The 288,358-nt window shown below is 43.8% G+C and overlaps 2 protein-coding genes and 1 pseudogene across 2 annotated transcripts; 2 read left to right on the top strand and 1 right to left on the bottom strand.

Annotated features, from left to right (window-relative positions):
* Positions 1 to 76,541: 76,541 nt before the first annotated feature.
* LOC119650208 (golgin subfamily B member 1-like) lies at positions 76,542 to 201,058 on the top strand. The gene is given in 13 exon segments (XM_038052774.1): positions 76,542 to 76,882; positions 86,841 to 88,232; positions 88,680 to 89,270; positions 97,372 to 97,434; positions 153,351 to 153,545; positions 153,821 to 154,003; positions 154,083 to 154,184; positions 154,186 to 154,386; positions 196,270 to 196,974; positions 197,049 to 197,084; positions 197,142 to 199,582; positions 199,648 to 199,758; positions 199,843 to 201,058. Coding segments are annotated over 13 exon segments (6,273 nt in total). The 5' UTR covers positions 76,542 to 76,846; the 3' UTR covers positions 200,060 to 201,058.
* Positions 98,353 to 144,126, top strand: LOC119650209 (annotated as a pseudogene).
* A 12,352-nt stretch (positions 201,059 to 213,410) lies between the features above and the next one.
* Positions 213,411 to 225,143, bottom strand: LOC119647794. Its single transcript, XM_038048996.1, has 7 exons — positions 223,843 to 225,143; positions 223,633 to 223,761; positions 223,517 to 223,534; positions 222,712 to 222,771; positions 213,875 to 214,960; positions 213,665 to 213,793; positions 213,411 to 213,563 (listed from the first exon to the last, which is right to left on the bottom strand). The coding sequence occupies exons 1-7, from the start codon at positions 224,965 to 224,967 to the stop codon at positions 213,477 to 213,479; spliced, it is 2,634 nt and encodes an 877-aa protein (XP_037904924.1). The 5' UTR covers positions 224,968 to 225,143; the 3' UTR covers positions 213,411 to 213,476.
* Positions 225,144 to 288,358: the final 63,215 nt, after the last annotated feature.

The raw sequence follows: 288,358 nt of genomic DNA, 5'->3' as shown, positions 1-288,358 counted from the left end.
TGCAGTTGAATACTTTTCAGTCTAAATCTCACTCCAGAAGTCTCCAAATCCCTCAGAAACCCTAAGAGGTTCAACTGGAGAAAGTTTTGTCGAGTAATCAAGAACAAACTCTCCGGTGCGCAAATTAGAAAGATTGCAAAAGCCATTCGATATCGCCTTTAAAGTCTTGTGCCCTACTAAGTACAACAAGAAGACACTGCCATCGTGATGGAATGAAGATCTGCCCAGCCTCAGGAAGCTGACCAGGGAAATCTTCAACATGCATAAGGCATAAATATTGGCAGCCATACTAGAACTGCCTGAAGAAGTGCAAGTCCGTCATCAAGGCCGGCCTTGGTTGGACTATTGTCAGAACAGCGAAAACATCAGTGAATGTGCGAGGCTCGGTAAGATCCTTTTTTTATAAAAGTTGGATGCTCTTACACAGAATCTTCTGGTGAAACCTTGGAGTTTAGACGCACTTTCTCGCCAGTAAGAAGGACTGTGAGTTGGAGCCTCGCTAGGAGGGTTTGCGGCCACCCAAACCGTACTGGACTGCCAAATCGGTAATTACCAACGATAATTAGATAAGATCGACTGGGCTATAAACAGCTTCTCCGCATATATGATAAATCTTCGGGCTCAGATGGCAAAATGCCGGTCATGCTACAGAAGCAGCAGGAAAGGGTTGTGCCGTAGCTTGTTGAGATTTACCGGAGCTGTATCTATTTAGGATACGTACCACAGTTCTGAAGATTCGCACGAGTGGTTTTCATACCGAAAACGGACAAGCACGGCCCTAAGTTTACGAAGAATTTTCGACCAATTAGCCTCACCTCTTTCGTGTTGAAGACCCTAGAGCGCATATTGGACATCCACTTAAGGGCGATTATAGAGAGAACGCCTTTCTCTAAGTCCCAACATTAAAGACAAACCGACAGAAACCGCTCTCAACGAGGTTATTGAGCAGTCACTACAGCACAAGCAGTATACCCTAGCTGCCTTCTTGGATATAGAGAGAGCATTCAACAACATTAGCGCCAACGCCATCAAGGAACCCTTGACCAGGATTGGTTTGGAGGAGTATCTTACGCATTGGATTATATCCATGCTCAGTAGCAGGATAATTCTGCCGGAACTGGGAGACAACCACCTGACCAGACCTGTGAGCACAGGCACGCCTCCAGTGCTCTTGTCAATAATGATCAGCGAAATTTAAGGAATATTGGACAGCATCGGGGTAAAACTAGTGACGTATACGGACGACTTGGTGATATAAGTGTGAGAGAGTCTCCGGCCGAGAATGGTTTTCTGGATGTTCATCGGTGTGGTGCTTCCAATCCTAACGTACGGCTCTATTGTATGGTGGCAGGCTTTGAGCTAAAAATATAATAGAACGAAGCTTAATATGATTCCAAGAACCGCGTGTGCTCTCAGTGTACTCCTGCATTTCCTCCCTCTAGACCTCCACATTAAAAACGTTGTAGCGTGCAGTGACGTCAGACTACGTGAGTCTGGATGTTGGACAGCAAAGCCCTTCAGCCACACTAACATCCTAGACGAAGTACCTCCGGAAATCTGGGCATCCCACGGACTATGTTACACGCAAGCTGAACTTCACGAGAAACTGCTGTGGACTTTCCAACGAGGTCAGAGTTGAAGACCGGCGGCGTGTTGCAAGGTTATGACGCAGTAATCCTCATCGATGAATCAAAGATGGTCTGTGGAGTCGGTGCGGGGGTTTTGTCAAATACACACAGTGTATTCGAGCCGTATAGTTTCCCAGGTTTCGCCAGTGTATTCCAAGCGGAAGTACTGGTCCAAGTGTAACATAGCTAATCTGATCGACAGCCAAGCGGCCATTATGGCCTTGTATTCACATCCTCCAGGCTGATGGGGCAGTGCAGGAATGCGCTGAACAGTCTAGACGGCACGCTCAAGATCACCCTCCTCTGGGTCCCCAGGCGTAGCAACATAGAGGGGACTGAGCGAGCTGACGGATGAACTAGGCGGGGCTCTGCTTTTGGCAGTCCTTCGGCGGGTAAAGTCGGTGTCTCGCTGGCCACAGTCAAGGGTGGAATCTACTCGCACTACTTAGCAGCCGCGGGCCTTAGATGGCGAATTGCCAAGTCTAGATGAATTTGGCCCGCTTATAACATAGCCCGATCACGAGAGCTCCTTTCCCAGATGCGATTACCGTGGTCTTCTTCGCGTACTGGCTCATAGGAAACCATGCCGCCAGGCTCGACTTATTCTATAATTCGCATTACCAAAGCTGCGGAGAAGAAATTCTCAGGCACTTGCTTTGCGATTGCTCAGCGCTAGTTAGAGTCTGGCTACGGATACTGGATGAACCATTTAGACGCCGAACAAAAGTTCCTAGTGCAAGTGCCCTAACTTCGCCAAAATCGTGGAGAGGAAGAACGTCCAAAAACGGACCCCTCCATCCCTGACTAGCCCCATCTGACTGAGCAATATCAGCAGTTTATGATGATATTCAACACAATGATCAACCTTCTGGCGTCTAAACGTGGATGTTGGAATCATTGGGTTGAACATCAATTCTGTAGCCAGGCTCGTAGACCTGAGGTCGAATTGTTTCTCGGCGATCACAAATAGTTCTCCTGGATGAAAGTAGGCTAAACTATCGCAATAAACCATTATTTCCCAATTTTAACCTTTTCCGGACCGATAGCCACCTGCCGGAGGGACTACAGTTCTAGTCTCCGACAAGTTCCTAGTCACGCAACTTTTTCTGGCACCTAATGCCCTTAAATTCCTAACTAATAATAAATAACAAATAAGTAAATAAACTATTAATAAACAATAAAAACCACGTCCAACTTCGTATACATGCATTGTTTCCTCATACTGTTCTAATCAGTGAACGACCTGTATAGCATTATATCCTGTGAGAATCAACCTCGCGCAAATAAAAAATCGTGGTCGTTATCCTTGGGAGGTGGCGTAAACGCCACACATAACATACTTCCTTCTGAGCCAAAGAGGGAATCTGATTTCCGACAGAATGGGCATATTGGAGCGATGGGTTGAGTATTTTGATGAACTGTTTGACAACCAACCGGAGAGTTGGAAGTCCCGCTAACTGAAGACGACGCAAAAATGCTGCAACCACCAACCATGGAAGAAAGAGTCCGTGTTATTCCTCGGCTTACCAACCATAAGCCGCAGGAGGCGATGGAATTACATCCGAGTTGGTTAAATAGGGAGGCGGCCAATCAGTTCATCAACTTATGCTCCAGGGGTGGGAAAACGGATCAATGACTGACAATAGGCATTTTCTGGGGGCATTATCTGTCCCGTGCATAAAAAGGGGGATATCATGCAGTGCAAGGTATCAAGTTGCTGAGTACCATCTATAAGATATTCTCCACTATCTTGCTAGGCCGGATAGTCCCATACACCACGAATATAATCGGTCCATACCAAAAGTGGCTTCACTCCAAGCAAATCAATAACAGATCAGATTTTCTTTCTGCGGCAACCGATGGAGAAACTGTTTGAATACGAAAATGAGTTGCGCCATCTTTTCATGGACTTTAAAGCCGCCTATGAAGGAATAGCCAGGGTAAAACTGTGCATGGTCATGAGAGAATTCGGTACCTCGACGAAATTTATAAGACTGACTAGGTTGACCGTGAACAATGTGCGAGGTCAGATAAAAGCAGCAGGATTACTCTCAAGATCTTTTAACATCAATAACGGTCTAAGACAAGGGTATGCTCTACCATGCGTCCTCCTGGCCCTGAAAAAAGTGATCCGCGATGCACATTTTAATGCAAGAGGAGCCATCCTCTTTAAGTCCACCCAGCTATTAACCTACGCTGACGATATTGACATTATCGGAAGAACAACCCGAGATATACGGTCTACATTCATCCGGATCGAGCAGGCTGGGGCCTGTACATTAATGCAGGCAAGATGAAGTATACGATGGCAACGTCACTAGTCAAACGACAAGAATAAAGATAGGAGACTAGAACTTTGTTACCGTAGAAAATTTCTCCTATCTAGCATCGAAAATCACAACCAATAACAGCTATAAAGTGAAATCCGCGCACGTTTGTTGGCTGCCAAAAGGGCCAATTTCAACCTAGAAAAACTGAGGATGATCCAGCCCGGAAAATCTATAAGGGCAATATCTACGTTAGAAAAAGAATACGAGGCAGACCCTGCCTGAGATGGAGCGATGGCGTAGATCAGGACGCCTGACAGGTTTTAAGGATATCGACTTGGTGGACCTCGGCGCAACCCTGAGGTGCCTGGAGTTCCTTACTTAGGTAGGTTTAGACTCATGATCATGACGATAATGGGAACATTGAACTGACAATAGTGAACGAAATGGAGTCAGCAACCAAATGTCAAAAAATGAACAAGGCGCTGGACATAAATGATATCCCCGCTAAACTCAGCAAATCAGGCGAAAGCGAAAGCCATCCATGCGTTTGCTACCCCCATCTTGAACTACGAGTAGATCCTGCAAGTATGGTCGACATGTGGCAAGTTGACGCCAGGTAACGGCGCAGGTCAAAGTCACTAATAGCATGACAGAAACGTAGGGGACAAACGTCGAATTAAAACAAGGGGATGGGCTGGCACCTCTACCGTTCAATCTGGCATTGGAGCACGTTATACAAAAGTTGTCTGTGCAACTAAAGAAGTCGCTCCACAAATTAACGAAGACAAGGCGAAAATTATGACGCAAAGGAGAAAGATAGAAGAATATAATGATTGATGAGTACAACATAGAAATTATAGACAACTTTTCATGCTTAAGTGTACAGCTGGCGAAAAATGGAAATGAACTTAATGAAATAAAACTTTGAATTCAGCTCGAAAACAGAGCCTTTTACACGGTCCTGCGATTATAAAAGTCAGCTACATTCATAAGAAAGCAAAGCTCCAAGGTTGTGAAACATGGACCCTAATATAAACTTCCGAAAAACTGCTCAATACCTTCGAGAGGTCCTGAAAGAAATAATGGAAGCTAAACGAGAATATTTTACGACCCTGAAGACTCTAAATTGATAAAACTTCAGAAGTTGGAATGGGCTGGTCACGTTCATCGTATGAACGACACTTGGATATACAGGGTGCGGCAGCATAACTTCCTTTTTTCAAAACTCAATAAAAACTATTGTATGCATCGGAAAATATTTATTTATTTTTTATAATGTAGGTACATGTCTAAAGTTTTTATTTACATTGTTTTGACGATCAAATCTGTTAGGTGACGTCCCCCACTCTCCATACATTGCGTAAACCGATTTCTGGCGTTTGTCATGACTCTTCTTAGCATAGCAGGTGTTATGTTGGCAATTTCTTCTTGGATGTTGGTCTTCAAATCTTGTAGGGTTCTTGGACGGTTCACATTAACACGGGATTTCAAAAAACCCCATAGAAAAAAATCACAAGGGGACAGATCGGGAGAGCGTGCCGGTCATTCCAAATCGCCTCTAATTGAGATGAGGCGCTCTGGAAAGTGTTCCCTCAAAACAGACATCGATGCTCTTGAAGTGTGTGCTGTTGCACCGTCTTGTTGGAACCAAGTGTCCCCCAAATCCAAATTTTCTAGCCGTGGGAAAAAAAAATTCTGTAGCATGTTTACATACCGGTCCGAATTCACTGTCACTGTAACCTCATTTTCCTCAAAAAACCAGGGACCAATAATTCCAGCTGAGGAAATTGCACACCACACTGTGACTTTGGGTGAATGCAAAGGTTTTTGATGCAATTCTCAAGGGTTGGTGTCAGCCCAGTAGCGCATGTTTTGTTTGTTAACCGACCCACAGAAATGAAGCGCTAAAAAAACAATAGCACCCCCGGGAACGACATCAAGAAGAAGCTCACACGCGTTCATCCGAGAATTGAAGTCATGTTCTGAAAGTTCCTGCAATATCGCCATCTTATAGGGATGAAAATGAAGATCATCACGAAGATTTCTTCTCACAGAACGATCGGATAGTCCAAGTGCAGATGCGTGTTTGTGCGCAGAACGCCGTGGCGATCGCAACATTCACGCTCTCACTGCTTCAATGTTCTCAGGTAATCTAACGGGCCGAGGGACTCCAGTTCTTCCTTTTGTCGCACTTGCAGTTTGTCTGAATGTAATGACCCATGTAACAATTGATTTGCGGTCTGGGACGGGAGCCAACGGGGCTAAATTAAAGCGATTCCGAAATGCACGCTGTGTTGCAATAACCGAACATCCGCTTGAAAAGTAAACCTCAACGGCAAAGACACGCTCCTCACTATTCCAACGCATGAATGCGACTGAACCGTGTCGGGACAAAACTTTACAGTATCCCCTCTTGAACGAGACCACTAGCGCTCCGCTATGACATCAACTAACTGAGTGGCGCGCATTTTAAAAAAGGAAGTTATGCTGCCGCACCCTGTATAAAAGAATATTCAAAGGAAGAGCAGAAGGACGAAGATCGATAGGAAAACCCTGAGACTCACGGGCAGCATTCTGTTGACGAAGACAACGCGTCACTGCTCACATTTCAAAATTGGAGGACGCGATCGATGGATCGATATGGGCGGAGGAACGACATCCTAAAGGCCAAAGCTGGAAATGGGCTGTAGAGCCTCAACAACAATGGAAAATGAAAGTATGGATTTTAGTAAATCATACCTACGTGCCTCTCGCTTGACGGCTTATCTCACAGTTTTTGCAAATTTTCTGACGGGTGCCCTTCTTCGTGCTTATATGGCAAGTCGTACAACATATAAAATCAAGGCAGGTTTCTATTCCCCTCATGAGGAGGACGTTTCGGTCGAAATCTTTGATTAAACTTCACATAGACACATTCTGTCCTTGTAGCTTGACACCACGGTTGGAGGTAGACTCTTGGAGGTGATCTGTAATCGTCTTAAAGGAAATTTGCAGGCTGCGCATTTCAAGTAGAGGAATTCTTTATAAAACCAAGAAGAGTTTTGGAAAAGCCGTCTAACGTCCTAGCCGATGCCATCGTTCCATCAGAGGCAGGGTCTGCCACGTCTTCTTTTTCTACCTCAGAGCTAAAAGCTCGCAATTTATCCTGCTAAAAACCAAAGCCTTTGTGAAATACATGAGGAGTGGCAAGATCATTGTCTTGTACAGTAAGAGCTTTGACTCTATGGCGAAACGTTTCCAGCGCAACAGTTTTTGTAAGCTAAAATATATTCTGCGCGGATTCCATCCTCGTAGCTGTTATCGAGCCTAGATAGGAGAAATTATCAACGGTTTCAAAGTTGTAGTCTCCTCTCTTTATTCTCCTCATTATGCAGCCCATGGCTCCTCCCGCATTTACCTCAGCATCACACACCACTTTTTCCAGGGCCAAGTTAAAGAGGGCTCATGATAGGGCATCTCCTTGCCTTAGCCCATTGTTGATGTCAAATCAACTTCGGTTACCACTACTCACCACGGTTTGAAAACTCGCTTGATTACTGTGATGGTTGAATTTTTAAATATCATATGCGAAAACTATTCCAATATTCCCTTATAAACTCAGAAGAGAATTCATAGAGTAATAGTGGTTAAGTACTTCATAGAAATTTATGTAGTCGAGTCATAAAATGAAGATGCTTCTGAGTTGATCCTTTTGATTCTCCTTAATGAAATAATCCAAATCACAGCATCATTTGCCAAGAAATGCCACCAATTAACCTCCTACTTCAGAACAATTTCTGTTAATTAGAGAAAACCAAATTAAATTATTGGAGCAATTTATTGTCGATATTAGCCTAATTAAGTCAGTTTAAGCCATCTCTATTGGTTATAAATTCCTCCAACCAAGAAAGTTTCAAAATCCTTCCATATTCTTCCCACGGTTCCAAACTCTCTAATTATCGCACAACCACCGCGGTACCATCTTGTACTTGAACAACGATTATTCCCAACCACCTCATTAGTCCTATTTTTAGGCATCACTTCATCCAAACCTTGAGTTGTGTCTCTTATAAGGCCTAATTAGATGCTTGCCCCGGCCTGAGATAACAAAAGTGAATTTCGTGGTAGATTATAATTAATTGCAATTAGCGGCAGGAGTAAATCAACTGGGATGTCTGGTGTTTGGTGTTTTTTTTATCAATATACAAGCGCCTCATCCCCCGGCAAGGGTCTTTTTCTCTCTCTTTGTTTTCCTCAATGGTGACTTAACGGACGAAAAAAGCAACGGAAACATTCGGATAATCTGCAAGACTTACAGGGAAACCAAGGAAACCAACTTAAATGGTGTAATTAGTTAATTTAGGACAATGCGGAGTGACTTTTTCTCTGATGCTTCCTTCTTTAGTTGGGAATTATTTTGACGTAAATAGGACGTACAAGTATTGTCTTCTTTTGTCTGGGGAGATTGTGATGTTAATGTGCTTCAATGAGAAAGATTAAAACTGTCCGAGAGCTTTGTCTTTTTGCAGAATGGAAAGGGTTGAGAAAATTCGAAAAAAGGACAATTGTTTGCTGTAATTGCTGCTCATTTTTTGCTATGTCTGCAGCGATTTATCAGTCGTTATTACCTCTATTTTATCCTACCTAATTTAAAGCCCACCATAGCATTAATTTTCGCACTTGTTTGATGCGAATTTCCAAAAAGGATTCTATCGGCACTGAAACAACAAAATCTTGGTAGCCCTTACTCGTTCAACATAATCTCCAAATAATTAACTGAAGTGCGATGTAGGAATGCATGTCCTCAACTATTATATGTTATGAAATTTAACGGACTGAAATGCTTTCGAACCAGTCTTGCGTAAACCGTCTATATAAATAATCCATTGTATCCCCTCCCAAATAAATCATTAAGTAGTTTACGGACCCAGTATCCAGTTTTTGCTTTCCACTTCACCCACTATTGGAATCGTCTTAAATCAGCCACATCTTAATACGACACGTTTGACAGGGGATCATGAGTGGAGGCGACCCTGATGGAAACAGCAGAAAAGTCCCCGGTCTAGGCGAATATCGAGCGAAACTAACAATAAAAAATCCCAGGAACATCTTCCCCTACGCGGGAAATCTCGATGATTGAAAAATTAAAAAATCGACAAAGCTAAACCCCCCCCCCTTTTTCTTCTCCCTTTTGGAAATTTTCTATGGAAGCATACCAAAGTCACAAAGATTTGTTGGAAGAATCCCAGCCACAGATAATTTCTGTCTTCTCTAGCTTTGTCCCGTTCAGAAGCATGGTTTCCTCCCAGGATCGAACTTGTTATTTTACTTGGTCAGAGACTTTGTCCGGATCAAGTCGAGAAGCTTCCAAACCAACATCTAGCGTACCAAGTCATCGTTCTTTCTGTCAGTCTTTTCATCATTTCCCTTCAATTTCAATAATCAGTAAGTTCTTATTAGCGCGAATTATCTGAGTGTACTATACCAACATGCCCCTCTCGTAATTTTTCCACAAAGGATATAAATTCGTATCGATCGCGTATGTCCTCATTTCGGTTCTGATCATAAAGTGATGCGCCACTGATCTAACACCATTACCGCAGGGCGGCGTTCATTGGCATTGGGAATCGGCACGTGCTATCGAAAATAACAGAGCGAACGACGCTGCGTTAGATTTGCAGTTGCTGAAGATCAGTTTTGTTGTGAGAAAAAAACAATTGCATATAGCAACTCATATGGTGCTGGGCCATGGCTAAAGAAAGAGGTGTGGCGAGAGGTGATTTCCTTGATGAGTGCCAGTTGAGCAAAGAAAGAGTTTTCATATACCTGCTACACTCCCAGCCTTGCTTTTTGAATCGTGACCAGTAAACTATCTTTCTTTTTTCATGTTAAAACCGCCAATACCAAAGTCGGAGTTGAATTTCTAGTCATTTTGCGAACTCCTCCATCTACCATAGTGTAGGATCCAATATTCAGTGTGCAAAATCTAATCCACAGGTAAAAATTTACCACCAAGGAAGCATACCTCTGGCAAAACAATACCTCCGGATCAACCGCTTTCGGGCATATCGTCTTCGGTCAAACTGCTTTCGAGCACACCGCCTTCAAGTAAACCGCCTCTGTACATACTATAACCCTCGGGTTGTGCAAAGGTTAGAGGAAAAGGATCGTCCAGTACATTTGCGGAAACGGCAGCGGTGCTTTAGAGATCACAACTCATCAACCCAAAGGGCAGCAAAGAAGGCTCATCCGGCAATTGTGGAGTATCCGTTGCATCCAAGGAAACCTATAGATGAGTCTTGTATGACGACAGCAACCCATCCGGTTAAGATAGTGAGCGATAGAAATATCCTACGGAGAAACTCCTTCATCATCAAAAAACATCAAGCTTTGACTAAGTCGGTAGGTGTATACCGCAAAATATCACGCATAAACTTTACCAACAAAAGCACTAGCCATAAGATTAAGCAGTACTGCTTCGCCTTCAACGAACCTTGAAGAGGGTCTCCAAGCTGCTATCGTTCAGCAGGTGTTTTCTCTGCCTTTCAGGTGAAGAGTGAAATGACAATGAGGTTTCGAATGTACTTAGGATCCAGAATAACCACAACGCATCTAATTGAAGGTGCAAAACAGTAGAGTAGAAGAGATAACTAGTTGGCCAGGAAGTTTCCTTACTATCGGCTTTCCAGAACCGAGTGCGGTAATAAGGAAACTACCGAGTTTCCTATGTATTTAAGATTGTCACGTTACGAGTGCCTGTTCTTAAGAAAAATGGAAGGGACTTGCAACCCCCCATTCAACGCGTAGATGGGATGTTTCCCAAATAAATTTGCAACATTATAAGACGACCACTGCACATTAGTCAATGGATCTATGGCTGCAAGACATTTATATACCTTATACCAGAACTATGGTTAATGGTTTTAGTTTGGAGGTAGCCTGTTAGCCAAGATTTAAATAAAATTAATCTATGGGTTTTTGGTGAAAAGGAAAGCAGTGATATAACTCTCGACATGCTGATCTGTTGCATACTAATAGATCTGCTAAACGCCCTCGAGAATTTCACATAGCATTTGAAAAGGAATCGGGGTAATTTTAGATAATAATCTATGTGATAACAACAGCGCGACGACCAAATTAATTATAAAAAATCTTCTCGACAATTAGCTACCATCTCATGATGAGGAAGTTCAGTGAGGAGAATCCTCGAGGGACCCAGAGGTGACACCTAAAACTAAGCGGTAATCAAAACACCCTAGTCAAGGTGTGACTATCATGCCGTGGGCTGAATTACCACAGTAGTTAAGATTTCGCTGTGAACGGTGAACTCTGGGTACCAGGCGAACGACAGTTTCAACTGGCCTTGTTTCGGCAAAAAGGGACTCTGCGGAGATCGTCTTATTTTCCCCGGTAAGACAAAGGGCATGGCAGATAACTTTGAAAAAATTAAAAACCGAAAATACAAAACAAAAGCGTGATATATATTCCGATCAAACCCTGATCAAGACGTCTAGACCCAAATTCTCCACCTATTCAAGTGGCAGGCAATTCAATTGGGACCCCGTGGTTAGCGGACTAGCCGAGGCAGAACCCCTGACCATACTGCAATCGGCGCTACGTGCTGAGGCTAAAATCTTACCTACGGGTAAGCTTCTTCCTTCGGGCAGCAAGCAGCCTCTGGGCAAACCACCTTTGGGCGAAACAATGCCTATGGGCAAAATGCCTCCAGGCACCTCTGGGCCAATGTTGAAGGGAAACGATCGCCCGGGGCATCTTTGGCACGACAGGAGGTACACACTATTTGTATTGATTTCGCCAAAGCCTTTGATACCGTTGAACGCAATGTTCTCCACTCTAAACTCTCTCAACTCAGCCCCTCCCTCAATCATCTCTTGGCTTTTCTCCTACCTATCATATCATTCCTGAAGAGTTTCTTTTCATGGTCACTTATCCCGTTGCTTCTGACACTGAACGTCAGCAAATGCCACTAGATGTACTATTCACTAAAACCCTCCTCAACATTCTTTCCCTACTGTCTTGGTGGAGAACCCCTTTCAAGACTTGGATATCATCTTCGATGACTAACTTCGTTTCAGTTCCCACTTCATTGACATCATCAATCGTGCTTCCAAATGCCTAGTTTTATCCAACGCTCCTCCTCCGACTCTACCTTAATCCCTTCCCACTTTTCAACTCCCTTGTCAGAAATATCTTTGAATATTGCTGCATTGCCGGGTTTCCTTCCCGCAACCATGACGGCCACGCTCTCGAAGCTGTACAACGTAAATTCGCCCGGACCCTCTTCTTCAAAAAGAACCTTTTCCGGGTACACTATCCGTTAATCCCACTTCTCTGCAGCGACGCCACATCTCCTTTGATATGTGTACGCTTTCTTCTGTAATTACCTGATGGACTGCCTCTGGTAGTATACATAGTGCGGACATTTTTTAAGTACCCTACGCGGAGCTCCACATTTACTTTCACTCCCCGATCCCGAAGCTATATCGGTCCTACAACGCCCTACAGCTGGCTTTGGGTCCTTTAGCTCTGTCTCCTGCTTTAATTTTAAGCGTCACTTAAGCGATTTACTTTTTTTTTTAAATTTTTTAATTTACTTTTTTGTATATTATCCTTAATTAAATAAACGAATAAATAAATAAATAAGGACAAATCAAAATTTCAGCGGTCTTCTGACGATCACAACTCTTCTGCTCAAATGGCTACAAAGGGGCCTCAGCCAGTAACGACCACGTTTTCTTTTGCAATCGAAGCCAATGGATGGGTTTTCTATGACGTCATCAATCAATCTAGTCACTATGCGAGCAGCTTAGGAGGAAACTTCTCCTAGCTGTAAGGATTGCATCATCATAAGGCATCAAGGTTCACTTTGAGTCGGTAGGTGTATACCATAAAACGTTACGAATAAACTTTGACGACGAAAGCGTGAGTGACTTGCTCAGACAGTACTGCTTCTTCTTTAAAGATGTGTGGGAGGGTGTGTGACTGACCCCGAAGAGGCTTTCCGAGATGCCGTCGTTTAAAAAGTGTTTGATTTGCCTTCCAGAAGAGGGGTGTAATACTGCAGAGGTCTTGGAACAACTTGGTGTCCAGAATAGTCTCAACACCTCCACTTGGATGCAGTTAGGCAGCAAAGCAAGAGAAATAGCTGATAGACCGGGAACTTTCCTCACTATCTGCGTTCGTGAACCAGATATTGTATTAAGAAGGTTCGAGAACAAGTGTTTACCGGCTCTACTACGGGCTTGGCTATGTCACATTGCGTGCAGCACACGGCATCTAAATCGTAGATGGGATGCCATATCTATCAAATAAATTTGTAGAGCGACAGCTGCACTTATCGTCGGATCAACAGTTGCAAGGTATGTATGCACCTCATAGAAGAACCATGGATTGTTGGTGTCGAAATTAGGGGCTTAAACTTCCGACATGCTGACTGGTTGTCTGTCAATGGAAATAATATGTAGACCCTGCTCTTGCATGGTGTTTTCAAAAAGCTTCCATTCCCTAACTCTATGGTGTTCTGCTTATTTTCCTTATGGCGTAGACGAAGTTCCCAGCGGGGCATTCATCAGAGCTAACCAATATGCCAGAAGTAAGGCATGGGGATAATAGCATGATGTGATGCTAACGCCCACCATATATGTTGAGCAAGTTTCTACATCAACGTGACAGGATGGGAACTAATGGAATATCTGGTAGGAATCGGATTGCAGATCCTCATGGGATCCTTAGCGGACGCATCAAACCCGTTGCTGAAATTGAAAAAACAACCCAACTGATCACAATTACCATGAGAGAAGCTTTCAAAGAGAGCTCTCCACTCAACATGCCAAAGAAGGGTGAAACACCATGTTGGAATTCGGATTTGGTAAAACAGAGGACAATAACAAGGATGCGGTAAGATGGTAGTCTGTCGCAGAGGAAAGTCTCGGTTCAAATCTCTCGGAAGGCAAAAGAATTTATATGCCTAGACGTCGAATACCAGTCGGATCATCAGTGGATGCATTGTCATGCCAACAATTATTATTATTATGCTTGGTGCGGACAAGGGAAAAACAGGTAACATGCCTACCAGAAATGCTTTGAATTGAGAAAAGGATCAATACACTTTGGATGCATTTATGGACATCGAAAGAACCTTCAATTAGATCTCCTTCGTGATGATTTGTGAACTTGATCAGTTGGTTCCTCCATGAGCTGGAGTGGATGCCCTTATAATGGTTATAAAAAAGTCAATTGAGGCAGGACGTCTTAGGAGGTGCCCACAAGGAGGGGTTCTCTTTCCTTTAATATATATGGTTGCCATATTCAAAGGGCAAAACACATCAACCATATCTGCACATTATCGCTGTCAGTTCCTAGCAATGTATTTAAACTGCTTCTAGGATTTTTCGAGAACTTGAACTTCCTCTGCAACACGACACGTAGAAGGTTTTAGGACTATAAGTCCTTCGTTGGTTATTGTCTTAGTCCAGAAAATCTCGATAACACGATGCGAACATGAAGAGCTGAAAACTTTTTGGTGGTCACTTCCCATGTGCTACTTCCATATAGCCACACAGAAATACCAGTAGCACAGAACAGTTTCGACTTGACGATAGTGTTGAATAATTGTATTTCGAGATTCAAGTCAAGGTAGCGAAGGCGGATATAACGCTATTGTTGGGTCGAACACTATAAAGTTCAATGCCTCCGCCGGTAAAAATGACGCTTCTTACAAATTGATCATCGACTTCCATGTTCTGCCCACTAATCCAGATAGGAAGAATGGAATGACCCCCCGGACTGAGGACTTTGGATTTGTTGGTGTTTATGTTCAGTCCGACTCTGTTTGCCTCTCTTGACAAATCCAGAGCCATTTAGCCAGGATCTACGACTCAATAACAGAGCAAACAGATGTCATTATCGTAATCTAGGTGTTTAAGGGAAGATGTCATGGTCAATTGAACTCCCTTATGTCCCCCAGACGAAGCAGCATGAAAAACGCCACCGATAACAAGAAAAAATAATATCGGTGACAATAAGCAACCACAGCGAACTCCGCTTTGAACTACAAATTACTCTGAGATTTTTCCTTGATGCAGCACGTGACATTTTCGCCATCATATATCGCTCTGATAATAGGTATTAGTTTTTCTGGAATATTCCATCTGCATAGGGCACACCAGATACACAGCCTATTGACGCTGCGGAAAGCTTTCTCAAAATCGATGAAGAGCAGATGATGCGATGATCTAAATTCCCGCTATTGCTCCACATTCATCCGTAGGGTGATTATGTGATTGGTATAGGAGGATCCAGATCGGAAGTTTATCTGTTTTCTGTCAACTGCACTTCAGTCTTATTACCATCTAACTTAAGGCTAAACCATCGGCGACACTGGATTCTAGCCGATAGTAACGAGATAGAGGGTCTGGCGTTTGAACGGATCAATTGGCTATACACATCCATTACAAAGCCCATTTCCACGTATGCAAGCATCGTTTGATAACAGCGGGGAAACTGCTGGGGCAAATTCAAAGGGTCGGTTGCGTAAGTATTACTAGAGCAATGAGTACTGCGTCGACCGCGGAACTCGAAGATATCGTAAATATACCGCCATTTTATTTAGAGGCTAGACGGAAAGGTGTTGAAAGACTCATACGCACGGCTCTCATCGCTTGCAAATCTTTTGACAAATATCAGGTGGCTCTGCAACCTGCCGAACATATGGTTTCTAGATTTGCCTTTAATAAGACTTACTGCTTAGTGATCACCAAAAGTGAATTATGGTTCAAGCCAACCCTTGACCACCCCCTATGTTTTCGTCAAACTAACCCTTACAGTATGTTTCAGCATCTTCCCCTCGGACACAACCTTGTCGTGGTGGGGAACCGCTGGTAGTTGACTACTACACTAAGGATCTGCAAAAACAGAAATCAGATGAAATCTGTAGAAGACAGGCTCTCCCCTTCAGTCGAAGTCTACAGCGCGATCAGCCAAAAAAACATAGTGCAGAAACTCTCTTAATAAGAGGAACTGGAAAACTGACTACTGCCGGCCAGTCGATGACACTGTTAACTAACCCTTCAAAAAACGAAACAGGAAGGGACGGCAGAAGGAAACTTCAGCCGCAAAGGAAAAGGGATTACAGGTTTGAAAAGGGAAGCTAGTGATGTGGAGGCAACTGGTCTAACTCCGGTATCTGGAAGTAGATCCACGCAACCTTGACACCGTAAACCTGGGAGAGCTCCAAGCTGACGACAACAGAAGGCACTGCGAAAGAGGGTGAAGTTTCTTGGTAATGAGGACATGGACGTTGCTATACCACCACGTCTGGCGATATCCAAAGAAATTGGATGCAATAAAGCGGGAATTTCAGCGGAAGGTGAGGACAAGCTGGTAACCCCGGTGAGATCCACACTGAACGCAGCAAACTTTTCAATTAGTGGCGCTTTTCATGTTGGACTGCACTGATGTCTACAAATATAAGAGTTAGCCAAATTTACCTGCAGCATGCCAAAGCCCCTTCCTACTGGCGGCAAGCCTGGCAAATATCAAAATTGTTAGATGCAAGCATGTTGATACAATTCTGTTCCCAGGACCTTTGCGGTCAACTTACAATACCAGGTTAAGGGTAAGACGAGGAACGTCACGGTCGTCAACACGAAGGTGTTGCAAGGGGAACTGGGACACTGCTAGAGCGGTTACAACCAATGGAAAGCCAAGAGCCGCTATACTACTACTATTGAACACTTCAAAGCATGGATGCATCTACCCAGAAATGCTAAAGGAGCACTTAGAGTAACTCCCAAGAAATATTTTTCGAGTATGTCTTGCTCTGGGTTACGTATCCTCCTCTTGGCAGAAGGTTAAGCCTGGAAAAGATGACTATTCAAATCCAAAGAACTTCAGGCAAGTCAGCTTAACATCATTTTCGCTGAAACGTCTGGAGAGACTCGCGAATGGGACGTTCTCGCGAGAAGGCGCAAAGGTCACACCCACAAAATGAAAACCAACATGTTTATCAAGGTGGAAAGGCAAGTACGCAATGGGGGTGCTCGTGGAGATTGAAGAGGCGTTTAAATGTGTGCCTTTACAAAAGCTCTATGATGCCGTGCATGGTGTTGATAAAATTTTAATTAAGTGGATCTACGCTGTGCTAACGCAGAGATTGTTGTGTGCTGAGGTAGGTGTTGATTGCTACCTAACAGCTGAAGTGACAAAAGGTGGCCCTTAAGGGAGTGTGCCATTACTTCTGTGGAGTATGTTACTACTATGCCAACTGCAAAATTTACAAAGACACCCTCAAGCTTATGCTGATGACGTGACAGTGCTAGTGGTTGGTCAAAATCGCGGAACAGTGTGTAGAAATACACAACCCGCCGTTGATTTGATTGGCAGTTGGTGCCCCAAACATGTACTAAAAATCCAAATCAAACCACGAATCACTTTGCCACTCACAGACTTTGCAGCTCATAGACTAATCCGATTAGATCTATGAGGAAACAATGGACGTGGAGGGCACTGAGCATTGGAAGTGTTATTGAGACAACTGAATGCAGTTTTCGCAATGCCTTCTGATTCTCCGATCCCCATACATCTGTTTGGTAGAAGATATGAAGTTATCTTGACACGAAGAGAAAACTGGGACGAACCAGAAGAATTCGTGTCAGGATATACTGGTGTTTTCTACACCTATGGCTCAAAACCAGAACAAAAGCTGTCTGGCGTCCTGACCTACGCCATCGCTCCATCTTAGGCAGGGTCTGTCTCGTCTTCTTTTCCTACCATAGATATTGCCCTTATAGACTTTCCGGGTGGGATCATCCTCATCCATACGGATTAAGTGACCTGCCCACCGTAACCTATGAGCCGGATTTTATCCACAACTGGACGGTCATGGTATCGCTCATAGGTTTCGTCATTGTGTAGGCTACGGAATCGTCCATCCTCATGTAGGGGGGCCAAAAATTCTTCGGAGGATTCTTCTCTCGAACGCGGCCAAGAGTTCGCAATTTTTCTTGCTAAGAACCCAAGTTTCCGAGGAATACATGAGGACTGGCGAGATCATAGACTTGTACAGTGAGAACTTTGACCCTATGGTGAGACGTTTCGAGCGGCTGACAACAACCGTGCGCAGATTTCATCATCGTAGCTGTTATGGGTTGTGATTTTCGACCCTAGATAGGAGAAATGATCAACGGTCTCAAAGTTGTATTCTCCTATCCTTATTCTTCCCGTTTGATCAGTGCGGTTTGATGTTCTTGGCTGGTTCGTTTTCGGTGCTGACGTTGCCACCATATATTTTGTCTTGCCTTCATGCTGCCCAAGATCTCGCGCCGCCTGCTCGATCTGGATGAAGGCAGTTTGTACGTCTCGGGTGGTTGTTCCCATGATGTCGATATCGTCAGCATAGGCCAGCAGTTGGGTGGACTTAAAGAGGATCGTACCTCTTGCATTTACCTCAAGATCTATTACGAATGGTTAGGCCCAGGCTGTCACATTCAGAACCATAAGTTTCTAGTGATTCCACTAATAATTAGTGCTTGACTGAGTCGTTCATTATAGTTCACAACCCTAGCACTTTTGTAAAGTTGTGAAAAGAGAGGAACGATCATGCATCCTTCGAAAAAGAAGTGGTGCAATATCTTGTCAGTGGCCTCTGGGATGGAAGAAACGGTAGGCATTTCTTTTCACCTCCTTTTTAAGGTTTTGTGTAAACACAAAACCTTATTAAAATCGGTTTACCGTCTGTCTGTCTGTCTGTCTGTCTGTCTGTCCGTCTGTCTGTCTGTCTGTCTGTCTGTCCGTCACACGCATTTTTCTCGGAAACGGTTACAGCGATTGACACCAAATTTGGTAAAAAGGTGGGAACTGTGAACGCTCACGCATACAGTGAGTTACATCCTCTTACGTCGAATTTAAGGGGGGGTCCCCATACATGCAAAAGGGGGGTGTAATTTTTTTTTTCATCAAATATAGTCATGTGGGGTATCAAATTAAAGGTCTCAGTTAGTACTTTTCGAAAACGGTCTTAGTTTTGACATTCGTTGGGAAGGTGGGGAGTGCGGGGGGTTGAAAGTGACCATTCCTTTACGGGGGCCATTCTCAGCAACTACCCAACCGAAAAATCTGAAAAAAATCAAGAGGCTGCCACTATATGGTGCCTGGGCTCCGAAATACCTTCCACACTGATATCTGCACAAATAAAGTTAATAATAGTATATTACTATAATTTTTAGTAATTCGCTGCAAAACCCCCCTTAAATTCATGCTAGGACCACGAAATTTCGCAACAATATGGGGTGTAATATAGAGCATGATGTTACCAAGTTTGGTGGAAATCGCACTATTGCTAACAAAGTTATAATAACTCAAAGTTGTCGCTTCTTTGCAAATCCAAGGCTATAAATGTCAATATCATCCGAAAGTAGATATTCTCACATAATATTGTATATGCATATATTACGTGCTACGTACTAAGAAATGCACAAAACCTTTCGTACCTGAAGCGTCCAGCTTCCGGTTTCCCGACTTGTTTTATTTCTTAATACTTCGGGAAAACGATCTGACTTACATACTTTCTTCTTGGCCTAGTTAGATTTAAGTGTCTTCTCATCTCGCTAACCTGGGAATTTCGACCTCAAAACTTATGATTTGGAGTCTTATTTCTCACCCAACGAGCATTAATGATAGCCCAACTCAGTGTCCTTTTACTTATCTTTCGAAGAGAAAGTGACAACCCGTTATCAGCAAACGTACTCTTACAATTTCATAAAATTGGATACCTATTCTCTCCCTCCACCCTTCCTGAATATTTCTCTTAATTTTTTTGTTGTACCATTGAGCCATTAAAGACGATTTTCTCATTGGACACTCTCCCTTCAGTGACCCTTCGAAACAGTTGTCCTCCACTAACGCTCGATTAATGAATATGACTGTACAGAAGCGCACTTGTCTACTCCTTAAAAGCTATCACTACTGGAATCACAAGCTCTAACATAGTCAGTTTGCATATCTTTCATATAGACTCAGATAGAAAGATTTTGAGGATCCCTGGTCTAATTTCCAACGAGGTAGGTTAAACAAACTTTGCATTTTTCACGTTCATTTCCGGGACAATCTACCTTGCATTAGTACAAAAAAGCTGACATATCTCACCAACAAAAGCGAACAAAATTCAAAAAAATTCATTCATAACTTCAAACTAGGACAAATGGTACACGTTTCCTACAAGCATTTTCACCCCCACTCCATCATTCATCATTTTGTCGCGATATTTTCAAATGGCACGACTCGATTCACATCTGAATTTGAAGCATCCCCACATTCATCTGCCCACTTCCTGATTCTTCTCATTCCTAAACCTTTTTGTTTGCCCTAAAAGCGTTCCGAGAAAAAAGGACGAGCAAATTCAGGACGACGAATTATCCGTTCTTGCCTTCAGTGACACCCATTCCCGCTCTTCAGAAATTGCACTTTCCTGTATGACCACTTGAATTAGTTTTGACGGTCGTGTTCCAGTGCCAGCACAGTTTCTGGAAAAAGGACGATGGTTGAATGACTTCCTAAATGTGTAGAATTGTGTTGAAAAAGTTTGGCACGAACACTCGTTAAAACTATAGAAGTTGTAGTGCTAACCAGGGAGAGTGCTAGGTTGTGAAATGTAATCAAAGTGCGCCTACATTCATACCCCAGGATTATAATGTGGAATCAAAGGATTTTCAGAAGTTTATCCGAAGTAGACATATAAAGAGGATTAAAAGGGTCGTATTGGGTAATACTGTGGTTCAAGTTTCGCAGAGAATGGTGTTAAAGTGTCAGCGAATTTCTATGCAGGATTTAGTTAAGGTTTTTATGGGAGGATAGTTCGAAACACATGTTTTTGTGGAGTAGGAGACAATATAAATGGAGACAGGTAAACATTTAGGTAGTTTGAAGTTCGCTTTTCTTGGGAGGTTTGCTTGCTTTAAGGAAGTTTCAGAAAGGTGAAGTTGGTTTTGCGAAACTAATTCACCTTCCCATGTTTCCTCAATATCCATTCACAGTAATGGACCTGAACTATGTTCCAAGTATCACCATTAAAAGCATTCATATGTAGACATAGCCCCACTTCAGTTTGTTTTGGATTTGTTCCAGAAAACTTACAAACTATATATATTAGAGATAGTTCCTTACTGGTGCATACTTGTATAAACGATATTACACCCGACGGTATATCCTGTGACATTATAGAGATTATATCAAAATATATTTGGGAAAAAAGTTATCGTTAGTATTCAGAACAGCAATAATCGTTTGGCAGACCTTCATGAAGTACATCACGGATCCAGATTCTACCGGTGTAAAATCGTACGATACACCTCTACTTCCTTGAATTATTTTTAGACTTTCAGCTCACAAAAGCTTCTAAAAAATGAGTTCATATCAAGAGCACCTCAGCATGTCCCTTTCAACATTGGAAGGAGCAATGGAACACGGCTGATTAAAAAAGTCTTCTGTAACCATAGCTGCCCATGACTGTCCGAAAAGCTACCCAGTTAACACTGCACAAGATCGACCAGAAAGTGAAGTGCTCTTAAAGAAGTAATTATTCGAAAACCGATATTGAAAGAGACACTTCTGTTTGAATGGAAGAGGGTCTAGTGATGGAGGATACTATGGCACTAGGGAACATCCCTTTTTTGATGTGTTGCCGGAATATTATTTTCTGAAAGGACTTTTGGGAGCAAACGAGAATCGGCTATAGGAGAGATAAGAGAAGTGGATAGGAATATGCTCCTTTAAGGGGGTGCCAATCAAACAGCCGTGCTATATAATTTACATTGATGTTGTGGATGGCCAAAATGGCAAATAGAAACGGAAAACTTTTATATTTGAATATTTTAAGGAACTATTTAACAAAATGTAATCCCATGCAAACGACATACCTTGCCTACATGCGCGGTGTTCAACGGAATTCCTGGAGAGTGGAATTCCGTTTGCAAAAGGCGAAAACTCCCGCGAAGATCTTAAATATAGCCGAAGTCATGGGAGGAGCGTGAAAACCAGTCAGTTAGTCTTCTCGGAACTCTACTGGCCATCTGCCTTTGTGTAAACGGTTTCGGCATGGATAATCCTTGTCCATGACAGCTTGCAAGGTGAGCTGGCGAAGCTCAATTTTTCGGCTTTATCACATATGATGATCAGCTGACTACCTTCCTTTTAAGCACCACTCCCCTGTCGCCTGTCTACAAACAAGATTGTCCACATTATTAACGCCTGAAATTTACAGGAGAAAGAAACTTTACCACAAAAGGACGTTTCTAGTTTCGGCTTGAGGCGTTGGCTCAACCCCCTCTTGGTCAAAATATGGAGTTGTTGTCATGCGATTCAGCTGTGGCCGTGTGACAGCATTACTGAGTCGGATTTCATTGAAACCAGCATCCCCTCATTTCAGAGACCAACAATCGGATTATAATATCGCAGTGTTTTACAGTTATCTGGAACTGGTTGAAATTCTGCAACATTGGCTGCTTCCATCAACGAATTATTGTTTATTGACCCATCTCAACTGAGCAATGATAGTTGGTGCCACAAAGCGCTAGGCTGGACTTTCTTCTTTTCTGGAAGTTGACAGGAAACGTCAACAACATAGAAAATTCTTTTCGGTAAGGTCCCGGAACTTTAAAGAAGTCGTACTTATTAAGATACTATTCAGAATAAAATAAAGCTAGACTGAGAGAAATTGAAGGAGTTTTATTTAACGGCAATTATAAACAAAAGCCTGGTTATACGGGAAGTGTTGCCATCCCAGAGAACGCAACACAACTCTCTCTTTTTCTCTATCAGTAGCCTAGGAAATATTTTGTTTTAGAAGCAAAAGTTCTTGGAAAAAACTAGAGGACGCTCTGAAAGAAAAGTAGTCCCCGCAAAAGTTGATCCAAAACCTCAAAATGATCATCAGAGACCTGTCGGGAAACCAGTACCTCAGTTGTTCCATGCCATCCAAACATTTCGACCACCACGTACCATAGGTCCGAAGTCCAAAAAAGCCTAATCACCCAGCATTTCAGTACTATCGATAAAATCCTCCATCACATCATCATCAACGGCGCAACAACCGGTATCCGGTCTAGGCCTGCCTTAATAAGGAACTCCAGACATCCCGGCTTTACGCCGAGGTCCACCAATTCGTCCTGACCTACGCCATCGCTCCATCTTAGGCAGGGTCTGCGTCGTCTTCTTTTTCTACCATAGATATTGCCCTTATAGACTTTCCGGGTGGGATCATCCTCATCCATACGGATTAAGTGACCCGCCCACCGTAACCTATTGAGTCGGATTTTATCCACAACCGGACGGTCATGGTATCGCTCATAGATTTAGTCATTGCATAGGCTACGGAATCGTCCATCCTCATGTAGGGGGCCAAAAATTCTTCGGAGGATTATTCTCTCGAACGCGGCCAAGAGTTCGCAATTTTTCTTGCTAAGAACCCAAGTCTCCGAGGAATACGAGTATGTGAAAACTGGCAAGATCATTGTCTTGTACAGTGAGAACTTTGACCCTATGGTGAGACGTTTCGAGCGGAACAGTCTTTGTAAGCTGAAATAGGCTCTGTTGGCTGACAACAACCGTGCGCGGATTTCATCATCGTAGCTGCTACCGGTTGTGATTTTCGACCCTAGATAGGAGAAATTGTCAACGGTCTCAAAGTTCTCCTATCCTTATTCTTCTTCGTGCTCGACCAGTGCAGTTTGATGTTGTTGGTTGATTTGTCTTCGGTGCTGACGTTGCCACCATATATTTTGTCTTACCTTCATTGATGTGCAACCCAAGATCTCGCGCCAATTACCACCTGCTCGATCTGGATTAAGGCAGTTTGTACGTCTCGGGTGGTTCTTCCCATGATGTCGATATCGTCAGCATAGGCCAGTAGTTGGGTGGACTTGAAGAGGATCGTACCTCTTGCATTTACCTCATCATCACGGATCACTTTTTCGAGGGCCAGGTTAAAGAGGACGCATGATAGGGCATCCCCTTGTCGTAGACCGTTGTTGATGTCGAATGGTCTTGAGAGTGATCCTGCTGCTTTTATCTGGTCTCGCACATTGGTCAGGGTCAGCCTAGTTAGTCTTATTAATTTCGTCGGGATACCGAATTTGCTCATGGCCGTGTACAGTTTTACCCTGCCTATGCTATCATAGGCGGCTTTAAAGTCGATGAATAGATGGTGCAACTGTTTTCCATATTCCAACAGTTTTTCCATCGCTTGCCGCAAAGAGAAAATCTGATCTGTTGCCGATTTGCCTGGAGTGAAGCCTCTTTGGTATGGGCCAATGATGTTCTGGGCGTATGGGGCTATCCGGCCTAGCAAGATAGCAGAGAATATCTTATAGATGGTACTCAGCAACATGATACCTCTATAATTGCTACACTGTGTGATATCTCCCTCTTTATGTATGAGACAGATAATGCCTCGTTACCAATCGTCAGACATTGATTCGCTGTCCCATACCTTGAGCACAAGTTGGTGAACCACTTGGTGTAACTGGCGCCTCCATATTTAACCAATTCGGCTGTAATTCCATCGGCTCCTGCCGACTTATGATTTTTTAGCCGATGAATTGCACGGACTGTTTCTCCTAAACTTGGTGGTGGCAGTATTTGTCCATCGTATTCAGTTGGCGGGACCTCCAACTCGCCGATGTTCTGGTTGTTCAGTAGCTCATCAAAGTACTCAGCCCATCGCTCCAATATGCCCATTCTGTCGGAAATCAGATTTCCCTCTTTGTCTCGAGGTGTATAAGGCTTCATCCTGCTGACTTGTTGGTAAAACTTCCGCGTCTGGTGCGGTTGCTCCCTGTACTTTTCTAGTTCACAGACTTGTTCGTTCTTCTTCCTTTTTCCGTCTGTGAAGTCGCTTCTCCGCTCGACGGAGTTCGTGATAAGTCTTCGCGCGTGCCCGCGTTCTTTGAGAATGCAACATTACTCGGAATGCGGCATTCTTCCGTTCCGTTGCTAGCTTACATTCATCGTCAAACCAACCGTTCCGACTCCTTTTGCGGGGCCAAGTATGTTTATGGCCGTATCCATGATAATGTTCATCAGGTGATTGTGAAGACCACATGCTTCATCTCCAGGTCCTCTATTGACTGCAGTTATTGCAGCATCCATTTCCCTCTTATAGGTGTCGCAGAGGATAATGTTGTGGATGGCTTCAGTGTTCACTCTCATCTGATTGTCAGAGGGGATTCTAGATGGTATTGTTATTCGAGCTCGGAGCACCATGCCAACGAGATAGTGATCCGAGTCTATATTGGCCCCCTATATGTTTTGAAATTCATCAAGGCTGAGAAGTGGCGGCGTTCGATCAACACGTGGTCAATTTGGTTGAAAGTGGTCCCGTCTGGAGAGGCCCAAATATGTTTGTGGACCGCTTTCCGCGCAAACCAGGTACTTCCAACAACCATTTCGTGTGGCCCTGCTAATTGAATAATCCGCAGTCCGTTATCATTTGTTTTTTCGTGTAACCTATGGGAGCCAACGTATCGCCTGAATACGGGCTCCCGGGCTCCTTCCCTACTTAGCTGTTAAAATCCCCAAGTATGATTTTAATATCATATCTGGGACAGGCTTCGAGGGTTCGTTCTACTGCCTCGTAGAAGATATCCTTCTCCGACTCTGCAGTCTCCTCTGTAGGGGCGTGAACGTTAATGAGGCTTATATTTCTAAACTTCCCTGGCAAGCGCAGAGTGCATAGCCGTTCGCTTATGTTTTCAAAGCCGATAACAGCAGGTTTCATTTTTTGGCTGACTAAGAAACCTACTCCGAGCACATGGTTTACTGGATGACCGCTATAATATATGATGTAGCGGCTCTTCTCCAGGAAACCGGTCCCTGTCCATCGCATCACTTGTAACCCTATATCAGCCCTATATTGGGGCAAGGTATCGGCTAGCTGCTGACCAGCTTTATCTCTGTACAGGGAGCGTACGTTCCATGAGAAAATGCGCAAATCGTTAGTCCGTTGTCGTTGCCGGGTTCGTCGTTGTAAAGTTCATCCTGTTCGAGGCTCCTTTCGTGGCTCCGTAACATCGGTTTTCCATGTAGGGTTGTCAGCCCTACCCAAACCCCAACGTGGGGGACCAGTTGGTACGATTTATCCCGTTTTTACGCGCCGGAGACTCGCCTTCATTTTTCTCCGTCTGCAGCTTTTCGTTATGAAAGAGCTCCCAGCGGTCACCACGTGGAGGTGGAGGTAGGGTTTGGCAGTAGAGCTGTTGCTGTTGGTTCAGCAGGCTTTTCCCAGATTTTATGCTCCATCGTGAGTACCAATCCACGTTTCGCCCTGGGACCTATAAAAGCAGTCACCGGAAAAGTTGATCCAAAACCTCAAAATGATCATCAGAAGACCTGTCGGGAAACCGGTACCTCAATTGTTCCATGCCATCCAAACATTTCGACCACCACGTACCATAGGTCCGAGTTCCAAAAAGGCCTAATCATCCAGCATTTCAGTACTATCGATAAAATCCTCCATCACAACCAAGCCATATTTGGAGAACTCTGAACTGAACCTGCATTTGGTTACATTCCAGCAAATCACAAGAAAGCAATTGGTGGGTTAAAAGAGCTAATAACGGGTCGGTCAAGCACTCCTAACTCCGATTATAGATATATAAACTAGACCAATAAGCCATCAATAACCAGGCACTGAAAGCTCCAGAAATCTCCTAAACTCTTAAGCTAATCATCACGATCCTTAAAACCAGGCCTAAAAACTGTTATCAGAGCCCATCATGACGGAATGGTGATGCTACTTTTAAGAAATTTTTCTTTATATCAGAAAACTCAATGCTACTGGAATATTCCTCATACTGAACCGGAACCTCCGAGTCAGTATCTTGTCTGAAAACAACTCCTGGGTCAAGAGAAACGGACTTTGTTGTTTCCCTAACGCTCTCTATGGTTCTAAGTGTTGGCCGACCATAAAAGACAATGAACGGCGTCTTGCGGTAATGGAGACGAAGATGCTACGTTGGACTAGTGGCGTCACACGTTTAGATCACATCCGAAATGAGGATATCCGCGATCGTTATGGGGTTGCACCGATCGTGGAAAAGTTGCGAGAGAGGCGTCTTCGATGGTATGATCACGCAATTCGTGCAAACGAGAATTCACTTGCCAAGATTGGTCTGAACATCGAAGTCGATGGTAAACGACCAAAAGGCAGACCTAAACAACGGTGGCTTGATACGCTGGATGGGGGGATCTGAAAGCCTCGAGATTGCACCCAGATCAGGCATTCTATAGAGCCAAATGGCGAAGCCGATCACGACGAGCCGACCCCGCGTGTGAACGGGACAAACGCTGAAGAAAAAGAAGAAATTGCGACACCGGATTTAAGCTTGTTTCCTATAGACTTTTCAGAGTACATAGCACAGTACCTTAAAATAATAATAAATAATGTCTAGCTTGAGGTGCTACAACCTTTGTTCAGATTATATGAAGCCAAGCACTTTTGGACTCTCGAACTAATTGTCAATAGCTTTTCGATACTGAAAAGGAGAATTGAAATTCACGGCTTGAGAGATAACAGAATTCTATCCCTTTTAGTCGTCTTTTGCGAAAGGCAAGAGATATTTTTAGTAATTTTTTTTCTTTAACCCAAAGAGGAATCCTTATCTTAATGAGGCATAAGATTGGTTTGGTTAGACTTGGTTCAGGATTAGAATTCTACCATCAAATACACTCTCATATCGACTTTCGGTTTCAACCTAGTGATCTTGTCGACTTCTAATAGTGAGATAAAAGATGGACTTTCGATTTTCAGGCTGGAAAACACCTTTGTCGAAATGTGTAGTGAGTACCAACCATAGTACACCTACACCGAAACTGACATATCCTGGGGTTCCCCGTGAAACTAATGCCGAAAAAACCCCAATTAAAGCATTTTAATGTTACAATGAATACCAGAAGACCAACAATATTGTTGAGAGTAAGGAGGCCAGTATGGTCAATAAGTCGAACAAAACAGCCGAAACCTAACATCTAGTAATTAATAAATACAAAAACCAATTCCCGGAGAATCAGCAGAAAACACAGAGCACTGCAGCTAAGCTTAACTGAAAAGGATATATACTAGCAAAAGGGGGAAGGTTTGCAGCTTTACGGAAACTGGGCAACCTCATCATAAAAAGGAGCGATACCGGCCACATAACAGAATTGTTCATCGAAGACCTGTACCGTTATTCCATTAGTGATAAACTGCCGCTGAAAGAAACAGTCCGCAGGCCAAGCTATTATACCTAAGATCACCATTGAGTACATCTTCAATAGTGCGTCGGACGAGAAAGAAACTGTCCGATATTTTGACTCCTTCCAACATATGAGGACTAGTTTTGCTGAGATTTTTTTCAACTCATACGTTACTAAGATGAGCAATTCCTAGGAAACCAGAAAACTCAGCTAATCCCGCATCATGAAATTCCTTTAGACATCTGTTGCTCGGATTTGGCTACCGTATTAACAGAGACAAGTTTGTGCAATGCCTCCATCCTCACAATAATGAATCCTGTGAACGACTGGGTGATGCTGCAGAAGGAGGAGCCTTAAAAGAATATCTACCTTCCCTACTCCTCATTAATAGAGAACGGCTGGAGGCCCTGGAAAAGTGTCTTTTCAGTAGGAGAGGAGGGTACGCAGTATATCCAGTGGATACTGCTAGCGAGATGCTGAATTAAGCCATGGACATTCATCCCTATATTGACAAGCAACGTTGAAGGTAGTCCAGATCTACCTGATGAACTCAAAATGCGTCTCGGAAAACATACTTCGAAGATATTAACCTCGGTTTAATACAGGCGCTCTGAATCGGAGGAGGTATGACAAAAAAAGGACAATAAATTCTACAGTCCCAAAAATAACGTTCGAAAGAAGCCCAGGAACCAGTTCCTTTGCCAGAAAGCCCTTACATGCTTCCCTAGATCTTAATATAACAGCAATTACACTGTCTTTTCGGCTTACATGGCTTACGATCGGTCTACACCCCCAAAGCAGTCACAACAACTGGAGGAAGTTTATATACAGCTAAAAAACCCACAAACCGTCTTTTCGCCCAACCAGACCAAGAGGCGATCAACCTAAGGATGGGCTGAAGAGACATGTACACCATAAAAAGTACTCTGGTAATAGTTGTTAGTTTTCTGGAATGCCGCTCTCCGTAGAGCACGTCAGATACACTCCCTGTTAATACTATCGAGTGTTTTCACGAAATCAATGAAGAGTAGGTGAAGAGAACTGCATGCACCGTTCCAAAATAATCCATAGGGTGTTGATGTGGTTCAATGCAGGATCGGGAACGGAAACCAGCCCGGTTAGCCTGGTTATTTTAGCTATTATCTTCCCAAGTGTCACACTCAAAGTTTGTGCCCTTGCTTGAAATCTTAATGGTCAACTCCTTCTACCAGTCTCTGGAAAAGGTCTCGGATTCTGAAGATTTCCATACGAGTGGAAGTAGTAGGTTCAGGGATAAATAACTCTGCGGGGAGACCGCTTTACTCCGCCTGAACGCATGGCCGAATGATTTCTCTTCTGCTTGGAGGAACAGTCCGTATCCAGTTAAAAATCGTTATGAAGTGTTCTTCCACCTCTTGAGTAATTTGTGATCGTGGATGAAGGGTCGACTGTTAACTCCTTTTCAGGAACATGGAAAGGTTTACGACCACATGCAAGTTCTTTCGCAATATGGTATACGCTTCTGAAATCATTGCATCTTGCGGCATCTTCCGCTTCTCTGACCAGCGCAATAGCAAATTTCATTTTATCATGTCGCAGATGTGATCGACTGCATCCAGTACACCATTGCAAAACCCACAAAATAAGGTTATCGTGCCCTCCCAGTCTTGTGCAAGTAATGCTGGAAACCTCGATGCCCACTTAGTAGCTGGGTAAGAAAATAGTCTCACCATGGTTCTAATGCAGCCATGCATCAATGGGCTGCGCAGTCCATTTGCTTTTTATTTCATTTTGCCAAGAGCGTCGCCGTTCTTCATAAACAACCACTTACTTTGGCTCTCTTCCCCTTGCCCTTCTATACCAATTCAAAGACAGCGCGATAGGCAAACGCCACGCCGCAAAGCTCCTTGTACCTCTACTTCGAGTCGAGCGTCATTCCAAGATACTTAACCATTGACTTTGACTCGATTATCCACTGCCCATTAATACAGGACGCAGGGTCGGGATTATCTTTTTAGTCAGGATGACTATTTCAGTTTTTTTCGATGGAAAGTTGACACCATAAAAAGTCAGCCATCCTCTTACCCGTCGTATCAATATAACAAGTCCGCGTAACACCTGTCCGACAGTGTGTCCGGCAATATGCACTGCAACATCATCTTCATAATCGACCAAGCACAGTGCTTCTGGTATGTTCAGTCCTAGCAGATTATGGTAGGAAGCGTTCCAGAAGTCCGGTCCTGAACTCCATTCTCCTCTGACCCTCTTGCTTCTCATAAAGCAAGGAGCGGTTTCTCAGATAATCCCTCAATGTCCGTAAAAGATCCATCTTATGAAATGAAAGGCATTTCTGGTATCTAGCATTACGAGGAGCACTACTCGTCAAGGTCGGTGGCAGTGTGCTTCTGATCCATGAATCTCATCCACGACTTGCATGACTGCTTACACTGTCACTGTGAATCTCCCTCCTCTAAAACCGAACTGCCATGGGAATAACACAATAGCACGTATCCCCTCAGTTACTCTATTTCATATGAGCTTTCCGAGCACTTTCCCGGCCATGTCAAGCATACAAGGTGGTCTTATACAGACAGCAGCTCAGGGTGGCCTTTCTCTTTGCTGATCAGCGCAAGTCTTTCCACTTTGCATCGGGAAGGACAGGCGTTAAAAGCGCCGGGTAGTATGTCTGCTCGATGTAGGAGCACCAATTTGAATTCCTCTGCCGGAATATCATCGGGTCTTGACACCTTCTTCTTTTTCATAGAAAGGTCTCCCTCTTTCATCTGTTTTATTGAGAAAAGTAGGAAGTCCTCGATCCTGGTTCCTTAGCTTGGCTAATCAGGAATCATTTCTCGGAGAAAGGTTTCGTTTCTGTTGTTCTTTTCTTTTCTTTGCGTCCCAAAAGTTGCTGAGGACTGGTCCATGATAGTAGTTCTATCACTTACCTATCACCCATTTTACAAAGATGGCGGGACTCTGGAGAGCCCCTGTTGCGGCAATGTATTATACTTTTGTAGTCTGGAAAGCCAAATAGTACCAGACTCGAATCCGGCGTCATGTTGCTTTTGAAGGCTACCGCAAGACGACCTTGACTTGGGAGCTTGTTTCTCACAGACTCCTAACTGCAAGATTCGGATTTAAGTTAAGGAGCATCACAATTGTACAATGCTACGCACAAAGGTGACTTCCCATATAGTGGAGAACGATGCTTTCTACGAGAAATTAAATGCAATTCAGGGGAGACTTCCTAAAGGTGATACTATGATCGTGATGGGTGATCTGAATGCTAACGCGGGATCTGACAACCGCAACGGTTATGATGGGAGATTCGTGAATTTCTGTACCTTTCTGTCAATGGGGTTTCAACTGACCGACACCGTACCAGAAATCAAATAAACCAGCAGTCGATTTAGGAGTTGTCTCTTGGATGTGTGTAATATCTTATGATCGCTTACGTTGGCTAACGTATTGCGTCCGCCACTTTCCGCAGGGTTGTAGAGCTAAGACCCCCGAAGTTTAACATCGATCACTTGTATAATTCAGGTGTCACTCGACAGTGGGAGCGCTATCTTGTTAATGGAACGGCCGATATACTGAGAACCCCGCCTGAGCATATCGGCATGGGCCGCCTTTAGACGTGCTCTTTCCTCAGGTACTATATAGGTTGTCGACCCCGTCTCGACTGCGGAATCGAGGAAGCGCATCGAAAAACGGAAGAGGTTGAAGACTCTACTGAACACGCTTGAACACCGATACCGAGCAACAGCTTCAGAAGTTCAGCGTAGTGTTCGTCATGACAGAAAAAAATTTGCTATTGCGCTGGTCAGATAAGCAGGAGGTGTCCCATATCGTAATGATTTCACGAATATACACCCCATCACGAAAGAGCTGCATGTGCTCGCAAATCTTTCGATAGGCCTGTGAAGGACATCAACGGCCGACTTCTCATCCACGATGGTGAACAACTAAAGAAGTGGGCAGAACACTTCACAATGGTTCTCAACCATATTACATCCTCCAAATACCGACTCTTATAAATGAAATGGCTTGGCGGATACGGTTTGTTCTTCCTAGCAGAAAATAAATCATTTCAGCCATCAATGCACTCAAAAGAAGTAAAACCGCTGGACTTAACGGTCTCCCTGCAAAATTATTTATCGCTGCACCGCAGATCTGCTTCTTCCACTCATACGGAAATGGTGGCAATCCGAGACCTTACCCAGAGCGTGAAAGAAGGGGATGATCGTCAATATCACAAGGAAGGGGACCCTTTTTCACTGTGACAATTGGAGGGGCATCTGCGTGCTTGACAGAGACAGGCTGGTTTCCGCTCCGAATCTTCCTGCATTGACCACATCAACACCCTACGAATTATTTTAGAACAATGCGGGAGTTTAGATTTTCGCTTCACTTACTCTTCATCGATTTCGAAAAAGTTTTTGATTGCATGAACACGGAGTATATTTGGAATCCTCTAAGCAGAAGAGGCATTCCGGGGAAACTAATAGCTCTTATCAGATCGACATATGATGGCCCAAAATGTCACGTGATGCACCGAGGAAAAATCTCTGAGGATTTTGAAGTCCAAAGCAGAGCCCGCAGGGGATGCATCTTGTCACCGATATTATTTCTTCTTGTTATCGGTGATGTTCTTCATGCTGCCCTGTCCGGAGTACGTGGAGGAGTTCAATGGACGATGACGTTTTTCCTCCAATACCTCGACTAGGCTGATGACGTCCACCTATTTTCTCACCGGGTCATGGACCATGGCCAAATGGTTCTAGATTTGGAAAGAAAGGCAAGTAGAGTTGGACCAAACAAAACCAAGGTTCTCAGTCCGACGGATCAACGCATTCTCCCTATTTTCACTAATGGGCAGAGCAATGGACGTTGCCCGACCCATCAACAATGCTAGATCTGCTTTCGCTGCCTTGTCTAAAACTGGAAATGCAGTTATCTCAACACCAAAATCAAGTTTAGACTGTTCTGTGCCAGTGTTCTTTCTGTGTTTCTATATGGGAGTAGCACATGGAAAGTAGACTCCACTGTTCCCCAGCTCCAAGCTTTCGTCATCATCGGAGTGCGTTGGCCTGACACTATCTTAAACGAAGAACATGGTCAACCGACAGACCTGGCACTCGTACGCACTGTGTTCGGAAGACGGTAGTGTCAGTGAATAGGTTACAATTTGAGGAGGGGTGACAATTGCATTGTGGGCTACATCATGCACTGTCCCAAGATAGTTAACGAGTGAGTCGCCCCAAGGGCATTTGGCGACTGGAAGCGTTTCGGGAAGGCGTGGGAGGAGCTGAAGCACATTTCAGGAAACCGCGAGCGATGACACATAGGTGTGGTTGACACGTTATGCAAGAGGTGAATGGCAACCACATATACATATTGATATATAAAGAGGTACTTATGCACTGTCTTTTCAAACTGCATAGGCACATCTTTGCTCGTTTCTGATGCGTAGGCCAAAATAGGAATGAACAATACCCAGAGCATGAAACCAAAACCGAAGCAAGTGAGCTCCCGGCCAGATGATGTAGATTTGGCAAAGTAGGTGTTCAAACGAATTCTACTTTATGAGAAGCGCTAAAAACAAAAGCAATGAAGGTTGAGCTAAAAGGAGATGCTGGACCGGAATATTGCTTTCGATGCCCACCGCAATCACGGAGGATACTTCAGGCCCAGGAAATTGATCTATGAAAAAGAAGAAGTTGGCCTGTTCTTAAATAAAGCTCAGATAAGTAGAAATAATTTCTTGAAAGCAGAAGTGGTGTCTTAAAAGAATAATACAGCCGAGAATAGTAGCCTCCATATAGCGTTTATCTAGGAAAAATACAACAGTGCAGATGAAAGCTCCTAAAGTGCTCTATAACCGATCGTAGAAGCAAGAAAGAACTTCCTAACCAAAATTTAGAAACAAGGTAGGTAGGTATCAGTGGCCACTCCGAGGAGCCCAATTAGCGCTTTGGTGCACCGTTTTGATGCCACAAACTTCTAAGACCGTGACTGTTGTTATAGGAACAGGGAAGCAGAGTCCAGCTGGCTCGGATCTTCAGAGCCAGTCCCTAGCATTCACGATGGAAAGCAGCTCTCCGACCCTGTAGCTAGAAATCTCACTGAGGTCCGCAAAGAATGGTTTACCCAGTGTCCGCAGCCTGACTTTAGCCAGAGCTGGGCAATCGCAGAGAAAGTGCATGAGGGTTTCCCTTCCTTCTCCGCAGCTTCGGTAATGGGAGTTGTAGGATAAGCCGAGCCTAGCGGCATGGTCCCCTATGGGCCAGTGCCCCGTGGAGACCGCCGTAATCTTGAATGCATTTGCACGCGTCTGGCACAGGAGCTCTCGTGATTGGGCTATGTTATAAGCGGGCCAAATTCTCCTTGATTTGGCACAGCTTGTAAGCCTTCGCCATCTCAGGCCCGCGGCTGCTAGGTAGTGCGAGTAGACTCGACCCCCGACGCCGCCAGCGGAACACCGACTGTATTCCCCGAGGGGCCGCCAAGAGCAGAGCCTTGCCTGGCCAATCCGTCAGCCCGCTCATTCACCTCTATGTTCCTCTGCCCGGGAACCCAGAGGAGAGTGACCTTAAGCGTGCAGCCCAGATGGTTGAGCGCGTCTCTGCACTGCCCCACCAGCCGGGAAGATGTCGTCGTTGAGTACAAGGCCTTGATGGCCGCTTGGCTGACGGTCAGAATGGCTATGTTACGCTTGGGGCTCGAATCACGCTCCAGCCATCGACAGACTTCCAATATCGCCAGTACTTCCGCCTGGAATACACTGGTGAAACCTGGGAGACCATACGTTTTGGATACACCGTGTGTATTCAAGAAGACCCCCGCACCGACTCCATAGGCCATCTTTGATCCGGCGGTAAAGAATACCGTGTCATAGTCTTGCAACACCTTTCCACTTTGCCCTGGTTGGAAGTTCCACAGCAAAGTTTCCGGTAAAGTTCAGCTTGCGTGTGACATAGTCCGTGGGGGATGCCCAGATTTCTCGAGGTATTTCATCTAGGATGCTGCTGTGGCCGTAGGACTTCGCTGCCCAGCATCCGGACTCACGTAGTCTGACGGCACTGCACGCTGCAACATATTTGATGTAGAGGTCTAGGGGGAGGAGATGCAGGAGTACATTGAGAGCATCTGCCAGGCAGGACTGCAAAGCCCCCGTAGCACCTGCACACGCGGTTCTTTGAATCCTATTAAGCTTCGTTATATTGTATTTCTTCTTCAAAGTCTGCCACCATACAATAGAGCCGTACGTCAGGATCGGACGCACTACAGCGGTGTACATCCAGAGAACCATCCTCGGCCGGAGACCCCATTTCTTTGCAAAGGTTCTCTAACAGGCATAGAAGGCTATACAGGCCTTCTTAACCCTCAGTTCTATGTTCAACCTCCAATTTAGCTTAGGATCCAGGATTACACCCAGATACTTTACATTAGAGGAAAGAACCAATCTTTATTCATTCAGCAGTGGTAATTCAGGTATCCTTGTCTTGGTGGTGAATAGCATCAGTTGCGTTTTGGTTGGGTTTATGCTGAGTCCGCATCTTGCGGCCCACAGGCACACCTTTCGCAACGCTTCTTCCATGATGTCGCTCATAATAGACAGAAACATCCCTGATACTAATATCACCACCCCGCTGCTGTCCAATGTTCGTAAATCTGTTCTGTTTAATAGTAATGAACTTTTGTTCAATGAACTTTTGTTCATTACTATTAAACAGAGCACCGGTGAGATGGCACCATCCTGGGGCGTGCCTCTGTTCACAGCTCTGGTCAAGGGGTTACCTCCTAGATCCGACTGGATTATCCTGGTACTCAGCATGGATATAATCCAATGCGTGAGATACCCCTCCAATCCAATACCGGTCAAGGCTTCCTTGATGGCGTTGGTACTGACGTTGTTGAAAGCTCCTTCTATATCCAAGAAGGCAGCAAGGGTATACTGCTTGTACTGCAGCGACCGCTCAACCGTGCCAATTACCTCGTGCAGGGCGGTTTCTGTGGATTTTCCTTTGAGGCAGGCATGCTGGGACTTAGAAAAAGGCGTTCTCTCCATAATCGTCCTTAAGTGAATGTCCAGGACGCGTTCTAGAGTCTTCAGCACGAAAGAGGTCAGGCTGATTGGCCGAAAGTCCTTCGCGGACTCATGACCGCGCCTGCTCGCTTTCGGTATGAAAACCACCCGTGCGCGCCTCCAGGACTGCGGTACATATTCTAAAGTGATGCAGCTCCGGTAAATCTCAACAAGCCACGGCACAACCCTGTCCTGTTGCTTCTGTAACATGACTGGCATTATGCCATCTGGGCCTGGAGATTTGTATGCGGAAAAGCTGTTTATAGCCCAACCGATCCTATCCCCGGTAATTACCGATTTGATAGTCTCGCACAGCTGGGGTTGCCGCAAACCCTCCAAGCGAGGTTCTGACTCATAGTCCTCCTCGCTGGAGGGAAAGTGCGTTTGCACCACCAGCTCCAAGGTTTCGCTAGAAGATTCCGCCCAGGAACCTTCCGACTTTTTAAGGAAGGATGGGTTCTTATGTTCCTTGGACAGAATCTTACTGAGCCTCGCGGATTCACTAGTGCTTTCCATGTTCCGACAATAGTCTAGCCAAGACCGCCTCTTGGCGGTCCTGATGGTCGACTTGTACTTCTTTAGGCAGTCCTTGTATGGCTGCCAGTATTTTTATTCTCAGCTTCCTGAGACTAGAGAGATCTTCGTTCCTCCACGGTGGCAGGGTCTTTTTGCTGTACTTAGCAGGGCACGGGACTTTGAAGGCGGTATCAAATGGCTTCCCCAGAGCCCCGACCTTTGACTTGCGCACCGGAAAGTTTGTTCTTAATTACCTGACCAAACTTCCTCCAGTCGATCCTTCTGCGGTCTCTCAAGGGCTTGGAGACCTCTGCGGCGAGATCTAGACTGAAGAGAATCCAACTGTGGTCAGACAGTACAGATCTGATCTACAGATCAGAATTAACCACCCAGAAATTTTGACAGCGATTCGGCTTCTGCTCTCACAGAGAAGGCTTGTAGTCCTTTTGACAAGGATTAGCTTCCGTATCCTATGTAAAGATTTCGCCGACGGTTTTACGAATTCTTCATCCAATAAACAGGAGCTGATATTCTTCTTCGAATCCCAGGACTATGTAGATTTGGCAACATATGTATACTCTTTAAATTTTGATTTGAAAGTGCAAAGCATCAAACTGGATCAATATTTGCACCAAATATAGCGGTCATAACCTACTCAGCAAATTCAAATACGGAATAATACCATAAGCAAGAGGGGCTTTAATTTTAATTTCCCATTTGAATGCTTAAGAGCCTACAGAACCTACCACAACCTATCTGCGGCTCACCATTCATCAATTCACTAATTAATTCAGAAAAGTTTGAATAAAGCCAGGGGTTCGTTAGAATTTAAAGCAACAGGTCGAACTTCACGGCTCCTAATTCAGAATACATGAAGAAAGTATTGAAGGAAATAACATAAAACTTTCCCGATTAGACTATCCGAGCTCCCACAAAGCATCTGCTTTGTATCAAAATTCTGGAAAAGTTATTTGAACGCGGACTAATATTTTCCTGACTGGAAACTTATCCTTCTAATGCCGTAAGCTGGTCTCTCGAAATACCATGCAAACACCCTAAGCCATCATCTTCCTACATGTTTCCTCCTCTTCACGAAATATGCATGAAAAGCTTGTTTTCCGAGAGGGAAATCCCTTTGAACTAGGATTTCAAGTTTAAATTTTAACGAAGATTCAAGTTTAAGAGGATCTGCAAGTGGAAAAACGAACTCGGCAAATCCAAACAAAGCATTTTCCGAATAAGATTATCTCACATTCGATTTTCTGCGACATTTTAGTACATCTTATTCCACTTTCCCGAACATTTGCGAGATAAAAATGTAAATTAATACCCAAAAATGATGTTTCTTGTTGCTCCGGTTACTCCCCAAAGTATTGTAATCCACGCCATGAGTGGGGAACCTCCAAGAGTTGGAAAGTCTTTAGAAAATTTCCCAGTGCACTGTAATTTCCACGAATATTCAAAATCGATTAAATTCGATTGAATCACACGAGAATATTGGAAAACGGTATTAAGGCATTGTTAGAAATGGCGGAGGGAGAGTCGTTACGCTGCCATGCAAAACGAACTTTTTTGGAAATTGTGGAAATGACTTTCTCCCCGGAATAAATACATGAAAACATGAAAAAGGCAACACGTTGGAAAATTTAACGAGCCATACTGAATGGGGCGCATTGGATGCTGAGTATTGAATGTTGCGAGCTCTTAAGTGGAATTGGGTATTATGATAATGGCGACTGCCTGGGATGGCATTGCGAAGGAGATCTTAATTTGATTGCATGCCCCGTTCTTGAAATGATTCAAGTGTAATACGAAATTAATGAATCTGAGAGCAATTTGGAGTGTGCCATTAGAGAAAGTAACTCCAGATAATATTGAGAAGTGCAGTGTTAATGATAATGGCGTTTTCATAGGCTGGGTGCGACCTTGTTAGTGGTTATTCTTGGAGCGAAATCTTGGGGATTCCAAAGCCATTACCTAGCCTGTAGAATTGGTGTAAGTAATCCTTCTTCTGAAAGCGGATTAGGTGAGCTTAGAAAATCTTCCTAACATGTGCCAACCCTGTATTTCATATGAAGTTTAAAGGATTTCCACTTCCTGCTGGGATGCTTCTGTTCAGACCTCTATCCTGTTGTGATGTCAACTGATTATTGACCATGCTCATATTACTGTGTTATAACACTAGGGTAGCCTCGGAATCGGGTTTTTTTTGGGTAGGGTACGTGAACGCATTTACGCACAGAATGTTTGACTCCCGCAACGGAAAGCCGTCGGACTACAAATTAAACACCTGCCCCAAGCCTGGAACCTTTTGTCACATTATTTCAGACCTCTAAATCAGAGAATTACTTTCACCAAACAGAAGGGGAAAGAAGGAAGGGAACTGTCAGTTCAAGGAACTCCCTGCCATCCGGCCCCTCCACCTGTTAGCTCTATGTTCTTTGCAACGGGAAGGACCCGAACGTATTGCGCAACACGACTCCACCTGTCAGCACCTCCTCGACAATGTTGCCTGGTGGCAATCCGATCCCATCTTCCGCAAGAAAAAAAGGTGTGATGGGCGTCGTCATCAACTCCATTGCAAAACACACAATCAGGAGATCGTACCTTCCCAATCTTAAGAGGTAAGGTAAGACTAAAACCTAACTAAAAGATAAGACCGAAAACTCCATGCCCACTAAGAAGCTAGGTAAGAAAATAGACAGAGTCACTATGCTTCCGATGCAGTCCATTTGCTTCTGGTCTCACGTCGCCAAGAGAGTCGCCACTCATCTAGTGCACGTTGTGGTTCTTTACAAGTAACCACCTCCCTTGACTCTTTTTCATTACGCTTGTATATGGCTTTTCGCTCCTTAGCAAGAAAGGCAACATAGATCCCTCCCGCGATCATCATCACGCCGGACAGTGCGGTAGGCAGATGCCACTTACAAAGCTTCTCGTCTCTATACTCGAGCAAGATGCTTACGATATACCTCCTCGCCCAGAGCATCAGCCCATACCTCTGCGCCGTAGAGCAGAATCGACTGCGTTCAACTCATTTGGAGACGTCATCTGCTAGACCTAGGACGCCAAATATTAGCCATTAGCCGACTTAAGGCGAACCTCCAGCTGCAATCTTTGCCACTGCTGCTTTCTTTGACTTGCTGGAAAAGCTCATCTTTATGCCAAGTGTCAGTCCAAGATACTTTACCGTTGATTTCAACTCGATTATCAACTTGCTTGTCGATATGAGACGCACGGTTAAAATTCTCTTTTTAGTCAGGACGATCGATTTTTTCCAGTGCAAGGTTGAAACCATGAACAGTCCATCCATCCGCTCACCCGCCGCATCCATATGCCAAGTATGCTTTGTGCGTATTCGACTGTGCGTCCAGCAACAAGCGCCACGACAACATCTGCATAATCGACCAGGCGCGACTCTTCTGACATGTCGAGTCTAAGCAAACTATCATAGGAAGCATTCCAGAGGTCCGACCTTAGGATGGATCCCTGTGGTACCTATGACGTGGCCTTCATTCTCCTCTGACCCTCGAGCCTCTCATAGAGCAGGGAGCAGTTCCACAGATAATCCCTCAATATCCGTAAGAGATAACTCGGCACATGAAAAGTATTGTCTAATGTGCCTCGAATGTCTTTCTATCTTACGGAATTCAAGGCATTTCCGACTTCAAGCGTCATGAAGAGCACCACCCATCGAGATCTACGACTGCGTGCCTCTGCTCGATGAACGGCATCCACGATTTGCATGACGTCATGAACTGTGGACCTCCCCGTTCTTAAGCCAAACTACCTTGGGGATAAGTCTCCGGCAGCACCCATCGCTACGGCATGTCTACTTCTAAAGAGCTTTTCGAGCACTTTCCCGACCTTGTCAAGCATACAAAAGAGTCTATAAACAGGTAGCAGCTCAGGGACGGCTTGCCCTTTACTGATCAGCGTAGCCCTCGCCATCTCTCAACGACCACTTCGGAGGCAATATACTGATGGTCGCAACCCATCTACCACCGACGATTCCGACGCAAGGGTCAGGTCGGGAATGTTTCCCTCTCAGCCTGGGCGCCGGAACGGTGTTTAAAACTAGAAGTCCTCTCCTCGCCGTCATTTCGAGAATTCGTTTCCCTCTGGAGTCTGGATGAGGCATGCCCCATTCAAGTTCCCTGGCATTGAAGTCACTCTCGATTAGGATCGGCCCCTCTGCATCCAAGACAGCGCCCTCCATAGAATCATGTTTGCGTTAAAAGTATGGCATCGTTCGGCGTTAGGTCGACATTGAAAAACGTTACCTCCAAACACCGGACCCAGACAACACCCCCCCCCCCTTCCCCCCCGTTTGAGGAGAATGACATGAACTGGGTCCCTGTTTCGGAACTGTTCACTGATGAGCACTAGATCAGCTTTGGTTTTCGCACCGAACTGTGTCAGCAACTCGTGAGCGGTTGCACTCCGTGGAATCTGTGGAATGCGGATCATGTTGATCGCGTCCTAGTTCCTTCCACTTCTGCTATGAAGACTGGACACCGCCCCGAGCCTATAGTGTGCGCAACGCTCTTACCAGACGCGTCACCATCCTTGCATATAACGCAATTCTCATTTTCGTTGTAGGTAATCCCCTTACGGCTTGGCTAACTATATCTGCGACATGCTGCCCTCGCGTCAGTTCCGCAGCAGGTTGCAGACGTGTGCCCATAATCCAAACATCTGTAACATTTGGTTGGTTTGGTGGGGCTTCACGGAACGTACCTTTATCTGTTATCCTCGAGTCTAGTTCGATGATGACTCCACCACACTTCGTTTTCTGATTGAAAGACACTTCCGCTACGACATCTTCGGGCTTCATCCTATAACGGATTTCGCTGCGGACTTTCGCAAAGGTCTTGCTTTCCATCGGCTCCATCGGATCGTCTCCTCACCTTTTCTTTTGGTGCTCCATCCTTCGTATCCGCCTTAATTTTAGGCAGAGGATTTTCTGATGGCACGGTGTATTGTTGCCTATTATCCCTCTTCGCCTTCTTCTTTTGAGTCCTGGAGAGTCCCTGAGTGAAGTCTCCTTTAGATGTCCCCTCCTCATGAAGTTTTTTCCCCAGTTTACTCTGTAATGGTTTGAGTTGTTCTCAGCGGGAGCGCGGTTGTTTCTGTTTTTCACGCATATTCTGTTACACTCCATTTCCACCTGTAATACGAAATTCTGTCCAAGAGCACTTCCAGCTAACAGCCTTTGCTGATGTTTTTCGGGAGAAACGTCGCAGCCCAATGCGTTTCACAACTGATCCCGCAACTCGCGGACGGATCAGCGCTCGCTTGGGGCAACGCGGTCTAGTAATACCGGTGCAATGCATACTATCAGACCAGAGTCCCGACGGGGCTGGCTCCTGATACACGGGCAGAGATTTCTTGATCTATTCATTCAAATTTCAAATTGTCTTCCTCTGTGTTGCAGCTTAAAAATATACTCAAAGTTTTCCCTGCTTGTCGTAAGAGCCGACTAAAAGGGATAGCAATTTATGGGCTTGTAAATTTTCAAACTATATTGCTACCGAAACATTAACAACGCCTCGATTAGTAACTGACGTCACGATTATGACCTTTGAGTATCAAAAACGAACTATGATTGATTTCTGGAATCCCAACGATATAAACTGGACTGGACTGGACTCTACATAGTACTCTTCTCCCTCTGGCCACATTAATGGCAACGTGCTTTCGTACTCTGGAAAGTGGTAACAGACGCGAATTCGGTGTTGTGTTGCTCCTGAAGACTACCGAAAGGTCCGCTCTCTTGACCTGGGACAGACCTTTAATTGCAAGATTTCGGTCCAGGCTAAGGAGAATCACAATTGTGCAATGCTACGCACAAACACAGACTTCCGGCATAGTAGAAAAGGATGCCTTTTACGAACAATTGATGGGATCTGACACCACCTTGCCCGGACATATGATGGGGAAACACGGTCTTGGTGACCGTAACGGCAATGGTGGGAGTTTGAGGATTTCTGTAACTTCCACCACCTCGTCATTGGTAACACATTGTTCGAGCACAGAGCCAGACATAAGGTCAGTTGGATTTCAACTGACCGATACCGTACGAGCAATCAGATCGACCACTTCACGATCAGGAGTCGATTTGTAAGTTTCTCCTAGATGGGATCATCATCTGATAGCCCCTTACGTTCGCTTGCGTGTTGTTTCCGCCACTTCTCGGTTTGAGACCTCGGCCCCCTTCGACTTAAATATCGACAGCTTGTATAGTCCAGTTGCCGTCGACAACGGGAGAGCTATCTTACTGATCGGACGCGAAGGGGCGTCATAAGATCTAGAGCGAAATTCCGAGAAGTTCAACGTAGGGAGCAGCGTGACAAGAGAGAATTTGCTATTGCGCTGATCAGGGAAGTAGAAGACGCCGCAGATCGCAATGATTTTAGAAATATATACCGAATCACGAAAGGGCTTGCATGTTGTCGCAAATCTTTCGATGGTCCTTTAAAGGACCTGCATGCGGATGCGAATAATTTCTCCAAGCATCAATGTGCTCAAACGAAGTAAAGTCGCTTGGCTTGACCGTCTCCCCGCAGAGTTATTTATAACTACATCTCAGTTACTGCAGATCTGCTGCTATCACTCGTACCGAAATCTTGGGAATCCAACACCTTTCCGAGAGTGTGGAAGAAGGGCATGATCGTTAAGATTGCAAAGAAGGGTATCCACTTTGAGGGTGACAATTGGAGGGATAGCTGCGTGCTCCCTGCGCTGCAAAGATAATGACTAAAATAATCCTGGAATGCATCGAAGAACATCTGGAAAGTTTGATCAACAGAAAACAGGCTGATTTCCGCTCTGGAAGCTCCTGCATCGACCACTTCAACACCTTACGGATCATTTTGGAACAGTGCGCAGAGTTTAGATCACCAGCTCTTCATCGCCGTCGGGAAAGCTTTCGATCGCGTGAACAGGAAGGTTATCTGGAGTGCTCTACGCAGGAGGGGCATTCCGGAGAAACTAATCGATATTATCATGTGCAAAATGATACGTGCTGCACCAAGGTAAAATCTTAAAGTCCGTCAGGGTTATATCTTATCACCGATATTATTTCTTCATGCTTTCTTGTCCGAAGGACGTGGAGGAATCCAGTAGACGATGACATCTTTCCTCAAACACCTCGACTGATATTTGTTTTCTTCCTCACCAGATCATGGACCTTGATCCAATGGGTATGGATTTGGAAAGAGAGGCATGAAAGTCCTGGGGGTTTACCGTGAGTACCTGCCGTGTAGGCATAATCCCACGGTCCTTTTCGGACACGGATTGATTTTGGGACCACAATCAGAACCCCGCTATGCAAGCACAGCGGTCCAGGTTTATACTGAGTGCAGGCTCAGCATTCATACCAGTGGATGCGATGCCTATCTACCACCTCTGCCGCAACTAAGGGGTACGACACCCGAGTTGTATAGCGCAACTCCACGCTTGAGCTCCGAGGAGTTCTGCCCGTGATGTAGGCATAACCACAACCACCATGAAACTCCCACTAGGGGGCCAACCGCAAATAACCGGGCCGAGAACACATCCTCCAGAAATTCTCCTGGGGCATATGGTCTCAGAGGGCCATCCCGGTTCCCATGGTACCAGATAACCTCCGGTGAGGCTTCGTGGCCGAAGCCACTCCAGATGAGTCCCTTGCAGACTCGGGTCTGATCGCCCTCCTCGAGTACGTGGGGACGGAACTCCCGAACGGGTTAACTGGAAAGAGAGGCAGTTACGTCCATGGTGTTTAACGTAGGTACCTGCCGTGAGACTTAATCCTACGGTCCTCTTAAGACACGGATTGATTTTGTGACCACAATCAGAGCCCCGCTGAGACAAGCAACAACGGTACCAGTCTATACCAAGTGCATGGCTTAGCATTCAAACTGGTGGATGCAAGAATTACCTGGAAAGAGAGGCAAGCGGAGTTGGATTAATTGGGGGACTAATAAAACTAAGGTTCTCAGTCCGACGAGCCATTGCACTCTCCCCGATCCGATTTCGCAGCCATGTCTAAAATCTGGAAAGGCAGTGATTTCAACACTGAGATCAAGTTGATACTGTTCTGTGCTAGTGTTCTTTCTGTATTGCTATATGGGGGAAGCAAATGGAAAGTGAATTCCATTGTTACTCAAAAGCTCCAAGTTTTCGGCAATGCCTGTCTGCATCGTATCATCCTAGTACGCTGACCTGACACTATCTCAAACGAAGAACCTAGTCGGTGCACAGGCTTGGCATTTGCACGCACTGCTTTCGGAAGACGGAAGTGACAGTTGATAGGTCACACATTAAGGATTGAGGGCTACGCCATGCAATAAAATCGACTCTCCCAAGATGGCCGACGAGTGGGTCACCCCAAGGGTATTAGGCGCAGAACAATAGAGGGGAGTGCGAGCGTTCCGGAAAGTCATGGCGGGGGCTGAAAAGCATTTCAAGTAACCGCGAACGATTGCGTGTAGGTGTCGTTAACGCGCTATACCATACCAAGAGGTGAATGGCAACCGTATATATATAATTTTAAAATCAACCCCCGTATTTGACATTTGATCTATTGATCTATTTATTCAAATTGGTGCATTTTATTATTGATTATTCTGTCAAGGGAAGTTGTACTGCGTCCTAAAAGAACTTTTGTGTCCCTTTTATTGGTTATAGTCTACCTGTTAACTATAGTATGTCAAGAAAGCCTATAACCGTCAGAGATTTAAATATATTCTCTACTTCTAAGTATTTCAACTTGGCACCTGGTATTAATTCTCTCAGGTGCCAGTGACCAATAAGTATTCCTACATTAATCTGGAAGTTTTTCTTGATACGGTTTAAAGACTCCTTTTTGCACTTTGGTTCGTATCCCCCATAATCACCCTGGAGAATTCCATTCCTGGTAAGTTCGCCCAGTGTTTCTCTTCATTTTTCAATGTCATAACCCCGAACCCATTTCCGATTCCACAGAAAGGTTCTAGTCCGTGCAGAGGTGTCCGTTTTCCCTTTCTGGACAGTTCGTTTGCTGCCTCATTGAATTCCAACCGAACCTGGCCTAAAACCCAAAATAAGCAGACCTTATCGTACAAGTCCTGCATGCTCGGGCTTTCAAGCCATTGCCATACCAGTTTAGAGTTCAGCTGCTAGTACTTAAGTGCCTTAATAACCGCTTGGCTGTAGGTCAGAATAGCGGTGTTTTGACTCCTATAGTTTCTTTGGAGGTTGAAAGAGGGACATCTGTCTAAGGCGCATATTTCCGCCTGAAATATGTTGGTGGGCTTACCCATTTGTTTAAAGTCCGTTTTCCTTAGACCGATGACCCCGGCGCCTGCTCTCTCTGTCGTAAGGGATCTGTCAGTGCACCAGGTAATAAGTTACTGGTTTAAGCCGTAGGGACCTGCCACAATCTCACAGTTTCTCCTGCAGCTCCAACGAGTTTTAGACTTCTTATCATCATGTTATCCCTTGATATCGGAAATTCGGGATACCGTCTTGAAAAAACATCAATCTTCCTTCTATTTAAGCGCCCCCCCCCCCCTCGCTGATACTCCTGGCAATTCTGAAGATCGCCCGACTTTCCAGCATCTGTAGGTGCAGATGGAGAGGAGTTAATCCCAGAAGGACCTCCAAGAATGCCGCTAGGCATGTCCTCTTTGCCCCAGTGATACACACTCAAAACAGTCTTTGGAGTTTGTGTAACTCCCTGGCTGTTGTGCTGAGTTCAGTTCTTTCTGCCCAGATTACCACCCCATAGGTAATCATAGGCTTTACTATTGCAGTGTGTATCCAAAGTATTATCTTCGGGGTGCAACCCCATTTTTTTCCTACTTTGGACCTGCAAGTCATCAAAGCCCCGTAGCTTTCCGATAAGTGTTTCCAACATGGGTTTTCCAGAATAATTTTTGGTCTAGTGTAATTCCCAAATATTTAACCTATGTTCCTCGTTTCATCTGTATGCTATGTAACCTAATGGCTCTCTGGTGATCAAACTTAGACTTTCCAGTGAATGGTCCTATGGTGGTTTTGACTGGTTCTTGGGAAGCCAATGCTGCACATAGTAATCCCTCAATGAGATAAACGGCCAAGGATAGGAAGGATACTAAGTGAACATTCTTCGAAGTTGGATATCAAATTTATTGACTCCCCATTGTATTAACAGAAATGATGGCTGTTCATCGTCAAATAAGTGACACGTGGAAGTACTCGCGAAAATTTTGACCACTGCTTCCGGCTCCTGGGGGTTGGTTGTAGGAGCAAAGATGCGGAGTTTTTTTGTGTCTATGAAAGGAAACGGTGAACCCGTCGCATAGTAGTTTTGTCCATTAAAATGGAGCAATGAAGGTAAACTCTGGAAAACCGAGGCATCACCCATTGAAATGGAATGAAATATATGGATTTCCAGTGACTGGGGGTTGCATATCACCCTCCGGCTTTCGGTTAATTCCCACATGTAGAGAATCATTTCGAGTGTCATTATTATCAGTCAACGTCTTTGAACACAGTGAAGGCTGCGTTTGCATGAATCCATGATATTGTGCATGACTAGTCAATGCCATTTCCATATCTTGACCTCATCTTTCAATTGGCTAAACCGATGAGGATTCCATCAAAGATGTCAAGAAGGTCCGGGCATTCTGTTCCATGAATCCTTTCTTGTGTCCCCCTCAGCCTCTGTGTCCCTCTCATCCTCTGCAATCTCGGCATCTTCTGTAAATGTAAATTTTCCATTTCCTTTCCATAATAAGCCTCGTTGAGGGGCTCCCAGCAAATTTGAATTATTATCAGGCCATTGATTTTAAATTGCTCTCAATATGCACACAGGCTCCATTCTATGCGGAAATGGCAGTGGAAAATTTAGTGTCTCATTCATTCACTATCACGTTGGGAATGCTTGCTACGTGCTCATCCCCGGCAGTAAATTATGACACAGTTGAATGGCTCTTTGAGTGGTTAAATAAATATGATTTTAATTGAGATGCACAGGACCCGATAACCGAAGCAGCCATTCTAATTATTTTCATTGACCATAAAATCAAAATAGATTTACCGCTCCTGGAAGAGGTATGTACTTGTATTCTGGTCGAAGGACTTCGCCCTGTAGTACGGATGCCGCGCGAAGCCCTTTTGATGGGGGAAATGGGAGATGACTCTTTGTTTATTGGTGGGCTGGTTTTACGTAAATATTGACGATTAATTTGAAGATGAGCAGGAGGACTTATGGTACTCAACATGCATGGGAGATTCCAATTGCAATAATTTATTCATTGGGTATTGAGCGCAGTGGAAACTTTTAGGAATATAGCCAAACACATACGAACGTATGAGACTTCGTGCTACAATGTGCGTTATTAAGGTCTGCTCTCTAATGTCCAAGGAAACAGGGCGAATTTTGGTGGGCAGTAACTATCCTTGTTTATTTCCAAATCAAGTTGACTCACACCTCTCAGATGGTAGCCCCGGATAACCACCAGTCAGCCTGGTGGTGAAGCATAGCATCGACTTAAGATTTGGCACACAATTCAGAATAAGTTGCACCTTGACGGCTAGCCGTTGCAAGCTGTTACCTTACTGCGCCAGAGTGACATCCCGTGGAAACGGCGTTCAGATTAATGTTATGGATGTCTCCGTCCCGATAATAATCTTGGCAGGGCTGCAAGTACGTTTAATACTAGCTAGCTATGATTCCTTTGCAAGAAGCACAAACTGCACTGGTCATCCACTGAGAATGTATTATAGAAAGACCTATTGTCTCAGCGGAGAAGGCAACTAGTAGTGATAAAAAGAATAACACCGTGGACGGTAATAGTTTTGACGGCTATAAAGCAGACACGCTATCGAGATCTAGGTCGAAAAAAGGCGGCGAGAAAAGATAGCAAGCCCCGGCTTGCGAGACACTCCTACAGAAAAAAGATTGACTGACTCGCCAACCAAATGGAAACGCAAGCCATCTCACCGAAGAGGATTCATCTCATCCGAGGGACAAGGCTAGAGGAAGTATAGCTAAAGAAATGCGGGGTGGTCAGCACCCAGCTCCACAAAAGCGGTACCCAGCGTCTCCAGAGGGAGAACCAGCAATTGATAAAAGTAGGCGAAAGTAAAACAGCGTAGATCTGCGTAGTTGTTCCTGCGAGTGGTAACCAAAAAGACCAAGCAACAAAGAAAAAAGGCGAAAATTCAATAACAACAACTTAAGGCGGAAATTCAACAACAAATACAAAGACAACATCAGCGCCAAAGAAAAAGAGGAGGAGAAAATCACGGGCAGAGGCTCTTCTGATCAAACCGAACGAAGGAAGATTTTTCGCGAAGGTTCCTCGAGAAGTCCACAATAACGCCAAACCAGAAAACGCTGGGGTAGACGTTAAAGCTTTCCGGTGGACTCTGATCGACGGTATGCTTATCGAACTTGGCCCAATGACTGACAAGAAGAGTACGTTTTGTGGGGCAGTCTATAGCATTCTCGGCACGAAAACAATGGTTTCCAACCTAGAATCCATGTGAACCCTCAAAATAAGGGATCTGGACTGTCTTGCCAACACGGGGAAGGTGGAGGAAGCGATAACAAGGGATGACCCAGATACGATCAACCTCAAGCTGAGAATTAATCTATCAACTACAACCAACTCGCTATTTTCATTGTCCATGAAAAGACAGCGAATCAACTTCTTCATTGCGGGAAAATACTGATCAGGTGAATCATCTGCAGAATAAGACAGAGGCAATTCTAACAAGTTGCTTCCAGTACAGGGCCTACGGGCACATAGCAGGAGTTTGCATAGCGGTTGGCAGAAACACTTTTTGTTGCAAGTGTGAGTCGGAGAAATTATGTGATGCTTGTCTGCAGAAAGAAGATGTGGGTTACGTTCCCGACTCCCAACAGGGCCAAGCCTACAAAGAAGTGTTGTAAAAAATAAAAAGTCAAGCAACTATGATCTATATCCTGCAAGCAAACATGGATAGGAATACAACTGCTCACTCAGCTGGTGCAAGGAGAAGAGGTGGATTACCGATACGGTAACTTGAAATTTCGGGCCCATAGTGGAAGAGATGATTTCGTTCAGGCTCATTGTATGCAAATGACTTTCTCAGCGTTTACCTCACACTGAACGAATTAATGTCCCCTTTTCGATCTAGGCTCCGCGTCTTGGAGGACAAGAAATGGAAGGGGGAATTCTAGGTGAAAGAGACTGTAACTCCAGAACCCTCGTATAGAGCGGGGCTCCCCCAAATTTTCGCGACAGAAGAGTTTTGGAAATGGTGGCCAAGACAAGACTAATTGCTCTATATAGAGCTAACACTCCAGCATTCAGAGGTCCTAGTTACAAGGGCACTATTCATAATGTGACCTTTCCTACATAAGATTTCAATGCCAGTGATCACCATTATATTTCCTTCCAAGTGGCAAACGGCTTCTCCCAATATTCTGACGTCTGGCAAACATCGGCAAAATCGACGTTGGAAAATTTGCCAAAACTCTATAAAAAGGAGTAAATGAAGAAAAACCCCAGACGCGGATAGACGAATTGCAACTGAATCGTTGGTGGTGCAACTGGCAGGAGCTAATCAACGACGTAAACAAGGATCCATAAGCTAGTTACCAAAAAAGATCAGTGCCTATTGATCACTCTGTTCCATGGAGGCAGTGAAAATGAAAGAAATGCTGAAGGCACTTTTTCTATCCACCACATCCGAGCTGACGCTCTCGATTAGAAGAGGAGTACCGAGGAATGCCCACTCTTCAACGTAAAGTAACTGGAAGAAGCGGTTCTGTCCATAAGAAACAAACAAAAACACCAAAACCGGATGGTACTGCCGGTGAAGTGCTAAACTTTGTATCCAAGTATAAGCCGAGCTAGCTACTTAGCGTATTCAACGCATGTTTGACAACGGGTGTTTTCCCTTCCGTTGGTTGCAAGTTTTGTGCTGGCAGGCAAGGGCAAAGACGACCCCAATGCGCTGTCAGCGTACGATCATCTCAGTAAGTTGGGCATAGCGGAAAAGCCCCCAAACAATATGGTTTCAGAACGAGTCGATCCCCAATTGATGCCATTAAGGAAGTGGTCAAATCGATAAAACAGGCTGAACCACACAGTCGCCACTGTCGGCGATTGGTGCTCCTTGTGATGCTAGACTTAAGAAAAGCCTTCAATTCTGCAAGGTTGTACTACATGCTTGAGGCGCTGCAAAATAGTTTCCATACTCCAGGCTACCTATTGCGGGTATTGGGAGACTATTTAAAGGACCGTGTCCTGCTCTACGAGATCCGGGAATCTGGCTGAGTAAGTTGATGGTCCTACGTACTGGTTACCGCGCACGCAATTGAGCAAACTCAGCGTACACTGGGGGTGGTGATGCGGTGGATGAGAAGATGGATGGCTGGACATCAATTCTCCCTAGCTTTGGAGAAAACCGAAATCATTGCCTTGACTAAATGGAAGCTTTCCACAATCCTCCCTATCTAGGTTGGTGAAATCTGGGTTCTTTGAACCCGGTAGTGAAATCATGATAGGCACGAAGATGACCTTCTTCAAGCAGATTCGCAATACCACAGACAAAACTGCGACTAGGATATTTTCCGGTTAATATCCAATGTCGGAGCTCCCTTATCCAGCAGGCTTGCTGATGAGCGCGGTTCAGTCCATCTTCCTTTATGTTTCCGAAATGTAGGCTGATTCCCCCAGTACCATCAGGGAACTAGTAGTAATCGAGATAACAGGAGTTATCCCAATCGCTCTCCATATTGCTGAATGAAAGTTTATATACCTCAGAAAAAGCGAGAGAAATAAGAAAACCATCGTCTGTGAAGAGAAAGCGCGCACTCTAAGCGCTTCACCGCAACCTTGAGAAAGAAAGGAGGTGGAGTAAATAAACCATGCATCTCACCAAAGATATGCAGCTGCGCCATTGCCACCACCTTTTGATGGAAGAGTGTGAATTGCTTCCGTACCACGCTGCAGAGCGAGGACATATGGAGCCACGATACATATTTTTAAAGTGAAAACAAGGAGATGGATAGGATAGATACCAATCTAGCTGAGGCTCCCTGAACCACGGGGTTTCGCTCTTACACTGAATATTCCTGGCCTGAGGTAATGCGTCAAACGATTCCGCGTTAGATTCCTAGACCCACCAGGAGGTTCTTTAGTCGTCGTGCTGAGATAGAATTCCGGCACTTTGTACGTAAATACATTTCACCTCCCTACCCCAAAAAACTTTATTAGGATCGGTCCATAGTTTGGAGCTTTAACCTACCGAAACCACCTCACCTTACGAGCTATGCCCCTCGGAAATATCCATAGACATTACATTGTGATGCTGCACATAATTAAAAGCTGGATATTTGGTCTCCAACTTCGGCGTCTATGCCCCTTATGAAAATTGTCCCAACCGCTTGGTTTGCAGTTGTACAATCTTCCCATCTCCTCAGACAAAATATCAATAGCCACCATCTATATGCTTGAACATGAAGGACCTTTGTCCAAACTGGCGTTGCATACAGCAGAAGGATGAACACACAGTGACTACCAAAAGCCACCTCGGGATTATGCCTTTTCTAATATTGTGATATTATCCTCAAGATGTTATTAATTACTATCACAATTGCAATGTCGGCAGCATGACCAATAAGGGTAGCTTCTCACGGATGTTCGATGCGTTGAAGAAGATCATTCATCACGTTCTAAAGTAATGGGCCCGCAGCAATCGTGAAGAGCTCCGGAAGGAGTGTTTTAGACACCGCCGCTTGACACAACGTCTAAACGACTGAGAGGAGGCATGTCCCATAATGACAGAGCAATAAACAAGAGGAAAGCTCGCTGCTGACTGGATCTGGTCGGCGAGGTGAATGGGGACCCATGGGGACTCGGTTACAAACTGGTAACCCGAAAAACTGGGATTCTGCGGAAACCCTGTTCGCTTCAGGCCGAGCAGATGCACCAAATTGTACGGTCACTATTCCTTGCGCGTCCCATACGGGATGATGACGTCGGTGCGAAGAGCACCAAGGAGCGTCCACTTTTCTCTATAAAAGAGTTAGAACAGGCAGTCCTCTCTATGAAAAGTACGAATGCGCTAGAACCCGATGGTATCCCAGCAGAGGTATACAAACTGGTGTTCCAACACCAGCCAGACCTACTGCTCGACGCATTCAACGCTTGCGTGAAAAAGGGCATTTTCCCTTCTTGTTGGAAGATGGCGAAGCTTGCTCTAACCAGAAAGAGGAAAGGCGACCCTGAGTCTCCATTCCGCCCACTTTGTTTGCTTGACACTGCTGGGAGAGTGCAAAACCTCATCACGGCAGTTCGGTTTTTAGAGCGGGGAGATCCAGAGTTGAAGAAACGGCTTTAATTCCTTAAGATAGAGAGACATTCTAGCACATTAGACAATACTTTTCACGTGCGGAACTATCCCTTCCAGATATTGAGGGGCTATCTGAAGAACCGCTCCCTCCCCTATGAAACGTTAGACGGTCAGAAGGCGATGGAGATCACGTTGGGGGTAGCGCAGGGATCCATCCTAGGGCTGCGATTCTGAAACGCTTCCTATAATAGCCTAGCCGCCTGGTGGGGTATGCAGCTGATGTCGCGGCGCTTGTTACTGGACCCACTGTCGAACAGGCGCAAAGCAAGTTTGGCATATTGATGCGACGGGTAAGCGGATCGAAGGCTGCTCATGGTTTCAACCTTGCACGGGAAAAAACCGAAGTAGTCATCCTGACTAAATAGAGAATTCCGACCCTGCGTCCCATATCGTTCGGCGAGGCGATAATCAAGTCAAAACCAACGATAAAGCACCTTGGACTGACTTTTGACTCAAAGATGAGCTTTTTGAGCAAATTAAACGAAAACGGGTGCAACTGAAGTTTCGACCTTAAGTCGGTTAATGGCAAATAATGGGGGTTCTACGTCTAGCAGGCGACACCTCCCGATGAATTCAACGCAGTCGGTCATGCTCTACGACGCAGAGGTATGGACTGATGCTCCTGGCAGGAAGATATATCGTCCGCGTGTCACGCAAGTACAGAGATGAGAGCTTTGTGAATGGTGTCTGCGTACCCTACTGTCTCTGACCAGTCCGTAATGATGATGGCGGGATTTGCCCTTCATGCAGTTGCACGCAAGGGCAAAGAGCCAAGGGAGGTGGTTGCTCCTGGAGAACGGCAACGCACCCTAGGTGAGTGGCAAGTCTTTTGACGAAATGAAACTAAAGGCACTGTACTGCGCGGTTCAGTAGCAACTTAGGTGCGTGGCACCTATTTGAACCAAGGGAATCTCTCTCCAGAAAACAATGTCGAGGAGATGCTGTGAAGCGCTCACAGATGGAGCCATGTTGCGCATTACATTCGGGTTCTTTTCGTTGCAAAGAAGATAGAGTTCAACCGATGGAGGAGCCGCATGGTGGGGGTTCTTTGAACTGACAGTTCCCCTTCTCCTCCCCCTTCCCGTTGGTGAAAGGAGTTTCCTGATTTGAAGGCGTAAATGCATTCACGAGAATCAGCTGCTTGGAGAAGAAGAGATTGGAGTCGCCTTTTGTTGAAAAGCAGCACCAGCGGCGATGTCTGAGGCATCGACTAATACGCCTAGGGTCTCACTTCACTGAGGAAATACCGGAAGTATAGTTTTCAGCAGCTGTTGCTTGGCGGTCTCAAACACCTGGAAAATCTCTAGCTAGTGCGAAATCAGGCGGGAGTGTTTAGTTTTCGTCCTTGATAAGTAGACGTTAAGGATCAATCGATGATGGGCGACCTTGGGTAAAAACGACGGTAGAAGTTCAACATGTTCAAGAACCTTCTCAGATCCTTAACTCTTTTCAGAAGCATGAAGCAAGAAACCCTAGTGTTTTCAAGGGCGATAGGGTTGCCGAGGAATCACACCTGCGACTATCAGAATTTACATTACTCAACGTTGAGTACTTGGACGCGACCAGCACATCATCCAAATAAACGAAAGAGAAGTGGAGGTTTCACAGCACAGAGTGGATGAACTTCTGAAAGGTTTGCGCCACATTGCACAGTCCAAAAGTCATCCTAGTGAACTCAAAAGGTGCGAAAGATCTGCTGTTTTTGAATGCCTTGACTATGTCAGAGGTCGACAAAATACGGCAATTTGTGGTAGAGTGCATAAAATCGTGAATCGTTGGCGCAACAATCCATGTTGGATCAGGGTCTTGAAGAGTGCTGGAGCACTTCATTCAAGATCGTAACGGTACAACGCTACAGTACACTGTAGGAGGCAATGTGGTCAGCATTGCGCTCGTCCAAGATTATTACCTTGATTTGACTCAGGTACTCATTCACAACTGAGTCTACTGGTATCTGACGTTAAATCACGATAACAAAATCCCACTGCCACCAGTGAGATTTGAACGGCGACCTTCCCAACAGCAGCCTTGCGCTCTAAAAACTCAGCTATTGGGGTATTGGTCTGGAGTTGTCTAGGCATTTAGACGTTTGTAATCGCCACAAGCTCTCCATTCGCTATTCGGATTAGGGACCATGTGAAGTGGCGAAGACCACCCTTCGTGTGAAAATCTGCAAATACCCTGTTTAAGAAGTTCCTCCAACTGTTCCCGCGTAACTGCGAGCTTCTGCAGTGGCAATGGACGCACCGCAGAAAACATAGGAGAGCCGGTAGTGTTGAACGCCACGAGTAACAGGCTCAGAGACTACCTTCAGTAGTGAAACTGCGGCGTTTTTGAAGAAATGAACAAATAAGGTATGTGGTTCGGCAGCTTCTTCAAAAACGATTGAAACATTGTTGGGCGTGCAGTTTGAGGTTATCAGGTCATCAAGAATCAGGTTATGGGGTCAATGAGGGATCTGTTGTGCAGACAACTAGCAACCCACAGTGGTACAGGAAATCCGCACCTAAGAATGGAATCCTGTGCGGGGTCAATAATTATTAGTAAAAATATGTACTTTAAATTGTGTTTTTTTTCTAGTTTAGTTAGATTTGATTTTCACACCGTTTAATCGATTCAGCTTAAAGTTTAACCGAATTGATGTGTTTAAGCTTTCTCCTGTCGACTTTTCTGACTTTCTGACTAAGAAAAATCATTTGTGCTGTCAAAAATTGTTTTTTAAAGTCATGGCAGTCTCGATCGGAATTGCATGCATTCGACACCAAGTTCTTCGCTTCACCACAATTTTACCAAGTTTGGTGCAAATTACACTATTACTAATAAAGATATAATACGGCAAAGTTGTTGCTTTTGCTCATATTTGGACACTCAAGTGAATATTCTGACAATATATATGCATATGCATTGCAAACTGGGTGCTGATGGGGCAAAGGTCCATCCATAAGAAATACACAAAACCTTCCATACCTAAAGCGTCCGGTTTAGCGACTTCAAATTTTTGGGTTCCGGTTTACTTTTTATTTTGCGATTTTGTTCCAACTGTTACTGTTACAAATTATCTCATAATTACGTAACACTCCAATAACTGATTTTATCAGTTACGTCATGGAGTTTGAAGCGGCACCTATTGGCCGCTAGTGTATATTCCTATATTTCTAGTTTCGTTTCGTTTCCACCGTTCCGGTTACCTTGACATTTATTGCCGTTGTCAAAGAATCGAAAACTTGTCAAATTGGACAGAGTCCGCGCGGTTGTGTGCAATATCGTTTGCTGCGTTTTTACGTCGAAAAGTGTCTTTAACTTTAATAAAAATTAATTGAACTTGCTTTGCTCGACGCGCGGAGTGACATAATCTGTGGGAGTGATCAATTCGTGCATGGATTACCCGCAATCCCCGCCGTTTCGCAGGCAACAAGGCCAATCTGCCCATCGACTGTAAGTAAACAAAGTTTTGCTTACACCACTCATCACCTGGAAACTTGGCTAGGAATCCAGCCTAACCCAATTTTTGCAACACAATATATTTCCCGATCCGCATCTAATTGGAATTTCATAACATATCGCGTGCCAAATAGCGTGGCCACGGTATTTGTGTGTTTGGATTGAGTTTGGCTGGCTGGCGGTCGACCGGGCGGCACTCACCAACCGTCGCTGCGGTCGAAAACTCGTTTTGCGATGCACGGGATCGACTAAAAATAGCTGCCAAACTCCTCATGCGGGGCACGATGCAGTCAGCGCGAGCCTGCCAACATGGGGATCGATCCCGAGCGAATTCCGCGGTTTACGATTCCCAGACCCTCCCGTCCATGGTGGTTTGCGGGAAATAACAATTGGAATATGCAAATTTGCTTTGCGTGGATCATCGTTGGCTTGGGAGTGGGCACAGGCGACAAGTGCGGCAGCTGTCGAGCTCGCGAGACGAAACACTTTCAATTTTAGCTTTGTTTATGTTCTCAAGGGAGTGCGGGGAGCCGTGGTGGAGTCGGGCTTGTGCCCTTCGTTGGAGGCACACGCCAAGCTATCACTATTTTCGGATTCCGGGAAGTCTTCATTGGCTGTCCCACCGTACAGCCATCCTTTCGAAGTCATAAATCTGTCCAAGAACCATAAATTCATTTTAAGCAAATATTTTAGCTGGAAACGGATCATCTCTCCCCCAGGGGTTTTTGGTTGGATTTGGATAAACATTTCCCATATTTGCATGAGTTATTAGAAGTTCCCTTGAATATGACGATCTTAATCCTTCTCCAAAGGCTTAGAAGTTAGTGCGCTTCCGAACATTTTTTGGTCTGATTTCCTCCGTACGACGACCGCACACCACACAGTTCCTTGCACTGCAACGTGATCCATAAAATGTATTAAATCATCGCGAAATGAAAATATTTCGTTCCAGCTTATCCGTGGAAACATTCTAAGTTTCAATTGCTTCAGTTAATATTTCCGTCGGCTGTGAATCGACACTTTCCACGTTATAGCGCGAACATAAAGTTCTCTTGTGCGTTCTACAGTCAGCGAAATTTGAGTAACGCCAGGTGAGACTATTAGCGTTTGCTTGTATGAAATGCGCAAACAATATTTCCGGTGAAATCTGCGGGTTTTGTTTGAAGGAAGAAAGTGAGTGGACATAGGAATCTCGTATTAGGTTAAGTATTACAATTGGCAGCACTGTTGGCGCCTGACTGGTTGTGTTTCCGTTTACTAGCGCCGAAAAGGGATGCTATCGACCTTCGCTGCTTTAATGAATGTATGCTTGAATATACCAGCTTGGACAGAAGTAGTCTTCTCATCGCCACATCGTCCAGTATTCAGACTGCAAATATTTATGCACAAGTCTACAGAGCTTAGTTGAGTAAATTTTTATCTTCCTTCTAATAATCTGTGAAATATTAATAAATGATGGGTAAAGTTGGCCGAGTAGGTCCGCCAGCACCTAAGTGCAGTTCCACTGAAGTGCTCGTCAGGCTAAGCAGTGTGGAGGTCTTTCCAGATACATCAATCCCTTTCGTGTAATGAATAAAATTTCAACGTCTCCCGCAATCGGGTGTATTGCGACCGCACCAGAACTTGTAATATTCAACTGGGAATATTGTGAAAATTCATTCTGAAAACTAACTGGGAAAACAAAAAAAAATATCGGTTTAATCGCGCGCTCAAAATCGGATATCCCGTGACCCGAAGAATATTCACGATGGATCGTATCTTCACCTGAGGTTTCTTGTACCTCGAATGTTATTGAGAAACTTCTTTTGGCGGCCCCTACCTGTCTCGAAATCCTTTTGCTCTTTTGCTGTCAGATGGGGTTTAATAACAAATTCAAAGTTGTTCTTAGTTATCGTAGAAAGCGACTAAAAGAATTTGTGAGTTAGTCTCGAATACAGACTGACCTCCAGTTTAGGCTTTTCTCGATAACAGTATTACGAGTCAGTATAACGTTCGCTCTCTCCAATTTAAGCGAGATTGTTGCTGATAGCTACTACAAGGCGCGCTCTCTTAACCAGAAAGCATAAACCCACTGTCCTATTCGGACACAAATTGGCCACAATCAGAACCCCATCGTGGCACTGGGGTATTGGCTTATAATGAATTCAAGTTCAGCACTCATAGCGGTGAATGCATGGCCTATCTAAAACCTCTGCTGTAACTAAGGGATCACGCGAACGAATTCGCGCTTAAGCCCACAAGGGGCTCTAAGGTATGGACACAGTCACAACCACTAAGAAACTCCGTCAAGGGGAGTAACCGCAAATAATCAGGATGAGAACATATCCTTCAGAAATTTTCCTGGAGCATATGCATATGAGGGCCATCCTAGTTCTAATATCATCGACCAGATTACTTACGGTAAGACTTTGTGATAAGAGGCACTTCAGATGAATCCTTTGCAGACTTGGTTCTGATCGCCTTCCGTCAGTGGTTCCCAACGACTTGACTGGAATTAGCCCAGTGCGGAGAATTGGAACGAAACCTCTCACCTAGTCAACTACCTCTCTGCGTATAACACAACATATAAGATATCACAATACAACACTAATACGAAACACAAGGAACTGGTGGCTTTTCAACAGGGTCACTGTGACCATTCGCTCACCTTATTGCAGATGAAGCTTCGTCGAGAAATTTCCTCCATCATCCAACCATGCATGTATGCATTAGCGCATCGAAGCGTTTTACTGCTAGCGAGGCATTTGCTAAAATCAAAAGTACCGTTCACTATATGGGCGCCAAATTCGTTTAGATTGCGGATGTCATAGACTTCTGTCCTCTGTATTCTGTCCCTAGTGCTCTTTCCTCTGTCTTCGTTCCTCCGCCTTCTGTCCATCTTCCTTTGGCGCCTGTCCTCTGTTCTCCGTTCTTGTCCTCTGTCCTCAGTCCGCCGAATCTGCTCTGCAAAGAACATAACCCTGACAAAGCAAGGTTCCGCGAGAATAGAAACTCAATCAAGCCACCATGTCCCATCGAGAGAAGGCCTATCTCGAACCCGAATCCCACGATAGAACCTCCTCTGGCGGTCACTCATTTCACGTACTCATGTGCCTTATCCCACTTTCGTTTCACCTAACGTGGTGGTATATTGTTTGAGCACAGAGCTTACCATAAGGTGAGTTGGGTTTCAACTAACCGACACCGTATAAGTATGGCGAGCAGCTTGCGTGCCGGACGGCACAGCAAAAATTATTTTTCGAACTTAGAAAGTTAGGAAGCCAAGAAAGACGAATGTTAACGAAGTTGAAGGGAAAAGTTAACTGTTCATCTCATCTCGAATAGTTTCCTAGTTTCCAAAGACCACCACCCAAAGAGCCAAATACTAAAAATTTTGTTCATACAAAAAGTTTGTTAAGAAAAATAAATATAAATAAAAAAAGAAAAGGCCTCTTTTTCCATCACGGTTTCTTTCCTTTTTCTTTTCGCTCTTTCAGGCCATCGTCTCTCTTGTCTAACGTTGGCTTTCGTGGGTTGTTTCGTTTCCCTTGCGGTTTGCGTATGAACCCGCCATCATGGTTTCGTCTGCCAGTTAGTGAGCTAGCCAAACTTAATCACTTACTGACAGAGTTTACTATTGGTGACCGTGCGTCAAGCCTTCGTGCAGTCTTGTGGCAGTTGAATCTTCTGGAGGGCGCACAGGCCATTTTGGTTCAGCTACAGCAGACGGTGCCAGTGTTAATCGCCACCGTTTCTAAATTGGCAGAAGCAGTCGGTGCTTTGCGATTGGGAAGTAGAATCAGATCTAGATGCACCTCTCGAAAAGGGAGATCGGGTAGTAGTTCGGGTCGTGGGGATCGTCGACATGCACCGGGACATGCTCGTATTGCCGTAGGTTCGGCAATAAAGCTACAAAATGTATCAGTCCCTACACGTTCACTTAAATAAACTAACATGTAGGAAGCTCTGGTGACCGTTACCCGAAATGCAACACCACGTCGACTCACCATTTACGACCCCTTCAGCTGGCACCACTACCTTGTTGATACAGAAGCTGAAATCTCTGTTCTTCCCGTATCCCTTAATCATAATTTAACACCACAATTATTAAATCTCGCGGGAGCAAATACGAAGAAAAGTAGTTAGGTCTTCGACGAGTGTTTTCTTGACGGTTAATTATCGCGGACATCATCATTCCCATCTTAGGCACACTATGCACTGCTACTTTTTTGTTCTTTTGGGAGTATGCTGGGTGAATGCATTTACTCAGAGGGTGTTGGACTCCCGCAACAGTACGCTGTTGGAGTATCAACTAAACACTTCCCTGTAATCAGAGAACTAGTCTGGGACTGTTTGACATTTGGGCTTTGGGAGCCCTCAAGGCAGGGAATCCCTTTCACAAACGGGAGAGGAGGGCGGGAGGGAGTTTAGGCAATCCCTTGCCATCCGGTCCCTTCGCCGGTCGAGTTCAGTCTTCGCAATAAGAGCCCGAAAATAATGCGTAACACGACTTCCTCTGTCAACGCTCTTCAGCATCTCTCTGACAATGATGTCTGGAGAGAGCTTCCCCATGTCTGCATAAAGCTGCTGATGAAAGCCGTCTCACTTTTTACAAGAAAAAAAGGTATGTTCATGGTCGTCCGCCACTCCATTGCAGAACACACAATCAGGAAATCACGCCTTCCTGTACAGGTAAGACTGCAAAACCTCCATGATCGCTTAGAAGTTGGGTAAGGAAGAAATCAATATTACCGTGCGTTCGGTTCAGCCACGGGTCTAAATTGTCGATGAGCTATGCAATCCATTTAGCTCATTTTGCTAAAAGAGTTGCCACTACGTAAGGGTGCGTTGACGCTCTTCACGGGCAACTATCTCTCTTAAGTTTTCGCCCTTACGGCGGGAGATAGCTTTACGCTGCTTGGCAAGGTGAGCAACCGGGATCACTACCGCGATCACCATCACCACCGATTCTGAAACAATGCGATTAGCAGACGCCACTCGCAAAGCTCCCCGTCTCTGTACTTGAGCAAGGCGCTTACGATGCACTTCCTTGTCAAGGGCATCAGCCTATATTTCCGCGCAATAGAGCAGAGCCGACTGCCTTGCTCCCATAAGGAGACGTCTCCTATTTATTTAATTTAACGCACAACAAACAGAGTAAACTCCAATTACTTATTGTCCTAGGAGGAGTCTCCTAGTATAGGACCCCTAACATTCGCCATTAGCCGACTCAAGGCCGAGACTCCAGCTGCAGCCCTGTCCACTGCCGCTTTGATTTGCTCGAAGAAGCTCATCTTCGAGTCGAGCATTAAACGAAGGTGTTTAATTGCTGGTTTTGACTCAACTCAATCGATATGGGACGCAGGGTCGGAATTATCTTTCTGGTTAAGTTGACTACTTCGGTTTCTCCCAGTGCAAGGCTGAAATCATGAACAGTCATCCATTCGCCTACCAGTCGCATTAATATGCCAAGTCTGTTCTGCATCTGTTCAACAGTGCGTCTGCCAACAAGTGCCGCAACGTTGTCTGCATAACCGACCAGGTATGGCTCTTCAGGCATATCGGGTCTCAGCAAACTATCGTAGAAAGCGTTCTAGGGGTCCGGCCCTAGAATGGATCCCTGGCCCCTCTAGCGTCTCATAGAGCAGGGAGCGGTCTTTCAGATAATCCCATCAAGCCGCCGCCGAAAATCCGGCATCATCTCATTCGGCGTTAGGTAACCTCTTAAAAAACGTTATTCCTAAATACCGAAACCAGACAAATTTATTCTCTCGGCCTTGGGCAAGAACGCGAAGTCGAAGGTCGTCCTGAACCCTGATAGCGGTGGTGCCCGATAAGTCGAGATGCCATGAAGCCGGGTCCCTATTTCGGTATTGCTTGCTGATTAGTACTAGATCAGCATTTACCTCCGCAGCGAACTGCGCTAGCAACTGCTGAGCGGTTGCATTCCGGTGAATGCTCATTTGTAAAATGCGGATCATGCCATTCGCGCCCTAATCCTTTCCAGTTCCGCCCTAAAGATTGGATACCGTTCCGAGCCCACAGTGTGTGCGACGCTTTCACCAGAGTCTGTCCAAGTCTATGAATTCATTCTTGCTGCATGATATTATGTTAATATGTTCTTCAGTTGCAGTCAAGCACTTTTTGACGAAGAAAATGGTTTTAATCATACAACAGGGTTTAACCTTGCAACAGGCTGATGCCATGCTGAATCACAGGCCGTTCGCAAAGGCGAATACAATGGAAATCGTCGGCAATTCTCTAAAGGATTCGTTTGCAGGAGTTCGAGGGAGCTTTCTTAACAGCCTACATTCTTCTCTTGTAGAAGATCTTGCAAAGAAAATTGGATGAATCGTTTTCCAAATTATTGGATATCCAGAAACGAAATAAAACGTTTAGCTAAAAAAAGCATCATAAACGTTTACACTCCTACAGAGGAGACTGCAGAGTCGGAGAAAGATACCTTCTATGAGGCAGTTGAGCGCATCCTCGAAGCCTTTGGGTACTTTGGGTATGATATCAAAATCATCCTTGGGAATTTCAACAGTCAAGTACGGACGGAGCGCGTATTTAGGCGATACGTCGGCTCCCATAGCTTACATAGGGATACCAATGATAACGGACTGCGGATTATTCAGTTAACCGTATCGCACGAAATGGTTGTTGATTGACCACGTACTGATTGAACCCCGCCACCTCTCAGTCTTGATGAATGTCAGAACATATAGGAGGGCCTATATAGACTCGGACCAATATCTCGTTGGCATGGTGCTCCGAGCTCGAATTACGACACCACCTACAATCCCCTCTGACAATGACGTGAGATTGAATACTGAAGCCATTCACAACACAACCCTCCGCAACATTTATAAGGGCGAAATGGATGCCACATAACCGCAGTCAACAGAGACCCTGGAAATGAAGTCTCAACAAATGATTTTCACAACCACCTGAAGAATGTTATCATTGATACGGCCACAAATATAATTGGCCACAGCCGCAAGAAAAGTCGGAACTGCTGGTTTGACGATGAATGTAAGCTAGCTACTGAACGGGGAATATCACGCATATCGAGTAATTTTGCTTTCTCAAAGAATGCGGGCACGCGCAGAGACTTACCACGAACTCCGTCGAGCGGAGAAGCGACTTCACCGATGAAAAAAGGAAGGCTGGGAGAACCAGCAGCTCTGTGAATTCGAAAAGTACAGGTAGCAACCGCACCAGGCGCGGAAGTTTTACCAAAAAGTCAGCAGGATGAAGCCTTATACACCTCGATGCTCATCCTGCCGAGACAAAGAGGGAAATCTGATTTCCGACAGAATGAGCATATTGGAGGGATGGGTTGAGTACTTTGATGAGCTACTGAACAACCAGAACATCTACCACCACCAAGCATAGAAGAAACAGTCCGTGGAATTACAGCCGAATTGGTTAAATATGGAGGCGACCAATTACACCAACCGAATCAATGCTGGTGGTCAAAGGGTAGTATAGGTCCCGGGGCGAAACGTGGATTGGTACCCACGATGGAGCATAAAACCTGGGAAATGCCTGCTGAACCAACACCAACAGCTCTACTACCAAACCCTATCTCCACCTCCACGTGGTGACCGCTGGGAGCTCTTTCTTAACGAAAAGCTGCAGACGGAGAAGGATGAAGGCGAGTCTCCCGCGCCTAAAAACGGGACAAATTGTACCAACTGGTCCTCCAGGTTGGGGGTTGGGTAGGGCTGACAACCCTACACGGAAAACAACCGTTACGAAGCCACAACAAGAGCCTCGGATAGGACGGATATTAAAACGACGGACCCGGCAACGACAAAGGAACAACGATTTGCGCATTTTCTCATGGAACGTGCGCTCCCTGTACAGAGATGAAGCTGATAAACAGCTAGCCGATACCCTGTCCCAATATAGGGCTGATGTAACAGCGTTGCAAGAGATGCGATGGACAGGGACCGGTTTCCTGGAGAAGAGCCACTACACCATATATTATAGCGGCCATCCAGTAAACCATGTGCTCGGAGTAGGTTTCTTAGTCAGCCAAAAAATGAAACCTGCTGTTATCGGCTTTGAAAGTATAAGCGAACGGCTATGCACTCTGCGCTTGCGAGGCAAGTTTAGAAATATAAGCCTCATAAACGTTCACGCCCCTACAGAGGAGACTGCAGAGTTGGAGAAGGATACCTTCTACGAGGCAGTAGAAAGAGCCCTCGAAGCCTGTCCCAGATATGATATCAAAATCATACTTGGGGATTTCAACAGCCAAGTAGGGAAGGAGCCCGTATTCAGGCGATACGTTGGCTCCCATAGCTTACACGAAAAAACAAATGATAACGGACTGCGGACTATTCAATTAGCAGGGTCACACGAAATGGTTGTTGGAAGTACCTGGTTTGCGCGGAAAGCGGTCCACAAACATACGTGGGCCTCTCCAGACGGGACCACTTTCAACCAAATTGACCACGTGTTGATCGAACGCCGCCACCTCTCAGCCTTGATGAATGTCAGAACATATAGGGGGGCCAATATAGACTCGGATCACTATCTCGTTGGCATGGTGCTCCGAGCTCGAATAACAATACCACCTAGAATCCCCTCTGACAATCAGGTGAGAGTGAACACTGAAGCCATCCACAACACAACCCTCCGCGACACCTATAAGAGGGAAATGGATGCCGCAATAACCGCAGTCAATAGAGGACCTGGAGATGAAGCATCAACTAATGATCTTCACAACCACCTGAAGAACGTTATCATGGATACGGCCACAAATATATTTGGCCCCAGCCGCAAAAGGAGTCGGAACGGCTGGTTTGACGATGAATGTAAGCTAGCAACGGAACGGAAGAATGCCGCATACCGAGTAATGTTGCATTCTCAAAGAACGCGGGCACGCGCAGAGACTTATCACGAACTCCGTCGAGCGGAGAAGCGACTTCACAGACGGAAAAAGGAAGCCTGGGAGAACCAACAAGTCTGTGAACTAGAAAAGTACAGGGAGCAACCGCACCAGGCGCGCAAGTTTTACCAACAAGTCAGCAGGATGAAGCCTTATACACCTCGATGCTCATCCTGCCGAGACAAAGAGGGAAATCTGATTTCCGACAGAATGGACATATTAGAGCGATGGGTTGAGTACTTTGATGAGCTACTGAACAACCAGAACATCGGCGAGTTGGAGATCCCGCCAACTGAAGACGACGGACAAATACTGCCACCACCAAGTTTAGGAGAAACAGTCCGTGCAATTCATCGGCTAAAAAATCATAAGTCGCCAGGAGCCGATGGAATTACAGCCGAATTGGTTAAATATGGAGGCGACCAGTTACACCAAGTGGTTCATCAACTTGTGCTCAAGGTATGGGACAGCGAATCAATGCCTGACGATTGGCAGCGAGGCATAATCTGTCTCATACATAAAAAGGGGAGATATCACACAGTGCAGCAATTATAGAGGTATCATGTTGCTGAGTACCATCTATAAGATATTCTCCACTATCTTGCTAGGCCGGATAGCCCCATACGCCCAGAACATCATTGGCCCATACCAAAGAGGCTTCACTCCAGGCAAATCAGCAACAGATCAGATTTTCTCTCTGCGGCAGGCGATGGAAAAACTGTTGGAATATGGACAACAGTTGCACCATCTGTTCATCGACTTTAAAGCCGCCTATGATAGCATAGCCAGGGTAAAACTGTACACGGCCATGAGAGAATTCGGTATCCCGACGAAATTAACAAGACTGACTAGGCTGACCCTGACCAATGTGCGAGGCCAGATAAAAGCAGCAGGATCACTCTCAAGACCATTCGACATCAACAACGGTCTACGACAAGGGGATGCGCTATCATGCGTCCTCTTTAACCTGGCCCTCGAGAAGGTGATCCGTGATGCTGAGGTGAATGCAAGAGGTACGATCCTCTTCAAGTCCACCCAACTACTGGCCTATGCTGACGATATCGACATCATGGGAAGAACCACCCGAGACGTTCAAACTGCCTTCATCCAGATCGAGCAGGCGGCGCGAGATCTTGGGCTGCACATCAATGAAGGCAAGACAAAATACATGGTGGCAACGTCAGCACCGAAGACGAATCAACCAACAACATCAAACCGCACTGGTCAAACACAAGCACGAACAAGAATAAGGATAGGGGAATACAACTTTGAGACCGTTGACAATTTCTCCTATCTAGGGTCGAAAATCACAACCGATAACAACTGCGATGAGGAAATCCGCGCACGGTTGTTGTCAGCCAACAGAGCCTACTTCAGCTTACAAAGACTGTTCCGCTCGAAACGTCTCACCATAGGGTCAAAGCTCTTACTGTACAAGACTATGATCTTGCCAGTCCTCATGTATTCCTCGGAAACTTGGGTTCTTAGCAAGAAAAATTGCGAACTCTTGGCCGCGTTCGAGAGAAGAATCCTCCGAAGAATTTTTGGCCCCCTACATGAGGATGGACGATTCCGTAGCCTACACAATGACGAAATCTATGAGCGATACCATGACCGTCCGGTTGTGGATAAAATCCGGCTCAATAGGTTACGGTGGGCGGGTCACTTAATCCGTATGGATGAAGATGATCCCACCCGGAAAGTCTATAAGGGCAATATCTATGGTAGGAAAAGAAGACGAGGCAGACCCTGCCTAAGATGGAGCGATGGCGTGGGCCAGGACGCCAGACAGCTGTTAGGGATATCGAATTGGTGGACCTCGGCGCAAAACCGGGATGTCTGGAGTTCCTTATTAAGGCAGGCCTAGACCGGATACCGGTTGTTGCGCCGTTGATGATGATGATGAATCAATGCTTGACGACTGGCAACGAGGCATTATCTGCCTCATATATAAAAAGGGGGATATCACGCAGTGCAGCAATTATAGAGGTATAACGTTGCTGAGTGCCATCTATAAGATATTCTTCACTATCTTGCTAGGCCGGATAGCCCCATACACCCAGAACATCATTGGCCTATACCAAAGAGGCTTCACTCCAGGCAAATCAGCAACAGATCAAATTTTCTCTCTGCGGCAAGCGATGGACATCAGTTGCACCATTTTGTATCGACTCTAAGGCCGCCTATGACAGCATAGCCAGGATAAAACTATACACGACCATGAGAGAATTCGGTATCCCAACGAAATTGATAAGCCTGACTAGGCTGTTCCTGACCATCGTGCGAGGCCAGATAAAAGCAACAGGATCACCCTCCAGGCAATTTAAAATCAACAACGGTCTAAGACAAGGGGATGCCCTATCATGCGTCCTCTTTAACCTGGCCCTGGAGAAAGTGATTCGCGATGCCGATGTAAATGCGAGAGGCACCATCCTCTTCAAGTTCACCCAACTAATGGCCTACGCTGACGATATCGACATCATGTGAAGAACAATCCGAGATGTACAGTCTACCTTCATCCAGATCGAGCAGGCGGCGCGAGATCTTGGGCTGCACATTAATGAAGGCAAGACGAAGTACATGCCGGCAACGTCAGCGCCAAAACCAAAAGAACGAACAACATCGAATCGCACTGGTGAAACGAAAACAATGAAGATAGTGTAATCTACTTTGAGACCGTTGATAATTTCTCGTATCTAGGGTCGAAAATCACAACCGATAACAGCTACGACGATGAAATCTGCGCAGGGTTGTTGGCAGCCAACAGAACCTATTTCAGTTTACAAAAACTGTTTCGCTCGAAACGTTTCACTAAAGGGTCAAAGCTCATACTGTTCAAGACTATGATCTTGCTAGTCCTTATGTATCCCTCGGAGAAGAATGCTCCGAAGAATTTTTGGTCCCCTACATGAGGATGGACGATTCCGTAACGTACATAACGACGAAATCTATGAGCGATACCATGACCGTCTGGTTCTGGATAAAATCCGGCTCAACAGGTTGCGGTGGGCGGGTCACTTAATCCGTATGGATGAAGATGATTCAGCCCGGAAAGTCTACAAGGGCAAGACGAGGCAGACCCTGCCTGAGATGGAGCAATGGCGTAGGACAGACGCCAGACAGCTTTTAGGGATATGGAATTGGTGGACCTCGGCACAAAACCGGGATGTCTGGAGTTTCTTATTAAGGCAGGCCTAGATCGGACACCGGTTGTTGCGCCGTTGATGATGACAAGAAAGGGAAAATTTTCCTTAATGTATCTCCATATATCAACATCGTAGCTCTTTGCTAAACAACAAGCCAGTACCGTTCGAAGAAAATAATATTGTTCAAAACTTCAAAATATTTCCCAGTTTGAATCCAATATATGAAGGTTCTACTGATTTTTAGATCCTTATATTACAAGCACACTTTTCGTTCCCATTCAACCATTACTGAATGATTTAATATCTAAACTACACTCGATCTTGAAGCGATCGTTATTGTGTCACCGCGAGTGTACACTCGAACCTCTTTCCACGTATCATGTCCTTGTATGGTCCATCAAAAAACCGAAGTCCATCCTTTCATGTTAGTATCACCATCTTCTGATCATCTTTGGTGTGCATACATGAGGACCATGATCCAGGTTCCCGCCAAAACCACTATCGAAATTCCAAGCGCTATCCAATTTCTGGTTATGGTAATGTTGCGCTAAATTCGGGTAGGTTTCGTCATTTTTTTCATGAACAGGTACGTGTCGTATTTCTTTTGCATCCTTTGATACATTTGGTCTCGTGTTCCACGAAGTGTGGAATACCTGTTTGGGCTGTGCATTTCCAAGAGCTGAAATCTTTTGACGTCTATCTTTTGACGGGTAAGATTATTTTTCGTTGGATCGGCTATTGTTAAAATAGTTCTTTATCAGTCGATAATAAGCTTAGGTAGATGACGTAATTATTAGATTGAAATTGAAAGTAGTCAGCATTCAGACAGCTCTGCATGTCTGTATCTGTGTTTATTTGGATTAGATAATCGAAACCTTCATTTCTCATTAGAGAAAAGCACGTAGTCTCAGCGAAGAAGCTATGCCCAAAAAGTAGCTAGTGGATTCGTGCACATCTGCGGGACTATTCTACCTGTATAGATCCATATGCCTCGTTTACACTTGTTTCTGTCTAGTTCATATTTACCAACAATAGATACTATCTTGGCTACTATTTACGATTGTTACAATTGTAGTGTTTGAGGTGGCTACATGGTTTGTAATACACACGAGTGTTAATCAGTTCCACGATGTCCATACGCGTTTTTCGATACTCATGCATTATAGATACTTGTTTTGGGCTTTTTGCTCTCTATTTTTTCAAGTCATTACAAATTTCATGATTATCATATCGGATCAGGTACAACGCAATTCACAGCTCAATTGAATAAGCATAAAAAAATTCAAGGTTTACATCCCATGTTTGCTTTACATCCCATGTTATTCAGCCATTATTAATTTCTGTGGTACTTTGTTCTAAGACGAATATTATCTCGGTGTTTGGCTCACTTTTTCTGGTAATATTGGCTCTTAAAACTGGAAGGTCAGTAGGAATCATAACTTCATTTATACGACAGAGTATGAATATTTAGTAGATGAAAAACAAACCTGAAAGCAGGAGCTTTGCGTTTGAGGTATTAGAAATTGTGTTGTCTTCGTGTATAAAAAAATTGGTGCATGACTGTTCCATAGGTAGGAATACAACAGTGTAATATTTTCCGAAACTTTGCTTGTCTCACTTTGTCTGTCATAACGGAGAGGGTTGAGCATTGCTTAACAAATATTCAGAAGTTCGCAATTAAAGTCGGGAAATTGAATGGATAGTTGTATAGTATTCATCGTCATCAACAGCACAACAACCGGTATCCGGTCTAGGCCTGCCTTCATACGGAATTCCAGACACCCCGGTTTTGCGCCGAGGTCCACCAATTCGATAACCCTAAAAGCTGTCTGGTGTCCTGACCTAAGCCATCGCTCCATCTCAGGCAGGGTCTGCCTCGTCTTCTTTTTCTACCATAGATATTGCCCTTACCGACTTTCCGGGCTGGATCATCCTCATCCATACGGATTAAGTGACCCGCCCACCCAACCTGTTGAACCAAATGGTCATGGCATGGCTCATAGATTTCGTCGTTATGTAGGCTACGGAATCGTCCATCCTCACATAGGGGGCCAAAAATCCTTCGGATGATTCTTCTCTCGAACGCGGCCAAGAGTTCGCAGTTTTTTTACTAAGAACCCAAGTCTCCGAGGAATACATGAGGATTGGCAAGATCATAGTCTTGTATAGTAAGAGGTTTGACCCTACGGTGAGACGTTTCGAGCGAAACAGTTTTTGTAAGCTGAAATAGGCTCTGTTGGCTGCCAACAACCGTGCACGGATTTCATCGTCATCGCTATTATCGGTTGTGATTTTTGACCCTAGATAGGAGAAATTATCAACGGTCTCAAAGTTTCAGTCTCCTAACTTCATTGTTTTCGTTTTACCAGTCCGATTCAATGTTGTTCGTTCTTTTTGTTTTGGCGCTGATGTTGCTACCATGTACTTCATTACTGTGCAGCCCAACATCGCGCGTCGCCTGCTCGGTCTGGATGACCGTAGACTGTACATCTCGGGTTGTTCTTCCCATGATGTCGATATCGTCGTTGTTGATTTTAAATTGTCTGGAGGGTGATCCTGTTGCTTTTATCTGGCCTCGCACGTTGGTCAGGAACAGCCTAGTCAGGCTTATCAATTTCGTTGGGATACCGAATTCTCTCATGGTCGTGTATAGTTTTATCCTGGCTATGCTGTCATAGGCGGCCTTAAAGTCGATGCAAAATGGTGCAACTGATGTCCATCGCTTGCCGCAGAGAGAAAATTTGATCTGTTGCTGATTTGCCTGGAGTGAAGCCTCTTTGGTATGGTCCAATGATGTTTTGGGCGTATGGGGCTATCCGGCCTAGCAACATAGCGGAGAATATCTTACAGATGGTACTCAGCAACGTGATACTTCTATAATTGCTGCAGTGCGTGATATCCCCCTTTTTATGTATGGGACAGATAATGCCCCGTTGGCAGTCTACATTGATTCGCTGTCCCACACTTTGAATATCAGTTGATGAGCCGCTTGGTGTAATTGGTCGCCTCCATATGTAACAAATTCGACTCTGATTCCATCGGCTCCTGGCGGCTAATGGTTTTTAAGTCGATGAATTGCACGGACTGCTTCTTCTATGCTTGGTGGTGACAGAATTTGTCCCTCATTTTCTGTTGGCGGTACCTCCAACTCACCGATGTTTTAGTTGTTGAGCAGTTCATCTAAATACTCAACCCATCCCTCCAATATGCTCATTCTGTCGGAAATCAGATTTCCTTCTTTATCTCGGCAGGATGAGCATCGACGTGTAGAAGGCTTCATCCTGCTGACTTGTTGGTAAAACTTGCGCGCCTGGTGCGGTTGCTCCCTGTACTTTTCTAGTTCACAGCTGACTTGTTGATTCTCCCAGGCTTCCTGTTTCCGTCGGTAAAGTCGCTTCTCCGACCGACGGAGTTCGTGATAAGTCTCTGCGCGTGCCCGTGTTCCTTGAGAATGCAACATTACTCGGTATGCGGTGGTTGTCAAGATCATTTGCTGATGTTTCATCTCCAGGACATCTGTTAGCTGCGGTTATTGCATCATCCATTTTCCCTTTATAGGTGTTACGAAGAGCTGTGTTGTGAATGGCTTCAGTATTCACTCTCCTCTGATTCAAAGAGGGGATTTTAGGTGGTCTCGTGATTCGAGCTCGGACCACGATGCCAACGAGATACTGATCCCAGTCTATATTGGCCCCCCTACATGTTCTTACATTCATCAAAGCTGAGAGGTGTTGGCGTTCGATCAGCACCTGGTCAATTTGGTTGAAAGTGGTCCCTTTTGGAGAGGCCCACGTATGCTTGTGGACCGCTTTCCGCGCAAACCAGGTACTTCCAATAACCATTTCGTATGATACTGTTAACTAAATAATCTGCAGTTCGTTGGCATTGGTATCCCTATGTAAGCTCCAGTCTAGTTCATTAATGCCTCTCCTTCTACAACAATGCGCCCGGGATAATTGTCGCCGGATAAGTAGCGAACGTCGTTCAATCTCAATTCAATATGCGTTTTGTCACGAGTTTACGTCCGCTTTGAAGACAGTTTCTTAAAACATTTTTTTTAGTTTCGCTGGATAGCTAGCTTAGGTTTCTCCAGAGATAAGTTTCTTTTCGCTAATCGATCATAGTTACCGCTCTCTCAGCCGCTCATCCGACTGGATGGCAAGGTTAACCAACCAGTAGTTGGGTCTTCTGTTGGGGAATGACCATCTCCCGGACTTGAGCATGTCGTATACTTTTGGGATGCATTACACTATATAGAGAGTTTCCCCCGTGGAAGTTTTTGCTTTACTTGGCTGATCTACTGACGCTTACAAGAAAGTTTGCTTAAATAATGCTTTTGCAGACCAACCTGACGTCTGTTTTGAGTATGCGTCTTGCCGCTACTTTGACCGTTTCTATAGCTCAGGATCATTTAATAATAATTGTTGGCGCCCGCGGTGCATTAAATGGTGGCCATTTCGTGAGAAGAAAGAAGAAACGATCTCACTCACACGATCGTGGAACCAAATGAAAGACACGATCCACAAAGTGGCCTCTGCAACCCTCGCGGTCACCAAGCCGGGAAACCGGTACATCAACCGAGATACTTGGATTTGGAATGATGATGTTGAAATGAAGGTCCATGAAAAGAAACGCTTCTACCACAAATTTATCGACGATAAAACAGCGGCCAATTGGCAAATTTATAAGAATGCCAACCGGGAAGCAAAGAAAGCGGTCGCTGTTACCCGAGCGAACCATTGTAAAAATCTTTACGATAAACTGGACACTCGGGATGGTGAGAGAGATTTGTATCGACTTGCTAAAAGCCGTAACGAACGTACAGATGATATCGAGCACTTCTGTTGCGTTAATGACAAGAACGGTACGTTGCTTACCAACCGTCGAGCAGCGAGGGGTAGATGGCGCGAATACTTCAAGCAGATTTCAACTGAAGAATTTGCTCATCCTCAACTTTCACAATCATTGCCGACATTTGGACCAGTTCCACCTGTCAGCGCAACTGAAGTGGAGGAGGCATTAAAACGAATGAAATCGGGGAACGCCACAGGACTTGACGACATAGCATCGGAGCTGTTGAAAGCGAAGAGCTGGGACCCAGTCGCTCAGTGAGTTCTTTAATCGGGTTATTCAGGAAGGAAGAACACCATCTGACTGGCAAGAAAGTACCACTGTTCCAATATGGAAAGAAAGGTAGTCCAGCAGAATGTTCAAATTACCATCCGATCCGGTTACTTTCCAATACCATGAACATTTTTGAACGCATTCTTGACAACCGTATTCGCGAAATCGTTGAAATAATCGTGAATCAAGCTGGATTTGTCAAAAACTGCGGAACTACTGACGCAATACACGCTGCGCGGTTACTCATAGAGAAACACCGTGAGAAACATCGCCATCTTTACATTGCATTTCTGGATCTAGAGAAATCGTTTGACCGTGTGCCACACGAACTCACCTGGTATCCTTTACGACAACACTTAGTGCCAGAAGAACTCGTGCGCTGGGTCCAATTTCTCTACCACGATCCGAAAAGTAAAGTTGGAAGTATGGCGGGTGTACCAAAATCGTTTCGTGTCTCTGTTGGTGTTCATCAAGGAAGCGCCCTCTCACCACTTCTTTTCGTTCTTGTTATGGACACCGTCACCCGGGAAATTCAATGTCCAGCGCCCTACACACTACTTTATGCAGACGATGTTTTCCTAGCAACTGATAGCAAAAATGATCTCGAGCAACTTGTCCAAAAATGGAATGATCGCCCCATGCAACACGGTCTTAGATTGAATCTAAACGAAACTGAATTTTTGACAACCGATCCCCATGAAACAGGCACAATCACTGTCAGCGGCAGTGTCAACGCTATCAGCCAATGGAGATCTGCGTTATGAAATTGCTTCATGCATTAACGCAACCTGGATGAAGTGGCGTTCCACAACTGGTGTTCTTTGTGATCATCGTATCATCGAACGTCTCAAATTTAAAATCTACCGCAATGTCGTCCGTCCAGTCGCTTTCTATGGTTCTGAGTGTTAGCTGACTGTAAAATACAATGAACGGCGTCTTGCGGTAATGGAGACGAAGATGTTGCGTTGGACTAGTGGCGTGACACGTTTTGATCACATCCGAAATGAGGATATCCACGATCGTTATGGGGTTGCACCAATCATGGAAAAATTGCGAGAGAGGCGTCTTCGATGGTATGGTCACGCAATTCGTGCAAACGAGAATTCACTTGCCAAGATTGGTCTGAACATCGGGTCGATGGTAAACGACTAAAAGGCAGGCCGAAATAACGGTGGCTTGATACGCTGGATGGGGATTTAAAAGCCTCGAGATTGCACACAGATCAGGCATTCGATAGGGCTATGGTCATGGCGGAACCGATCACCACGAGCCAACCCCGCTTGTAAATGGGACAAAGGCTGAAGAAAAGGAAGAAGAAGAACAAGTTGCAGTTGGTCGATTAGGTTGCGGCAACCGTAACTTCCCCCGGGCGTGCACTCTCTGTAACCAATAACGTTGCACGTCTATGGCTAGCATAACGCATTTTCATGAAGGTATGGAGTTTGATGCAAGCAGCAAACATGTGGAACCGGCTTTAGATTAAGGGCGTCAACATAAAATAGTATGTTTTCCTAAAAGATGATCCATAGTCACCGTGATCAAGTCCAGCTCCAAATTGTTTCAATGCGGTTTGAGAACAAATCATTTTCAATTTTGGAAAATAGTCTCAATTTTGGCAATTTCCTTAATCCACTTTGACTAATTTCCCTTATTATTATCAACGGACAAATAACATGATCGTTCCATCTGTTATTCAGGAAAATTTATGGTTTCCATGCTTCACACTATTTCCTCCAACGTGTATCTTTGTTTTCGTTGCAATTAATCCAAATCCATTTGATTGATCTCTGCTTATTTTTTACTGGATATTTCCGAACCTTCTTCGTTGTACGCAGGGAATTTATGCGGGATCTTTGGATTTTCATAATATTTTTCTTTCGGCGAGATACCTAAGGGATCGGTTAGTGGCATGCACTTGAAATTCAAGTAGAGTCTTCGGAAATGAGATGCGTTGAAAGAAGGGCCATCTGGCTGGCTCAGAACTGAGTGCCTGCGGTATATTTCGCTGGATTTTCTCGGAAGTGCCAATGATGCGGATGCTAAGAGGGCATTGCACAGCTATGATAGGGGTAGCTAGCAGTCATTTTTTACGATATTCTGAGGTAATTTCCATTATCTTATTGATTGCATAATAAACGGCATAAATCGCCACCCTGTGAGTTATGACTGACTGCACTATTTGATAATACTCTCGTCGAATGAAATGTTTATTTGGTTTCATTCAAGCTTTTTCGAACTCTTGTCACAGATAAATCTTGTGGCATTTCCTCTCGGCCGAGACGCGGTAGATTCTAATTTTAAAACAGGGAATCCATCTGATTGTCGTGGAAATACAACGTGCCATGTTCCCGAACCATTCCCGTTCGCACAGAACCCTCTGTTGATGCGTTTCTCATTTGATATTTTAAAAGATTGTAGGTGAGATTGTTGACAAATCTTTCAGTATTGCTTATTCCCACCCACTCTGCGAGATTCTCTGAAAACAATAGACATTTTTCGGATAGTGAATGAAAGAAGCTTCAATCGAAACTTGGACGCTTCATGATTGTCTGACATGCAACCGAGTAAGACACGAGACAATGGCAGTCTAAATGCAGCTCCTCAGAAGTGTGACTCCTTTCCCCTGATTTCCCTCTAATGCCATTTTAAGAAAATATGGAGCTGCAGGCGCATCAGGCATACTTTCATATACTTTATGCATTATTTATCGTAGAGTGCTTTAAGCAACAGTAGCCTCCCCTAGTTCCCTACTGCTAAGCTAGTCCAGCATCAGCACTTGAGAGGTGGATCCTGAAAATAGATATTTTCGGTTTCGGTGGCTTACGTTTGGGGAGTATCAGTGCGATATTCGTATTTTCGTGTGTGGTTGATAGTTTTCACCGTGCATCGTGTCATTATAGTATGTTTAAAATTAATTGGAGATGCAAGGGAAGAATTTGAATTTATCCATCTGGTGACCACCTAGAATGCGTTCTGACCCATGGTTTTGTCTGAGTGGATTTCTTAGTGGAAACTTTTTATTTTGTGTGCGAGAATGACGTTGATTAGCCCTTGTGGAGTTGGAGTTTAACCCATTTGATTCAATTAGTGCGAAGTAAGAAGTGTGGCTCAGTCGTCTCTATTAAGAATCGTTGGTGGAATGAATTCATGTTGAAAGTTAAAAAAAGTCATCTCATCAGTCATCAACAATGGATAATTCAATCTCCAGCAATATTTATGGTTGGGTATGTCTTTATTAAATTATTGAATTGCACTCAATTGAGATCATTCAGTTGAGTCTCTACTTTTCTGCATTTACGACCTCGTGTCCAGAAAGCTTCGAGATGCGGCTTATTTTGGCTGCATTGCTTTTAAAATAGAACTTTACGTTGTATTTGCGTTTCGAAATTCAATTCATATTTATCGATCTTCAATAGCCTTTGCAGTAATCTTTCAATATTCCATTTTCAAACTATCAAGTTGGAAATGTTGATTATATCGCCTCGTTGATAGACTGTCATCATTGATAGACTGATTGGCTCATTTGGGATATGATATCTCCATTGGGTTGTTGGGTTTCATTATCCTGGGTGTCGTTGCTAATACCAATGTATTTCTAGAGATTTGTTTGGTTTGTCTCGTTGAAAATATTTTAGTCCGAAAGTCTATTTCATCTTCTGGAGGCTGTTCGTTCGAGCGCTTGGGTTGTCTCCCATAAGTACCCTAGACGGTTCCACTCCTGGTAGGTTCGCCCAGTACAGTTCCCTCAGTCGTTCCTCTCCGGTTTTTTTAGCGTACTAGCCATGAACCCATTTCCGACTCTCTCTGTTAAGACATTCTCATACCAGTTTGGAATTAACTTGGCAGATTCTAAGTGCTTGAACATTCTTCGTTTTCTTCAGCTTTTGTCCCGTTCACAAGCGGGATCAGTTCGTCGTGATCGGTATCGCCATTTGGCTCTATCGAATGCCTGATCTGGGTGCAATCTCGAGGCTTTTAAATTCCCATCCAGCGTCTACCATCGAGTTCGATGTTCAGACCAATATTGGCAAGTGAATTCTCGTTGGCGTGAATTACGTGACCACACCATCGAAGACGCCTCTCTCGCAATTTTTTCACGATCGGTGTAACCCCATAATGATCGTGGATATTCTCATTTCGGATGTTAAGTCCTTGAGGGTTTAATGTGAGCACCTGTCTGGACGACTTAATGCCACGGTCTTCTTAAGACACGGATTGATTTTGAGACCACAATCACAGCCCCGCTGAGACAAGCAACAACGGCACCAGTCTATACCAAGTGCATGGCTTAGCATTCATACTGGTGGATCCAAGACATAGCTAAATCTCTACCGAACTAAGGAGTACGGCACCCGTGTTGAAACGCAACACCACGCCGAGGCCCGAAGGTCTCTTCACGTTTGAGCATAACCACAACCCCCATGAAACTCCCACTAGGGGGCCAACCGCAAACAACCGAGCTGTACTCACATACAACGGGAGTTCACCGGAAGTATGAGAGTCCAGGGGCTATCCCGGTTCGCATGGTACCAGTATACCCCTGGTAAGGTTTCGTGACCAATTTGCCAATTCAGATGAGTCCCCGTGCAGACTTGGGTCTGATCGCCCTGATTAGGCCTTTGAAGCATTCGCCTACTGAATCACGGCCGGCAAACCAAAGTGATTACAGCGTCTCCCGGTGCCACCACTATGGAGGTTCTCCTCGGCCGCTTGGTTTTGGTTTGGCCGACAGGGTTGCCGCCCCATCTTCCTCGCCGCCACCTCTGAGCACCAGTTGCGCTGGCAGGTGGAACTGGTCCAAATGTCGGCAATGATTGTGGAAGTGGAGGATCAGCAAATTCTTTAGTTGAAATCTGCACGAAATATTCTCGCCATCTATCCGTTGCGGCTCGACGATTGGTAAGCAAAGTACCGTTGCTGTCATTAACGCAACAGACGTGTTCGATATCCTGTGCACGTTCGTTACGGCTTTTTGCAAGTCGATAGTTTATAGTTTATTGTAAAGATTTTCGTAATGGTTCGCTCGAGTGACAGCGACCGCTTTCTTTGCTTCCCGGTTGGCATTCTTACAAATTTGCTAATTGGCTGGTGTTTTATCGTCGAGAATTTGTGGTAGAGGCGTTTCTATTCACGCATCTTCATTTCAACACCATCATTCCAAAGCCAAGTATCTCGGTTGATGTACCGCTTATCCGGCTTGGTGACTTCCATTTTCCATTTCCATTTCCATTTTGTTCTACAATTCTTCCACTTTCGTAATGGTTGGTAATCGTGTGAGTGAGATCGTTTCTTCTTTCTTCTCACGAAATCGCCACCATTTAATGCGCCGCGGGCCAGTGCGTTGCTCATGCTGTTTTATGGGTGTCTTAATTCGCAGGACGACAATCAATGGCCGATGTTGAGGTATGATGGTCTCATAGGGAATGACAATCAGTGGCAGTGGTAAAATGTGTTATGAAAATAGAGTCGATTTGCGTTTTACTGTTCCCACTATAAAATGTAGGAAGATGAGACAATCGTTTGATGAACCATGTATTCATAAATACAAGGTGATGGGTGTCCGCAAAATCGATTCACCTCATCATTGCACGCTCCGAACCCCTTTCCCCATGACACCTGTTACCGTCTGCCTTTTCACCCACATGACAATTAAGGTCGCCGGCAATGATGATATAGTCGTCAGCAGGCACGTGACAAGTCTTTTCATCGAGAAGTTGCCAGCTGATCATCGAATCATTCGACTTCTTTACTGGCATCACGAAAATCCTCTGAGATGGCAATGCCAACACCATATTGAGTGTGTGGGCTACCAAAATAGAGAAGTTTATAGCCATTTTTACTGCGTTCACCAGACCATCGGGTTTCTTACAGAGCGCAGATATCAATGCGCCTTTTCCGTAGGGCTCTTGCGAGCTCCTCGGTCTTTCCAGTTAGGGTACCCACATTTAGCGTGCAGACACGTATTTGTTTTGTTCGGATTAACCTGCCTACGTCCTGACGCCGTTCATCCGTCAAGAACCTTTGCCCATTTCTCGGCATGACCGGGGCACGTCGACTGAGGTGGACGCCCTAGTATTTCTCCGAGGCTTGTGACTCAATCCGATCATCATGTTTGTAACGACGTTCTATGTATTTTCTTGGTCGGCCTGTCGCGGGACCTGTCACCAAGAGAGATGTTGAGATTTCTCAACATTTTATTTTTGTTTTGCTGGGGATAGTACAAAGTACGTTGCCTCAAACCCTCCTCCTTTACTTGGGCTTGGGACCAGCATACTATGTTAATAGCATGGCGGAGTTTTTAGTTTGCTCTGTTACTCCAACGTATTTCAAATTAGTAATTCGGGATGTCGCCTAGATAGAATAATCCCCTTTCTTCCATTAGGCAGCGCCCAGCCACATTGGTACTCCCGGACATTCTGAACAACGCGCTCCTTACCTGCATCTATATGTGCAGACGGAGGAGGGTCAATCCCAGAAAGACCTCTAGGTATGCTGTCCGGCATGTTCCTTTCTGCTGCTCAGTTTACTGCGCCATAGGTAATCATAGGCTTTACTATTGCAGGGTATATCCAGTGTAGTATTCTCGCGGTTTCACCCCATTTTCCCCTTATAACAATAATAATAATCATTGGCGCAACAATCCATATTGGATCAGGGCGTTGAAGTGTGTTAGAGCACTTCATTCAAGACCGTAACGGTACACTACAGTGAGTTGTAGGAGGCAATGTGGTCAGCATTGCGCTCGTCCGTGATTATTACCCTGATTTGACTCAGGTACTCATTCACAGCTGAGTCGAGTGGTATCCGACGTCAAGTCACGATACAAATCCCATTGCCACCAGTGAGATTTGAACCACGGCCTTCCCTATGACAACCCAGTGCTCCCTTATATGGACCTGTAAGTCATCAAAGCCTTTATCGCTTTGCGACATTTGTTTTCAACATATGTCTTCCAGAGTAGTTTTTTGTCTAGTGTGAGTCTCAAATATTCGGCCTCTGTTACTCGTTCCACCGACGTGCTATCTAATCGAATGGCTCTCAGGTGATCAAGCTTACTCTTCCTAGCGAATGGTACTGCGGTTTGATTGAATTGATGTACAGCCAAGCCCTCCTCTATCAGTTAGTTTTGTAGTCCAGTTTGGATTCTGTCACATAAAGTATCTTTATAGTTGTGTGATTTGCGGTTTCGTCCAAGGCAAAGACAACTCATTAGACGTGTGTTTCCCACACTTTACGTGATGTGCTATCGCTCCTTCGATGTTCAAAAACGCACACAGTGCTATTTCTTTTGTTTCTATGGCATCCGTAATACGTCCGTCAGCTTCGGTTGACTGTTTTGTCCAGTAAGCGTATTGATATGAATGTAGAACACTGCGCATTCGAACGTTAGTTATAATGTTCTTGTCTATAATCCTCTCCACCGTTTTAAGTGAACGATGTCGGACAGATTAGTCTGAAAGATTTAGGGTTAAAAATAATCCTTTTTATCCGCTTTCGGAATAAAGACCATGCTTGCCTATATAGCTCTTTCGCCAGTTTCCTATTCACCTTCTTTCCACTTCTGTCGGTCGTTGGAGTGTCAGGCAGAATGCTATTGCCTTCCGCCGTGGGGTAGCATCTTGGGAAATGAGATCTGTCCTCCTCATTCTCGATTGAAGTTGCATCTTCCTTTTTCAGACATATAGAAGATACTGCCTTCATAGAATTCCCTGAAGCTGGTTCATTTTGGTTCCCTAATGGCGTTGCTTTACGTGGACAATGTTCTTTCGTACTTCGGTTTGTTCCGCCCGGTTGAAAAGTTTTTGTACCTCCGCTCTCATTCTGTCCCTATTCTACCTCCTTTATGTCCTTTGATGACTTGGTGGTCCTTGCCGGATAGATGGCCTCATACATGTCAATGTCGATTCTGTTGAAGCCTTCAACCACTTTTTCAAGCTCTATATCACTCCCGATGTCACCGCTCACCTGTAGATGAGTCATGTTATCACGCAGGTGTGTAGTGTAGGTGATTATTCCATAATCTGACATAGAGGTCTCAACCAAGACCCTCCTATTCTTGATTAAGCCGCTCATCAGAGTGTTTCCTAGAGTTATGTCTTGTACCTGTTGCCTGGTGCCGGTCACGAATATTGGCGTGTTCCCTACATTAAGTAAATTATTTCTAGGGACGAATTCATGAAGGAACTCACCACTTCGATTAGTGTCGCTGCTTCCTCACACTTCATGGTGGGGGTTGGTATTGCAGCTAAGAAGAAGTGGTAGCGCCTTCTTCTCGTAGAACTTCTCCAGTCTAGCGGATGACTCCGGTGAGATCCGGATGTCGTCTTCTGGGAAGTAGTTCCATGCACGACTGCCTTCTGAGTTCTCTCCCCGGGTTCCAGTGAAACTTATGCAGCGACAAGGTCTCCAGTTGGCAACTCTGAAAGACATATATTTTAAATTACGTTTAAAAATGATGCAAGCTCATGGTTTATCGCAAGGAGGGTCGCAAATTATCTGTGTATTTCTTTCTTGCAGACCACGAATCTGCCCACGGGTTAACTCAGCATTCTTGAGCCCGCACTGTTTCAATGTTGAAGATTGTCCTTGAAATCACTGAGAATGCAGCTGTTGCATGGTGGAGGTTTACTTGGACTTTCTTAGTGCTGGCCATTAGCTCCATTAGTGTTTGGAGTTTTTCTCTACTTTTGGAGTGTCGTCTTCCTCCTCGAACATGCCGCTTTCCTGTTTGTCGCTGTCCTCCTTGAGCCCTGGAAAATCCAAGTCTAGCTTGTCCAGCTTCTCCTTATTGGGTAGCAGGTCTACTTCTCTGCTTGGTCCTGCTCTTTCAGCTTATATGGCTTCCGCGATTCCTTCTGCAATTTCAGTTGGCTTTTCATCGAATGTCTCCTCTGAAGTATTCCTCCGTTTCTTTCTGTAAATATGCACAGATATGTAGCCAAATCTACAATTTATGATGCAGTTTTGTTTTTTAATTGTCTCCGGGGATTGGTTATCTACACCAATCGTGAATATACCTTTGCCCTTCACCTTACTGCTGAAGACTCTTGATAATCCCGTCTGGAAATCTAATTTTGGCAATTATTAGGCCCATAAGATCCTCCATTTCTAGCGCTGCGGCTGTAGGAGGATGCACTGTCATCATGTGTGCCCCTGGTATATCATCCTCAGCACATGTCGAAAATTCTACTCCTTTCTCGCCTGGCAATTTAGGAATTATGATCTTAAGTCATTCCGTAGTGTCCTCCGTCTCGCAATTCGTTGGGATATGACTTGGCCGAGAGCGAATGCTTGAGAAGTAAGCTTCACACTTCATTATTTGTACATTTGCTTGATGACAAAGTCTTCGACAATTTCTTGCTACTCACCAGTGAGTATTGGCTTCGAAAATGTTTTCGGCAGTATGACCTTGATCGCACTAAGCGCTCGCCCGAGATTATTACCCTGATTTGACTCAGGTACTCATTCTCAGCTGAGTCGACTGGTATCCGACGTCAAATCACGATAAAAATCCTACTGTAAGATTTGAACCGCGACCTTCCGAATGAAAGCCTTGTGCTCTAACCACTCAGCTATCCCCTCAAAGAAAGAGAGTCTTATCACCCTCAAAGGTGATAGCTCCGAGGAAACTATATTTGGCGTCAACCATTCAAGTGTACATTAACTTAATCCGTTCTGGTGCAGTAGTAAAATTCGTACCCCTGTCTCATACCTCTGCGTTAGAATCCAGCCCATATTTAACAGTGAGATATATCGATCGTGCTACCAAGGATCTTGCAGCAAAAGCTATTTACAAAACTATTAAGAACTAAAAAACTTGACCCAAAAGTATATGGTATGGTAGTCAGGTAAGTTTGGTATGGTAGTCGCACACTTTCTTTTTGACTAGGGTGGATAAATACGTTTATGTACTCAGTCTTAGACTTCCACAACGATAAGCCTTGGATTACCAAACAAGCACCTCCAAGGCATCAGAGAACTTACATGGAATCATTTTGGCATATAACTTCGGTCTAGCCTTTCCGCTCTCCCGCCTTAAGGAGTTTTCATGTCAGGGAATTCAATCAACTACGGGCGGAGAGAAGGAAGCGAATTCGTTAATTCAAACAACCCACCACCTTTCGATCCCTCCTCTGGCCGAGCCCAAACTTCTTTGCAAGAAGGACAACCCGGATCCATCTGTCAGCCCTCGTCAGCATCTTTCTGTCATTGTTGTCCGGAAAGATTTGCCCTGGATCTGTTGCTGATGTCCTACGATTTTCCACAACAAAAAACTCACTATTCGGCGTTAATAAATAAAATTCGTCTTTTTTCATTATAAAAAAAGTGTGGATGGTGCCGTCCATGTCCCAGTAAAAAACATACAGTCAACGGAACGTATATTCTTAATATTGTAAACCTCCATCCTCGCAAATCGTCTTGCATGTCGAGTTTTAGCAAGCCATCATAGGAAGCGTTCCAGAGATCTGGCCCGAAGATGGATTCCTGTGCTACCCTCAATGCAATCTCCATCCTCCCCTAACCCTCTATCTTCCCATAGAGCAAGGGTCGGTTTCTCAAATAATCCCTCAATATGCACAGAAGTATCTATCCATTTAACGGAATTGAAAGCATTTCTGATATCTACGAGGAGCACTACTCTTCGCGATGAATGCCTGCGCACCTCAGCTGGAAGGACCCCATCCACGACCTCCATGTCAGTATCCATCGTGGATTACCCTGCTCCCTTAGGATTTATTTTACCTTTGTTGATCATCGCGGGCCTCGTCACTTTACAGCGACAGGCAAAAATGTCCCCCTACAGGCAAGCGGCAATGTGCAGAACTGTTGGTAGAGCACTAGTTTATACCTCTGCCGGAATACCGTTGGGCCCTGGTGGGTGATCCATCTATACGGCATTCAATGAACTGGGCTTTAGCAGAACTCTAATTTTTTGGGTGACCTGTTTATAACCAAGTCCTTATGGATCCTCCTCCACCTCATGGACTAGCTGCTGCCAACAGTGAACTTTACTTTTACTTATCGTGTTGCGAAGTCTGGGGCAAACTCTCCCCGATTGTTACGTTGGTTACGTCGCAAACGCTTTCTACCGCATTCAAATGTGGCATTAAAGTCATCTCAAATCAGGACCCGCCCTTATATCTCCAGGTTATGCTAGCCGCGTCATAGCATTTTCTAGTTTTGCTTTGAATCCGCAATATGTGCACTACTCTCCCCAAATGCACCACGTTCCCCGCAAAGAGTGAGATGAAATGCTTACGTTCCAAGTCTTCACTTTGTGATTCACCTACCCTCATCTCCGGCATGGTATCCTCCTGTTAGATCCCAGCAGGTTGTGACCATATGCCCATAGATTAAAAACCTGTAACACTTGCTGGGGGCTACCCGTATTCCTATTCTACACACCAGGTCCGATCGAAAAGTTCCAGGATTTTTCAAATTGCGCGCAGCTGGTTCGGCGCTCATTTTTTAGCGACAAGCTTCTTGAGTAATTTCCATTTTGTTTTGTTGCTTTAACCTTCACAAAAGCGATTGTTCGGTGACTGTTCGGCTACTGAAGTCTGTTTTTCGCGTTTCGCGAAGGAGCAACAACGTGGTGTGTGCAATTTTGCGTTAAATTGACCAAATCGTTCACTTGAACTTTTCAAATACTGCAGCAAGCCTTTGGTGATGAAGCGATGAGTCGTGGATGGTGTCACGATTGGTTTAAACGGTTCATGGGAGGCGGAACATCAACGGAAGATGACGCTCGTCCAGGAAGGCATTCAACCTCGCGAATTCGCGAATTTTTCGCCAAAAACTGGATGACAATCTTCCCCCATACCCTTATTTCCCTCACCTGGCTCCGTGTAACTTCTGGCTGTTCCTAAAATTTAAGTATCCAATGAAAGGACAGCAGTTTCAGATGATAGAGGAGATCAAGATAAAAACGTTGAAACAGCTGAGCAGCATCCATGAAACAGAGTTTTCCAGATTCATGGAAGAGTGTATTCGCTCGCAAGGGGAGTATTTTGAAGGGGATAAATTAGAACAATTGTAAATATTTGTAATAAAGAGTTATCGAGAAAGTCCTCGAATTTCTTGATCAGACCGCGTATTCCCAAATAATTCTGACTTTTCCGCTTTTAAAAACTTTCCTTATGGATTATACGGCAACGTCCATTACAGCAAATTTTTGGCTCCGAGAATTCCCAGGGCATTGGTTACCTCTGGGTATTTACGATTGATGGTCTTTTCCATTTCGGTATTTTCTATAAGATAGTTAATATCCCGAATTTCCAAAGGGGACATGGACTGTAGCCTAGAAACTGTCCCACAATACACTCTTCCTGTTTGTCCTAGGACCTAATTCAACTAAGACTCCGTCGTCTTTCGTTTTGTAACTTTTTCCTCCACTTAGGGCTTTATTTTGCAGATTCCGCCGAGGATTTTTGCAAAGGTTTTCCTTACCGTCCGTCATTTTAATGAGCGGAGCTGTCGAGCTTGCGCAGTTGCATACTGAATCCAAACGCAACCAGCGTTTCGTTTTTGGTGTTTTTGCTCTCGATAGAATTTATATTAGGGGATCATGCGCAAAGGAGTGGAACGCAATAATCAGGAATAGGAGTACCCTCGGAGGAAGGACCCCTACCTCAATTCCCTAAGGTCGGATATACGCTTAGCTGGTCCCGGAGCGCATGGATGGGTCAGCCCTAGCTCAGGCCGACACGATCTACTAAACTGGTTCAATGTAAACTACCCGACCAGGGTCCTAAATTTGATAACTCCAGATGCATGCCACACGTACCACCTTAGTAGAGTTAGGCTCACATCATTCCACTGACGTTGGCAGAGACCTGTTCGCTGCTCCGGGGGCTCCTAATATGTCCCAGAGAAACGATTACTTACTACATAGGTCGCAGGCATATTGTCAGCTAGGGCGTGAGAACAATTTGCTCGGGTACCTCGGAACGCCACAACCCGCATTATGCGTAAAATGCAGCCGCATATGTCTATTGGCTTTGAACATTTATATCTTAAGGATGAAAGCGGGCTGCATATCAAGCATACCCACTTTTAATAACGTTTTCCGGCAATTATATTTCCGTTGTTATTTTCTTAGTCAAAATTCTCTCTTTTATTTTGTAGTCAATTTTATAATTTAATCGGAACACAAATGAAATACTTCAATTTCAATTTCAGTTTACTTCAATTATAAGACGCGTGAAGACCAAACTACCAGAAAGCAACAATGCAGCGGGAACTACAGTCCAAAACGATTTACTAATCAACGCAAGCTTCACCGAGCCTCCAAATCAGAATGAAAAAAGTTCACATTCGTTCCCTGCTGACCCTGAATGCAACACAGCCACATATTTGTTCACAATCAACTCCAATGATATAATAAAAACTGTCAAAATGGACAACGAACCTAAAAGTGTAAGCAGCATTGAAGAAGACATCGAAGAAGCCATCACGGAGGCATCAAGCGATGCTGACCAGCCGGACAGTAAATCAAAGTCCAACGAAGCTGTAATGAAAAAGAGGCAGTTGTTTGATCTCGATCCTGGTGATGTCAGCGCAGATTTTCTTATCGATGACAAGGCTCTGTCAGGAGGTGGTTTGACACAACATTTTCACCTAGACAAGTCGGAATCGTTGAAAGAAACAGGTCGAAGCAGAAAAGATGAGGTTAGTGAAAGGACAGAGAACGATGTGCCGGAAATCGATGAGTCAAGTCAGTTGTACACTAGAAGTTTAGATTTTAAATCCTCTATCTTAAACGTTGATCCACATGAGTGTTTAAGCTTGGACTCTCAGCTAAGAGTTATACAACCTCGCCCTAGTCATGAAGATCTAAATCAAAGCTTTGAACGGGACCAACTAGTTGAAGAGGTGATGGAATCTAATCATTCTGTAGAGATGACTTTGAATGACGATGAACTAAGCTCATTAGGTCCACACATCGATATCAATGATGAGTCACAAATGAATAAAATTCTTGGAGATTCTCACGATTCTTTGCCAAGTGAAAAGAATTTGCCCAGTGAAAACCTTACACGAAGTCCAAGAAAATCGGAAAGTGAAAAACTGCTGGCTAGTGATAATAGTTCACGCAGTGGAAAGAGCTCAAGTAAAGCCGAAAATTCGAAAAGTGCTAAGAAATCCGATCCGGATGCAGATGAGTTGGTCGATAAAGTGATTGTCGTTAAACGCATGGAACAGGTCAAAGGTGACTTCTTCAAAGAAGCTCTCGACGACATAACTGAGGAGTCCGAGAGACAATCGCAACAATGCGCTGACGGCGGCAATGATAACACATCGAACGATTTTGATAGCATTATTAGTTTGAATATGATCCAAATGCTCGAGAATAAAGTGAAAGATCTACAAGAGATTGTGGCGAGCAAAGATGTATGTTTAGAGTCACTCAATATGCAATTGCATTCGGCCCATGCACGGGACTCGTTTACGACCTCTCCTGAAAATCGAGATTCATTGCGGGATTTACCACCGTCCGGAAGGGATTCAAGCAGTTTGGCGACAACAACATCAACAGAATATCGGACATTACTTGATGACTTTGCTCCTAAGGTAAGTGGTTGTGGTTGGTATGATTTGAACTGATTAAATTAGAATTTGTTACAGACAATTTACGCTGATATCAGCTTTATTTTTCAAAGCAGTTCCATGCAAGTTTAGAGTGATATTCTGTTTCAAAAGTAGCATGATGGCAATGCTTTTCTATTCTGAGCTTGAATGAATACTTAATCTATGAGGAATAACTTAAATAGCGTTTAATCAGAAGAAACGATGAACTGAGTAAACGATAAGCATTTTAAGCGAGGTTATAGTTTAGTTTTGTTTAGAGAACGTGCAGTAAATAACGTGCAATCCTCGCGAAGATCTCCAATCGACCCACAGTTCAAATATACAAATCGAGTTCATTGCAATTTGCAACAATAGAAATTTTTTGTCACTACTCCACACATTTACATAGATTCAATCGCAATTCATACTGACACCCTCCTCAATTTGCAGGTCTTTAACTTTCCCGACGAACTCATACAACGCGATCAACTAATTGAAAAATTGACTGAATCACTGCAACAGTCGGTAAAAGTTCGTGAAGAGCTGCAAACTCAAAGTGAAGCATTATCGGGGGAAGTACAACAACTGCGAAAACAGCTAGCCGAAACGTTAGAACAATTCAAGAAACCTTATTGGCCTCGAGATCAGGAGAGCAGCACAACCGGTCAACGACTATCGGAAATTGAAATTGATCTTGTTAGTGAGAGTGATGAGGATTTAGGCGAACATTTTCTAACGGATAACGAGGAAAAGATGTCCACGTCCAATCGGAATTCTAGAGAACGCCAGTTGGGAGATATGATCGGTGTGAACATGACATCGTTTGAGAATTTCGAGCCAGGCCCCATTCCGGCTAGTAAACAAATTGAACAGTTTCAGAAATATTTAAATTCGGATGAGATGCGAATATATTTTATGGTGCAGAAAAAGTTTGACGATTATTTGAGTGAGGAAATAGAGAAAGTGAAGATGAAGTATGAAGCAGAGATAAAAATGCTGACTGAACAATTGGAAATTGAAAAATGTGATAAGGACTTTGAGGTAAGCAGCACAATTTGACTTTCATTGATAAATTAGAACTGTGTGATTATTTCTTTTCTATGCAATTTGATCGGTCAGTGTTCACAATGACTCTTCATGCTCTCCTGTAGTCTGTGTAGATTTGATATATCATAATAAATATGTCTCTATCAGAGTGATTAAGATCCTTGGAACCTTAGAGCTATAAGCTATTTATCTATGTGTCTTTATTCCGAACCCCCTTTCCCTTTTCCCTTCAGGCCTAAACAACCTAAAAGTATCCACCACTGTGGCTTCCCGGAGATCCGTCATTTCGTCAGTACTGCTCAGAATTGTCCACTCGTTGTTTCTGGTCGATTGTAAGCTCGCGCGACATCCACTTTGTACATAGCTTTTCAACACGTTCCTTTGATCGATCACCTTCACATTGCTATCATCCAAAATTATTTTCTGGATTTTTTTTATGTTTTCGTCGGTAACATCCTCTTTGGGGCGTCCACCTCGGTGCTGATTTCATCATCATCATCAACGGCGCAACAACCGGTATCCGATCCAGGCCTGCCCTAATAAGGAACTCCAGACACCCCGGTTTTGCGCCACCAATTCGATTTCCCTACAAGCTGTCTGGCGTCCTGATCTACGCCATAACTCCATCTCAGGCAGGTTCTGCCTCGTCTTCTTTTTCTATCATAGATATTGCCCCTATAGACTTTCTGGGCTGGCATCCATACGGATTAAGTGACTTGCCAACCGCTACCTGTTCACCCGGGTTTTATCCAAAGTCAAACGGCCGTGGTATCGCTCATAGATTTCGTCGTTATGTAGGCTACGGAATCGTCCATTTTCATATAGGGGGTGAAAACTTTTTCAGAGGATTCTTCTCTCGAACGCGGCCAAGAGTTTGCTATTTTTTTTACTGAACAGTTTTTGTAAACTAAAATAGGCTCTGTTGGCTACCAACAATGCCCGGATTGCATCGTCATAGCTGTTATCGGTTGTGATTTTCGACCCTAGATAGGAGAAATTTTCCACGGTCTCAAAGTTAATCAATATCGTCAGCGAATGCCAGTAGTTGGGTGGACTTGAAGAGGATGGTTCCCTTGGAATCCCTTTCTCCAGGGCCAGGTTGAAGAGGACGCATAATAGGGGATCCCCTTGTCTTAGACCGTTGTTGATGTTGAATGGTATTGAGAGTGATCATGCTGCTTTTATCTGGCCTCGCACATTGGTCAGGGTCAGCCTAGTTAGTCTTACTGATTTCGTCGGGAATTCTTTGATGGCCATGTAGTTTTACCCTGGCTATGCTGTCATAGGCGGTCGATGAAAAGATGGTGCAACTGATGTCCATATTCCAATATGGCATGGGTTGCCGCAGAGAGAAAATCTGATCTGTTGCTGATTTGCCTGGAGTGAAGTCTCTTTGGTATGGGCTAATGATGTCCTGAGCGGATGGGGCTATCCGACCTAGCAAGATAACGGAGAATACAGTATCTTATAGATGGTACTCACCAAAGTAATACCTCTCATAATTGCTGCACTGCGTGATATCCCCCTTTTCATGTGTAGGACAGATAATGCCTTGCTGCCAGTCGTCAGGCATTGGTTCGCTGTCCCACATCTTGAGCATAAGTTGATGAACCACTTGGTGTAGTTGGTGGCCTCCATATTTAACCACTTCGGCTGTAATTCCATCGGCCCCTGGCGACTTATGGTTTTTAAGCCGGTGGATTGCATGGACTATTTCTTCTATGCTTAGGGGTGACAGCATTTGTCTGTCGTCTTCATTTGGCGGGACCTCCAACTTGGCGATATTTTGGTTGTTGAGCTGTTCCTCAAAGTACTCAACCCATCGCTCCAATATGTCCATTCTGTCGGAAATCAGATTTCCCTCTTTGTCTCGGCAGGATGAGCATCGAGGTGTATAAACTTCCGCGCCTGGTGCGGTTGCTCCCTGTACTTCACAGATCTGTTGGTTCTCCCATGTTTTCCGCCTGTGAAGTCGCTTCTCCGTTCGACGGAGTTCTTGGTACGTCTCTTCTTTGAGAATTCAATATTACCCGGTATGTAGCATTCTTCCGTTCCGCTGTTAGCTTACATTCATCGTCAAACCAGCCGTTCCGACTTTTCTTACGGCTGGAGTCATGTATATTTGTGGCCGTATCAATGATAAGGCTTTTCAGGTGGTTGTGAAGATTATTTGTTGATGTTTCATCTCCAGGGTATCTGTTGAATGCGGTTATTGCGGCATCCAATTCTCCCTTATAGGTGTTACGGAGGATGTGTTGTGGATGGCTTCAGTATTTTCTCTCACCTGATCGTCAGAGGGGATTCTGAGTGGTGTTGCAATTCGTGCCCGGAGTACTATGCCAGCGAGATAGTGGTCCGAGTCTATATCGGCCCCATACATGTTCTGACATTCATCAAGACAGGTGGCGGCGTTCAATCAGCACATGGCCAATTTGGTTGAAAGTAGTCCCGTTTGCAGAGGCCCATGTATGTTTGCGGACCGCTTTCTGCGCAAACCAACTTCCAACAACCATTTCGTGCGATACTGCTAACTAAATAATCCGCAGTCCGTTATTATTGGTATCTTTATGTAAGCTATGAGAGCCGACGTATCGCCTGAATACGGGCTCCGTCCCTAGTTGACTGTTGAAATCTCCAAGTATGATTTTGATATCATACTTGGGGCAGGTTTCGAGGGTTCACTCAATTGCCTCGTGGAAGGTATCCTTCTCCGACTCTGCAGTCTTCCCTGTTCATGTTCTTTTCCGTGTAGGGTTGTCAGCCCTACCTAACCCCCAACCTGGAGGGTTAGTTGGTACAATTTGACCAGTTTTTAGGCGCGTGAGGATCGCCTTCATCCTTCTCCGTCTGCAGCTTTTCGTTAAGAAAGAGCTCCCAGCGGTCAGCACGTGGAAGTGGAGATAGGTTTTGGTAGTAGTAGTTCCCAGGTTTTATGCTCCATCGTGGGTAACAATCCACGTTTCGCCCTGGAACCTATACTAGCCTTTGACCGATTAGTTTAAGAATTGTAGTAAAGTAAAACTTTTGTGCTGATGTTTAGTTTGGAAGTTTGATGCATAAGCAAATACATTTTCCGATAGGCAATTTTCGTTTATTTTTCCTTTTTCGAATGTGAGTTTTCCAATCTAATTTATGTCTAAATGATATCGAGATATTTTACTATTTTGACGTCCGATTAAAGATTTTGTGTAATACAAAACCTTATTAAAATCTGTCTATTGTCTGCATTGTTTTAGGGAGGGGTGGAAATCTGCAAAAGATACTGGTCTTTACACGCCAACATTTGTACCCACTAAAGCTACCCTCGACTCTCTCCTCCCGTGGAAGCACCATAAGGTATCACAGCATAACCTACGTTCACAGTTCCGCTTTTTTGGTCTCCCCTTCGCCCTGGCTTTCACTCTGGGTAGATTTAATCATAACGCTGATCGGGTCGCATTCCTCCTGACATACCGGCATTCTCCGCACCAGATTTTCAGATGTCAGCATCTTTCCTTTCCTCTAAATTCCTCCTCTCTTTCATAAATCTTGGATAGTGGAAGAATACGTGCGCTGGATCCTGTGGAATTCCATCACTGTGTGGAAAATTAGGTGAAGTGTCCAGTTTAAACCTGCACAGATACTAACAGCCTCCTGGATGCTTTTAAAAAGAGGGGCAGGACACTTTATCCGCGGAAATGAACGTCCGCTGAATCGTTCTATCACGATTCTATAGATACTAAGGATGTACGTTCGTCAGCGTGCAGAGCTCCTTATTTTAAGGATCCATCTTAATTCGCTCGATGGCCAGCTTCAAGATTTTGCGGTCTTTTTGCCTCTGATCGATCCTAGCTACCACCTTCTGAGCTGTTCATCTGGCTCGGTGGCAAGCGGATAAAAGGCGGGACAGTTTATTAATCCTCCAGTTGTTAGATCTTCTACTGGAGAATAAACATTTACTGGGCATGGACGCATCACCTGCAACTTGGCTTTGAGTAGGTGCCTCGGAATTCTTCTGACTTCACATTATCTACTCTTGAAACTTTCCAATCCTAATATAGTTGGCGGCTTCTGATTTATCGTATAGTAGGTACAACTAACTGTTGTATCTGATTTGCCATCCGGCGTCCATCCTCACTGGGCCTAAGATCTTCCTGTGGATATGCCGTTCGAAAGCATTTATTTTTTGTTCCTCTGCATGGTTCATCGTCCATTTCTCGCGGTAGTAACGCAAGACCACGAAGATTACATATAGGAGGACCAAATTGAGGCCTCATCCCATGCATCACATACGCGGCATAACACCAGAGTAAATGCACGATTTTTTCACGCGCAAGTGATTGAAGAACAGCGAACATGTGCAATGATATTTTTTCATCTTACAAATTGAAGCAATGCGCACGGAGTAGAATCTCCTCTATTTGTCTCCTCTTGTGTACATTTTTCAGGATTGGCAGTATGGGGTAAAATGTTTTGTTGGCAAGCATGGTACGGCTGTTAATTTCTTTTAATTCGTTATTGTCCATTATAAGAGCTGCACCTACGTACACAAAACTGGCGACTTATTCGAAGTTGTAATTGTTTGGTCTGGCGTTTTGTGTTATTGCTTTTTCCGCTGGTTTGTACCATGATTTTGTTCTTCTTTTCGTTTAGCTTTAGAATAACTTCCCTCTCCCCCAGTATTCGTCAACAATATTTTTTGAGAAGGGTTTTCACAGCAATTTGTAATATGTGCACAACAGCGATATCCCTTCACAGTCTTTTCACTTTTTTTGTAAATAGGACAAAATGCACACCCCAATATTCCTTGACTTCTCCGAGTGTAGATGCCAGGCGAGGTGAATGCATAGCCTCTTCTTCTTCAATGTACGGGAAGGAGTTTGCGATGTGACATTGAGTAGCTTCTCGAAATATTGGGCCTTAGATTCTTTATCTGCCTCATGTCTCCAATATGGTTCTGGTTGGTCGTTTGTATGCTTTCGTTTCTCCTTTCTGCAGATTTTCTACTCCTTAATTTTAAGCATTTGTCTCATTTGACTCTTGTGGGTTGCTCCCGATATTGTTGCCAGTGACTGTTGGCACTCTTTGTTAAATTACTTAATCCCTTGTGTCGAGGTTCATGTCCGATGGTTTTTCTTGCCGCCGTTTTGATTGCGTCTTTCCGCTGAATCCACTTCAGATCCATGCTATCGGCTTCCTGTTGTCGGCTCAGCGTTTTCGTCATTCTTCATTTCTTCGTTCTGGAGCCTTTTAATATCAAAAGTATTCTGCTGTTTATCTTGGGAAAGAAGCCCAGCTGCCAGGTGTGGCGATAGCTTGCTCAGTGAGTAATCTGGAAGACTATAAAGTTGCTACACTTTCCTCATTTACCCCCTGAGACGTTGCCATGGCCTACAACCATTCAAACTGACGCTATTCATCCTTCCTTCTTTCACAATCGGGCTTGCGATCGGTTGTTTGTTTTACGTATGTAGCATGGTGTATTTATGCATGGTTTGAACCAGACTATATGAGAGTCCCAGGACATGAAGGGAAGCCATGAGTGATTCAATACCTGTAGCTGACAATATTATGGGAACTAAAACCACTTTCTCGAGACGCAAAATTTCTTTGATTTCTCGAGCCAGTGGCTCATAGTTCACCTTCTTCTCCACGTATTTCCGATCAACGCTGCTATTATGGGGGATAGCAACATCAATAATATACGCGGAGCGACCCCTCTTGTCAACTAACAGTACGTCAGGCTTGTTGTGTGCGATATGGCGATCAGTCAGAACTTGCCGGTCCCAATACATGCTGTAAGCAGAACTATCAAGTACTGCTTGCGGCTCATATCGGTAAACCGAACATGTTCCCGTGATCAGCCCATGCTTATATGCAAAGTTTTGATGGATAATCTTACATACAGCATTATGCCTGGTGATGTATTGCACCGGTACAGCCAGAAATGAGATGGCCCAACGTCTCTAACGCCGAACCACATATTCTGCACTGGTCGTTCTCCACCCGTTCTTTCATGATGAGCTTTTTATAAGCTCGGGTGGCGATCACGCTATCCTGTTCGACAGATGCAAATCGACAAATGGCTGCCAAAGACAATTCACGTGTTTACCGTGCATTGCCTTCGACTTCCATTCATCGATCCGTTCTTGGTCCGACTTCACCCCACTCAGAAGATTGAAAAATCGATCCTTCAAGTTAAGTGGAGTCAGTCCACAGTCTGCCTTACAGACAGCCGCACGCAAGGGACTCGCCTGCTCTTTGCTGTAAAAATATGCGCGCAGCAATCGACTTGGTGATGTTGTGCCGCCACGTCAACCATGCCTCTACCTCTGCCCCGGCGTATATTGAAACTGTTGTCTGCAGTGCGTCGTGGTGTTGTTGATGCCACCGCCTCAGTCCCCATCGACTCTTGGTTTCCAGTTTCCTCGATGAACTCGAGTCGAACATGCTCCCTGATGATGGCGGGAGCGGTACTGGTCTGCGACTCGCTACACAGTCACGTACGCGAATTGCGGGAAACGCTCGACGAATCTCACGGTAAGATGTTGTACCCGCCTTCGCCGCTATTTCTTAGTAGGAGTGGATGATGAAGACGTTCATTTCGTCAGTCCACTTCATCTGCTGCCTAAGCTGCAGTAGTTGCCACAGATTATGGCGAAGCAGCTGCCGCAGGCGGAGCAATGCTTCTGGTCGTGCACTTTCCGCACCTACCCCCTGAGATGCTGCGGTGGCGTACAGCCATTCAGACTGAAGCTATCCATCCCTCTTCCTTTCACAACCGGGCTTGGCACCGGCTACGGCTGAGTTTGTTTTATTTATTAATATTTTCGATTTGAATATCGATTTTCACTTATTCCTAATAAAGGCTAATTTATCAGTAAAAATTCTATAACCGATTTAATTCTTTTTGCTTGAGAACTTTCTTTTCCCCGTCTTCCTCCTAATCCCCTTTGGGATAATGATCGTTTCCCTTCGATAATCGTGGTCTTGATAATTTGTTGTTGAGCTTTCCATTAATAATAAGAAATATTAAATTGTCCGATCACTTTATTTTCAACGTAGAATCCATCTAATTTCCTATAGTACTAAATCTCTGGGTTCAACGAGTTTAGAATATTAAAGAGTTGCAGAAACTCGTATAGAAATTTATTCTATTTCCTTTAAATCAGGCTGTCAACGGTTTCCATGGCCGTTCAATGAGGCGGCAGAGGTGAATTCACGGTGGCGTTCAAGTTCGTGCCACCGATGGACCGCCACCAGCTGAAACCGCGCGGGTTCAGCGGAGCAAACCGACCACATGATCCCGCCAATGATGCTCGCCTCGCTCCAAAACTCTAAAAGTAGCCCTCGAGGACCCGGAGCCAGCATAACATACTCAACGGAAGTGTTCCCAGCTTTGCGACGAATCTTGGCCAAAGAAGGCATCGAAGCAGTACGATCAAGTAGGATTCGCACGCCAAAGCACAATTAGGCAATGAGAAAGACCAGAAGAAGGAAAAGCAAAAAAAGCGGCATCTACAAGATGTCTTGGGAAAACTGGACTGCGGATGTTATGTAGTAGTCCTATGCCATTTGAAGCCAAGGAGCTTCCCTAACTCTGCGAAAAGAGTAGACTCGAATTACATGGAATTTGCACGTTAAATAAAGGGACACCTTCAATTTCAAATGGGCTGGAGATGTCAAAGTAGGGTGGGGGGGGGGCGAAATATCGATGTAGAAAGCGATCTGTCGTGGGATTGAAGGGTGTAAGCATCGCTGTACTGAGGTGCTGACAGGTCTGCATTGTCGGCTTCGTCAATTATCTTTAGGTTTTGGAATTGCTGGCCTCTTGTTTGACTCTGGTAATGGATAATACAGGCGACGTCCTTTCAACAAAAACAACTGAAGTTGTGTAGTAAGAACGAGCGTAGCGTTCCCTTGTTTCTCGTTTTGTTAACAACAGTTGAGATGTTTGAACGCTTCTGGTGCCAGGGGTTATTTTACTTAGTATCTTTTTACTTCCTTGAATCATCTACTTCTTCCCAGGTATCATTTTCGTATATTCTGTGTTATTTATTAGATATTGGAATTTAATTTCGTTAGTGTAATTAATGGCGTACATTTAATTTTTTAGGGAGCGCCCAGTGAAGAAATGAGAAGATCAACTTCGCCGAAACAAATTGACGATGAACTTCTGGTGAGTGCATTTTTTTTATTCGTTGTTCGTAACTGCAATAATTTATTAACGATATAGAAACAATAACGTTAGTAATTAATATAATGCACGCGAATTTTATGATTGTTTCGTCTCATTTCATTGGGTGTAGGTGGACATTATTCATTTATATTAATAGTTTTTAAGGAGGAGTCCGGTCCTGCTTAAAATGTTAACACTGCTTGGGCTGAGGCGGTTTATGTTTCTTTTTATGTTTCGACTTTTGTTCGTATCACTTCATATTTATTTGCGTAGATTCTTACAAAATGTATCTTCTTTGTGCTTGTCTCTTGTTAAGTCCTATGTCTATGAAATTGACTATTGTAGCGTCAGACATAGTTCCCGATAAAAGAACTCACGGCGAAGGATGTTCTGTCATAGCTTATCAACTTACTGCGAAATATATTTATTATAAAGATTTCTATCTCCAGCACAACTCCTTAGCCAAGGCTCCAAAATCTCGTTCCATTTTAAGAAAGATTACCATCATTTTTGTTGGGAAATGAAATTCAGATGTCCGTCTGCATTCAATGAGAGCGCGCGTTCCTTTTAGAGTACAAACCGAACCTTAGAGATTGCAGAGTATCGAAAGCATAAGTACATGCTACCACCCGAGTTTAATTCTAACGTGAGTTAATAACCGCATGATATTTTCTCTCTCTTTTTCTTTCTATATATCCTCGTACACATGTCCAATAACAACACAATTCTCAATCAATCAACCGGTTTGCCCCGAATAATTAAAACAACCAAAATACCTATTTCCACAAACAAAATGAATGTAAAATATATAAAAAATTGAACTATTGACAATCTAAAGGCCAAATCGCCTGTTGACCATGATGGGCATAACCTTACTCTAGTGGGGGATGACGACGATATATCCCCTTGTTTGATAATTGAACAAGATGATGTAGGTATCAATGAGAGTCAAGAGATTCGTGACATTGCTGCAGATTATCATCGACGTCTACAGGAACAGGTTACCTTGGCTAAACAGGATATCGTGCAAGAGTTGGAAAATCACATTCAGGTAAGTGACAAAAAAATGCGATTCTGTCATATTTTGTTTGTGGAATTGCTGGTTGGAATGATGATTTGAGATATGCGAATGTATTACTCTTCACCAGCATCGTCTCGGATTACTATGTGAATGTTGAAAGTAAAAGTTGAAGATTCAGGTAATATGAAGTGAAAAACGTAGTAGACGAATGCGGCATGGACAAGTTTACCGAAGTTGTAAATTTGACGAATAAAAGTATATAATTGATAGCATTTATCACAGAAATAACATTTAGTATTCTAACTTTTCACTAAATTATAAAAGCACTCAATCATCAAATCTATCCAAATTCCCATCATTAATTTAACTATTTTTATCTGCAACCATTTAGAAAGTGATTTCAGGCAGAATTTCAGATTTTAATGGTGTAATATCAATCTTTTCCAGTAAATTCGATATGGTAGTGTGCACTATGCATGCGCGTAGTGCTCAACAATGACATATTTCCACTTGAATTGATAAGTATTCTGGCTCTTTAATGATATTTATTCCTGCTTACAAACTGGTTAGGTCTTATTAAATCCGCTTAGGTTGCAGCCAGGAAGTTTATCGAGAAATGTTTAACGAGCTTTAATCACTGATTGATAGGAAATTCCTCCGAAATGAACAAACAATAAACAAATCGGGAAACCGGAAGCTAGACGCTTCAGGTATGAAAGTTTTTGTGTATTTCTCTTATAAAGTCATTTGAATGTGCATTTTTTCCATTAGTACGTAGTGGAAGCGAAAACTTGTAACTACTATGATTTCGGTAGTAATAGTGCGATTTCCACCAGGTAGGATCATGCTATGCCCTACATTGTTGCGTGTCCGTGGTGCTAGAATGAACTTAAAGGTTTATGAATACTCCTTCACCTTTGGCATTTATTGACCTTCCCACCACTTTACACACGAATTTTTCTCAGAAACGGTTATAGCGATTGTCACCATATTTGGTGGAAAGATGGGTACGCTCGCGTTCACGTATACAGTGAGTTACATCATTCCTTCTCAGATCACAGTTGGATCTTTTCAGTCTAGATTTCGCCGCAGAGGTCTCTAAACTTTTCAGAGACCCCAGGAGGATCAACTGAAGAAAGTCTTCTCAAGTAATTAAAAACAAACTCCTCGGTGCGCAAATTAGTAAAATTGGCACGACAGACGAACTGGAGTCGAAAACCGGCGCTCTGGAAAAGACATTCGATACCGCCTTTAAAGTCTCGTGCCCTACTGAGTACAGCTAGAAGACGCTGCCACCGTGGAATGTAGATCTACTACAGTCATAAATATTGACAGCCATACACAGACTGCCTAAAGAAATTCCAATCGGGGCCTCTTGGCGGTCTTGGTTGAACTATTGTCAGAACATTGAAAGCAACAGCGAATCTGCGCAACCTAGCAAGATTCTGCCTAAGGAACATAAGAGCCCATCCTTTCTTAAAAAGTCGGGAGGCTTCTAGACGGAATCTTCTGGTGAAACCTTGGAGCTGCTTATTCAGACGCACTTTCCTGCGAGCGAGGAGGACTGTGAGTCAGAACCTTGATTGGAGGGTTTGCGGCTACCCTCGCCGTGCGAGACTATCAAATCGGTAATTACTGAGGATAAGATAGACTGGGCTATAAATAGGTTCTCCAAATATAAATCTCCGGGCCCAGATGACATAATACGAGTCATGCTACAGAAGCAGCAGGAAAAGGTTGTGCCGTGGTTTGTTGAAAAGGAAAATCAACAGGATCCGCTCTCCACGAGGTAATTGGCACGTTGAACGGTCACTGTAGTAAAAACAGTATACCCTAACTGCCTTCTTGGATATAGAGAGAGCTTTCACAACGTTAGTACCAACGCCATCAAGGAAGCCTTGACCAGTTTTGGATTGGAGGAGTATCTTACGCATTGGATTATATCCATGCTCAGTAGCAGGATAATTCAGTCGGATCTGGGAGGCAACCACTTGACCCCAGCTGTGAACACAGGCACGTCACAGGGTGGCGCCATATTTTCAGTGGTTTTGCCAATAGTGATAGCGAAATTTAAGGAATATTGAACAGAAGCGGGATGAACATAGTGGCGTATACCGGCTTGGTGATATAAGTGTACAGTGATGTTTCCCTCCATTATGAGCGACATCATTAAAGGAGCGTTGGGAAAGGTGTGCCTCAGCATAAATCCAACTAAAACGTGAACTGATGCTATTCACCATCAAGACAAGGAAACATGAATTCCACTTACCACGACTGAACGTAGTCCTGCCCGGCAGATGATCTCAATGTACTCCTGCATCTCCTCCCCCTAGACCTCCACATTAGAAACTTTGTAGCTGCAGTGATGTCAGACTACGTGAGTCCGGATGCTGGGCAGCCAAGTCCTATGGCCACAATAACATCCTTGAGAAATCTGAGCATTCCTCATGGACTATGCCACACGCAAGAGGATTTGGCCCGTCCGATCATGAGAGGTCCTGTGCTAGATGCGTTCAAATGCATACAAGATTCTTCTTTTTCTTCAGCCTTTGTCCCGTTCACAAGCGTTCACAAGCGTCGTGATCGGCTTCGCCATTTGGCTCTATCGAATGCCTGATCTGGGTGCAATCTCGAGGCTTTCAAATCCCCATCCAGCGTATCAAGCCACCGTTGCTTAGGTCTGCCTTTTGGTCGTTTACCATCGACTTCGATGTTCAGACCAATATTTGCAAGTGAATTCTCCTTTGCACGAATTGCGTGACCATACCATCGAAGACGCCTCTCTCGCAACTTTTCCACGATCGGTGCAACCCCATAACGATCGCGGATATCCTCATTTCGGATGTGATCTAAACGTGTGACGCCACTAGTCCAACGTAGCATCTTCGTCTCCATTATCGCAAGACGTCGTTCATTGTCTTTTATGGTCGGCCAACACTCAGAACCATAGAGAGCGACTGGACGGACGACATTGCGGTAAATTTTAGATTTGAGACGTTCGTTGATACGTCGATCACAAAGGACACCAGTTGTGGAACGCCACTTCATCCAGGTTGCGTTAATGCGTGAAGCAATTTCATAACGCAGCTCTCCATTGGCTGATAGCGTTGACCCGAGGTATTTAAATCGCTCAGTTCTGGGCAGATCACTGCCGCTGACAGTGATTGTGCCTGTTTCATGGGGATCGGTCGTCAAAAATTCAGTTTTGCTTAAATTCAATCTGAGACCGTGTTGTATGAGGCGATCATTCCATTTTTGAACAAGTTGCTCGAGATCATTTTTGCTATCAGATGCTAGGAAAACATCATCTGCATAAAGCAGTGTGTAGGGCGCTGGACGTTGGATATCCCGTGTGACGGTGTCCATAACAAGGACAAAGAGGAGTGGTGAGAGGGCACTTCCTTGATGAACTCCAACAGAGACACGAAGCGGTTTTGATACACCCGCCATACTTCGAACTTTAATTTTCGGATCGTGGTAGAACAATTGAACCCAGCGCACGAGTTCTTCTGGCACGAAGTGTTGTCGTAAAGCATACCAGATGAGTTCGTGTGGTACACTGTCAAACGCTTTCTCTAGATCCAGAAAGGCAATGTAAAGAGGGCGATGCTTCTCACGGGTGTTTCTCCATGAGTAACCGCGCAGCGTGTATTGCGTCAGTAGTTCCGCAGTTCTTGACAAATCCGGGTTGATTCACGGTTATTTCAACGATTTCGCGAATACGGTTGTCAAGAATGCGTTCAAAAATCTTCATGGTATGGGAAAGTAACCGGATCGGACGGTAATTTGAACATTCTGCTGGGTTGCCTTTCTTTTTCCATATTGGAACAGTGGTACTTTCCTGCCAGTCAGATGGTGTTCTTCCTTCCTGAATAACCCGGTTAAAGAATTCACTGAGTCACAAGATTGCGGTTGTCTTTTGGGGCACTCATAGGGGACGGTGCCACCAGGCTCGGCATGCCCTACAATTCGCATTGCCGAAGCTGCGGAGAAGAAAGGGAAACCCTCACGCACTTTCTTTACGATTGCTCAGCTCTACCTAGAGTCAGGATACAGACACTGGGTAAACCATTCTTTGGGGACCTCAGAGAGCTGCTTCCCTTCGTGAATGCTACGGGCTGGCTCTGAAGATCCGAGCCAGCTAGGCTCTGGCTCTCTGCTCTCATAACAGCACTTTGGTCTTTCGAGTTTATACATAGTATCAGAACGGCGCACCCCAGCGCTAATTGGGCTTCTTGGAGCGGCCACCGATACTTACCTACCTATCTACATCATTCTACGTTGAATTTAAGGGGAGCGGGGTCCCAATACATGCAAAAGAAGTGTGTAAATTTTGTTTTCACAAAATACAGTCGTTGTTGTTGCTTGTTTGTCCCCTGGGACTCAGCAGGCTAACAGTTCAAACAGGCCGTAATTCCACCCACCAAGTACACCAGCAGGGCTGATGGCAGTCATTTAGCCTATGTTGTCAGAAACACACTATCATTTATGGCCAAAAACCGCCAAACACAAATTTATTAAGTTTAATTCTTTCTTTAATTAGCCGACAAATTTACAAACACATTAGCGTCAAATCCCGCCCGAACAGACTGGACACGTGTTTCAAGTTTAACAGATATTAGTTATTAATATTTTAGGGTTGTGAATGTTTAGTTGTTACTGAGTTATTAATATTTGAGTTGAAAAAAATGCGTTATTGTAGTTGATGATTTTAGAATCAAGGGTGATTGAGGTCCGGAAAACCAAGATTCGGTATTTCTTCGGGTGAAATAAAATCCGAAAAACCTCCCACAGAAAGCCAGTAGCAACTTGACACACGAACTCATAGAGGCTGCTCGATAGTTTTAAAGGTATCTGACACATCTCCGCAACTCTACCAACCAAACTCAACCATTGCGAACCATTGGAGCGCCGAGGGATAATGATAGATCGATGCAAGGAAAAAGAACGGGGATGGCAGGATATGCCGCGCCGCGAAGAAACTGAAACGATATGTATTATAATCTGACTTTAGTCTGTTTAAAGAAATATAAAAGGTCATCAGTCATGTAAGGATCTCTACTCAAAAATATTTGTTGAAGGTTAAAAACAGATTATACCATCTACACTTAACCCGAAACCGGGCATAGTCCTGACACTCGAAGATTATGTCTTCGTTAGTTTGTCTAACCATGCAAATGTTACATTTGTCCGAATCTATGTTTCCAAATGTTTTGAGAAAAACTTTGCTATATGTGTCATTGCTCTGAGGACGATTCAGTAATTTTGCTTCGGAAGCTGTAAGCGTACGCGTAGCCTCCGGTTGAATTATGGGTAAAGCAACGTGAATGTTGGAGAAAAATGGTCAAAAAGTCATCCTTCCACTTTCTATAGGAGTATTTCTGACTTGTATTCAGAACATATACAGGGAAGGGTTCGACCAAACTTGTAATACTAGAGTCCAGCTCCTTACGGGTGTAAGGAGCGAGGGTGCGAGTTCATTTAATGGGTGTCCCGCGAGCGTCAGACGCCATAGAACTTTTAAAGACTGAAAAAGGGGGTCAGAAGCAAGGGCATGTATTTTACCAACTAGATGATGCGATGGCGTAGTTTGTTTGAGTAATTTATACGTATAGAGAGAGTCTGTAATGATAGCATTCTCTTTACCCATCCAGAAAGTCACCTTCATGTATTGAATCATAGTAAAAAACTGAACTGAACTCCAAGGAAAAATGTGAAACTTGCGTCCCATCCGGACCAACTACTGCACAGGCAGACCTATCACGCATGAACGCCGGATCAGAAGCCAGGATCCGAAAACCCCTTGATTTGAGGCCCTCCGCCGCCTTGCGTGGTGACCCCCAAATCATATGACAGGACAACCTGAATCTTATTAGAGGTTGCGGGAACAACATTGGGAATTACAAAGTCAAACAAACTGAGGAACGACTTATAGATCGAGGGGAGGTCATTTTTAACATCCAGGTTCTGAACACCAAATGATAGGTTTTGGAATTTCTTTCCTTTAATTTAAGAAGTTCTTTCGCTGGTAGGAGGGACCTTCTCAAACGAAGAGGCGGCTCGTTGGCCAACGCAAAAATCTGGGATGGTTCTGGTCAGCCACAATCATCTTCTCAGGATACAATCAGATATTGAGTTGAATTTGTTTTCAAAATATTTTCTCGGATTCATAGTGGACGTAGCGGCATACTCTTTAATGGGTCTTACCACAGATCTATAGAGATTGATGGCTTCACGGGGCGTGAGATCCCAAGAAATACCAATTGAAAAATGAATCAACCTGCCTACTTTTGCGGTTTTAGGAATAATGGAGTTCAAGTTGTCTCTGACTGAACTCGTTCCGTCATCTCCCTGCCTAAAAAGGTGATGGATTTGAGATGGGCAAGGGTCAGATTATTAATTTCACTAAGCAGGGGTGTTATCCTGCTTCTCTTGAAGGATATAGATTGGGATTTGGTTATGTTGATTGGTAGGTCCAATCTTCGGGATTCATCAAAAAACGCATTTACCTGCCATTGCAAACCTTTGGATGTCGACAAACATCCTCTCCAGTGGCCAAAATGTGTAAATCGTCCGCATATTGGAAGATTTCAATGCTGTCTGAGCATTTATTATGTAGGGATGTTGTATAAATATTAAACAACATTGGACTTAAAATGCATCCTTGGGAATGCTACTTCCAACTTGAATGCTGTCCAGTCTTATTTGTAGACGTCTATTGGACATTATCTTGACACCCATAAAACAATCTTAACAGAAAAGCGGAAATGTGACATTATTTCGCTAAGGGTAGCCAGATCAACCTTCTTCACCTCCAGCACCACAACCAACCCCTGCTGACCTTTACTTTTTGCTATTGCAATGTGTAAAAGGATATCATTTATGGAAGTAAACGTAAATTTGCCTGCCGAATAGTCATAGCAGCTAGCAGGCAGGACTTTATATTCATCAATGAAATTATTGATACCAACCTTGATCATGGAGTTAAGCAGATTGACACATTAATGAGAGCAACAGGGCGGTAACTGGTCAAGAGTTCTGGGTCCTTAAGTGTTTTTGGGATGGGCACCACCAGAATAATCAATTAGTTCTCAGAAGGACTCTACCTACATCAGATGAGATTCAGTCCCTGTAGCAGTACAGACAATGTTTCCAGCACCAATCAACGTACTTGTTGATAAGTGATGTTATCGGTGCCAGCTGCTGAGGCATGCTTGTGCCTTAGTAATGCAGCAGTCAGCTCTTCTAGAGAGAAGGACTGGGAAACAGTGGGATGTCTGAGAGAGAGGGGGAAGGGGATGTACTGCCCAGCCAGAAAATCAAGATAAAGAAGATTTTTCTTAGGATCCCAACATGGGGACTTGTCGCTGAGGTAACTATGAAAATCCTTCGTGGATTTCAAGAAGAACTTGACATATTTTGTCACAGATAGGTCAGACCAAATTTCGCGCCAACACTTTCACTTCGTGTCAACAACAACCATCTTCCAAAGACGTTTGGCCTCCTCAAATAGGAGAAAATTTACGGTCCTGAATTTAACCCTAAATCGCCTATACGCGATTTGTTTACTTCCAAAGTACAATTTAAGCTCCGGGGCCCACCCCACCTTCGGCTGGGCCATATGATTGGTGCAAGATCTAGTTGCATTTCCCTTTTCAAAGTGTTAGTAAGGGTAGTAATATCTGCGTAGAGAAGCAAATGTGAGTGTGGTGATTATTAGATATTTTATCCATAGTCGGATTTCACTGCCAACGTTGACTAGCAGAATTAGCAAGAGCTATGTCTAGAACCGAGCCCGATTGATTGGGCAAAGGCGAAGGGTTGAAAAAAATGGACATCGCATTATTAAGAAAATTTAATGAGGAGTTGAGGACAGCAGCCTCCAATCTTATCCATTTACCATCAGTGAAGTAGTCACCGATTTTTGGATCTAGCATTAAGATCCTCCGTGATGAGTCCATTGTTATACTCCTCACAAAAAGTGAGGAGCCTACCAAAGGGTGTTTTGAACTCCCTGTTAGAGCTAGTGAGATAGACTGACACGATCATGAAATTAGAAATAGTGTTTTAGCTATGATAATATCATAATCTGAAACATAGTTGACTTGACGGAAACGAATGGATTTGCGGAACGCCAAAATAATGCCACCATAACTGTCTTCCCTAAATTTGCCATTATATTAAACCCGAAATAAACTTTGAAAGAGGAGAATGGTTAATAGTATAGTATAGTATGCAGAGCAAGATGATCCAAGTTGTTGCTATTTGCATAATATTCGATGTTTGATTTATTTGCCCTTACGCTTTATACTGACGTATTTTCACCATTTCTACCAAGGGAAATTAGGTGATCACATTCCAAATTAATTAAGTGCTTTCACGATGTCAAAGATCTTACTCTTAAGTTCCTGATCATTATCATCATCAACGCCGCAACAACCGGTTTCCCGTCTAGGCCTGACTTAATAAGAAACTCCAGACACCCCGGTTTTGTGCCGAGGTCTACCAATTCGATATCCTTAACAGTAGTCTGGCGTCCTGACCTACGCCATCACTCCATCTCAGGGAGGATCTGCCTCGTCTTTTTTTTTCTACCATAGATATTGTCCTTATAGACTTTCCGGGCTGGATCATCCTCATCCATACGGGTTAAACGACCCGTCACCGCAACCTATTGAGCCCGATTTTATCCACAACCAGACGGTCATGGTATCGCTCATAGATTTCGTCGTTATGTAGGTTACGGAATCGTCCATCCTCATCTAGGGGCCAACAATTTTTCGAAGGATTCTTCTCTCGAAAGCGGCCAAGAGTTCGCTATTTTTTTTGCTAAGAATCCAAGTTTCCGAGGAATAAATAGGGACTGGCAAGATGATAGTCTTGTACAGTAGGAGCTTTGACCCTATGGTGAGCCGTTTCGAGCCGAACAGTTTTTGTAAGCTGAAATAGGCTCTGTTGGCTGGCAAATCGTACGTGGATTTCATCGCCATATCTATTATCGGTTTTGATTTTCGACCCAAGATAGGACAAATTTTCAACGGTCTCGAAATTGAAGTCTCCTATCTTTATTGCCCTCGTTTGACCAGTGCGATTCGATCTTGCTGGTTTTTTGGTTTTTGGCGTTGACGTTGCCATCATGTATTTCATCTTGCCTTCAGTAATGTGCAGCCTGAGATCTCGCCTTGCCTGCTCGACCTGGATGAAGGCAGTTTGTACGTCTCGGGTGGTTCTTCCCATGATGTCGATATCGTCAGCATAGGCCAGTAGTTGGGTGGACTTGAAGAGGATGGTGCCCCTCGCATCTACGTCTGCATCGCGAATTACGTTTTCCAGGCCCAGGTTGAAGAGGACGCATGACAGGGTATCCCTTTGTCTTAGGCCGTTATTGATGTTGAATGGTCTCGAAAGTGGTCCTGCTGCTTTTATCTGGCCTCGCACATTGGCCAGGGTCAGCCTAGTCAGTCTTAATAATTTTGTCGGAATACCGAATTCTCTCATGGCCTTGTACAGTTTCACTCTGGCTATGCTGCCATATGCGGCTTTAAAGTTGATGAAAAGATAATGCAACTAATATCCATATTCCAACAGTTTTTCCATCGCTGGAGTGAAGCCTCCTTGGCATGAGTTGATGATGTTCTGAGCGTATGGGGCTAACCGACGTAGCAAGATAGCGGAGAATATCTTATAGATGGTACTCAGCAACGTGATACTTCTATAATTGCTGCACTGTGTGGTATCCCCCTTTTTATGTGTGGAACATATGATGTCCTGTTGCCGGTCGTCAGGCATTGATTCGCTGTCCCACACCTTGAGCATCAGTTGATGAATCGCTCCATGTAATTGGTCGCCTCCATATTTAACAAATTCGGCTGTAATTCCTTCGTTTTCTGGCGATGCAACTTGTTGATATTTTGGTTGTTGAGCAGTTCATAAAAATACTCAACCCATCGCTTCAATATACCCATTCAGTCGGAAAACAGATTTCTTTCCTTTTCTCTGCAAGATGAGTATCGAGGTGTATAAGGCGTCATCCTGTTGACTTGTTGGTAGAACTTGTGTGCCTGAAGTCGTTTTTCTGTTCGACGGAGTTCTTGGTAGGTCTCTGCGCGTGCCTGCGTTTTTTGAGAATGCGACATTACTCGGTATGCGGCATTCTTCGTTGCTAACTTATATTCATCGTCAAACCAGCTATTCCAAGTTTTCTTGCGGCTGGGGCCAAGTATGTTTGTGGCCGTGATAACGCTTTTCATGTGGTTGTGAAGCACAGGAGCACGATGCCAACGAGATTATGATCCGTGTCTATATTGGCCCCCCCATATGCTCTGACATTCATCAAAGCTGAGAGGTAGCGGCGTTCAATCAGCACATGGTCGATTTGGTTGAAAGTGGTCCCGTCTGGAGAGGCCCACATATGTTTGTGGACCGCTTTCCGCGCAAACCAGGTACTTCCAACAACTATTTTGTGCGTTACTGCTAATTGAATAATGCGCAGTCCGTTATTATTGGTATCCCTATGAAAGCTATGGGAGCCGACTTATCGCCTGAATACGTGCTCCATCTCTACTTGACTGTTGAAATCTCCAAGTATGATTTTGATGTCATACTTGGGACAGGCTTCGAGGGTTCGTTCTACTGCCTCCTAGAAGGTATCCTTCTCTGACTCTGCAGTCTCCTCTGTAGGTGTTTGAACGTTTATGAGCCTTATATCTCTAAATTTGCCTCGCAAGCGCAGAGTGCATAGCCTGTCGCTTATATTTTCAAAGCCGATAACAGCAGTTTTCATTTTTTGGCTGACTAAGAAATCTACTCCTTGCACATAGTTTACTGGATGGCTGCTATAATATATGATGTAGTGGCTCTTCTCCAGGAAACCGGTCCCTCTCCAACACATGTCCTGCAACGTTGTTACACCAGCCCTATATTGGGACAGGGTATGGGCTAGCTGCTTGGCAGCTCTTTCTCTGTACAGGGATCGCACTTTCCATCAGAAAATGCGCAAATTGTTATCCCATTGTCGTTGCCGGGTTCGTCGTTGAATAGTCAATCCAGTCCGAGGCTATTTTTGTGGCTTGGTAACAGGTTGTTTTCCGTGTAGGGTTATTAGCCCTACCCATCCTCCAGTTGGTACAATTTGTCCCGTTTTTAGACGCAGGAGATTTGCCTTCATCCTTCTCCATCTGCAGCTTTTCGTTAAGAAGGAGCTCCCAGCGGTCACCACGTGGAGGTGGAGATAGGGTTTGGTAGTAGAGTTGTTGGTGTTGATTCAGCAGGCGTTTGTTAGGTTTTATTCTCCATCGTGGGTACCAATCCACGTTCCGCCCTGGGACCTATACTACCCTTTGACCACCTAAGTTCCTGATCATCTGATCTTATAACAGATTCATTGAGCATTGGCAATATTTTATTAATTTCTCTCTGGTACTTTGTTACTACAACATACAAACGGTTTTCATAGATAGGCGTTGGTTTGAAAACATTGGAAGGCGTTGTTGCTGGCTTCTGCTGGGTCAAGCCGGATTGCTCTCCTTTACAGCATTGCGATACTTGGTTGAACCTTTGGCAACCCTATTAGAGTGGTGCTTTTAGTATACCAAATATAGATATGTGTGTATATCAAATGGAAGGTGTCGGTTAGTCCTTTTCGAAGCCGGTCTTAGTTTTGACATTTGTTGGAAGTGTTGGGGGTCAAAAGTGATCCTTTCGTTGACGGAACCGTTCTCAGAAACTATCCAACCGACAAATCTGAAAAAAAGCAGGAGGCTTCTACTATATGTTGCCTAGACTCCGAAATATCCTCCATACTGATATCTGTTGTAATAAAGCTAATAATAGTATATTACTATAGTTTTTAGTAATTTACTCAAACCCCCTTAAGTTCATTCTAGAGTCACAAAATTTTGCAGCAATGTACAACATAGAGCATGATCCTATCAAGTTCCGCGCAAATCGCACAATTATTAACAAACTTCTAATAGGTCAAAGTTCTCGCTTCTGTGTAAATTCAAGACTTAGTGTCAGTATCAGGCGGAAGTGGATATTCTCACATAATATATGCATATATTACGTGCTACGTAATATGACAATGACAAATGTACACTGAAATGTTTCCATAATAGAAATATATAAAACCTTTCATACCTGAAGCGGTTTACCGGTTTCTCGACTTCTTTCTATTTTGGAGTGGTTTGCTACCAATTTTTCCAGTGATGAAATTAAAGAATGTTCTTCCTTTCCTGGCCGCAAAGTAATTTTATTCAACAAATATTGTATCTCGGGAATCAGTTGGGAGCAAAGGAAAAAACAGTGAAGAAGGGACAATGTTTGTCGATTAAAGTCACTGTTTAGTCAAACAAAGAAAAATGTTCTTATCTTCTAAAAGGATGATAACCAGATTTTGATGATGATGATGTTTCTTTAGCTGTATCTGTATTCTTTTTCAGTTACATTTCCTTCCTTCACTCTGGGCTTTCTTTTTATTTATTTCACTGACTGCTATATTTAAGGCAACAAAATAAGAAAACATCCTTACAAAGCTGAAAAGAATATTTTCGAGAAATACCGCGTGATAGGAGAAGGCACACCTACAGATTCTATCATCTTTTTTGTCAACAGATTGTGTTCTCTTATCAATTTGGGCTCTTCCTGTATGTTCATGTCCAGGGACCTGATGATGAATATTTAGTAATTATACCCTCATGGAAATGGGAGTCAATCAACTAATGATTTTATTTGTGTGTCCTAAGACCTAACATCTCAGGAACTTAAAATCTCCTAAAAAGTAGATAAAGATTATCTTTTATCAGCGTTTGCCTACCTATTTTTCCAGGAAGAATTTCCTTAAAGCCTGGAATTAATTATTTTACTAATGAAATCCTTGACTCATCCTAAGATTTTCAGGATATCTTTAAAATGTTTCAAAGTTAGATAATCAGCAAATTAGATTATCATCTGGTTCCCGGAATTACCTTCTTATTTTAGAATCAAATTAGAGAAAAATAACATGAAAGTTTATTCCTTATCAAACTAATCCCTAAAGGCGAATGGTTTCACTTCTGTCATTATCTGGCATCACTAAGCGACATACCACCCACCCCCTTTCACATTACTTCGGAGAAATTGAAGATACTATTTTGAAAAGAGAAAACATAGAGGAGGAAGTATGTTTTTCTAAAAATACTCTCGTGCCAGTGTACGATCTCCCCCAGACAATTTTCTTCTATAAATTTCGTCACTCGTGTAAATAAATCGTATGAACGGAAAACGATTGCTATGATGATGTCGTTGAGAAATTTCCGATACAAAATGACACATAAGGTGTAAGCAATCTTATTTTCCGAAAAATCGCCGGTGTCTGCTCTAATTCTTTTGATCCGAACTTAGGTCACATGAAGTGTTAAGATGGAATGTATGAAGGCAGGATGTCTTTAGAAAAAATCGATCTTTTAGGGGAAGGAAGTGGGATTTATTTTGAGGTAAGTGGTGACTTTTGTGGGTCTAATTGGGTGGCATTTGTTGATTGATTTGAAACAAGTGTGACAATAAAGAAGTTGAGATAAAACGGGAGGTTGGTGATTTTGATACTTGCGGACGGGACTAGCAAAACGAATCGAAACAATATAAAGGTCCTTCACCTGTAGGAAGGTGATAAACACAATTCTCCGAATCTTACCTCAGGCATTAAATTCATGGTAGCGCTATAAATATCTATTCCCAATAAAATGTAATTTATGCTCCCAGAATAGCAGATATTTCGCGAAATACATATTTTTGGATTCTCGTGAGTGTCTATCACTGCACAGTTATGTGGACGAAATTCTATAAATACTCGTCGTTTTCGATTTTAAATAAGACTGCGATCATGCGTGATGCATGCGTTGTATAGCGAATTTCTAAAATTGTAATGGAAAAATTCCTTATGGCTTGCTATGTTGCAACTCAGCATCGTTTGCTCTCTTATGCTATGCACGCCAAAAAGAAGGACATGTATTCTATTTGAGGAATCTATCAGCACTTAGTTTACAATTTAGTGATCTGAATGTGATCTAACATATTGTTTATAGTTTATTTTGGACCACTTCGACCTTGTTGATAGGGATCCCCATGGAGATATTGATATAAATCAGGCTACAAAGAGAGAACGATGCTCTTGTTGTATATATTGAAGGCCATGATATTGCTCAAAATATTTGGAGAGCTCTTTGTTTACACTTTTGTGTAGTAAATATTTAGGTTTTTCAAAGGAATCACGAAGAAGTTGTGTGAGGGTAGTTTCTCAAGAGATGTTACAGAATATTTTTATTACAGAGAAGTCAAATTTTTTGATTCTGCAGACCAATATATGATATAATATCACGCTTTTATGACATGAAGAAGCTTCTTAAGTCTGCTGCAACATATATGTATCTATAAATAGTGTTAATGGTATACTAGCAGGTTATTTTTATAGCAATATTACAGATCCACCCGGGAATCATACCTCTTCTTATCCATAAAAAGCATATATGGGTATGGTAAATCCTTAAGGGGGGAGTACAGTGTAGAAGGGTCTGTTTTCGGAAGTAAATCAAGGCTAAAATTGGCAAATTAGGTATTTATTAGGTACAATTATTAGCCACATATTGGGCTTCACTTAAAAAAAAAGACTTTCCTAGCCCCACCCTAGTCCCCTCTACGTCACAAAACCGTGTGGCGTGTAAAAAAACGATACTCATTGGCGGACACGATTGCAGCCCTCCCGTTAGTCTGAAACACAAAAATCAAAATTCTTACTACTCAGGATACTTGTAATTATCGTGTGAACCTCGCATTTAAGTCTCCGGCATTTAAAAAAATGTGAAAAATAACTACATTACATTTTCGAAAGTTTTTGATTTTAAAGTTTTTAAAAAAATATTTCTGAGCAAAAATAAACTAATGTTAGAGGTTCACACGAGAATGGCATGTGTAAGCTGTTATTTACCGGAAACCGCAATAAATCATCTTTATTTTTACGCCCTGAGGACCGTCCGCCGCTTCAAAAAAAGCATTTTAAGAAAATTGATTTAAAAAATCGCTCCATCTCAGGTAGGATCTGCCTCGTCTTCTTTTTCTACCATAGATATTGCCCTTCTAGACTTTCCGGGTTGGATCATCCTCATCCATACGGATTAAGGGACCCGCCCACCGTAACCTATTGAGCCGGATTTTATCCACAACCTGAGGGCCATGGTATCGATCATAGATTTCGTCGTTATGTAGGTTACGGAATCGTCCATCCTTATGTAGGGGGCCAAAAATTCTTCGGAGGATTCTTCTCTCGAACGCGGCCAAGAGTTCCCAATTTTTCTTGCTAAGAACCTAAGTCTCCAAGGAATACATGATGACTGGCAAGATCATTGTCTTGTACAGTAAGAGCTTTGACCCTATTGTGAGCCGTTTCGAGCGGAACTGTTTCGGTAAGCAGAAATAGGCTCTGTTGGGTGCCACCAACCGTGCGCGGATTTCATCATCGTAGCTGTTATCGGTTGTGATTTTCGACCCTAGATATGAGAAATTATCAACGGTCTCAAAGTTGTATTCTCCTTTCTTTATTCTTCCCGTTTGACCAGTGCGGTTTGATGTTGGTTGGTTGGTTTTTGGTGCTGACGTTTCCACCATTACTTTGTCTTGCTTTCATTGATGTGTAGCCCAAGATCTCGCGCCAATCGCCGCCTGCTCGATCTGGATGAAGGCAGATTGTACGTCTTGGGTCGTTCTTCTGATAATGTCAATGTCCTCAGCATAGGCCAGTAGTTGGGTGGACTTGAAGAGGATGGTGCCCCTGGCATCTACGTCTGCATCACGAATGACTTTCTCGAGGGCCAGTTTAAAGAGGACAGCATGATAGGGTATCCCCTTGTCTCAGGCCGTTGCTGTTGTTGAATGGTCTCGAAAGTGGTCCTGCTGCTTTTATCTGGCTTCGCACATTGGTCAGGGTCAGCCTAGTCAGTCTCGTCAGTTTTCATGAAAGGTAGTAGATTTGTAGTCTGTTCGTTATAGTAGTGTGGATCTTTCTGTGTAAGCTTTACCAACTAATATGAAGAATATTATCATATCAATCTGTTTTTTTCCTATACCATTACTCTTGACGTTTGGATAAGTATTATAAACGTTTCACTAAGAACTTCTTGCTTATCGTAGTGCGACTACGTAGAATACTAGAGAATTTCCTCCCTATTCGCTTATAATTGTTAATTCAATAATTATAGTTTTGCGATCATATAGTTAACCAAGATAACGTGGAAGTCTTTTGAAATGGCTACACTAAAATAGGCTGTATTTTTCCCGTTGGTATACAATAAATCAGCATACCAGAAGTTTTGGCCCTTATTACTCCACCAACAATCTATGGTTCTCGAATAATAATCAATGAAGCAACAATCCGAGCATTAAAGAATAGAGTATCGAAGGCGTCGATCAATTTATATATCTAGGAAGTGCGGTTTTTGGTAACGGTGGCATGGAACTTAATGTTACCTAACGCATCAACAGCGATCCGCTTTCGCTGCTTGACCTAAAATCTAGAAATGCAGTTTTCTCAACACCAAGATCAAGTTGAGACTGTTCTGTGCTAGCGTTCTTTCTGTGTTTCTATATGGAAATAGCACATGGAAAGTGAACCCCATTATTACTCAAAAGTTCCAAGTCTTCGTGAACATCTGTCTGCGTCATTTCATCGGAGTGCGCTGGTCTGATACTATCACAATCGAAGAACATGGTCGGCGGACAGGCCTGGCACTCGTACGCACTATGATTGGAAGGCGAAAGGGGCAGTGGATAGGTGACACATTAAGGAGGTGCGACAATTGCATTGTGGACTACGCTATGCAATGGAATCCACTCTCCCAAGATGGTCGAGTGGGTCGCCTCAATGGCACTTGGCGCAGAACAGTAGAGGAGGAATGCAAACATGTCGTGAAGTTGTGGAGGAGTTGAAGTGTATTTCAGGTAAAGGCGAACGATGGCGCGTAGCTGTGGTTGGCGCACTATACCCCGCCAAGGGGTGAATTTATAACCATATAATTATTTGAAGTAATAAAAACTTGTTTCTTTTTCGTTGGTGTGGGTATTTATTCTTGCAAATACCACTTGTTCCCAAGTTAGCACTGATGAAGGGAAGGGAAGGGACAGGTGGTTCCCGAAATATCGGTATTTGCAAGAATAAATACCCACACCAACGAAAAAGAAACAACAAGTTTTTATTACTTCAATTAATTAATCGTTGGAAACACCGCATAATTTCACTCTGGCATATAATTATCTTCTTACTACATTTTAATGGTTAATTTGACTGTTGTGGCGGTGCCATCATATAGGTTTTTAACCAGGATTATCTGGAGGTCTTTCGAAACCACCACATAAGAAGGGAGAAGTCTAGCTTTGCCGTTGGTATCCAAGAAATCAATATGCCGAAATTGTTCGCCTTTATTTCTTGGTTCTTGAATAATAATAGTAATCGATGACCTGTGCGAGAATTTCTTTATGAAATTGTGCGCCTCATTGACCCTTTAGATAAAGATGTCTTGGGGTATGCATCCACCTCACGTTCAAAAGCTTGGGAACGTGAGGTGGACACAAATACTTCGTTAATGCCGATAGTCAGAGAAATCCCGACACTGCAAGATTTGTCTCCCGGACTGCTACTTAGCAGGTGCTGATGTTTAGATTGTTCTGCACACCCAGTTGTTTCAAACCCCCAGCGAAAGCATTTATTTGATAAGGGGCGCGCAAAAAAAAATGTACAGGTTTAGTTCCGCATTTTTCCACAAATCGTCCGGGAGGAATAGTACTATCTGAACAGCCCTCTCATGCTTTCCTTGGCAAAGTTTAAACGTAACATTTTTAGGCATATATCTATGGACATTAAGGAAGGCTTCATTCCTTGCGATGATACAGCCAGCATAGTTTAGAAGAGTTTTCTGCTAAGCCGTTGGTACCGTCCAATTTCCAAATTTTTTTTTCATGAAGTATAGTCATGTGGGGTATCAAATGATGGGTCTCAGTTAGTACTTTTCGAAACCGGTATTAGTTTTGACATCTGTTGGAAAGGTGGGGAGTGGGGGGTTGAAAGTGATCATTTCTTTAACGGACCCATTCTCAGAAAATACACAACCGAAAAATCTGAAAAAAAATCAAAAGGCTGCCACTGTATGGTGCCTGGTTCCGAAATACCCTCCATACCGATATTCGTTCAAATAAAGTTCATAATAGTACGTTACTATAATTTTTAGTAATTGGCAGGAAAACCCCCCTTAAGTTCATCCTGGAATCACGAAATAATGTAGACTACAGCATAGAGCATAATCTTAGCAAATTTTGAATTTCGAACTTTTTAGCGATGTCCAATTCTTTCTCTGCAGGATTCTTGCCTTAATGATTTTTCGCTTCTCTGCGATGGTTAAGGAACATCTTTTTCGTTTTTCAGCCATTGCAACTTTAAATTACTTTAAAAACTTGAAGCAGTATTTACGTTACTTTGCATCAAAACGGTAATGATCAATGATTAAAACGTACCGTTTCTGAGCCTGTCGACACATCAATTGTTGTTGTTATTGTGGAATTGTATATGATTAATTGGTAGGATTCGTTTTGTAAAAGTTATAAGTTGACAAAATTCCTTATATAGAGGAAAATTACATTTTATTTACATTCCGCACTGATTGAAAATTCGTTATAAAGAGGTTTCTGGCAAAAGTTAGTCGTAATGTGAAGGTAGATTTTCCAATAACTTTCCCCAGTTCTAGGGGATTCCCAAAAATTTGTTTAATCGAAGAAATCGTTATATTGAGGCTCGTTATATTAAGATTGCACAATCGAAGCCTGGTTCGAAATATATAGAAAATCTGAATGTAGATTCAGATAACTTTTATTAGCAAAAAAAGCGGATTTCGTCAGAGGCAATTTTAATTGAAATTGGCAGGCGTCCAGTATACATAGCCAGGCATTCCCCTGTGATCACTCAACTTTCGGCACAGAAGTTACCTCTTGGCCTGGGGTTTGATTAACATTTGTCATTAGGCTTTTCCTCTAGTTCCTTAGGAGTCTTCCTTGTTGAGCTCACTCACCATGGCAAAGTAGATAATCATCGAAGGAAAAAGGTGGTAAAGGTTGCTCGATCCACGGTATGGTAAATAGATGCTTGTAAAGTTCCTGTCATTTTCCGAATGTTACATTTACATATTTTTGACGCGATCATTCGATTCCAATGGTATCACATTGAGAACTATAATAGTAAGACTAATAAAAACTGCTGGTTTTTGAAAAATATTCGGTAAACCATTTCCGCTGAAGCCGTTTAATTTTAGAAATTAGTTTTCCTTCACACGCTGGACCAGGGAGTGACTAATTCATAAACGACAGAGTTTGCAACGAAAGTGGAAAAGTCGTAAACCTGAAAATTAGATCCTTTCTGAGTTTTTTGTCCCCAGTCGCGAAACTTACTAAACTGTTTTCAAGATCAACAGTAATAAAATAGTCAGTCAGGTAAAATTGACTGATATTGAACAGATCATAATACTATAACTACATACTAGTAACAATAGAATACAAATAAAAAATAAATGGTAAATAATTGTTAAATTAGCAAATTGCCGTTTTTATAATACATTTTGATTGAATTGCCAATAATTTGCTCGTTATCACGAGAGTAAGTTTGCATTTTCCCGAAAGCCAATCTCATTTGCTTGATAAAGCGGTCGATTGAGTGCTGGAAATGCGGTTTATAATAATCGCAATCGAAGTTGTGCAATCAACGCAAACACGTCATTTTCGACATAAAATCAAATCGACGATCTGGTGATAGTGCGCCTAGCTTATCTCAAATATTACAATAAGGCTCTTGATTCGTCATAATTTATCATTTTTTTGAATGCCTACCCATATGCTTTGTATTGCCTAATCTCCATTCTATTGATTCTATTTTATGCCCCCGACCAGCGTATATCTGTACGTTCGAAAACATACTGGCAGCCCCAAAAAGAAATTATCTACAATCTATGCTGAAATTTCATTCTCATTTCTTTTCGAGATACTCAGGCTGAACAACAAAATTTGTATATTCAGTATTTTGGTTTGGCGTTCAGTTTTCATCAAGACGTTAACTTAAGTGCGTCGTCGCACATATTCCTCCTTCGTTCGCGCGTACTCTGAGCGTACTTGAATAATTCCCGGTATTAGCTGGACCCGCAAAAGTATCTGATTATTCGCTAAGGATTGTGGCGGGATATTTAGAAGCCATTTGGATTCGGCGTGTGTAGTGAGTTAATCGTGTGTAGATGCTTTTGAGTCGGATGCCTCCATGGTTTTACATAGTGTATTCAACCCTTGCAAATCAGTTCTTGTAGTGCCTCAACGGTTAGCAAGCTCGTCAACAGTATTCTGTGCTCGAAGATCTTTGAGTTCAGTGAACACTTCAGGCCCTAGAGTGGAGCCAAGTGGCACGCCGCATGTATTACACATAATGAATTGTATGCATAGCAGATGTGCGCGAGTGCGAATATATTAATTTGGGGCGAAAGAGTGTCCTAGTCCGTTGATCTTCTTCCTCAGCATTCTGCATTTAGAAGCACTTCAGGGGCATAAATTTGAAATAATTTCAATAAATCCATGTTTATGTGTGTTTGTGATTCAGTTTCGAGTGGCTACCAAATAAAGCAAAAGAATCTATTTTGTTTTGGGATCTTTCAATTGAATTCAAAATTGAAGTCATAGAGATTAGCTTCGAGTCCAAAAAAATCGATTATTTGTGTGTGGGGGAGTTCAAAAAGGCCAGACAGTGTTTTTTGGTTTTTTTGTCTCTCAAGTGGTTTGCTAAAGATTTGCAGAAAATCTGAAATTGTTTATTTTCCCCTGTTGCTTAGATAGAGTGCCATCAAGCGGAAACATTTCAACTTTTAATTAATTAAAGATTTTCGTGGTCGATATATTCGAGGTAAGATCATGGCTCTGTTTGTTTTATTTAATTTTATTTTCTATATTAGCATTTAGAATCATAATAACTTGGAGTCTCTTTAACAAAAATTACCATATTTTTACGTGATTTAAAAAGAGAATTTCAGATTGAAGATGAAAAATATTTTCGGGGTATGATGTGACCCTTATCCGATCTTTCCCGTATGTGTACATTTTAATAACAACGAATCCAATTGATAAGATATACTTAAACCCACGGCTTGTATGTTATCATTGCCAAAACTTATGCACGATTACGCTGTGCAATACTTTATTTATAGCAAATACCTAGAATGGATGTTGGCATTTTTGGGCATTAAAATGCTTATTTTTCTCTGGAATAATGACAAAATGCGTTTCATTCTCAAAAGAGCAAAAGTTAAAGACTCAAAACTCGCGTGCATTAATATTGAAAATTTTTAAACCGACCGCAAATTTTTATAATGATTACATTGCTCTGAGTGTTGTCTTTTGTATGTTCAAAACTGAAAAAAAGTTTCTCCGAAATCCCAATGTTTGTTTCACTACCTGACTACTGAGTCACTACCATCCACATAGTAAAGAGCAGTAAAACTACATCTTATTTACTAAAACCTGTTAGATTGTTAGAAAAGATACTGTTTTGCCAGTGAAGTTACTAATAGTATATACTTTTCCGGGAAGTATCTTGTAGCAATTCTGGATTACTTTCCTAAAACTTTTTCTCATGCTTTGAGAGTTAAATTCTGGCAAAGCTACGAAATGTACGAAAGGAAAAAACCTGCAATAATTGGATTTAATGGGGGCTTAGGAAATGGAGGTTAAAATAAGCTAATGATATTTTTCATACCTTACTCAAGGAATAAAGCCTTCAGAGGTGTGTTGATAAGTACAGTATGACTTGACATTCTCATTATCGAATTCATAATATAATCAATTCATTCTCGTGTAATAGTAAGGGACAATGGAGATCATCTATAATACATTCGCTATAATCAAGGGAATAGAAACACTGGAATCAAACGCATTGATATTTAGTGCCAATTTCAGCTATTTATCCAGTTTAACAGTTCACATTCTCTTCTAACTATTGTGGGTAATTTTATAGTAGAAATTATACTAATTGTATTTATTTGCTTATTCTTTGTTTCGTATTAATTTATTTACAACTTTTTAGAAGTGCTTAATTTGAATAAATTATAAGCGAGGAGTCTTTCTTCTCCTCAGTTCTTTCTATCTCGAACTGACTGAATGATGACACCGAAAAACAATTTTTCCTGTCAAAAATTGTTTTCGATGTCATGGCCACCACGATTCGTATTTGCGTGCGTTCGATTATTATTATTCTGTTAAAGGAAAGTCGCACCGCGTCCTTAAAGAACTATTGTACACCTTTTACTGGTTATAGTCTAATCTGCAAGTCTATAACCGTCAAGAACTTTAGAATATTCCCTACTTCCAGATCTTTCAACTTTGCATCTGGTATTAAATGTTCTCCCAGATGCCTCGACCTACTTTGCACAAGTGCCGTACACTGTTCCAGGACGTGTATAGAGGTTTCATCACACTCCGCACAAAACCTGCCGGCAGTATCCTTAGCTTCCCTAGGTGATAGTTTAGACGACAGTGACCAGTGAGGATTCCCACTATGATTCGGAGGTTCTTTTTGGTAAGGTTTAAGCAATCCTTTGTGGGCATGGGTTCGTATTCCCCAATACGCACCCTGGACTGCTCCATGCCTGGTAGGCCCGCCCAGTATAGTTCCCTCAACCGTTCCTCTTCATTTCTTAGTGGCATAGCCATGAAACTGTTTCCGATTCCACAGAAGGGCTCTGGCCCGTGTAAAGGCGTACCTGGTCCCTTCTTGGCTAGTTCGTCCGCTGCCTCGTTGCCTCCCAACCCAGCATGGCCAGGAACCCAAAGTATTCAGACCTTGTTGGACGAGCCGAGTGTATTCAATCTCTCAAGGCACTCCCATACCAGTTTACAGTTTTCCTGGTTCGACCTGAATGCCTTGATCGCTGCTTGGTCGTCGGTGAGAATAGCAATGTTCTGCCCCCGATAGTTTCTTTGGTTTAATCTCTCCAGAGGCACATCTGTCTATGGCGTATATTTCCGCCTGAAATATGCTAGTGTACCCACCCATTGGCTCTAAGTACACTTTCCTTGGACCAATGACACCGGCACCCGCTCCCTCTGTTGTGAGGGATCCGTCAATGTACCAAGTAATCAGTGGTTGATTTAAGCCGTATGTCCCAGCACGCTCTCTCAGTTTGCCTTGTTACTCCAACGTGTTTTAAACTTCATATCAAAGTGAAACCTCGTTGTCATGTTATTCCTTGCTATCAGTAATTCGGAATACCGCCTAGAAAGAATATCAATCTTCCTTCGGTTTAGGCAGCTTCTCGCTTACTGATACTCCCGGCCATCCTGAATATTACCCTCCTTGCCTGCATCTGTATGTACAGATGGAGAGGGGTCAATCCCATAAGGACTTCCAGGGATGCCGTTGGGCATGCCCTCATTGCCCCAATGATACATACGCAAGGCAACCTTTGAAGCTTATTTATCTGCCCAAATTACCGCTCCATAGGTAATCAGTGGCCTTACTATTGTAGTAAATATCTGAAGTAGTATCTTCGGGCTACAACCCCATTTTTTTCCTGCTATGGACCTACAAGTCATCAGATGACTCGGGGCTTTCCAACATGTGTCTTTCAGGATAATTTTTAGTCTAGCGTAATTCCCAAACATTTGCCCTCTGTTTCTCGTTTCACCTCCATGTCATGTAACCTTATGGCTCTCAAGTGATCAAGCTTACGTCTCCTAGTGACTGGTACTATGGTGATTTTGGGTGGATTGATCCGCAGTCCCACCTTCCGGCACCACGCACTAGTAACGCTTAGTCCAGTTTGGATTTTATCACATAGGGTATCTTCATATTTGCCCGTACAGATTAAAACAATGTCGTCCGCGTAACCCTGGACTTGTATTCCAATATTTGTTAGCACGTCCAGGAGTTCGTTCACTACCATACTCCACATAAGCGGCGATAGTACTCGCCCTCTGGACAACCTTGAGTAGTGTTCATGACAATAGAATTTGTACTTGTCGGTACTTCTATTTGCCTGCTTTCTAGCATTTTGCCTATCCACGATGGCAGGGTGTTTCCCATTCCCTTGCGGCTCAGGACATCTTGTATCTCTGTGAGCGATGTGTTGCCGGTATCCAAAAACGCGCACAGTGCTATTTTTTTTTTGTTTCTATGACATCCCGTAGTGCGTCCGATACGCAAGCTGCGCCGCTCCGCCATAATTTAACTTTACAACGAACCGACTTATTGAATTATTCGCCTATAGATATCGGGAACAATTTCTTTGCTCTGGGTTAGGCTGTGCAGACCTATTTCTCACTTTCTGAAAACGGCGAACATGAGCATGGATGTCTGTTCGCATCTGTTCTCCACTGAACAACTGCCACTGCGTTTGATACTTCGAAAGTACGGGCAAGATTCGTAGTACATCTCATCCTCAGGGTGGTCCTTCAAAAATTTAATGAGTCTTCGACCTGCTACAGCTGAGCTCATAGCTGAATGGGCTCAAGAAATATAAATGGAGAACCAAGGTCGTTCCATATGATATCCCCCTTAATCTCAAATTACATGAAGCTTATAATAATCGTATATTTGCTGTGAGTTCGAAAGAGAGAAGGAGAGGGTTTTCCAGTTCATATCTTGACAAATTTTTCATTAAATTTGTGCTTGGCCTTCAATTTGCGAGTCATTTTTTTTATGCAGGTGGTGAGGGGGGGGGGGGTGTATATATTTTTAGCTGCCTGCCTTTGACAGTCTCTCGTCAGTTTCTTCGCCCACTTTTCCATCTTCTCCTCCTCGTCCGTTGAAAACCTTTTAACATGTCTGGCCAGTTGGCCGAATCATTTTCATTCGATCACCGACCGCCTGAATAGTGAAAACTGACAGACCAAATGCATTCTATTCACCTTACGGCCGCCGGTCAAATTCAAACCCCTCCGGGAAAAACTTCTTTATCATTCTTACAAGCTCGTCCAGAAAACAATTTTACCCACGAATTGGGCTCGTAAAAGAATTCAAATTTTCGAGTGTTCCTGATTTTTCCTTTAAAACCGCACTTAGCGCGCCAAGTTTTCTGTGCTACTCTCATGTTCCTGAACCAGTGGTACTGACCGTACATTGTAGTTCCTTTAAGCAATCAGTTGGATTTGAAACTAAAAGCGTATTAGAGCACTTCATTCTATACCGTAGGATAGGACCACAGCACACTGTAGGAGGTAATGTGGTCAGTATTGCGCTCGCTTGTGATTACTACCCTGATTTGGCTCAGGTATTCATTCACAGCTGAGTCTAGGGCTCTAACCACTAAGCACTACTAGAAAGTAGTAGCCATACTCTTCGGGGCTGACTTTTCCACTTGCACTTTTTCGGAAGCTTGTGTCCATGTTGCATATCCGTAGCATAGTACACGTCTTATTTCCGATCTATATACTCGGAGCTTTGCTTTCCTTTGTATTCAGTTGGCTTTTAAAATTGGCAGTATGTTTGTGAACTGAGTTCGGCATTTTGTTTCGTCCACTTCATTTCCATCTATCGTCCGTCAGTTATATTGTTACGTTTTTCAATTTGTACTCCTCAATGGTTTGTCTGTCGGGCGTCATAATTTTCTTCTTATATTCATTAGTTCGTAGATCAACTTCGTTTGCTGTTTTGTCAAAGTTTATAAAAATCTCTTTTGCCGATATGGAAGAACCAGCCAAAGAGTATTCGTATAACCTGCTCCAGCGCGAGATTGAACAGTGAAGGCTCCAGTTCATCTTCTTGCTTTAATCCGACGTTTGTCTCAAACGAACCTCTCAGGCTTTTATACCCGTACCTGCACTGGTGTGTGGAACATTGTCATTCTGGTGAGGTTTACCACAAATGACTTTGTACAGTAGATTTCGGCCAATAAGGGCATATGTCTAAAGTCAACGAATATTTGATGGACGTCAATGTTTAATTCCCAGCATTTTTCTATCACCTGGTTGATCGTAAATAACTGCTCAATTGTAGATAGAGAGTTCGAAAATTTCTTTGGATTTTATCGATTTTCTTATCTGCGTACAGTCTAATTCCTTTATTCAGTAATTTTGTGAAGATTTTATTGGACGTACGTATTGACGTAATGTAGTGAGATGCCTTTGGGATTTTCGCAAGTCAACATGCCACCTTTTTAATGTTTTGTGTGAAGCAAAACCTTGTCTGGCTGTCTGTCACACCCGATTTATTCGGAAACGGCTGGACCAATTGTCACGAAAATTGGTAGGGGCGTGTGATCTGTTGTTCCCTTTACATACAACATTGGCGCCATTTTGTGTTAAGTTGAAAGGGTTCTCCTCATACATGTCAATGGGGGGTGCACAACTTTTTTTTTCATAAAATGAGGCCATGTGGGGTATCAAACGAAAGGGCTTGATTGGTACTTTTCGAAGTTGGTTCCATATTTGATATCGAGTGAAACATAGGGGAGCGAGGGCTCAAAAGATAACCATCAAAGTGTAACAGATCTCGTTCCCAGAACCTATCTAACTGAAAAACCTGAAAAAAAATCACAGTGATGTATCTCTACGAAATCCAGGCCTCAAAATACATCTTTAGAAATTTACTCGACAACCCCCCTTATGTCCGTCCCAGTAGTACAAAAGTTACCTACCAAACACACAAGTGTCGTCCTCCTTGCAAGCCGCTCCGCGTCCAATATTTTTGTAAAGAACCCACTTGTCATCCCCAGCGGGCAATTAGGGAAGAAAACCTTCCAATTTTTTCTATTCAATGCCACTAACAATATCAAATTCCTTCCAGAATGTGGCTGATCTTCGATCCAACGCAGAAACGTCGGAACCGCTGTTGATACACACATTTTTAAGGTTTTGTGTGAAACAAAACCTTATTAGAATCGAGACGGTGTCTGTCTGTCCGTCTGTCCGTCTGTCTGTCACACCCGATTTATTCGGAAACGGCTAGACCGATTGTCATGAAAATTGGTGAGAGTATGTAATCTGGTGTTCCCTTTACTTGCAGCAAGTGGCGCCATTTTGTGTTCAGTTTAAGGGGGGCTCCCCATACATGTGAATGGAGGGTGTAAATTTTTTTTTCACAGAATGTAGCCATGTGAGGTATCAAATGAAAGGTCCCAATTAGTACTTTTCGAAGCTGGTTCAATAATTGATATTGGGTGTAACATAGGGGAATGAGGGTTCAAAATATGACCCACAAAAAGTGTAACAGGTCTCGTTCTCAGAACCTATCCAACCGAAAAATCTGAAAAAAATCACGGTGGTGCATCTCTACAAAATCTAGGCCTCAAAATATATCCGGTTCCGATATCTGCACAAATAAGGTTAATAATAGTATATTTCCACATTTTAGAAATTTACCCGGCACCCCCCTTATGTTCATCCTAGAAATACAAAATTTGGCATGCGTGTAATGAAGACCATAATGCACAAGTTGGTCAAGTTTGAAGAAAATCCAATTATTATTAACAAAGTTAAAGGGGATAAAACTTTACCATTTTTTGTGAATTTCGTGCACTCTACAACCTGCATGACGTCATCATCACATGTCAATTCGTCAATACCACAACAAAATGAGTTTTTATGAATGGGGTCGGAAAGAATTATTTTGTTTTAGTTTTTTAGCCATTTGTATGTGAATATCAATTACTCCAACCAGACATGTGCGTATGTAGATATATAGTATATGCGTGCTAATGAACTTTGCAGATAGTGCCTAATTCAGATAGATATAAGAAATCGGAAATGTGGGTACGATCAATTGACATACGTCCATATATGTGTACAGTATTCGGAAATAGGCAGTTTGTTTGTTTAGGGTGCGCGTAATATCTATGGCTGTAAAATATACGTATGTCTCGTAGTTTGGAAAAATATGAAGGAATATGTTTGATTTGTAGCTATATACGGATAGAAAAATGTGCGTTGAAATTTCTTACATAAGATGAACACAAACCTTTATAACCGAAGCGCGAGCTTCCGGTATTCTGACTTGTTTAACAATGTGGTCGCCATAAATTGCACACAAAATTTAAACAAGCTCCCCCTGTTTTTTGTCCTAGGTCAAACTCATATATTAAATAATCTGTTAAATGAATTCTATGTTGAAGACGTCGTAGTCAATTGAAGACTAAGGCTAGGGATTGACTACCCCTATTTTAGCGGCTTCTTTCAATAGGAATTTTCCCATCTTAGACCCTAAGCAACTAGTAAAAATAAAAAAAAAAACGTATGCTAAGAGTCATAGACAGTGCATGTACCATTTTCCTTGAATTAATTTTTCGTAGTTACGCAAAGAATTGAAATTTCACTTTGATCTACGCTTGCTTGCCGGACATATATGTATACATTCAATCGCGAATTCTTATTATCAAATTATGATTCGCCGCTATCATAACAGTAGTAAATAGTATCAAAATGGTGTAATGGGGGAATGATCCCATATCATCCAAAACTCTATCAATAATACGCAGACCAGCGTTTTACTTCCGATAAACCGTTTGGTTATCACGACCTAATAAACGAAAAGTGCAATAAACGTACCCTGCAGTAACTTCATAATTATAATGTTTTCCTTTTAGAAAATCATGGGAGGCTTTTCCATATAAACTTATAATTAAGTAGACTACGTTCTCGCCGGAAGGCGGGGAGCATCTAACATCTTCCTCCAACGCTATGTAAAGAAGGAACACGACATTTTATCGATGATTTCGAAAAGTTCCACCCACCTCCTACCCTCGAGGAAATCCAGGCGTGAAAATCCTTCGAAATAACAAAGCACCGAATTTAGACTTTAGATAATTTTAAATCAAATGAAGGACGACGCTAGAAGAAAAATCATAAGTGTCAAAGATTCATTCCTGGATACAAAATGGATACAAGACAAAATGTTACGGTTTTGCATGGAGAGTTAAGTTCTCTTAAGGCATAAAATCACAGTTAAATGGATCCAAAGTGTGAGCGACTAAGTTATCTTTACCGGACACACGTTGAATGTCCGATGTTTTTGGCTGATGTCGGCTAAGTGCCCAATTTGGTCGGGCTTCTGCTTTAAGGCAAACATTAGAGGCCTATGGTCCGCAAATACGGTAAACGGCCTGCCTTGAAGAGAAAAATGGAAGTACTTGATGCTCGGATACGCGGCTAGTAACCTCAAGAACCTTCTAAGTTCTTTGACCGACTTTATCAGCGGAAAGCTCGCAATCGCACCTTGTCTGGGTCGGGTTGTATGCCGTCAAAGGTGATGGAATGACCTAGAAATGTCACCTGCTGCTGGAGAAATCTGCACTTTTCAATGTTAAGAGTTTGTTAGTAAATGTTCAAACTCTTTCCGCGCCACAGCGCGTTTCTGGGGTGATAAATGACGCACCTTCAAGAAGATTGGAGAGTCAGTAGTGTTGATGTAGTGCTGAACATCATGCTTAACTAACTGAGATATACTACATTCGGTATTTTTGGGAGAGTGTGCGAATCGGCAGCGTCCTAAAAAATTATGGAAAGGGGGTTGTTTGCGCAGGGTAAAATTTTTCCTGATGGCCTAAGAAGGACTGCAGGGTCTATTGAGAGGCCTCTACTGCTTATGCATTAGTAACCCATAGTGACACAGGAAGTCTGCGCCTACTATGGGTGCACTGATGTGAGCTAAAGTGAAGCATTGCGTAAACCAAGACTCACGTCTGCTTGCCTGTAGAATACCGAAATAGAGTTTTAAGGAGAAGTCAAAGGCTGAGAGCACGGAGGCGATACTGGTGTAAGTTAGTTGTAGTGCAGTCTGTTAGAAAAAACAACGATGATCGGGTATAAGTAGGGCAGTTTTTTCAAAAATTATTTTTATAATCCAACTTTCTTCCTTCTTGATAATTAACAGGAATTTACGTTGCCAATTATCCACAACTTTTGCGGAATATTCTGCATGACCGTCATATCCTTCTTCGTCAGGCAGTAAACTAGTTTGCTGCCTTCCAAATTTTCCCTGCTATAAGAAGTTTTATTAAAGCCTCTATAACAAAATAACATGGGGAAAACTTAGAGTTCATCAAAGAGGCAAAACGGACGCCTACGAAGATTGGTCCATCTCCATGCTGCTGCCAAAATGTTAAACATGCCACACGAATCCTGCTTAATTAAAACGTTGAAAGGCAGAAGCAATTTATATTAAGGTGCTAGAAAACATGTTACTTGTAATTACAAACCCTCAAAAAATGTATTTATGGAACAAATATGGCCCTAAAACTCTGGAAATGGAAACAACTAAAAAGAGTTCTTTTTCAATCAATCACTGAATTTAAATGGGAATCACCGGTCATTGCTCGATTATTAGATTTAGGCAAATGAATTGATGAGGATCTTATCCAAAATTATTCACATGCCTTTGGTATTCGTACGTTTCTTATCAGATACTCCGATATACAAATTGTATTTACTTATTTGATATCAGTTATTGACTGTTTGCATTATTCGCATAAGATTGATAATATTTGCAAGAATCAAACTGAAGCCTATGATAGGTGTTCTTAGTGTGGGACTGAAGTTGAGTATCTGTACCTAGAAAAAACCTGAATCGTAATATTTATATTCTTGACTTTCGGTTATTTCTATATTTGCTCAAAATAATATTACATTTATCCACATCCTGTTCCCTATTAGATATTTTTGGAGATTTTTAATAGAAGCACTCATGTATCTTCATGTGTGTTCCAATTTGGTTCTTTCGGGGGGGCCGAAAAACATGTAAACAAATTATATTCAATGTCAACACGGAACATATCTACTTATGGTTGATAACATCCAATATGAGAGAATATCACTTTTAGGTATACAATGTTTATCTTGCTGTCAATTTTGACTCCCAGGAAGATTGTTTATGTTTTCCATGACAGTAAAATTTCCGATTTCTCGAAAATGAAATGGAATTCATTCGGAGAAGTTGATCGATTCTGGACGCCTATACCCTAAAATAAAGAGAGGATGACTTTCAATTTCAACCAAATTGTTGATGTCATTTTATGACAATTTACTCTAGGAAATTGTTTATCCTTAGCAAAACGAGGTTAGTTTATTCAATGTAAAGATACAGATTCCAATGCGCTGATTGTACCTATTTGAAATAAAAATATCTAAATATGGTATTGTTATTTGATTGCGTGATGCAATAGTATTTATTTATCTTCCACTTTTCAAATGCTTTGTCAATTTGCCTCCTCAGCACCACCACCAATTTCGGCCTTGGTTTTTGGCATTATCAATGTTCAGTGAAATATCTGACCATTGCGTCCAAAAACATTGACATTTCGTCGGAAACATTTGTTTTTTCCTCAGAATATCGTCCTTTATTCTGTTTTTCATGGTGCAAAATTTGCATCTCTACCATAACATTGGGTTTATCTTATAAACATGTCTGAAATCGAACGGTGGATACTCCAGGTATGAATGGTTTTATGCTATTACTGTATAAGAATCTTTAAGCCTCAAAATTTCTATTCAGGCCGAAGCAAGAATACAATTGCGTATTCCATTTATTCACTATAATTGCTAATTAGAGTATGATTAGCACCAAACTATTGGTTTACTAGTTTGTACTTAAAATGGTTGACCAGCAAATTTCTAAAATACAGTAAAATGCTGTTATCAGGATAGGGGATAGATTCCGTTTCTAGGATAGTGGTTCAACCCTCTCCAGACTTCTAGAGTTTCTGTGAGATAAGATCCTCTTCCCCATTATATTGTGAGGGCTCCTATTGATGTTTTTCAAAATTCACTGTAAAAAATGTAAGTGCCGACGAAGATTTACCAGCTTTAAATAAAATTATAGTTTAATTGCCCATAATCAAGTTTTAAAGATTGTTTCGCGAAAGGTGCCTTTCTATTAGGAAGAGCTTGAAAGAAATATATTTTGTAAAGAATCATATAATTTTCTTTTTTGTATGAAAGCTAGGAACTTTTGGAAGGTTTATGTAGAAACCTAAACTCTGAACAAGGTGTTGTAAAAACACATCATCATCATCAACGGCGCAACAACGGGTATCCGGTCTAGGCCTGCCTTAATAAGGAACTCCAGACATCCCGGTTTTGGGCCGAGCTCCACCAATTCGATATCCCTAAAACTGTTGGGCCTCCCTACCTACGCCATCGCTCCATCTCAGGCAAGGTTTACCTCGTTTTGTTTTTCTCCCATAAATATGGCCCTTATAGACTTTTCGGGCTGGAGCATCCTCATCCATACGGTTAAGTGTCCTGCCCACCGTAACCTATTGAACTCGATTTGATCCACAACCTGACGGTCATGGTATCGCTTATAGATTTGGTCATTATGCAGGCTGCGGAATCGTCCATCCTCATGTAGGGGGCCAAAAATTCTTCGGAGGATTCTTCTCTCGAACGCGGCCAACAGTTCGCGATTCTTCTTGCTAAGAACCCAAGTTTCCGAGGAATACATGAGGACTGGCAAGATCATACTCTTGTACAGTAAGAACTTTGACCCTATGGTGAGACGTTTCGAGCGGAACAGTCTTTGTAAGCTGAAATAGGCTCTGTTGGCTGACAACAACCGTGCGCGGATTTCATCATAGCAGCTGTTACCGACTGTGATTTTCGACCCTAAATAGGAGAAATTGTCAACGGTCTCAAAGTTGTATTCTCCTATCCTTATTCTTCTTGTTTGACCAGTGCGGTTTGATGTTGTTGGTTGGTTGGTTTTCGGTGCTGACCTTGCCACCATATATTTTGCCTTGCTTTCATTGATGTGCAGCCCAAGATCTCGCACGACTTGGTCTGGATGAAGTTTGTACGTCTCGGGTCGTTCTTCCCATGATGTCGATATCGTCAGCATAGGCCAGTAGTTGGGTGGACTTAAACAGGATCGTACCCCTTGCATACTTTCTCGAGAGCCAGGTTAAAGAGGACGCATGATAGCGCATCCCCTTGTCTTAGACCGTTTATGTTAATTGGTCTTGAGAGTGATCCTGCTGCTTTTATCTGGCCTAGCACGTTGGTCAGGGTAAGCCTAGTCAATCTTGTCAATTGCGTCGGGATATCGAATTCTCTCACGGCCGTGTACAGTTTTACCCTGGTTATGCTATCATAGGCGGCTTTAAAATCGATGAAGAGATGGTGCAACTGGTGTCCATATTCCAACAGTTTTTCCATCGCTTGTGCAGAGAGAAAATCTGCTTTGTTGCTGACTTGCCTGGAGTGAAGCCTCTTTCGTATGGACGAATGATATTCTGGGCGTATGGGGCTATCCGGCCTAGCAAGATAGTGAAGAATATCTTATAGTTGGTACTCAGCAACGTAATACCTCTACATTTCCCTTTTTATGTATGAGACAGATAATGCCCCGTTCCCAGTCGTCAAGCATTGATTCGCTGTCCCATACCTTGAGCACAAGTTGATGAACCACTTGGTGTAACTGTTGGCTTCCATATTTAATTAATTCAGCTGTAATTCCATCGGCTCCTGGCGACTTATGATTTTTAAGCCGATGAATTGCACGGACTGTTTCTCCTATACTTGATGGTGGCAGTATTTGTCCGTCGTCTTCAGTTGGCGGGACTTCCAACTCGCCGATGTCCTGGTTGTTCAGTAGCTCATCAAAGTACTCAACCCATCGCTACAATATGCCCATTCTGTCGGAAATCAGATTTCCCTCTTTGTCTCGGCAGGATGAGCATCGAGGTGTATAAGGCTTCATCCTGCTGACTTGTTGGTAAAACTTGCGCGCCTGGTGCGGTTGCTCCATGTACTTTCTAGTTGACAGACTTGTTGGTTCTCGCAGGCTTCCTTTTTCCGTCTGTGAAGTCGCTTCTCCGCTCGACGGAGTTCGTGATAAGTCTCTGCGCGTGCCCGCGTTCTTTGAGAATTCAACATTACTCGGTATGCGGCATTCTTCCGCTCCGTTGCTAGCTTACATTCATCGCCAAACCAGCCGTTTCGATTTTTGTTGCGGCTGGGACCAAGTATCTTTGTGGCCGTATCAATGATAACGTTCTTCAGATGGTTGTGAAGATCATTTGTTGATGTTTCATATCCAGGATCTCTGTTGACTGCGGTTATTGCGGCATCCATTTCCCTCTTATAGGTGTCGCGGAGGGCTGTGTTGTGGATGGCTTCAGTATTCACTCTCACCTGATTGTCAGAGGGGATTCTGGGTGGTGTTGTTATTCGAACTCGGAACACCATTCCAACGAGATAGTGATCCGAGTCTATATTGGCCCCCCTATATATTCTGATATTCATCAAGGCTGAGAGGTGACGGCGTTCAATCAACACGTGGTCAATTTGGTTGAAAGTGACCTCCTCTGGAGAGGCCCACATGTCAAAACACATGATTATTGTTGATTATTGTTATTCTATATTAATTTCTTTTCTAATCATTGCATTTTTAATAAAGTCAACCAAAAGTCTAAATTAAACAAAATCGTGACAATTTTTCGAGATCTTCTCTACCTTTTCATAATTGACCGCAAACTGTTTTTTTTCCAGGTTGCTCCGCCAGCCTCGTGGCAGTCAACCTGCTGTCAACAGGCAGGCGTGCCACTCAGGTGGATGAGTTTCGAGTTGTGGGGAGTTGCACTACTTCGGTGTGGAGCTCGGAAGAATTTCCGCTAAGCGACTCCACACTACCTCATCCCCCATGACAAGACCTGACTCCTGGTCCGCCAATTTTAGGGGCGCAGATTGAATCTCCTGCGCCGTGCACCTTTCTTTCCCAAGACCTCAGCCCCGGAGACAAAGGGCTTTAACTTGTACACCGAGACGTTCTTGGACCTGCCGTCGGCATCAAGCCTAAAGAACTGCTCCTCTCTGTTCAATATTTCATATGGCCCCCCTTATAGTGGTTGCAAGGCCTTTCACGAAGCATCCACGTGAACGAAGACGTGTGTTCAGGTGTCCAGGTCCTTGGCGGTGTTAGCCTTTGTCGAAAAATGACGAAATGGCGAGGGCAATTTTAATTTGGCCACGGCGTGCCGGACGAAGCGCAAAAGCCCAGTGGTGGAAAGACCGCTGGAGAGTCTTAAATTCTTCCCGTATACTAGCTCGGCGGAGCTGGCGGCAAACTCCTCAAGATGGGCTGTACATAGGCCAAGTAGAACAAAACAAAAACAAGGTAGGCTCGAACTGCATTCCCTAGTCAGCAATCATCTCGGCTGGAACTCCAAAGCGTGGGATCTATTCCCGACAAAGTGCCTCGGCGCGCGATTGTGCGGAAATGTTGGTGAGAGGTATTGCGTCAGGATACCGCGTAAATCTATCAATGATTATGAGACAACAGTTGAAATCATGCGAATCTCACAAGTGGCCAATGATGTCGATGTGAATCGTATGAAATCGCTTTGTAGAGCAGGGGAATGAGCCTACTTCTTTCTGTACGTGATTAGTGACTTACACTTCTGGCACGCGATGCCCTGTTTGTCTCCGGAATTAATATCCTTATTTATTGAGGGCCAGAAATATCTGCTTGTGACCAGCCGATTCGTTATCCTACTGCCTGGGTACGCAAGATTGTGTACTGCATGGAATACTTCCTTACGAAAAGCGGCTGGAACATCCCCTTTTCCGAGGTCTCGCAGAGTATTTCGGTGGTTGAGCCGAAGAGGGGAAACTCCCAAAATTTGTATTTGGAGTTGTCCCCGAAGCTCTGAAGCACTGCATAATCCTTCTGTGCCTCATCGACTGCCAAATAATGGACCGTGGTAGGGATTTTAACTTCTGAAATACGTGATAAAGTGTCTGCATTTACATTGCTGTATGTCCGAAGTAAACTGGCGTATGAAGTTTAAGTGCCGAAGTTGATGAGGGGACGCTTTGTCGGGCTTCTGCTTAAAAGCGAAGGTCAGAGGCTTCCGGTCCGTTAACACAGTGAATGGCCTGCCTTCTAGGGAGCATCGGAAGTATTTTATTGCCATGTACGCGGCTAATAGTTCACGATCGTAAGTGCTATAGTTCTGTTAAGCTGAATTCAATTTCTTGAAAAAGAAGCTTTTGGTCAAGGGTAGCACCTACTGCAATGGCCGAGGCATCGACGACTACGCCTAGGGGTGCATCTGATTGAGGGAATGCCAGGATTGTACCGTCCGCCAGTTGTCGTTTGGTTATGGACCACGCAATCACGCGTGAGTATTTGGGCTTGGGTCCAGACAAGTAGGCGTTAAGAATCGCTTGATGTTGTGCGGCTTTGGGCAAGAAACGACGATAGAAGTTTAACATGCCCAAAAACCTTCGCAGATCCTTGACTGTTTTAGGCTGTGAGCTGCTTAGCTGGCTGCTAGATACTACCTTCGGTAGTTATGTTATTGTATGTTATTGAAAGGCGCGAATGCGAGGATCCTTCTTCAAAAATGATTGAAAGACTGACAGAAGTGCAGGTAACAAGTTCTTCTAACGACCTGAGCGAAGTTATGGATCTATAAGAGATATATTCTGCAGATCCGCTGCAATCCATAGTGGCCTAGAAATTCCCCGCTGCAATAAATCAAGTCGTTTACAGTTTAGGAAATAGCTTCCGGTGATTGTAATATTTTCTCAAAAAACATAAAGTTCTTTTCCACTTCACACTCCTAGTGATATCTAATCCAGATTTCGAATAGCCACAGGATCGTGCTCGAATATTGAACCCCACATTTGACATTATTATCTTCACATTGGCATTCGGATTAAAAATAGATATGACTATACATGCATCTTGAACTTGCCGTTGGAAAGATGAATAACATTCCGGTTTGGCTTTCGGAAATGTTTACAGATTTATCGTATAGTATCAAACATCCAATATGCCGGCCTTCTGTCTTAGGATGTTTCTCAAATTTCCGAAATTAGGATACGTACGAAAATATACATCCAAGCCTTAATTCATAATTACATGATCGTTGAAACACTTTCCCTAGCGAATGTTTTTCAATTTCTCCGCGTAGTTTAATGTTTACGCTATCCATTCTTAAAATATGGCTGAAGTATTGGGAAGTTTTGAAGAACCCATATATAGTAGCAGGCACTGTGGAGTTGTGTGATCGGCATTTTTGATTTGCATTAATCCAGTTTTCATCCTGCTTCAGATGATCTATTTTTGGGTCCATGATCATTAAATGCGGATCATTTGATTTCCAAGAAGCTTTTATAAATTCACAGTTTCCTCGAGTATTCAGAGCAGATCGACATATAGACAGAGGACAAAACGCATAAATATATTGGTAAATGCTTTGGGGAGTAGACAAATAAGCATTAAGTGCAATGCCGAGTATTCCGACTCGTGACAGGCTTTTTTTTTTAGGTAGATCGTCGATGTGGAGCCTTTAAAACCACTGCACGGTTCACGGATGAAAGATCTGTCTCTACACACTAAATCACACCCTTGTGCCCTTTGATTTCTTTGACTTTTAATGCTACAGACCATGCACGAGCGGCGTAGAGCAAAACCGAGCTAATGACTCGAAAGAGCAACACCCTCCTCATAAGTATTTGACACCCTCTTTGCTTCTTATGGTCTAGTATCCAACTCGTATTTCAGCGTACTCTAGATTCTTCTGGATTTTTATTAGAACGGCTTCCGTCTTGTGATCCACGAGAACTAGTCCATCGGTTTCAATCTCACGGATATGTTTTGCCACAACAACCACGGCAATATCGTTGGTGAAACCAATTACTTTCTTTTCTCTTAGTAGAGCCTAGTATCTTCGTGGCTATTGTCTTTAAGCTCTCTGCCTCAATGTTCCTCAGGTAGCATGGAGTATTCATTCTAATGAACGAAGTTTTGGATGGACGAACAGGCCTTTTTTTAATCCAAACTGCAGAGCGCTTGCGATATACCTTCTTGCCAAGAGCGTCTGTCCATACTTCTGCACCGTAGGCCAGAACAGATTGCATTGAATTCATCAGGAGACGTCGCCTGCTAAATGTAGGACCCTCAATATTTGCCATTAGCCTACTTAACGCTGAAACTCCAGCTGCAGCCTTGTTCGCTGCTGCTTTGATTGGCTCAAAAAAGATCATCTTTCAGTCAAGAGTTAGCACGAGGTACATTACCGTTGGTTTTGAATCGATTATCGACTCGCCGAACGATATGGGCCGCAGGGTCGGAATTCTCTTTTAGTGAAGATGACTACTTCGATTTTTTCCTGTACAAGGTTCAAACCATGAGTAGTCATCCATCCGCTTACACGTCGCATCAATATGCCGAATCTGCTTTGGGCCTGTTCAATAGTGCGTCCAGCAACAAGCGCCGCGACATCATCTGCATAACCGACCAGGCGCAACTGTTCTGGCATGTCGAGTTTAAGTAGACTACCATAGGTGTCCGGATATCTGAGCGGTTAGAGTACAAGGCTGAAGGTCGCGGTTCAAATCTTACTGGTAGCAGTGGGATTTGGTTCGTGATTTGACGTCGAATACCAATCGACTCAGCTGTGAATGAGTACCTGAGTCAAATCAAGGTAATAATCTCGGGCGAGCGCAATGCTGACCACATTGCCTCCTTGAGTGTACTGTAATGTACCTTTACGGTCTTGAATGAAGTGCTCTAACACACTTCAAGGCCCTGATCCAATAAGGATGGTTGTGCCAACGATTATTATTATTATTATCATAGGTAGCGTTCCAGAGGTCTGGTTCTAGAATGGATCCCTGTGCTACTTCCGACATGACATCCATCCTCCTCTCACCTTCTACCGTTTCATAGAGTAGGGAGCGGTTCCTCAGGTAGTCTCTCAATATCCATAAGAGATAGTTCGGCACGTGCCTCGTCAAGCGTTACGAGGAGCACCACCCGACGAGTTCGGCGGCTATATGCCTCTGTTTGTCAAACGGCTTCCACGACTTGCATGACAGCATCAACTGTGGATCTCCCTGCTTTAAAATCGAACTGCCGTGAAGATAAGTCCGCAGCGCGTATCGCTTCAACAAGTCTACTTCTGATGAACTTTTCGAGCACTGTTCTAATAGTGTCAAGCAAGTGGGCACTATGAAGATGGCAACTCGGGATCGCCTTTCCCTTTGCTGATCATCTTTTAGGCAAGCGTTGAATGCGCTATGCAATAGGTCTGGCCGGTGTTGGAATACCAGTTTGTATACCTCTGCTGGAATACGATCAGGCCCTGGCGCCTTGTTGCTTTTCATAGAACAGACTGCCTGTTCCAACTTTCTTCTAGATGAAAGTGGAGAATCCTCGGCACGCTCCATGCCGACGTCATCATTCCGTACGGGTGCGCAGAAAATAATCTCCGTACAATGCGGTCCATCTATTCGGTCTTAAGTGAACAGGACTTCTGCAGAGTCCCGATTTTTCAGGTTACCAGTTTGTAACCAAGTCCTCACGGGTCCTCATTCACCTCTTCGACCAGATTCTGCTAGCAGCGAGCTTTGCTCCTGTTTATTGCGCTGCGGAGTCACCTTTTGACTGATCTGTACTCTGTCATTGTGGCACATGCCTCCTCCTCGTTCTATTAAGCGGCGAAGTCTGTGACACTCCGTCCGGTGTTCACCTTCGCAACGTTCCATACACAGGAAGAGCGCTGGGGTGGCGTACATCGAGAGTTTGTGTCCACCACTTCGAAGGCAATGTATTGGTGGTCGTTTGCCGAGAAGTCTTTCAGGATTCACCACCCGTCCACCAGTGACTACAACGCGAAGGTTAGGTTTAGAACGCTTCCCTCGCAGCCTGGGCACCAGAGCGTTGGGGTTGATCCGGCCTTTAGAACTACCGGTCCTGAAAGAATCTGTTTCTCTCTGGAGTCTGAGTGAGGAATGCCCATTCAAGTAAGATAGACACTGAAACACGTTATCCTTGAACACTGAGTCCAGACAAAGCCGTCCCTTCTGCCTTGGGTAAGAACCCTAAGGGGGTGCCGTTCCGAGCCCATATGGCAGCGTACCTGATATGTCAGGGTGCCATGAAACTCGGTCCTTGTATCGGTACTGCTCATGGATGAGCACTAAATCAGCTTCGGTCTCCGCAGCTAACTGCGCTAGCAACTCGTGCGCGGTTGCACATCGGTGCATATTGATTTATAGGATGCGAATAATGTTGAACGCGTCCTAGTTCTCTCCAGTCCTGCTCTGAAGACTGGACACCGCCCCGAGCCTGCAGTGTGCGCAACGTTCTCATCAGACGCGTCACGATCCCTGCCTAGGAAGCAGCTTTCCTTTTCATTACAGGTGTTCGCTTTATCGCCTGACTGATCGCAATTCCGGCATGTTGCCCTTCTGTCAGGGCCCCGACAGGTTGCAGAAGTGCCTATAATCCAAACATCTGTAACATTTGGGTGGGGCGGCCCGGATTCCTATCCTACACACTACCCAACCGATTCTGATTATCCCGCTGCTTAGAAGCTTCCTCGCGTATAGCTTGGCAACTTCCACCACAGCGAGTTTTTGGCCTCGGGAGTTCGCAGAAGTGATACCAATCCTCCGCGTTTGATCGCCTCTTCTACCTCGTTCTTTTCTGTGAGGCAGTTAAGACCTCGGATTCCTCGAGAACATGTGGGTTCCAGGCTGGAAACCAAAGCTGCCTCTCCCAGAAGCCCCTTGCCTGCTTCACGGAACGTAACTTTATTTGTTCTCCTCGAGCCTAGTTCAACTACGACTTCACCACCCTTCGTCTTACGAATGGAAGACACCTCTGCTCTGCTATCTTCGGGTTCGATCTTGTAAGGCATTTTACTGAGGACTTCCGTCGGCTTAATAAGCAAAACTGGCGTTCTAGTGCTCCATTGTCTCACCACCTTTTCTTTTGGTGCTCCGTCCCTCCTGTCCGCGTTAATTTTAAACAGAGGTTTTTCCGATGACGCGGCGTGTTGTTGTCTCTTGTTCCTCTTCGTCTTCTTGTTTTGAGTCCCGGAGAGTTGCTTCTTCAGATGTCCCTTCCTCCTTTCGTTTTTCTCCAATTCGCTCTGCAATAGCCTGTCTACGATCCATTTGGCTCTGGTAGTGTTCTGTGGAGAGGCGCGATTGTTTCTGCTTCCCGCGGTTCTCTTACTCTCCAGAACCGCCTACAATACGAAATTCTGCCCAGGAGCTCCTGCAGCTCCATCAGCTCATTTTTAACTCCTTTGCTGGCGTTTTTATGGAGAAACGTCGTAGATCGCATTTCTTAATAAGCCTTTCATCTTCAGCTTTGGCCGGAGTAGTTAACAGCACTCCCATTCGGTTTATATTCGAAAGCATTTGGTTAGTTTCGCCAGTTTCCACTGAGCCTCTTTCCGCTACTATAGCACTGCGGTGCTCAGAGGTGGCGGCGAGGAAGATGGGGCGGCAACCCTATCGGTCAAACCAAAATCAAGTGGCCGAGGAGAACCTCCATAGTGGTGGCATCGGGAGACGCTGTAATCACTTTGGTTTGCCGGCCGTGATTCAGTAGGCGAATGCTCCAAAGACCTAATTAGGGCGATCAGACCCGAGTCTGCACGGGGACTCATCTGAAGTGGCAAATTGGTCACGAAACCTTACCAGGGGTATACTCGTACCATGGGAACCGGGAAAGCCCCTGGACTCACATACTTCGGGTGAACTCCTGTTGTATGTGAGGACAGCTCGGTTATTTGCTGTTGGCCCCCCTAGTGGGAGTTTCATGGTGGTTGCGGTTATGCTCAAGCGAGACCTTCGGGCCTCGACATGGTGTTGCGTATCAACACGGGTGCCGTACTCCATAGTTCGGTAGAGATTTAGGTAATTCTTGCATCCACCAGTATGAATGCTAAGCCATGCACTTGGTATAGACTGGTACCGTTGTTGCTTGTCTCAGCGGGGCTCTGATTGTGGTCACAAAATCAATCCGTGTTTTAAGAGGACCGTAGGATTAAGTCTCACGACAGGTGCCTACGTAAAACACCATGCGCTTCATTATAGCACTGCGTGGTATGGTCTGCGTTCTAGTCTCCGTTGCAGGTGCCGCATCACTTTGCGAGTCTTCCTTTTCGTCTTCGCATTCTGATGTCTCGTCGGGTATTTCATCCCTTACTGCGTCCTTTGCTGGCCGCTGGGGTGAGCGACGCATTTTCGTGCTGTGTATAAATCAGCTAGCTTACTCTCCATTCCCACTATCTCCGCAATAATCTAGAACGGGTATACTCTCGAGGACAGAGCCCCTACCCGACTTGCTTGAGATCTGACCTACGATTAGCTGATCCTGGAACTTACGGGGGGCTCAGCGCTCGCCCGAGGCAACGCGGTCTACTAATACCGGTTCAATGCACACTACCCGACTACCCGTCCTGTTGACTGAAAAGTTTCTCGAATCTATTATACCAGTTAGGGGATCAGAACTACTTACTCGGATATCTCGGGGGCGTATCGTAACCGACCCGTTAAGGATCGTTGACAATCCCTGAGGATTTACAAAAGAGTAAAATATAATTCTCTGGAGCGGACTGTTTTTTGTGCTCAGCAAGAACTTTGTTGAGATCATCCATGTTGAAGTCCGTATGGTAATAGGAGGCATATGTTGTTGTATCTAGGGCTACAGATCTTTTGTCATAGTTACCTTCTATTTCTGTGGAGCAATTTTTGTTTCTTCTCTTCTTTATCCCGTGATGTAAGTCATCTGCACTCTTCCTGGAAGTTTTTGAATCCCCTGATCTTTAGCCAGAACTGTTTGATGTCGGTCTGGTTCGAAATTTCTTCCCATAAGTTACCCCAGAAGTTTCGTTTGCTCTCCTAATTTTCTGCTTCGATCGTTTGGTTGGCTGTTTGGTCCTGAGGAAATTCTAATAGTTTGGAGTTTGTCTGAAAGCTCTCATGGCTTCCATTTTTCTCCTTAGATGGGATCCTAAGTCCTTATTTCACCATGCGCCGGGCTTCGTGGTTCTCCTAACTTTGTGTCGCCAACTTGATCTGCTCCTGTATTTGAACCGTGAAGTTCCTCAGGTCGTTTTGGGGCTGTAGGTTCTGGATCAATTCCCTAAGTTTGATGTTGGCTACTCTGAAAACATCTTTGCACTTAACATCAAGGCTCTGTATCAAGATAGGTTTGTGATTGCTGTTCGAGTAGGAAGTATCAAGTGTTTCCTAGTTCCAGGAAGTGGTTACTGCATTTGTTAGTGATATATCCTGTATTGAAGACTTGCACACTCTGGCGTATGTTATTGTCGAGAAGGGGATCTTCCATTATTCGGTGGTCTGAAGTCGATATTTCAGATGTTATAAGGATGTTACCTTTCGCCAAGTTAACTTAGTCTCAAAATCCAATAGCTCTGGTATTGAAGTCTCCCATGATAATGACATTTTACAAGTTGCAGAGAAAGTTCATGAGTCTTGCAATCTTTTTACTGAAGTCTGCACTAGATACTTGGGGGTGATGTTGGGTTTACAATTTTGTGTTTCTGCAGTCAATATTTCATGTTCAGTGTCCAAATTGAGTTTTCTAAAGGGTGTTCCGTTGCGAAAGTAGAGTGCCACTCCGTCATATCCATCATCTCTCAATCTGGACACTAAACAATATCCTGTTATAAGCTTGCAAACCGGAGTAAAGTGAATATCATAGGTTTCTTGCAGGGACACTATGTCGATGTTGTATAAATTGTAAAATCTGGTAGCCTCATCTTTTAAGTTAACTATGCTTTGCACGTTATGTTGCAAGATCCTTACCATCAGGGCTTTTAAAAGGGAAATATTATGTTAAGAAAAGCGACTTCACGCACTCGCACACGCACTCTTCATAAATTCGTGAAACCATATTGACACAGGCAACAAACAAACAAACAAAATACGAAACTATTCTCCTAAAAAATTTCAAAACACTCACTATGAATTGTAATCAAACAAGACGCATGAATAACGCCTAATTCAAAACACATAATTCTCCGTGAGATTAGTTACTAAATAGTAAAAGAGGCAATAACCGGAAACGTATCTAGAATATGATTTCCTCAATTAATAGCTTTCATTTCTCTCCATAACAATTTAGATTCTAAGATAATTCAGTAGTCGTTTTACTACCATTTCACTACAATTCTCATTGAGGGCAGCAACGTCTAGTAGTCGAGAATAGGAGCCATATTTTAATTAACTGGTAGTGCAGCGTTCTAGTGTCTGTTTCTTCATTTTCTTGAATGGATTATCGTCGAGGGTTAGTAGTTCAAGCGTTAAACCTATTACAGGCTTGCAATGGTTAAGGCATTGAACTTGTTATCAGCTCCGTACTCAACCTTCCGTTTATAATTGGTATTTGAGCTCTGGAGTCTTAATCATTTCCAAGGGCTGGTAAATCTCCTTTGTTCGGAATTGATAGAGAGCTAGGAAGCATTGATAAAAGCTTTTAAACATAGCCGAGCCTAAGTGTAAATTTATGCCTATTAAGATTTTATTATTAGCATTTAAATTGCTCAGTGATTATATTGAATGATTCAGTGGTTTGCGGTATCAAAAAACAGAAACAGCTAATCAGCATGCCAACACATAACCCATGTTCGTCATTCAATTAATATTGGTTCAAAAGTAACCCATTCCATTATATATTTTTTCTATCTGAATATTTTCGCAGAAAACTTGTGATTAAGAAAATTTTTCCCTTTTCCAACAGGCTCTGCTATCAGGAACCACCCCAGACGATAACCACTGGCCACCAGATCTTATACTTCTACGAGAAAAGTTCACGGCGAAAGTCAATTGGAAATTGTTCATTTGCAAATGAAACATGAAGAAGAGGTACCAAAGATCCCCCATCCTCAAAACAAATTTTTCAACGGTCAATTCCTTTGTTTATTTCAGATGTCTCGCTTGAAAGACGAACACAAAAAACAACTCAAACGCAAAAACGAGCGAAACTCTACATTCGATTTGGCTCGAGACTTGGATCAGATTGTTTGTGAACGCGACAACTTGCGGGAACTGTCAACCACTCTTCGTTATTTGCTACAGGAACTGGCAAAATGTGTATCATTTTGTGAAATGACTTGAACAGTACAATAGTTGAGGAATTGCAGAAATATGGAGTGTTTATGAATCAAGGAGATCACAATGTGAGCGGAGGAGGCGACAATGAACAGTGTTCGGGTCTGCTGAATATATCAACGCAGTCTAATCATGAGCTGCAAAGCAAGATTTCCAAGTCTCTTCGATTGGTTCCCGATGTTTCCGCACTGTTGTCATTAATTGAAGATCCTACTTTGATTGGATTCATAGCGAATAACAATTCGGATGCAGAATTCGAATTAAAAGAGTGTTTAGATAAATTGAGAGCTGAAGCAAATGGACTACTTGTATTATCAGAAAAGTTGAATAAACATCGAGAAAAGGCTGATGAGACAAAAGAAAAGCGTGACAGTTGTGAGGAAGAGATGGCCTAAAAGCGGCTCCTAATCGTCCTTCAAAAATCAATCGTGCTAATTCCTTCAATGAAGGAATATTACGAGAACCCAATTCTGAAATCGTGGTTCCAAACTTAAGCCTCCCGGTGGATATCAACCGTTTGGAAATTTGTACCGAACAGGCTGGACAGGAAGAAATTTATTCATCAAATATTTCACCGAACAATGAACCAATTTCAATACACGAATTGCAAAATCGCTTAGTTAAGTCCTGAACGGGATCGTCTGTACCTTATTGAAGAGCTCCAACTAACAATTACCAAAAATAAGGAACTTGGAACTGAATTGAACGAATTACGCGAGCAACTAAAACAATTAGATTCATCACAAAGAGAAGACTTAAGTGAGGGATACGGTATTGGTGACATTCAATCTCCACCCCGTCTTCGACAGGAGAAGAAATCAAAAACATCATTTGCACAGCTGCAGGACAAAGCCAGAAATATACTAAGTACTCCTACGAAAAACATGTCTGATAACACATCATTTCTACTACATTTAATTGAGGAGTTCTGTCGAGAAGGCGATAAGATGGTGGAGGATAGCAAACGTGACCGCGATGACCTTCAAGCTCAGGTGAGTTTTGAATATTATTAATAATACGGCATGTAGCAGAACAACCTATTAATAGAGCTTCCGAAGCTAATTTATCATGCAATTGATGTAAATTTAATGTGTATCTTGCTAAATGCAAACGACAGCTAAAGCAAGCCGAGCAAACGCACAGACACTGTAATATATACAAACGCCAATAGCTGGCTATAATTAACTTCGCACATGCAAATCATTTTTACCTAACAGTACTTTTTTATGTAGAAAATTTACGAAAAATAAGTGTGTATGTTTTCGGTTTGTCTGAGAAAACTCCGCCATTGGGCTGGGTGTCTTTGCAAATAAACTAATCAGCGCAAATCGCAATTTGATCAATCTAAATCCCAGGCGGATATTAATATTCAAGATCAAAATAGGTTTTAAACTAAATACACAATACAAGAGTCAGATGAACAATTTTATGGGGATGCTGGATTTCTACCCAAGGGTCACAATTTTACCATCCAAGATAGAGTCGAAATTAGGAGAGTGGTGACATCCATCAGGGTACCCTCAAGGTTGAAGTATCGGCCTATCCCAAGTCCACGTTTGACATTCTTAGAAGTGAATGCGAAATCTCTCTCATATCAAAAAACAAGAACTAACGGCTTCGTCCAGGGCAGAGGCGACTCTTCAGACACCCTGGACGAAACCGTTAGTCCTTGTTTTTTGTAATGTAATGCTTGGGTGCTATGCCTCAAACGAGGGGGTCCGTGGACCAAAAAAACGTGGGTGTAAATTGCTCTCCATTTGACCCGGTTCAACATCATGAGGATGTCTCATAGTAAACGGCTAGGGAAGTCTTATGAGAATATGGTCTATTTGCGTTTTACTATTCCCACTATAAAATGTAGAAACCTGAGACAATCCTTTGATGAACCAAGAATTCATAAGCACGAGGTCATGGGTATCCGCAAAATCGATTAAACGCTCCCCACCCAGCTATGAGTTTATGCTGTTATCGTCTGCCTTTTCACCCACATGACCATTAAGGTCGCCGGCAATGATGAGATTGTCATCATCAGGCACATTGGAGGTCTTTGCATCGAGAAGTTGCCAGAAGGCATCTTTCTCGGCATCAGGTCGACCTGTCTGTGGTGTGTACGCAGTGAAGAAGTGAATGATGAGTGAGTCTGCTTCATCAGCCTGTCATCAAATCGCTCGACTTCTTTAATAGGATCATTTAAACTCTCTGCGATGGCAATGCTAACATCGTATTGAATGTTGAGCGTTACCAAAATAGAGAAGTTTATAGCCATTTTTACCGCGTTCGCGTTTTAAGTCGTAGCTTTTGGAACCCGTCCATCGGGTTCCTTGCAGAGCGCAGTTATCAATGCGCCTTTTCGGAATGGCTCTTGCGAGTTCCTCGATCTTTTCAGTTAAGGTGCCAACATTTATCGTGCAGACACGTATTTGTTTTGCTCGGACTACCCCTACCGATTTCTCAACAGGACCGAAGCCCATCTTGCCGGGTCGATCAAGGTGGACGCTCTAACCATTTTTCCGAGGCTTGTTACTCGATCCGATAATGTTGTTTCTAACGACATTGTATGCATTTTCTTAGTCGGCCTGTTGCGGGGACCTGTCAGCAAGAGAGATAAGGTATCCTACCTTCCTAGCATAGTGGAATAACTCCAAATATGCTTTATTTATCTCTCTCCCTGATTTCCGTACTTTATTTTTGTTTTACTGACGATAGTACAAAGTACGCTGCCTCAAACTCTCCTCCTTTGCGTGGGCTTAGGACCAGCATGCTATGTCAATAGCATGGCGGAGTTCTCCACGGGAGCATACTTAAAGGATAAATAAGCTTTCGTCCATGCTGGATTCCAATCCCTTTAGGTGCCTTTGGCTCGTCCGCCTCGTAGTTGCACTCTCGTGTTGCATCCTGGATATTATCAGGTTTGAGGGCCCAACTAAAATCACGGTCCAAAATAAGACTTCTTTATAGCGATAAAATTACCGACTGGTGAGCGACGATGACTATTAAATGCCTTCCGAACTTTCTCCTGGGTCTTGCTAAACTGCTCTGGTTTAATGCCAGTGAGTAGCTTAAAAGAGGTCCTCTGAGCATCTGCTACCAATTTATACGCTATCCCGAGAAAAGAACCGGAAAATCTCTTTTAATTGTCCGTAGAGTCGTGGGAATCTGTCGTAATAGGCAATTGGTTAATATCATTAATGATAATCGTTTTCCATATTGGATCAGGGCTTTGAAGTTTCTTGAGCACTTCATTCAAGACCATAATGATGCACTACCGTACACTGTAGGGAGCAATGTGGGTAGTTTTGCGTTCACTCGAGATTATTACCCTGATTTGACTCTGGTACTCATTCACCGTTGATATCATTGGTCGTGCAATATTTCTCGAAATGATGTAAAGGATTCCGATTCCCGAACATCGTCTTCTGCTAACCCAAATTTATTATTACCTCGCTTATTGTGGTAGGCTTGGGAGGATAAAGTCACACGAATTTAATGATTCGAGCGGTGCAATGTCACCTATGTAATAAGTAAGTATCAAGCGGAAACACTCTCCTTGAGTGGCGGGTTCAATAATTCAGCCTGTAGCTTAAGTACTGAGGAAGAAAGTAAGTAGCTTTCGAAATACGTATTTACTAACTATTAAAATATATTGTAGTAGGAGCAAGCTACCTATAATAGTTTTATTTTTATTAATAATAATAATCTCCTTGGAATTTCAAATTCCTCATATATTTTAGTCCAGTGCACCACGTTGCGTTCTGCGCCATCGTAAATCGCTCTGATAATAGCTATTAGTTTCTCTAAAATGCCCATCTTGTGTACAGTATTTTAGAGAGATTCCTTGTTTACTCTCAAAGCCTTCTCAAAAATCGATGACGAACAGGTGATATGATGATTTAAACTCCGCACACTGGTACACAATGATCCGAAGGGTATTCATTTGGTCAGTACATAAGGATCCAGAATGGCAACCAGCCTGCTTCCTGTCGGTCAACCATTCAAACTGTTTCTTAATGCGTACCAAGATAATTTCAACTGACACCTTCGCGTTGGCAGGAACCATACAAATACCCATCTAATTGTCGCACTCAAGACGGGTTTTCTTTTCCGGAATTTTAAGGGAATTTATTGGGAAAGATGTCAGATTCCCAGCGGAAGTAGCAACTCTGCCAAGACTACAGGGGTTGCATGGAAAATTTTCGTAGAGATCGTCTGTTCGGTTCGGAGGAGCAGCCCATATCCGCAAGTTATGATGGTTTGCTATATGATGTGCAAGTGGTGGAAGTTCACCAAATGTTATACCTCTAAGCTGCTTGTCGTCGTGGATGGTATCTACCATTAAAATTTCTAATAAGGCTATCGAGAGACTTATGATCATGTAGTTGTTTTCAACATCTTTTGCTTCCCTGATCAGTGCAATAATAAATCCCCTTTTGCCACGGCTCACGCAGTGCTTCAATTCCTGGGGTTTGTACGGTATTGAAATGCGCATCACGTTCGCGCCCACTCACAGTGGCAATGAAAGCCTTCAGTTCTCTATGCTCCACGATCCGTCTCACGTCCCGGCAGTCAGCCAGATCTTATTGCGCCCTTTGTAATTGCTTGTAGAAAGCATCCTTCTGCACTATATCGAAAACCCTCCGATGGTGCATAGCACTGTACAATTGTGTTGCTCCTTAACCTGGACCAGAGTCTTGCATCAGAATCTGAAACCGGCTCCCAGATCAAGAGAGCGTGCCTTGCTTTATCCATCAAAAACAGTCCAAAGTATAAAAGTATATTGCCGCGAGAGGGAGAGGAATACTCTCCATCATCTTACTTAGATCCAGAATGTTCAACTTATATCGTTGGAATTCTAACTCGAAAAAAAAATGAACTTTCTGGAGAACGTCGATACCGTTGTCGAGGAGCGTGCACACATCCTAGAAACCATAGTCCGTTTTCGATAGCCAAAGTTAGTCTATTCGTTGGTGATGTTTCGGTAGCAATAAAGTTTCGAAGTTTGCAGTTTGCAGTGGGAAGACTTTGAGTGTATTTTTAAGCCCCAATTCATAGGGAGCCCGTATTGGTCACACTAAATTCTAAGTAATAGTGATCTGACAGAGCTTGCGTAGCACCCGCCAGTTTCTAATCAACTCGTAATATTTTTTAACTACAAATTTTGGGTCAATTACTTCAGTTTTTGCGGCCCGACAAACTAATAACGTAGGAGGATGGGTGATGATAAAAAGACCAAGAAGCCAGAGCTGCTCCAAAAACTTAAAATGATAATTGACCGTGAAGGTTCGCCCAAAAATACTGAGTAAAACTGGAAACCCATGTGCTGCGATTGATAGAGAAGATCTAGTGCGGTTCACATCCTCAATCGATGTCTCTCCTGCTTGAGGTATTTAGGAGGTGCATCATTAGTCCTTAGAAATGGAGGATACTCCACATTGGACGCCATTTGTAATTAGTTATCTGGAGTGAGCACTTGCACACTTCCGTGCTGTACTCCTGCGCGCGGACTCTCACGGTCAATACCGCCATAACTTTAGATAAATCATTACAGAACATTGGGGTTCACCCTACGTTCGCAGTCGTGAGACTAACTAAAATCAAATAGCTGCAATTTTGAACGGGAGCAGGATTGCATTTGCTACTTCCCTGACGAATATATTGAGCATTTGCATCACAACTCATTAAGAGTTCAGAACCATATATGATACCAGATCCGTTAGTTATACGTCGGTGGAGGACACAGAGAATCATTGCGTAATTGCCGCAACTAAATCTTGGGCACAGAATTGTTCAGCAACTTTTTTAGGGCATTTTTTTTATGGATCCTTCATTGGATCCAACCTCCTTTACTGATCCAATACCAAAGATTTCGCAAAATCGAACCCATGGCGCTTGTGCCCGAAAAATATAAGGATCTTGCAATTTTACCAGCCTTATTGCCAATAGAAAGGAAGAGGCTAGGAAACATTGCAATTTCGTTTGATTAACCTTTGAGTTTTTAGACACAGCTCACCGTTAAGGAGGTCATCTCGTGTGTCGGATCCGCGGAATCGATTTTTTTTGGCATCAATTGTATCTGGATATAGTGCAGAATATATGGACAAAGCGATTTTTTGATATTCGGAGTCGTTCGGGAATTATAGTGTTAAACACGTGATGATTCACATGTCAGATTTACGTCGATCGCCGTAATAAAGCTCGTGTTTATCGGTCCGAATGACCTTCGAATGACTTCGCTAAAAGGACAAGAATTGAAGCCAAGGCTGTACATGTGTTTCTTCAAGAAACCTAAAGTTTATTGACCAGGTATAGTAGATTAATGGTCAGTTAAGGTTTTATAGCTAAAAATCGCATTCTACTTTTTAAATGTGTTTTTCTCGAAACTGCATGTTGAAAATCGGCTGCCACCATAGCCCAAAATCTATCCAACGAAATTCTTTGAAATTTTCACAACTTATTCGAATATATTTCTACGGTCCGCAAACTAGGATAATTGCGATTCTTTCGGTAGTTTTTTTTCTCCATTGAAGAAGCCTTGAAAAAACACCAAAATTTACAAAAAAAGTTTAACACGGCACCAAAAATTTATCTTTTAAGATTTTTCATAAATCCTAGTTTGCGGAGTCTGTCGTTAGAATGCCGTTTACTTTTTTCTTTAAGATGAACGCAACGCCCTCTGGCGTGGCATAAGAAAAAACACTTTTTTTGGAGATGGGAGTGTAAATTGTTCTGTATTTCAGTAACCAACTATGTGATCGGGCTGGAAAAATTATTATGCACGCCCAAGGTATTAATCAATGTATAGTGAAAAATTCGTGTTTGTATCTTTATCCAGGTTTTCACAACAAATTTCTAAAAAAACCAAAAAAAAAATGGCCCTCACACGGGATGACCCCTTAACAGAAAAGTCTGCTGTATGTATTCATAATACAGCCCTCCGCAACACATATAAGGGGGAAGTCAACTGATGCTCAAGGTGTGGGACAGTGAATCAATGCCTGACAACTGGCAACAAGGCATTATCTGTCTCATACATAAAAGGGGAATATCACGCAGTACCATGTATAAGATATTCTTCGCTATCTGGCTAAGTCGGATAACCCCATCCGCCCAGGACACGATTAGCCCATACCAAAGAGGCTCCACTTCAGGCAAATCAGTCACAAATCAGATTTTCTTTCTGCAGCAAGCGATGGAAAAACTGTTGAAATATCACATGAGTTGCACAATCTTTTCATATACTTTAAAGTCGCCTGTGACAGCATAGCCAGGGTAAAACTGTACACGGCCATGAGAGAATTCGGTATCCCGACAAAATTTATAAGACCGACTAGGCTGACCCTGACCAATGTGCGAGGCCAAATTCAGCCAGCAGGATCACTCTCGATGCCATTCAACATCAACAACGATCTAAGACAAAGGAGTGCCCTAACATGCGTCCTCTTCTACCTGGTCCTGGAGAAAGTGATTCGCAATGCAGATATAAATACAAGAGGCACCATCCTCTTGAAATCCACCCAATTACTGGCCTAAACTGACGATATTGACATTATGGGAAGAACGAGCCGAGACGTACAAACTCCCTTCGTCCAGATCGAGCAGCAGGCAAGATGAAGCACATGGTGACAACGACAGCGCCAGAAACGAAAGAACGAACGACATCGAATCGTACTGGTTAAACGAAAACAATAAAGATAAAAGACTACAACTTTGCGACCGGTGGAAATTTCTCCTATCTAGGCTCAAAAATCACAACCGATACAGCTATGATGGTTGTTAGCTGCCAGCAGAGCCTTTTTCAGCTGTCAAAAACTGTTTCGTCTCAATATAGGGTCAAAGTTCTTACTCTACAAGCCTATGATCTAGTCAGTCCTTATGTATTCTTCGGAGACCTGGGTTTTCTAGCAAAAAAAAACAAAAATTGCGAAATCTTGGCCACGTTCGCGAGGAAGAATCCTCTGAAGATTGTTTAGCTCCTTACAAGAGGATAGACGATTCCGTAGCCCACATAACGACGAAATCTATGAGCAATACATCGACCGTCTGGTTGTGGATAAAATCCGGCTCAACAGGTTACTGTGAGCGGGTCACCTAATTCGTATGGATGAAGATGATTCAGCCCGAAAAAGTTTAAAAGGGCAATATCTATGATAGAGAAAGAGGACGGGCAGACCCTGCCTGAGATGGAGTGATGGTGTAGGTCAGGACGCCAGACAGTTTTTAGGGATATCGAATTGGTGGACCTCGGCGTAAACGCGGGGTGTTTCGAGTTCCCTACTAAGGCAGACTTAGACTGGGTATCGGTTGTTGTACCGTTGATGATGTATGTAGCGGTAGTTTTATCGGGGTTGACTGTCTGCCCCCATCTTCTACCGAAAAATCCGGTTTCTTGAGCCCAATTTCTCTGGATATTACCCCACCTGGTGGTGCAGGATTACCCACATCCTGACTTCCAAGGAGCATCGCCTACTTTCAAAGAGCCTTTCGCAGGCGTTGGTTGGTTCCAAGATTCACGGTATTCCACTTCTTTGTGCCTGAAGTTTCTTTAATTGTTGGAGTCGCTGTACTCTCCTCTGTGGTTAGACCGGTAGATACTAAGTGCATGTTTTCCACGGAAGTGGAGAGCATTCACAGAATTTGCCCGTGAAGCAGCATATATCTGGTGAAGCCTCCAAAATCTTTGCATTGGCCCCAAAATAATTGCGTAAAGTCGCGGGTGGATTCGAGATCTCGAGAAATGATCACACAGTCTCCGTAGAAAAATGACGTTGCCTTTGCAATTGATTGGCCGTGACAATGAAAATTAAAGTCGATTGAGCATTATTTAGCTGATATATAGAGCCTGCCCGCGAAAGGTTTGTAGTATTTACTTATAGACGCATTTTGACATGAATCATAGGGTAAACACCCCGTTGAGTTGGATGCAAATTGATTAATCGCTCTCTCTCTTCTGAAGAAGGAAAACGAAATATAATGTAGTTCTATCACATCCCCGAACTCCCAAAGATACTAAACAGCCAAAGATCCCCCAAGAAAACTTAGTCGAACAGACAAAGAATTTTCCTATTAAATATACAAAACCACACGAATATTAAAACTTTCCCAGATTCGCCATAATTTTTCTCTCTCTTTTTGCTTTGAGCTAATAACATGCTGTTGATATTTGTTATTCCCCATCTCTTCTTTTTTTGTTTTCTATTTTTTCCTCGCTGTAAACCATCTCCCAGATTGACGCAGCCGATAAAAAGCTTAAAGATACACGACAATTTCTGGATATACAAGCTTCGGATCGGGAAGCAGAACGCGATGAATTTGTAAAAGAAATTGAAAAACTTAAGTTGCAAATTCGTGAAAAAAGAAAAGGAACGCATCTCATTCGAGATGGCTTCGAAAGAGGTGAGTACCCCAAACGAACTTGAATATATAAATGTTTCTCAAGAGTCTATGCAGTAGATGCAGAATTTTCACGGTAGAAAGTAGATGATTCGGATATAATTTTACTAGTGGAATTATTCTATTTTTATGTAGTTTTTTCTTATAAGTTTAATCTGCACTCGGGGTTGATTTAAATTAATAAACGCGATTTCCGGATAGTGTTTGGTTTTTGGGACCTATGTTTGATTTAAATCGGCAAAATGTTCGATGTATCACTATTTGTAAGTTACATTAAATATATGTTTTCCGTGTGTTTCACAATATGTTGTGAAGTCTGCCACTGCCATTAGCCTATTCATGCTTAATTTTGGCGCTTTGCCATTACATGTTTCCTCATTCTCGGTGTAGCTTACTTACAAAATTTTTTACACTTATCGTCTGAATTCAGAGTCTCATAAGCTTTCAAACACTTGCATGCTTCTAGCACACTAAAATAAGGACTAACTCCAATGTAAGTTAAGGAAATTTGTCTCTACCTAGATTTTTAGTCTTCTGTGAATGTCTCCATTGAACAAACTATGAAAACTAATAAAACTTTATTTTCTACGCCATTCAGTTCGAGCAAATGGAACAGCAGATCCGGGACCTAACGCAACAAGTGTCCGAGTATGAAGCCCAGAAAGATAAATTGGAGATGGAATTGAAAGCATCAATCGACAAAATTTTCGTTCTCAGGGAAATCATCACCGATCTGGAAACACAAGTCGACACCAAAGCGCTGAACGAAAATGTGCTCAATGAAAAGGTTAAGGTAAGGAAACATGTCTACATTGCTTAAAGGGGAGCTCGTATTTTTTTGTTGTTTGTTATTATCCGACTTGCCATTTGCTTTACATGCCTTCCATTCGAAAATGTATTCCCAACGCTCCCCTTAACGAGATTCCACGTTCATGGGGAGCTGTTACACGGGACGTCCAAAAGATCCAATCTCGTTTTAAATAAACAAAAAATAAATATTTCCTCACATTGCCCTTCATCACCCTAAAAATAAATACAATGTAAATATTTCATTCTGATATTTTTTAGGAACTGGAAGCATTCATCACGACACAAGCTCGTTCAAATGAGACTCTTCATCAAGAAGTAGAAAGTTTGAAATCGGAAATAGGTCACGGCTACCAAGAGCGTATTGCCCAATTGGAGGAACAATTACGGAATACACGCACCAGCTCTGAACAGAACATCGCCATTGAACAATTCACAGAACAGGTACAGATCCCATCTCGACCTTTGTACATTTCTATGTGTCCTAATTCCTACATTTCTTGGTCAATTTCTATTTATCCAGCTACGTGATATCGAAACAACATTAGATCAAAAGACGAAAACATTAGAATCTCTTCATGCTGCCAATTCAAATTCATTGAGTGATAATTTCTCGGAAGATGTTTTCCGTACAAAATTTACCGAAGGAAACAAATCCAACTCCGCAGGCTTCGCCTATAAATACACCACGACATCATTCTCTGCCAATTGATGAAGTACAACGTGTTTTCCAAAAACTTTCGAAACATACAAGGGTTGAAGAGGCCGCTATTAAACGGATAAAAGATCTGGAGATGCAAGTGGCGAGTATAAGGACTGGTTATGCGGTGAGTAGCTTTCTATTACAGCAGTTCGTGGATTTTGATAGAATTTAAATGAGGCAAGAAAAGAAAGATGATTGATTGATTAGGATCCTGGGCCTGTATAATTGTTCAACCTCCTGGTGGTGTCTCATGATTTCCACTCTCATTGTATCAATTGGAATCTATGAGTATTTCTAGATTACTTTTACTTTTACTTGTTTGAGTAATAAATCGTGGCCATGAATTTGAATGTGAAGAGTTTACACAGATCCATCTTAGTCCCAGCGATGGTGTGAGCTTTTGATCTTCTTGCGCTAAAGTCATTTTTTCTATTTGAAACTTACATAGGGTAGAATCGGAGATTTCAAGCGAACCAGCTTTGAACAAACAAAAGTTTATTAAAACCGGTTCAATGTCTGTCATTTTTTATCGATAGAAACCCCGCGGAACCGCTGTAAAGCATTACTTCGCGGGGAGGACTGCGCTCTTCAAGCGACCAAACCTCCTTGCGCGCTCCGCTTTTCCAAGTTCCACCTGTATACTTTTGATTACGGAGTTCACTGTACATCAATTCCCCTCCGACTTCAGCATTTCCCCCGACGATGTTCTGCGGGCTTATGTTGATTTTCGGAGAGTCTTCCAGGCTCTTCCTCTCGGAGTAAAATCGTGGACAGTGGAACATAACATGCTCCGGGTCCTCAGGTTTGCAAACTACATTCAGGACAAAAGGGCGAATCATCCAGCCCGAATTGGTGCAGATACTTCGTGAAACCACCATGTCCTGACATGGATTTCATCAGATGGTAGTTAATCTCGCCGTGTTCTCGCTGGATCCACCCTCAATACGGAGAACCAAAGCGTGGGTTCAACGATCCCTCTGCGAGTCATCCCACCATTGCTGCCGCTTTTCCAACGATTCTCGCCTTGCCACGAAGTGGATTCGTTCGCCTTTCCTCGTACGGGCAGCGTGGCTCACTTGCCAGAATGTCCATCGGGATCATCCCCGTAATAACACACGCCGCGTCGCCTAATATTGTTCTGAAGGCGCTGCACACCCTAAGCGCCACTAAGCGGTAAGTCATATTTATCATCCTCCGATAACTCTCACACGCTAATGCTTCCCCCCAAACTGGTGTCACGTACAATAGTGTAGAGCAAACCACTCCGGCCACACGCTTCAGGTTGTTTCGCGACAGCAACCATGAATAGATCATCCGCGAAACCGATTATCGTGGCCTCCTTTGACACGGGAAGGACAAGGTCTCCATTGTACATCACGTTCCACAGGAGAGGACCCAACACTGAACCCTGTGGTACTCCTGCGCTGACGGTGTACTGCTTGGATTCCTCATCTGTATCGTACCAAAGTGTCCTCTCCGAAAGGCAACTTTCGAGAGTCAAATAACTAGGGACACCCGTTTTCTCACCGAATTCTCGCTTGCTGGTCCGTATAGCCTGCTTAAGCCTCCCTCTAAGGTTCACATATACTTGTCGTTTCTCGTCGAAGTCTGGTCTTCCTCCAGATCGTTGAGAGATCTTTCTAGCTCGAAAACACGCAGCCCGCAACTCTGCGTTCTTTTCATTCCATCAATAGTTTGACCGCTGTTTTCCGAAGATTCGCTGTCTTGGCATAGCAGCGTCGCATGCTCTCGTTATGCGTCCCAGCATTTACTCTACCTTTTCCGAAGCCGCATCATCGGGATTGTAGCCTCCGAATAGTATCTCTATTATTGCATCCTCTTCAAACCTTTTCACGGACCAGCCCTTGTTTCCAGCTCTACGGGAGCACACATCGCCCCATATTCGATTTGGAGGAAAATGTCTTGGTGGTCGCTATGACTATACTTCTCACTGACAAACCATGTCATTCTCCTCGCAATCTGATACTCACATATGTCAGATCAACTATTGAGCCCGACCCTGTCCTACGAAAAGTGGAAGCATTTACCCGTATTTCCAAGTCTTGATGTTCATACTGCGACTGCCCCAGTCCACGACCCATGCGTTGAAATCGCCCGCTATCTTGGGGTTTCGGCTTTTTGCATCCGGGACTAGCATACATAGCATTCCTTCGAATTCTATTATCGTCGCGCTTCCTAATAGTTCCTCATATCATATTAAGCTGGTAACCGAAGTGTTCTATTTCCGGTATCCCGAATTGTTTTAGATGGGTCAAAGATTGTCCGTTTAAGGGTTAAGAGAGTTCTTAGTCCGCATCCAGTAGATGACGGATCGTAGAAATTGGTCCATGGGTTATTTTTTCAACTTAAGCACTCTGTCCTGGGAGCACCGTGAGAGAAAGTAGCTGCAGATGTATCGAATTATAATCAGTGCGAAAATCGGCTTGTCCAGGACTAACCTTGACCTAATCAATTTTTTTTATTGATATAGATTGACTGATGAAGGACCGGACCAACTGAAAAAAAATCGTTGTCCACTTTTTTGTTCCACGGACACTTTTAAAAACAAACTGAAGACTGCTTGATACGTATTTTGGTACCTCCATGCTACCTACTTCAGTGGAAATGTAGTTACCCAAATACGTATCTGCAAAAATAACAAAAACACTGACCTTAAGGAACGATTTTTATTTTTTATTTTAAAGAATTGAGTAAGTAAGGACGACGGCCAGAACTATCCGGTTAAAGACTGTTTTTAAAATCATGCTTGGTGGGGATATTTGCCTTGACCACGGATACTTGATATGTAAACTAAGAGTGAGAGTGGTAACATAATGTTCAATGTGACAACATTTGGGGCGCGGGGTTTGAAGTACGCCGCCATGATCAGTTTTCAGTTTGAGCTTGGGCACAGTTCCAAATGAAATAGTATCATTTAAGAAAGTATCACTTAACCTAGTATGAAAGGCCCTTATCTTTAAGAACCATTGAAATTGTCGACAGAATATTTGAGTTCAGATCGATCGTTGATCGAATGATCAGGTTTGAGCCACAATAATCATCTTCAGGTTTTACTAATGAATTCACATGGATCGTAAAAGAGATACGAAGGCCTAGTTCATTCAGTGCTCGTCTTTCGATTTCATTACTTTGAGTTGTTTATATTTTACTTTTGGATCATCTACTTATCTATAGCTATCAAGCATCATAATTTTTTTGGATAGGGGAGTTGAAATGCGTACATGCACAAAGTGCTAGTCTCCCATTTCCTCGATCACACTATCGGCTAAAACACCTGGCCTTCGGGAGGGCGTCGGCCCTTACAAAGACGTGCGGGCCTGACTGCAGATCCCTGGGCACGCTGGCAACGTTTTTCGCATGGTTGATGGATAGCGATGGTTTGATCCGGCAGAGGCAACAGGCCGTTTGAATTTAGGTTCAATTGTACGTCGCGCACCGGGTCGCTGAGGACCTTCTGGTTCTCCCCGTATACAAATTCGGCCGGGTTTGCAGCAAACTCCTCACAGTTGATTGTCCGTAGGCCAAGTAGGACGCCATCTTTCAAGCATCCCGTTGAACTGGGGGTGGCAGGCAGTAATTCGGTGGCGTTTGAAACCTAGGAGTTTGTCTAACTTCGAGAAAAGAAAGGGTTCAAGCGCATTCTATGGTCAATTGATGATGATCGTCGGGCATACCAAAGCGTGGAATCCACTCTCGACAGACGCCCTCGGCACACGATAGTGCCGTAATGGCTTCTAGGGTAATCCGTCAGACCACCGCGTGATGATGATTGTGTGGCATTGCCTGAAAATTTGCTAATCTAGCAATGGGACAATGATATCGAGGTGAATGGTGTGGCCAGCACTCGGTGGACCTGGGAAACAAACCCACTTCTTTTTTCACATGCTTCGAACTTTTAAACTTCTGGCATGCGATGCACTATCTGGCTTAAGAATTGATGTCCTTGTTCAGAAATAAATGTAATCAGTTCGGACACCTGTGTGCATCAGATCGTGATCGGCGTTAAATACTCACTTGCGGAGAGCGGTCTAAATGTATCGCTTTGGTCTATTTGCTGAGGTCGCGCAGTGTAATGTAGAGATCGAACGGAAAATGAAGAACTCCCTGAAATTTTGTTCGGAATTGCTCCTGAGGCCATGAAGAACTGCGCCGTCCTTCTGCGCCTCGGTGATTGTCGGGAAATCGATTGTGGCGGGGATCTTGCCCTCCTCAATGCGTGACAAAGCATTAGCAACTACATCGTCTGCCAGACACGTGCTGGATATCGCAGGTGAACTGGCTTATGAAGCTCAGGTGCATGAGTGGACGAGAAGACGCTTTGTCGGGTTTTGTTTTAAGGCAAATGTAAGAGGTCTGTGGTCCGGGGCTTATCTTCGGGTCTAACGTGCATGTCGAAGTATTTCACTGTCGGCTTCGATAAAACCATGGTTCCATCAACTTGAATAGGAAGGAACTCTATCTTTGGTCAGGATGGCCATTTCGGTTTTTTTCCTGAGCTAGGGAGAATCCATGCTCGGTCATTCATCTGATGATTCGCCGCATCACCATCCGCAGTGTGCCGTGACCTTGTCCAACCGTGCTCAGATGCTATTCATCAGGTCCCTCGAATCGTATCAGATTATCACATGAGGCTTTCCAAAGCTCCGGACCAAGAACAGATCCGTGAGTTGCCCCCGATGTTCCGCGAACTCCGAATTAAATGCGATAATAATAAAATTGAAACAAAAACAATAAATGATTCTGATATGATGTTCTATAAACTCATTTTTACTTCTCACTTTATACTACTTATCTTACATGGTCCGTTACTCATTTCACATATACGTTACTTGTCTATGGCTTTATGAACTCTGCACAGGTGGTAGTTAGCTTTGACCCTTCGTGGATGGATTCTTTAATGACATTGTACGTTTTAAAAATTTTGGCTTCAGCTTTAAACCCGAATCGAATTGAGTTTTTTTTTCAGAACAACTAACTCTTCTAATTTGCAGCCGTTCGCATTTCATGGTCGTATATTTTAGGTTCTTTTTGGTTCTCGTTTTGGATCGTCATTATCTATTCTCTGGCGAATTCCTTCACGTTCTTAACGTCTGCTCTCACGCTGTTCCCCAGGGGCTTTGGTCTGCCTCTGTGCAAAGCTCCTTGAAGCATTCTCGCTTGCTGGTCCGTATAGCCTGCTTAAGCCTACCTCGAAGGTTCACATATGCTAGCCGTTTCTCGTCGAAGTCTGGTCTTGCTCTAGATCGTTGGCAGATCCTTCTAGCACGAAAACATGCATTCCGTAGCACCGCGATCTCTTCATTCCACCAATAGTTTGAGCGCCTTTTTGCGAGAACTCGTCGCGTCGGCATAGCAGCGTCGCATGCTCTTGTTATGCGTCCCATCATTTGCTCTACCTTTTCCGTAGCCGCACCACCGGGACATTGGCCTCCCAATAGCATCTCTATGAATGCATCCTCCTCAAGCCCTTTCACGGACCAGCCCCGGTTTCCAGCCTCACGGGAACACGCATCGACGCATGGCCCATATTCGATCTGGAGGAAAATCGCCTGGTGGTCGCTGTGAGTATAATGCTCACTGACAAACCATGTCATTCTCCTCGCCAATGTGGTACTCACATATGTCAGATCGACTATTGAGCCCGACCTTGTCCCACGAAAAGTGGAAGCGTTTCCCGTGTTGGCAAGCACCAAATCTAGCTCCGCGAAAGCCTCGAGCAGGATACGGCCCCTGGTGTTCGTAGTGCGACTGCCCCAATCCACGGCCCACGCGTTGAAATCACCAGCTATGATCTTGGGGTTTCGACTTCTTGCATCCGAGACTAGCATACCTAGCATTCCTTCGAATTCTGTTATCGTCGCACTTGGTGGAGCATAGCAACTATAAATATAGATACCAGCTATTTTTGCCCTGACGAATCCAACTTCCGGAAACTCCATCACTTCTTGAATGGCCTGATTTCCACACGCCCATATTGCCGCCTTACCGGTTTCATCTGCAGTCCAGGCACCGCTCTTATTGTTGCGATAGGGCTCGCTGATTATGGCAGCTTCGATTCCCTTCTCATAGATGGTCTGCGAGAGAAGGTCTTGCGCTGCCTCGCAGTGGTTGAGGTTGATTTGTATCAACCTCATTTTTTTACTGCATTCAAGGCTCGCCTAAACACTGGGCATCTGCTGCTGCCTGCAACGTGCCGACAGTCGATGCCCTTTTTTTCCTTGCAGAGCATGCATTCAGGCTCAGCCTTGCATTCCCTGAACATATGGCCTTCTCCCCCACATTTTCTGCAACATTTTGACCTGTCACAGTCACCGGTGCATTTCGCCGCTATGTGGCCGAATTCCAGGCATCTAAAGCAGCGCTTAAGGGATACCTGCTCCCTGAGTCGGCAAACGACCCAACCTATTTTTACTTTCCCAGCCGCCAGCAGTTTGAACGCTGCTTCAGTTGGTAAGCTTATAGTTGCCGTTTGCGTGCCTCCGTATGCCTTCCTCAGTCCCCTGATTGCGGAATCTTGCAAGCCAAGTGGTCCGAACTGCTTTTCTAGGGCGTCACGGATATCCTCCTTGGTCGTGATTTCGTCAATGTCCTTGCATTCGATGACAAGCTCCTGCTTTCTGGCCCGTACTTGAGCTTCTTCTCCTAAGGACTTCTCCACCTTGCCGAGGAAATTTTCTACCGTTTTGCCCGGAGACTTCTTCAGCTCCAGCATCAAGTCTCCTTTCTGGGAGCGTCTGATTCGGCTGACGTTTTCTCCAAGGTCCATCAGCTCAGGATCGGATTTGACCTTCCTAAGGATATCGGCGTAAGTCATATCCCCTTTTTTGGAGATGATGATTAATTCGGGCCGTAATCTTCTTTTCTGCGTCGTGTTTTTCCTTCCACCAACCTTGGTCCATGCTTCCTTGGTCCCTTTTTGAGGCTTTGCCTCCCTTGGGTCAATTGGAGCCGGCGCCGCAGTTTCCACGATGTTGGTAACTTTGTTTCCCTTGCCTTTTGCCGGTGAGAGGCCTTTTTGCCTTTTCGCGTCCTGTGAGCATCCGAAAGAATCGTTCGCGCACTCTCTACTCCTTTTTTCAAGTTTACCGCCCTTTGGATGTTGAGGGGGTGTCACTTGTGTTGCCTGGGTGACGCTTGATTTCTTCGAGGCGTTTTTTTCTTCCTTGGCACCATTGTATAGTACCCGAATGGTACGCACCATGTTTTTGATGGCCTGGTGCACGTTGTGTTTGTCCTTAATAAATTCAGACAACTCTATTATTTTACCTCCGAGTAGGGCAAACGATGATTCTTCCGGACTCTGACATAGCTCCTCCGCTTGGTTTTCACGTTGGGCGCTTACGTACTTATTAGCCTTCCGAATGCTTCCCAGATTTCCTTCCTTCATCAAGGTTGATTTCGGAGGAGATCGCGCTATCGTCGAGCTTCTCTTAAATGGATCAACCACTAAGTCCTGCGACATATTTCGACCAGGTGTAGTTACCCCGCTATGGGCTAATACCTGACCAGTTTGTGCCCCATCTTTTCTTGGGTTTTGAACAGGCGTTCTCGGGAGTGATGTACTCCTTTTAAATGCCTCTTTCTCCAGGCTACTTGTAGTATTTGATGCAACGGTGGCCAAGTAATCCACCACCGAGGCACTGCAGTCGAGGGATATCGACGGCCGGGAGCCTGCTTGCCCACTCCCAAAAGCCGCCGGTACTGGGTTTCCGAAGCCCTGCACCGTAACTTTATTCTCCTTCTGTTCCTCCATGTTTGGTTTTATTTCTGGGTATCCTTCCCATAGCCAATTTTTATCCACGGGCGGGCGTTTACTTCCCACCTACCCGGCCTGCGCATAAGCATGCCCATACACGCACACCTGCAAATGCGTATATGTGCATATTCCTACGCATCCGCCGAGCATTCCCTTATCCGCACGAAGGGACGCGCCTGATGGGAGATTTGGCAACTCCGCACAGGTCTGTCTGTCTGTCTGTCTGTCTGTCTTTTTTTTTTTTTTTTTTTTTTTTTTTTTTTTTTTTTTTTTTTTGAGGAGGTGGAAATCTTCAAAAGACACTGGTCTGGACACACCAGCGTGTGGGATTTTTACCCACTAAAACCACCCCCGACTCCCTCCCTGCCCCGCGGCACCACCATAAGGTATTACATCACGGGGCGGAGTCAGCTCACTCTAGCTCAATCCCATTTCTTCTATACGCGGCGCACGTGACCGCGCTTTTCTGCTTTCCTCTGCCTTTCGCAACTTATCTTGAATCGATGCGATCATGGAGTTGACCGCATCCCAATTCTCTTGATGTGCTAGCATTTTCGGCACCAGATTTTCTGGTACCAGCACCTCTCCTAGAGTCTCCTCTAGGTTCCTCCTTTCTTCCACAAATCTCGGACAGTGGAAGAATACATGCTCTGGGTCCTCTGGGACTCCATCGCAATTTGGACAGTCGGGTGAGGTCTCCAATTTAAACCTGTGAAGGTATTGGAGATATCCTCCATGTCCCGTGAGAAACTGGGTGAGATTATAATTAACCTCACCGTGTCGTCTCTCCAACCACTCCCTGATGGCAGGAATGAGCCTGTGAGTCCACCGACCCTTTCCCGAGCATTCCCACCGCTCTTGCCATCTATTTATGGATCTCTCCCTCTCAGCCTTCTTCGTCTGCAATAAGGGAGAGATTGGCTTCGCATGGTATATATTCGCCATCTCATCTGCCAAGATGTCAATGGGCATCATTCCAGAGATGACGAATGCTGCATCATCTGAGACAGTCCTGAAGGCAGAGCATACCCTCAGGGCTGTCCTCCTGTAGACTGCATTCAGTTTGCTAGTGTTAACTGATATCCGCAACGCCTCGCTCCAAACTGGGGTCGCATAGAGCATAATTGAGGTCACCACCCTGGCTATAAGCAACCTAGAGGTATGCCGTGGCCCTCCCACGTTCGGCATCATCCTGGCCAGGGCCATACTGGCAGTGGATGATTTATCACAAACATACTGTACGTGTTGCTTATAGCTGAGCTTCCTGTCTATCACCACCCCCAAGTATTTGATGGCCGGCTTGGAAGTGATGATATGATTCCCGACTTTAACACAGGCGTAATTTCTCTTCCGGCGCTTCGTGATGAGGACCGCTTCCGTTTTTTCCTCCGCAAGCGTCAGACCAGAGCTCTCTAACCAGCATTTGACAGCACTGATTGCCTCGCTTGAGTATAACTCAGCATCTTCGAGATGCTTTGAGACAACAACCAGTGCAATGTCGTCAGCGTAACCCACCACTGTGGCTTCCTCCGGAAGGGGAAGATTAAGTACATCGTTGTACATGATGTTCCACAGTAGTGGGCCCAATACGGAGCCCTGCGGGACACCCGCGGAAACGACGTACTCCTGCGGTCCGTCATCAGTGTCGTACCAGAGCCTCCTTTCAGTTAAATAACTATCGACAATTGCGGCGAGGTAGGCGGGAATACCAACCTTCGCTAGGGATTTCCGGATTAGATTCCAATTGGCCGAATTGAATGCATTTTTCACGTCCAGGGTTACTACCACGCAATATTTGCTGGTACTACCCTTTCCGTGGATTGCATCTTCGGCCAAGCCAGTAACCAATTTGATGGCATCAATGGTTGATCTGGCTTTACGGAATCCATACTGCCGATGTGAAAGGCCGCCTTGGCTCTCAACTACTGGGAGTAATCTATTATAGATTACCCGCTCTAGCATTTTCCCCACCGTGTCCAAAAGACATATGGGTCGGTATGAGGATGGTTCACCTGGTGGTTTACCAGGCTTAGGCAGAAGCACCAACTTCTGCCGCTTCCATACCGCTGGAAATATTCCCTCGGACATGCACGCTTCGAACAACTCAGCAAACATGTCCGGCCTGGATTTCACGGCAAGCTTAAGGGCCTTATTCGGTACTCCGTCCAGACCCGGTGCTTTGTTGTCTCCTATTCTGCCGCAGATCTCGAGGAGCTCGTCTCTGGTGACTGGCGGGATTGCCGTCACATTCAGAGGTGGTTGGAATGTGTCGGTGTTCTCCTCTTGCTGGGGGAATAACCCCTGGATGATTTTCAACAAGAGGGCGGGGCACGTGATCTGCGGAGACGAACGGCCTCTAAATCGTCCCATCACGATTCCATAAGCTCTTCCCCACGGATTTACGTCCGCTTCTGAGCAGAGCTCCCTAAAGCATTTCCTCTTGCTTCGCTGGATGGCGAGCTTGAGGGTTTTGCGGGCTGCCTTGTAGGCGCACTCTTTCTGCCCTTGATCTACTCTACCTACCGCCCTCTGAGCCGCTCTTCTCGCTCGGTGGCAGGCTGATCGAAGGCCGGTCAGTTCATCATTCCACCAGTAGTTTGGTCTTCTACGGGGGAATGCGCACCTCCTAGGCATGGACGCATCACATGCTTTGGCGATGCATTGAGCCAGATGGACAGCTCTTTCCGTAGAGGCGCCTGCTATATCAGGTTGATCCAACCACACCTCTAAGAAGCTCTGCTCATCCAAAGATTTTGCAGACCAGCCTGAAATCTTTTTCGGTTTCGGGCATGATAGCTCTTTGCCCTGAGGTTCGACACATGTCTCGAAGAAAACTGCCTGGTGATCGCTGTGGGTGTAGCGTTCACTGACGCACCAGGACATACCACGCGCCAGCGAAGGGCTGACAAAGGTCAGGTCTACAACCGAGCCTGATCCCCCTTTCTGGAAGGTGTTTACAGCACCTTCGTTAGCCAAAACTATGTCCATCTGCGCAAAAGCTTCTAATAAACTGCGCCCCCTAGCATTTGATTCCCTACTACCCCACTCTAGGGCCCAAGCATTGAAATCACCAGCAATCACCTTTGGACTTCGTCCCTTCGCGTCGAGAACAAGATTATCAAGCATTTGCTCGAATTCAGACAGTGTCAAACTTGGCGGGGCGTAGCAGCTGTAAACATATACACCACTTATTTTCGCCCACACGAAGCCACTGCCTGCCTGACTTGCAGTACATTGTATGGCCTGTCGACCGCAAGCCCATATCGCCGCTCCACCAGTCGAATCTTTGACCCATATGCCACCGTGACGGTGTCTATACGGTTCGCTTATGATGGCGATTTCCATCTCAGATTCGAACGTGGCCTGCTCAAGTAAATCCTGAGCGACCCTGCAATGATTCAGGTTTATTTGAATAAACCTCATTTTCTCATTGCAGTGAGCGCCTTCCTAAATTCTGGACATTTACCACTCCCGGCAATATGCCGGTTATCCTGTCCCTCTTTTACTTCGCACAATAGGCAATTGGGGTCCCTATTGCACTCTCTGGCAATATGGCCTTTCTCCCCACACCTTCTGCATCGATCGGATCGATCAATGCTGCTGGTGCATGCCTTCGCGAAGTGTCCAAACATGAGGCATTTAAAGCACCTCTTCAGTGAAATTTGTTCCCTTAAACGGCAGACAACCCATCCAATCCGAACCCTTCCGGCAGCCAATAACATCTGTGCTGCCTCCGCTGGTACTCGTATTGTGGCTGTTTGAGTACCACCATAGGCTTTTCGTAAGCCCACAATAGACTCCTCGGTGAGTTCTTTCAACTTGAATTGCTCCTTCAGAGCAATACAAATTTCTTCTTTCGATGTTACTTCATCGAGATCCTTACATTGAAGGTAGATCTCATGTTTTTGGGCACGCACTGCGGCATTCTCCCCAAGTGAGTTTTTCACTTGAGTGCGAAAGTCATCAGTTTTGCCCACGCTGGATCTTTTCAGCTCGAACATGAGATCCCCTTTCTGGGTTCTTCGGATTCGGTTTACATTTCCGCTCAGATCTTTTAGGCCGGGATCCGCTTTGACCTTTTTGAGTATCTCCGCGTAGGACAGATTGCCCTTACTGGAGATAACAATTACATCTGGACGAGTTCGCACTTTTGCCTTTCGTTCCGCTTTTTTGTTGGTAACTTTAGTCCATCCATCGTTTTCGCTGGTCTTAGGCTTCGCAACGCTGGTCGAGTTTCCTAGATTCGCTGTACGGTTTCCTCCTTCTGACCTGTTGGTGTTGGTTTTCCGGATGTCCTGTCCGCCTTTTTTTCTCTTAGGCGCCTGCTGATTACTTAAAGGATCCCCCTCTTTTTCACGTACTCGCTTATTTCGCTGGGATTCGATGGTAGTACGGTTAGGCGTCACTTGGGTCGCTTGTGATACTGTTGGCACAGCGTGGTTCGGCGTGTTCTTATCGTTCTTTTCCTCCATCTGTGATCTATTATAGAGAACTCTAATGGCCCTCACCATATTCTTTATGGCTTGGTGCACGTTGTGCTTGTCCTTGATAAACTCGGACAGCTCAACTATTTTTGCCCCAAGCTGGGTGAAGGGTAATTCCTCCAGATCAGGACTCTGTTCCCTATAAGTCCCGGCAGGGTTACCCCTTTTACACGGTCCTTCACTTTTGGCGTTTGTTGACCTTGCCTGTACTTTGTCCTTCATCGTCTTTGGCATTGGTGGAGATCTCAAAGTTGATGAGCTTCTTTTGAATGGATCTCTTCCTTGTTCCTGGAGCACCTCCTGCTGTCGAACATCTTGAACATGTGCGGTGGGTGTTGTCACGGTTTTTGTTGTCCAAAAAGCTGCTTTTAGTTCATCTTTGTTTGGTCTTGTTATTGGTGTTCTCGGTAAAGTCGTACTTCGCTTGAATACTTCCTTCTCCAGATCTAAATCACTTGTAGCATTATATGCCAAGGTGGCCAAGTTGTCCACCACCGAGGCACTGCGGTCGAGGGATATCGACGACCGGGAGCCCGCTTGCTCACACCCAAAAGCCGCCGGTACTGGGGTTCCGAGTCCCTGCACCGTAAGTTTCCTCCTTCTCTCGTCTTCCATGGTGGTTTTATGTTCTGGGTATCCTTCCCATAGCCATTTTGGTCCGCGCACCAGAGATGAGCAAACACTAGCCCATGCACAATCAAAAAAGAAAAGTGCATGAACACATATTTACACATCAATAGGTATGCCCCTATCCGCCAGCTGGGGTCGCGCCTGATGGGAGATCTGGCCACTCCTCACAGGTCTGTCTGTCTGTCTGTCTGTCTGTCTGTCTGTCTGTCTGTCTGTCTGTCTGTCTGTCTGTCTGTCTGTCTGTCTGTCTGTCTTTTTTTTTTTTTTTTTTTTTTTTATGGATGGAGGTGGAAATCTTAGAAAGACACTGCCGCGCCAGGTTGCAGCAGCGTGTGGGATTCTCACCCACTAAAACCACCCCCACTTTCTCCTTTTTCCTTCCCCGCGGGACCGCCGCAAAGCATTACTTCGCGGGGTGGACTGCGCTTTACGCGACCACGCCTTCCGTTCTTCGCGTCCTCCTTGCGCGCTCCGCTCTTGCCAGTTCCTCTTGTATTTGTTTGATGGCGGTGTTCACCGCACACCAGTTTCCCTCCGATTTCAACATTTCCCCGACGATACTCTGCGGGCTTAGAGTGGTTTTCAGGGAGTTTTCCAGACTCCTCCTTTCTGAGAGAAATCGTGGACAGTGGAACATAACATGCTCCGGGTCTTCAGGTGTGCAACCACATTCAGGACACAAGGGAGAATCATCCAGCCTGAATTGGTGCAGGTACTTCCTGTAACCACCATGTCCTGACAGGAATTGCGTCAGATGGTAGTTAATCTCACCGTGTCGTCGCTGGATCCACTCTTCAATACGGGGAATCAAAGTGTGGGTCCAGCGACCCCTCTGCGAGTCATCCCACCGTTTCTGCCACTTTTCCAGCGACTCTCGCCTTGCCGCCTTTCGGCATTCTGCATCCTTTTCAAGAGGATTCATCTTCCTTGCCTCGTACAGGCAGCGTGTCTCATTTGCCAGAATGTCTATCGGGATCATTCCCGCAATAACACACGCTGCCTCGCCTGATATTGTTCTGAAGGCGCTGCACACCCTTAGCGCCACTAAGCGGTAAGTCATATTTACTCTCCTACGATTACTCTCACACGCTAATGCTTCCTCCCAAACTGGTGCCGCGTATAATAGTGTGGAGCGAACCACTCCAGCCACAAGTAATCTGCGACTATACCTTGGACCTCCAATGTTAGGCATCATCCGCGCTAATGATACGCTGGTGTTTGCCGCTTTCTCACAGGCATAGTCCAGATGTCCCCTGAAATTGATCTTAGCGTCAATCATCACCCCCAGGTATTTGATAACCGGCTTCGAAGTGACAACGTGACCACCAACGCGAATATTAATCGTATTCCTCTTCCTACGATTGGTAATCAAGACCGCCTCCGTCTTTTGTTCCGCAAGGTCAAGCTGAACCATCTCCAGCCACGCTTTTATGGCGCTAATGGTTTCGTTAGCGTACATTTCGACGTCTTCAGGTTCTTTCGCGACGACAACCACAGCTAGATCATCTGCGAAACCGATTATCGTGGCCTCCTTTGGCACGGGAAGGACAAGGACCCCATTGTACATGACGTTCCACAGGAGAGGACCCAACACTGAGCCCTGTGGTACTCCTGCGGTGACGGTATACTGCTTGGATCCCTCATCCGTGTCGTACCAAAGTGTCCTCTCCGAAAGGTAACTGTTGAGGAGCTTAGTCAAGTAACTAGGGACACCCGTGTTAGCCAGTGAGCTTTTTATCCACTCCCAGCTTGCGGAATTGAACGCATTTTTGATGTCCAATGTCACTACGGCACAGCATTTTTTAGACGACATCGCGTCTCGAGCCAGCTTCAAAACAACGTCTACGGCGTCGATGGTTGAGTGGGCTTGACGAAATCCAAATTGTCGCTCCGATAGTCCATCCTTGTATTCGATGATAGGGAGCAGTCTGTTGTAGATGACCCTTTCGAGCATCTTTCCTGCCGTGTCGATAAGGCAAATCGGTCGGTATGATGAAGGGTGTCCTGGGTGTTTATTCGGCTTCGGGAGCAAAACTAGTTTTTGCCTCTTCCACCGATCGGGGAAAATTCCTTCTATCATGCATGTCTCAAACACGCTGATAAACCAGTCGGGTCTGGTCTTAACAGCGAGTTTAAGGGCTCTATTGGGAACAGCATCCAGACCGGGTGCTTTATTATCACCAATTCTCCGGCAAATTTGCATAAGTTCCTCCTCAGTTACCGCAGGTATGGTGTAGACGTCGAGTGCTCGCTTGTGTTGTTTGCGCTCCCCTTTATCCGGGGGGAAGAGCGCCGTCACGATATCGAGCAGAAGATGCGGACAGGTCAATTGTGGTGTTCGCCCTCTCATCTTCTTCATAACTATCCTGTACGCTGTTCCCCAGGGGCTTTGGTCTGCCTCTGTGCAAAGCTCCTTGAAGCATTCCCGCTTGCTGGTCCGTATAGCCTGCTTAAGCCTACCTCGAAGGTTCACATATGCTAGCCGTTTCTCGTCGAAGTCTGGTCTTGCTCTAGCTCGTTGGCAGATCCTTCTAGCACGAAAACATGCATTCCGTAGCACCGCGATCTCTTCATTCCACCAATAGTTTGAGCGCCTTTTTGCGAGAACTCGTCGCCTCGGCATAGCAGCATCGCATGCTCTTGTTATGCGTCCCATCATTTGCTCTACCTTTTCCGTAGCCGCACCACCGGGACTTTGGCCTCCCAATAGCATCTCTATGAATGCATCCTCCTCAAGCCCCTTCACGGACCAGCCCCGGTTTCCAGCCTCACGGGAACACGTATCGACGCATGGCCCATATTCGATCTGGAGGAAAATCGCCTGGTGGTCGCTGTGAGTATAATGCTCACTGACAAACCATGTCATTCTCCTCGCCAATGTGGTACTCACATATGTCAGATCGACTATTGAGCCCGACCCTGTCCCACGAAAAGTGGAAACGTTTCCCGTGTTGGCAAGCACCAAATCTAGCTCCGCGAAAGCCTCGAGCAGGATACGGCCCCTGGTGTTCGTAGTGCGACTGCCCCAATCCACGGCCCACGCGTTGAAATCACCAGCTATGATCTTGGGGTTTCGACTTCTTGCATCCGAGACTAGCATACCTAGCATTCCTTCAAATTCTGTTATCGTCGCGCTTGGTGGAGCATAGCAACTATAAATATAGATACCAGCTATTTTTGCCCTGACGAATCCAACTTCTGGAAACTCCATCACTTCTTGAATGGCCTGATTTCCACACGCCCATATTGCCGCCTTACCAGTTTCATCTGCAGTCCAGGCACCGCTCTTATTGTTGCGATAGGGCTCGCTGATTATGGCAGCTTCGATTCCCTTCTCATAGATGGTCTGCGAGAGAAGGTCTTGCGCTGCCTCGCAGTGGTTGAGGTTGATTTGTATCAACCTCATTTTTTTACTGCATTCAAGGCTCGCCTAAACACTGGGCATCTGCTGCTGCCTGCAACGTGCCGACAGTCGACGCCCTTTTTTTCCTTGCAGAGCATGCATTCAGGCTCAGCCTTGCAATCCCTGAACATATGGCCTTCTCCCCCACATTTTCTGCAACATTTTGACCTGTCACAGTCACCGGTGCATTTCGCCGCTATGTGGCCGAATTCCAGGCATCTAAAGCAGCGCTTAAGGGATACCTGCTCCCTGAGTCGGCAAACGACCCAACCTATTTTTACTTTCCCAGCCGCCAGCAGTTTGAACGCTGCTTCAGTTGGTAAGCTTATAGTTGCCGTTTGCGTGCCTCCGTATGCCTTCCTCAGTCCCCTGATTGCGGAATCTTGCAAGCCAAGTGGTCCGAACTGCTTTTCTAGGGCGTCACGGATATCCTCCTTGGTCGTGATTTCGTCAATGTCCTTGCATTCGATGACAAGCTCCTGCTTTCTGGCCCGTACTTGAGCTTCTTCTCCTAAGGACTTCTCCACCTTGCCGAGGAAATTTTCTACCGTTTTGCCCGGAGACTTCTTCAGCTCCAGCATCAAGTCTCCTTTCTGGGAGCGTCTGATTCGGCTGACGTTTTCTCCAAGGTCCATCAGCTCAGGATCGGATTTGACCTTCCTAAGGATATCGGCGTAAGTCATATCCCCTTTTTTGGAGATGATGATTAATTCGGGCCGTAATCTTCTTTTCTGCGTCGTGTTTTTCCTTCCACCAACCTTGGTCCATGCTTCCTTGGTCCCTTTTTGAGGCTTTGCCTCCCTTGGGTCAATTGGAGCCGGCGCCGCAGTTTCCACGATGTTGGTAACTTTGTTTCCCTTGCCTTTTGCCGGTGAGAGGCCTTTTTGCCTTTTCGCGTCCTGTGAGCATCCGAAAGAATCGTTCGCGCACTCTCTACTCCTTTTTTCAAGTTTACCGCCCTTTGGATGTTGAGGGGGTGTCACTTGTGTTGCCTGGGTGACGCTTGATTTCTTCGAGGCGTTTTTTTCTTCCTTGGCACCATTGTATAATACCCGAATGGTACGGACCATGTTTTTGATGGCCTGGTGCACGTTGTGTTTGTCCTTAATAAATTCAGACAACTCTACTATTTTGCCTCCGAGTAGGGCAAACGATGATTCGTCCGGACTCTGACATAGCTCCTCCGCTTGGTTTTCACGTTGGGCGCTTACGTACTTATTAGCCTTCCGAATGCTTCCCAGATTTCCTTCCTTCATCAAGGTTGATTTCGGAGGAGATCGCGCTATCGTCGAGCTTCTCTTAAATGGATCAACCACTAAGTCCTGCGACATATTTCGACCAGGTGTAGTTACCCCGCTATGGGCTAATACCTGACCAGTTTGTGCCCCATCTTTTCTTGGGTTTTGAACAGGCGTTCTCGGGAGTGATGTACTCCTTTTAAATGCCTCTTTCTCCAGGCTACTTGTAGTATTTGATGCAACGGTGGCCAAGTAATCCACCACCGAGGCACTGCAGTCGAGGGATATCGACGGCCGGGAGCCTGCTTGCCCACTCCCAAAAGCCGCCGGTACTGGATTTCCGAAGCCCTGCACCGTAACTTTATTCTCCTTCTGTTCCTCCATGTTTGGTTTTATTTCTGGGTATCCTTCCCATAGCCAATTTTTATCCACGGGCGGGCGTTTACTTCCCACCTACCCGGCCTGCGCATAAGCATGCCCATACACGCACACCTGCAAATGCGTATATGTGCATATTCCTACGCATCCGCCGAGCATTCCCTTATCCGCACGAAGGGACGCGCCTGATGGGAGATTTGGCAACTCCGCACAGGTCTGTCTGTCTGTCTGTCTGTCTGTCTGTCTGTCTGTCTGTCTGTCTGTCTGTCTGTCCGTCACACGCATTTTTCTCGGAGACGGTTATAGCGATTGACACCACATTTGGTAGAAAGATGGGAACTGTGAACGCTCATGCATACAGTGAATTACATCCTTTTACGTTGAATTTAAGGGGGGGTCCCCATACATGCAAAAGGGGGGTGTAAAATTTTTTTCATCAAATTTAGTCATGTGGGGTATCAAATTAAAGGTCCCGATTAGTACTTTTCAAAGCCGATCTTAGTTTTAACATTCGTTGGAAGGATGGGGAGCGCGGGGGGTTGAAAGTGATCACTTCTTTAAGGGGGCCATTCTCAGAAACTACCCAACCCAAAAATCTGAAAAAAATCAGGATGCTGCCACTATATGGCGTCTGGGCTCCGAAATACCTTCCATGCCGATATCTGTTTAAATAAAGTTAATAATAGTATATTACTACAATTTTTTGTAATTGGTTAGAAACCCCCCTTAAGTTCATCCTAGTACCATGAAATTTTGCAGTGATATAGGCTATAATATAGAGCATGATCTTACCAAGTTTGGTAGAAATCGCACTATTACTAACAAAGTTATAATACCTCAAATTTGTTGCTTCTTTGAAAATTGAAGACTATGAATGTCAATATCACCCGAAAGTGGATACTCTCACTTAATATATGGATATATTACGTGGTACGTACTAAGAAATACACAAAACCTTTCGTACCTGAAGCGTCCAGCTTTTCGACTTGTTTTATTGTTGCGTGAGGTATCAAATTGTCTAACTGAAAAATCTGGAAAAGAAAAGAATGAATATGTATATGATATGTAGGCCTTGAATTGCACTCATTTCAATGTTTACTTGATTGAATTACCCAATATTATACTTTGAAAATTTAACATAAATCTTATTTTAAGTTCTTTCTGGAGGTACGAAATTTTGTAGTAATATGTGTCACAAAATTGGGAAAATTGGTACAAATCCTACCATTATTAACATAATTATAGCAGCACAAAGGTGTCCGGGCGGCTCAAGTGCAGCAAGCAAGTCGCCGATGGAATTATAACCGAATTGGTTAAATATGGAGGCGATTAACTACACGAAGTGGTTCATCAACTTGTGATCAAGGTGTGAAACAGCGAATCAATGCCTGACGACTGGCAACGAGGCATTATCTGTTTCATACATAAAAAGCGAGATGTCACACAGTGCAGCAATTATAGAGGTATCACGTTATTGAGTACCATCTATAAGATATTCTCCTCTATCTTGCTAGGCCGAATAGCCCCATACGCCCAGAATATCATTGGCCCATACCAAAGAGGCTTCACTCCAGGCAAATCAGCAACAGATCAGATTTGCTCTCTGCGGCAAGCAATGGAAAAACTACTGGAATATGGATACCAGTTGCATCATCTTTTCATTGACTTTAAAGCTGCCTGCTAGGGTAAAACTGTACACGGTGTTGGGTATCCCGACGAAATTAATAAGACTGACTAGGCTGACACTGACCAACGTGCGAGGCCAGATAAAAGTGGCAGGATCACTCTCAAGACCATTCGACATCAACAACGGCCTAAGACAACGAGATGGCCTATCATACATTCTTTTCAGCGTGATCCTGGAAAAAGTGATCCGTGGTGCTGAGGTGTATAAGAGGGACATCAACCTCTTTAAGGCCTATGCTGACGATATTGATATCATGGGAAGAACAACCAACATTAATGAAGACAAGACAAAATCTTTGGCGACGGACGCACCAAAAATCAACGAAGCAACAATATTAAATGACACTGGTCAAATAATAATAATAATAATAGGAGACTACAACTTTGATGCCGTTAATAATTTCTCGAAAATCACAATTGATATTAGCTACGACGATGAAATCCGCGCAGTTGTTGGCTACTAACAGAGCCCATTTCAATTTACAGAAACTGTATCGCCCGAAACGCCTCATCGTAATGTCAAAGCTCTTATTGTACAAGCCAGTGATTTTGGGTTCTTAGCAAGAAAAATGGCATTACATGAGGATGAATGATTCCGTAACCTATATAATGACAATTGTGGATAAAATCCAGCTCAATAGGTTGCGGTGGGCGGGTCACTTAATTTGTATGGGTGAGAATGACTCAACCCAGAAAGTCTATAAAAACAATATATATGGCAGATAAAGAAGGTGTGGCAGACGCTGCCTCAGTTAGAGCGACGGCGTAGGCCAGGATGCCAGATAAGCTATCTGGCGGGAGAAATCGGTATCCTAACGAAATTGATAAGACTGACTAGGCTGACCTTGACTAATGTGCGAGGCCATATAAAAGCAGCAGAATCACTCTCAAGACCATTCGACATCAACAACGGTCTACGACAAGGGGATGCCCTATCATGCGTCCTCTTTAATCTGGCTTTGGAAAAAGTGATCCGTGATGCTGAGATAAAAGCAAGGGGTACGATCCTCTTTAAGTCCACCCAACTACTGGCCTATGCTGACGATATCGACATCATGGGAAAAACTACCCGAGACGTACAAACTACCTTCATCCAGATCGAGCAGGCGATAATCGGCGCGAGATTTAGGGCTGCACATCAATGAAGGCAAGACAAAATATATGGTGGCAACGTCAGCACCGAAAACCAACCAACCAAAACATCAAAGCGCACTGGTCAAACGGGAAGGACAAAGATAGGAGACTACAACTTTGAGACCGTAGATAATTTCTCCTATCTAGGATCAAAAATCACAACCGATAACAGCTACGACGATGAAATCCGCGCACGGTTGTTGTCACCCAACAGAGCCTATTTCAGCTTACAAAAACTGTTCCGCTCGAAACGTCTCACCGTAGGGTCAAAGCTCTTACTGTACAAGACAATGATCTTGGCAGTCCTCATGTATTTCTCGGAGTCTTGGGTTCTTAGTAAGAAAAATTGCGAACTTTTGTCCGCGTTCAAGAGAAGAACCCTCTGAAGAATTTTTGGTCCCCTACATGACAAAAGTTTGGTGGTAACTCGTCCTCTATCATTTCGGAAATTGACTGATTTATCTCATTTCCCAATGAAAAATAGAAATGATCATATACTGTACATCTGAGACGTGTTTAATAGTCATGAAATTTCTTGGGAATAAATGCAGGATACCTGCCTTCATTTTTTGTATTTCTAATTTGGCGAGAGCTAGATATAACCAAGCTGACTTCGTGAAACTATGATCCTCATCATTAGCGACGCAAAAATCGGTATCCGGTTTAGGCCTGCCTTAATAACACTCCCGTTAAAGTCGCAATCGTGGCAATTTATGGCTGCCTTCGAACCCTCTGAAGAGCTCAGTAAAGTAATCAAGGTGAAATATATACTCCACCAAAAGATTTCGATTGAGCAAATCAAGCCAATTCAGGAATTCAGTGCGACAACTGCCAAAACTTCGGACATATCCTCTGTACGTGGGGAATGCCCAAAACCCACGGCAGAGTCGCCGCACTGCTGGAATTACGGCCAAACTTGACATACCGCCAATTACCCCGGATGCCCGGCGTACAAGGACATGTTTCCCAGAAAACAAGCTGGCAGAGCAAAAAAGACTGCCGATGCAATGCGAGCCAAGCAGGCGGTAACGCAGATGTTACAAAGCATGGCTCAACCAGGCGTATCTTACGCCAAAGCAGCTAGGAATGCTCTTCCTAGAACTGCAACGCTACGAGCCCCGCAAGGCAACAAGTTGGACTTCAAAAACCAACGGACAAGGACAATTCGCTGCTATTCAACTCATCATGCATTTATGGAGTTAAATATTACCACATTTAGCTCCGCGTTCTTTGTGTCACACGCCCAACGTGCGAACGCACAATAGTTGGTAGCCTTTCTGAAAGCGGATTTATACTGTGTTTCAGAGACACGATTAAAAGGCAGGCACAATGTAAATTTTACCGGATATAATATTATCCGGAACAATACTAAATTACTAAGTGCGGTACCGCCCTGTTAGTCAGAACCCGACACACCTACAAGTCCTAAAAGCCGACTCGTACTTGACTATTTCCTGATGTCTACAGACCTCACTTGCATGCCAACAGATGTGAAGCCCGGATCAAATATGTTTGGACACATAAATAGTTTGACAGGCAGAAATAGAGCTAGATACTTCCTTGCCACCAAGAGCAATGATAGCATCTGCAACGACGCTAGAAGTAGTTGCGGGGTCATTCCTCACCCAGTTGAACTCACCTCCACCTAGAAACAACCCGGCTGTCACTTCGATTGTAAATTCGACAATCAGAGACTTTCTTCATGAGCAATCAACTAAATTGATTTCCTTTTCCACCTCCAATCCATCTTGCAAACCAATGGACCCAAAAATCTTCTTGAATTTAGAACAACTCGCAGCCATCACTAAAAACCTTGTTAGGAAAAAAGCGACTGGGCCTATGTCATCTGACACTTCAAATATAGCTGTCAAAAATCTGACTGCATTAACAATGGTTATTTTCCTAGTACTTGAAAAGTAGCGAAGATAGTGACCATCAAGAAAAAAGGCGGTCCTCACAAACCACAAAACTTCAGGCCCGTCTTTCTCCTTTCTAGCTTGGGCACGCTTTTCGAGAAAGCATGAACAGTGGGGTTGGTGCCAGCTTGTCGTACAATTGGGAAACCAAGAAGTTCGGTCGCAACGTCAAAGTGTATCGGCGAGCTGTGAATCTGATAGAAAGAGAATGGAGAATCATCCCAATCCACTTATGAGGCAACTATATCTGGAGGGTAACTCAACCCTGTGGACCACACCAAGCTGAAGTCCGCCATTCTCTCACTCTTCAATACTCCTGCCTGGTAGGGGTATAGCGCAAAAATATGGAAGCACTATTGTCAATATTAGGTTTAAGTATCAATAGATTAGAATAAAGAATAAGTAAGCAAATAAGCCTTCTCGCGCTCTACTTGCAAGCGCAATTAGTAAATAAATTTGTTCTTTTTCTAGCAAAATTTTCAAGTTGTATGTGTAAATACAGCACCCGGTTTTACGCCGAGGTCCACTAATCCGATATCCCTGCCCCATGACGTTTTGGGCGTATGGGGCCATCCGACCTAGCAAGATAGAGGAGAATATCTTATAGATGGTACTCAGCAGCGTGATACCTCTAAAATTGCTGCACTGCGTGATATCTTCCTCTTTATGTATGGGACAGAGAATGCCTTGTTGCCATTCGCCAGGCATTGATTCCCACACCTTGAGCACCAGTTGATGAGCTACTTGGTATAGTTGGTCGCCTTCATGTTTAACAAATTCGGGTGTAATTCCATCAGCTCCTGGCGACTTATGGTTTTTAAGCCGATGAATTGCACGGACTGTTTCTTCCATGCTGCGTGGTGGCAGCATTTGCCCGTGGTCTTTAGTTGGCGGGACCTCCAACTCGCCGATATTTTGGTTGTTGAGCCGTTCATCAAAATACTTACCCCATCGCTCCAATATGCCCCATTCTGTCGGAAATTAATTTTTTCCTCTTTGTCTCGGCAGGATGAGCATCGAGGTGTATAAGGCTGCACCCTGCCGACTTGTTGGTAAAACTTTAGTATTGAAAAAATCAGAAATTTGACTGACGGTTTCGTCCAGGGCAGAGGCAACTCATCAGACGCTGCCTCACCTCTGCCCTGCGTCCACCATCAAGTGGATGGGGACTTAGGATCCCGCAGATCCTAAACAACAACCTAGCTTTAGTCTAGCTTAAACTACAACGACTGGTGTTTTAAGTCCAATATAACTCGCAACCTTGTCGTGTTTTTGCGATGATAAAAGGGAGCGTCTTTCCACCTGTTGGCACTTTCGGTCACGCTGCTCCCAGGGCAGAGGTGAGGCAGCGTCTGATGAGTTGCCTCTGCCCTGGACGAAACCGTCAGTCAAATTTTTGATTTTTTCAATTCTTAATGCTTGGGGTGCTACGCTCCAATACTAGGGATCCATGGACTAAAAAACGAGGGAGTAATTTGCTCCTCATTTAGTCCGGTCCACCATCAAGTGGATGGGGACTTAGGATCCCGCAGATCCTAAACAAAAACTTTGGTACCTGGTGCGGTTGCTCCCTTTACATTTTGAGTTTACAGACCTGTCGGTTCTCCCAGGCTTCCTTTTGAATGCCAAATCAGCATCATATGCTCCCTAAATGCGTGTGTGAAGTGGTTACCAGCCTTTTCGTTTGTCCGATATACACGTTCGGATTGCTTGCTCAGGATTTTATAAATATTGCTCATCTCATTTGCTGTTTTCGGTCACTTTCTCTAGCAAGCTGACATTTTAGCTGTTAGATACGATCCTACTAGTTGTATGTCGAACTTTTCCAATGTGCGTTGTATATGCCTAGATAGATTTGAAAAGGTGACGCTTGATCTTTTTTGTGGTAAAAGTCGGTTGTTGGCTGTACAGTGTAAGGAGCCTACTACGTTCTATCCTTCGTGTGTGTCTCCAGATCATCGTATCTATGTTGGTGCTATTTTACCCGTTCTTAGTTGCAGTGTTCGTAATATATTGTTTTTCGATCTCTAAGTCTTCTTCTGTTAGTCGGATTCTCAGAAGGCCATAGGCTGCCATTTTATATTGGTAACTATGGAACGAAGTGACAGGGGTTGTTTGCTGAGTGCTGGTCGGTTTCTTGTAAATTGAAAAGAAAAGCTGTCCGTTGTGCCGTTTGATTAATATATCTAAGACACGCAATTGGTTATTAACTTCAATCATATGGGTGAAGGTTATTTTTGGGTGTAGTTTGTTGATGTTATTCAATATATTGTTGATACTAGCTTCTAGAATCACTGCCAAAATGTCATTTCCGTACCTCAACCATATATTTGGCAGTGATCCATCCTGCTCCATTCTCTCCTCCAGCGATGCCATAAAGATTTCACTTAGGAGTAGGGAGAGAGGGTTGCTCATTGCTACACCTGAGGTTGAAATATTTTCCTCTGAATGTGAAATAATTTTCGTTCATGCAGACGGAAGCATTGCTTTGCCTTTCTCCTCCATTCTGATGTCGACTCAAACCGTAGTAGCCACTCTTAAAATTTCAGTATTGCCTCCTTTATAGGCGTGCTGGGAAATAGGGTTTTGATATCAAATGACACTAGACGGTCTTTCTCAACCAAAGCCCCCGCTATACTCCATCTTTCAACCATTGATCCTATCCCCTGCGAAAACCGTAGAAGGGCTAAGTGGGGAGCAGTTCAAAACGATGTTCACCACAGATGTATTGGTCTTACGCTTTTTGCGTGTCTTGCCGGTGACCAAAGAATCGCGTTCGATTTCTCTGGATATTATCACACCTGGTAGTGCAGCAACGCCCATGTCACAATCCCCAAGGGGGTGTGCCTTCCTCGTCGTTTCTGTTATTATCGTTTTCAGGTTCACCATGTTCGGCCCGCATGGATCTTCTTTCTTAAATTTTTACATTACCCATTACACATACAAGCTGAGACTATAAACAAAGATGCCCAAAACCACTTTATATCGGTATTGCTTAATCCTGCTTGCGTAGAATCTGTAGAACAATTCCAAAGGAGGTGCACACTATGTGCAATGCGCTTTTTTTCCCAAACATCCCATACTATTTTCCAATTTTGTAAACAACAAGAAAACCACGTGTTGCTTTCACCAGTCCCATGTTTGTGCAACTTGTTTATTGTTATCTTTGAAATCTTGTGTAGCTTTCGTTTCGTGCACTATTTCCTAACAAAATCCATTTAATCATTTGTGTTTCGTGTGCAAGATATAATCAAAGGAGCCACCAACATTTCTCCCCAAACACATGTTTCGGCCACAGTTTGTTGTTTTTCAGCTCTCCCTGATGTTTCTTTCGATTTTTGTTTATGGCCGTCTGAACTTAAACAAGAGGAAAATTCATAAACAAACTTTCAACTATTTGGAAGATTCTCTTTCCAGACTTACAATTTTTATCGAGATGCCCAGCTGTTGTTTAATAAAATCTTAAATTTAATCCAATCGTTATGGATAAAGTTATATTGATCATGGAAATATTGAAGTTTTCTTTCGAAAGTGCGAGGGTCAATTTACTATCGAACAATCACGTACACTTTCCGGCTCTCCAAAAACAAATTGGCAAATTGCCCAAAATGGAAACAGTTCGTGAGAAGCTTCCGGACTCAAGTCGAGTGTTTTCTTGAAAATTGGTACATTTGAAGGTTATTTTCAAAATTAGCAAACATGCAGAATCTGTGAATGATGCTGCCATGGTGGAATTTTTAAATGGTGGTCTGGTTTGTGCAACTCTAGAGAGGTGGTGCGATTTATCGAACCATTGAAAAACATTAATAGCAATGACCTGTATTTCATGGAGTTGTCTGCTTTCAAGGTAGAAAATTATTAAAATGAAACAATTATAAATCAAGCGAAAAAGATTCCTTTTTTGACTTAAGAATATCCCATTATCCCATATATGGTATTTCGTGAACCATTTGTTTCCTTCTTTAATGTATGTTAATTCCTTGAATTTAGCTCGATTTACAATTGGCACTTAATATATAACGATGGAAAACAATGGAAATACGAATTATGGAAAGAAGGGATGTTCAGTCTTTGGCCAAATTATTAGACACAATGAATTTTATGCAAATTACCAATTCGATGTTACCAAAATTTACTTTCCGAAAACTTAATCGCATTTGAAGAATCTAATCCATTCCTTTGAAAAATATTGATTTGCAGTGTCAAGAAAACTAATTATAATAGACTTATATAAATTTTCAAAATTTGATTGAGCCGCCTTTTACTGTTATAATTTAATTTTATTGTCTCCATTTGTGGATGATGTTTCTATAATTGAATGACTTTGTCCAAAAGTTGTGCTTTCGTTGTGATGATATATTCAGCCACTTCCCTATTCATCACCTTCCAGACGTTTTCGCATTTCGGACTTAAGTCGGGATTATTACGCGGTATTTCTAACGATTAAATTATTTGAAATAATTAAAACTGGCTTTCTTCTAACAAGTAGACTTGTTAGGACAGATGAAGGAAACAGCTGGTTCCCGAAATATCGGTATTTGCAAGACCAACAAATAACACTAGCGAATAGAAGAAAGCAATGAAAAAACAAAAAGAGACGAATTTTATTTTTTAATGCCTAACAGCGCAATGCTGACCACATTGCCTCCTAGTGTACCGTTACGGTCTTGAATGAAGTGCTCTAACACACTTCAAGGCCTTGATCCCATATGGATTGTTGCGCCAACAATTATTATTATTAATGCCTAACAGTGAGATTGTTTATTCCTCATATACCGGTATTTCGAGGATCAGTTGTCCTCTTCTTCAGTGAGTTTTTGTCTGAACTGCTTATGGTCCAGGTTGTCCTTAAATACCTAAATCCAGACCTTAATTGCTAGTTAATTTTATTACCTAATTAATCCAAAAAGCCAACTGTCGACGTTTCCTAAATAACTGTTAATTCTTTTTTCCTCCCTTATCTTGTGGATAATGAAACTCTAATGCGTCCAATATGCGGAAGTCATTAACCTCCTTAATTACCCTTAGGTTATCCTCCATTATTTTATGTTTCTCCTCGATGATGTGTCTGGCTACCAATGATTTAAGGGCATGTACTGGTCTGCACTTTGCTTTCGCTAGATTTGCTTCCCTTATATGTTCGTTGACCCTCATCAGGTTATTCCTTTCCATTTTCGTAATTTTTTTCCTGATTATTGCTTCTATGGTTTCCTGTTGAACCCGTTCTTTTCCACAGTTTCAATTATGTGGCGTTTCTCATTGTTTAAAAGTTCCTCTGATATAGGCGTGGTTAGCATGCGATGGAGCATTTTGTACGGTGTCATTTTTTGTGAGAAGGATTGTTGTGATGTTGCTGGGATGGATCGCTGCGTAGATGTTCATCATCATCAACGGCGCTACAACCGGTATCCGGTCTAGGCCTGCCTCAATAAGTAACTCCATCCCGGTTTTGCGCCGAGGTCCACCAATTCAATATCCCTAAAAGCTGCCTGGCGTCCTGGCCTACGCCATAGATATTGCCCTTATAGATCCTATCCCTCGCATTTACCTCAGCATCGCGGATGCGTGGATGTTGATTTTCGGTAAATGTCGAAATCGATTTTTCCTCTGTCGTTGATGATGAGTAAGTCCAAGAAGGTTAGTTGGTGGTTGTATTCGACTTCCATGGAGAATGTAATACTCTTGTGGACCGTATTCAATTTGTTGAGTATGGTTTCAAGTTGGCTTCGTTTGTCAATTGCAAAAATGTCGTCAACATATCTGGCCTAGAATCTTGGTAAAATACCAAGTTGTTTTATACATTCCTCTATTCACTCCATAAAGATGCCTCTAATAAATGTTGACAGCGGATTATCTATGTTGATGCCCCTATGGTTTTGAAGTATCGATTCCTGAACATGAAGTAGCTTTCACTCATTCAGCTAGTTAACTTCATATGTTGTCGTACTTTCCTTCTCCATTCCCACGATGATTCGTCGATATTAATTAGTTTTTCCTCTAAGTATGCCAGTGCTTCCTTTACTGGTATACTAGGGAAAGGGGCTTTAATGTCAAATGAAACTATACCTTCCTCATCTAAAAGTGTTTCCGTGTTTCCAAGTTTTTCACTGAAGTGTTCCCTTGTCGTTTTCCCCTTGATACCCCTTTTAGTTTAGTTTAGTTTGCTGGGGGGAGTCGCAGCTCCGAGCACTGAAGCCAATGGTTAGGCCCATTGTATTATCCCCGTAAATCGTCTATTCAATGGCTTTCCGCCTACGGCGTTCGCAGGCTTTAGTGAATCTGAGAACATTCTCCAGAGGCAGAGTGTGCGCAGATTCTTCATTGAAGAAAACCTTGCCAAGATGTCTTCGTCTGAGATCTGCGGATGCCGGGGAGTTGCATAAAAAGTACAGGGCCGTCTCTTCCTCCTCCTCACATTGGCTGCACATAGTCGAAATCGCCACCTCATTTTTTTCCATATGGTAGTTTAAGGAACAGTGTCCCGTTAAAAGCCCTACTAGGGTTTTCATAACCCGCTTCTAACAAAAAAGCCGTTCTAGTGATCCTAGGCTCTCTCACAAGGATTTTCGCCTGCCGACAAGAGTTCAAATTTATCCACTCGGCTGCGTGAATCCTTGCAATTTCACCCTTCAGAGTAGACTTGACAGTAGATGGTCGGATTCCAAGAGCTGGTTCTGGCCCCACCATTGTGGATACAGACTCTCGGCGAGCCAGTCTGTCAGCCTCCTCATTACCAGCGATATTAAAGTGCCGCGGCACCCACATCAGAAATGTTTCGTTCAGTCGGCCAAGTTTCAGCAGCATCTGATGACAATTCCACACCAACTGGCTGATATGTCGTTGCTGTTTAGTGCTGAGAATGCCACCCGACTGTCGGAACAGATTCGAATAGTGTGATCCCTCCATTTTTCTCGCAGATATTTTTCTGCTGCCAATGAAATGGCATATATTTCCGCCTGGAATATGGTCATTTCTCCGAGGGGGCGGGCCAGTTCTATAATCGGATTCCCCGAGAACACTCCCGCGGCCGATCCGCCCTCCATGACTGACCCATCGGTGAAGATTATTAAGTCTGTAATCTGAAAAGATTCATGACTATTTGTCAATCATTCTTCTCTTTCGGTGATTATGTTTTTCAAAGACGAATCTGGAAACCATATGATCGGTCCGCATTAGGGCTACCGGATGTTTTTCAAGGAATTTCCACGATGACGCATGACGCCTTTCCACGCCCCAATGGTATCCAGTCGCTTCATTGATTGCTTTCCGTTTCACCTCCAAGTGAATGGGGGGTAGATTTAGGATAGCTTCAAATGCCGCAGTCGGCGTAGTACTCATTGCTTTAGTAATACTTAGACAACCAAGCCTCTGAATCTGCGTTAGCAGTTTCCTGCTGTTAGCAAGGTTCAGTCTCGGCCACCAGGCGATGCATGCATACATCAAAATGGGTTTTATTATTATTTATACATCCAGTATATCCGTTTTGGTGAAAGTCCCCAGGTCTTACCTATCGCATTTCTACAGCACCAGAGCAATCTGCAGGATTTCTGGTATTATTCCTGGATATGGTGCTTCCACGTTAACTTGGAGTCGAAATGTACTCCTAAATACTTAACTGTTTGTGCCAGCTGGATTTCCGCCCCTGTCACATCACAAATTGCCGCGAATGAGGCATAATTGAAGGCACCTTCGATGTCCATGAATGTGCCTGAGGCTATTCTTTTTCGAACATTGCCTTTTGAATTTTTGCCGTAAGTTCATGGAGTGCTGTTTCCGTGGATTTGCCTTTCTGGTAGGCGTGTTGCCTACGGTGAAGCGGCCATTTAGGAATGTGTGTATCCATTATGAATCGATCTATTAGTCTTTCTAGTCCTTTTAGTAGAAAAGAAGTTAGACTGATCGGTGGGAAGCTTTTTGTCTGTGTAGGTGGGTTTTCCTAGTTTGGGAATGAATAACACCTTCACATCACGCCAGTTAATTAGAATATAAGCATGTGCTAGGCATGTCCGATATATATTCCGAATATGTAGACCCAAGGCATCCATTCCCTCTATTATGTACTAGCGCAGGAATGATGCCATCCGGACCTGCAGACTTGTATCTATAGAACGAGTTGAATGCCCATTTTACTTGCTCCAGTGATACTACTTTGTATCCAGTCTCTCGGTTAAGGGCTGTATGCACCTGTTGGCCCCGAGATTAGATTTTGGATGCTGCCTGGGAAGTGGACTTCAAGCAAATGGTTTTCCGTTTTTTCATCGCTGTGTACCTCCCGTTCTATAAACGTAAGTAACCTAGTTTCTGGCTACGTTCTTTAACCGGAATCCGCTTCAGCTTTGAGGTTGCCTCAAGGGAGTTAGTCTCTTCGCAAAAGCGTCTCCATGATGATCGTTTAGCCAATCTTATGCTTCCAGCCTGCATCTGAATTACACTTACAGAGCACGATTGAGTAGCATCCTTGGCGCTCTCCTCTGTTTTGCTAAATCCGAGTTCCAACATGGTGTTTTACCCTTCTAGATGGAGTGGACAGTTTTCTTCGAAAGCTTCTCTCATGCTAGTTGTGATCATCTGGTTTGTCTTCTCATTTCCAGCAGGGGACTTGATGCGCTTCCCAAGGATCGTGACTCGGGCGCTCAATTCACTCAATCTGTCCTCCGTGGATTTCGAAATGGAGTCGATGGAGTTGGATCCATGCCCATAACGAAATCAATGCGTCTGTGATCCGTTTTAGTTCCGTTCTTCGGAACTGCTAGTGTACTATTTTCCTTTTAGGCGCCTGCTGATTCTCTAGAAGATCACCGTCTTTCTCCCGGACTTTTTTCTTTGTAGATCGCTAACACTACGGTTCGGTGTCACTTGTGTGGCAGGGTTGGAATGGTAGTTTTCGCCTTTTCTTTGTAACTTCTTTACTCCTCTTGCGATCTATTATAGAGGACCCTAATGGCTCTCACCATGTTTAAATAGCTCGATGCACGTTGTGCTTCTCCTTGAAGAACTCGGACAGCTCAATTATTTTTGCTCCAAGCTGTTTGAAAGGTAGTTCCTTCGGGTCAAGGCTTTGTTCTCTATAAGTCTTAGCCGGATTACTCCTTCTTAAGACACTTTCACCCGTAGCATCTAACGTGCCTTCCTGCTTTTTATATTTTGCCATCTTTGGCATTGGTGGGGAACGAAGAATTGAGGAGCTTCTCCCAAATGGGTCAATTTCCTGGTCGCTGAGTACCTTCTGTGGTCGTCCTTCTTGGACAAGTGCGGTGAGTGTCGAAATCGCCTTAGTCAGGCAGCGATCTTCTTTCAGCTCATCATTTTTGGCCATCTTTATTGGTGTCCTAGGGAAGGTTCTGCTTCGCTTGAACATTTCCTTCTCCAACTCTAAATTACTTGTAGCAATCAGATTTCACTTTGGTCTAGTTGTTCACCATCGAGGCACTGCAGTCGACGAAAATCGACGACCGAGCGCCCGCTTGTTCACTCTCAAAAGCCGCCCCTACTGGGGTTCTGATCCCCTCCACCTTAAGTTTTCGCCCATATTGGTTCTATTTTCTGGGTATCCTTCCCATAGCCATTTTGGTTCACGCACCAGAAATGAGCAAACACTAGCCCATGCGCAATCAGAAAGGAAAAATTCATGAACAGATATTTACACATCAATAGGTATGCCCCAATTCACCAACCGGGGTCGATGGGAAATCTTTCCACTCCTCACGGACGAAAAGCTCTCTTTGTGCGGATACCTAATGTAACCACAACTGTCCAAAAATTTACTCGGCCATCGCTTTCGCAGCTCGACTTGGCAGTCCTACTTTTGGCCCCGCAGGTTTCCTACAGGTTCTCTCCCAAGTTAAAACGAAACCTGGTCGCTGAGGGAATAATCCCGGACAGTAGAAGGAAAATCAGGACTCAGGGTGAAATATGTATCTAGTTTTGTTGAAGTTTCTATTACCGGCCCTCACGAAAGCTCCGGCTTCGGGGGTAATCACTCCCCGTAATGTGAATATCCATAAAGTGTTTTCCTCCCAAGAAAGCAAATGATCTCATCTATCTTTTGACAGAAATTCTGTTTAAGTTTCATCGGCTTTGTTAAAAAAAGGCAGGAATATAAGCTGCAATGTATCTTTTGCATTGAGTAAATGATGTCTTCTATCAAAATTCCTACTTCTATGTTGATTCCAATAGACTTTTCCAGTATTGCTCTCATTTGAGATTGTTGTTGATTTTAGATTATTCGCCTAAAAATAAAACGCAAATTCGGTTATCTGGACTATAAAATTCACTGAATTGAGTTGTCCAAAAAAGACGTCGATTTTCATATCGCTTTTGAGTAATTGCCGAATTTTACTTAGCATGATGAGCTCGAGTAAATACTAGCTGGTTATATTGATAGCCTTACAATTACAGTCACCATTTCAAAACCTCAATACCTCCAAGAACGTCGGTCAATCTTGGTGGTAGCACTTTTTGTCATGACTTCCCGAAAGGATCAACAAGCCGAAGTCAAAGTTGGAAAATAGCCAGTAACCTTAGAGTCGTAGACTGAACGATCTCCTAACGAGAAGAAATATCTGTACTGGATTGAAAAATCTGAAGAAAAATCACACTAATCCCAAAAATCAAGATGTTATTCAGTTTAGAAGTTGCTTTAGCAATGTAAATAAAACAAATAAAAAACAATTTAATTCGTAACAACAAAGTGCTGTCCTAATTATTCGTCAGTTACACAACAATATCATTCAATGGATATACTCACTAAGATGGATCGAAGATATTACTCTGTAGGCAAACAATATGAAATATTGCCTGTCGTTGCGTTAACAAGCTCTCTACCAACTAACCAGAAATATCTTTGAGTACATGACCCTCTTTGACTTACGCCATTTGTCCGAATTATCATTGGCTGTACAAATTTTGCTCCCTCCCACTCCGTCGCCTTAAAAAATGGCAACATTCAAAGCTTCCGCAATATCAAACTCAATGGTATTATGGCTATTAAAATCAAATGCTACAATATAGAAAAAGCGACCCATTTTTGTCGAAACTGGTCCTCGCTTTTATGGGGCGCTCGATGCGTTTAAACCAAGTCATAGAACTTGCTGACGATCTGATCAGCCACCCACCCCCCAATCAAAACAAATAATAATTTCATGCTTTCTAGAAGATACCAATTCCCGATCTTGATAACACCAGGCCCAATTTAGATTAGGTTGGATCATAAAATAGAAATGCAGCGTACATAGTCTTCCGGCACTTGTTTATATCTTGCACCTCAGCCTCGATCGGGCCCAAGTTCTCGCCTTTATTTTCCCACATGTCTACCGCTTTAGAACTTTACTAAACTCAGCGATCAGTTTGGTTGCGTTATTCGAATTGTGTGAAAGTGCTCTGGGATCGTGGAGGGGTTCATAGTGAAATTCCGAGTCAACGTGGGGATGATTATTGCAAATTGTGTTGAAGAAAGCTCCAACGTTGGGTTCCCATCAAATAACCCAAATCCCATTCATTAAATATAATAAACAGCCAATGGTTATAATAGCGGTCAATTTAGCTCCAATTAAACTCGAATCAGAAGGAATTGTGGTCCCAAATGTTGATAGTAATAATCATAAATTAGAATGTCGCTAAATCTTTCAACCAAAGCGACGAGAACAGAAGAGGAGACATCTTCAGCCCCAATAACTACGAGAATACCAGTTTCGGTGACGATTAGTCCAATGCGGGTGAGTCGAGAGTGAATGAATGGCGGGAAATTGAACGTTTTACGTAGATCCTAAGCGTAAATAAAAGCTAATTTAAAAATAAATACGAGCTTGAGAAAACATACATTCGGGCAGTTTCTTGTAGTTCTTTCCGCTCGTGTAAACTCTCTCCGCGATTGTTTGTTTGTTGAAAACGCTCTTCGTTCAGATCAGACGACGCGCTTAGCTTTTTTTGCGGTTATTAGGTTTCTGCGGCCACAAAGATACGCTTTCTGAAAGAAAAGATTGCGCAAAGAAGTCTCCATGTGTCTTGCGTCTTCAGTTTTTGAGTTCTAGTGCAAACTAGAGTGTAATGAATCATTTAATTGCAGCTGATTCTTATCAACTAGTTCGCCATAATTTGCTTTTTATGAATCTTTCCAATTGACTCAACTAAGTTCGTTCAACCGCGCATTGCATAGCTGAGCAATTGGTGGCAATAAATTGTTGGCTGCAAGTACTTTGTCGACTAATTGAAGTTATGATCCAAGCTTGGCTACTGGATGTGTCAAAGAGGATCTAGGGCATCAAACTGTCGGTCCAGCTGGGGAGGCAAAAGAGATGCTAGTATGAATGAAAGGGCAATGGATCCACCGCTGCGTTCCAGCCCTAGATCAGCACTCTCAGTAATTTCTGCAGTCGTAAGTGATAGTGTTAATTTTCTCGCCACATATGGGATATTTGATTGGTCAACAGTGAAAGAAATCAGTTTGCATTAAACGTCTGCTCCATAACCTTTTCGAAGACTTAAATCTCGTCATTTTTATCTAGTTGCAAACTGAGACATAAAGAAAGTTTCATTATTCTCAGTTAGGGCGTAGTCCTTAGCCAAATGGAGTAGGTTTTCCCAAAAAGTAACTAACACGATTATATGAGCCATTACAATTGCCTCTCCCTACTTTTCTGATTCGATTCTGATTTAAATGGGTTATAGTGGGTGAATTAAGATAATTTGCTATCTACCAGGCTGTTCAATAAGTTCTGTGGTTCGATAAGAAAAACACAATTTAATGGTTTGAAATACACTTTATTATTCAGTATAGTCTCCGTGAGCATCAATACACTTGTTCCAACGAGATTCCAATTTATGAACTCCATCCCTGAAGTGAGAATCTGGCAGGGCTGAAAAATACGGTTCCACAGCTGTTATGACCTCATCATTTGATGAAAAAAGGTTTCCCCGCATGATTTTTTTAGGTTTGGAAACAGATGGAAGTCGCTAGGGACCAAATCTGGTGAATACGCTGGATGCTCCAATAATTCGAACTTGAATTCATGGATTTTATCCCTTGTCAAAATGCTCTTGTGACACGGTGCATTGTCCTGATGAAAAGGATTTTTTTTCTCCTGCAAACTTAGTCTTTTTTCATGAACTTTTTCTCACAGCTGGTCTAAAAGGTTACAATAATATTCAGAATTTATTGTTTCACCAGTTTGCAAGTAATCCACAGACAAAATTCCTTTCGCATTCCAAAAAAACGGATGCTAACACCTTGTTAGGCGATTTCTGGACGAACTCGTTTCGGAGATGAAGAACCAGGTTCACTCCACTCTTTAGCCTCTTGTTTTGATTCAGGATTATGGCGATAGACCCAAGCCTCATTCATAGTGACGAATCGACCCACAAAATCTACTTTATCCTTTCGAGAATGCCCTAGTAGTTGCTGAGAAAATCGAATTCGAATGTGCTTTTGTTCCATTGCTAGCGAATGCGGCACCCATTGTACACACAGCTTTCCGAAACCCAATATTTTAGTTAAAATATTGCTTACACTCCCTTATGAGATGCCTAGGGCTTCTACTAAATTTTTTTCAGTCACTCGACGATTTTCCAATACGATATCCTTCATTTTTTCTACGATTTCTGGTGTTGTTGCTGTTTTTGGACGTCCTTCACGTGGATCATTTTCAAGGCTTGTACGACCACGTTCAAATTCAGCAACCCAACTTTCTACTGTACTAATCGAAGGCGAAGAATCCTTATACACTTTCGACACCTGGTCATAAATTTCCTTTGCTTTTAAATCTCCCAAAAATAAAAATTCAATCATTGCGCGATACTTGATTTTTTCCGTTGTAAAAAAATACTAGGGCCAGTTGGCTTGTAAACAAAGAATGAATCGACAGACACGTTCATAATATGAGTGTACCAACATAACAAAAAAAAAATATGGCTAGTAGCAACGCCCTCTCCTATCGAATCGCAAAACTTATTCAAGATACTAGTATCACGCTTAGAATTTCTTTCTTCAAAATGTAGACGGTGCGACATTTGGATTGCCCGTCGCGCTCGTTTCCCGAGTTCGAATATGGGTTCAGTCATGATTTGTGTTCGTTTATTTACTCGACCTCTTGCTGCGCATGATATTAAAGTGAAACTGAAACACTGTCTCATTCAAAATTCATCATCATCAACGACGTAACAGCGAGTATCCGGTTTAGACCTGCCTTAGTAAGGAACTCCAGGCATCCCGGCTTTGCGCTGAGGTCCAACAATTCGATATTCCTAAAAGTTGGCTGGCATCCCGGCCAATGCCATCACTCCAGTTCAGGCAGGGTTTCTTTTTGTACTATATATATATATTATCTTTATAAACTCTCCGGGCTCGATCATCTTCCTCCATACGAATTGAATGATCCGCAAACGGCGATCTATTTTGTCTCGGATTTTATCTATAACTAGGCGGTCGTGGTACCGCTCATAGATTTCACCCTCTTGTAGGGGCCCAAAAATTCTTCAAAGGACTCTTCTTTCGAACGCGGGCACGAGATACCAATTTTTCTTACTTGGAGCCCAGGCCTCCGAAGAAGACATGAGGACTGGGAAGATCTTTGTCTTGTACAGTAAGAGCTTTGACTCTATGGTGAGACGTTTCGGGTGGAACAGTTTTTGCAAGCTATGTTTGTAGCCAACAATCGTCGTAGCTGGTATCGGTTGTGATTTTCTGCTCTAGATTGCCCAAATTAACAACGGTCTCAAAGATGTAGTCTCCTATATTTATTGCTCTCATTTGGCCAATATGATTTGATGCTGTTACCTCTTTGCTTTATGGTGCTGACGTTGCCACCATGTACTTCATCTTGTCTTCAGTAATTTGCAGCCCAAGATCTCGTGCCGCCTGCTCAATCTAACTAATATCTTTATTCCAACAGTTTTTCATCGTTTGCCGCAAGGAGAAAATCCGATCTGTTGCCTGAAGGCTCTTTGGTACGAGCCCTTTTTATGTATGGGACAGATAATGCCTCGTTGCTTATTTGTCAGGCATTGATTTGCTGTCCCACCTGTTGAACATCAGTTGATGAACTGCTTGACGCAGTCTGTTGCTATTGGTAGTTTTGTGCAAGCTATGAAAGCATATCGCCTCAATACGGGCTCCGTTCCCACTTGGCTATTTAAATCTCCAAGTACGATTTTGATATCATTCTTACATGCTTCGAGGGTTCGGTCTACTGACTTTGCAGCCCCCCCCCCTTGTTCCACGTTAATAAGGCTTACAGTTCGAGTGCATAACCGTTTGCTTATAATTTCAAGGTAGTTTTTATATCCCTCCGATAACAAACGATTTCATTTTTAGCTGATTAAGAAACCTATTCCGAGCACATGATTTATCTAATGGCACTATAATATACGATGTAGTGGACCTTCTCCAGGGAACCGGTCCCTGTCCAGTGAATATTTTATCTAACGCTGCTGCATCAGCCCTATATTGGGACAGGCTATCGACAGCTTCTTGGCAATTCCTTGTCTGTACAGGGAGCAAACGTGCCATGAGAAATGCCTAAATCATTCGTCCATTTTCCTTAGAATTGAGGACCTTTTTATTGTCGGAGGTGTGCCAGTTTTTTTGCCAGTCACATAGCATGAAATTAGTGTGCATGCTGCAAAATAGCATTGCTGACGGTGAAGACAGAAGGTGCGAAGCTGTCTTGACTGACGAAAGCAAAACATTCATTTTCTTTTCACCTGGTCGCAACTTACGGCCAAAAGGTGATCCGCTTTTCATTTTTTGATAAGCTAGGCTACGCAGACCCTAATGGCTAGGAAACTCCCGACTCTGGAGTTTCAATCGTAGGTGGCTGGCTGAAAATCGCAGAATCTACTAGACGTAGGGAAATCAACGTTGAAGGCTCTGCTGAATCAAAATATCTCGGTATCAGGCCGGCCGAAACAACGATGGCTTGATACGCTCGATGGTGATTTGAAAGCCTCGCGAATGCATCCACATCAGACCGGCGTAGTCGGTGGTGCATGCCCATAGGACTGAGGTGAATCATTATCCTGATGCGACGAAGCTTTTATACGAACCACAAAGCACTGGAGGGTCTAACCTCCAATAGAGAAAAGAGCTCACCTGAGGTCAGACAGGTTGTGCCGAAGAGCATTTCTATCGAAAAAGACTGGGAGTCTTTTAGGGCTATTCAGAATCCGAGAAATGAGTTAAGCCATATGGCGTATCGCTAACATATAAGTGCAGCTTTGAGTTTCAATTGAAATGCTTGATCATGCCGTTTGATGAAGGATGATATAATATATACGGATCCGGTTGACGCCGAGCAGCTAGTGTGTGTAACGAACGTGATAATTGGCAAGGCGCGAGTGTGAGGCTCGTACTACTTTCTTCCAATGACAACTTTTAGAAGAAGGACGATGACGATACCTGGTCGTAAACGTATAGGCAATTCCTTACGGGTGCGGGAGAGTCGATATTTGCCATCGCTGGCTCCCCAGCCTTTGTTGAAGTTTCATGGTTTTGCATTTTTGTCCGTGTGTAACATGAGCCTGGTGATCATTCTAAGTTGATCGACGAGAAGTTGGAGCGGCTTCTTTTGCCCTGAGCTTGGATCATCCTCACTTTTGCTGCTGCTTGAACAGGCAGGTTGCCCGGCTCTCGATCAATTGTTTGGGCAGTGAAATCAGCTGCACCATCCTAAGCCGTAATGCTGTTAACTTCTAGCTGCATGCGCGTCATCTACTGGGTCTGTCATTGTAAAACGCGGATGGCATCTACCGACAACTGAGAGGCGAGCTCTTCTGTGATCGTTTCCTGCTCAGCGAAGCTGGATGGCTTAAGGCAAGGGTCATTAGGTTTTTACAGATCAGCCGATGATAACACCGTTGCAGATATCTTTATTTTCTGATTAGCTACGCAGTTTGCAATCTTTTCGTCCGTCGGATTTTAAATTCAACGATTTGTTCTGAAATTTTGTGTCAAACTGCAGAAATCAACAAACCTCCCACCGTTGTCGTTACGGCCGCCAAGACTGTGCTTTCCGATCGCACGAGAATCCTGTCAGAAGCCGGCCTCCAGGGCTTTGCGGTCGCCGTCAGAAAACAATTTAACACCGGCGTCACGTCTCCTACCACTTGGCTTTCCAAAGTACAAAAGCAAAGGCAAGAGGGAGAGGAGTATTCACCAGAGTCCCATCCTCTTATTTTGCTTAAGGCCAGAATGTCGAGCTTATATCGTAGAAATTCTCGCTCGAGTTCGAGAAAGCTACCATTTTGGGGACCCTCGATATCGTTGTTGAGGAACGTGACCACATTTCAGGAACCGATCATAATCAATATGTGTGAGGGGGTTCCTATTCGAAAAAATTAGATTTCAGGAAATGCTTTGCATTTTATCTCCTGCAACAAGTCTAGGATGATCTGAAGTTGCAGAGGTCTTCAGGCACCTCTATTCGCCGGTGGCCTTATGGCATTTGTGATTGTAACAATGTGACTGGTGAAGTAGTGAGATGGCTGTCTTGTACAGAGAGCATCTGTCCTTGAAATCTTGCAATAAATCCCAGCAATATTGTCGAAGCTGTGACGATTTTCATGATGTGTGGACTGATGGGGCTGCTTTAGATGTGTACCGATAATGACTGATTGAAGCGGAGACGTAAATCTGGCCTGGGGTTCGGCGAGTTGGATGGCTTCTTTATTGGTCGCATGCCTTAGACTTGATCCGACCTCGTTACTACTGCTCGTTAGCTGGGATGTTGGCCTGACTTTCGATCGACTGATTACAAGGCACTGTGCAAGGGTAGACGAGTTCAGCTCAAACTGGAACCTTTTTTCTCGCCTTTCATTTATGTTTGACGTATCCCTCATTTTCCTCGATAAAAAAATAATAAAGTTGCTGGTCATCCGGGAATCAAAACATAGTCTCGGCTTCTTTTGATCTGTCGTAATTTTAAAAATGTACTCAATGATCCTTTGAAACAATTTGGCCTACACACTGCTCGCCATCTCAGGTGATAGTGTGTCACTAGTGTTAGCTCTAAATCACTATTGACCACCTCACTGAAGGGCTTCCGCGATTGCTTAATGAAGCAGCTCGGTTTCCATAATCTTAGAAAATCGTACTCCTTTCTCTAAAATCTCCTACTGGAATTTGTTACGTTTAACCGCAGTTGATGTATTTACTCACAACCGCCTCTATTCCTAGCGAACTTCCCCAGAATATGAGTAGGCTTCTGATATTGGCTCTTGAAAAGGACTCCATTATGTTTTTTTTTTTAGGTTTCTGGTTGCCACAAGTGATGTTCTAAACTGTGTTAGCTTTACGGGATGCCGATGACTTCGACTACCCCCACTTTGACGACATTGATTTGCGAACTGGAAGCCAGAAGACAATCCGTTTTCCATATCACTATCTGGGGTCCAAAGTCATCGCTTTTAATACTGAGGTGCTGAGATTGGTGTCCGCCGCGCTGTGATTGACGGCCACTTCCTCCTAATTAGTGGCGCGCAGCTCACCCTCCAGATCTTCCCTATCCAAAATTTTTGTTTTGTATTTACATTTTTAAGGTAGAGTCTACACCTGATCCCATGTGTACGTCGGGGATTCCGCCCCAGCCAGCTCATTCACCAAGGTAAAGGCCTTAATTGTTCAGTTTCTGTATACTCGAGATCGAGCTTCTCCTTAGCTATGCAGTCCTCGACGTGTGCTGTTCACTTTTTGCTTGTTTCGATACCTTTTGCGGGGGAAGGAGACTAGTCTGTTGTGCTTCAGTCTATTCATTTGAGAGTTTCATTTGCCCCTAGCACATGAACAGCATGTAAGTGAAACTTTCCTTACTCCTAGCCCAGCCCAACACATTCTTCATCTGAGAGAAGACCGCGTGAGGAATTGTGCGTTGATGTGAGGTCAACCTGAAGTCTAGCAGATTGCTGCCCGTAGCTTTTGTTCCACTTACATTAATTACTACATTTCTCGTTAGTTTTCCTTCCTGAATACTTAGGGCTGACTCTGAAGATCTGAGCCGGCTGACTCTGCTGCTCTGCTCTCACAATAGCAATCATGATCTTAGACATGAAAACGGCGCACTACAGCGCAGACTCCTCCGAACGGCCTTTGGTACCTACCTAACTTGGCACAGCAACCTATCGAGCAAATGACGGAAACCTCTGTGTGAAGATAAATTGTAGTTTTTGGTTTTGAGAACGTTTTTATTGACGAGTTCAACTTGCCTAATTTTGTTTACAACTCGCAGGTCAACGCGCTATAGAAATAGTTAAAGTGCCTCATTCTCAGATCCTCAGCAGTGAAGGTTTTTTAACTGCATTTCTTGTAAATCCTCCCTCCCTTGCAATTTTTTTGTCATTACCCTTTGATAATTTTAAGTTTTTTTATTTTTCAGGAATTGGAGAATGAGCGAAAACTCCTTCAAGAAAAAATGACGGAGCAGGTGGTACGAATTTCAACTCTTCAATCGAAACTAGAGGAGCAGCGACTTCGTGCCGAAGAGCTGAATCGTCAAGGAACCTCTGGCTTTGCCGCGCGAATTCATGATCTTCAAAGTGAAGTCTACAATCTTAAAGAAACGCTTTCCGCTCGTGATAAACAAATCGCAAATTTGAAGAACCAGCTAGAGGAATCTGTCGCCATAATTAATCGCCAAGAGGCGGAGCTGGCTGTTACGATTCAAGGCGGTTCGGGACGAGTCACTCAGTTGGAAGCAGAGCTCAAAGTAAAAGCTGAAGAAATTAAGCAACTTAAGGAAAAGATGAAGAAAGAGATGATTAACAAGTTGGCTCTCCCGGATTTGATGGAAACAATGCTGGCAGACAAAAATGAAGAAATTGATCATTTGAAGGAGCAACTGGATAAGAAGGAAAAGGAGCTGCAAGGCATTTTGAATATTAATTTAGAGCAGAATGAAAATAGTTCCAAAGAGAAGGAAAAATCGATTGAGCAAGGGGATGGAAGCAAGGGCAGTGGAAGAACCTTGAGCGATATAGTTTCCATATCTGAGTTCGATGAGCCTGACGTGATAAGGAGAGCAATGACCCACTTGGATACACCTCTTGAATTGCCTCAGTCGTCTTTCCCGGAAAAGACTATGGTAAGCTACATTTTTGTCTATTTTTACACTTAACCTTTTGAATTTATATTACTACCAATTGCATGCATGACTAGGTCCTTATCGGAGATGTATGTGTTTTTGCTATTAAGGTGACTTCACCCTAAATTTACATCCTCCCATTACTTATCCTCATTTATTCAATACAGGAATCATCCAAACGTGTCTCAGCCAATCTCACCGAAAAACCGTCTGGCGATATGACCATGTTTGACCTCCCAGCAACATCCAATGCCATGCGCACCTTCGACCATCCCAACTTTTTCATGGCCACATCAACATCGTCAAAAATGGGCAACAACACTACACCCTCATTCGTTCCGCGTCAAATAAACTTTTCAGAGTTCGCTGATGATACCAAAATGAAAGAGTCAACTCCGCAGATAATTGAAGTCACTGGCGCGGAAGGCGAGGAAGTTGAAAGCTTGCGAAAACTTCTCAAATCTACAGAGGATAAGGCTGAGAGCTTGAAAATGTCTTTAGAAGCGATCGAAAGTGAGAAATCTGCTGAAATCGGTCGTTTGAAGGTGGAGTTAGAAACTAAGACAAAGATGTATGAAGAGCTGGTGAAAGAAAAGAATGAGCTAGAGCAGAAGCTGGTGGGTTATGCCCAGTTGGAAGTGGAGCTGAAAGCAAAGTCTGCTCTGATAGAAGAACTCAAACAGCAAATAGATGAACACAAGTCGAAGGTAAGTTCGCTTGAAAAACTTGTCGAGGAGAAGACTTCTGAAATTGCCGAACTGAAGACAACACTTGCCCGTAAGACTGATAATGCCACAGATTCGAATGAGAAAATTCTGGACCTAAATCACCAAATTGAGCTACTAAATAAACAAATGAAACAAAAGGACGAGATTTTATCAAAATGCGAGAAAAACATTTTGAATTACCAACAGAATGAGAAGATTCATTCGGATCGTGTTGCCGAGATTGAAGATGCTAAAGGGGCGATCCAGGCCGAACTCGATTTGGTAAGAGCAGAGCTATCAGAAAAAGTTCTTCTCTATCAAAAGGCAGTCCTAGATCTCGAGTCTTACTCATCCCAGTTCGAAAGACTTGAGCAAGATCTTGCTGTGAAAGAAAAACGTCTTAAGGATATAGAAGCTGGTGTCGGTTCAGCCGATGAGATCAATGAGCTTCGTCAGAAAATTCAAGAACTTGATCAACATAATGCTGCCCTTGAATCAGAACTGGAACGTCTTCGATCTCAAAGCGGTGACTCGAAGCCATATTCTCTAGACGAGATAGCTGAAAAAGTGGAGAAAGAACTGAATTATTCTGCTCAACTGGACTCAAATATTCTCAAGGCCATTGAAAGTGAAGAAGAAAACAATTTAAATGTTCATACGAAATCTAATGGGAGTCAGGCTGCTGATAATAATTTGACAAGTCAGTTAGAAGCACTCAAGGCTCAGCTAGAGAAAGAGCATCAAAAGTCAACTCTCCTTCAACAGCAACTGAATGAAGTTAGGGCGCAAACGCAGGACATTCAGAAGCAAGATGCAGACATAATTGAGGCCATGAGGCTCCGGCTCGAGGAAGCAATCGATAAGGAAACTGAATTGCATAAGATCCTCGACGAAGAGCGAGAGAAATGTGAACGCTTAACCAATCAATTGACCGTTCTACAAAGGACTGAGGCCCGCAAATCAAGCTTACTGAAAACTCCGCCCGATTCGCCAAGGAAGGCTGCCCGGGCGGCGGAAGATGCTGAAGCTATCGAACGACTAAAAGAAGAACTCAAGCTCATTAACTCCCAAAACGAAAGAGAACGCGAACGCGTGAACGATCTCCAGAAAGTCCTTGAGCGCGAAAAAAATCGCTTCGAGAAAGAACTTATCGATCGGGCTGAATACAGTGAAAAGCTCAAAAAAGAAATGGATAAACTTAAACATGACAAAGACTTGGCTGATGAGGAAGTAGAACATTTGCAAGAACGTCTAACATCCGCCACCCGCGAAATTGAAAGTCTTGAAGCGAGGATTTCGACCCTCCAAGAAGCAGAGACAAGACGAGCATATCGCCGAGGAAAGGAACGTGCCGAAACCACTCAAAATGCCATCGAAATGCAGGAGATCCGTAACAAAATCGTTCAATTGGAAAGCGAACGTGACCATCTAAATGAAGTAATTAAATTGCTCAGAGAAGATGTAGAGCGAGGAGCGCAACGTGAAGCTAAATTGGCTGGAGCACTGGCGAACGCTGGCAACGATAATTCCATTCCTGAACAATTCATGCAGAAACTAAAGGAGATGAATTATTTGCTGAGCGAAAATGCCAAAGAGAATCGACAAATGGCTGAGACTTTACAATATCTCACGGATGAAAGAAAAATGTTGCAGCGAAAATGTGAGGAGTTGGAATCAACTTGCCAAACGGGAGCATTGGCAGCAACAACCCTATCTGAAATGGAAGAACGTGCCAATCATTTGTTCGGAAAATATCTACGAGTCGAGAGTCACCGGAAGGCGTTAGTGCACCAGAAGAGGTATTTGATGATTGTTCTGCAAACTTATCAGGAGAATGAAGCAAAAGCCTTGAGTATGCTGAACGGTGGGGAGCCGCGTCGAAAGAAACGTAGATCGTTCAAGTAAGTTGATTTTTCTGCAGGAAGGAGTCTATTTTCGTTATATTCAATTTGACTTTTTTCTACAGATCTGTAGCCCTAATTGTGATCGCTATTGAACGGATGAAATTCATTGTCCGGAGGTGGCATACTGGTAAAATTGTAGTATCGAAGTCCATTTTCAACATGGCCACGCAGAAGTAAGTGGACAACCTTTCTTATCAAAACTATTTTATGAAAAATGTATTTAAATTTTTTTTTTGTATCTCTCGTTGATTATGTAGACGTCTCACATCTGCGTCTGCTAGTGGCAATGCTAGCAATAGCACTCGTGCCGGCAAACACATCCTCACTTCTCTCTCGCCGCCATGTCGCGACCAGCCCCAGCTTAATCGTCAAACCTTCGCCAGTTTGGCTATAAGACCGCCCTTACAGGCGCCTAGTTTAATTTCAGAATACACCGACAAATCCGATTGGACAAATCGATGGAGGCAAACTTAGGCTGTAAAATTTTAGTAGCTTTTAGGGCGAATAGGTTTTTAATCCACAGGGCATTACGTTCTCTTTCGTAGAATCTGTACAGTATTGAGTTTCCTTTTTTATACCATGATTTTAGTTGTAGGAGTATTTGTTATCAAGTTGCCATTTTAGTCAATGAGTTAAGATCCTGAGAATGGTTTCGTGTAGAATAGAATTGATAGTTTTTTCTGGATCTGCATTTTTTTCTGAAGGTCGTGTCTAGGATCAGAGGTCGTAGGAGTCCGGTTTTCATTGATTTGGTCTCGCAATAGCAGCGAGAGCAATCAATACAGGACTTTCCCGAGTCTGTTCCGCACTCGCCATCAACCTAGTCAAAAATTTCGTCAGCTTTAATCGTGTTGGATCTCCTTCACCAATTTTGAAATGAGATTGCAACATGTCTCCTTATGCCTTACATCATGTTTGGTACAAATCAATATCAACGTAGTGAAAATCGAGTAATTACAATTAACAAAATTGTGCCTTAACACATGTAATGGACGCTTGGATTTTACTTTCTTATTCTGGAGATCATTTTCTCAGAATATACTGCAACAAATCAAACTATTTTATACGTGGATCGTTGGAGTTCCCTTAGTGTAATGTAGATGTATTTTTTAAGAATCTTTGATCTATTGACTCTGAATAAACTTTTATAGATTTAGAGATGGTAAGCATGACGATAGGACATGAGTTTGCTTTTAAATCGCTGGGGGGCTTTCCTCAGCTGTATCTTACTTTAGTACTGACTGTTAAGTTTCTATTCTGTAAGCACCAATGTTAGGGTTAAGTGAGATTCCCATTTTTAGTGAAGTGAAGATATTGCGTCCTTTATTAGTAAGACGGTCGCTTTAAGTCATAATTGTATTTTGTTCCAAATGGTTGTAATTCCCAAATTATTTCAGATCGTTTTATTTGTTTGTTATTCTAAGTTCCCGCATTTTTTCACTGATAAGTTCATGACAATAAAATATTTCATCTTAAAAACTGTCTTTGTGCTCCCCTACCCAAATGCAACTTGTGTCATTTGTTTTAACTTATGTCGCCGATATTGAAACTTACTTTAGAATGGGTCGAAAACGTTGGGAATAACAAAATGTTAAACCGTCAAAAGGTAAAACCTAAACTAGCAAAAATTTTTTAGGCTTTACCTTCTGACGGTTCAGCATTTTGTTATTCCCCAAGATGTGTCAATAATCAGCAGCACGCAGGATAAAATCACGAAATCATCAACTCCAGCGCAACGAAAATTTTATCCGACTTCTCGTAAATGGAAACAAAATGAGTTAAAGGCATCACGACTACATCTAGGCCAGGCCTCTTATAAAATAAAATGGCGGAACCGGACAAAGACTAGAGAAAAAGAAAAATATTCAAAATAGTTCAAATAGACTTCGAAGCAAAAGATCTCCTGAATCATGTCGTGTTCGAATATACAGAAATTTCAAAATGTGACTTGCCAAAAAGACTATCAAATGATAATAAGGATCACAGCGCGACACCGTGATCTGCAGCGGAGAATTTGTGGCCACGGCTTCAAGACGGGAGCGGGATTTTATACGTCTTTTTCGGGATTAATTTCATCAATTAATGCATTCTATAGTGTGCAATTATCTTCAATTTCACCGCATATTGCACATTATTGAATGCATTCGAGCGACTTGATCGTGAAAGAGGGGAATGATCTGGAAACATGAACTCTAGAACTTTAACGGGACCGGCTGATCGAGAGACAGCTGATAAGCATTGGAGAACGTCAGTTTTTCGTAAAAGAGTTCACCGATGGACGGCTGATAAGAACCGGGAAGCGGCGATGGACTTGAGGAGTGTTGGCTTCACAGTATCATTGACCGATTGTAGAGATTGTATTTAATATTTACGCGACTCCGTCCTCAATGAATATCTTGGGAATCTTATCGCTCGATTCGGTAATCGAATAACCCGCGAGTAGCGCGTGCATGAACCGAATTTCAAGAAAATTAACGTATTTTCCTTTGGCATTGTGACTGCAGTGTTGAACGTAAGTTCTCGCCGTTCATCAGAACAACTGTCGCCTTTCCCTGCTGTGTATGTGAGCTCCGTCGACTGCGAAGAAATTTTATGGTTGAAAGGCCTATTATGCTGAAAGCACCGCAATTTTAGTAAACAGAAAACTTAGCCACAAATTGGACAAAAAGTGTGCGCAACAAGTACAAGGGTCATCAAGCGACTTTCCCACAGTTATGGCACCTAAGAATCCTCAAAGTAAGTGGACTGAAATTCGTGCAATGCGAATAAAGGGTAATATACGATGAATTTGAATTGAGAGATACCGAGGACTGGATTTTGAGTGACTGTGGAGGCTGCCACTGCGCCTCGGAAAAGTCTCCAATTCAAAATGTTTACGCAAAAATGTCGGTGAAGAATGTTTCGGGAGTGTGGAAATTAAGATTGTCGGTTGATCATGCTGGAGCAAAAAGAACCGTCAAACAGCAGATTTTTTTTCGGATTCAGAAAGTGTTTCGGTCTTTCTTTGCGGGCAAATTCGTTTATTTAACTTGTCTCCGTCCTCCCCCCTGGGTGAATTGGATTGTGCCCGTTAGAGCAACTGTCGCGAATTTCCGCCAAACTAGAATCAACTAGTTTGGCGCTAATTCTTCCGCTGAACAATTTCGTACAAATTTATCGTTTCTTCGAGTGCGGTCAGCGGAAAGTGGCCGACCGTTTAGATAGTGATTTATATGCAAATGAGTTAGATGAAAAGCTTACCTCAAAGCCTGAGCTCTATTCGATTACGCTCAATACAGACCGGAATTACTTATCAGCTCTTTACTTACGGAAGGAAGACGCGATCCATTCTTCGCACTTTTGGGATTGTGCAAAAATACACTTTGCCGCAAAATTGTCAGGAATTCCTTCCATGTTCTCAATTTCAATCGGAAGATCAAGATATTTCTTATGTTCACTGAATTTTCACTGTAGGAATATATCCGATAGTCACGCAGAGCTATGAGTGTGCAATCGTGAGTTTTCTGAATTGTCTTATTTTTTAATAATTTTATTTTTGTTATTTTATTATTTATTTAATTATATTTATACCTGTCGATCGAGCACGTGTCGATCAACCGCTCCGATGGAGCTTCAGTATTTGCGGGCGGATCTTCACGGTCAATTTTGCCAACTTTTTAGGTTTTTGGGATAGCTCTTCAATCTAGGTCATCCTCGTGCACTCAGGATGGTCGTTTGACCATCATTCATCCCCTTACAACACATTTAAGCAGCTGATTTCAAACCGATTAATGGGTGAATCTGCTTAATCCGCTTCAAGGTGAAGTTTGTCAATATGTGGTGTATCAAGTGCCATGCATCAACGAAGAACAAAGATTATGTCATTAAAGACGAATTCTACACTGGACAGAATTTTTGACAGGCTGTCCTCCAATGGGGAGACTTCAACGCTAAAATTGGCAATGAACTATTCCATAGAGGCACAACAGGAGGGCATAGCTTCCATATTTTTTTTTTTTTGGGAGTAGGGTAGGTGAATGCGTTTACGCACAGAGTTTTGAACTCCCGCAACCGCACGCTGTCGGACTACCAATTAAACACCTCCCTGTCATCAGAGAACTAGCTTGGAATCGTTTGACACATTACGTCGGGCTAGCCCTCCCGCTCTCCCTGCTTTGGGAGCCTTCAAGTCAGGGAATTCCTTTCATCAGCGAGAGGGGAGGGGAGAGGAAGGGAGGTGTCAGTTCGGGGAACCCCTGACCATCCGATCCCTCCGCCGGTCGAGTTCAATCTTCTTCGGAATAAGAAGGGCCCGAACATAATGCGCAATACGAAGCGCTCTTCAGCATCTCTCTGACAATGTTGTCTGGAGAGAGCTCCCCTGTATCTGCATAAAGCTGCTGACAAAAGTCGTCCTACCTCTCGCAAGAGAAAAAGGTCGACGTGGTTTCCATCCTCCTTTGGCCATCTAGCGTCTCATAGAGCAGGGAGCGGTCTTTCAGATAATCCATCAATATCCGCATGAGATAGCTTAGTACGTGAAATGAGTTTTCCAATGTGCCTAGCATATCTGTCCATCTTACGCAATTGAAGGCATTTCTGACATCAAGCGTTATGAGAAGCACTATCCGTTGAGATTGGCGGCTGCGTGCCTCGTCTCTATGAACCGCATCTATGACCTCCATAACAGCATCCACTGTGGATCACCTTGTTCTGAACCCAAACTGCCTTGCGGATAATTCTCCGGCAGCGCGGATGGCTTCAGCGAATCTACTCCTGATGAGCTTTTCGAGCACTTTTCCGAACGTGTAAAGAATACAACGCGGTCGGTATGCAGACAGGAGCTCCAGGTCTCCTTTACCCTTACTGATTAACATGAGTCTGAGCAAGCGTTGAATACTTCACGCAGCAATTCTGGCGGTTAGCGGAACACCAGTTTGTAAACTTCCGCCGGGATGCCATCAGGGCCTGGCGCCTTTCATAGTGAACCGCTTCTTCGAGCTCTCTCATTGTGAAAAGAGGCCAATCCTCCACGCTTTCCGCGCTATTTACGTCACCCCGTACAGGGTGTCTGGGGAACAATGCCCCCACAATGCGTATGCAGGGCCTCCGCAGAGCCCCGATTTTCCGGGTGACAAGCTTATAGCCAAGTCCCTACGGGTCCTCATTTACCTCGTTAACAAGGTTCTGCCAGCCGCGAGCTTTGCTTTTATTTATAGCGCTGCGGATTCTCGTTTTTGTTGATCTATATTGTGCGTTTGTGGCACATGCCTCCTCGTTGGCGTGCAAACGATATGCCAAACAGCGGAGCTTATAACACTCCCTCCGTAGGTCGGCAATTTCTGCCGTCCACCAGAACTTAGAAGGCTTGTCGCGCCTGGGGCCCCTCCAGGACATGGAAGCCTCACACTCCATCGTTATCAGGCGTCAGCTGCGACACTACTACCCCCGGAGCGCCCTGCAGCGCAGCCCTGCCTGCTCCAAGAGCTTCGGCGAACTTTCCGATGTTCACCCTGGCGTTTCCGTTTCCCTCTGGAGTCTGACTGAGGCATGCCCCATTCAAGAGCCCTGGCATTAAAATCACCGCCTACCAGGATTCGTCTCTACGTGATCGAAACGGTGTTCTCCAGAGCATCAAGCCGGCGCCGAAAGTTTGGCCTCTTCTCGTTCGGCGTCAGGTAAACGCTAAAAAACGTTATCCCTAAACACCGGATCCAGACAAACCTGTTCCACCGGTCTTCGGCAAGAACACGAAATCGAACGTCGATGGCAGTGGTGCCCGACAAGTCGAGATGCCATGAGGACGGGTCCTTATTCCGGTATTGCTCGCTAATCAGCACTAGATCAGCGTTTACTTCTGCAGCGAACTGTACTAACAACTGGTGAACGGTTGCACTCCGGTGCATGTTAATTTGTAAAATGCGGATCGTGCCGTTTCCACCCTGGCCCTCTCCAAATCCGCCCTGAAGATCGGACACCGTCCCGAGCCAGGAGCGTGTGCGACGCTCTCACCAGACGCGCCACGATCCCTGCAGAGAACGTAACTCTCGCTTTCATTGCAGGTCTTCGCTTGAAGACCCACTTGGCCGCATCTCCGGCATGCTGTCCTCCTGTCCGGTCCCTTGCAAGCTAGCTGCTGACGTGTGTCCATAGTCCAGACACCTGTAGCACTTGGTGGAGACTATCCGCATCCTGCATACTACCCATCCGATTTTGATTCTCACGTTGCTAAGGAGTTAGCCTCCGTCATGAAACAAACGATAATGGCCAAAGACTCGTTGACTTAAACTCCACTTGCTTCCCACTAGACAGGCAGACACTCAATCAAATCAACCACGTCCTCGTTGAAGAAGGAGCTGCCTCCTTACTTGCCTCTGTTTGCTCTACGCTGATGACCTTAAGCTTTTTTCCGCTATATCGTTGTATATGGACTGTGTCTATCTTCAATCAAACCTAGACATTCTAGTTCGCTGATGCACTGCCAATGTTTTAGCGCTAAAAGTCAGAAAGTGCCACTCAGTGTGCTACTAGCATAAATCCCCACCCACTTCCTTTCCTACTCTCTCAACGAACATTTCTTATCATATCAGAACTCCACCAAAGACCTCAGAGTCACTTTTGACAATAAGCTCTGCTTCGACATCCACTGCCTCGAAGTCACCGATGGAGCAGCAAAATTGTCGGGATGTATACTTTGCTCCTCCTCTGATTTTGACTCCCTCTAAACCTCCTTAATTACTACTGCTCCGTGATCTGGTCACCCTCCTGTAACTGTGATTGTCTTGCCCTTGAAAAGCTGCAATGTAAATTCACCCGTTCCCTCTTCTTTAAGAAAAATTTTCCTAATGTGGACTACCCCTCCTGCCTCCGCTTTCGGACTCTGCTCATCCTACATCATAGAACCTGTATAGTCTATGTATATTTTTTCAACTTTCTTTAAGTCTGTTGAACTACACGCCTCTAACGACATCTGCCGGCCTGCATTTTATAATATTCGCAGCGCAGACATTTTCAACGTGTCCTTCGCAGAGCTCGAAATATATTTCCATTCCCCGATTCCTAGCGTCAAAGTGGCTTACAGGTCCCCAATCAAGGCACATTTCGCTGCACTACCCCATGCTGGTCCTGAGGAGTGTAGTGACGAAATATGGGGAAAATTAGGGATGGTATCCAGAGTGCAGTTAAACACATCCTTGAGCATGTAGAACGGAAGAATTGTAACGAATGGTCCAATGATGCCTGGAAGTAATTAACAAGAAAAACGAAGCTTATTGACTAGTAATAAAAGACGAATCCAACCCATGAACTAAGGTGATACGTTAAGAAGATCTCCAGACGAAAACAACGAGTGTTTAATAACAACGTCTCAAGACTTGACGACAGCTTGAAAAAAACGTCGTACGAGTGGATAGGTTTTCATACCGCAAACTACCTTCTGTAGAGATCAAAATGGCAATATCATCAGCGACGTGACTCAAATAAAAGCTATGGATTCGCTATTTTCAGGATCTCTCCAACCCAACGTGGACACATTTCGAACCCTGCCTCACACCGGAGAACCAGTGCGCACTTCACCGACTTTGTACGAAGTAGAGGCTGCTTTGTTTAAATTAAAATTACATAAAAATCCCGGAATTGATAGCATTCTAGCCGAGTCCTTAAAAGAAAGAGGAACAGAATTCACCAGTTGAATGACAAACTAATCAGCAGAATCTGGACAACCGAACAAATACCTGATGACTGGAGGAATTGTGAAATATTAGCACGCTTGACCAAACATAATGGATCCACGACCGACAGCATGTTAGAGTGGGCAGGGAACTTTCGGATGGGCTTAATGCTTTAATAACAACTGAAAAAATTGATACTAATGGTAAACGAGAACAATTTTCCCTAAGAATTCATATCAGAACATTCATCCTCAGTCTCAGGGGACATATCTATTTCATATACAAAAGCACAATTAAGTAATCTCGTCCTTTAAAAATAGTTTTTAATATACTTTGAAGAAAATACCAAACACTTGATTGTTGGGAATTTGCCTTGGGATCATGACCATGGAGTAAATGGTAATGGAATAAGTGGTCATGTTGAATTTCTAAAAGTTACCGGAGCATCAATTCCATTTCCAGTGAACAATTAGTTATTCTTTCCTCCTATTGAGATCCAATTAAAATATCAACTAAGCGGATGTTATAATTGATCCCCAAAGTGGAATATAAAGCAAGCCTGCTTTGCGTCTCACACACTTCTCTGACGAAAAGCGAGCTTATACATTTCCAAACATGTTTCCTAATTCTAACCAGACACGAAATGTTCCTTCCGGTTTTGCTGGAGGTAGGGGTAACTACGCGTCAACTTTCCGTGGGAGCCGAGGAATATTTTCTTCATCTTTTCGCGGAGGTCGAGGAGTCCATTCTTCCACTTTTCGCGGTGGTCGAGGAGTCCATTCTTCCACTTTTCACGGTGGTCGGGGAGTGCATTCTTCCACATTTCGCGGTGGTCGAGGAGACTCTTCTTCAAGATATCGTGGAAGTTTTCTCCGTGGGACAGCGAGTGGAGCTTATCGAGGGGGAATTGTACCGATGAACAACGGCGCTAGTTTAAACAATGCAGTGGGACGCACAGGTAAACGTCCCTTTGCAGCATTAGGCTCTCCGGACGAGAGCGACACTTCCCCACTAGTTACGCTGCAGAAAAACTGTACGATAGAGCTGCGTCGGATTCCGCGATGGCTTAACACCGTCGCTCAGTTGGATAGTTATTTTTCAAAGTATGGCAAAGTGATGAGTATCCGTATTGCCTATCAAGCTGATCCTGAGGCGGCAACTGTAACTTTCGAGGATGACATTGTGGCCAGCGTTGCCTATAAAAGTATTGTAGAGAAAGGTTCCTGGTGTAGCCCGCATAACCCTAATACTTCCGGAAATCCGAACAAGCAAAGAAAGTATTGCAGTACGAAACATGTATATCGTCATATGGAGCTCGATAAGATAGAAGATATCCTGAAGCGAAAACGGGAGCTTTTACAAGGGTATTTGGAACAATTGAAAATGGTGACAGGATTGGCAGCTAAATCCGACGCTGTGGAGACTGATCATGAACAAAAACTGGATTTAGTTAAGCAATTGACAGCATCCATTGAATCAATGCATGAAGAAATTGCGCTGGATGAAGTGCAGGTGGCGACAAAAATGTTTTACGAGATGCCCATCGACAAGGCGATCTCTACAATTTCAGATGACGAGGCGAAACCACAACCAATTGATTTTCCAGCCGTTCCCCCATTGACGGAAAGCTGGAATGTCACTACTTCGAAAGTAACTTTGGGATCAGTATCAGTACCATTCAAAAACGCGGTCGTTGATCGCTCGGAAGCGATTCCAGCGTTAACCGAGGATGAGACATTAACGTCAATTAATATACGTAACGATTCATCAGGCACACCTGATCATCAGCCGGAATCTTCGGAGTTCAAACGTGATAGCGACGTTGGAGTGGCAGATACTGGTTCAAATAATAAGGCACCAGATTTGGGTAATGAAATTGAAGATCCTCCGATTATTGAGATATCAGACGACGATGATTGCCTTGAGTTTGACTACGAATATCCCGAATTGCTATAGATGCTTACTTGTGATGCAATAAAACTCAACATGAAACTTACTGTGTCCATTTATATTTCATATTTTGTTCTGTGTTAAATAAATCCATTTTCAACATGCAAATACTTACTTTTGAAAGATATTGCCTGGAAATTTGAGCTGACAGGTCTTAGGCTTCTTCTTGATTGATCATTTCAATTTCGCTGTTACTTCGTCTGTTGGCTACCTATACCATGAGTGGTGGTTTCCTTTTTCCTTCTGTGTGTTCGTGGATTTTTCTAAACAACCCATCTGGTAGCTTTTTTGGGTTACTCCAGCTTTTGTGGTGAAGTCTGGAGGTTCTGCTCTATGAACTACAGCCGTCCTCACTGCTGACCCTTGCAATTCCGTTGGGCACTCAGGGACTTCGTGTACTTTCCTTTAAAGTACTCTCCCCCGGATAGGTAGGCTCATGTCAAACCTTTTACCACCTTTTAGTTTGACCAGTTTCTTAAGAAGTTCGCTTGCTAAGTCGTTTAGCACATTGAGTGCATTTTTTTAGCGTTTCGGTGACCAGGGCTCATTTGCAACCTTGAAATATCCAAATTCCTTGAACAACAAACTAAATTTTTAGACGATCTCATCCCTGGCAATTTATCAACCGATCCAGACATCCTGCTTAAAGTTGCTCATCACGAGTATCTCCCTAACGCTTTCCTTTCCGCATAGAACCATGGAATCGCAATAGGTTGCCTGGTCCCAAAAAGCCGTTGAGGCCATTGAACCTACCAAGCAACAGCTGTCAGACGAAACACTTTTGAGATTCCCTCAACAGGATCCATTCCTGGGAGTTCGCCAGAAGGTGGATTAAACTGGGCAGTCATTGAGTTTCTTCTTGAAGTACATGAATTCTGCTCAACAGAACGCGTATCTGAGCATAAAATAAAATAACAGTTCCTTATAGGCTGCAGTCACACTCCAAATACACGTAGAACGTCTATAGCGAATCCTCCGGAAAGAGAGCTTTGCTTTCCAGTATTCGGACAAAGAACCGCCTAGTCTTTAACAAATATTTCTGGCCGTAAATGAGAATGCATCGTATGCCGCCCTGGTCCTATTTCCTGCTTTTCGGTTTGTTTGACCTCCGTACAACTGCTCGTGAAGATAGTGTTGCTAGCAGCTGGTTTACGTGGGGAGCTACGACTCCCTGGCTACCTGGTCCTCGACGAGAGAAACGATCTTGAAGAACGTTAGAAGCAAGTTCAAGACATTACTGGGAGGAAGTGTGAGGACTGCGCCCGTTTTGACTTCCACCGCCACATGGCATAGTAATGCTCTTAGGCCACCTATTTGTGGTAGTATTCTCGTTGTTAGTGCTCTTGTGTTATATACCTTACTGCGCGCACACATGTAAATTTAGTTCCTGGTCGATTGTTTGTGTTTCATCTTGCATCTGACCAACTGTCTATCAGATCAACGGCACGTTGCATATTTCTGCACACCGCTTTAAAATCCCGATCAACAGCAACCACAATCACGTTATCAACAAAAGCTTGATCGTGTATTGGCAAATATTGCAGTTCGCATAGTAGTGGGTCGATCACCATGCTCCACAGAAGTGGCAATAGCGCTGGTAAGCATGTTGGTTTTCATTTAGTGCGACCTAAGCACCTTTCCGCGAATGCGAAGTTCAAGCAGTCTCTTCAAATCTTTCAGCAAGAATGATGTCAAGCTGTATTGCCTGAGGTGCCTGAATAGTCATCTTTCCCAGGCTTAGGTATGAAGACTATCTTAACTTTCTAACTAACCAAAAAACCAAGACATGCTTGAAAAATATTTCTTAGCTATAGGTGCTCCATACCCTCCTTTAAAATTGCTGGATAGATGCCATCCATGCCAGGTGCTTTGAAGTGTTCACAGTATGGTAGCTCTCAACGGAGTATTCCAGTTGACCTTGCAAAATGTGGCTCTTGCACAAGAAAATTGTAGGGGTGTCTGGTTTCCCTTCCATTCGTCTGTTCCGTTAATGATGTAGGATTAGGATTTTTACTATTTAGTCCCTTCGCCAGGCTTCGCGACCCTCCATACGGAGGTTTCGCAACTGTATGCACCATTCTACGTGGGCAGACTGAATCCCGCTTCTTAGTGCCTGAAGTTCCCTTCTGCTGAGTTTTCTCTTCCGGTTACGGGTTGGCTGTAGTACCACCGGCCGTAGTCGGATTTCCTGTTTCTCCTTAGCTGAGAGCTGTCATACTTCCGCTGGCTTCACAGACATGCTATTCGCTTAAACGCTCCCCACATCCTTTTCCTATTCTATTATTGCACAAACCCTTTCACTACTGACCTCTTTCCAAGACCTGGGTGTAATATTCGACGAAAAACTTCGTTTGACTTTCTACTTCGTTGACATCATCAGTAGAGCTTCCAAAATGTCAGGTTTTACGCTTCTCTTCCGACTGTGTAGTCTGGTCATCCTTTCGTATCCGTGGCTGTCGCGCTCTTTTACAAAATACAAAATACACAATTTCGCACCCTCAATCTCCCTTTTCTATGGTAGCGCCGTATCTTCCTTGATATATGTACTCCTTTCAAACTCTGCAATTGCCTGATATACTGCTCTGCCAACTCGGATATAACTTTCCGCACCGCCTCTCTTAACACATGTAGTGCGGATACTTTCACTCCTCGATTCCGAGTCTATGCCGGTCCTACAACGCCCTACAGGTTGGGTTCTTTCACACTGTCTTCTTCTTTAGTATCAAGCGTAAGGTAAGTCATTTACTTACCCCTCCCTCTTAGGACAATATGTAAAAAGGAATTTGTTTTTTGTATATTGTCTGTGTGTAAATAAAGCTGCTTGTCGTAAGAGGTGACTAAGAGGGATAGAAATTCGTGGGCTAACAACCCGCAAATTTTACTCTACTGTTATCGAATCGTCAACAACGCCTTGGATAGGGACTGACCTCACGGCAATCACCTCTGGCTATTGAAAACGGACTTTCTCCAAGTTCAGCGGGAATTCCAGCGATATAAATTGAACATTTTGGGCCTAAGTGAAATAAGATGGTGGGAGTACTCCTCTCCCCCTTGCCCCACTAATGGCAATTGTACTCTGTGCAATTCTTCTTTTGTACTCTGGAAAGCACGTAAATCTTAGGAATCCGATACCTACCCTTGAAAGTGGAAGAAGGGGATGATCGCCAAGATTCCAAAGAAGGAGACCCGTTTTGAGTGTGATAATTGAAGGAGTATCTGTGTACTTCTTGCCGTCGCAAAGATAATAACTAAAATAATCCTGGAACGCCTCAAAGAACTTGTTGAAAGTTTGGTCGACGGACAAAACGTATTGACCACATCAACACCCTACGGATCATTTTGAAACACTGCCCGAAGTTTAGACATTCTCGGCATCTGCTCTTCATCGATTTTGGGGAAGCCTTCTATAACCAGAACACAGAGTGTATCACTCCACGCAGTAGGGGCTTTCTGGAGAAACTAATGGCTAATATCGGAGCGAAATATGATGACGCGAAAAGTCAAGCGTTACACCAAGGTAAAATCTCTGAAGGTTTTGAGGTACAAAGCGGAGTTCGTCAGGGTTGCATCTTGACACCTGATTATTTCTTCTTGTTATCGGCGAGGTTCTTTATGTTGTCCTATCCGGGGACGTGTAAGATTCCAATGCACGATGACATCCTTCCTCAAACACCTCGACTGTTGACATCTGTTTGCTCCCTCGCCGGATCATGGACCTTAGCCAAATGGCTAGACTGAGAATAAACACCAGTCACCACTGGTGATAAACACTCAGTCTGATGGGTCATCACACCCTCCCTATCTGGATTAATGGGCAGAGCATCGAATTTGAATATCTAGAAAGCGCGGTTCTCTCGACGGTGGCACCGAACTAAAAGTTGCCCGAAGCTTTCGCCAATACCTGCGGTATGATGATAGGAAGACGGAAGTGGCGGTGGATAGGTCACACATTAAGGGGGTGACAATTGCATTGCGGGCTATGCTATGCTGTGGAATCTACTCTCTGAAGAGTGAGAGTGGGAGTGGTTCGCCCAAAATACGTTTGACGCAGAACAGTAGAGCGAGAGTGCGAGCGTCTCGGGAATTCGTGGGACGAGCTGAAATACATTTCAGGTAACCACATAAGGGTTAAGGGTTAAGCGATAGTTTAACTAGAACAGTCTACTTCGTACCTTTCTGAGAACTTCAGAAAATGCCTAATTTAAATTACTAAATGAGTATTTTTTTTTGAAAATTGATTTTTTATTGAATAGTGTATGAATGTATCGTTTGTTAACAGTTTCGATCCGCGATTAATCGTCATCTTCTTCATAGTCAAGAATGTCATCATCGTAACAATCCAAGTCAGCATACTCTGCATCTGTTTTGGCCCAGTTAATCTGAAAAAACAAGAGGTATTAGTAGTTGGGACCAAATGAGGACATTTTTGGAAATAGCTGCATCTCTGCATCTGAACCTATGTTTTTTAAAAGATACACACCTCTAATTTCTTCTCCTTAAAATGCTGCCCCCATTGTAAAGCCTTTTTTGCGCTATGCGGAGTTGCATACGTGAGTTTCAGTTGAAAGCGGTATGAATCCATGTCGTGCTTCATAATTTTGCCATAAAACTAAGGATGAGAAGAAATCGTGTTAGTGATCAGGCCAAACTCACAGGTCAATCAAAATTTTCCATCAATTTCTTTACTTACTTGGAAGTGTTTTAATAAGGAACCACTATCCTCTTTGTCGAATCCAGAAACTAATATCGTTGTTGGCTCATTATCTGCAGGTGCGCCTTCGGACCTAGATGATGGACGGTCGACGATATCAGTTGCACCTCCCTCCGAAGACGAACTTGATAGCTTCGGCGTTTCTTCAGGCACCTTAACCGGTAGCTGAAATTGCATTTCAGTCGCCTTTTGAATCTCACCAAGCGCAATTTCCTCGCGCGTTCTTTCAACACATGACTCCAGTTTTTTTACGATGTTGACTTTTTCTTGATAAGAAGAATCTGACGGATTGGACTTCGCCAGAATATCTTGCACCGTTTTTAGCTGCTTCAAATACCTTTCAAGTAGAGTGTGTTTTCGCTTCTGTAGATTCTCTCTCTTTTCCTGATCCTTCCGACAAAATTTCAACCTTGTGTTCGTGTTAGGTGGTATGGTAAAGTACCTCTTCCGCTTAAAAGAATTGACTGGGGATTCCTGTTTGAACCAAGTACGATGTCTTAGAAACGCTTCAGTACTTCGATAGGCTTCACTGGCTTGTGCTGGATTAGAGTATGTGACGGTTGCGGCTTCTGGATCTGCCTCATAAGCAATCTGAATGTTCACAATCTTCCCGTATTTTGAAAAATGGCTATTCAAAACCGCGATGGAATTGAATTCACGAGGGATTTTACGTATTTCCACAGTGCAATTTGGTTGCAGGCTGACTCGAGGTTTCAATCCGGTATCATTTGGAAGTTTTGGCGAGATAGATTCTTCGGGGATAACAACAACGTCATTTGACTCAATGCTCCGTTTTAAAGTGGTGTCTGGCGTGTCGACATAAGGAACCACTTGATTCAGTGTCACTGGCGTCCTCCTCACAGCATTCGTCTCGACAGAAATTAAAGTTCTGGAAGAAGAGGGATAAACACTTGCTCGATAGGATCGAGGGTAACTGGTACGAATAAAATTCCCAGACGTGGCAAAGGCTTGATTTCTTCCCTGCATGGGTCTACTGCCGTTTCTTGGTGTCCAGCCAGATGATCCAGAATTGGGAAACATTTCGCTTTCTTGCTTTATATCGAATTAAAGTCACTAGCCGCGAACTTCTTTTTGTAATTAGATTGAACTAGTTCAGTTTTCGCCTACTTGCTTTGTTGCTTTTTGAGTACAACAATGGTAAGCCTTGAACACTTTATAGGAATGAAATTAATGCTTTGAACTTGGCTTGTTGTCTTCCTCCAGAAATGGCAAAGCGAATGAGAATCCAAATAGAATATAAGTTTGCTTTTATTCTCTTAAAAGTTTGAATCCTAGTGATTTTGAAGCAGGTAATTGCTATGGGTCTTTCAATGATTTAGATCTTTCATTAAAAGTTGTTTAATCAACTGTCAATCATACCCCTAATTATATAATAGTTTGGCCTCAAATTTTAAAAACAGATCCACTTTTAAGTGTATCCACTTTATCGGTAGACCATTTAGCTATATTGACTAAAATTAATTTTACCACTCTCTTTTGTATGGTATGTACGCTAGGACTAACGTATAGATAGGTTGACTCCTCTCACGCTTCGTGTTTCCTGGCCCCGAATGACTTTAGTCAATTTTGGGATAATCAAGGAATAATAATAATAATTTTCACCCTAATCACGAATTTTGTCCCCGCGGCCATAGCCACCTCCTTAAAAACCTTGCACGACTTTCAGCAGATGCTAGTAGAAGCCAAGATTGTTTCGATTATACTCTATCAAAGGCCTGATCCGGATGCAGTCGCGAGGCTTACAAGTCACCATCCAGCGTATGAAGCCATCGTTGTTTTAGCCGGCCTTTTAGTCGTTTCTCATCGACTTTGATGTTCATACGAATCCTGACAAGGGAATTCTCCTTAGAGCAAATTATGTGACCATACCATCGAAGACACCTCTCTCGAAACTTTTCTACGATCGGTGCAACCGGATTGGACGATAATTTGAACAATTTGCTGCACTACCTCTCATTTCCATGACTTGTGTATTATCAACGATAAATTTATGGCAGTCTTTTCTTCTCACGCCATTCTATTCCAAAACCAAGTTCGATTGATGAACCGTTTATGCGGTTAAGTGACCCCCAGGGTTACATAGACCAATTTGTTGATTGCGTTTTTAACATGTGGTCACAATTCTTCGACGTTTGTAATGGTCGGCAATCGCGTAAGTGAGATCACTTATTCTCTTCTGTCATGAAATCACCACAATTTAAGTCGGGATGGGGTGGTGCGTTTCTCCCGTTTTTTTATAAGTGGCTTGATTCGCAGGACTGCAAATAACGGCCGATATTGAAAATGCCTGCGTCGTATAAGGATATAGTTAATTTGCCTTCTATTGTTCCCACTTTACAATGTAGGAAGATGAGGTAATCGTTTGGTGAACTATAGTATACGCTCGCTCCCCTTTTTCTTCCCATTGTGTACCTGGGGGGCAATGAGGACAATACCCAACGGCATCCCTGGAGGTCCTTCTGGGATTAACCCCTCTCCATCTGCACATAGAGATGCAGGCAAGGAGGGCAATATTCAGGATGACCGGTAGTATCAGTGAGGTGGGGAGTTGTCTAAATCGAAGGAAAATTCGATATTATTTCTATTCGGTTTCCCGAATTACTGATACCAAGGGATAACATTACTACGAGGTTTCACTTCGATAAGAAGTTTGAAACACGTTGGAGTAACAAGGCAGACTGGGAGAGCGAGGCTGTGACATAAGGCTTAAACCAGCTACTGATTACTTAGTACCATGACGGACCCCTCACAGCAGAGGTAGCGGGTGCCGGTGTCATTGGTCCAAGGAAAATGTACTTTGAGCCAATAGGTAGGTACACTAGGATATTCCAGGCGGAAATATACCGCATGGATAAATGTGCCTCCTTTAATCTGCAAAGGAACTACAGGGAGCAGAACATAGCTTCTTTCTTTTTCTTCAGCCTTTGTCCTGTTCACAAGCGGGGTCGGCTCGTCGTGATTGGCTTCGCCATTTGGCTCTATCGAATGCCTGATCTGGGTGTAATCTCGAGGCTTTCAAATCCCCATCCACCGTATCAAGCCACCGTTGCTTAGGTCTGCCTGTTGGTCGTTTACCATCGACTTCGATGTTTAGACCAATCTTGGCAAGTGAATTCTCGTTTGCACGAATTGCGTGACCATACCATCGAAGACGCCTCTCTCGCAACTTTTCCACGATCGGTGCAACCCCATAACGATCGCGGATATTCTCATTTCGGATGTGATCTAAACGTGTGACGCCACTAGTCCAACGTAGCATCATCGTCCCGATTAAAGAATTCACTGAGCCACAGTGTTGGGTCCCAGCTCTTCGCTTTCCAGTGCTCAGATGCGATGTCGTCAGGTCCTGTTGCTTTCCCCGATTTCATTTGTTTTATTGCCTCCTCAACTTCAGTTGCGCTGACTGGTGGAACTACTCCAAATGTCGGCAATCATTGTGGAAGTGGAGGATGAGCAAATTCTTCAGTTGAAATCTGCTCGAAGTATTTTTGCCATCTATCCGTTGCGGCTCGACGGTTGGTAAGCAAAGTACCGTTCTTGTCATTAACACAACAGAAGTGTTCGATATCCTGTGTGCGTTCATCACGGCTTTTAGCAAGTCGATACAGATCTCTCTCGCTATCCCGAGTGTCCAGTTTATCGTAAAGAAACCTCTATACACGTCCTGGGACACATAAACATACTAAAGTTCCTGACGGTTCTGGGCCTGCTTGAGATACTATGATCAATAGGTACATTATAACCAGTAAAATAGGCACAATAGTTCTTGAAGGACGCGGTGTGACTTTCCCTTAATAGAATAGTAATAGTAAAGACACCATTGAGTTCCTTGTATAGTGCAAATATCAATGCGCCTCATGCGAGTTCCTCCCTCTTTCCGTTTGGACTTGGGACCAGCACGGTGTCTCAATAACAAGACACAAATCAAGCTATAAAAGTATTGTAGAGAAAGGCTCCTGGTGTAGTTCGGATAACCCTAATACTTCTGGAAATCCGAACAAGAGCAGAAAGTTTTGCAATACGAAATATGTATATCGTCATATGGAGCTCGACAAGATAGAAGATATCCTGAAGCGAAAACGGGAGCTTCTACAAGGGTATTTGAAACAATTCGGAGTGGTGACAGGAATGGCGGCTAAATCCGACGCTGCGGAGCCTGATCACGAAGAGAAATTGGGCCTAGTGGAACAATTGACAGCATCCATTAAAGCTATGTATGAAGATATACCACCACCAATTAATTTTCCATCCGTTCCCCCATTGACGGAAAACCGGAATGTCACTACTCCGAAAGGAACTTTGCAATTCCAGCGTTAACCGAGGATGAGATATTAACGTCAATTAATATACGTAACGATTCATCAGGCAAATCTGGTCATCAGCCGGAATCTTCGGAGTCCAGACGTGATAGCGACGTTTCAGTGGTCGATACTGGTTCAAATAATAGGGCACCCGATTTGGGTGATGAAATTGAAGATACTACGATTATTGAGACATCAGATGACGATGATTGTCTTGAGTTTAACTACGAATATCCCGAATTGCTATAGATGCTTACCTTTGATGCAATAACCTACTGTGTCTATTTATGTTTCATGTTTTTTCTGTCTGACAAGTCAAAATAAATTCATTTCCAGCATGCAAATTCTTATTTTTGAAAGACATTGGATTGAAATTTGAGCCCGTATGTTAAGCAGGTCTTATTGATAATTTCAATTTCGCTGTTGCTTGGGCTGCTGACAATCCATTGGATAAATATACCGCGAATGATGGTTTCCTTTTCGCTTCTGTGGGTTGGCGGATTTTTCTAGACAACCCATCCGGTAGCTTTTTGGGTTACTCTTTTTTCAGCTTTTGTGGTGAAGTCTGAAGGTTCTGCTCTGTGAACTACGGCCGTCCTTACTGCTGACGCCTGCAATGATTCGGATCCGGATTCGTTTATGTATCGCAGGATTTGTGTTAGTGGGTGTGCTACCCGTTCCAAGCACATCAACACCTAAGATATCAGGTCTGATGCGTCTGTAGGTGCTGCTTTCACATAACAAATGTTTCTCGGATTCCGCTTCCCATTACAGGAGAGAGGGACACGAATCATCTTGTACAATTCCTGTTTTGAATATATGTCCAGCTAGTGAATTATGGCCTGTCAGAATGCTTAAAATAATGCAAGTCTTCCTGCCTTTTCGACAGGTTAAACTTTGCGGTACGCGGGTTAGGCTCTGACTGGAAAAATTTGGTGTGTATGACAGCATTTAGACTCTGCAATCTGTCTGTGTGTCTGGATGGCTCAAGTGGTTAGAGCGCTGGGCTGTCGTAGCGGAAGGTCGCGGTTCAAATCTCGCTGGGGACATAGGAATTTGTTATCGTGACTGGATGTCGGACACCAGTCGACTCAGCTGTGAATGAGTACCTGAGTCAAATCAGGGTAATAATCTCGGGCGAGCGCAATGCTGACCACATTGCCTCCCACAGTTTACTGTGGTGTACCGTTACGGTCTTGAATGAAGTGCTCTAACACACTTCAAGGCCTTGATCCAATATGGATTGTTGCGCCAACGATTATTATTATTATTAATCTGTCAGTATAGGGAGCTTGTTCCCTGTCTAGCCAATGCTACTGACACCCTAGCTACTGATTCCAGTCCCGGCATGAGAAAGATTGAATCTTCTTTTGCTAAGGTATTTTTCAACGCATTGAATCTTGGAATGGAGTCTAAACGGTCAGTGCACCCTGAATATAACTACAGATTGCGATGCGTCTGCCCTTCAACCGCTCGTCAATCAATCAGTTTGTCGCCCTTGGGGTCCGGCATACTTAAGCTTAAAAACCCCCAAAGGAAAAGTCCACTTGTTTTTATTCGAAAAGTAGACTCCGGCTCCAGAACACTGTTATCTCTACACGTTTGTTTCAAAGAAGCTTCTTGTCTAGAACAATTCCCCATGGAGGCTGCCTTTCGTGGCTTCTGCTGTTAAGTAGCGACCTAGGTATCGGTCGGGTTCAGCACACAGCAATCTCTGCTTTCATATAGCATAGATCCACTTAATCCACTCTAGCGACATTACAAAGTTTTTGGAACGGCGTACAGTCATAGGTCCTTTTAATGTCCACGAACACCCCTATCGCGTACTCACCCTCCAGAGTTGCATCCTCTTTCTTTGAAAATAAAGAATAAAGAGTAGACTCACAGGATTTTCCGCTCTGGTAAGCATGCTGGTTTTCATTTAGTGGGTATGACTCTTGTACCGAAAAAATGGGAACGTGGGTAGCCCTGTAACTTTGTCAGCCTTGCTGCCAGCAGGCTTTGGCAGTTTTCAGGTAAATTTGGCCAATATTTATGTTTTGCAGCGTGTACTTAGTCTAATGTGTAATCAAAACCGTATGCCACGGTCGATGTCTGGTCGGGATAATCGCAATTGGAGGTATGGTAGTTCTCATACCCTCATTTATGAAATATCTCATCTCATCCACCCTATGTACTAACCTCCGCCCGCAGCTCCATTGTGGGAAAGCGCACCTTGTGGGAGTCAAAGACCATCATTATTCTTCGCTCTCAAGATGGGAATGATACTCTACAGTTTCCTCATATGATTGAATTTTATTGAATCTATCTAGCAAAAAAGTGGAGCACGATATGCTTACTGTCCCTGTTATATCCTTGTGCCTAGTACTTGCTGAGGTGTCATATCCTGGTATTCGATTCTGACATCGTTTAAATTTCAAACTGTCTGCACATCATATGGATAATCGGCGTAGAAATTATCTAAAATGTGGAATTAGTGGTGTTGGCACCTCTATCGATGGTAACGAGTCTCATAAGGCTTTTGATAATTCACGATTTTTTGAGAATTTCTGCCGACCGTTAAAATTATGTCCTGTGGGTTGGGGCTTAAGAATACAAGGTACAAACAAAGCTATCTACAAAAAATTTCTAGAAGAATGTTACTTTCCTCAACTCTGGAAAGAGGTCCTAAACGTCCCTATCAAGACCGGAGACCCTTCACTTGCTGTGAACTACCACCCCATCTCGCTTCCCTCCTCTTGCTCCAAAATCCTCGAAAGATACGTCAACCGCTGGTTGACCGCGCACTTCGGTCACCCCATTGTCAAAGAGCAGCATGGTCTCGTGCAAGATACGGCTTCAAATCTTCTGGTCTTTACCAACTTTGTTCCTAAATGCTTTAATTCACGACAGGAGGGTGCATTTCCGATGAGGAAATCCGCGCACGGTTGTTGTCAGCCAACAGAGCCTATTTCAGCTTACAAAAACTGTTCCGCTCGAAACGTCTCACCATAGGGTCAAAGTTCTTACTGTACAAGACTATGATCTTGCCAGTCCTCATGTATTCCTCGGAAACTTGGGTTCTTAGCAAGAAAAATTGCGAACTCTTGACTGCGTTCGAGAGAAGAATCCTCCGAAGAATGTTTGCCCTCCTACATGAAGATGGACAATTCCGTAGCCTACATAATGAATGAATGAATGGTTGTGGATAAAATCCGGCTCAATAGGTTACGGTGGGCGGGTCACTTAATCCCTATGGATGAGGATGATCCTGCCCGGAAAGTCTATAAGGGCAATATCTATGGTAGAAAAAGAAAGGCAGAAGAAAGGTAGAAGAAAAAGAAGACGAGGCAGACCCTGCCTAAGATGGAGCGATGGCGTAGGTTAGGACGCGAGACAGTTTTTCGGGATATCGAATTGGTGGACCTCGGCGCAAAACCGGGATGTCTAGAGTTCCTTATTAAGGCAGGACGAGACCGGATACCGGTTGTTGCGCCGTTGATGATGATGAGGAGGGTGCATTGATACCCTTGACCATAATATTCTCCTCTCTAAACTTTCTCTACTAAACTTCCCTCCCTTAATCATTTCCTGGCTTTCCTCCCATCTCTCACACTACTCTTCCTATTTGTTATCAATGTCCTCTACTCATTCTTACCTGCCCGTGTTTGCTTTACGCAGACGACCTTAAATTATTTACCCCTGTTTTGTCTCCAATGGACTATGCTCTCTTGCAGTTTAACTTTGATAATATGGTCCGTTGGTGTTCAGTTAACAAGCAGACACTAAATGTCAGCAAATGCCACTGGCATCACTTAAACCCTCCCCAAGATTGGCTTAGTGCACAACCCCTTTTACTACTGACCTCCTCTCAAGACCTGGGTGTAATATTCGACGACAAACTTCGTTTCATTTCCCACTTCCTTGACATCTTCAACAGAGCTTCCAAAATGTCCGGTTTTATCCGACGTTCCTCTTCCGACTTTAACTCAATTCAGCCTTAACACACTTTAAATACTTTAAATACTGCTGTGTAGTCTTATCTCCCTTCCGCATTCGTGAAATTCACTCGTCACGACGCACCCTCAATCTCCCCTCCCTGCAGCAACGCCGTATCTTCCTTGATATGTGTACCCCTTTCAAAATCTGCAATTGCCTGATTGAATGCTCTGCCAACTCGGATATTACTTTCCGTATCGTCTGTCATAACAAATGTATTGCGGATATTTTACCCTTTGCGGAGCTCGAGATTTACTTTCACTCCTCGATTCCGAGTCTATGCCCGTCCTAAAACACCCTACAGTTTGGGTCCCTTGACACTATCTCCTTTAGTTTTAAGCCTACGGTGAGCCGTTTGCCGGAAGAGGCGATTAAATTTTGAAACCTGCCACCTGCTACCGAAACATCAATAACGCCTCACGGCGATCACCTCTCGCTATCGAAAACGGACTATGATTGGTTTCTGGAATGTCGTGCGAATTCAGACTACGCTAATGAGCACTGTTTGCCTCTTACCAGGTCATGGACCTTGGCCAAATGACTCTGGATTTGTAAAGAGATGTTAGTAGAGCCGCCCTGAAAATAAACACGAACAAAACAAGGTTTTTCAGTCTGACCTGTCATCGCACTCTCGCTATCTGCATTAATAGACAGAGCATCGAAGGCCTCGATTAATTTGTATATCAAGAAAGGGTAGTTCCTGCCGACGGTGGCACCAAACTTGGTGCTGTTTGACGCATTAATAACGCTAGATTCGCATTCGCTGTCCTGTCTGAAATCTGGAAATGCAGTTATTTCAACACTAAGTTGAGATTGTTCTGTGCCAATATTCTTTGCTATATGAGAAAAGCACATGGAAAGTGGACTCCACTATTATTCAAAAGCTCCAAGCTTTCGCCAATACCTGCCTGCGTCGTATCATCGGAGTACGCTGGCCTCACACTCTCTCAAACGAACAACTTGGTCAGTGTACAGGCTTGGCACCCGTATACGGTATGATAGGAAGACGGAAGTGGGTGGAGAGGTCAAGGATTAAGGAGGGGTGGAGTGCGAGCGTCTCAGGAATTCGTGGGGCGAGCTGAAGTACATTTTAGGTAACCACATATATAAAAGGGAAACGCTACTTCGTAGCTTCATGAGAACTTCAGAAAATGCCTAATTTAAATTATTAAATAAATATTTTTTTTTTAAATTTTGTAAATTTATTGAGTACTGTATGAATGTATCGTATGTTAACAGTTTCGAACTGCGATTAATCATCATCTTCTTCATAGTCAAGAATGTCATCATCGTAAAAATCCAAGTCAGCATCCTCTGCAACGGTTGTAGCCCAGTTAATCTGAAAAATAAAGCATGGGGTGTTAGCAGTTTTCCTTCATTGAGAACAAACAAAGGATATTTTTGAACCTAAACCTATGTCTTTTACAAGATACATACCTCTAGTTTCTTCTCCTTATAATGCTGCCCCCATTCTAAAGCCTTTTTTGCGCTATGCGGAGTTGCATACGTCAGTTTCAGTTGAAAGCGGTATGAATCCATGTCGTGCTTCATAATTTTGCCATAAAACTAAGGATGAAAAGAAATCGTGTTAGTGATCAGGCCAAACTTACAGGTCAATCAAAATTTTCCATCAATTTCTTTACTTACTTGGAAGTGTTTTAATAAGGAACCACTATCCTCTCTGTCGAATCCAGAAACTAATATCGTTGTTTGCTCGTCATCTGCAGGTGCGCCTTCGGACCTGGATGATGGACGGTCGACGATATCAGTAGCAACTCCCTCTGAAGACGAACTTGATAGTTCTCGGGTTTCTTCAGGCGCCTTAACTGGCAGCTGAAATTGCATTTCAGTCGCCTTTTGAACCTCATCAAGTGCAATTTCCTCGCGAGTTGTTTCAATGCATGACTCCAGTCTCTTTACGATGTTGACTTTTTCTTGATAAGAAGGATCTGACGGATTGGACTTCGCCATAATATCCTGCACCGCTTTTAGCTGCTTCAAATACCCTTCAAGTAGAGCGTGCTTCCGCTTCTGTAGATCCTCAATTTGTTCCTGATCCTTCCGACAAAATTTCAACCTTGTGTTCGTCTTCGGTGCCATGGTAAAGTACCTCTTCCGCTTAAAAGAACTGACTGCGGCAGGTGCTTTATAGGTTGAAACCATTGAATTTTTATAGGTTGAAACCGTTGAATTTACTGGGGTCTCCGGTTTGAACCAAGTACGATGTCTTAAAAACGCTTCAGTATTCCGATAGGCTTCATTGGCTTGCGCCGGATTAGAGTATGTGACGGTTGCGGCTTCTGGATCTGCTTCATAAGCAATCTGAATGTTCACAATCTTCCCGTATTTTGAAAAATGGCTATTCAAAACCGCGATGGAATTGAATTCACGAGGGATTTTACGTATTTCCACAGTGCAATTTGGTTGCAGGCTGACTCGAGGTTTTAAGCCAGTATCATTTGGAAGTTGTGGCGAGATAGATTCTTCGGGGATAACAACAACGTCATCTGACTCAATGCTCCGTTTTAAAGTGGTGTCTGGCGTGTCGACATAAGGAACCACTTGATTCGGTGTCACTGGCGTCCTCCTCACAGCATTCGTCTCGACAGAAATTAAAGTTCTGGAAGAAGAGGGATAAACACTTGCTCGATAGGATCGAGGGTAACTGGTACGAATAAAATTCCCAGACGTGGCAAAGGCTTGATTTCTTCCCTGCATGGGCCTACTGCCGTTTCTTGGTGTCCAGCCAGATGATCCAGAATTGGGAAACATTTCGCTTTCTTGCTTTATATCGAATTAAAGTCACTAGCCGCGAACTTCTTTTTGTAATTAGATTGAACTAGTTCAGTTTTCGCCTACTTGCTTTGTTGCTTTTTGAGTACAACAATGGTAAGCCTTGAACACTTTATAGGAATGAAATTAATGCTTTGAACTTGGCTTGTTGTCTTTCTCCAGAAATGGCAAAGCGAATGTGAATCCAAATAGAATATGGGTTTGCTTTTATTTTGTTAAAAGTTTGAATCCTAGTGATTTTGAAGCATTTAAATCTCTCCTTAAAGTTGGCATTTGCTACCTGTTAAGCGCTTTTAAGGATTGTTTAATTAACTGTCAATCGTACCCCTAATTATAGTTTCCCCACAAATTTTAAAAGCAGACCCGCTTTTAAGGGTATCCACTTTATCCGTAGACCATTTACTTGTATAGGTCAACTCCTCCCACGCTCCGAGTTTCCTGGCCCGGAATAGAGACTTTAGTCAATTTTGGGATAATCAAGGAATAATAATAATAATTTTCACCCCAATCGCGAATTTTGTCCCCGCGGCCCTAGCCACCTCCGTAGAAATCTGCCATGACTTTCAGTAGGAGCTATGACTATTCCGGTTTTGATTGGCGGAATCTGGCAGTTTGGCGCTTTTGCAGAGAAGATGGCTTTAGCCAGCTTGGCAGTGCAAATATATAATTAGGATAGACTGAGTTTGTTGTTTAGTACGTCGATTTGCCGAACAGACATACAGGGCTGTAGAAAGAAAATCCCCGTCTGTCTATTAACTTTCAGCTCCTGCATCTATATTTCGGGTTCACAAGATTCCGCACCTGATGAGAACCCATCTCTTTCTACCTCAGACCTGAGCAACCTCAAAGTATACGATATAATTTCTGCGTTCGGCATCGTCGTTGGCTGTACCATATTGCCGCTGGAGTTTTGTAACGGATATACTAGAAGAGTTCATCTTGCCATGAGTACCACCCGACTTCTTCAAGATGTTTTATAATTGCAACCAGCGCTGTCTTTCGCGTTATTCACTACCAAGGCTTATTGAAGGTTGGATATATCATTATACATGACGTTCCACAATAGTGTGCAAAATACATAGTCTCTGGGATATCCTTGCAAACAATATACTTCTTGAGTTTGTCGTTAATGTCACACCATAAGCAAGAATATCAATTCGGTTGTCGTTGCCCAGATTTGATGCATTCTCATGTCCACACGTTTTCAGACTCTCTGGGAATCAATTCAATAGTGCTTCATGGAAATTAGGCTGCTAATCTGAAAACCATCGAGGCCGTTAACTACTTCAAGCTTTACCCATTTTAGCAGTTACTCTATGGTCCGTAAAATATACTAAGGTCGATAAGAGTATCGTTCTCCTGACCCGCAAATGCTAGGAATATCTTCTCTATAATGCATGTTCAACGAACTTGGTAAACTTGCCCGGCCTTGACTTTCGTTTTGGCCTGAAGGCCGTGTTATATTTCCCTGCTAGGCCCAACGCTTTTCTCCCAACATCCTATTGCAATTTTTCAGCTTTTCTTTGATTATTGCGGGTGCTATTATTAAATTGAACACTCGGGACCGCCAGAGAGATCAGTATCGTCGCTTTTGACACCAATGCACACAGGATATCGAACAATCCTTTTGCGTTAACGATAAGAACGGTACTTGACTTACTCGACGAGCCGTGACCGATCTATCTTGAGTAAATTCCAATGGAAAAATTGGTTCATCCCCTAATTGCACAATCACTGCCGACATAGGGAGAAATTCCACCTGTTAGCGCTACCGTGGCTGAATGAATTCCTTAACTTCATTTTGTGTGAGAAACTCTCTATGCACAATTTTTCATTCGTGCACAGCTAAGAATACAAAATATTTTGATAATAATAGCTCAATTGCCTTCAAACTTTTCAGAATTATGTCCTATATTATTGCTTATGCTGATGCAAAATTTTGTACTTCTGGGATGGGGTTTTCTGCTAAATTTCAAAAACATGGTAATAAATATAATTTTCAACTTTATTTGTGAGGATATCGAAAGGAAATGTATTTTGGGGTCTATATTTCATCACTGTGATTTTTTTCAGATTTTTCGGTTGGATAGGTTCTGAGAACGAGACCTATTTCACTTTTTGAGCGCTGTCTCCTCTATGTTTGGCCCAAAATCAATTTCGAAAATTACTAATTCTATTCTGCGAAAAAAATTTACTTCCCTCTTTCGCCTGTATGGGGAGCGCCCCTTCAAACTCAACACAAAATATCGCTATTCGCTGCATGTAAGAAGACACATCGATTACATGTTCTCACCAAGTTTCCTGATAATCGGTTCAACCATTTCCGAGTAAATTGGCTGAGACAGACAGACGGACAGACAGACATTGAATCGATTTTAAGAAGGTTTTGTTTCAAACAAAAACCAGTCCAGTCTGATGCGTTGCTGTCCCATACCATCAAGATTTTTGAACGCATTCTGGACAAACTCATTCCCGGTATCGTTTAAATAACTGTGAATTTAACTGAGTTTGTCAAGAACTGCGCGACTACTGATGCAATACTCATTGTGCGGTTACTCATGGAGAAACACTGAGCATTGTCCCTTTTAAATTTCATTTCGGGATCTAGAGAAGGCATTTCACCTTGTGTCACAGGAACTCATCTGGTATGCTCTTCGGCAACACCTAACATCAGAAGAACTCGTGAGCTGTCTTAACTTGCTCTATCATGATCCGAAAAGTAAAGTGCGAAGTGTCGCGGGTATATCAAACCGCTTCGTGATGATGGAAACTCCCTCTTTGTTCTTGTTATGGACACGGTCTCATGGGACATCCAACATCCAGTGCCCTGTAGACTGCTTTATGTTGATGATGTTTTCTTAGGGTCTCATAGCAAAACTTGTTCAAAAACGGAATGATCTGACCGACTGACTCAATCTAAATAAAACAAAGTTTTTGTCGACCGATCCCAATGAAACAAGCAGGATCACTATCAATGGAAATGACATGCGCAGAGCTGTGATATTTGAATATCTCTAATCAATGCTATCAACTAATGTTGAACTGCGTTATAAAATTGCTTCATGCGTCAACGCGACTTGGATATGGTGTCCCACAACTGGTGCTCTTTATGGTCGACTAATCAACGAACGTTCCGAATCCAAAATTAACCGCAATGTTGTCCGCCCCGTTGCCTTCTATGGTTCTGAATCTTGGCGTCTTACGGTAGTGAAGACGAAGATGTTGCGTTGGACTAGTGGCGTGACAGGCTTTGATCACATCGGATCGATATTGGGTTGCATCGGTCCTGGAAAAATTGCGAGAGAGGTGTTTTTGATGGTATGGTCATGTGAATTCACTTACCAAAATTAAACATGGAAGTGGATGGTAACAGATCAAAACACCGATGGGTTGATGTGCGGGATAGTGATTTAAGAGCGTCGGGACTCTATTCAGATTACGCCAATGACCGAACAAATTGGCGCAATCCACCAAAACGAGCTGACCTCGTTTCTAAATCACAAGAGCTAAAGAAGGCTGTTATTATCTCCCATATCTCTCTTTCTATATGTCACTCAATATCTCTAGCTTGGTGAGGCGATAGTCCCTGAATCATGATGAATAAACTCAGATCATTGTTTTTAAAAGTATCAATTACTTTACACACAACTAACTTAAAGTTTCTCTTGACTTCTTTGAAGCCTTATCCTTTCTTTTTTAATAAGTTTTATCTAGCGCTTTCTGGACAACTGTTCGGTTCGATTGTGGTTTGAGTAAAAATTACCAGGTTCACTATTCCACCGGGACAAAATATCTCGGGAAATCTGGGCTTTCCCACGGACTATGCCACTCGAACCTCATCAACCTCATCTCGGTTCCCGGACATAGGAAGATAGAGGGGAATAAGTGGGCTGACGGATTGGCTAGGCGAGGCTCTGCTCTTAACAGCCCTTCGGCGGGTACAGTCGGTGTTTCGCTGGCGGCTGTCAATGGCGGAATCTACTCGCACAACTTAGTAGCCGTGGACCTTAGATGGCGAAGGCCTACCAGCTGTGCCAAATCTAGGCGGATTTGGCCCGCTTATAACATAGCCCGATCATGAGAGTTCCTGTGCCAGTCGCGTACAAATGCATTCAAGATAACGACGGTCTGCAAGGGGCGATGGCCCATAGAGGACCATACCGCCAGGCTCAGCATACCCTACAATTCGCATTACCGAAGCTGCAATTCTTCTGCGATTGCCCAGCTCTAGCTAGAGTCAGGCTACGGACACTGGGTAAGCCATTCTTTGTGGACTTCAAAGAGATTTCTAGCTTCAGGGTGGGAGGGCTGCTGGACTCTGCCTCCCTGCTCTCATAACAGTAGTCAGGGTTTTAGCAGTTTGTGGTATCAAAACAACGCACCACAGTGTTAATTAGGCTACTCGGAGCGGCTACTGATACCTACCACAGGAGTTCATTTTCCCCCGGATATTCACTTGATTTCACTCCACATAGCACTCTTTATACGGGTACCTGACTTACCCACACCTCTACAAAGTTTGCTTGGCGATCGCTTCCGCTAGCGAGCTGGGCAGCATCCCCTTAGATGGAAAAAATACCTTGTTGTCCCCGTGGGGTAGTCCTTACAAAAGTCCTAAAAGAAGTTTTGCAGGAACATAGTGCTAAGAATGTCAGCCTCACAATTGGGTCAGACTCACCTTTTCGGTGCTTATTCATATCACTTTCGTTGGCAAGCATCTTATTTTCGAATCTATCAAAATAAAATTTGGAGGAGCGTAGTAACTAAATACATGCAGGTCGCATACCTTAGTTAACAGCTGAAGTTTACTTACCCATTAGACCACCCGACTTATTGTGGTTTCAGCAGTCTAATGCGTGATTCACTCATGAATGTAATGATTTTTGTTGGGGTCCTTTCGGAAGTAATTTGTTAATGGAACTCCCGAACAAGTCTCTAGAAAGTGATGTCGAATTAATTTTATTTTTCCGCCTCTCGGCTCCGAGCAATGTAAATACTTCTTTTCACAGCACAGCATAAATTTGCCACGCGTTGGTTATTTGTGTTGGTCTCGCTGTTGGAGGCTTATCATTTGCGAAGTGATAAAAAGATGAAAGGAATTCGAAGAAAAATATGAATAAATAAGAAAGCATAGTGAGCGTTACACTTTGGACAGGCATGAGCGGAGGAATATATTTCACTAACGATATCTACGGGGGGTCCAATTATTTAAAACAATTTAGGTGAATGCGTTTGCGCACAGAATGTAAGATTCCGGCGACGGTACGTCGTCCGACTACCAATTAAATACCTCCCAGTCGTCAAAGAAATAGCCTGGGATCTTTTATCATATTATTTCAGGCTAGCTCTTCTGCTTTGGGGAACTTTTAACTCAGGGAATTCCTTTTACCAACAGAAGCGGTGAGGGTACTATTAGTTCAAGGAACTCCTTGCCATCCGACCCTTCCAACGGCCGACCTCTATCTTCTTTGCAACAAGAAGAACCTGAAAGTAATGTGTAACAGAGATCACCTATCAGCGTTCCTCAGAATCTCCCTAAAAATATTGTCTACTGGGAGCTACTCTGTGTTTTAATAAAGTCGTTGACGAATCCTATTCCAGAAGCAAAAAAGATGTGACCCCATCTTCCCCATCTTTCACAAGTAAGACTGAAAACCTCCATGCCCACTTAGGGGCTGGGTAAGGAAATAGTCAGTCTCATAATGCTTTCAATTCAGCCACGCATCTAAATTTCTAATGAACCACGCAGTTCATCTGCCTCTTGTCTTGTTTTGTCAACAGAGTTGCTATTCATTTAGCGTACATTCCCGTTCTTCACGAATAGAGTCTTCTGTCTTGCGCTTGTATGTGGCTTTACCTTCCTTAGCAAGAAGGGTAACGTGAATTATTCTTGCAATCACTTTCACGGCAGGTTCAGGGGCAGTGCGATAAGCTACTCTCAAAGCTGCCCTTCTATTTATTTGCGTAAGTTGCTTATGGCATACCTCCTTACCAAGAGCGTCAGCCTATACCTCTGCACTGTAGAGCAGAACACGCTGCGCTGCACTCATGAAAAAATCTCGCTAGGTGTAGGACCGCCAATTTTTTCGGTTAGCCGACTTAAGGTCGAAACTCCAGCTACAGTTTTTTCGGCTGTTGCGATAGATCGAAGGTTCGTAACCAGGTTTTGATTCAATTACCGACTCAGCGATCGATATGGAACCAACGGGCGGGATGACAACTTCAGTTTTTTCCAACGTAAGGCTGAAACCAGTCTTTCGTTCACTTATCCGTCATCTCAATATGCCAAGTCTGCTTTGCGCCTATTCGGGATCATGGGTCCCAAGAATGCTTGCGATCTGCAATTCAAGCAAGAATTTCAGCGATATATGCTGGATATTCTGAGCCTAAGCGAAGTAAAATTATGGGACTCTGGAGATTACTCCTCTCCCCTCTCAGGGCAGTGAGCTCTTGTCCTCTGGGAGGCCAAATGGTAGCGCGAATGCGGTGTCGGATTTTTTCTCAGGCTACCACATATGGCGCAGAAGGATGCTTCTTACGAGCAATTACGCGCAGTTCAGGAAGGGCCTTTTTTCGAATCCCATTTCCCGAAGAGACGTCATGAGATCTGACTGACTGCGGAATCGTGGAAGCGAATCGTTGAACGGAAGGGGATACCGAACGAAATCCGATTACAACCATATATAGATCTCGCTAGATTAGAAGCTTGACTCTGATGAAGTTTGAAATGAGACTTGATCTTCAAAGCGCCAAGATTTAGGGTCGTTGCGTTTTCTTTGGCATCTAGTGTTGGAAGACTTCCGAATGCCGTTGCCATAGGCAATTGGCTTGTGGTTCTTAAATGGAAAATATCCCTGCGGCTGTCTGTTGGACGAGAGGTCTATCTATTATGCTCAAGACTGTTCTGCAAAGAAATTGAATTGGGATGTACGTTGAGCCACTTAAGTGCTTTCTGGTACACGATCGAAGCTAGTGGTATCTTTCGACCATGCTGTTGGAAGTGAGCTGGTTGGTCATTCTCCAGTTTCTCCAGGAGTCGACGGGATGAGCCAGTGCTTGACAAATGAGGGTCCCAATCTCTATACCTTTTCCCGTAATCAGGTGCGTTGGGGTGTCGAAACGAAAGATTCAGGTCTTTTAGAACCTTTGCCACATCTTGATATTCCGTGATGAGATGACCTGCGGTCAAAAGTGTTTATCATTATCAGGACATGCACAGTTGTATCCTTTTGTGCAACGAGCCAACAATATTGATGTGAATGTCGTTACCCCGGGGGGCTACCGATCTTGCTGTTTTTGCATTTGAGAAAGAATCGTGCCCATTTTGTTGTCTGCTTTGCCATTTTTGGCCAGACGAATTGATGGTGGTGATGTGTTCGCTGGCGTAAAAGAGGTGACCATATCAAAGACTCGGTTTCTCAATTGGTCTGTCACGTAGGGGCAGATAATCTTCGTCGAAAAATCACAGTATCCGGGTACTCAGTTTGAGTGAGGTCGAATTCTATAGAGTTCTCTCTAGGTCTTTGCCATCCTTGTGTACTATGACCAAATCCTCGGTAGTAATAGTGATACATATTTTAGTATTGCTGATTCTCAACGAAGTATCGGTCAAGGTGTTATCACTTCCTCTCACTCTCAATTTGGTCGTTGAACTCTCTTCCTTGCACACAGCATTATGTGGCAAATAGTATGTCTGTCCTGTTCAACCATATGACCAACTGTATGTATTCTTCCATGAATTGTGTATATTGTTGCCTCAAGTGCTTCCAGTTCCACAATCATTGCCGACATTTGGAGCAATTCCACCTGTCAGCGCAACTGAAGTCGAGAAGGCAATAAAACGAATGAAATCGGGAAAAGCCACAGGACTTGATGATATCGCATCTGAGCTCTGGAAAGCGAAGAGCTGGGACCCAACACTGTGGCTCAGTGAATTCTTTAATCGGATTATTCAGGAAGGAAGAACATCATCTGACTGGCAAAAAAGTACTACTGTTCCAATATGGAAAAAGAAAGGTAGTCCAGCAGAATGTTCAAATTACCATCCGATCCGGTTACTTTCCCATACTATGAAGATTTTTGAACGCATTCTTGACAACCGTATTCGCGAAATAACCGTCACACGTGACATCCAACGTCCAGCGCCCTATTCATTGCTTTATGCAGATGATATCTTCCTAGCGTCTAATAGCAAAAATGATCTTGAACAACTTGTCCAAAAACGGAATGATCGCCTCATGCAACACGGTCTCATATTGAATCTAAACAAAACTGCATTTTTGACGACCGATCCCCATGAAACAGGGGTCACTGTCAGCGGCAGGATCTGCCCAGAACTGAGCGATTTAAATACCTCGGGTCAACGCCATCAGCTAATGGAGAACTGCGTTATGAATTTGCTTCACGCATTAACGCAACCTGGATGAAGTGGTGTTCTTTGTGACCGACGTATCAACGAACGTCTTAAATCTAAAATTTACCGCAATGTCGTCCATCCTGTCGCTCTCTGTGGTTCTGAGTGTTCGCCAACTATAAAAGACAATGAACGACATCTTGCGGTAATGGAGACAAAGATGCTTCGTTGGACTAGTGGCGTGACACGTTTTGATGATATCCGAAATGAGGATATCGGCGATGGTTATGGGGTTGCACCGATCGTGGAAAAATTGCGAGGGAGGCGTCTTCGATGGTACGGTCATGTAATTCGTGCTAACGGGAATTCACTTGCCAAGATTGGTCTGAACATCGAAGTCGATGGTAAACGACCAAAAGGCAGGTCGAAACAAGGGTGGCTTGATGCGCTGCATGGTGATTTAAAAGCTTCAAGATTGCACCCAGATCAGGCATTCGATAGAGCCAAATGGCGAAACTGATCACGACGAGCTGACCCCGCTGAACGGGAAAAAGGCTGAAGAAACAGAAGAAGAAGTCTTCGTTGTTACTCATTTTTTTCTCTAAGTGAGAAAACGGAAGGTGTGCCTTTTGCTGTGAATTGCATAATTCTTCTCGCAGGCTTTGCGTATTCTTTGAAGGGAAGTCGGACGACGTATCTCCCAGATACCTTCCGTTTCGTGGTTCTTTTTTCTGCGGCTCTCTTCTGGTGTTAAAACATGACTGACTGGTGATTCCGTGAGTTCCAAGAATCGTTGTATTATTCGGTTCGTCTACGTCATACAATCCTTTCTAGGATGTTGGCCCAAGCAGCACCCAACCAAATTTCGTGTTAAGTGCACATGGAAATCCCTTGATGAATCCTGGCAGTACCATCGAACTGTAGATGTCTGCTCCTAGCAGGATATCGATGCGGTCAGGTGTATCGCAGGATGGGTATGCTAAATCATCACGGGATAGCTTCTTTGGGGAATCACTTAAGCGTGCACTGAAGGGCAAATAATGGTAAATTTGGTACTACTAATGTCGATGCGTTAATCCCTTCACGTCCAGATCTTGTGTGAATCTTTGATACTTCAATGCCTTTGGTTTGAACTTTCGATACTGCACCAAGATCGCAAATTTCGAATCTAGCAAACTTGCGGAGTATTTCAAATAATAGGGCGGCTAATTCGGTGATTAAACTTCGTTCTGAGCCTGAGTCGAGTACTTCTCACCCTTAATTGAACCGAGGCCAATAGCATTGGTCGTGACCGAGCATTTCTCTCACCTGTCAACGAATTGGTGGTTGGAATAAAGGGTAATGCGTTAGTTGATAGCTTGTTGACCTGGGTAGTAGGATTGTTATTGTGGAGTAACGTGTGGTGTGGTTTACTGCAGGCATGACAACTCGAAGCGGATGGACATTTGCTGAGCACGTGTTCTTTCTTCAAGCAATTGAAGCACAGTCTATGTTTTTCCAATGTCCCAGTGTTCAGTACTTATCCCGATGCTACTCATATTTGCTAAAAATTCATCTGTCACGTCCATATACTGCCTTATGATAGAATCACGTTCCTCCCTGGCTGTAGGCAATTTGTAGAATTTGTGCAGATAATTCCACGCGATTGCGATTTTACGGAGCAGCTCCATCGCTGCCTCGTAGTTGTCGTTATTGATGTCCATGTGATTTGATATCGCCTGATACCGTCTTTGAATGATGATAGAAGATCCAAACAGTACTCCTCATGTCGTTTGAACTCATCCAGGTACGAGTTACGTCGCTCAGAGTTGGTGGCAGTCTCGACAAGAATTAGCGGATTTTGCCCCTGACATCCCGTCCAGAGTTCCTCTAGTCGTTGGAACCTTGCTTAAAAATAAGCAACTACTAAGATGGTTATAGATGAATCACAAGTGTATGCTAAGCAGAAATCTAGATCTACCATATTAATGCGTTTCTGTATCGTTTTGATGGCTGAGCTATCTGAGTTTAATTATACGGTGTTTTCTTCTGAGCTATATTTTTTAATTTGAAGATCGTTACAATAAATTTATCTAAAACACCCGCTGTTATTACCGTTTTTTGGGATGTCCTTGGGCGAGACTGGTACTCTCTCAGGTCATTTGTATAGAAGATGCTGTCGCCCTGGAGAATGAGGGCGAGGTTGCACCTGCGCGGAATGGGGTGCTTGTCTGGAACTGTAACTTCTTTATTGTTCCAATAGTCCATTAGTACCCCATTCGCTGTTGGTTTTGAACCAAGTGTGGGGCATTGTTATAATAACTGTCCCTTGCCCAATACAGGCAACAGGCTTGACAGGTAATGGGGGCATTTGCATAAATTTCACTCTGTGCCCCGATTTTCTCTCCACGAACGTGTCTAGTAGCATTTGGTCATACTGGGATGGGTTTAAGGAGTGTAATTCACGGTACTAGATTGTTCCCTGTTTGCATGCATATGACACTACCAAGAACAGTCTTGTGGTGATTAAGGTCGAGAAGAAAAGCTGGTTTGGGAGAAAAATGAATCCTGTCTCCAGCGAGGTTACGAGTAATTTGATATAACCCGACGATGGATTGTGGAATATCTGCGACTGTGAATATCTAAACTAAGACTACGTTTGAGGTTAACTAGAAGCATTTTTTCCACAGATAAAAAGGTGTTGAATCGTTGATATTTTGTGGTTGACGACGATCTTCCTTTCAGGGCGCTGGGAATGACTGGAACTTCGGTGAAAATGTACATGGGCGACCTCCCTTACTTTTTCGAATCCGGGGTTTGAGACCCCCAGCTCCTGGATGAATGTGTCCTCTTAATATCAGGAGAAACAAGCTGAATAGTAGGGTGTGACTTATCACGGTGATATTTAATCTAAATAGCGTTATGGCTTACTATTATTGAAGGTTGAAAACGGATAACGGACGTTAGATGTTGCTAGGGAAAGATTCATTGTTCCACCGCGGCTGAGCGTAGTCTTGGGAGCCTATCCTGCCTACGACGTCATAAAATGACAAAGTGTTCTATTTTTGCTCCTCTCATTTCAGCGAAATTAACGCACGAGGTGGTGGACTGGTGATTTCTGTACCCGAAATCTGGGGACAGGTGATCCTCACTTAAGGGGCTAGTCTGACTTTTCCCATTAAATTAATCAACTTGGCAAAGACGTTTAAAAGAATGGTCGAAATCTGTAATCGCTTAGATCCGTTTTCCTCGCGGTGAAGTCTTTAGGTTTCTTTAGCGTGGCCGCTTTAACAGGAGATGTGAGCTTTTTAATGAAGGTATATGTTATCCTATCTAGCCCTGGAACTGAGTGCGGTGTGCTGGTTCATATCGTCGCTGAATTCATTAAATGGAAAGGGTCGCATAACAGAGAAAGACATGAAAGGCAAATATTACATATGAATCACGTGAGTTGTGTTGATTCTTAAAGTGCTGTAATAAAAGTCAGTTTGGAATCTCAGTCTTCCAGATGGCCGATACGCAAGGGTCGCATCTATCTGCTGAACTCTCAAAAATCTTTAGAATTGCCACTATTGGATAATAAGGATGAGGTATAGTTCCACGCTACCTTTTCCATCTTTAAAAAAGGATTGCAGGATTAAAAACTTCTGAACATTTACAAAACATGGAATGATTATTTCAGGTCGGAAAAGGGGCTGAAATTATTGTTGACCACTTTGGGACCGAAAAAAATTGTTTAGGTTTATAGAGTCGACGAAGTCTGAAACCAGGCAAGAAATAAAAAAAAAATAATTTGAAATATTTCAAATTCTCGAGAAAGGATTGAAATTCGCGGTCATCATTCAGGGACTCAAAAAATACTTCGTAAATTATAAATAAAGATAAAATTGGTCTTTCTGGTGGAAAGTGGGATACAAGGATTGAAATTGAAGGTGGAGCCTAAATTAGGTCATAAAATTCAACTTTTTAAATTTAATTTGATTTAAATTGACTCTTAAAAGTTAGATTCTGGTAATTAGGATCGAATAAGTGGAAATATTGAGGGCCGCCCTCATAATTCCCTTTTTTACTTTCATCCTTAAATTTAAGAGTTTAAAGTTGACGGTATATAAGAGCTATCTTGGGGAAATAGTCTCAGTGAAGTGTTAGTTTTCTTATGAAAGAGCTGGGAGATCTTTGCTACGTTAGTAAGGAGCTGGATTGTCATAACTAAGAATATTTAGTGTCGCTGTTTGAAATTCTTTCTATAAATTTTTTTTGTTACGTTGAAAATATGGTTATCGGAAGTGCTGGTCGTTTCAGCAACGCTGATACTACTCGAACGACTAATTCTCAATACGACGAAACGGAGAATGGTCGTAAATCCACGAGGAAAGCGGGTCGCCATGGTAATAACAAAGCGCCTCTTCGTGAAATTCCGCGGAATAGCGATGCGAACAATGGGAGAAATGTGGAGCACAAAGGTCTACATCTGAATCGGAGCGATGAAATGCCAAACCAAACTGATGGAAATTCTGGTACTTCTTCGGGAAAAGGAGCTATACCACGGCCACGACGCTCTGGAAGGCGTGATGACAGGGATCGCCGGAGGTCTGGTCCGGTTTCGCGTTATTCCGGCCACTGTAATCGCGTTGATTTCGATTATACTTGTGATAATAATGAGACTAACGACGTTCGAGAAATTGCGGATCGTCGAAATTCCAATTCTTCGCAGGGAGAAGTTGTAGATCTTCGTAACCGCCTCAACACGGTCAGGGGATCTCACGAAGACCGTACTCAGCACGGCCGGTTTAGTCTACCAGCAAATTTCGAAGGAAAGCGAAATAATAAATCTAACGGAAATAAACGAACTGAGACGGATGTTCGAAATGGTAGCCCTTGCAATGATAAAGCTGAACGAAATAAGGATACTCCTCCTCGGAAAAATAGGCTTAGCTGCAGGCTCCAACATGCAGGTGCTCCTGATTCCAGTCCGCCACCTAGGATTTATGTTGGGGCTTGGCTCGATGGTATTGAAAACAACGAAGTGCAGTCTGGTGGAGTTCCACGGGAAATTAGTCCAGCATCAAGTAAAAGTTCGGGTAGAGTTGAGGGCGCCCAAAGCAATAAGCCCCAACTTTCTGGGAAATCGGCTCCGAGCGAATCTAGCACTTCTTCAAATAGACGTGCTCGACGAAGAAACAGAGGCCGTTCCCGGCGAAATGGCAATCGTGCTTCCAAAAATGTAAGTCCTACTTCACCTAGAATTGAGCACGATATGGTCCGGCCCAATGGCCAAACTCGGCGCAAGAGTAGCCCCACTCATTACTACGCTACGCAATCTGGTAATCTTCGATGCTCCGAGGAGAAACATTTTGAAAATCAACGAACTATTAGGCCCCATGCAGATAATAGTGCAAATTTTGTAGTTCGGCTTGAAGTCGGCCAAAATAAGAACGTTAAGGTTGGTGGAAATGGATGCGATCATACAGGAGTAAGTGCATGCCTGGAATCCATTCGGAATTGCAAAATCGAGTCTGATGATGACAGTACTCCAGTTAACTATGATAGCAGTCCTCGGCCATGCAAGCGCAGTTCACGTCAAGGAACTGCCAAAAATCTCAAAAAACAATCCGTTGTGCATTTAGATAATGGTAGTGATCACGAAGTTATGGTACCGAACAGAGTCGTGGAAGACTCCGAGCAGATTGATGGTGTCAACAACAATTGGGCTATCATTGACGATCCAGATAATATTGCTGACCGACAGCCCCAGCGTAAAGAAGAACCCAACCATGGTGAAGGGCTATTGAACCGTGAAATCGACTCAGCTCAAAGGAGAGGCGCCAGAAAAAGTATAAGTCGCCTGCAGAAACGACTTCAATTTACTAAGCACGTTCAATCAAACATAGAAGGCTCTTCTACTGATGTAAACGCCGCGGCTAAGCAGCGTGGATGGCACCATTGGTATTAGTGGTCACGGTTGATATAATTCTGATCATTTCACGTAATTTTGGTTAATAATTTGCTGGTGGTTTTTCAGATAGTTTGTTCATTTTTACGAATTTTTCATTTTATTTTTCATTTCTGATTTTTATGCTTGTATTGAGAACTCTTTCCTGGTTTTATTTTTGAGTCCATGTTTTAATAACTTTGTAAACTTGTATTTGAATTAATAAATAAAAGTGAGCAACTAAACACAGCTACTTTCAATTAATTAAGGCGACTCTCTCGCTGCACAAATCGCACTTCTCTTTGGTTATTCGATACTCTTGGCCCATGGTACGATTTTTTCATTTCCATGGCTAATGTCGCTGTTCAAACTGGCACTGAATAGCGCACGGTGTAATGTGTTTCACGGTCAATTACAATTCATTTTGCTCACTTAGGTATGCTGGTTGGAAATGAGGTGCCTCGAAACTCAACACATCGACCATACCATTTTTTGGGAGTAGGGTAGGTGAATGCGTTTACCCACAGAGTGTTGGACTCCCGCAACAGCATGCTGTCGGACTACCAACTAAACACCTCCCTGTCATCAGAGAACTAGCCTGGAACCGTTTTCGTTTCACACACTACTTCGGACTAGCCCTCCCGCTCTCCCGCTTTGGAAGACTTCAAGTCAGGGAACTCCTTTCACCGGTTTTTTTCAGCAAGGCTAAAACCGTGAGCTGTCATCCCTCCGCTTATCCGGCGCGACCCTTCGTGCAATTTCGGCAGACTATCGTAGGAAGCGTTCCAGAGGTCCGGTCCTAGGATGGATCCCTGTGCTACTCCCGACGTGATTTTCATCGTGCTCTGGCCCTCTAGCGTCTCATTGAGCAGGGAGCGGTCTTTAAGATAATTCCTCAATATCCACAAGACGTGAAATGAGTTTTCTAGTGTGCCTGACATACCTGTTTACATATTTTACGGAATTGAAGACATTTCTGACACCAAGCGTTATGAGGAGCACTATCCGTCCGCATCTACGACCTCCATAGTAGCATTAACCGTGGATCTCCCTGTTCTGAACCCGAGCTGCCTTGGGATAAGTCCCTGGCAGCGCAGATCGCTTCAGCGAGTATTCCTGATCAACTTTTTGAGCACTTTCCGGCTGTATCAAGTATACACAGCGGTCGGTATGCAGACGGGAGCTCCGGGTGCCCTTTACCCTTACTGATCAACGTGAGTCTGGCAACTTTCCAGCGGTAAGGAAAAATGCCCTCCTTCAAGCAAGCGTTAAACGCTTCAAGCAGCAATTCTGGCCGTTGGCGGAAGACCAGTAAACTTCCGCCGGGATACCATCAGGGCCTGGCGCCTTCTTGTTTTTCATGGAGAGAACCGCTTCTTCGAGCTCTTCCGTACAGGGTGTCTGGTGAACAATGCCCGCAAAATGCGGTCCATCTGGTCGGTACTTGACATGCAGGGCCTCCGCGGAGCCCCGATTTTCCGGGTGACAACCTTATAGCCAAGTCCCCACGGGTCCCTATTCACTTCGTTAACAAGGTTCTGCCAGCCGTAAGCTTTGCTTTTATTTATAGCACTGTGGACTTATTTTTTTTGCTGATCTATACTGTGGCACATGCCTCCTCATTGGCGTGCAAACGTTGTGCCAAACGGCGGAGCTTATGACACTCTCCCTTTAGGTCCATACATAGAAGGCTTGTCGCGTCTGGGGCCCCTCCGGGGCATGGCAGCCTCACAAGCAACATTACACATGCAGGGTCGTGTTGATGCTCGCCGGCAAGTATCGTCAATTACTTCGAACGCGATGTACTGGTGTGTGTCAGGTCTGTCAGGAATGCTCCCTTCACAGTCTGGGCGCCGAAACGTTGGCGTGAATCCGCCCGGTTCTCGCCGCCATTTCCAGAATCCGTTTCCCTCTGGAGTCTGACTGAGGCATGCTCCATTCAAGAGCCCTGGCATTAAAATCACCGCCTACCAGGATTCGTCTAACCGTGATCGAAACGGCGCCCTCCAGAGCATCAAGCGGTGCCGAAAGTTCGGCATCGTCTGGTTCGGCGTGAGGTAAATGCTAAAAAACGTTATCCCTAAACACCGTATCCAGAGAAACTCGTTCCCGAACCCAGATGGCGGCAGTGCCCGATAAGTCGAGATGCCATGAGGACGGGTTCTTGTTTCGGTGTTGTTCGCTAATCAGCACTAGATCAGCATTTACTTCCGCAGCGAACTGCACTGGTAAGCGGTTGCACTCCGGTGCATGTTAATTTGTAAAATGCGGATCATGCCGTTCGGACCCTAAGCCTCTCCAATTCCGCCCTGAAGATCGGACACTGTCCCGAGCCCGCAACGTGTGCGGCGCTCATTGCAGGTTTTCAGGCTTTCATTACAGGTCTTCGCTTGATGATCCACTTGGCCGCATCTCCGGCATGCTGTCCTCCTGTCCGGATCCTTGCAAGGTGCTGACGTAGCACTTGGTGGGGACTATCCGCATTCATACCCTGCATACTGCCCATCCAATTTTATTTCTCCCGCTGTTAAGGAGTTTCCTCGCATATTGCTGGGGGATTTCCACCACGGCGAGCTTTTGGCCTCGAGCATTTACAGAGGTGATACCTTCCCGGGCATTGGTTACCTCTGGACATTCACGCTTTATCGCCTCCTCTACTTCGACCTTTTCTGAGAGACAGTCAAGATCCCGGATTTTTAGAGAGCACATGGTGTCTAGGCTAGAAACAAAAGCCCGTCCCCTAATAACCCTTTGACCGCTTCGTAAGAGGTAGTCTTGTTAGTCGACTTTGGGTCCAGTTCGACGAGAACTCTGCCACTCCTCGTTTTCCGTATGGAAGACACCTCTGCTCCGTTGTCTTCGACAACGTGTCTCTAGCGGCGGAGTCAGTTGTTTGTTTTTTTCCTTCTTTGCCATCTTTTTTCGGGCTCTGGAAACTACTTCGATAAAGTTTCCCAGTTCGCTTTCCAGTGGGCTATCTGCGGTCTGTTTGACGCAAGCAGCGTTCTCAGCGGAGAGTGCGGCTATTTCTGATTTCCAATCATCTTCCGCAGCTCTCCACGTTCGCCTATAGAAGGAGATGCCGTCCAATAGTTCCTCCAGTTCCATCAACCCGTTTTTGACGCCTTTGCTAACGTTCCTCTGGAAGATCGTTGCCGACCGCATACGTTTAACCACTGCTGCGCATTTCCTGATGAACCTTTCCTCTTTGCTAACGTTCCTCTGGAAGATCATTGCCGACCGCATACGCTTAACCACTGCTGCGCATTTCCTGATGAACCTTTCCTCTTCGGTTCTAGCTAGGAAGGTCGACTGCACTTCCAATCGATTTTTGTCCGAATCCATCAGCTCAGTACAAGGTTTTATAGGTTTTATAGTTGCCATCTCCGCACGGTCAGTCGCGGCAGTTGATAAGGCTTCCTCTTTATTTGGGCGCCCCGGTGTCACATCGGGTATGTCAGCTGCTGCTGTGAACGACGCATTTTTGTGCTCTACCCAAACGCATTCAGCTCTTCCTCCTTCCCTGTTGTTTCGTCGATTGTTTTTATTAATTTATGCTTATTCTTCATGAAAAACTAACCAGCGCATCGTGTGCAAGGGAACAGGTCGCAATAATCAGGAACGGGTGTACCCTGGGGGACACAGCCCTTACCCCTGATCCGGAATTCACGGACGGATAATTTCACTTCGGTTGAAATCCGGCATATGAGTTCTTCAATCGCTTTTCTACCGATTCTTGTAACCTGTGTGAGGCGTATTGGTCTGCGAATTCAACTCTTACTTCCCTCATTTACTTTCCGAGGCTTTAGTTATATTTCTGTATCTCATGAACATCATGCCTGCGCAGGAGATATCCTTCCTGAATTCGTTAGAAGATGATACACCTGGCTATTTTTTCATAGGACCCTCTTTTTGGGTAAAGTATCCAACTTTTTAAAAAAGACGACTTATTGCTTTGTCCAGGGTAGAGACAATTCATTAGACGCTGTCTCACCACTGTCCTAGAAACAGCCTGTTCAAAGGGGTTACCAAAAGCTGATCGATCGTTTATTGGTTTATATCCGCAAACATAAATATTCTGGGAACTGTTACCAGCCCGAGAGTCATGTTTTTCAGACCTAAGCTAAGCCTAAACAAGTTTTCTGAGCCTGAATTACAGTCATTGTCAACTTAGTCTTCATGCATCAACTACCTGCTACCTCAAGATCACCATTTCCACATTGCTTCGCTCCAAATCTAGGCAACCCCTGAAGTTACATCAGCGACTGGGTCGAATAGAATTGTCATAGTTCTATAAATTACTACTAGATACATTGAGTATTCCTGTTTACCTTTTCGTGGACAATTGGTAACCTCCTCGGATTCAAAGAGAGGAGAAGGATCGTTTTCACTTCTTAAGATGAATTCATTTTCGGTGTAACTTCTTCTTGTTGAGCTACGTCTTGAACTGCCTCCTTCCTAGAGAGATGAACAAGCAAGTTGAGATGAGGCGCAGTTACATGAAGCTGAATCTTCCCGATTCTACCAATGTTCTCAATCTGTGTTACCCGGGGAATAAGAGGATTGGGGTGTCTCTGACATTTGATTAGGAAATTAATGCCATGAGAGATGAGGAGAGGATTTTTGTCTTGTTTGGAATGAAGGACGCCCTGAACCTGCCATCCTTTTGATGGCGCACCACATCAATTGGAGAGAAGTTGCCTCTCACTTTTATGGTCCATGGCTTCTCCGTTTTGGGTGTACACACAAAGTTAATTTCTTTTTTTAAAGAAGACTACGGTTGCGTCTTGAGAAAAACGCATTTAGGAAGCTAAGGGTTAGCTTACAGTGGTGCAAATGGAAGTTGAGGATTTCAGGAAGTGGGCCTTTATTGCCATACGGAGTCGAAAGCTTCTCCCAGATCTAAGATCCAGGCTATGTTTGGAGTCTTCTGATTAATACCGAGACGGACATTCTTCTCTTCTTCTTAAGGACAAGAAGCGCGTGCTCAACTTAATGGTCCGCTCGAAGATCTTGGCGGTGGAAGAAAGGCTAGGCCCGTAGCTATCAACATTAAGGGGGTTTCCATTTTTTGGGGAATGGGAATTATACGGGCAGTCTTCCTATCAGTGAGAAAATAGGCCTTGGATGTGGAGTGTTTGGATCACACTTTTTTAGGACTATGGATGGGATTTTGTCAGGGTTTACCGGTTTCTTGTTTTTAGACGTCACAATCGGTTTTGATTCGGGTGACCGAGAGGACGGACGAAGACGTTTTGTGTGGTTTGGGTGAAGTCAATAGATGAGATCGATTGGAGTCGGGAAATCGACTGGCTGACCTCGACTTCGAAAACCTATTCGTGGATGCGCAGGGTGCAATAATGCGCTTACAAGAAGTATTTTGCTCAGGGTAGGGAGATAGTTTGTGTGTGGTTGCTTTGCCCAGGCACGAACATTCCTTGGCGTGCCGGGATTTAATGCATATACGGTTAAAATCCGTTGATCGATTGACCTATCAAGGTTGTGAATTTCTTCAATGAGATGAGAGAACTATGGAGAGTATCTGCTTTTAAATAGTTTTCGCCGAAGAGTCTTTTTGATTTTGATATCGAGGAAATCATTGGATAGAAAAAAGAGGAAGAAGTGGGTGCTTCGGAGCCTCATTTAAGCCATACCTTACAAAGTTCCGTATCACATTGTACGAACTATACTGTCAATCCTATCAAGACTTCCTTGCGTTTGTCCTCTTTAGAAACATGGGCCTTGTCATTTATGCGATATAAGCTATTTTCTATTGTAGCTTCCTGGAAGTATCCTTGTTTGACTTCTCCGTTTTCCAATTCCAGTTCCTCCATTTTCCCTAATTAGAAATTTTAATATTTCCTCATTTTGCCCAGAAAATCAGGCGGCAAGGTCTGAACTATTGAAGGAGATACGAAAATTGACGGCATTTTCATTACTTCATCCTCTAGCTCCAAACCACAAAAGGTGGATTCTAAAGAATTCCAGTTTATTAATCTATATACCTTAGATGTCTTGACAGGGGGAGAGTCGTCTCATTCTTTTTCAATTTTGATACACCGTGATGCATGCGTCTAAAGTTTTTGGGGTTATAGTGGTCAGAGTGACTTCATCAGTGACCGCAGTTTATATTGTTGCAATCCAAAATGGTAGTTCATATTTCCCTTCAGCTTCGTATGTTTTTAGTTTGCTTGAATATTGGGAACAATGCAGTCTCTTCGTTGTCATTTTTATCTCCTTCCCCATTTTATTTTCAATAAGATTGCCTCAGTTGCTTTCACAATACGCTTTATGTTGTGCAAGCAACAAGTCTACGATACCAGGATATCTAACTCGAATTCGAACCCGGGATAGCCAGATCAAGAAGCTGACGCTCAAAAAACTCAACGATCGCCCTGGTTTTAAGAAATTTCAAGTTTCCTGTCATCGACCTTTGTTTTTAGTGTGGTAACTTCATCCTTAATTTCTGTCACTATTTTGAAAGTTAATTTAAGTAACTCTTGTGCATCTCATTAGTGTTTCTTGTTATGATTCTATGAGTAAATGGGGAAAAATGCTGCGATCGCAACTCCCTAACTCATCCATTCAGCATGCAGCATAGTCGGATTATCTTATTGGAAAAATGCGACTCTTAAAAACAAGAATGCAATAATATCGAGTAACCAGAGGAAGATTCTTTTGGCAACAGAGGTGACGACACTTCTATACTTTGCTTGCATCAGCATTGGTGGCGAACAATGCGTAGCTGGCGCCCTTTATTTTCAGTCGATTTATAGCGGCTTTTGGCAATATGCTTCAAGTCCTTCTTGGGGTTTCCGGGAGCTCTACCTACATATACTTGCGCTCTTCGTCAGGGATGAAATGCTATAATACGTCTGATATCTTTGAGATCAGTCTAAACATTGTAAATTATTCAGTTTCGGCAAGTAGTATAAGAAAGACAAAGGACCGAAAAATAGGTAGAGTTCTCCTAGAATTTTTCTATTTTTTCAATCCTTCAGGAGGAATATGAATGGGGAATTTCCATTAAAAATATGCCATGAGGAAATCAGGACCTAGACATAAGTTGTTTATCCATAATTATAACATCATAGTATATAGTATAGATTTAGACTAGTATAAATATAACCTGGTGGTGGTCAAAGGGTAGTATAGGTCCCGGGGCGAAACGTGGATTGGTACCCACGATGGAGCATAAAACCTGGGAAATGCCTGCTGAACCAACACCAACAGCTCTACTACCAAATCCTATCTCCACCTCCACGTGGTGACCGCTGGGAGCTCTTTCTTGACGAAAAGCTGCAGACGGAGAAGGATGAAGGCGAGTCTCCCGCGCCTAAAAACGGGACAAATTGTACCAACTGGTCCTCCAGGTTGGGGGTTGGGTAGGGCTGACAACCCTACACGGAAAACAACCGTTACGAAGCCACAACAGGAGCCTCGGATAGGACGGATATTAAAACGACGGACCCGGCAACGACAAAGGAACAACGATTTGCGCATTTTCTCATGGAACGTGCGCTCCCTGTACAGAGATGAAGCTGATAAGCAGCTAGCCGATACCCTGTCCCAATATAGGGCTGATGTAACAGCGTTGCAAGAGATGCGATGGACAGGGACCGGTTTCCTGGAGAAGAGCCACTACACCATATATTATAGCGGCCATCCAGTAAACCATGTGCTCGGAGTAGGTTTCTTAGTCAGCCAAAAAATGAAACCTGCTGTTATCGGCTTTGAAAGTATAAGCGAACGGCTATGCACTCTGCGCTTGCGAGGCAAATTTAGAAATATAAGCCTCATAAACGTTCACGCCCCTACAGAGGAGACTGCAGAGTCGGAGAAGGATACCTTCTACGAGGCAGTAGAAAGAACCCTCGAAGCCTGTCCCAGATATGATATCAAAATCATACTTGGGGATTTTAACAGCCAAGTAGGGAAGGAACCCGTATTCAGGCGATACGTTGGCTCCCATAGCTTACACGAAAAAACAAATGATAACGGACTGCGGACTATTCAACTAGCAGGGTCACACGAAATGGTTGTTGGAAGTACCTGGTTTGCGCGGAAAGCGGTCCACAAACATACGTGGGCCTCTCCAGACGGGACCACTTTCAACCAAATTGACCACGTGTTGATCGAACGCCGCCACCTCTCAGCCTTGATGAATGTCAGAACATATAGGGGGGCCAATATAGACTCGGATCACTATCTCGTTGGCATGGTGCTCCGAGCTCGAATAACAATACCACCTAGAATCCCCTCTGACAATCAGGTGAGAGTGAACACTGAAGCCATCCACAACACAACCCTCCGCGACACCTATAAGAGGGAAATGGATGCCGCAATAACCGCAGTCAATAGAGGACCTGGAGATGAAGCATCAACTAATGATCTTCACAACCACCTGAAGAACGTTATCATTGATACGGCCACAAATATACTTGGCCCCAGCCGCAAAAGGAGTCGGAACGGCTGGTTTGACGATGAATGTAAGCTAGCAACGGAACGGAAGAATGCCGCATACCGAGTAATGTTGCATTCTCAAAGAACGCGGGCACGCGCAGAGACTTATCACGAACTCCGTCGAGCGGAGAAGCGACTTCACAGACGGAAAAAGGAAGCCTGGGAGAACCAACAAGTCTGTGAACTAGAAAAGTACAGGGAGCAACCGCACCAGGCGCGGAAGTTTTACCAACAAGTCAGCAGGATGAAGCCTTATACACCTCGATGCTCATCCTGCCGAGACAAAGACGGAAATCTGATTTCCGACAGAATGGGCATATTAGAGCGATGGGTTGAGTACTTTGATGAGCTACTGAACAACCAGAACATCGGCGAGTTGGAGGTCCCGCCAACTGAAGACGACGGACAAATATTGCCACCACCAAGTTTAGGAGAAACAGTCCGTGCAATTCATCGGCTAAAAAATCATAAGTCGCCAGGAGCCGATGGAATTACAGCCGAATTGGTTAAATATGGAGGCGACCAGTTACACCAAGTGGTTCATCAACTTGTGCTCAAGGTATGGGACAGCGAATCAATGCCTGACGATTGGCAGCGAGGCATAATCTGTCTCATACATAAAAAGGGAGATATCACACAGTGCAGCAATTATAGAGGTATCACGTTGCTGAGTACCATCTATAAGATATTCTCCACTATCTTGCTAGGCCGGATAGCCCCATACGCCCAGAACATCATTGGCCCATACCAAAGAGGCTTCACTCCAGGCAAATCAGCAACAGATCAGATTTTCTCTCTGCGGCAGGCGATGGAAAAACTGTTGGAATATGGACAACAGTTGCACCATCTGTTCATCGACTTTAAAGCCGCCTATGATAGCATAGCCAGGGTAAAACTGTACACGGCCATGAGGGAATTCGGTATCCCGACGAAATTAATAAGACTGACTAGGCTGACCCTGACCAATGTGCGAGGCCAGATAAAAGCAGCAGGATCACTCTCAAGACCATTCGACATCAACAACGGTCTACGACAAGGGGATGCGCTATCATGCGTCCTCTTTAACCTGGCCCTCGAGAAGGTGATCCGTGATGCTGAGGTGAATGCAAGAGGTACGATCCTCTTCAAGTCCACCCAACTACTGGCCTATGCTGACGATATCGACATCATGGGAAGAACCACCCGAGACGTACAAACTGCCTTCATCCAGATCGAGCAGGCGGCGCGAGATCTTGGGCTGCACATCAATGAAGGCAAGACAAAATACATGGTGGCAACGTCAGCACCGAAGACGAATCAACCAACAACATCAAACCGCACTGGTCAAACACAAACACGAACAAGAATAAGGATAGGGGAATACAACTTTGAAACCGTTGACAATTTCTCCTATCTAGGGTCGAAAATCACAACCGATAACAACTACGATGATGAAATCCGCGCACGGTTGTTGTCAGCCAACAGAGCCTACTTCAGCTTACAAAGACTGTTCCGCTCGAAACGTCTCACCATAGGGTCAAAGCTCTTACTGTACAAGACTATGATCTTGCCAGTCCTCATGTATTCCTCGGAAACTTGGGTTCTTAGTAAGAAAAATTGCGAACTCTTGGCCGCGTTCGAGAGAAGAATCCTCCGAAGAATTTTTGGCCCCCTACATGAGGATGGACGATTCCGTAGCCTACACAATGACGAAATCTATGAGCGATACCATGACCGTCCGGTTGTGGATAAAATCCGGCTCAATAGGTTACGGTGGGCGGGTCACTTAATCCGTATGGATGAAGATGATCCCGCCCGGAAAGTCTATAAGGGCAATATCTATGGTAGGAAAAGAAGACGAGGCAGACCCTGCCTAAGATGGAGCGATGGCGTGGGCCAGGACGCCAGACAGCTTTTAGGGATATCGAATTGGTGGACCTCGGCGCAAAACCGGGATGTCTGGAGTTCCTTATTAAGGCAGGCCTAGACCGGATACCGGTTGTTGCGCCGTTGATGATGATGATAAATATAACCTTAATGCCTACAGATGAGCAACCTTGTTAGCACTGATGAAGGGAACAAGTGGTTCCCGAAATATTGGTATTTGCAAGAATAAATATTCTCACCAACGAAAGAGAAATAACAAGTTTTTACTATTTCAAATAATTAATCGTTGGAAACGCAGCATAATTTCACTCAGATAAATAATTTAGGTCATAAAAAGCTGGTGCCTAAATGCCTCTAGGCAGACTATTATAATTATCCTTAAAAGTTAAGGTGAAGGATTGATGGTATAAAAAGGATATCCTTAGAAAATATTTCCATTCGAGTTTGAAGTTGGTTGTGAAGCAACTACCGCGCTTTCCTAAGCTAATAAGAAGATCGTATTTAGTAATAATAATCGAGAATATTCGCATAGCGAATTTGGAATCCGAATTTCTGAAGTCATTCACGGAGTTGCAAATATGGTCGTTACCAGCGTGAATCTTGTTCATGGTGCCGATACAATTCGACCTGTTAATAGTGAATACGGTGAAAGAAGAAATATAGATAATTCTATACCACAGGGTCGACGTTCTAGAAGACGGAATAAAAAAGGTCAACAGAATTCAGGTCGTATTAATTCTGAAATGCAACGAGCCAATAATGCTCGAAAGAGTTCGAGCTGTCTAGCTTCCAATTCTTCAAAGCACGCAGGTCCTCGAGTAACGCGCTCAACTCTCAACACTATTGAAGATCCAAAAGTGGGATATGGCGCAGCCCTTCCTGATACTCAACGTGCCGGTGCACCTAATCAGATTCGAAAAGACGATGAACAGCGACGGGTGTTTTATGAAACATCAAATGATAATACGTCCCACCTTCTCAAGATACCGGATTCTTCCCATACAAACACCTTTGCACGCAGTAAACGTGCTCGGAGACGGCGAAGAAACAGGATTCGATCCCGGCGGAATCGCAAGTTCGTCAGTCGAAAAGACAATCATGGCCGATCACGAAAAACTGCAAATATAAATGCCGGGGATTGCCCACCGTCCAAGATCCACCTTGATGAACAGCGACGGGATTCTCCCGACACAAACACTTCTGCACGCAGTGAACGTGCTCGGAGACGGCGAAGGAACAGGATTCGATCCCGACGGAATCGCAAGTTCGTCTGCCATGATTGTAAAGCTGCTTCACCTTGGCTTCAATACGAAACTATTTGGACCGATGAATTTGCGGATGGCAGACGTCCACGACAAAACGGTCCCTACGCTGCCCAACCTATGGCTACACCGTACTCAGAGAACAAATATTCTGAAGGTCAACGGGTTCCAAATCTTGACACAGATTGTGGGGATAGTGACCTGCAAGTTGTTCCAGATATAGATTCGGTAAGGTCGGAGTTTGGTGGTCCTATGGAAGGTTGGGCCCTTCTTGGTGACGATTCAGACATGTTTTCTGCAGCTGCAGACGGTCAGGCTAAGAAACGGGGATGGCACCATTGGTATTAGTACAAATGAAGTATGGATGGATCCAAAGGGATTTTCCCATAAATCCCACAAATTTATTGTGCATGTTCAAGGACGCTTTTGTGTCCTTAGTTTGCATTTATGTATTTTTTCTTGAAAATATTATATCGAATAATTGAATAAAATTGGGTGACAATATTTTTCTCTCATTCTCTATTTATTGTGGTAGGAGTTACTGATTACCTTCGGTTAATTATTCAAGATGCAGGTGTTTTTGTAGGTGATCCGCTTACATGGTCCCACTATTGAAGATATTGGCCTGGTTGTGGTTAACAATGCTCCAGTTTCCTAGACATCAGGAATGCTCCGTTCAGTTTCAGTATCAATTGAGACCAATTGTTTTATATGATGTCCTAGCTAAGGACTGATAACAATGCTTGGTCATAGGAACAATTTCAAATGGTACAATTCCGGCATTTTTATCCCAAACCTTCCTCTGCTGTTAATAACATGACATGTAGCTCCATAATTGTTTGGTTTGGCAAAAACACCCCTGAGCTCAATCCATCTCTTTACCATTAAACGTTTGCGGGTAGTACAAGCAGGAAATCGCCTGAACTGATGTAAAAGGAGATACTACGAAGCACGGTTTCATCTATCTTCTTCATTTTCACCTTAATTGATAGGATGGAGGATGGACCACCAAGAAAGAACCGAATTTTGGCCAGGACTATGTGCTGTGATTTTTGTTCAGATTAGACTGAGAGAGGTTAACTTGACCCTACAGGTGGTCTAAGGTTAATCGTAGTTAAACTCTCGAATTGTACAGCATTATTTCGTTTGAAGTAGAGCATTTATTCGACCAACCTGGTTTATTTTATTGAAGATCGAACAACTTTGCGGATGTATTCAAATCAAAAATAGGACGTCTTGTTGAACGAGTAAGTGCCTGAGGGTAGTTTGGTCTAACGCTAAATACATATATTTTCCGAAATAGCAGGTGATTGCTAAGCCCAAAACCCAAATGTTCTTTGAAGTTACATCTAATTTCTATCAATATCGGCAGAAGGTCTCAAATTTTTAACGCATTTTATCCAACTTTCATGCAAGTAATTTTTCGTCAATTTTTTGGTTGTTTAGCAATGACTATTAATATTGTCAAAAAGGCCAACATTTAATATATATGCTTGCCATTTGATGGGGTATAGTGTATCAGCCACACCAATGCGCGCGGTTACCTTAAATGCCCTTCAGTACCCCCCACGCACCCGTCTACTTTTTTTGCGTCAAGTGCTCTTGGAGGGACTCATTCGTCAGCCGCCTTGGGAGGGGGTGGATTCACATGGCGCAGCCTGCAATTCAATGCAATTATCGCCTCACCTTAATATATGACCTATGCACTGCCAGTTCCCTCTTCCGATCACAGTGCATCAAGTTTCGGATTGAGACAATATCAGATCAGAGTACTCCAATGATACGACGTAGCCAGAGGTTGATGAAGACTTGGATGCTTTTGAGTAATAGTGTAGTTCACTTTCCACAGGCTACTCCCATGTAGCAACACACAAAGAAGACAAGCATAGAACAATCTCAACTTGATCCTAGCGAAAGTCGGTGTCGCGCTTTCTGTAAATTTATCGTCGCCTTCAATGCTCTACACATTAATGCAAACAGGGAGATGGGAACATTGCTTTTCTCTCTTTGCATTTGGCTAAGGTCCATGGCTCAGTGAGAGAGGAAACAGATGTGATCCGCGTAGTCGAGGTGTTTGAGGAAAGATGTCATAGTCCATTGAATTCCTTCACGTCCTCTGGACAAAGCAGCAAAAAAAATAAAACGCAATCTTGGCCGACACCGCTTTTTACCTCGAAACCTTCTTTTACCATGGTGCAGCACGTGGCGTTTTGCGTCAACATATTTCGCTCTGATAATAGCTTTTAAGTTGAAAAAAGAACTAGGTTTTTTTCCATATCCTGTAAATATTTTTATTTTTTCCCGCATACAATCGTTTCGGAGACCACGTGCCTCCTTCCTCAGTGCTAGTACCTAATTAAAAAATCCTTCCTCAATGCTAGTAAATAATTTTTTTAATTAATGAGAGAATTCGGTATCCCAACGAAATTAATAAGACTGACTAGGCTGACCCTGACCAATGTGCGAGGCCAGATAAAAGCAGCAGAACCACTCTCAAGACCATTCGACATCAACAACGGTCTACGACAAAGGGATGCCCTATCATGCGTCCTCTTTAACCTGGCCCTCGAGAAAGTGATCCGTGATGCTGAGGTAAATGCAAGAGGTACGATCCTCTTCAAGTCCACCCAACCACTGGCCTATGCTGATGATATCGACATCATGGGAAGAACCACCCGAGACGTACAAACTGCCTTCATCCAGATCGAATAGGCGCGAGATCAATGAAGGCAAAACAAAATATATAGTGGCAACGTCAGCACCGAAAACGAACCAACCAACAACATCAAACCGCACTGGTCAAACAGGAAGAATAAGGATAGGAGAATACAACTTTGAGACCGTTGACAATTTCTCCTATCTAGGGTCGAAAATCACAACCGATAACAGCTACGATGATGAAATCCGCGCATGGTTGTTGGGAGCCAACAGAGCCTATTTCAGCTTACAAAACCTGTTCCGCTTGAAACGTCTCACCATAGGGTCAAAGCTCTTACTGTACAAGACTTTGATCTTACCAGTCCTCATGTATTCCTCGGAAACTTGGGTTCTTATCAAGAAAAATTGCGAACTCTTGGCCGCGTTCGAGAGAAGAATCCTGCGAAGAATTTTTGGCCCCCTACATGAGGATGGACGATTCCGTAGCCTACACAATGACGAAATCTATGAGCGATACCATGACCGTCCGGTTGTGGATAAAATCCAGCTCAATAGGTTACGGTGGGCGGGCCACTTAATCCGTATGGACGAGGATGATCCCACCCGGAAACTCTATAAGGGCAATATCTATGGTAGAAAAAGAAGACGAGGCAGACCCTGCCTAAGATGGAGCGATGGAGCGCCAGACAGCTTTTAGGGATATCGAATTGGCGGACGTCGGCGCAAAACCGGGATGTTTGGAGTTCCTTATTAAGGCAGGCCTAGACCGGATACTGGTTGTTGCGCCGTTGATGATGATGATACTGTGCCTTTATGGCACATGCCTCCTCGTTGGCCTGCAAAAGTTCTGCCAAACGGCGAAGCTTATGACACTCCTTCCGTAGGTCGGCAATTTCTGCCGTCCACCAGTACATGGAAGGCTTGTCGCGCTTGGGGCCCATCCGGGGCATGGAAACCTCCCATGCCGTCGTTATAAGGTTGACCACTGAATTTACGACGGTGCCAGCTGTGACACTACCACCCCTCGGAGTTTTGACGAACTTCCCGATGTTTACCCTGGCGACATTCCACAGGCAGAAGGAGCGTCGCGTTGGTGCTCGGTGACAAGTAGCGTCAACCACTTCGAACGCGATGAACTGGTGATCACTTACCGAGAAGTTTTCTAGGACTCGCCACCCGTCCACCGATAATGCCAGAGATTTCGACGCAAAAGTGATGTCAGGAACGCTTCCTTGACATCCTGGGCGCCGAACGTTGGCGTGGATCTACGTTTAAAACTACGAGCCCGGTTCTCGCCATCATTTTCAGAATCCATTTCCCTCTGGAGTCTGACTGGGGTGTGGCCCATTCAAGAGCCCTGGCATTAAAATCACCGCCTACCAGGATTCGTCTCTCTGTGCTGGAAACGGCGTCCTCCAGAGCATCAAGCTGGCGCTGAAAGTCCGGCATCGTCTCGTTCCGCGTCGGGTAAACGTTAAAACGTTATCCCTAAACACCGGATCCAGACAAACCCGTTCCCCCGGGAAACGTCGTCTCGAACCCAGATGGTGCCCGATAAGTAGAGATGCCATGAGGACGGGTTCTTGTTTCGGTGTTGCTCGCTAATCAGCACTAGATCAGCATTTACTTCCGCAGTGAAATGTGCTAGCAACTGGTGAACGGTTGCACTCCGGTGTATGTTCATTTGTATAATGCGGATCATGCCGTTCGCACTCTAGCCCTCTCCAATTTATTCAATGATGCTCGCCTTTAACCTTTTATGAAGTCCCTACCGCCTAGCGCATGGGTTTTGTGCAAATCCTGTTCCCGTGCTTGTTGCCACGCCACAATCCGTGTTCGTTCTCTGAAAATTTGTGGCGCGGCAGGATCTGCAGCATTCGAAATTTATTTCGGATGTTGCGGATGCGGACGGGTAGATGGCGCTGAACGTGGAAACTCTCCACTCACGCGTTTTCAGAACGCACCGGGTAAGTGGAGAGCCAGCGGTAAAAAAGTGCCGTTGGTTGGGACAGTAAGGACCGCATGGAAATAAGTCGGTCTCTTCTGTTCCCAACCGCGACACGGAACACTTCAGCGCGCTCATAAAAAAAATATTATAATCAAAAAAGGCTCCATCGGTCAATCTCCTACAAGTGCGGAAAAAGACTATTACTAAAGTTGTTCGTTATTTTCTTATACCGTTTTTGATATTAAGACTGAATGTACAGAGACTGAATTGGAAGTGTTATTTCATTGATTTGATATTATATCTAGTCATAAATATGTGGACATTTAAAATTTTTATTACTAAAGTGGTGACCCCGACGTGATCTGAACACGCAACCTTCTGATCTGGAGTCTGTTTCAAAGCGAACGTGAGAGGCTTATGGTCCGTGAACACTGTGAACGGCCTGCCTTCTAGGGAGAAACGGAAGTATTTAATGGACAGGTATGCGGCGAGCAGTTCGCGATCGTAGGTGCTGTAGTTCCGTTGAGCGGGATTCAACTGCTTCGAGAAGAAGCTCAACGGCTGCCAAACTTGGTCCACCTTTTGGTGAAGGGCAGCACCTACTGCGATGTCAGAGGCATCAACAAAAACGGCTTGGGGTGCATCTTGATGAGGAAATGCCAAAAGTGTAGCATCAGCCAGTTGCTGTCTGGATTTATTGAACGCGCAGACAGCCTCTTCAGACCACACAATCTCTCGTGTGTCTTTTGTTTTGGGGCCAGACAAGTACGCGTTCAAAACGGACTGGTGATGGGCGGCCTTGGGCAGGAAACGACGGTAAAAGTTTAGCATGCCCAAGAACCTCCTCAACTCCCTCACTGTTTTTGGACGCGGGAAGCTTGTTATTGCTTGCACCTTGTCTGGGTCGGGCTGTATTCCTTCAGAGGAAATGGAGTGGCCAAGGAATCTCACCTGTTTTTGAAGGAATTTGCACTTCTCAACGTTTAAGACTAAACCGGCCTCAAGGAGACGTTGAAAAATGCACTCGAGATGGGCTAAGTGCTCAGACTCAGTAGAAGAAGCGACCAAAACATCATCCAAATAGACGAAACAGAAATCGAGGTTTCGCAGGACTGAGTGAATGAACCTTTGAAAGGTTTGCGCCGCATTGCACAATCCGAAAGTCATTCGGGTGAACTCGAAGAGTCCAAAGGGTGTGCATATTGCCGTCTTTGGAATGTCTTCAGGAGCTACTGGGATTTGGTGGTATGCCTTGGCTAAGTCCAAGGTCGAAAAGATGCGGCAATTCGCGAGGTGATGCGCAAAGTCGTGGATGAGTGGAATCGGATATCGGTCAGGAACAGTCTGTGCGTTTAGCCTTCTGTAATCCCCACAGGGACGCCATTCGCCGTTTGGCTTAGGGACCATATGTAAAGGGGAAGACCAACAGCTGTTTGAGGGCCTGCAGATACCCTGTTGAACAAGTTGTTCAAATTCTTTCCGCGCGATAGCCAGTTTCTGGGGTGGTAGAGGACGCACCTTTGAGAAAATCGGGGAACCAGTAGTATTTATGTGGTGCTGCACATTGTGCTTTACTGGTTTCGAGAGACTACACTCGGTAGTTATCTGGCTGAACTTTTGGAGGAGTGTCCGAACACGAGAGTCGGAGATGTCTTCCAAAAGAACGGAAAGGTTATTGTCAGCGTGAGATACCATTTGGCCCGACGAATTTAGTTTGGTTGTGGGGTCTATAAGGGACTTATTTTGCAAGTCCACCAGCAACCCATAGTGACACAAGAAGTCTGCGCCTAATATGGGGAAGCTGACATCCGCCAGGATGAAACGCCACGGAAACGTCCTACGCAAGCCAAGACTCACGTCCACTTACCTGTACCCGTATGTATTGATGCGGGATGAATTTGCTGCCAGCCCCGCGGAGCTGGTTTACGGGGAGAACCCAAGACTCCCAAGCGATCCGGTCTTCGACAAGAGATCGGGTCTCACGGAGTCGGGGTTGGTGCGTCTGCTGAGGGACAATCTCCGACGCATCAAAGCGCCACCACCCACTCGACACTCGTCCATACCTGCTTGTTCGCCCAAGGAACTGGACACGTGCACGCACGTGCTGATCAGGACGGATGCCGTCCGGAAGCCGCTGCAGCCTCCATATGAGGGCCCGTACCGCGTTCTCGAGAGGGGAGAACATTTCTTCCAGCTCGAGATCGGTGGTCACAAAAAGGCGGTCTCTTTGGCCAGGCTGAAACCCGTGTGCGCCCCGAAGCAACGTCGTGTCCGCTTTGTGGATTAACGGCGAACGAAGTTCGGGGATCCGTCGCCGAAACCCCCTAGGTTTCGTCTGGGGGCGGAGTGATGTGGCGCGGCAGGATCTGCAGCATTCGAAATTTATTTCGGATGTTGCGGATGCGGAGAGCCAGCGGTAAAAAAGTGCCGTTGGTTGGGACAGTAAGGACCGCATGGAAATAAGTCGGTCTCTTCTGTTCCCAACCGCGACACGGAACACTTCAGCGCGCTCATAAAAAAAATATTATAATCAAAAAAGGCTCCATCGGTCAATCTCCTACAAGTGCGGAAAAAGACTATTACTAAAGTTGTTCGTTATTTTCTTATACCGTTTTTGATATTAAGACTGAATGTACAGAGACTGAATTGGAAGTGTTATTTCATTGATTTGATATTATATCTAGTCATAAATATGTGGACATTTAAAATTTTTATTACTAAAAATTCATCTCCATTGTTGATATGGGAAGTAGCCTGCTGTAGATTACCCTTGCCGGGGTTGTGTCCATCGCTTCCAGCAGGCTTATTATTTTTTATGAGGGTTTGGTAGCAAAACAATGTCTAATTTTTGCAACTTTGTATGCTTCAAAAGTTTCAACGAGTGTAGGTGCTTGATTAGCTTAAGCTAAGGGATTTTGCTGTCACCAAGCTTCCGCGCATCTTCCTTAGGCGCCTGTAGTGGCCTTGTCTACTTTGTCCTTTTAGTTACTTCATATCATTCCTCCTTTTCAGTAGGGTAGATGCCAATTGCTGAACTTAGTTGTTTGAAGGTTGGTTCTCTAGCCCGCTAGTAAAGTCGTCTTGTTCGAAACCTTGCAAGTCGTGCGTGTTAGGAGGTACAGGCATGGTATGTTTCATTCTGATCTCTATTACTCTCGCTTTGCGAAACTTTGAAGAACGTCACGACGAGTTCATTTTAATCGAAGGTTCTCTCGATACAAAGCCAGCTGGTTGACCTCTTTTAGCCATGAAACCATAAACTAATCGTATCTTTTCCAATCCATGTGCTAGTAGCACCTTAGCAACTCTCGATGGAGATTCGGTTGACCTTGAAATTTCCTACTTTTGGTTACTCTCTTGTCTTGTGAGTTGCGTGTCTACCGCAAGATTAGAACACCGTCGCGCGTCTTATATCCTCGACCTATACATTCCTAATTAGAATTCAATGAGGTTACTTATTTTTCCAACCTTTGCTCCCATTCTGTATATTTTTTTTGAGAGTATCTGTTGCTCTGTCCCGCACTGCCTGAGGTTGAGTTCTAGATAGTACGCTTTAAATGGCGTTGACGAAACATGCATTTTGGATAATTTCCACATTCTTTGGGTAAAGAGTTTGGTTTTCTCCGCTTCTTGCATCCTCCCGACCAACGCTCTCCAAGCTAATGGTAGCAATCCAAGCACTGGCATATGCTTTCCTCGACCCCCTGTGACCCGTGGAACAAGAGAATTGGGGTGTCTCTGACATTTGAGTAGGAAATTAATGCCTTGAGAGATGAGAGGATTTTTGTCTTGTTTGGAATGGAGGGCGCCCGGAATCCGTCTTCTATTTGTTGGTGGTCCAGATTAATTGGAGAGAAGATGCCTCTCACTTTTTTTGGGCCACGGCTTCACCGTTTTGGGTTTACACAGAAAGAAGACTACGGCTTCGTCCAGGGTAGAGGCAGCGGCATGTGCGAAGTGGTTAGCAGTTGTAGTTTGCTCCTTCTATTAATCGGCAAATACGTCGTGAGTTCCATATCCAGGAGAAAAAACGCCGCCGAGCCTCTCCAATTGGTCCTATCCGTCATCAAGTGGATGGCGGGTTCGGGGCTGCGTCCATTCCAAACAAGAAATATTTCGACTTCGGCCGGCTTTTGGTCACAAATACCAGGCGGTTTTCTGTACCTCCGAATTTCATAACGATCGATTCGTTACTTTTCGAGCTAGAATTCCCGCAAATGTGAAATACGGCGTCTTGAGAAAAGCGTAAGGTTAAGCTTACAGTGGTGCAAATGGAAGTTGAGGATTTCAATAAACTTAAAAGTGGGCCCTTATTGCCATACGGAATCGAAAGCTTCTCTCAGATCTAAGATCCAGACTATGTTTGGAGTCTTCTGGTTAATACCGAGACGGACATTCTTCTCTTCTTCTTAAGGACAAGAAGCGCGTGCTCAACCGGATTAGTTTAGTTGGCGAGAAGTGGTGATCCGCTCGGAGATCTTGTCAGAGGAAGAAAGGCTGGAGGTCATTTTTTAAGGTTTTGTGTGAAACAAAACCTTATTAGAATCGAGACGGTGTCTGTCTGTCTGTCTTTTTTTTTTTTTTTTTTTTTTTTTGAGGAGGTGGAAATCTTCAAAAGACACTGGCCTGGACACGCCAGCGTGTGGGATTCTTACCCACTAAAACCACCCCCGACTCCCTCCAAGCCCCGTGGAACCACCGTACGGTATTACATCACAGGGCGGAGTGAGCTCATTTTAGCTTCGTCCCCTTTCCTCTCTACGCGGCGTACGTAACCGCGCTTTTCTGATCTCCTCTGCCTTTCGCAGTTTGCTCTGGATAGATACGACCATAGAGTTGATCGCATCCCAGTCTTCCTGACATGTTAGCATTCTTCGCACCAGATTCTCTGGCACGAGCACCTCTCCTAAAGTCTCCTCTAGGCTCTTCCTTTCCTCCACAAACCTTGGACAGTGGAAGAATACATGCTCTGGGTCCTCTGGGACTCCATCGCAGTTTGGACAATGGGGTGAGGTATCCAGTTTAAACCTGAACAGGTACTGGCGATATCCTCCATGCCCCGTGAGAAACTGAGTAAGATTATAATTAATCTCACCGTGCCGTCTCTCCAACCACTCCTTGATGGCAGGGATGAGCCTGTGTGTCCACCGACCCTTTCCCGAGCGTTCCCAACGCTCTCGCCATCTATTTAACGATCTCTCCCTTTCGGCGTTCTTCGTCTGCGATAAAGGAGAGGTAGACTTCGCATTATATATATTCGTCATCTCGTCTGCCAAGATGTCAATGGGCATCATTCCAGAAATGACGAATGCTGCATCATCTGAGACAGTCCTGAATGCCGAGCACACTCTTAGGGCTGTTCTTCTGTAGACTGAACTCAGTTTGTTACCGTTAAATGTAACCTGCAATGCCTTTCCCCAAACTGGAGCTGCATAGAGCAGGATCGAACTCACTACCCTCGCTATAAGCAACCTGGAAGCATGCCGTGGCCCTCCCACGTTTGGCATCATTCTTGCCAGGGCCACACTCGCAGTGGATGCTTTGTCATAGACATACTGCACATGTGCTTTATAGCTAAGCTTCCCATCTATCATCACTCCCAAGTATTTGATCGCAGGCTTAGAAGTGATGATATGATTCCCAATTTGAATACGGGCAAAATTTCTTTTACGGCGCTTGGTGATAAGGACCGCTTCCGTTTTTTCCTCCGCAAGTGTCAGACCAGAACTCTCAAGCCAACCCTTAACAGCACTGATCGCTTCGCATGAGTATAACTCAGCATCTTCGAGATGCTTTGCGACAACAACCAGCGCTATATCATCGGCGTAGCCCACCACCGTGGCTTCCTCCGGAAGGGGAAGATTAAGAACATCGTTGTACATGATGTTCCACAGCAGTGGGCCCAGTACGGAGCCCTGTGGGACACCCGCGGAGACAACGTACTCTTGGGGTCCGTCATCGGTGTCATACCAAAGCCTCCGTTCTTGTAAATAGCTGTTGATAATAGCTGCAAGATAAGCGGGAACACCAATCTTCGCCAGAGATTCCCGTATTAGGTTCCAATTGGCCGAATTGAATGCATTTCTCACATCCAGGGTCACCACTATGCAGTATTTGCTAGTACTGCCCCTTCCGTGGATTGCATTTTCGGCCAAGCCAGTAACCATTTTGATGGCATCAATGGTTGATCTGGCTTTACGGAACCCATACTGCCGATCTGAGAGACCTCCCTGGCTCTCAACAATCGGGAGTAATCTATTATAGATGACTCGCTCTAGCATTTTGCCCACAGTGTCCAAAAGACAAATAGGTCTGTAAGAGGTTGGCTCACCTGGTGGTTTGCCAGCCTTAGGCAGTAGCACCAACTTCTGTCGTTTCCATGATGTAGGAAATATCCCCTCGGACATGCACGCTTCGAACAACTCAGCGAACATGTCCGGTCTGGATTTCACGGCAAGCTTAAGGGCCTTATTCGGCACGCCATCCAGACCCGGAGCTTTATTATCTCCTATCCTAGTGCAGATCTCCAGCAGCTCGTCACTGGTGACTGGCGGTATTGCCGTGTCGTTCAGAGGTCGCTGGAAGCTGTCTAAGCCCTCCTCTTGCTGAGGGAATAACCCCTGGATGATTTCTAACAAGAGTGTAGGACACGTGATTTGCGGGGATGATCGGCCTCTGAATCGCCCCATCACGATTCTATAGGCGCTCCCCCACGGGTTTACGTCTGCTTCTAAACAGAGCTCCTTAAAGCATTCCCTCTTGCTCCGTTGGATGGCGAGCTTGAAGGTTTTGCGGGCTTCCTTATAGGCGCGCTCTTTTTGCCCTTGATCCATTCTGCCTACCGCTCTTTGAGCCGCTCTTCTGGCTCGATGACAGGCTGATCGGAGGCTGGCCAGTTCAGCATTCCACCAGTAGTTTGGTCTTCTACTGGGGAATGAGCGGGGAATTTGGCGATGCATTGGGCCACATGGACAGCTCGTTCCGTAGAGGCGCCTGCTTTATTAGGTTGGTCTAACCACACCTCCGTAAAGGTCTGCTCATCCAGAGCTTTAGCGGACCAGCCTGACATCTTCCTCGGTTTCGGGCATGATGATCTTATGCCCGGTGACTCCACCCATAGCCCAAAGAAGATTGCCTGGTGATCGCTGTGGGTGTAGTGGTTGCTGACACACCAAGACATACCACGTGCCAGTGCAGGGCTGACAAAAGTTAGGTCTACGATTGAAGTAGACCCCCCTTTCTGAAAGGTGTTTACACATCCTTCGTTGACCAGAACGACATCCAGCTGTGCGAAAGTGTCTAATAGACTGCGGCCCCTTGCATTTGTCTCTCTGCTACCCCACTCACGGGCCCAAGCATTGAAGTCACCAGCTATCACCCTTGGACTACGACCCCTTGCGTCGAGAACAAGGCTGTCAAGCATTTCCTCGAATTCGGGCAGTGTGAGGCTTGGTGGGGCGTAACAGCTGTACACATATACCCCGTTTATTTTCGCCCACACAAAGCCGCTGTATGTTTGATTCCCAGTACATTGGATGGCTTGTCGACCGCATGCCCATATCGCCGCTCCACCAGACGAATCTATAACCCACACGCCACCGTGACGGTTTTTATAGGGTTCGCTAATGATGGCAATTTCCACCTCGGATTCGTAGATGGTCTGCTCGAGTAAATCTTGTGCGACCCTACAATGATTGAGGTTTATTTGAATAAACCTCATTTTTTCATTGAAGTCAGCGCCTTCCTAAATTCCGGGCATTTAGCACTTCCGGCAATATGCCGGTAATCCCGTCCCTCACTTCCTTCGCATAATAAGCATTTGGGGTCCCTATTGCACGCTTTGGCAATATGGCCTTTCTCCCCACACCTTCTGCATCGATCGGACCGATCAATGCCACTGGTGCATGCCTTCGCAAAATGACCAAACGCGAGGCACTTGAAGCACCTCTTTAGAGAAATCTGCTCTCTCAGACGGCAAACAACCCATCCGATTCGAACCTTCCCGGCCGCCAATAATTTCTGCGCGGCGTCCACTGGCAATCGCAATGTGGCCGTCTGAGTATTGCCATAGGCTTTCCGCAAACTCACAATGGACTCTTCGGCAAGTTCCTCCAACTTGAATTGTTCCATCAAGGCAGTGCAAATTTCTCCTTTGGATGTTACTTCATCGAGATCCTTGCACTGTATATAGACCTCATGTTTTTGGGTCCGTACTGTGACATTCTCCCCAAGTGAGCTCTTAACCTGAGCTCGGAAGCCATCAGTTTTCCCCAAGCTGGTTTTTTTCAGTTCAAACATGAGGTCACCCTTTTGGGTCCTTCGAATCTTGCTGACATTTCCGCCTAGATCTTTTAGGTCGGGGTCAGCTTTGACCTTTTTCAGTATCTCCGCGTAAGACAAACTTCCATTGCTGGAGATTACAATCGCTTCTGGGCGAATCCGCACTTTTGCCTTTTTCTTCGCCTTTTTCCTAACTACTTTGGTCCAACCACCTTTTTCATTCCCCTTGGATTTCGTCGAGTCGATTGCCGGAGCTCGCACTTGGGGGACCTGCCTTCTCTCTTCGGTGCCTTTAGTTCCGTTTTTCGGAGCTGTTTGCATGGCTTTTTTCCTCTTAGGCGCCTGTTGACTTCCCAGAGGATCCACATCTCCTTCCCGCACTATCTTGTTTGGTGGCAGGCCGATTGCAACACGATTAGGTGTCACTTGGGTCGCTTGTGACACTGTTGGGGCAACAGATTTCGACTTGCCCTTGGAATTTTGTTCCTCCTGCTGCGATTTGTTGTAGAGCACTCTAATTGCTCTGACCATATTTTTTATGGCTTGGTGGACGTTGTGCTTGTCCTTGATGAACTCAGACAGCTCCACTATTTTTGCACCAAGCTGTGTGAAGGGTAATTCCTCTGCTTCAGGGCTCTGCTCTCCACGATGATTCCTACTAAATACTCCTTCACATTTGGCATTCATTGACCTTCCCTCCGTTTTATCTTTTTTGATGTTTGGCATTGGCGGAGATCTCAAAATTGACGAACTTCTTCTGAATGGGTCCTTTTCCTGGTCCTGGAGCACCTCCTGTTGCTGCTCCTTTTGAATATGTGCGGTCGATGTTGTTGCTGTTTTTGTTGTCCAACGATCTGCTTTGAATTCACCCTTCTTCGGTTTTGTTACTGGTGTCCTTGGTAGAGTGGTACTTCGCTTGAACACATCCTTTTCCAAATCTAAAACACTTGTAGCATTAGATGCCACGGTGGCCAAGTTGTCCACCACCGAGGCACTGCGGTCGAGGGATATCGACGGCCGGGAGCCCGCTTGCTCACTCCCAAAAGCCGCCGGTACTGGGGTTCCGAGCCCCTGCACCGTAAGTTTACTCCTTCTCTCGTCTTCCATGGTGGTTTTATGTTCTGGGTATCCTTCCCATAGCCATTTTGGTCCACGCACCAGAGATGAGCAAACACTAGCCCATACACAGTCAGAAAAGAAAAGTGCATGAACACATATTTACACATCAATAGGTATGCCCCTATCCGCCACCTGGGGTCGCGCCTGATGGGAGATCTGGCAACTCCTCACAGGCTCTGTCTGTCTGTCTGTCTGTCACACCCGATTTATTCGGAAACGGCTAGACCGATTATCACGGAAATTGGTGAGAGTATGTAATCTGGTGTTCCCTTTACATGCAGTAAGTGGCGCCATCTTGTGTTAAGTTAAATTGGGGCTCCCCATATATGTGAATGGAGGGTGCAAATTTTTTTTTCACAGAATGTAGCCATATGGGGTATCAGATGAAAGGTCTCAATTAGTACTACTCGAAACTGGTTCAATATTTGATGTTAGGTGAAACATGAGGGAGTGAGGGCTCAAAATATGACCCCCAAAAAGTGTAACAGGTCTCGTTCTCAGAACCTATCCACCCGAAAAATCTGAAAAAAATCACAGTGGTGCATCTCTGTGAAATCTAGGCCTCAAAATATATCCGGTTCCGATATCTGGTCAAATAAAGTTAATAATTGTATATTTCCACATTTTAGAAATTTACCCAGCAGCCCCCCTTATGTTCATCCCAGAAGTACAAAATTTAGCATGCGTATAATGAAGAGCATAGTGCACAATTTGGTCAAGTTTGAAGAAAATCCAATTATTATTAACAAAGTTATAGAGGGTAAAACTTTACCATTTTTCGTGAATTTCGTGCACTCTACAACCTGCATGACGTCATCATTAATTCGTCAATACCACAACGAAATGAATTCTTATGAATTGGGTCGCAGAGAATTATTTTGTTTTAGTTTTTTTAGTTATTTGCCAACCAGACATGTGTGCATGTAGGTATATAATATATGCGTGCTAATGAACTTTGCGGGTAGTGCCTAATTCAAATAGATATAAGAAGTAAATCGGAAATATGGGTACGATCAATTTATATACGTGCATATATATGACAGTATTCGGAAATAGGCAGTTTGTTTGTTTCGGGTGAGCGCAATATCTATGGCTGTAATATGTATGTATGTCCCGTAGTTTGGAAAGTACGAAGGATTATGTTGGATTTGTAGCTATATACGTATAGAAAAATTTGCGTTAAAATTTCCTACATAAGATGAACACAAAACCTTTATACCCGAAGCGCGAGCTTCCGGTATTCCGACTTGTTTTAGTAATGGGAATTATACGGGCAGTCTTCCTATCAGTAACAAAATGGGCCTTGAGGGGACAGTAGCTGATAATTGAGGAAGCAAAAGTGGAAATGTTTGGATCACATTTTTTTAGCACTATTGATGAGATTTTGTCGGGGCTTATCGATTCGTTGTTTTTAGACGTCACAATCGGTTTTGATCCGGGTGACTGAAAGGGTGGACGAAGAGGTTTTTTCTGGTTCGGGTGAAGGCCATAGATAGGATCGATTGGAGTCGGAAAATCGATTCGCTGACCTCGGTTTCGAAAACCTCATCGTGAATGTGCAGGGTGCAATAGCAATAGTGCGTTTACAAGAAGTATTTTGCTAGGTTATTAGCTTTTTCGGATAGGGAAATGGTTTGTGGTAGGACTGGAGTGTATTGGGTTGCTTTGCCGGGCGAGAGCATTTTTTTCTTATTTTCTTAACCGTGCCGGGGTTTAATTCATACATACATACTGAACTATTGAAGAAAATATACAAATTGGAGCCACTTTCATTATTTCATCCTCTAGTTCCAAACCAGAAAAGGTAGATTCTAAGGAATTCCAATTTATTAATCTATATATCTTAGAAGCCTTGACAGGGCGCGAGTGGCCTCATTCTTTTTCAATATCGATACACCGTGATGCATGCGGCTAAAGTTTTTAGGGTTATAGTGGTCAGAGTGACTTCATCAGTGACCGCAGTTTATATTGTTCTAATCCCATTCATTCATATTTCCTTTCAGCTTCGTATGTTTTTAGTTTGCAGGAATATTGGCAACAATGCAATCTCTTCGTTGTCATTTTTATCCCCTTCTCCATTTTATTCTCGATAAGATTGCCTCAGTTGTTTTCACAATACGCTTAATGTTGTGCAAGTAACAAGCCTACGGCACCAGGATATCTCACGACTAACTATTATAGAATTCGAACCCGAGATAGCCAGATCAAGAAGCTCAAAAAACTCAACGATCGCGCTGGTTTTGAGAAATTTCAAGTTTCCTGTCATCGACCTTTGTTTTTAGTGTGATAACTTCACCCTTAATTTCTGTGACTACTTTGAAAGTTAATTTAAGTAACTCTTGTGCATCTGGTGCATTCAATGACTGTTATCAGTTCAAACCGTATCGAAGCTATTCATGAGGGGGCAACAAGGACTGCGTTCATGTACGGACATGCGACCCTAGTGGGGTCGAATTTTCCCATCTGACAGTACCCCACGCGATTTTGAAGGCCTTTCAAGGAGCCAGGACCCGTCCCTTTCTGTACATAATGCGTGAGATCATCTGCAAGGTGCAACAACCAGAATGTACCGGTTTCAATGGAGGCTCATGTCAGGTCTAAAATAAGTTTGATTGTTTCTTCAACGATCACAGTTCAACCAATCTTTAGCTGGGCTATGGTACTGGCTGAATTGGCAGTGTTAGACTCGGACCGCTGTGGGCTCAGAAACCCCCGGAGGACTTCGATGAGTTTTACATATTAGGGGCCAGTAGAATGGCTGCAGCACCCTATGTGAAAGTCGAAACTGACCGTAACCATGTGAAGAGGTTTACTTGCGCACACCAAACATACTAATCTTTATTTATCTGCCCACGATCGTTCATGAACTACGACAGCTCATGTAAGGCCAAAAAACCCTGCAAGAGTAGTAAATTATTCAGTTTCGGGAAGTAGTATAAAAAAGACAAAGGATCGGAAAATAGGTAGAGTTCTCCTAGAATTTTTCTATTTTTTCAATCCTTCAGGAGGAATATGAATGGGGAATTGCCATTAAAAATATGCCATGAGGAAATCAGGACCTAGATGTAAGTAGCCATAATTATAACATCATAGTATATAATATAGATTTAGACTAGTATAAATATAACCTTAATGCCTACAGATGAACAAACTTGTTAGCACTGATGAAGGGAACAAGTGGTTCCCGAAATATTGATTTTTGCAAGAATAAATATTCACACCAACGAAAAAGAAACAACAAGTTTTTATTATTTCAAATAATTAAACGTTGGAAACACCTCATAATTTCAGTCAGATAAATAAATTAGGTCATAAAAAGCTGGTGCCTAAGTGCCTCTAGGCAGACTATTATAATTATCCTTAAAAGTTAAGGCGAAGGGTTGATGGTATAAAAAGGATATCCTTAGAAAATTTTTTCATTCGAGTTTGAAGTTGGTTGTGAAGCAACTACCGCGCTTTCCTAAGCTAATAAGAAGATCGTATTCAGTAATAATAATCGAGAATATCCAGTGTAGCGAATTTGCAATCTGAATTTCTGAAATCATTCACTAAGTTGTGAATATGGCTGTTACCAGCGTGAATCTTATTCATGGTGCCGATAGTGAATATGATGAAAGTAGAAATATAGATAATTCTACTACAAAAAGAACTATACCACAGGGTCGACGTTCTAGAAGACGGAATATTGATTCTGAAATGCAACGAGCCAATAATGCTCGAAAGAGTTCGAGCTGTCTAGCTTCCAATTCTTCAAAGCACGCAGGTCCTCGAGTAACGCGCTCAACTCTCAACACTATTGAAGATCCAAAAGTGGGACATGGCGCAGCCCATCTTGATACTCAACGTGCCGGTGCACCTAATCAGATTCGACGGGTGTTTTATGAAACATCAAACGATAATGCGTCCCAGCTTCTCAAGATACCGGATTCTTCCCATACAAACACTTTTGCATGCAGTAAACGGAGACAGCGAAGAAACAGGATTCGATCCCGGCGGAATGGCAAGTTCGTCTGTCGAAAAGACGATCATGGCCAATCACGAAAAACTGCAAATATAAATGCCGAGCATTGCTTACCGTCCAAGATCCACCTTGATGAACACCGAGGGGTGTTTTATGAAACATCCAATGATAATACGTCCCAGCTTTTGAAGATACCGGATTCTTCCCATACAAACACTTCTGCACGCAGTAAACGTGCTCGGAGACGGCGAAGAAACAGGATTCGATCCCGGCAGAATCGCAAGTTCGTCTGCCATGATTGTAAAGCTGCTTCACCTTGGCTTAAATGCGAAACTATTTGGACCGATGAATTTGCAGATAGCAGACGTCCACGAGAACACGGTCCCTACGCTGCCCAACCTATAGCTACACGGTACTCAGAGGACAAATATTCTGAAGATCAACGGGTTCCAAGTCTTGACACAGATTGTGGGGATAGTGACCTGCAAGTTGTTCCAGATATAGATTCGGTAGATTCGGCGTTTGGTGGTCCTATCGAAGGTTGGGCCCTTCTTGGTGACGATTCAGACATGTTTTCTGGAGCTGTAGACGGTCAGACTAAGAAACTGGGATGGCGCCATTGGTATTAGTACAACGAAGTATGGATGGATCCCACAAATTTATTGTGCATGTTCAAGGACGCTTTTGTGTCCTTAGTTTGCATTTATGTATTTTTCTTGAAAATATTATATCGACTAATTGAATAAAATTGGGTGCCTAAATATTTTTCTCTCATTCTCTATTTATTGTGGTAGGAGTTGCTCTATGAGTGACCTGTATTAAAATGTCAAACTGATTACCATCGGTTAATTATTCAAGATGTAATTGCGACCTGATTTTGATGTGAAAAGTACGCCATTGTTTTTGTAGATGATCCCCTTACCTGGTCCCACTATTGCAGATATTGGCCTGGTTATGGTTAGCAATGTTCCAGTTCCCTGGCATAGACAGTAGGAATGCTCCGTTCAGGACCAATTGTTTTATATGATGTCAAATGGTACGATTCCGGCATTTTTGTCCCAAACATTCCTCGGCTGTTAATGACATAGCATGTACCTCCATAATGGTTTGGTTTGCCAAAAACATCTCTTTACCATTAAACGTTTGCGGGTAGTACAAGCAGGAAATCGCCTGAACTGATGTAACAGGAGATACTACGAAGTACGGTTTCATCTATCTTCTTCATTTTCATCAGTACTGTCAGAGAGCCGAATTTTGACCAGCACTATGTGCTGTGATTTTTGTTCAAAGAAAGAGGTTAACTTGACCCTGCAGGTGGTCTAAGGTTAATCGTAGTTAAACTCTCGCCTGAGGGTAGTTTGGTCTATCGCTAAATAGCAGGTAATTTCTAGTCCCAAAACTAGTATGTTTGAAGTTACATCTAATTTCAATCGGCAGGCGGTCTCAAATTTTTAACGCATTTTATCCGACTTTCATGAGAACCACTCTCAAGACCATTCGACATCAACAACGTCCACGACAAGGGGATGCCCTATCATGCGTCCTCTTTAACCTGGCCCTCGAGAAAGTGATCCGTGATGCTAAGGTAAATGCAAGATGTACGATCCTTTTCAAGTCCACACAACTACTGGCCTATGCTGACGATATCGACATCATGGGAAGAACCACCCGAGACGTTCAAACTGCCTTCATCCAGATCGAGCAGGCGGCGCGAGATCTTGGGCTGCACATCAATGAAGGCAAGACAAAATACATGGTGGCAACGTCAGCACCGAAGACGAATCAACCAACAACATCAAACCGCACTGGTCAAACACAAACACGAAGAAGAATAAGGATAGGAGAATACATCTTTGAGACCGTTGACAATTTCTCCTATCTAGGGTCGAAAATCACATCTGATAACAGCTGAAATGATGAAATCCGCCCACGGTTGTTGGCAGCCAACAGAGCCTGTTTCAGCTTACAAAACCTGTTCCGCTCGAAACGTCTCACCATAGGGTCAAAGCTCTTACTGTACAAGACTCTTATCGGTCCTCATGTAACTAAAATTAATAACACTTGAAGTTATTAATTTAATATATTTTATTGATCTTCATCCTCTCACAGTTCCAACTAGACTCTTAGTTATTTATTTAATATATTTTATTGATCTTCATCCTTCCACAGTTCCAACTAGACTCTTCCTTTTATTATCTTACTGCTACCTTAATACCTACGTTGCTCGCTCGTTTGTGCATCCGTTATGCAGGTGCACTCAATAATGTTTACAATGTTTCGGAATTAACTGTAAATGGGAGATAAGCGACCCAAGCGGATATTTAACCTGTATTCCTCGGAAACTTGGGTTCTTAGCAAGAAAAATTGCGAACTCTTGGCAGCGTTCGAGAGAAGAATCCTCCGAAGAATTTTTGGCCATTAATGGACATTAATTTCAAAATAGCTTTTAGTTTCTCCGGAATGTCCCTCCTGCGTAGATTGCTTCAAATACACTTCCAGTTCACGCTATTGAAAGCTTTCTTTCAATATTGGAAGACCCTAAGCGGAAACCTGCCTGTCGACCAAACTTTCGAGATGTTCTTTGATGCATTCCTGTATTATTTTAGCTATTATGTTTGCGACAGCAGGATTGTTACACCCAAAACTTGTGCCCTTCGTTGAAATTTGAACGATCATCCTCTTCTACTCTCGGGGAAAGGTCTCGGATTTCCATACGAGTGGAAGCATCTTCCGCTTCCCCGATCAGCGCAGAAACAAATTATCTCTTGTCACAACGTACACTACGCCGAACGATGGTCACTAGTGTTTTCTATTGCTTCCGTTCATCGATCCGCTTCCCCGATTCCGCAATCAGCACGATTTTATGCTGCCCCTTTGAGACATATTCGACGAACTGTGTAGTACCCGGGAAAAGGCATTTTTGCCAGCAATATTAGGTAATTTAGGAATGTCTTAAACATTTAAATATGTCTCAGCAACTAAAGTGGAGTAAGAACATAGTTGGAAACCTCACTGTAGTTTGGGCGCATTGGTTGATATTGTCGTCTCAGTTGTATGGAACTAGGCAGGAGGAACAAAATTCAGTAGGGCAATATTGTGGAAAAAGCGTTTAAATGTAATTCTTTACTTCTTCAGAAAGGACAATATCTCACCGACGAAAAATCTTAAAGCCAAAGTCTTTGCTGAGCCTTAAATTTCGGTTGAGTTGCTGACACTCAATTTTTTGGAAAAAATGGGCGAAAACGAACAAAATGTGCTACTACTATAACATCAGTTTCCAGACCTTAAACAAAAATCTTATCTTATCTTATTACTCTTATTTCGATGACTACTTGTGATCATCCTCAGAATAGTTTCTCCTAGAATCGTTTCTCTTCTCGCGAACTTGACCAGTGACTAAATCTTCATTAATACTGCCCTTCGGATTTCTTGTCTGGAAATGGATGTTATAATTGCTGTGTCGAGTATTTCTCCTCAGGAATATCCTCTGTCTAGATCCTTGTTGAGAAGTAAGTTATTGCGGATTCCATTGGCCTCCACAGTTTCTGCCATGCCTAATCTCCTTATGTCTCTCATCAGCTTCAAGAATTCTAGGACCTGATGGACCTGATTCCTTTACTTTCTTTTTCACTAACTCTTCCTCATTAGGATGCTCCCCGAGAACTTTCTCAACCTACCTTTTTTGTTTGTCCGACGTATACGTTTTTGTAATGGAAGCAGGGATGGTTGTTTACTCTAGACTAGAGAAATTTTAATATTCTCTTTCCTGTTATCAACTTTGTTTGGTAACTTCATCCTTAATTTCTGTCGTTATTTTGAAAGTGTCCGGAGCTGAGTGGTTAGAGCACAAGACTGTCGTACGGAAGGTCGCAGTTCGAATCTCAGTGGTGGCAGTGGGATTTGAATTGTGACTTGACTCAGCTGTGAATGGGTACCTGAGTCAAATCAGGATAATAGTCTCGGGCGAGCGCAATGCTGATCATATTGCCTCCTACAGTATACTGTAGTGTACCGTTACGCTCTTCAATGAAGTGCTCTAACACACTTCAAGGCCCCGATCCAATATGGATTGTTGCGCCAACGATTATTATTATTATTATATTTTGAAAGTTAATTTAAGTAACTCTTGTGTATCTGGTGCGTTCAATAACTGTTGTCAGTTGTCAGTTGAGGGGGCAACGAGGATTGCGTTCATGTACGGATATGCGACCCTAGTGGGCTCGAATTTTCTCATCTGCGCGATTTTGAAAGCCTTTCAAGGAAGTAGGACGCGTCCCTTTCTGTATATAATGCGTGAGATCATCTGCAAGGTACAACCACCAGAATGTACCGCTTTCAATGGAGGCTCATATCAGGTCTAAAATAAGATTGATTGTTTCTTCAACGCTGACAGTTCAACCAACCTTCAGCAGGGCTATGGTACTGGTTGGTACTGAAGGGACTAGGTAGAATGAATTGGCAGTGTTAGACTCTGACCGCTGTGGGCTCAGAAACCCTCAGAGGACTTCGATGAGTTTTGCATATTAGGGGCCCTATGTGGACGTCTGGAATTAACCGTAACCATGTGAAGAGGTTTACTTCCGCACACCAAACATACTAGTCTTTATTTATCTGCTCACGATCGTTCATGAACTACGACAGCTCATGTAAGGCCAAAAACCCTGCAAGAGCGGTTTTCGTTATCACGTTTCGCCTTTCCTGGAATTTTTCGACGTCATCTGGATGAGTCGAGTTTCTTCTCAGATGATCAAGAATAGAAGCCAATTACAGAAGCCGCTCAGGAAACTGCGGTGCGACACGTCATTAGTGTTTCTTGTTATGATTGTATGAGTAAATGGGGAAAAATGCTACGATCGCAACTCCCTAACTCACCCATACAGCATGCAGCATCGTCGGATGATCTTATTGGAAAAGTGCGACTCTTAAAAGCAAGAATGCAATAATATCGAGTGACCAGAGGAAGATTCTTTTGGCAATAGAGGTGACGACATTTCTATACTTTGCTTGCTTCAGCATTGGTGGCGAATAATGCGTAGCTGGCGCCCTTTATTTTCAGTCGATTTGCACTGGCTTTTGGCAATATGCTCCAGTTCCTTCTTCGGGTTTCCGGGAGCTCTAGGTACGTATACTTGCGTTCCTCGTCAGGGATGAAATGCTATAATACGTCTGATATTTTTGAGATCAGTCTAGACATTTTAAATTATTCAGTTTCGGCAAGTAGTATAAAAAAGACAAAGCACCGGAAAATAGGCAGAGTTCTCCTAGAATTTTTCTATTTTTTCAATCCTTCAGGAGGAATATGAATGGGGAATTTCCATTAAAAATATGCCATGAGGAAATCAGGACCTAGATATAAGTTTTTTAGCCATAATTATAACATCATAGTATATAGTATAGATTTATACTAGTATAAATATAACCTTAATGCCTACAGATGAGCAAACTTGTTAGCACTGATGAAGGGAACAAGTGGTTCCCGAAATATTGGTATTTGCAAGAATAAATATTCTCACCAACGAAAAAGAAACAACAAGTTTTTATTATTTCAAATAATTAATCGTTGGAAACACGGCATAATTTCACTCAGATAAATAATTAAGGTCATAAAAAGCTGGTGCCTTAGTGCCTCTAGGCAGACTATTATAATTATCCTTAAAAGTTAAGGCGAAGGGTTGATGGTATAAAAAGGATATCCTTAGAAAATATTTTCATTCGAGTTTGAAGTTGATTGTGAAGCAACTACCGCGCTTTCCTAAGCTAATAAGAAGATCGTATTCAGTAATAATAATCGAGAATATCCAGTGTAGCGAATTTGCAATCTGAATTTCTGAAATCATTCACTAAGTTGTGAATATGGCCGTTACCAGCGTGAATCTTATTCATGGTGCCGATAGTGAATATGATGAAAGGAGAAATATAGATAATTCTACTACAAAAAGAACTATACCACAGGGTCGACGTTCTAGAAGACGGAATAAAAAAGGTCAACAGAATTCAGGTCGCATTGATTCTGAAATGCAACGAGCCAATAATGCTCGAAAGAGTTCGAGCTGTCTAGCTTCCAATTCTTCAAAGCACGCAGGTCCTCGAGTAACGCGCTCAACTCTCAACACTATTGAAGATCCAAAAGTGGGATATGGCGCAGCCCATCCTGAGACTCAACGTGCCGGTGCACCTAATCAGATTCGAAAAGACGATGAACAGCGACGGGTGTTTTATGAAACATCAAATGATAATACGTCCCAGCTTCTCAAGATACCGGATTCTTCCCATACAAACACTTTTGCATGCAGTAAACGGAGACGGCGAAGAAACAGGATTCGATCCCGGCGGAATGGCAAGTTCGTCTGTCGAAAAGACGATCATGGCCAATCACGAAAAACTGCAAATATAAATGCCGAGCATTGCTTACCGTCCAAGATCCACCTTGATGAACACCGACGGGTGTTTTATGAAACATCCAATGATAATACGTCCCAGCTTTTCAAGATACCGGATTCCTCCCATACAAACACTTCTGCACGCAGTAAACGTGCTCGGAGACGGCGAAGAAACAGGATTCGATCCCGGCAGAATCGCAAGTTCGTCTGCCATGATTGTAAAGCTGCTTCACCTTGGCTTAAATGCGAAACTATTTGGACCGAAGAATTTGCAGATAGCAGACGTCCACGAGACAACGGCTCCTACGCTGCCCAACCTATAGCTAGACGGTACTCAGAGGACAAATATTCTGAAGATCAACGGGTTTCAAGTCTTGACACGGATTGTGGGGATAGTGACCTGCAAGTTGTTCCAGATATAGATTCGGTAGGGTTTGGCGGTCCTATGGAAGGTTGGGCCCTTCTTGGTGACAATTCAGACATGTTTTCTGCAGCTGCAGACGGTCAGGCTAAGAAACGGGGATGGCATCATTGGTATTAGTACAAATGAAGTATGGATGGATCCGACAAATTTATTGTGCATGTTCAAGGACGCTTTTGTGTCCTTAGTTTGCATTTATGTATTTTTTCTTGAAAATATTATATCGAATAATTGAATAAAATTGGGTGACAATATTTTTCTCTCATTCTCTATTTATTGTGGTAGGAGTTGCTCTATGAGTGACCTGTATTAAAATGGCAAACTGATTATCTATTCAAAATGTAATTGCGCCCTGATTTTGATGTGAAAAGGGCGCCATTGTTTTTGTAGATGATCCCCTTACCTGGTCCCACTATTGCAGATATTGGCCTGGTTCTGGTTAACAATGTTCCAGTTCCCTGGCATAGACATCAGGAATGCTCCGTTCAGTTTCAGTATCAATTGAGACCAATTGTTTTATATGATGTCCTAGCTAAGGACTGATAACAATGCTTGGTCATAGGAACAATTTCAAATGGTACGATTCCGGCATTTTTGTCCCAAACCTTCCTCTGCTGTTAATAACATAGCATGTACCTCCATAATTGTTTGGTTTGCCAAAATCACCCCTGAGCTCAGTCCATCTCTTTACCATTAAACGTTTGCGGATAGTACAAGCAGGAAACCATCTGAACTGATGTAACAGGAGGTACTACGAAGTACGGTTTCATCTATCTTCTTCATTTTCACCTTAAGTGATAGGATGGAGGATGGACCTGAACAGTACCGTCAGAGAGCCGAATTTTGGCCAGGACTATGTGCTGCGATTTTTGTTCAGGTTGGACTAAAGAAAGGGGTTAACTTGACCCTGCAGGTGGTCTAAGGTTAATCGTAGTTGAACTCTCGAATTGTACAGCATTATTTCGTTTGAAGTAGGGCATTTATTCGATCATTCGTCAGCCGCCTTGGGAGGGGGTGGATTCACATGGCGTATCCTGCAATTCAATGCAATTATCGCCCCACCTATGCACTGCCAGTTCCCTCTTCCGATCACAGTGCATACGTATGGCAGGCTTGTGCACCGATCAAGTTTCTGATTGTGACAATATCAGATCAGAGTACTCCAATGACACGACGCAGCCAGAGGTTAATGAAGACTTGGATGTTTTTGAGTAATAGTGTAGTTCACTTTTAACAGGCTACTCCCATGTAGCAACACACAAAGAAGACAAGCATAGAACAATCTCAACTTGATCCTAGCGAAAGTGGGTTAGTGCGACGGGAAACGTCGGTGTCGCGCTTTCTACATATGTTAATTTATCGTCGCCTTCAATGCTCTACACATTAATGTAAACAGGGAAATGGGAACACTGCTTTTCTCTCTTTGCATTTGGCTAAGGCTCAGTGAGAGAGGAAACAGATGTGATCCGCGTGTTTGAGGAAAGATGTCATAGTCCATTGAATTCCTTCACGTCCTCTGGACAAAGCAGCAGAACAAATAAAACGCAAACTTGGCCGACACCGCTTTTTACCTCGAAACCTTCTTTTACCATGGTGCAGCACATGGCGTTTTGCGTCAACATATTTCGCTCTGATAATAACTTTTCAGTTGAAACAAGTCGGGACACCGGAAGCTAGACGCTTCAGGTATGAAAGGTTTTGTGTATTTCTTTTATAAAGAGATTTGAGTATGGATTTGTCCCATTAGCATGTAGCACGTAAAATATGCATATATTATGTGAAAGTAGCCACTTTCAAGTGATATTGACATTCATAGTCTTGAATTTGCAGAGGAGCGACAGTTTTGACCTAGTGTAACTTTGTTAGTAATAGTGCGATTTTGACCAAATTTGGTAAGATCATGCTCTATACTGTAGCCTACATTGCTGCAAAATTTCTGATTCTGAGGTGAACTTAAGGGGGGTTTTCCTGTCAATTACTAAAACTTATAGTAATATACTATTATTAACTTTATTTGAACAGGTATCAGTATGGAGGATATTTCGGAGCCTAGGCACCATATAGTAGCAGCCCCCTAATTTTTTTCAGATTTTTTGGTTTGGTAGTTTCTGAGAATGGGTTCGTTGAAAAAATGACTTTCAATCCCCTGCACTCCCCACCTTTTCAACGAAATTCAAAACTAAGGCCGACTTCGAAAAGTACTAACCGAGACCTTTAATTTGATACCCCACATGACTATATTTGATGAAAAAAAATTTGCACCCCCCTTTTGCTCCCTTAAATTCGTCGTAAAGGGATTTAACTCATTACATGCGTGAGCGTTCATAGTTCCCACCTTTCTACCAAATTTGGTCTCAATCGCTATAACCGTCTCCGAGAAAAATGCGTGTGACGGACGGACAGACAGACAGACAGTAAACCGATTTTAATAAGGTTTTGTGTTTACACAGAATCTTAAAAAGAACTAGGTTTTTTCCATATCCTGTAAATATTTTTTTTTTTCCCGCATACAATCGTTTCGGAGACCACGTGCTTCCTTCCTCAGTGCTAGTACCTAATTAAAAAATCCTTCCTCAATGCTAGAACCTAATTTTTTAATTAATGAGAGAATTCGGTATCCCAACGAAATAATAAGACTGACTAGGCTGACCCTGACCAATGTCCGAGGCCAGATAAAAGCAGCAGAACCACTCTCAAGACCACGACAAGACTACGACAAGGGGATGCCCTATCATGCGTCCTCTTTAACCTGGCCCTCGAGAAAGTGATCCGTGATGCTGAGGTAAATGCAAGAGGTACGATCCTCTTCAAGTCCACCCAACTACTGGCCTATGCTGACGATATCGACATCATGTGAAGAACCACCCGAGACGTACAAACTGCGTTCATCCAGATCGAGTCGGCGGCGCGAGATCTTGGGCTGCACATCAATGAAGGCAAGACATAATATATGGTGGCAACGTCAGCACCGAAGACGAATCAACCAACAACATCAAACAGCACTGGTCAAACACGAAGAACAATAAGGATAGGAGAATACAACTTTGAGACCGTTGACAATTTCTCCTATCTACGGTCGAAAATCATAACCGATAACAACTACAATGATGAAATCCGCCCACGGTTGTTGGCAGCCAACAGAGTCTATTTCAGCTTACAAAACCTGTTCCGCTCGAAACGTCTAACCATAGGGTCAAAGCTCTTACTGTACAAGACTCTTACCGGTCCTCATGTATTCCTCGGAAACTTGGGTTCTTAGCAAGAAAAATTGCGAACTCTTGGCCGCGTTCGAGAGAAGAATGCTCCGAAGAATTTTTGGCCATTAATGGACATTACTTTCAAAATAGCTTTTAGTTTCTCCGGAATGCCCCACCTGCGTAGATTGCTTCAGATACACTTCCAGTTCACGCTATTCAAAGCTTTCTTTCAATATTGGAAGACCCTAAGCGGAAACCAGCCTGCTGCCTGCCGACTAAACTTTCGAGATGTTCTTTGATGCATTCCTGTATTATTTTAGCTATTATGTTTGCGACAGCAGGATTGTTACACCCAAAACTTGTGCCCTTCGTTGAAATTTGAACGATCATCCTCTTCTACTCTCGGGGAAAGGTCTCGGATTTCCATACGAGTGGAAGCATCTTCCGCTTCCCCGATCAGCGCAGAAACGAATTATCTCTTGTCACAACGTACACTACGCCGAACGTGTTTTCAATTGCTTCCGTTCATCGATCCGCTTCCCCGATTCCGCAATCAGCTCGATTTTATGGTGCCCCTTTGAGACATATTCGACGAACTGTGTAGTATCCGAGAAAAGGGCATTTTTGCTGACAAATCAATGCTCAATGGTATTCTCAGGCGGTAAACTCAGTATATATGCCATTCGATCAGCAACTTAGGGGTGACAGCTCCCCATCCCTGTGAAAAGTGGTGGACGTAAGATGCCAACGAATGTAAACGATCATCAGATGATGATCCCTTTCGAGGTTGATGGTAGCGCCTCTCTTGTTACGCACATCCAGGAGACAGCTCCTAAATCTGCTGTTGACTGCTCGTACAATGTCGACCAATTGAAACCAAACTGGCCTTATGGCAGGCTCTGTGTTCGAACAACACGCCACCAGCCACGAGGCGATGGAAGCTTCAGAAATCTACAATCACAATGTCATCTTTAGAAAGTCTTTCCTGCAACAACCCGTCATCGGATTCGTGTTTCGTCGTAGTCCTTATCCGGGGCATTGTTGACATTTCGGTAACAATAAAGTTTCAAATTTACAGGGCTGGAACCAGCAATATTAGGTAATTTACGCATGTCTTAAACATTCAAATATGTCTCAGCAACTAAAGTGGAGTAAGAACATAGTTGGAAACCTCACAGTAGTTTGAGCGCATTGGTTGATATTGTCGTCTCAGTTGTATGGAACTAGGCAGGAAGAACAAAATTGAGTAGGGCAGCATCTGCAATATTGTGGAAAAAGCGTTTAAATGTAATTCTTTACTTCTTCAGAAAGGACAATATCTCACCGACGAAAAATCTTAAAGCCAAAGTTTTTGCTGAGCCTTAAATTTCGGTTGAGCTGTTGACACTCAATTTTTTGGAAAACATGGGCGAAAACGAACAAAATGTGCTACTACTATAACATCAGTTTCCAGACCTTAAACAAAAATCTTATTTCTTGGTAAATACTCATATTTCGATGACTGCTCGTGATCATCCTCAGTGCTAGAATCGTTTCTTTTCTCACGAACTTGACCAGTGACTAAATCTTCATTAACACTGCCCTTCGGATTTCTTGTCAGGAAATGGATGTTATAATTGCTGTGTCGAGTATTTCTCCTCAGGAATATCCTCTGTCTAGATCCTTGCTGAGAAGTAAGTTATTGTCGATTCCATTGGCCTCCACACTTTTTGCCATGCCTAATCTCCTTATGTCTCTCATCAGCTTCAAGAATTCTAGGGTATTCCTCCTTCATCTTGGACCTGATTCCTTTACTTTCTTTTTCACTAACTCTTCCTCATTAGGATGCTCCCCGAGAACTTTCTCAACCTCCTGTTTTGTTTGTCCGACGTATACGTTGTTGTAATGGGTGCAGGGATGATTGTATGCTCTAGACTTCTTGTCATTTAGTCGATTGGATCCTTGGTTGATCCCAGAAGTTCCGGGAATTATCCTTGTTTGGCTTCTCCATTTTCCAATTCCAGTTCTTCCATTTTCCCTAATTAGAAATTTTAATATTCTCTTTCCTGTCATCAACTTTGTTTGGTAACTTCATCCTTAATTTCTGTCGTTATTTTGAAACTGTCCGGATAGCTGAGTGGTTAGAGCACAAGGCTGTCGTACGGAAGGTCGCGGTTCGAATCTCACTGGTGGCAGTGGGATTTGAATTGTGACTTGACGGCGGATACCAGTCGACTCAGCTGTGAATGAGTACCTGAGTCAAATCAGGATAATAGTCTCGGGCGAGCGCAATGCTGACCATATTGCCTCCTACAGTATACTGTAGTGTACCGTTACGCTCTTCAATGAAGTGCTCTAACACACTTCAAGGCCCCGATCCAATATGGATTGTTGAACCAACGATTATTATTATTATATTTTGAAAGTTAATTTAAGTAACTCTTGTGCATCTGGTGCATTCAATAACTGTTGTCAGTTCAAACCGTATCGAAGCTATTCATGAGGGGGCAACGAGGATTGCGTTCATGTACGGATACGCGACCCTAGTGGGCTCGAATTTTCCCATCTGCGCGATTTTGAAAGCCTTTCAAGGAGGTAGGACGCGTCCCTTTCTGTATATAATGCGTGAGATCATCTGTGAAGGCTCATATCAGGTCTAAAATAAGATTGATTGTTTCTTCAACGCTAACAGTTCAACCAACCTTCAGCAGGGCTATGGTACTGGTTGGTACAGAAGGCACTAGGTAGAATGAATTGGCAGTGTTAGACTCGGACCGCTGTGGGCTCAGAAATCCTCAGAGGACTTCGATGAGTTTTACATATTAGAGGCCCTATGTGAAAGTCGAAACTGACCGTTGCCATGTGAAGAGGTTTACTTCCGCACACCCAACATATTAATCTTTATTGATCTGCTCACGATCGTTCATGAACTACGACAGCTCATGTAAGGCCAAAAAACCCTGCAAGAGCGGTTTTCGTTATCACGTTTTGCCTTTCCTGGAATTTTTCGACGTCATCTGGATGAGTCGAGTTTCTTCTCAGATGATCAGGAAGGCAATTACAGAAGCCGCTCAGGAAACTGGAGTGCGACATGTCATTAGTGTTTCTTGTTATGATTATATGAGTAAATGGGGAAAAATGCTGCGATCGCAACTCCCTAATTCCCCCAAACAACATGCAGCATCGTCGGATTATCTTATTGGAAAAGTGCGACTCTTAAAAGCAAGAATGCAATAATATCGAGTGACCAGAGGAAGATTCTTTTGGCAACAGAGGTGACGACACTTCTATACTTTGCTTGCTTCAGCATTGGTGGCGAATAATGCGTAGCTGGCGCCCTTTATTTTCAGTCGATTTGCACTGGCTTTTGGCAATATGCTCCAGTTCCTTCTTCGGGTTTCCGGGAGCTCTAGGTACGTATACTTGCGTTCCTCGTCAGGGATGGAATGCTATAATAGTCTGATATTTTTGGGATCAGTCTAAACATTTTAAATTATTCAGTTTCTGCAATTAGTATAAGAAAGACAAAGGACCGGAAAATAGGTAGAGTTCTCCTAGAATTTTTCTATTTTTTCAATCCTTCAGGGAAATTTCCTTTAAAAAAATGCCATGAGGGAAATAATTTGGGTCATAAAAAGCTGGTTCCTAAGTGCCTCCATGCAGACTATTATAATTATCCTTAAAAGTTAAGGTGAAGGGTTGATGGTATAAAAAGGATATCCTTAGAAAATATTTCCATTCGAGTTTGAAGTTGATTGTGAAGCAACTACCGCGCTTTCCTAAGCTAATAAGAAGATCGTATTCAGTAATAATAATCGAGAATATTCAGTGTAGCGAATTTGCAATCTGAATTTCTGAAATCATTCACTAAGTTGTGAATATGGTCGTTACCAGCGTGAATCTTGTTCATGGTGCCGATACAATTCGACCTGTTAAAAGTGAATACGGTGAAAGGAGAAATATAGATAAATCTACTACAAAAAGGACTATACCACAGGGTCGACGTTCTAGAGGACGGAATAAAAAAGTTCAACAGAATTCAGGTCGTATTGATTCTGAAATGCAACGAGCCAATAATGGTCGAAAGAGTTCGAGCTGCCTAGCTTCCAATTCTTCAAAGCACGCAGGTCCTCGAGTAACGCGCTCAACTCTCAACGCTATTGAAGATCCAAAAGTGGGATATGGCGCAGCCCGTCCTGATACTCAACGTGCCGGTGCACCTAATCAGATTCGAAAGGGCGATCATGGCCGATCGCGAAAAACTGCAAATATAAATGCCGAGAGTTGCCCACCGTCCAAAATTTATACCGAGGCTTGCCTGGATTCTATTGAGAATACTCGGATCCAACTTGATGAACAGCGAGATTCTCCCGATACAAACACTTCACCACACAGTAAACGTGCTCGGAGACGACGAAGAGACAGGATTCGATCCCGGCGGAATCGCAAGTTCGTGTGTCATGATTGTAAAGCTGCTTCACCTTGGCTTCAATACGAAACTATTTGGACCGATGAATTTGCAGATGGCAGACGTCCACGAGAAAACAGCCCCTACGCTGCCCAACCTATGGCTAGACGATACTCAGAGAACAAATATTCTGAAGATGAACGGGTTCCAAACCTTGACACAGATTGTGGGGATAGTGACCTGCAAGTTGTTCCAGATATAGATTCGGTAAGGCCGAAGTTTGGCGGTCCTATGGAAGGTTGGGCCCTTCTTTGTGACGATTCAGACATGTTTTCTGCAGCTGCAGACGGTCAGCCTCAGAAACGGGGATGGCACCATTGGTATTAGTATGAAGTATGGATGGATCCAAAGGGATTTTTCCATAAGAACCGCAAATTTATTGTGCATGTTCAAGGACATTTTTGTGCCCTTCAGTTTGCATTTATGTATTTTTTCTTGAAAATTTATGTACGAATAATTGAATAAAAATGATAAACTGAGTACCCTCGATTAATTATTCAAGATGTAGGTGGTTTTTTGTAAGTGATCCCCTGACCTGTTCCCACTATTGAAGATATTGGCCTGGTTATGGTTAACAATGTTCCAGTTCCCTGGCAGTTCAGTATCAATTGAGACCAATTGTTTTATATGATGTCCTAGCTAAGGACTGATAACAATGCTTGGTCATAGGAACAATTTCAAATGGTACGATTCCGGCATTTTTGTCCCAAACCTTCCTCCGCTGTTAATAACATAGCATGTACCTCCATAATTGTTTGGTTTGCCAAAATCACCCCTGAGCTTAGTCCATCTCTTTACCATTAAACGTTTGCGGGTAGTACAAGCAGGAAACCATCCGTCATCGGATTCGCGCTTGGTCGTAGTCCTTATCCGGGGCGTTGTTCACGTTTCGGTAACAATAAAGTTTCAAATTTGCAGGCTGCTAGCACACAAAGCTGGAACCAGCGATATTAGGTAATTTACGCGTGTCTTAGGCATTTAAGTATGTCTCAGCAACTAAAGTGGAGTAAGAACATAGTTGGAAACCTCACAGTAGTTTGGGCGTATTGGTTGATATTGTCGTCTCAGTTGAGTAAGGTAGCATCTGCAATATTGTCGAAAAAGCCTTTAAATGTAACTCTCTGCTTCTTCAGAAACGACAGTATCTCACGGACGAAAAATCTTAAAGCCAAAGTCTTTGCTGAGCCTTAAATTTCGGTTGAGTTGCTGACACTCAATTTTTTGGAAAAAATGGGCGAAAACCATGCTACTACTATAACATCAGTTTCCAGACCTTAAGTAAAAATCTTATCTTATCTTATTACTCTTATTTCGATGACTACTTGTGATCATCCTGAGAATAGTTTCTCCTAGAATCGTTTCTCTTCTCACGAACTTGACCAGTGACTAAATCTTCATTAACACTTCGGATTTCTTGTCTGGAAATGGATGTTATAATTGCTGTGTGGAGTATTTCTTCTCAGGAATTTCAACATCCAGGAATATCCTCTGCCTAGATCCTTATTATTATTCTGTTAAGGGAAAGTCGCACCGCGTCCTTGAAGAACTTTTGTTTTTAAAATCATTTTTATTTTTAAGAAATAGGTAACAATAGTATATAGATTGGAAAAATGAACAATAAAAAACAATCTTTTAAAATAACAAAAAATAATTTAAATCTAATGGCCACTGTGGGCTCTCAAAGTTTTCGAATAACAATTTACAGGCAGAGAAGAGAAACAGTAAGAAATAAAAATCTAATTTTACAATAAGTTGTCGGGAAATGGTCAAAAACCCGACAGAATTCACTTGGCCTTAGTGGCAAATAAAGAAATATAAAAGTAATAATAAATATTTGATCGCTTCAAAAGATACTTTTAACTTAAATTATTGTTCTTAAAACTATCATAATTATATATTTTATATACTTTATATTTTATTATATATATATATATACCATCCATACAAAAAAACAAAGAATAATAACGTATGTATTTATAAGTTACAACTGGAGACAAAATCAGCACCCGTTCAATATGTACATATTTACAAAGCCCTACCAAGAAACAAATGGCAGAACTGAGCACGGCCACCGCTAACCGGCACCCCGCAGCCACCAGTACCAAGATTTCTCTTTTTCATCCCGCTTAATGTCAATTGCTCTCGCTCTGGAGTATCTCCAGTCGAATCCCGGAGCCCCCACTGTCAAATTCGGGGGGTATTCTATCCTTTTGTCCGTGGCCCGTCTATGTATATGATACATAACCGGATCACCGGCAGAATCAAGAATTAGACCATTCCTGTCAAGATACACGAACGCTTCCGGAGGAATGAAGCCTGTCGTGAGAGTTTTCTCGAAATACCCATCATTTGGGTAGAACGGCTGCGAAACCCAAGGGTTCTCACCATACGAGGCAGATCGCACTATATGATTCCGAATCAATTTGACGATAACTGTGTCGATTCTTGGCACAGCAGCAGCTGCATACATCACTTCATTAGTTACATAGTGCTCATAGTTTGACGAAGCAGTCCTGTTAAGCCCCGTGCAAGCACGCAGACATTTCCTTTCAAAGATCCTTATTTTCTCCATTTGGCTAGCACTCAAATTAAACCAGATAGCACACCCGTAGGTGAGCACCGGTCTAACCAAAGTAAGATAGCAAATAATCTTAACCTTCCGGCTAAGATGTGGAGCATAAAAGAGTCTTCGGAGAGACATGAATGCCTTGCGAGCGTTCTCTAGCGCGACTTTAACGTGCTCGTTAAATTGGAGACGCTCGTCAAGACGCACACCCAGGTATCTAACGCACTTCTTATGAGGAATGCGCTCAGAACTATCCTCATTCGCGACAATGTGGAAATCTCTCCAATTCCTTTTCAAGTTCCTACTGGCATACGCCAAGGAATTCCGAAACAGAATCGTTTCACACTTTTGTGCATTGATTTTCATCCGCCAACTGTTCGTGAAGAACTTAATATCATTGAACATCTTGCCTGAAAATCAGTCCAGCTAACCAGACGGTATCAAAAGCTTTCTCCATGTCTATAAGGCAAGCGCCTACGCACTCACCATTGTTAATCCGCCAGCAAATATCAGACGTTACCTTCGTTATTGCATGTATTGTCGAATGTCCAGATCGAAATCCGAATTGCGCGTTCGGCAATAATTCCTTCTTCTTTATATGCCCGTTCAATGCTTTCAATACCAAAACCTCAAACACCTTGCTGATGTTAGGCAGCAAACTGATTGGACGGTAGCTTTGAGGGCTGGATGAATCCTTCCCTCTCTTTAAAATCGGGAATACTCGGGCTTTCTTCCATTGTCCTGGAAAGAAGGAATTGTTCAATAAATTATTGAACAAAATGCAATGATTACGAATGGCAATGTCTGGTAAATGCCTGAGGACCACGTTGGGAATGCCATCCATACCGGATGATTTCTTATTGTTTACTCTTCTGAATATGGAAGTTAACTCAACACATGAGACAAAGTAAACCAGATTATCACTCGGTATGAGATCAGCCTGCAACGTAGGACTAAACTGGAGAACTGTGGTGCTGTTCAGGCTATATTTGAAATTGTGGACATCTCGTTTTACAATTTCCGAAAATCGCGTTGGCTCTAAGTCCGTTCTGGGCCGATGCACCGATTCAAAGTGCTCCCCTATAAGTTCGAGTTTCAGAGCATCATCCATCACGATGTAATTGCCTTGCGCATCAGCAGTTACACTATTCGTGTCTATACCTGAGTCAATAAGGTGTTGTATCTCGCTGCCACCGACTTTAATCCTCGGCACAGTTATTCGTGACTTCTTCCGGAATAACGTATTTAGCTTAGTAAACATGGAATCTGGATCGCTTGGTGAAATACCCTTTAACTTCTCCCGCCACTGGGAGTTCACTTCATTTACGTAATGTTAACGGATAGATTTTGTTGACGCGAGTGAGCAGAAGGCTTTTCACTTTTTTTAACCGTTTTATGGCTGCAGTTTCATATCCTTCCATATTATTGCGAGGTATAATCTTAGGGACGACTTGTTCAATTGTTTCCAGCGTCAAGTTCTCCAGCTTAAGAAGATGCTGAAGTATTTCCTCGTTGCTCAAGTTCCTGTCACCTGGTGCAATTGTACTATCGTTTTGATCATAGTATCTCAAGCAGGCCTGTAACCGTTAGGAACTTTAGTATGTTCCCCACTTCCAGAAGTTTCAGCTTTGCATCTGGTATTAAGTGTTCTCCGAGATGTATCGACCTACTTTGCACAAGTTCCGGACACTGTCCCAGGACGTGCATAGAGGTTTCGCCATACTCCTCACAGAACCTGCAGGCAGTGTCCGTAGTTATCCCCAGCTTCCTTAGGTGATAGTTCAGCCGACAATGACCAGTGAGAATTCCCACTATGATTCGGAGGTGCTTTTTGGTGAAGTTTAAGCAATCCTTTGTACGCATGGGTCCGTATCCCCCAATAAGCACCCTGGACTGCTCCATCCCTGGTAGGCCGCCCAATATATAATAGTTCCCTCAACCGTTTCTCTTCGTTTCTTAGTTTCATAGTCATGAAACCGTTTCCGCTTCCACAGAAGGGTTCTGACCCGTGTAAAGGCATCCCTGCTCCCTTCTTAGCCAGTTCATCCGCTGCCTCATTGCCCTTCAACCCAGCATGGCCTGGAACCCAAAGTATCCAGACCTTGTTGGACGAGCCGAGTGTATTCAATATCTCAAGGCATTCCCATTCCAGTTTAGAGTTCACCTGGTTGGACCTAAGTGCCTTGATCGCTGCTTAGCTATCGGTGAGAATAGTTATGTTCTGTCCCCTGTAGTTCCTTTGCAGATTAAAGGAGGCACATTTGTTTATGGCGTAAATTTCCGCCTGGAATATGCTAGTGTACCTGTCCATTGGCTCAAAGTACATTTTCCTTGGACCAATGACACCGGCACCCGCTCCCTCTGCTGTGAGGGATCCGTCAGTGTACCAAGTAATTACTTGCTGGTTTAAGCCGTATGTCGCAGCCACGCTCTCCCAGTTTGCCTTGTTACTCCAACGTTTCAAACTTCTTATCGAAGTGAAATCTCGTTGTTATGTTGTCCCTCGGAATCAGTAATTCGGGATACCGCCTAGAAAGG

Source organism: Hermetia illucens, chromosome 2 (assembly GCF_905115235.1).
Source record: "Hermetia illucens chromosome 2, iHerIll2.2.curated.20191125, whole genome shotgun sequence".
In the NCBI taxonomy this organism is placed as follows: domain Eukaryota; kingdom Metazoa; phylum Arthropoda; class Insecta; order Diptera; family Stratiomyidae; genus Hermetia; species Hermetia illucens.
This window is presented reverse-complemented; position numbering and strand designations above follow the sequence as displayed.

Bases quoted from the DNA above. Each gene is read 5' to 3' on its own strand.
- LOC119647794 (XM_038048996.1), bottom strand. From the start codon at position 224,967: ATGTTTCCCAATTCTGGATCATCTGGCTGGACACCAAGAAACGGCAGT. The intron at 214,961-222,711 runs GTAAGAGGCAAA...TAGTGACTTTAA, and splicing joins TGGCCAAGGTCCATGACCTG to TTCGATATAAAGCAAGAAAG. The intron at 213,794-213,874 runs GTAAGTAAAGAA...TCTCATCCTTAG, and splicing joins CCTTATTAAAACACTTCCAA to TTTTATGGCAAAATTATGAA.